This window comes from Camelus ferus, chromosome 6, assembly GCF_009834535.1.
Source record: "Camelus ferus isolate YT-003-E chromosome 6, BCGSAC_Cfer_1.0, whole genome shotgun sequence".
In the NCBI taxonomy this organism is placed as follows: Eukaryota; Metazoa; Chordata; class Mammalia; order Artiodactyla; family Camelidae; genus Camelus; species Camelus ferus.
In genome coordinates this window covers 40,374,373-40,618,754 of record NC_045701.1, presented here as the reverse complement: position 1 = coordinate 40,618,754, position 244,382 = coordinate 40,374,373, and the positions used below count along the sequence as shown (strand labels likewise).

General features: G+C 40.1%; 5 protein-coding genes, 1 long non-coding RNA gene and 8 other non-coding genes across 17 annotated transcripts; 8 read left to right on the top strand and 6 right to left on the bottom strand.

Annotated features, from left to right (window-relative positions):
• Nucleotides 1-16,718: 16,718 nt before the first annotated feature.
• Nucleotides 16,719-21,044, top strand: CFL2 (cofilin 2). Of its 3 annotated transcripts, none has more exons than XM_032481861.1 (4): nucleotides 16,719-16,879; nucleotides 17,946-18,253; nucleotides 18,375-18,451; nucleotides 18,536-21,044. In XM_032481861.1, the coding sequence occupies exons 1-4, from the start codon at nucleotides 16,877-16,879 to the stop codon at nucleotides 18,646-18,648; spliced, it is 501 nt and encodes a 166-aa protein (XP_032337752.1). In that variant the 5' UTR covers nucleotides 16,719-16,876; the 3' UTR covers nucleotides 18,649-21,044. The 3 variants fall into 3 exon arrangements, with proteins under 3 accessions (XP_032337752.1, XP_032337753.1, XP_006186447.1); XM_032481862.1 differs by lacking the exon at nucleotides 16,719-16,879 and adding an exon at nucleotides 16,906-16,999; XM_006186385.2 differs by lacking the exon at nucleotides 16,719-16,879 and adding an exon at nucleotides 17,663-17,832.
• Nucleotides 21,045-59,270: 38,226 nt separating this feature from the next.
• TRNAA-GGC lies at nucleotides 59,271-59,342 on the bottom strand. Its single transcript has one exon. It is a non-coding gene; the product is annotated as a tRNA-Ala (tRNA).
• A 157-nt stretch (nucleotides 59,343-59,499) lies between these two features.
• SNX6 (sorting nexin 6) lies at nucleotides 59,500-102,912 on the top strand. The gene is made up of 14 exons (XM_032481860.1): nucleotides 59,500-61,295; nucleotides 61,450-61,497; nucleotides 72,492-72,596; nucleotides 73,190-73,300; nucleotides 74,258-74,379; nucleotides 76,272-76,395; nucleotides 80,600-80,695; nucleotides 82,670-82,775; nucleotides 89,595-89,670; nucleotides 90,418-90,457; nucleotides 94,027-94,113; nucleotides 98,857-99,016; nucleotides 99,098-99,183; nucleotides 101,158-102,912. Exons 1-14 carry the CDS (start codon nucleotides 60,915-60,917, stop codon nucleotides 101,209-101,211), a joined length of 1,596 nt encoding a protein of 531 aa, XP_032337751.1. The 5' UTR covers nucleotides 59,500-60,914; the 3' UTR covers nucleotides 101,212-102,912.
• Nucleotides 102,913-103,909: 997 nt separating this feature from the next.
• Nucleotides 103,910-104,073, bottom strand: LOC116664558. Its single transcript, XR_004321079.1, has one exon. It is a non-coding gene; the product is annotated as a U1 spliceosomal RNA (small nuclear RNA).
• A 4,408-nt stretch (nucleotides 104,074-108,481) lies between these two features.
• Nucleotides 108,482-108,610, bottom strand: LOC116664584. The gene has a single exon (XR_004321106.1). It is a non-coding gene; the product is annotated as a small nucleolar RNA SNORA3/SNORA45 family (small nucleolar RNA).
• A 956-nt stretch (nucleotides 108,611-109,566) lies between these two features.
• On the bottom strand, nucleotides 109,567-115,450 carry LOC116664440 (wiskott-Aldrich syndrome protein homolog 1-like). The gene is made up of 3 exons (XM_032482892.1): nucleotides 113,688-115,450; nucleotides 109,923-110,039; nucleotides 109,567-109,811 (listed from the first exon to the last, which is right to left on the bottom strand). Exons 1-3 carry the CDS (start codon nucleotides 114,181-114,183, stop codon nucleotides 109,567-109,569), a joined length of 858 nt encoding a protein of 285 aa, XP_032338783.1. The 5' UTR covers nucleotides 114,184-115,450.
• On the top strand, nucleotides 109,804-109,967 carry LOC116664569. Its single transcript, XR_004321090.1, has one exon. It is a non-coding gene; the product is annotated as a U1 spliceosomal RNA (small nuclear RNA).
• TRNAY-GUA lies at nucleotides 113,570-113,659 on the bottom strand. The gene is given in 2 exon segments: nucleotides 113,570-113,605; nucleotides 113,623-113,659. It is a non-coding gene; the product is annotated as a tRNA-Tyr (tRNA).
• A 1,573-nt stretch (nucleotides 115,451-117,023) lies between the features above and the next one.
• On the top strand, nucleotides 117,024-117,187 carry LOC116664546. The gene has a single exon (XR_004321072.1). It is a non-coding gene; the product is annotated as a U1 spliceosomal RNA (small nuclear RNA).
• A 2,388-nt stretch (nucleotides 117,188-119,575) lies between these two features.
• On the top strand, nucleotides 119,576-119,665 carry TRNAY-GUA. Its single transcript is given in 2 exon segments — nucleotides 119,576-119,612; nucleotides 119,630-119,665. It is a non-coding gene; the product is annotated as a tRNA-Tyr (tRNA).
• Nucleotides 119,666-123,272: 3,607 nt separating this feature from the next.
• LOC116664535 lies at nucleotides 123,273-123,436 on the bottom strand. Its single transcript, XR_004321065.1, has one exon. It is a non-coding gene; the product is annotated as a U1 spliceosomal RNA (small nuclear RNA).
• Nucleotides 123,437-127,237: 3,801 nt separating this feature from the next.
• Nucleotides 127,238-140,380, top strand: EAPP (E2F associated phosphoprotein). Of its 2 annotated transcripts, XM_006191271.3 has the most exons (6): nucleotides 127,243-127,432; nucleotides 129,703-129,884; nucleotides 130,954-131,049; nucleotides 132,063-132,180; nucleotides 135,012-135,125; nucleotides 139,808-140,380. In XM_006191271.3, exons 1-6 carry the CDS (start codon nucleotides 127,359-127,361, stop codon nucleotides 140,079-140,081), a joined length of 858 nt encoding a protein of 285 aa, XP_006191333.1. In that variant the 5' UTR covers nucleotides 127,243-127,358; the 3' UTR covers nucleotides 140,082-140,380. The 2 variants fall into 2 exon arrangements, with proteins under 2 accessions (XP_032337750.1, XP_006191333.1); XM_032481859.1 differs by lacking the exons at nucleotides 132,063-132,180; nucleotides 139,808-140,380 and having other exon boundaries at nucleotides 127,238-127,432; nucleotides 135,012-135,082.
• Nucleotides 140,381-159,426: 19,046 nt separating this feature from the next.
• On the top strand, nucleotides 159,427-218,581 carry LOC116664227. The gene is made up of 8 exons (XR_004320627.1): nucleotides 159,427-160,262; nucleotides 160,926-160,984; nucleotides 162,518-162,624; nucleotides 171,826-172,009; nucleotides 172,780-172,956; nucleotides 192,339-192,513; nucleotides 196,820-197,000; nucleotides 215,280-218,581. It is a non-coding gene; the product is annotated as an uncharacterized LOC116664227 (long non-coding RNA).
• Nucleotides 173,718-191,080, top strand: SPTSSA (serine palmitoyltransferase small subunit A). Its single transcript, XM_032481858.1, has 2 exons — nucleotides 173,718-173,881; nucleotides 189,923-191,080. Exons 1-2 carry the CDS (start codon nucleotides 173,779-173,781, stop codon nucleotides 190,024-190,026), a joined length of 207 nt encoding a protein of 68 aa, XP_032337749.1. The 5' UTR covers nucleotides 173,718-173,778; the 3' UTR covers nucleotides 190,027-191,080.
• Nucleotides 218,582-244,382: the final 25,801 nt, after the last annotated feature.

The window sequence follows — 244,382 nt, the reverse complement described above, 5'->3', positions numbered from 1 at the left end:
CTGTACAAAGGACCAGGAAAGAGCAGCCTACCGAGACAAAACGTTCAGACTGTAACCACTGTATTTCAGCCAAACACCACAGACAAAACTAGCCTTACCCGTACCCACACCAGCAAAGACAAAGTGGGGAGTCTGGATTTCTGTCCTCATAAGCATAAGACGAAGTGCCTAACACTACCACTGGAGTGGTGTCACAGAAGACCAAGTAGAGATTCTGGACTTTCATCCCCACCAGCCGGTCCTGATGTATCCCCCTCTCCTTGCACAGCGTCAGTAAACACCAAGTGAGGGGTTAGGACTCACCACTGCCCCGCAGTAATGAGGAGCACCCCCCTTCTGGTGTCAGCACAGCCTGACTGGAAAACTTGGACTTCTGCCTGCATCTGGCAGTCACAAGGTACAGCCCGTTTCTCTGTCAGTGGGGTTAGAGAAGGCCAGCTAAAACAGAAGGTTTAAATAAGATCTAGAGTCTCATAATACAGAAGTGTCCACAATTCAATCAAAAATTATTTATACCAAGAGTCAGGAAGAACTCAAACTGAAATTGGGGGAAAAAAAAAAAGATACCAAACATTTTATAATTATTTGACAAAGATTTTAAAGCAGCCATAACAAACATGCTTTATGAGCAATTTTTTTTCATTTTCATATTCTTTTTCGTTAAAGGTTATTATAAGATATCGAATATAGTTCATTGTGCTATATAGAAGAAATTTGTTTTTTAATCTATTTTTATATGTAGTGGCTAACGTTTGCAAATCTCAAACTCCGAAATTTATGAGCAATTATAAACACACTTGTAACAGATGAAAAAATAGAAAGTTTCAGTGGGCAATGGACTATTATTCAGCACTAAAAATAAATAAGCTATTAAGCCATGAAAGACATGGAGGAACATTAAATGTATATTACTAAGAGAAGGAAGCTAATCTGAAAGTCTGTGTATTATATAAATCCAACAAATGGCATTCTAGAAAAGAAAAACCTATTGAGATAGTAAAAAGAACAGTGGTTTCTAGAGGTTAGGGATGAGGGTATGATGAGTAGGTGGAACATGGGATGTGGAGGACAGTGAAACTACTCTGTATGATACTGTAATGGTGGGTATGTCATTATACATTTGTCTAAAGTCAGAATGTATGAGAGTGAACCCTAGCATAAACTGTGGACTTTGGGTGATAATAATCTGTCAATGTAGGTTCATCAGTGGTAACAAATGCACAACTCTGGTGGGATATGTTGATAATTTGGGAGGCTCTGTATCTCCTGCTCAATTTTGCTGTGAACCTAAAACTGCTCTGAAAAATAAAGTCTATTTTTTTAAAAATGGATACACTCAAAAACAGTACAGATACATCAAAATGGAATTCTAAAAAAATATTTAGCCCATAGGAAGGCAAGAAAAAGAAAGAAAAACAGAACAAAAAGAAAAAATGAAATAAAATGGCATACATAAGCCCTAACATCAGTAGTTACATGCAATGTAAATGGTCTAAATTCATCAACTAAAGAATAGAAATCGGCCAAGGACTCAGAGAGAGGGAGCAAGGGTTGAATAAATGGAGCACAGGGGATTTTTAGGGCCATGAAATTGATCTGTATGATACTGTAATGATGGCTACATTTCATCATAGATTTGTTAAAACCCATACAATGTATAGCACAAAGAGTGAATCCTAATGTAAACTTAAATCTGAGTTTTAGTTAATAATAGTCTGTCAACGTTGACTTATCAGTTGTAATAAATGTACCACACTGGTGGAATAGGGGAAACTGCGGGCAGCTGTGGGGTGGGGAAAGGTTAGGAGCTATATGAGGACTCAGTACTTTCCACTCTATTTTTCTGTAAACCTAAAAGTGCTCAAATAGCCTAATATTTTTTTAAAAAAAGAGATTGGCAAAATGGATTAAGAAACATGACCTAACCATATGCTGTCTACAAGAAACTCACTTAAAATTTAACTATATAGCTTGAAAGTTAAAAGAATGGAAAAATACATAGCATGCAAACATTGATAAAAGACAACCAGGATTGGCTTTAATATTAATATCACTTGAAGTGGACTTAAGAGCAATGAAGATTACCAAAGGCAGAGAGAGACATTATATGATAATAGGATCAGTTCACCAAGAATGGTAATTCTAAACGCGTATGCATTTAGGGCTGCAAAACATGAGGAACAAAAACTAATAGAACTGAAAAGAGAAATAGACAAATCCAGTCATAGGTAGAGACTTCAACACCTCTCTCTCAACAGGAGAAGAACTAAGCAGAAAGTCAGTAAGGATACAGAATGAAACAGCATCATCAACCAGCAGGATCTAATCAACACTCATATAGCACTCCACCCAACAACAGTGGAATACACATTCTTTTCATGTACCCACAGGACATACATCAAGATAGACCATATCTTGGACCATAAAACAAACCTCAACGAATTTAAAAGAACTGAAATCATATAAAGTGTATTCTGTGACCACAATGGAATCAAACTAGAAGTCAACAATGGAAACAACAAGAAAACCTCCAGACACATGGAAAGTAAACAACATACTTCTGAATAATCCATAGGTCAAAAAGGAAGTATCAAGAGAAGTGGGAAAAAAAAAAAACCACCTCACATTGAACAGAATGAAAATGAAAAAAAAAGAACAGCGACACATCAAGGTCTGTGGGACACACAGCTAATGCAGAACTAAGAAATTTGTAACACTAAAATGCATCTCTTGGAAAAGAGGAAAAGTCTTAAATGAATAAGCTCCCACCTCAAGACCCTAGAAAAAGAAGCTCCTGGGGGCTAGTCATACCTGAAGTGCCTAAAAGGAAAAAAATGCAAAACTATTCTGAGTGGACTATGTCTCAGTCCAAGCTGCAGAATACTGCCACAGATGAAGCCCCATTGAAAATGAACCCAGAGTCCAAAACTACGCAATCAGTATACACGAGTGTCCACTGAGAGGCAGTGTGGTGTGCCGGCCACAGTGTAGGCTTTCAGTTCAGATGGATCAGGATTCCATACCTGGCTGTGTCTAGTCAACATAATTGCTCTGATCCTCAGTTTCCTCATAAGACAAAGATGACACAATATGCTTCAGAGTACCTTTGTGAGGATTAAATGAGGAAAAAACATGCAAAAACTCCTTGCATATATTATTCAACTTTTCATTTTTTAATCTAAATGAATTTCTCTTAGAATTTTAGTCCCAGGAAAGAAAACTATTTCTCCTTGTAGACTTTATGCTGCTGCTGCTGCTGCTGTTGCTTCTCTTTTTTCTTTTTTTCACTTTTCTGCTTCTCTTTAGTAGCTACTTAGAGCTATGCAACTCAAGGACTTCCCCTTTTGCTTTGACCACCAGAAAACTTACAGCTAAACTGTATTGTTTTATCATCCTTGTGCCCTTTTTTAAATTGAGGTATAATATACTGATAGCAAAATGCAGTATCTCAACCCTGTGTCTTTTAAGCAACTTTAAACCCTTTTTTTTTTTTAATCGCTGGGGGGTAGTTTCCACTGTAAACAAACAAATGGATGGAACTACCCTTAGAGTCATTTTCTCATTGCTTCAGACTGTACCCTGCCTAAACTTTATCCAGCTATCCCATGTCTGTTATTCTTCTATGTTCATCCCAAGATTGCAAGTTTCCATTTGAGGGGTTAAAAAAAGCAATATGACACAGAATGATTCAGTCTGCAACAGTATCGTAGCAAAAGACTAACACTTTCAAAGTTCTTGGATGCTGACGCTAGGCTATGGATCAAATGATGAGAAATACGCCAGTGGTACTAAAGGCGACTTAAACTCATCAATGATGAGTTTTGCCTTCCTCAGGGCAAAACGGAAATTGCAAAGACAGTTGATTATTTGATGTTCTGTATCCCATTTTCTAATGGTGCTTTTTTTTTTAATCGAAGTATAGTTGATTTACAATGTTGTATTAGTATCTGGTGTACAAGATAGTGATTCAGATATACATATATATATCTTCTTTTTCATTACAGGTTACTACAAGCCATTGAATATAGTTCCCTGTGCTATATACAGTAGGACCTTGTTGTTTACCTATTCTGTGCATAGTAGTTTCTATCTGCCAATCCCAAACTCCCAGTTTATACCTCCCTCCCCATTTTCCCCCCTGGTAACCGTAAGTTTTTTTCTATGGCTACAAGCCTTTTTATGTATTGTAAATAAGTTCATTTATGTCATTTTTTTAGATTCCACATATAAGTGATATATGATATTTGTCTTTCTCTGTCTGATTTAGTTTACTTAGTATGATAATCTTTAGGTCCATTCATGTTGCTGCAAATGACATTATTTGATTCCTTTTTATGGCTGAGTAATAATCCATTGTGTGTGTGTGAATATATATGTGTGTATATATATATATATTCACACACACACACATACCACATCTTCTTTATCCAATCATCTGTTGATGCACCACATACCACATTTTCTTTATCCAATCATCTGTTGATGGACATTTAGGTTGTTTCCATGCCTTGGTTATTGTAAATAGTGTTGCTATGAACATTGAGGTGCATGTCTCTTTTCAAATTAGAGTTTTCTCTAGATATATTTATTCCCAGGAGTGGGATTGCTGGGTCACATGGCAACTCTATTTTTAGTTTTTTAAGGACCCTCCATACTGTTCTCCATAGGAGCTGCACAAATGGTGCTTATTTTTTATTATTAAAAGTTGAGGATGGTAGAGATGAGAATATCCCCCAAGTCTCAAGTATCTATTCTTAATTGAAAGGATAGATAAGCAGAGACAACCACAGTGTACTTCTTTGAACTCTTTTATATCTGCTTCGAGAACTATCACTGAATTCTCTGCTTAGTTTACCATTAGAGTTAGTAGTGGGTTGGTTAAGCCTTTCTGTAGAAAGTGTTGGGCCAATAGAGTTCCAGGACATAGTGGATACTCAGTAAAATAGCAGGGCTGTTAAGCTTGCAGGGGAGAAAGCCAAGAGAGATGTGCTGGGTCGTGTTATAACAGCATATTTAACTTCATCCTGAGATCTCCCAGATCTCAGTGAGGCTGGACAGTCTCGGCTTATTGCAGAGGAAGAAAAAAATTTTTTTCAAGCCATATGCTTCTTTCCTAATACTCTTCCTCAGTTCAACTCAGATTGTAATAATTTGTTTAACTTGTCGCGTGCCCTAACAATGTCATCTCTTAGGACAAACAAAGATGAAAGGTTCACCAGTCCCGACCATTTCTTGACAATTTCTTGGAGGGAAAGGGGCAAACTACAAATCAAAAGAACATCTGGAAATCCATCCTGCATAGTACAAAGTAAGAGATCTGTAACTAAAGCAACTTATGAATGATAGACTCGTCATGAACAATTTGGCTACATCTGGTAGAATTAGAGAAAGTGTGTGGAGAGTTCACATGTGTTAGAAATCCCAGCAGATCAAAGACTGAACTTGAACTCTTTCCTAGTAGATCCAAAAAACGTCTGCCACTCTCCCTACACAAATGCAGAAGGAACTCCTTGTCTCTCTAAATGTGCATGTTACTTTTAAGGTAGGAATGCCAAGGGCAGAATCTTGAGGAACTAACTTTTTGAGATGAAGGCTCTAGCAAAATTATCTTACTGAGATAAATAATGCAATCATTACATTTAAAAAAAAATTCTGACCTATGGCCAAAAAAGGATAAATGGTCAAAAAGAGACAACAGTTTAAAAATCTTTTAATAATTCAAATATATCCTTTGGTTATTCCTATTTCATATGAATTTAAAAATTGGGATCAAAAAGTATGTTTCTACACAGCCGTGGCAAACTGTCCTCATTGGTTTGGAAAGGGCTTTCAAGGATAAAGGTTGTCTGTCATAGGACCCAGCCAACCACACCAGCATTCCTTCTTGACCATGCTTGGACAGCCCAATAAAAACCTTTTCTCTTCTGTGGTGTTCCTTCAGAGTCACCAAGGGATTAGAGGCCTAAATGCAAAAAACAAAACTTTAAAATTATTTGAAGAATATATAGGAAAATTTGGGGGGTGGGGGTGATTCGTTTGTTTATTTATTTATTTTTAATAGAGGTACTGGGAATCGAACCCAGGACCTTGTGTATGCTAAGCACTAGCACTGAGCTATACTCTCCTGCCTAGGAAGACATTTTTATGTCAACATTGGAAAGGATTTCCTCTCCTTCTCTCTAGTCCCATTAGCCTAATGAATTGCTTCTAATCCTGACTTTGTCCCATATACACGCATATTTTTACTTTTGTAATCAATCAAAGATACAGTTTCATAGTGAGCACCTCTTTATATAAAATTACATTATAGATATTTTCCCAGAATTATTCCATAATTATTTTAATTGGTTCATTACGTTCCAAGGAATTGATGTCATAATTTATATAACTATTCCTATTGAGATTATATTCAGTTTTCCCTGTGGTTCACAATGTTACTATGATTATCAAAGAGTAGATTCTAGATAAATACTTGTGGGATTTGGATAAGGACTCACTTCAAGGCAAGATGATGTGAAGAATCCTTGTAGAGATGCTTTTATCTAGGATTGCCTGATTTAGCAGATGAAAATACAGGCCACCCAGTTAAATTTGAATTTCAGATAAACAATATATTTCTAGCAAAGAGGTATTTCCCAAATATTCCATGGGATATACTTATACTAAAAAATTATTAGCTATTTATCTGGAATTCAAATTTAACCAGGCATCTTTTATTTTACCTGGCAGCCTTACTTGAGAAATTCCTTTAGAATGGTGCAACTTCTTAATCATTTTTCCCTATGTATTGCTAGTTTTGGTTAGATGACCATTCCTGAATCAATTAGATATTACTCAAGAAAGGAAGGCGGGGTGGTTTGGTTGTTGGTGGCACCTCAGTGTGTCACAGACCAGGCCATTAGGGCTGTATTCCCATGCCATGTACCACAGAGTTGGCATTAGGGCCTTTCTCAGAGAAAAAGAATCATTGTGAGCTGGGAAATGAACCTAAATTGGTGACTGTGCCAGGCACCTTAGGTGTGGTTGGGAGGGATGTTGGGGAAATTGCTCAGCCCATCAGAGACATTCTACCTATCCACATAATTTATGATAATTACATTTCTGGTTCAGGATTGCTGTACAATTATTGTTGATTATGGCTTGTTTATAAAATCTATAAATTGAGAAATTACTTGCATTGTTGGAATACACGTGCGCGCGTGTGTGTGTGCGTATGTGTGTGTGTGTACATATGGAGAGAGAGAGAACAGTTTACTCTGTAAATTGCCTAAATAATGACAAAGAAGGGCACTGGCTAAAAATGTTGAGAATAAATTTGAGGTTGAAATAGCCAGGAAAAAATCCCCAGTAATACTAAATAAAACCATCTGTGAAAGTGGCAATCCCACCTTGGGAAAAGAGTTCAGTAGCTGGAACCTTACTTCTAGTAATCATGTATCAGGACTATTGGGATAGATTTGGTTGCATAAAACAAAAAATGGTCCAGGCAAGTAACAGCAGCTTGAATAAGACAAATTTCTCTGTCATATATGTAAAAAGTTAATAAACAGAAACCTCAATTAAATAAAGCTGGAAGACCAGAAAGCAGAGCTCTCATGCCCTTGGAGGATAGCAGAGCCAAACAGGAAGAAGAAAGCCTTGTCTTTTCTGGCAAGGTCTCAGCCAATGAAAAGCCATAGACTCTTCCACTGTGATAGCCCAACCAACTTCCCTTTCCTCCACGTGGAAACCATTCTCTTCCCTTTGCCTTGTGAAGAACTGCGCATGGCTTGCCATGGTTGCAGACCCTGAATTGCAATTCTTTGCTGATCATAAATAACCCCATCTTTGCTGGAGAAATATCTATTTGATTTCAGTAAACATACCAAAGGAAGGCTGTCCAGGACTAGTGTGGTGGCTCCACAGTCCACAGAGATCCTGGCTCCCCCAATCTCTGCTCCATCATCCCAGCATCTGGCTTTCATTCTCAAGGTCATCTCCTGGTGCAGGTACCATATGGTGGTACCATAACCATCAAGTCTGTGCCACAAGCCAAAAGAAGGAAGAGCAGAAGGGCAAAGAGAACACACCTTCCAGCCGGCTCAGCACCTTTTAAGCAGCCTCTGGGAAGGCCACATATCAGATGAACTGGTCACATCTCCTGGTCAAAGAGGTTGGAAGAGTCAGGCTGTTAGCTGGGGGCATAACTCCAAATAAAATGGATATTCTTTTACTAAAGTAGAAGGGGAGACTGGACCCTGCCAGCACCAGCAATCTCTGCTATGATGGTCAATCCCACTTGAGAGGATACACATTTCAATCAACTTTAAAAGGTGGCAGCTTTCTGTTTCATCCTTTCCAACATTAAGTGAGCCAAGAGCCATCAGAGTAGTGGGTCCCGGCCCGCCCCATATGTGTATAGACAGTTTGTAGAGGGAGAAACACTTTAAAAGCCAGTGAAAGAAGCCAGCCTCTGCTTGGGTTCTTGATTGGTCTTTAACCCTGGGGCAAAATTGTCTGTTAAGGAGGGAAATACTGGCGTCCTTAATTAGAATTTAAACCTAAGACATTGTAATAATTGAACAAGTAATTAAAAGCAAAACCACTTTGGTAAAACGTCTAGACTTTTAAAATACCATTTTACTATAAAATTTTAAAGCCTTCATGTCGCTCTCCCTGTTTCAAATTTTTTAATAGTTTCCTGTAACACTTGGAATAATACCCCCAAATCCTTAACAGTATAGGCTCCCAATTTTAATCCGTTCTTGGCCCTTAATATCTCTGTAATTTTTTCAAGGCAAAATTTTTTCTTAGGCCAGAAGAAATACCTAACAGGTCTGTTTATTAAGCAATTAGGTCCAAACGACTTAATGTTTATGTCCTAACAGCCTTAGCGCGGCTGGGCACTGCATAAATTCTCAATCCCTGGAATCCGATTGGACACAATCGTCCTCATTTCCAGCTCCACACTGATTTTCCCAGGGGACTTGTTTTTCATCACACGAACAGCAGAGACACCCCCCCACCCCACCCCCCGCTAAGGAACCTAGAGGGATGATCTAAAATGAAAGAGGAAACCAGCTCCACTTAGTAGTTCCCTTTCTTCCCGACAGATGGCGCTATGTTTCCCTTAAATTTTAAAGCATCCGGGCGCCTCTGAGAGTTTGCTGGGGCACCTAGGGAGCCTAAACCCACGATGTGGGACATGGTTTATAGGTCCTGCATTCACTGGCCCCTGACCACTTCTTCAGCCTCATTTTGTACTTCTCTCCTTGTCCCCTACACTGTACCTCCACTGGACTTTCATTTTCCCCAAAAGGTGAAGCTCTTACCCTGCTCAGTCTTTTTTTCATGCTGTTTCTTTTCTTTGGGGAACTCTTCAACCAGAGAACACTTCCTCAATTTCCACAATTAATATCAGGGCCTCCTGTTATTTTCTCACTAGACTACACACTCCATGAAGGCAGGGACCGTGTCTCTTTTGTTCGTCTTACACCCAGCGCCTAGCACAGCTCCCGGCACATAGGAGGAACTCATTACTTAAAAAAACAAAACGACAGTCCTGTTGGCATGCTTATTAAAAAATAATTAATTTTCAGACACAAGTAATCTAGTTGTGAAATAGAAGAGAAATTTCTTTCTTGTTGTCAGTCGATTAGCAAGCAATTATAAATCTAAAAATTTATAGCATTTTAGAATGTGACTGCTAGCATACCTATTACAGCATTTAAAAAACAAGTTTGAGGGAAAGAATCATCTTTTCAACAAATGGTTCTGAGACAAATGGATATCCACGTGCAAAAGACTGAAGTTGGACCCTTACCTCGACATACTAAAAAAAAAAAACATAACTCAAAATAGATTATAGACCTATTCATGAAGCTGGAACTATAAAATGCATAGGAAAAAACCAAACAAACAAGGGCATAAACTTTATAAATGTAGGTTAGGCAATAGTTTCTTACAACACCAAAAGTACAAGCAACAGAAGAAAAACTAGATAAACTAGACTTCATCAAAATTTCAGAATTTTCTGCTTCAAAGAACACCATTAAGAAATGCCATATTGTACATCAATTATACTTCAATTTTTTTAAAAGGACACCATTAAGAAAATGAAAAGACAGCCCACACCTACAGAATGGGAGAATTTTTCTGCAAATCATATGTCTAATAAGGGACCTATATCCAGGATACATGAAGAACTCTTACAACTCAATAAAAAGACCAATAACCAATGAAAAAAGTGGACTAAGGATATTAATAGACATTTCTCCAAAAAAGATATACAAATGGCCAATAAGCACATGGAAAAATGCTCAGCATCGTTAGCCATTAGGGTACTGCAAATCAAAATGACAGTAAGATACCGCTTCATGCTTACAGGGATAGCTAAAATAAAAAAGATTAACAATAACAACTGTTGGTAAGGATGTAGAGAAATTGGGATCCTTGTACATTGTGGGTGAGATTGTAAAGTGGTGTTGCCATTTTGGAAAAGTCTGACAGATGGTTAAACATGAAGATACCATATGACCCAGTAATTCCACTCCTAGGTATATACCCCAAAGAAATGAAAATATATGTTCACACAAAAATTTGTACACAAATATTCATGGTAGCAATATTTACAATAGCCAAAACCAACTGAAATGCCCATCAACTGATGAATGGATAAAGGACATGTGGTATACCTATGCAACAGAATAATATTTGACCATAAAAAAAGAATGAATTACTAACATACTACAGCATGGATGAAGCTTGAAAACGTTACGCTAAGCAAAATAAAAAAAAAAAGCCAGTCACAAAAGGCTGTGTATTATATGAGTCCACTCATGTGAAATGCCGACAGCAGGACAGTCTACAAGAACAGTAAGTTAGTGGTTGCTGGGGGCTGAGGGGAGGAAGGAATGTGGAGTGACAGCAGATGGATATGGGTTTTCTTTTGGAGGGGAGGGGGGGTGTGATTAAAACTTCCTAAAATTAGGTAGTGGTGATGGATGTACAACTGTGAATATACCCCAAAACACTAAATGGTGCACTTTAAAAGGGTGAATTTCATGGTATGTCAATAATATCTCAACATAGCTGTTATTAAAAAAAAAAAACACCTTTGAAAAAATTTTTTGTTTCCCTTATCCCCTGCAGAATAAAATTCTGACTGTAGGATTGTATACAGGCTCATAAGAACTGGTACCTCCTACCACTCCATCTTCATCACCTACCAAGCGCACAGGCTCCAGTCATAGCTAACCACTTGGGGGTTCCTGTGCTTTACTGGTGCTGCTTTGGCTTTGTACATCGCATCCCTTTGCTTTGAATGCCCTTTCCCTAGCTGCCTTGTTAACTCCCATTTGTCCCTTAAGACCCAGCTCACTCCAGCCCGAGCTGGTGGCCCTTCTCTGTGCTCCCAAGGCATCCTATACACACGCATGGGGTTGTCCCATAGACACTGGCTTCCTTGATGTTTTCTCACAGAACTGACTTTCTTCAAGGCAGGGGCTGTGTTATTTTTATTTTTGCATTCCCAGCCCCCAGCAGAGGTGCTCAATAAATGAAAAAAGGAATGAATGAATGAATGGAATCAATAAACTCGTCTCATTCTTGATTTGGTTTTTCATCTCTTGCCTATTCTTATTCATGTCTGTTAAGATACAGTTTCAGTATGTTACATTTTTCATGCCTGTATGATTTTCTAGGATATAAATATCTATAGCTTTTGTAATAAAGTAAGCTAAACAAAGGCTCTCCACCTTAAATAAATTACTAGCAAGTTTCTTTTCTCAGATGCTGTTTTTGTATGGTTTGTATAATTAACTGGTTACTACTTATCATCGATTCAATTAACACCAAGACAACTGATAGGCGGGTTCTGATCAATGTATCTGTGAGTAAGTGAGTTGAAACTAACATTTATAAATAGAGTTTGAGACCAACTTGAACTACATTTCTCTACTTACTGCCTTTCACTACCGCTACCCTTTACCCCATCACCTCTTCCTTGACACAGATTGCTAAGTTCCTTTACTGTGAGGTCATGTTTCTAAATTAGAAAGAACTAAAGACCCAAAGTGAGTTGTGCGGATCAGAGAGTGAGTCACAGAGATCAGACTCCAATACACATCTCCCACTATGTTTATTTTCTAGTTCTAAGTTCAAAGTTGGATTTAGAAAAATGCATGACTTGCCTCCTTACCTGTCTTTCAGCTCAGGCGTGGGTTAGGAAGAGATGTCAGCTGAAGCAGGCACGTGGGTAGAAAGGTGCATTTGGAAGCAGTGAGCAGCTTTACGCTTACGTTTGTCTTTGTCAGGAAGTGGCTGTGGGAGCTGAGTATGATGTGTCTTGACAGGGAGTGGGGCGCAAACAGAATTTTTCTACATAATCTTCCAGATTCATTGTTTTAGCTAGGACTTGAAAAATGATTCTAAACTTTTACACGCCACAGAAACTCCATCTAGTTTGCTTCGTGGGAGAAGGTGCATTAGGGGTGTTCACTTTTCCAGTTTTCTAAGGAATCTTAAGCACACAGACTTTAGCTGAGCCTCACAAATCAATACCAGTGAGGCTTGGGATTGCTTCGTGACTGTTGCCTGTGAATGGGTCAGATCACGCTCTCCCCTTCACTCTGCACTGGTGGTAACAGCCCCAGGGTTCCTTTTCCTGTGCTGGAAGGAGCTTTAAATCCATTCTCTCACTTGATCCTCACCGTAACCGAAGAGGGAGGAGGAAATATAATCCCCATTTTACACATGAGGAAACAGCTGTAGAGCAGTTAAGTAAATGGCCTGAGGTTGCACCGCTGCTGTGTCAGAACTGAGATTACTGTCACTTAGTTCCTAATGGTTGTTTGTTGCTGCTATTCGTGTGTGTGGTGCATCCAATGGAAAATTAGAGTTTAGACATGTGTGTGTGTGTTCTAGTACTGGATTGTTTAGGGTCCTTCTGGTCCACCTGATAATCATTTCCTTGGACTTGAAATTGCTAAAGGGAATAGATGTGGCGCGGTAGGCAGAATAATGGCCCCCAAAGATGTCCCTGTCCAAGCCCCAGAACCTGGGAATATGTGACCTTACATAGCAAAAGGAATTTTGCAGGTGTGATTAAGGAAATGATTTTGAGATGGGAGATTATCCTAAATTATCCAGTGGGTCCAAAGTCGTCACAACAGTCCTTAGAAGTGAAAGAGGGAGGGAAGAGAGGGGCAGAGATGTGACAGCTGACGCAGAGGTGTGAGGGATGCAATTGCTACCCGGGGGTTACAATAAGGAATGTGGGTGGCATCTGGAAGCTGGAAAAGGCAAGGAAACAGACTTTTCTCCTACAGCTTCTGAAAGCAATGAAGGGCTGCCAACAGCTTGACTTTAGCCCCACAAGAGTCATTTCTGACTTTCATGTCCAGAACTGTCAGACAATAAATTTGTGTTGTTTTGAACCACTAAATTCATTGTGGTTTGTTACAGCAGCCACAGGAAACTGATACACATGATGTCTGACACTCAGATTACAAAACCGTGCAGCAATGCTTGGTAATTCTGTCCCTTTCTCTATCGAGTGGTGGTAGGTTCCGGTTATAAATAACAGGTGTGAAGAGTTGTTACTGGCCCTGATGTCGTAAGAGCCAGCCTCACAAGAGCATGTGGAAAGTCTTCACAATCTTCAGGAGCTTCTTTTTTGTTCTCTTTATAGCACTAAAGCAACTTAAAATTATTACTTTTTGCTGTTGAGCACCTACTGTGTACCAGATTCCAGAAATTCAAAGATGAGTAGGACTCAGATCCTAAACGAATTTCCAGTCTGGCAGGGTGGCAGAACACATGAACAAGTGATTACAATGCAATAAAATATGTGCAAAGATGAAAAATCTCTTCAGGAAAAGAATCCTAGTACATGGGAAGTGTGAACTCTGTCTGGGGAAGGGGAGAGGAACACGGAGGCTTGGAGAGGGGTTGATGTCTGCTGGGAGGAGAGACTAACATCTTCGGAATCCCCAGCTTTGGTAGGAGAGGTTCTAACACCTTATCTAGGTCTCCATGTCCCCAGACTTGGTCTCTGCCAGTGCTATGACCCTTCTGGAATCTCTTTGCTGCAAATGTCAAGGCTGAGAAGGGAAGGGGGCCCTGAGAGGAAGAATTCAGTAAGGAAACTTGCAGGTACCCACACAGAGCAAACGTTTGGAGCCCTAGAGATTCATTCTCCATGATTCCCTAGGAACCTCAAGAGAGATCAAGAAAGTAAATGGTTTCATAAACTCTAACATACCACCTAATGTAAAGTATTATTATCTACTTGCTTGGCATTTGCTTAGACACTGGGAAATTTCGTTTCAATTTTCATTTCTATACTAAGTCAATCTTCCCATCAGGATAATAAGCACAAACTATGGACATAGAAACTAGGTCTGTTTCCTGGGCAATACTTAGCATGCTCCTCTTAAAATATATTAACTTTTGGATATAAGAATTTATCATACAAACTAGTGAGACAGGAAGGAGGCAGGGTACAACCATCGAAGGAGACAGCCTTTGAGGAGAGGACAAACTGATTACCAAGATGGCAGAAGATTTGACTTCCAGTAGACCTTGAGCCTCATGGCACATCCACAGGGCCATGACAGTTCCTAGGCTACCCATAAAAGGCACAAAAGTGGGTGGGGGGCCCAATTCCTGGAAATCCCTGCCCCTTCCCCTAAACAGTTGGAATAATCCTCCTACTTATTAGCATATGAAATTACCAAGCCCATAAAAACTAACAACCCAGGACATAGTGATCGCGCGCTCTCTTGCCTTTTGAGACAGACTGCTCTCTCTCTATGAAGTGTATATCTGCTTTTACTTTAAACTAAACATCTCCACACCTCTTGGTCTCTCTTCCTCTCCCCATTTTGAGACAGCCTGCACTCTGTCTATGGAGTGTGTATCTCTCTGAATAAACTTGCTTTCACTTTACTGTGCCTCGCTCTTGAATTCTTTCCTGCACGAGGCAAGAACCTATTCTCAGGCAACACTAAGGCGTAACCTCTTCTCATGATTTTCCATTCCTAAATTTACTGAATCCTGAGAATATATACACAGCATTTCCTGAGAAACACTGGCATACTAGGAAACTGAATTTTAAAGGTGGAAGACTTTAAAGATAATTAGAGCTTGTTACACAGATAAAGCATCTGAGGTCTGCAAGGGTTGAAAGCCCTTTGAAGTTACAGAGACAGGGGCAGTGCCAAGATTAATACTCAAGTCTCCCAACTCCAGCCCAGAGTTCTTGCCCTTACTCTGCACTTTTGGGTTAGTTCACCTTAAGGTTTATCTGGACTGACTTACTATTTTGCTCCCAAAAGTTTTAGGCAATAACAATTCTACCTTTTTAGTGCAAGTCTTTTTCACAAAATAAATTCGACTATTAATCAGATTTTAAATACATTTTTCCAATTTTACAAATGAAAAAAGTAAGGTAGAAATGAAAAATGTTCAAGAAAAAAAGGTAGCATAAATCAGCCCAAAGTAATGCAACACTTATTAAATCTTCCTTTTATTATATATAAGCACATAAAGTATTTTATTTAAAACATTTGCATTATAAACTCATAAAGTGTTGAATCTTTCTGAAAAATTTCCTCAAAGCATATAGTGACAAATTTTTCTACGATAAATTTGATGGATACTTGTAAAAAGTATCAAAAAGGTTTAGTTAGAGAAGAGGCTTGACTTAGTTATACGGGCTTTGCTAGAAGAAGTTGTGGTTGCCAAGAAGAGGAGGAATCTCTACGCTTGGGTCCACTTACTTGATGCCAGCTGTCATAGCTGGGGCTATGAAGAAAAGACTACTCGTAGAGAGTACAATCCATTTCCTACGAAGTCTAATATATAAAAGGATATTACCAAGGGATGTTACTACCCAATTTCCTCCCTCTTTTTATTTTTATCTCAATCACAGACTTTTTTTTTTTTAATTTAAGTGTAGCTGATTCACAATGTTAGTTTCAGGGGTACAGCAAAGCGATTTACTTATATATACATATTTTCAGATTTTTTTCCATTATAGCTTATTACACGAAGTTGACTGTAGTTCCCTGTGCTATACACACAGCATATACACTAAATATTCCCTGTGTGTATATACACAGTAGGTCCTTGTTTATCTGTTTTCTATATAGTAATGTGTATGTGTTAATCCCGCACTCCTAATTTATCCCTCCCTCCCTCTTTCCCCTTTAGTAACCACAGTTTGTTTTCTATGTCCGTGACCAACCACAGACTTTTGGGATGTGATTTTCCACCTTGTTTTTGCTGAGTAATTCAATCAAGGGTGGGGTAACCTCACTGGTGATGGTGTTTTTTCTCACTGAATTGGAAGAAGGAGATCTAAGTAATTCACGCTACGTCTTACGGGGGCTTTCCAAAATGACCAACAACGTAGGAATCCAGCCCCTTTCCGTGGCGGAAACCACATGCGAATAAAAGGACACCTTGGCGCGCCGTTCCGCGCACACGCGCTCAACCCCGGGAGCAGCGCCCTTGCCCATCGGAAAGCAGTGTGGAAACGCGCCCTTGGGAGCCGAGCACCTGCCCGGGCAGGTGGACGAGTCAGGGCCGGAGGCTAGACGCCGCCCCGCCAGGGCCCGGGGCGCGGCCCGCCAGCGCGCGGCCCGCGGGGCCTGCCGGACGTGCGCGGGGTCAGGCGGAGGACGCGGGCGGGGCGGCGGGCGGAAGGGCCGGCCCGGGGCGTGCCCACGTGACCGCCCCGCCCGCGCCGCAGCCCCCCGAGCCGCCGCCGCCGCCTCTCGGGCCGCACTCCCGGCGTGCCCCGCACTCGCCGCCGCCCGCACGCCCCTCCTTCTCCTCGCACAGCCACACAGCCGGAGCCCGAGCCGCCGCCGCAGCCTCAGCCGCGGGCACTATGGTAAGGCGGGCGCGCCGGCCGGGGGCCAGGGGGCCGGGGCGCTGTGAGCACAGCCTCCAGCGCGGCCCCGCGGGGCTCTGCGCCTGAGGCCGCCATTTTAACCTGATTTTGGCCTCCAAGGTGGGCGCTCCTGCGTTGCGGCCCCGCTGCTGTCTTCCAGCTGGCCGGCCTGCCCTCCAGCCGTCAGGCCCGCCCGACCGCGCTTCGGATTCCTGGGGGCGGGGAGGGCCGGGGTGCGGGGAGGCGGGCGCGGGCCGGGGGTCGGGGCTTGAGCGGGGCGGGGGGCGGGAGGCGGCCGGGGGCGCCGGAGGGTCCCCGAGCTCTCCCCTCGTCCGTCGCCTTTGCCCTCCGGTACCTAATTTTCCTCCGCACGCGCGCTCTCAGATTAGTACGTGCTGTACAGCCCTTGCTGAAGGCTTTCGGTGAGGGTCTTGAGGGTCTGTAGTAGAACCCTTAGAGGGAGATGAAGGAGGTGGGAAAACTGTTAAAAAATGCTTTCTCGCCGTAAAAAGGTTTTACACGAGATCCGTTAGTTTTGAAGTGTCTGCATTTGAGCTGTGAGGCAATTATGCTGTAGCCGTGGGCGGGTTGGTGTTCACACTTGATTCTCTTTCCTTATGAGGAAACGACACTGGCTAGGATGGCTTTAAAGAAAAAAAAATAGTAGAAGCATTAACTGAAATCCAAAAGTGTTTTTTTAAGGCCTGCCGGGTTGACACAATACAGAAGGTATTTTTGCTGCTGCTCCTGAATCTCTGACATCACCCAGTGAAATAGGAAACATTTCAGGGATGGGACAGCCTGTGTTTGTCCCTTTCCCTCTACCTTCCATTTACTTCAGCCTCCAAATCCCATTTTTAAAAAGGATGAATGGGGCAGGATGAGTTAGAATCGTTAGATGCATCATATACTGCTACTGAAAATGTGGCAAAGCTGATTGGACTCCTTGCATGGTATGATGCAATTTTTGATGTCCAGACTAAAGTGAATCCTTTCTGGGCAAACAGTAATTTTGGTTAAAACCAAAATACTTGTTCTGAATTACTGTTCCTTCTTTACTTTTCAGGCTTCTGGAGTTACAGTGAATGATGAAGTCATCAAAGTTTTTAATGATATGAAAGTAAGGAAATCTTCTACACAAGAGGAGATCAAAAAAAGAAAGAAAGCAGTTCTCTTCTGTTTAAGCGATGACAAAAGACAAATAATTGTAGAGGAAGCAAAGCAGATCTTGGTGGGTGACATTGGTGATACTGTAGAGGACCCCTACACATCTTTTGTGAAGTTGCTACCTCTGAATGATTGCCGATATGCTTTGTACGATGCCACATACGAAACAAAAGAGTCTAAGAAAGAAGACCTAGTATTTATATTCTGGTGTGTAAAAACAAAAGAAAAAAGTACTTTTAAAATGCAAGGATTGTTATTAACATAGTCAGTTTTACCTTTGTTTTTCTCTTAAGTGGGATTTAACAATTGTTTGTCTTTTTTTCCATAGGGCTCCTGAAAGTGCACCTTTAAAAAGCAAGATGATTTATGCTAGCTCTAAAGATGCCATTAAAAAGAAATTTACAGGTACAAACATTGAATATTTTGTTCAGAGGAATTACTCTTTCTTAACTGTAATAAAATGATGTTTTGTTTTGTTTTGTTTTAAAGGTATTAAACATGAGTGGCAAGTAAATGGCTTGGATGATATAAAGGACCGTTCGACACTTGGAGAGAAATTGGGAGGCAATGTAGTAGTTTCACTTGAAGGAAAACCCTTATAAAATGACAGTCAAGTGCCATCTGGATCTTAAGGAGCTTCCATTTCTCCAGCTCAGTCAATTGTAATAGTTATTAGGATTTTTTTTTTCTTCTCTTCCTCTTCCCACTGGGTCCTTCCAACACAATGAATGAAGGAAATATCATTCATGTAAGCAGCCTATCAGTCATTGCCATTAGACTGTTTTAATACTGTTACTTTTATGTAGAACCCAAGGAATGCCTTCCCATCATATTTTAGCCAAAACAACTGGTTATATGCCTCCCTTGGAGCAAGCACTACAATGAATGTGATTGTCAATGTGAATAGTTTAGAATACTGCAAAGGGTTAAGCTAATTGAATGCCTTGAAAGTATTATCCACTGGTGAGATGGTAAACTTTATTCAGTATTATTTATAGTTGCACTTGATTGCAGTTCTGTGAGGCTCAAGCATTCATACACCTCACCTGCCTTGGCAAGACTATTTTTTGTGACATGGCAGCACGGATATAACACTATGCATTGAAAGCACTTTTTTTGTAATGAGTTTAAAACCCCATCCCAAAAGGAATGCCAATTAAGTTGTGTTAACTGTGTCATCAACTTATCCTAGTACCTCAGTGTTCATTCCTGTTACCTGGGTATCTTCTTAAAAGAAATAGCTGTTATTATTAATGCCTTTTTGTTTTCCATTGAGTGTACACTACTGAATAAGTGTAGGAGTTTTGTTTACCATGTAAGTCTTGCAACACTAAAGGTATTTTGAGTATCAGTCATGATGGCAATTTCTGTATAAAAGAGCCTTAAATGGAACATTGTTTTTGAGATCAAACTCCCCACCCTCACAAAAATGGCCACGTTGCAATAAAAATTGTGGCATATTACAGAACGTTGCCTTGTTTTCCTTGGACATTTTGCAAAATACCACGTGAAGCAACTCCACGGGTAAACAGCTATTATTAATCTCTGCACTGGTCATTTAAGAACTTTTTTGTACAGTATTTCATGCATGATATTTTCCAGTTTGTTGGGTTTATTTGGTTTAAAAAATATTCTATCCTAAAACCAACTAATATAAAATATTATTGTTATAGAGGGGTTCTTTTACAAGCTTTAGTTTATTTCCTTATGTGTTAAAATGATGATCAGGAATTATTTTTTTGCACTTTGACATAAATACTCTCCAATATCTGATTTGTTCTCTGGATAAATTAGGGTAGTTATTTTTTTAATTCACGTTTACATTTCTAAATAGTTCAGTAGTAGAAGAAGCAGGAAGCTCTTATTGTGTATTTGGTCATAATGAAAATAACTTGTAAAATGTTGTCCTTCAAAAGTTTAATTACACTTCCCATGTTTAGGAACTTTGATTTCAGCTACTATTTCTTAATATATATTACAAATTGAAAAAAAAAGAATTGATATAGCAGTCTTAAACATTATTAGTGGGGTTTGGCTGTGATCCAGACAGCTCTCCTTATAGAGAATTTGATCTGTTCAGTGTGAGCAGTTTGCTGTTAGCCAGAGCTATTTATGGCAAACACATGCTTTTGTATCTTGTCATAGTTATCCACAAATGGCAAAACTGGACTTGATTCTACTGGTATGCAAAACAGGCATGCTAGTAAGCAGTGGATTGTAGCTTAGAACTTAACCCCATAGTGCTGACAAATGCTCTTATTAGAAAACAGGAAATGAAAAATCCCCCCTTTTTTTAATGTGTGGAAGTAATTTGAGTTTAATTAAATATTTTTCCAAATATTCAAAAGATTTTTTAGATGAAATCAAAAATAGGAGTTAAATGTCTAGGTTTCCCTTTAAAATTATATGAATGTCTTAGGATCTTTTGTACTGAGCAATTTTATTTCAGGCTTCCAGCTGTCCCTGTGAATTATCCTAGACATTTTGATGGCTTTTTGATCAGGCCAAACTCATAAGGAAAGCATGAGAATACTGACATATACTAAAGCATATGTGTAACTGATACTTGTACCATGAAATTTTATTAGTTTCCTCATTCTTCTGAAAAGTAAGGGACTCTAAATAGGTTATGAGGTATCTTCTGGTTTTATAGCTGATTTTTCAACTTTCTTATATGCCTCTTATATAATTTCAGAGATTAAATACTGCTTTAAACTGTGGTACTTTGATTTGTTAGATTGACAGGAGTAATACTAATATTAGTTCATCTTTGTGCATAAAGCCAAAAATAATGGTAATTAATTGTTCATATGTTACTTGAGACTAATTTGGCATCTGAAATGATCATTTTACTTTACAATCATTTACAATGAAACACTGTTCCAGTTAGCTTTAAAAGGTATACGGTGCTACTTAGTAAAATATTGAGGACAATATTTTACTGCTAGCTTGCAAAATAATAAGTGTTTAAAAAATAAAATATATGAAAATATATAAAGCTGTTGAGATGTGTTTACTTATACTCTGGAACACTAGAATCTTTTAAACTAATATTGCAGGTAAGACACCATTATCTTTAGTCAGTTTTTTTAGGATTTCAGCTGATACACTTTCTTGTTTAGAGATACCAATATTTTTTGAAAACTGAGTGTTGTAGCAGTTAATTTTGACATTTTGTGACAAATGGGAACAGTTGGCATTTGTCCCAAACTGGCTATCAGCTGTTGTTTTCCATCATTATCTACAATAATGGGGCCAACATTATGTATTTATTGTGCCTTTTAGTAGGTTGGAAGAAAAGCCTCCTATTAGGTTTGAATTTCTCTGATGCAGATTCTTTGTAACAGTTACTTTATAGAATCTAGCAAATAAGCTTTGGGAGAAGATTAAGTGTTCTTATTAAGGAATAATCTCAGCAGTGGTAAACTGTAGAGGGGTTGGAACCCCTTTTATTAGGTTGCCACTCTGAAAAAATAGTCTGGTTCTGTTCTTCATAAGTCCTATTTTTGCTTGAAAATGTACTAGTAGTTTGAGATCCCAAACATGAATATTTATTTTTGGGTGAATATTAAAGCCACTGGAGATGTGCAGTCAGGCTCCAGTGAATATTGCTTTTCAGACAGCATGAGTTTATAGATGTTCTGTGTCTCGTCTCAGCCAGTGAAGAAGTCTGAGACTTTTCTTTTGCTCTGAAACATCCAAATAATTGCTTTCTTTCCATGTGGATTAGGAGTCATCCTTCCACTTCAATTTCCTGTCAAAAAGCAGCTGTGCAAATTAGTCTCTCTGAACCTCAGTTTCTTCAATATATACGAATGATGATATATGTCTACCATACCTGATTGCTAAGGATCAAATATGGAAATGCTTTTTGGAAAACAGGAAAACACTATGTAAATGTAATAATTTGTTTAAACATCACTCTAAGTAAGTTGTACTTAAGTAGATAGAGAACTATGTAAAAAGTAAGATTTATTGTAAGTCTTTGAACCTCTTTATTGTTACTATTTTACTTAATCTCACAGGTTGTTTAAGGACTAATTAGCTGATAAGTAGCATGTTTTTCAGAATGAAGTATAAAGTGTAGGCCCTGAGTTGTTCATGATTGCTCTTTTATCTTTTTAGTGTAATTTTCTTTTTCACATGTGACCAATCAGAATAGTTTTTTCCCTTAAATTTTGAAGTAAAAAATAAGAGGAAATAAATATGATTGTTTTGGAACAGTTGGCATAAGTTTATGATTGAGGTTGTTGAAAATCTGTGACAATTAATCAGTTAATACCCTAAATATAGGTAGTCCTTTATAGTTCTCAAGACACTTGAAATCCGTTTGATCTCCTTAGGTCGTCTTAACGAGCTAAACCATATTTCTCTGCTGCACATGAAGAAACAAGTTTGGAGAAGTTAAGGGACATCCCAGCTACTGAGTAGCAAAGCAGATTCCAGTCCAGTATACTTTTCACTCTGCCTTTGTATTGTAACATACAGTGAGTTACTAATTTTCTTTTTTTAATGGGATAATTGGATGTTTTGAACAGGACATAACTAATTTAGTGTGGTTTTTTTTTAATTGTTTCTTTTAAATTTCTTTTTTTTTTTTATAGTATGTTTCTAAAGTTGCGTCTCAAGAATATTTGAAAAATATTATTGGAATTTTTGTTTTCTAAGAAAGCCCATGCTCATAAAAACTGGAGTATTTTTACACTTCAAAGATTTTCTTAGATGTTTCAGTATTGTTAAGTGTATGGGACCATGGAAGCCATAAGGAGTGTATAGACACACTTTCCAGAAAGCTGATACTTCTCAACCCTTTTCTAAAAACTTGGATCTCTCTCTTCTGCTGTTCCTCTACCGATCTTCCTAAGGAGAAGTAGTACAGTGTATTGTGGTTGAATACTATTTTGGTATAAGACTATCTGGTTTGTTCACATACAGGTGATTAATACTTATTAATTGGACAATCTTAGGAAAATCACTTAACCTCTTAGAGCCTTAGTTCATCTGAAAAAGGGGATAATAATTATACCCCATTTCATAAGACTGTGAGGATAAATGAAAACCCTTGGAATAGTTCCTGGCACATAGTAAGCATTCAGTAGGATAACCCTAGAATTTACATTTCCAAGCCATTCTTTCTGAGAGTGAAAGGGAGAGCTAATAATAATTATGCCTGGACAACAGGCCTGGGCTGGTACAATCCCAAGCAAACCAGATGCGGTCACCCTGTCAAGATGTAGGCTAATAGCAACATGTGATACTTAAAATAGAAAGAACTGTATTGAAGACTCAAGGTCATTGTTCACTTCAATTATGTAATGTGCTAACAGGCTGACTTGAGAAGCTCCTGAAGTATATGATTGCTCTTAAATAACCTCAGAAGGGTCAGTTATGGCTTTTTATGCATTTTTTTGTTTTTGTTTTTTATTGATTTCCTCTTGATTTTCGTACTTGTAGACTCTCAGATACTGCATTTTGCTGTTGTCAGTATGCTTTGCCTATAGCAACTTCTCTTATTGTTGCTTTTATCTCATATAGACTTGGAAAGTCAAATTTTTTGTTGGAATTGTGTAGAAGGAAGTGAAATAGACTCAGAGTGAAGGCTTGAGAACAAAATGCCTGAGCATATGAGCCTTCTAACATTCCTTTGTTCAAAGAAGTTTGGTGTATCGTCTGGGTTGGTTTTTCGTGTTTGTTTTTTGTAAGTAAGGTTTGTAAGATAGCTGAGCTGTGGGTAAAGGAAATATTACTGAATCCCAGTGAGGTGTCTAAAATATCATTAATATTTTAAGAAGTCATATTTTCTTTTTTCTTTTTTTTAATTGAAGTATAGTCAGTTTACAATGTTGTGTCAATTTCTAATGTACCGTATTTGCTTTTGATTACGACTGTCATTAAAGGCACATGAAGGAATTTGTTCCCATTATTAAGAGAAAGAAGGTTTATTCTTGATACAGCCTTTTTAGGTTGTTGAAACAATAATAGGATCTGAGAACAAGCATCATAAATCTTTAAAAATATGAAATGCCAGTTGACTTTTTTTGGTTTATTAAATTTTTCTTACATGTACATTAGACATGTTCACTTAGAATTAGTTTTGATTACTCTTCATCTGGAAGTGTAAATACTTTTCATTTTCTCTTGACTTCTGACAGCTAATTGGATTATGCATATACAACATTTTACTAGTTTATTTGGTGGAGATATTTGGAGCAGGTTTTTTTTCAAGTGTATAATTTTCTCACAGAAATGAAAAAGCATTTACGCTAATGGTATACCATTTTCTAGTAACACTTTTTTTCTTGTTTTATGTGTTCTTAATAGTGGAATTTCAAATATTTACTTTGGGAAGATGATAGTTACTGAGTGAATCACAAAATTCCTGGGCACATGGCCCAAAGCCTTCCATGTGTTCCTGTGAGCTGACGAGGCCTTTTTTTTTTTTTTTTTAGCTGCAACTAAATCACCAGCTAAAAAGAAAGGCAGTTCTCAGATTGGCATAATTAGACAGTTTTATAAAATGTAAAAATAACAGCAGACTCTTTTGTTCTAGAAATCATAAAACTGCTATACCACATAAGAAATAAGATATGAAAGGTGTAGACTTTATGAAATAAGTAGAAAAGAATTTTATTTAAAGATTAATGTTTAAACGTTTTAAGTGTAAAATAGCCATGGGTCAAAGATAGGAAAAGAGTGATGATCCCTTTACTCATTACTGCTTATTGATAACTGTGTTATGAAGGAATATACAGAAATTTTATATAGTTTCCACTTCAAAAAATCTTACATGAGGGAAAAGGGGGATGAAAAGCTAGTGAAATTGATGTTAGCTATTTTCCTAATTTGAAATATATTTCAGATTTTAGAATGTATCTGGGTGGTTTTTTTCTTAAGGCTTGACTGATTTTTTGAAAGTAAAGAGAAAATTGTTGATTTATAATTTTTGATACTATTACATATTGAGTAATATGTACACTTTGAATAACTGCTGCACTAGAATTATATTTGTTATGAAGCTGATTTAGCAGGACTTCCCTCCTTACTATAGTTTTGTTTTTAACTACCTGCTAAAGAGAAATGCTTTATAGTTACCGTAGCATAGCAGTTCTTAAGAAATGCTAGGTGACTGAATTAGGTATCTTGTGTCCTGGGTATAGGAGAAAGTTTGGGGATTAGTTGAAGTGTCATTGTCATTGTAACAAAAAGTTCCCTTCTCTGAGCTGGTTATTTTATTTCACTCAGATTTTCTCTTGGCAATATGTAAAACAAATGAAAAGAATTCTTGAAGATGAGCCTTAGATGAAACAGAAAATTTAATGACATTCTCATAAGAAAACCCTAGAAATTGGTCTAAACTAATATGTTTGAGATTCTTATGGGTAACTCTTTAAACTAATTGTATTTTTTAATTGAGTTATAATCAGTTTATAATGTGTGAATTTCTGGTGTACAGCACAGTTTTTTAGTCATACATGACTATACATATATTTGTTTTCCTATTCTTTTTCAACATGAGCTACTACAAGATCTTGAATATGTTTCTCTGTGCTATACAGTATAAACTAGTGTATCTATTCTATATATACCTGTCAGTATCTATAAATCTCGAATTCCCAGTCTGTCCCTACCTACCCCCCTCCCCCGGCAACCACAAGTTTGTATTCTATGTCTTGTGTCTGTTTCTGTTTTATATTTAAGTTCATTTGTATTCTTTTTGTATTTTTGTTTCAAAACTAACGTGTTGAGTGTAGAACCCCTGCAAAATATGGAAAAGAACAAGCAAAGTTAAATTGTGAGCTAATTTTAAATACTTCAGTCAAACTTCTTGTGTTAAATTATGAGTAATGAGATTCCTGTATTAAAACCAAAGTTATTAGTATATTCTAAGAGGGGAGATTTTATCCTTAAGTATTACTTGTGCACATTTGTTAGTGTTTTTTCATCCCAGAAATAAATTTGTTGTAGCTCTAGACACAGAGGAGCAGATTTAGATCTTGAATATTAGGCACTGCACCTATGTGAATGCTTGCTGTATGACTTGGGGTCGTCCACTGTAAATAGTTGAAGCCACAAAATTTCTGTGAATCTCTCATGCCACCTACTTTTGTTCCATATTTGATAATAGTCACCCTTGCTTAATTTTTACTGTTCCCCAAAGGAATTGTTTTACAAGATAGTTTCCAGTCTCCTGGGACTCACTTTTCTCCTGGTACGTGTGTGATAGAGTTTAACAGATGCTCGTTCCTAGTGCGCGCTGTAAGCACCGTCCTCTAATCTACTCTGTCCCCTGCCAAAAGATTGAAAACACAATTGAAAACACAACGTTACATATTAAGCCAGAAATAATCAATTTACATTTAAGAGTTTGTGTTTTGTGTGCTATTCTGAGAGGTTTTGGTAATCCCTGTGATTAAGGAACCATGAGATTTACGTTTGCCATGGAGAAACGTGATCATCCTGGCTGCTATGAGTCACTCTGGAAACATCCCATCTCTGCTTCCTGATTACTGAGATCACTAGATCAAATTCAGTTCGGTTTAATAGACAGGAAACACCTTTCATGGTCTGAAAAAGTTTACAGTGATGTAGAAGAAGCAAGCATATGAACAATTATAGTGCAGTGTGATAAGTACAATGATACGTTACAAGATTTAGAAGAGGAGGTGATTAACTTTAGAGTTGGACAGGCTTCAAGAAGTCCTAATAGAAGAAGTAATGTTTGAACTAGTTTATGAAGAGTATTTGAGTTCAGTACTCAGTATGAAAGGGTGTCCCAGAGAAGGGAAAGCTGTGCCCTGTAGATAGTTCACCACAGCTAATGACTCTAGTGTGACGCACTGTGACGAGAGAAGTGCAGGAGAGGTAGGTATTGGCCAGACTGCTCAGGGCCATGGGTACCATGCTACCGAACATGAAACCTGTGCAGGTTGAGGAGCCAGGACAGGGTTTTAAGCAGGGGTGGTGTGATCTTTCTGAAATCCAAGTCTGATCATTTTGTGACCATGTGGAGGATGTTTGGGAGAGTGGAGAAACTGGAGGCAGTTAGGAGGCCTGAACTGAGGCAGTGGCAAATGCATTTGGAGTGGGTATATTTGAGAGGTATGTAGGAGAATTGACAGGACTTGATTAATTTCATAATTAAATGAAAGGGTACAAGGCCTTAATCATTATTTAGAAAAGCGTTAACTATATTTTTAGTATTGTTGACATTTAAGCTCATTTAAACATCAGATTGGCTCAGAAAAGACATCGGGAAATTTGTGAATGTGGCAAGAAAAAAATATTAATTACATTTTTAATGAAGGTAACATTTTGAAAGCATGAAAGAAATCATTGACTGAAATGTCATAGGTCTGCAATTTGAATTTAGATTTACAGGCCTGATTTGCAGTAATTTTCATATAACAATGTTAAAACGCTAGCTATAGCACCTTTGACATGGAATATCCTATAGTTTTAAAAATCACAGTTGTATTTTCTATTATTCTATGCTTGAGCTTTTGTTGTAAAACTCTTGTCTGTCAACATATAAACCATGGCTGAATTCCTGGATCAAAGATTTTAGAAAGAATTTAGCAGTGTTCATCATGTAATCTGCTCACTAGAGAAAGCCTAACCCACTCTGCTGGTGATAGAAAATGGAATTTTCAGGTCATCTGAGGGATCACTTTCTATTAAAGAAGATTTTTAATCCTTACTAGTAAATAAAAGTTATTTATAAACATAGTGTCTTAATTCCTTTCACAAGTATTTTCCAGAATCAAAGATTCCTCTTTTTTCACCACCTTGTAATAAAATAACTCAACCATATTGGTTTTTAATGTTGCTTTTATGGTAAACAAGTTCACTTTTCTGAAAAGCCTTATACTCATCAGGAAGCATTTATTGAGTGTCTATTTGTAGAACACTATTCTGGCCATCCTGGGAAATAAACTTCTCAAGGGCACGTTTATAATCCAGTTGGAGAGACAAAATAGACCTGTGAACTAATAGGTATTTAGTGGTAAACAATTGAATAAACATTGAGGGAATGCAGGGAAAAGAAAGGATCAAAAGAGAAAAGATTTCCTAGAAGTGAGTTTTAAATAGCACTTACAGAAAATGTCTTTTAAAAATCAAGGTATTTTATTTCAAATATACAGTTATTTGAAGTGAGGTTCCAACAGATTCTTCACTGAGAATGTCTCCTTAACATCAAGAACAAAAAGGGCCTTTTTATCACCACTTCCATTAAATCATTTTGGAGAAGGACTAGGGACAAAGTAGAGACCTTACTTTGGGAGCTCTGTGTTCCATGTGGGTAAATTTTCATGGAGTCCTGAGTTTCCACATGGCTTCTTAACCTTTTATTGTGCTGTTAATAATCCCTTTGGCAGTTTGGTAAAGCCTGTGAATCCCTTTTCAGAATAATGTTTTAAAGTTAATGACATATCTATTATGTATCAATCAAAGGTTGTGATACCTTCACGTGTATGCTTTTTTAACACATTATATAACAATATCTAGGGCAATAATAACTACCATAATATGTAGTGATAAATGTAAATGATACTTTGAGATATTTGCAACAACATAACATGACTTGTGTGTGTCTGATTTCTATTGGTGATGAACCCATCACTGCTGCTGATACTACTGTGTTATGGCCTATATTCATAGTTGAAGGAACTAGTAGATTTCATGTAGTGGTTAGTTAAAATGAAAGCGTAATTTTTTTTATGGGTCCTCTGAATTCTTTCCTTGAATCCCTTGGGGGTCCAAAGACCCCTGATTAAAAAACACTGTAGGTTAGCAATTCCTGAGAAGCCCCAGGAAGTAAGAGTCAATGAATAGGGCTCATCTCCACTTCAGAGAAACTCCTTTTATATTGTTTTATATATTTCATATAAGATTTCGCTTGGAATAAAAATGGCTTCTGGGGCTAAATGTGTAATTTTGAAAACAATTGTAAATGAAAAAAATGGATTCCTTATCTTGCTTTTTTAACTTAAAACTTATTTCTTTTGTAAACATTCTCAGCACATTAGTGTACCATCAAGTTTCTAACCTGGAAAATAGAGATTTAGAAGTCAACAGGATATGATGGAAGGCATGAAACATCAATAAGATTGCTCAGCAATAATCTGTGTGAGGGTAGCCCGAGACGAGGAGCAGGCCAAGGAGTAGGCAGAAGAGAAGAATGGAAAGAAGACAGAAGGAGTTGTCAGAGAGGTAGGAGGTAACATTACACAACTTCTGTAATGTTAAAGAAGCAAAAGGTGTCAGTGCTGCAGAGATGTCACATCCAATGACATAAAAGAATCCACCGAACTCGGCCGTAAGGAGGTGAGTGACCTTTCCTATGGCATTTTCATCAGGGTGAGGAGGGCAGAGGCCAGATTGAAATCTATATCTCAGTGTGATATAGACCCATGCTTTTCAGACACCTCTGGTCAAGCACAGTATCTGTCATTTCCCACCTGTCATTGACTAACAGCCATCCTGCTACAAGTGACCAGCGTGATACTTGCACCAGGTACAAGGTACCCTAAGAGTTGGATAACAGCCAAACTGGTCTAGACTATTCAATAGGGCTAGTGCACAGATGACAGGCTTAGAGGTCATGGCCATGTCACTTGCTATCCCAGTTTCTAAATGCTTTTTCTTAATTCTGTACAGTAGTATAGGTACAAACTATTCTTTCCAGAAGCTTACCTGTCAAGGAAGAGAGAATAGTCAGTACTCTATGGGCCTTAGAGGTTTGAGAGAAGGTTTCTACCAATACTATTTTTTGTAACTCTCCTCTGAATATCTCCTAATGATCTTCCATGCTTCACTTTCTTTTCAGCCCCTAATTTGGATCTCCAACACCTAAAATAGTTCCCTGGTATGTAGCAAGCTCTTAAAAGGTTGTTGAATGAATGAATGAACTTTCATGTGGACTGTGGAAGGTCTAAGTGGCCCTGTGCTTCCAGATTTTACAGTAGACTGTCCTGCTTCATTTAATCTCTGGGTATTTATTTTATCTGTAGTCAGGGAATTACCAGAAAGGCCCATAATCTTCATAGTCTTTGAAGTACATTGAATCATTACCCTCTGTTTTCAAAGATGACATCACTGACTTTTAATTAGTAGGACTTGTGCTTTGAAGATTTTTGTTTGCTTGCTTGTTTGTTTTTTAAAAATTGGGAGTGGCTTCACCTCTCTCTTTGCCTCCTCTCCCCTCTTCAAGGGCATGCGTTAACAAAAGACTAGACAGGTTTGGGACCATACCATGACCACAGAATAAAGAGAACTGAATTGACTGGCACAAGGCTCAAACCCAAGAGAATAATTTAGCATAAAGGACTCTGATTTGCCCTAAATCTCTTCACTTTCCTCTTTCTCTAATGGGACTGATTTTCAAATCTCCCCTTATTTTCTCATCTATAGCATTGCCCCTAGCCCATACAGTGGAACTCAAATTTTACCTGGAAAAATGAGAATTCTAATTAAAAAAAAAATGTGGGCAATATGAATAGGAACCAAAGAAATGCGGACAATTTCTGTCATTCAGGCAGCAGACATTTACTGAATGCTCAGTTATGCCAGACACACATGTGCCAGGTGTGTAATTTCCCTCTGGAGAGTGCAAGGCTCAGGTCTAATTGGTGCAGCAGGCTAGACTTCTGTATTTAAGTATTCACCCAGACTTCTTTCCTGTGGTAGCTGGAAGGCTTTCCACAGTGCAGACCACTTACGCCACTCAAGTACATCCCATACTAGATTGTTAATCAGACATTGTTTAACAGGTTTAAGGAAGGAGCAGGAAAATCCCAGCTGTGTGTGTTTGTGTGGTTTTGGGAGTGGGGTAGAGAGAGATGATTAAATGGGAACTTAGAGTACTTTTTGGAAATAAGTGGTAGTTGAATTTATAACTTAATCAGTAGGAGTTATTTTGGCTTTTTGCCCATTTCTGGGATGAGGAGGACCTTGACCCTTCAGTTATAAATCTTATTCTTTATTTGAAGTACACAATCAGTAGGAAAATCTATTGCCACATTAGAGCCAGTGACTACTGAAGGGTGTGGCTTGCATGTGTTCATTCATTCATTCATTCAAAAACATACTTCTGTTCTCAGCCAAGCGCCTTTGGGGCAGTTAAGGATTTTAAACATAGACTGTCTTCACTAAATTGATCCTCTTTATGTCAGATGATCAAACTGAGAAGCTTGGGGAATGTTAAATAATACCACTTTAGCATAAAAGCCTATGTTAAAATTAGAAGTGGGTTTTTTTTAGCGTATTGATTTCTCACATGATTTTCATAATTCTTAAAGCACCTTCTATAAATGCATATTATGCCACAGAAGATAATCTACTCTTGTAGGCAAAGTTACATGGTGAAAAAAAGCCTGGCTTTTGCAGTATTGTGTCATCAGAATGCCCTCTCTTAACTTTCTTCTAGGTTCATGACCATAGGCAAAGTAGTAACTTTTTTGGGCCTCGGAGTCCTCTTCTGAAAAGTGAGAATAGTCTCAACTTCTAGGGTTGTTCAATAATCAATAATATTGATAATAGCTAGTATTTACTGAGCACTTACTTTGGCTACTTCACATAGGTTATCCCCCCAAACAAGGCTAGTAGTGGTGCTACTACTCCTCTATTTACAGATTAGAAACTATAGCCTAGAGGTTAAATAACTGACCCAAGTTGACATGACAGAGAAAGTGATAGAGACAGGATCCAAACCCAGGCAGTCTTGACTCCAGACTTGTCTTTTTTTTAAACAGCCTTTTTGAGATGTAGTCCACATGTCATACTTTAAAGCATAAAATTCATCCACTTAAAGCGTAGAATTCAGTGGTTTTTAGTATATTCACAACTATGCAACCATCACCACAATCTAATTTTAAAACATCATCCCCTCAAAAGAAACCTCATACCCATTAACAGTCACTCCATCTCTAATTCCCTACCCCCAGCCCTAGACATCTACTAATCTGCTTCATGTTTCTAAAAAATTGCCTGTTTTATGTAAATGGAATCATAAAATATGTGGGTTTTATGACTGATTTCTTCTACTTAGCATAATGTTTTCAAAATTTATCCATGTTTTTGTATAGATTAGAACTTCATTCCTTTTTATGGCCAAATAATATTCCATTGTATGGATATACCACTTTTGTTTATCCATTCATCAACTTTGAGTTGTTTCCGCTTTTTGGCTATTGTAAATAATGGGGCTATGAACATTTGTGTACAAGCTTTTTTGGGGTGCTGATGTAGGCTTTCATTTCTCTTAGTTATAGATCTAGCATTCATATGCTAGGTCACATGATAACTACATTTAACTATTTAAGGACATTCTTTTTTTTTAATAATGAAAAATTTTTGAAGTTGAAAGAATAAAATGAGTACCTGTATACCCTCCATTTGGATTCAGTAATTGTTAATATTTTGCCAGTTTTACATCCTTGCTTCTCCCCTCCCTCCTTCTCTCTCTCTGATTTCATTTTTTTAGAGTTAACTACTCTAAAACTACTGCTTTATATTCATCCCCAATTAAATGGGTGAAAATAGATGAAGTAGTTAGTATAATGCCTGGCCAATAATAGCTACTCAATAAATGTAAATTTCCTCTTTTCTTCTTTTCCCCAATACTTAGAAATGTTAAGTAGTATCTGAGGCTGCAAGCTTCCCATCAAGATAAGACAAGTGGGATCTAAGTAAAGATTCATGGACCTTACTTTCTGCAGTATTCTTGGACCAAAGGCAGTGGAACTAGGTAGGTGGCCATCCAGACTGTCATGATCCAGCTATCCAATTTGTGGTTGATTGTATTAGGGTTATAGATTCTATGAATAGTTAAATTAGCAGAAAACAAAACAGACAATTTAAACCATTACAACTTTTTCCCCTAAGGTAGCAGGAACTTTAGCTCATATGGTACACAAACAAGCCTATTCTGAAGCAAAATAAGAAATCCTATTTACTAATGCAGGCATTTTCCACATCCCCACATTTCACGTGTGGACATGAGGAAGGAGCTGTGAGAGAGAACTGACCAAAGCTGAAGGTTTACCAAAGACTCCAACAGGGTCAGTGACATAGTACAGGTGAAAAGAAGGCAGCATACAACCTGATTTATTACTGATTTATTTTGAAGAATCAGTCCTAACATTAGGATCCTTGGGGGCTCCAGAACAATTTTCACTCCAGTGAAGCCCACATGTTTCCAAGAAGCTATTGGACTTACTGGCACTTTTCCAGACCTGCCATCCATACTTTTCAGACATCAGACCCTCAGTAGCCACTGCTTTTTACCCAGAGATATTCCTGTAGCAGTTATTTTCCCTCACTGCCGAGATTAACCCAGGGAGATTGACTACTCTTGGTCTTGTGGAAAACCCAGGTCTCCTGCCTGAGTCTCACTCAGCCCAGACCTGAGATTCTGAGCCCTGGCTGTGCATCAGAGAGAGACCATTATCATGCCTAACAAAATCAGCAGTTTCTTAATACAATCTAATACCTGACCTATATTAAAACTTCCCCAGTTTTCCCCAGTATGTCATTTACAGCTGGTGTGTTCAAACCACGGTCCAACAAAGTCTACATATTGCATTTGGTTTTATTCATAAGTCTCTTGTAATCTAGAATAATGTCCAGCACTATTTTTATTTTTAATGCCATTGACTTGTTGAAGAAACTCAGTATGTCCTGCCTTCTCACTTTGTCTGATGATTTCCTTGGCATGTCATTTCACTTGTTCCTCTAGTCCCTGTAGGCTGGTAGTTAGCTTCAGGTGAAGCATTTTTGATAAGAACATTTCGTAGGTGATGCTGTGTCCTTCATACTACATCATGTCAGGTGCATATGGTATCTGGCTGCCTCACCAATACTGAGGCCAAGATGGATCAGTGCAGGCAGATAGTCACAGTCTGATCCCTCTCATTGCAAAGCTGTGTTTTTCCCTATGACCAGTAAGAGAATCTGTGGGTTGATAGTTTGGTCCTTCTATTTACTGCCACCATGTGCCATGCCAAGTCCTGGAAGATTAAAGGGAAACAAATAATTTGCTTTTCTAGTTTGAATCACTGGATTGAAACTATGTTCTCTGATCACAGTGGAGTGGAATTGGAAATTAATAATGGAAAGAAATTTAGGAAATGCACAAATATGTGGAAGTTAACTCCTAAATTTTTAATTTTCAGTTAAAGCAAGATTGTAAAAAATTGGTTCTTTACCAAAAAAAAAGAAAAAGATCCTAACCCAGCTTCATGATTGTATCCTCTCCCCCAAACTTGCTAAGCTAACTGCTCCTCAAATGCCCTGTGCTGCTGCCTGTCACAAGAACTTTGTATCCACTGTTCCCACTGCCTGGAATGCTCTTGTCCAGCTTTCTTCCTCAGCTAGCTCCTACCTTTCACTCAGATCTCAAGCCCAGTATTATTTCCTTGGAGAGACCTTTCATGATCCCCTAGACTAGGGCAGGTCTCTCTGGTGATGAGTGCTGTTCAGCAACATGTGCCTTCCCTTTTTATCACAGTCTGTATTTAGTTTTGTATGTGATCAGTGGATTAAATCTCCCCCACTAGATGGCGAACCACCTGAGGGATGCAACTGTGCCTCTTTGCTCACCATTGTCTCGAGCCTAGCATGGTAGCTAGCACATATATTTGATCATTCATAAGAATAGAACAGGGGAGGGTGTAGCTCAGTGATAGACTGCATGCCTAGCATGCATGAGGTTCTGGGTTCAATCCCCAGTACCTCCATTAAGAAAATAAATAAACCCAATAACTTCCCCACTAACAACAACAACAAAAGAATCAGAGCATAATATTCAAACAAAAACTTAATATAGATGTTTACCACAATTTTATGATAGAAAAAAAAACAGAATCAACATAAAGGCTAAATTACAGGAAATTTACACAATGAAATATATAGCCATTAAAAAATCATATTTCTGGGTAATATTTAATGATATTGGGAAGTAGTCACTATATAATGTTAGACTAAAAAAATGAATGTGGAGTTAGAGTCCTATTTATTTATCATTTCCACATATTTTGAAAAGTGGAATTTTTCGTGTAGTTTTCTTTCTTGCGTTACACTTAATATTTATGCAAATAAATATTATATATATGCAGAAGATAAATATGCAGAAAAAAAGGTTGAAGACAGTGTTACTAGTTATTTATATGGGGGCTTCAGGGAAATTTATTTCTTCGTCAGACTTTCTGTATTTTCCAAATATTTTTACAGTAAACACGTATGGTTTTATTATTAGGAGGCTGCTATAATTAATAATTTAACATGGACTTTGCTGTTAGCTACATCTAAGTTCCAATTCCAGCTCTACCTCTGCCACCTAGTAGCTGAAGTACCTGAGCGAGTTACTTAACCTCCCCTGAGAAGAACACCTACCCACAAGGTTGTTGCAAGAAGCAAATAAAATAATACATGTAAATCACTTAGAATACTTTATGCCATATCAATAAATAACAGCTCTTGTTATCAGTTGTTATCTGATAAAAATGTTACTTTAAAATTAAAAAAAAAAACAAACACTTTCCTTGGGAAAGAAAAAAAAAAAACCCGTGTCTAGTTTTAGTTATATTTTCAAAAAGAAAAAAATGAGTTTAAAGTCATACTTGGAACCTTGAAAAAGTAAAGGTCTCTTGGACCTGGAGGACCAGCTATAGGAAGAAAGACCATTGAAATTCAGGAAATTAATTCTTGAGTCACTTTCTAAAAAGCAAAAACAAAACCCTAACGTTGCCCCCCTAAAGAGGCGAGAAAACAAGCCTTGACTGACGTCCTCTACTGAAATGCAGCAGCTGCAGCAGCGCCCCCCAGAGCAGGGATTAATGTAGCCGAACTGTCCGACTTGACTTGTGTCAGCAGTGGCCAGCTTTGTAATCTGGATAACCCTGTATCTGATGGGCAGACGTGCACCACCTGGACTTCTCCCTAGCAAGTTGACAAAATTGGCTCCACAAGCAGGCTGATCATTTGTAAGCTGTATAAAATTTGTGCGACGTATTCTAGTCGGGACAGTGTGTAGTCAGGGAGACCAACTTAGTAGCAGTTGTTAGGTTTTCTCTAGTGGAAAGCCCTGGTTTTAATCTCAGCTCTACCACTTACCCAGTTTTATGACTTTGGGCTAAAACTTAAATCACGTGTGAGCTTCGTTTTCTTATTTGTAGCTGGGAAGGATCATTCCTAACACAGCAGGAGTCTGCGCAGATAGAGATGATGCATATGAAAGTCTAGAACCTAATCTGATAACTGGCAGGATCAATGCCGTACTTCCCACCTCCCATGGCGACCCAGTCTGTGGGACAGAACCAGGCGGCCATGCTTATATCTGGGCACGGCAGTGAGACATGCAGCCCAATTCCTGATTCATGGGACATATGTCCAGTGTACAGGGCTGTCTGCCAAGTGGTAGAGGCCTTCAGAGAGCAGACTGACACAACCCCTGTCTTCAGGAAGCAGCATTCCTAAGCAGCCCTTCCACCCATTAGAACACTTCAAACTGTTGTTAGTTTTAAGTAGACAAAGATCACATCTACTTTCTTGAATGATTATACCTCCAAAATTTCTAAATATAAATTTAAACTGTAATACCTCCTACACACATATACACAGAGTCCTTAAATCAGAAGAGTGATTTTCACCACCAGTCACAATTTTTCCCCAACTTTTTATTTTGAAAAATTTCAAACAAATTGCAAATAGGAAAGTTACAAGTAGCACAGTGAACACCGTAAGCTGCTCATTTACATTCATCAATTGAATTTCATGGTATTTGCTTTCTCTCTTTCTGCTTTTTAATTCTTTATTTTCTGCTGAACCATTTAAGAGTTAATTATAGATGCAGTGACACTTCATCCCAAAATACTTCAGCATGTATTTCCTAAGAACAAGGACATTCCTCCTACATAACCATAGAATAAGAATCTCACTCAGGAAGTTTAACATTAATGTGCTAGCATTATCTAACATACAGTGCATATTCAAATATTCCCAGTTGTCCCAACGATCTCCTTTATAGGTTTTTTTCCCCTTTAATCTACCCTTCAGAAAGAAAAAAGAATAAAAAAAAAATCACACATTACATTTAACTGTCATGTCTCATCCAGTTATTCTGAAATTCAGGCCTTCCCCCTGTGGAGCTGGAGCTACTGTTTTCCTTTTAATTTTTACTTACATCAATGGGCCTCATAACTAAAGGCAACAATTTTTCATCTTCATTGTTGATTCATGTACTTGGAAAAAAAGGTAGCTTCTACTTAGCTTTAAACCATATTTAAATAGAATAATAAATGCTAACAGCAGCCGCACAATGACAGGTCTGGGCGGGGAAGGAACAGTGCGTTCAACTTGGGGCACGTTCAAGTCAAAGTGATGACAGCGCATCCAGGTGACAAGACCAACAGGCCATGGTCGGCAATGAGAACTTGATCCTCTCCCTAGGTAAGGTGCCGAAAGTCACTTCCAGAGGAGTGAGAAGGGAGACCACAGAGTGGGTGACTCTCCCAGGGGAGAGACTGCTCTGTGAGGAGGGCCAGTCTGAACCTTGGAAGGCATCCAGCCCAGAGAAGCAGCAGGCCGCCCTGAAGACAACAGAAGAGTCACGGGAGTGGGGAGCCCAAGTAATGAGGAAGAAACAATGAATCCCACCCTGAACTGTGTATGGTTTTTAATTCAAGGTGTGAATTAATTCTCAGGACCGGAACAGGAGAGGGGCCCTGGGCCTCAGAGGTGTGCCAGCTGGAGTCAGATCAGGTAACCTTCTGGAGACGCAGGGTGGAGGGCAGGCTAGAGGTGCAAAACCCCAGACCTCAGCTCTCCTGAGACAAAAATCCTTTAGGTGAGGAAAGGAGGAAAGAATCCAGAATAATCATCAGGAAGAGAAGTTGCCGAGGAGACCATGGAGGGACAAGCTGGAGGACAAAAGCCAATTCAGTTGGGGTGGCCAGGGAACAAGTGGAAAGAATTTGTGTCCTTGACCACATCGAGCCACTGAGTTAACCAACTCCAAAACTGCCCCACCTCTGGCCTCTTGTCCAAAATAGTAAAATTTTGTCTTACTGAAAAACAAGAGGCCTCCTAAGTGGATGAATTTAGAAACCCTCTGAAAATCATATTTGCCCAGAAGTCTTAAGAACAAAGAGAAAGAAGTGAAAATATCAAGTAAGTGAACATAGTCACAATGACTGCAGCAAATCCACTCAGCTTGTTAACTAGATCTTACACATGTAATTGCCTTGAAAATTTTGTGAGGAACAAGCTTATCAGTCAGTAAATCAGTGATTTTAAAGGTATCAGGGAGAAAACCAGAAAGGCAGGCAAAAGGAAAATCTGCTCTATAGGCCCTCAGTTCCTTAAGACGTGAATATGCACACACGTGTATACGTGTATGTGTAATGTGGATGCACATACACATAGGTGTGTGCACACAATACACATACACATGTATGTATGCATGTGTATATAACACAATATATGCATACATGTACAAAATTTGCCCCACACAGGAGGCACTGCTGAATATGTAAGCATTCCAGATTATTCAGGTGGTGAGAGCAAGGGAGAGTAGGATACTGACTGCTGAGGGTTGCAGAGAGGTTTGAGGTGCTCTTGCTACCTAACAAGGGAATTTTTACCAGAATAACTGGAATAAATATGACTTTGACAATGCATCAGTTTTAACAAGGTTTCAAAGCAGGATAAAGTAACAGGAGGGGGAAGTGTCGTGACCCTGTTCCCACTGCTGAGTTTCTGTGCGGTAAACGCTTCTCAGCAGATACTGAATCATCAGAGGGAGATTATTAAACCCTTTTCATATTTCAGAATTAACCCCATGGTGCTTCAGTTTCCTGGAGTTGTTTTAGAGTTGTTTTCAGGACCTTATTTAGAGTTGTTTACAGGACCATTGAATGAATTTAACGGGCTCTGATGTGTAAACTTAACCCTAAAATATGTAAGCTTATTTCCTTCAATTTATAATGAAAATCGTCTGTGCTGGAGTTAACAAGAAGAAAGGGGGAAACATATTGGTCACCCTTTCAACCTTCAAATTAAGGGTAGAACTGTTTGAATGAAACATGCAGGGTTCCTTTAGAAACTGTAGTATTGACAACTTCTTTCCCATTCCTCACATCCTCTCATCTGAGGGGATGGTGCTGGGGGGACGTGAACAGCTGAACATTTCCCACATAGTATTCCCTAAATGGTGTCAAGTGACTGGGAGTGAAGTTTTGGTGACTGGATGATTTATTCACTTAGTCATCGTTGTTCCTTCAGGGGAAACAATAAGAGGCTTTTGTTTGTGTTTCTGTGTGTAGGGTGTGAGGGACGAAGAGAAGAGAAGAGCCATATAATGAAACTTTGGTCCTCTTTTCCCCCTCTCAAAAGAGGTCTTTATCTTCAAATTACTATAAATATGTCATAAAAATAGAATATATACTGCATTGTGGCTCTTTCTACATTTTTTTTTCATGTTTTCCTGGGAAGTTTCTTTTTTCCCTTCTCTTTAAAAAAAAAGTACTGCATGAATATGTTCAAATCATAAAATATTCAAACATGATGGAAATAACAGAGTGAAAAACAAAAGCCTCCCTTCACTGCCCTTGCCCAACCCCCCTCCCAACATTCAGCCCCTGCAAAAAAAGTTCTTTCTTTTTTTAATCTCTATTACTGTGGTTTGGGGCAGTTTCACACTAACAGATGACGTATTCAAGCAATAGACGAATTCCAAAATATAGACAATCAGGAATCACTGAAAGTACAGTCCAGGGAAAATCGTGGCAGAGTGACTAAACACAGGGCAGGGCAGCTCTCCTGAAACCAGAAACGTCTGGTTTGCTCCTCCCCCTGCCACTTGCTAGCTGGACGCCTGTGAGCACCTTTGTGTCCCCAACTGTGAGGTAGGCACGACTATAGAATCCTAAAGTGGGATGGTGTAGGGAAAACACCAAGCAAGTACCTGCCATGTGCTAGGTCTTTGGCAAATACTAGTCTTCCTCCCACTTCTGGAGGAACTTTGATGCCTCTCAAGCACACATTGATTTATTGCTGGTGAGGTTCTAGTTTTATCTGCGTGCTCACAGGGAAATTACTATCCTGTTTTCTACACTGTTTATAAAAGGTGAAAAGGGAGCGTGCTTTGCTCTCCTGCCAAACTGCTCGCAGCACATCAGTGTTTTATAGGCTAATTAAAGGCTGGCAGATAAATAGATCTGCATTGTACTTAGGTTCAGGCAGTGGATGTGAATTCAAGCAAGAATATTGAGGGTTATGAAATCCTGATAATCGTGGGTAGGTTATTTCCTGGAATCCTGTATCATTAAGTGACTGATTCAAAGACCAAGTTGAGTAATTGGAGAACACTGATTTAAGAACATTGGATTCTTAAAAAAAGTATTTGTGTAATGTTAACATGGCTATTTGGGAGTTCATAACCTGTGATTTTGATTTTCATCACCAAAAAAAACAATCAAACAAAAAACCAACCAAAAAGAAAAAGAAAAAACCCTACTCTGCAATCCAACAGGCAAGCTCAAATGTAATAAGATGAAAGTATCTTGCAGAAGGTAAAAAATTTAAGGCTTCTGAAGGGATCCTCAAGCGTTTTCTGCAGTCTTTGAAGCATAGAGTGCCCTCTACTGGTTGCCTTCCAGAAAGCCAGGCAGCCAGAGAGGACTCAAATTTTTTGAAACAATACAACCCTTTATCTCTGTAACTTTACTGTAGAGTGACCCTTTTTTAAAGGCTAATCGTCTGAAAGAGAGCAATGACTCTTTTTTTTTGGTTTAAACTTGATTCCTTAATCAGAAGTGTGTCTGAGATACCATCTTAAATGTGATCAGTTACATCTCTTGGATCCTAAATTTTAAGGTAATCAGCATTTCAGAAGAATAATAAAATGGAATAAAGTGGCCCTAAAATATTTAACTGGATTTTACATTTAAAAAATACATTTTGTTGTAGGGTACACAGTTTCTAGTATACACTACTCTTTCTGTACTAGTTTCTCAATTTCCTGTAAATCTATCATTATTTCAAAATAAAAAATTGGGAAAAAATCTAGTGACTTTATTTGGCAGCTTTAAATCACTTAAATCTTTCTTTGAGCTTATTGAACTGTAATGGAAAGAAAATACCCAAGACAAAGATAAAAATAAGTGCATCATTTGAAATTGGATTTCTCTATTCTTTTTCTTTTCCTGCTCGCCTCTTGCTGGTGGCCCAGAGCTCTTCCTGATAGCCCTTGAGGAACCTGCAAGGATCTAGCAAGAAGAGGTAAGCCCATGCTTGTTGGCCATCAGAGCTAACCAGACTTTTACTGTGAACTAGCTTGCTGCTTTCATATGTGTGTTTAAAAGCAGAATCCTTATCTTCTAATGCAGAAGAATCCTTGTCTTCTAACCCAGAATTCATCTGCTTTTCATTCACCCATGCGTTCATTTATTCCACGGTTATTGAGCACCTATTCTGTGCTACATGCTGTCTATATGTCATGAATATGTGTCGCTTCTACCACATAAGGGTCTAAAATTTAACCACATTCCTTTTAACATTAAAACTAACACACACACACACACACACACCAATCCCAGGAAAATCTTTTTTTTCTCCTCCCCAGAATTTTTCTCTGTAATAAATCTGTGAATTCGAGAAGGCTGACTCAGGCTAGGACCCAGTCCTCCACTTGGCTTGCCTACTGGTCTTTGCTGGGAGTGTGGGGACTCAGAGATATGGACTAGTTTTCATTGCCCCCAGCATTGCCTGGATGGTGCTCCACCACAGATACTGGCAATGGGTCCTAGAAGAGGGTGGGAGGATGTTCTTACCCACCCAGTGTTACTGCACATAGAGGCCAGAAATCCCAAACTGCTCTTTAAACACACACACACACACACTCACCAAAGCCCACCTTTCCCTAGAGGACTGGCAGCAGGAATACCCAGTCTTGCATCCATGACCTCAGAAATCTCCAGAACAAAGTCCTGTTCTTCATCTGGACTCCTCATCCAGGTCACATCCTTGGTTACCTCGTTCCACGTAGTAGGGATGGGGCTCTGTCTCTTTCCTCCTGTCTTTCCATTGCATCTCTCCCTTCCCAGGTTGGTGGACATTAAGGTGCCTCTGTGGAACTGTGGGATTTGGGGAAATACAAGCTGAAAGTCAATGATCTATTTAAAACCTCTTACTTTATAGGTAAGAAAAATGAGACCCAGAGGTGTTGAAAACTGCTTATCTGGAACTGAAACCAGGATCTCCTAGTTTCAAACCCTTTGCTTCTTCTGTTGCTTTGTGTTGTTTCTCTTGTAACTTGGAAGATTTATTTGCCCTAGGTCCCATTCCCTTTGAGCCCAGCCTTAGGTAGTTATACCTTGAAAAACAGTCTCACAGACAAATTCATAATTGGATGTTTATGGCCAATAATAGCTTGATAAGTTGCTTCTATCAAAGAGTATCTGTTAAAGTCCCAGGAGGAAACAGATGGCACACTCAAATTAGGATAATTCAAGGTGGGTTTAATAATGGTACTATTTATACAAGTGTGTGTTGTGTGTAGGGAGAGACCACAAGACTATTCCTACCCCTAGTCCTGGAAGTGTTACCCAAAATGTTGGGAGTTTGGAGCAGAGAAAGGTTTATTGCAGGGCCAAGCAAAGAGAATGAGTGGCTTGTGCCCCCAAAACCCAAACCCCCTGAAAGTTCTCAGGGAGAACTTTTAAAGGCAAAATTTGGGGTGAGAGCTGCAGGGTGTGTGTGTTTCTTCTAATTGGTTAGTGATGAGTTAACAGGACAGTGTTCCAGGAATCTTACACTCAGCCTGAAATTACCACCTTCACCTGGGTGGAGGCCTTAGTTCCTGCAGAAGAACTTAGAGATATGGTTATATATATATTCCTTGAGGAGGAACCAGGACCCTGTCTCAAGGCTGCACATTGTTTCTTGACTGCTCCTCCTTTCTTTCTGCATTCTCTCCCTTTCCTGATTAGCAACCCTTTGAATCTGCCCTTTGAAACTCAGGGAAGGTCAAGGAGGCTGAACGAAGTCTATTTCCTACAAACAAGAAATGGGGGACACAGAAAAGATTTGTACCAGGGAGGACCCCACAGGGTCCTGCTCTGTTTCAGAAGGATGAAGAGAGGAAGCAGACTCTAGAGAGACATGGAGTTTGTTAGAAGAGGAACTTTGACCTTTGGTCAAGGGACCCAAGCAGCCCAAGGTGACTTTTCAGTTGCGCAGTTGTAACACCACCCTCACTGTCCTCTCTTCCTCTGATCTCTCCTGGGAATCTCCATTGGGTGAACCCAACTGGAAATCAGTGACATTGAACTAGTCTGTACAGGTCAGCAGGGTGAAGAAGGGTAGAGAGTGGACCTAGAGGGCAATGGAAAATACCTTTTCTACAAGGTGATGAAGTAAAATTCATATTTTATGGGAAGATAAGAAAAATTTAAACATAACAATTTTCTTTGCCTGTTTGAGCCTCCTCCCTCCCTTTTAGTGTGTGTTGCGCATCTGCTCTACCCAGACCTCTTTAGGAGATAACATTCTTTCTCAGTCTCTTAAAGGGTCACAACTGCTTAGGAGCTAACCTTCCTTCTTAATCTTGAGCTTCCCAAAAGACTGCCTCCTGATAAATATCATGTTGGCTCAAATAAAATTATGTATTTCCTTCTCAGATCAACTATTGATTAGTTTTTTGTCAACAAAGTTCACATAGAATTTAGTAACGGGCTTTTGGAGTCATCTGATGATGACTCATTGTGATATTGTGATTTATAATAAGAAATACATACTTAGTCTTAGGCCCTGTTTCTAACACAGAGCTCCTAAAAAGGTTCTGTGGAAAAACAAAGGGAAAGCAGTCTCTGGAAGGGAGCTTTCCCAGTGCCCTCAAGTCATACCACACAGCCTGTCCTGGAGTGACTCTTACCGTGACCTGTGCTGTATATTTCTTTGATATGAGTCACACAAAGGGATTTTTAAATGGAAGGGTGTAGTCTCTTAGGTCCACACAGGTGGCTGGGAAGTCCCCCCAAGTACTGTCTGAGCAAAGAGGAGAGCCTTGCTTAGAGTGAAGCCAAAACCGGGTCCAGGCGTGCACTGGTCCCCAGGGGAGAGCCTGAGGTAAAATGGAAGGAATTGCCGAACTTCTGCTAAAGGTTTCTTCATAGAAAAAACTAGTCATTCCCAGGAAATTTCTCCAAATTTAAAAAGAGAAACTTTTTTAAAAAGAACAAAACCTTAGGAGATTAATGTTACTGTTTTTCTTTGGCTAATTTCTTAATGAGCATATGTTTAAGTTTTGATTTAAAGTAAGTCAATTGGGACAGCATATCTGGAGGAATTTTATCTTAAAACTGACCAAACCCTGATTGTGTAAGATAAGATACTTGAATCATTGAGGATCCAAGTTGTGCTTTGAATTCTGTGACATTTTTATAAGGGTAAAATAAAGGGTTATCGTCTACTTTAATTACTGTTATAAATAGCGTTATAATGTGAAAGACTCATTGCTTAACTCTAAGAGTTCTGAATTTTTATTTTTTAAAAGGATATATAAACCTTTACCTATTAAAATAAATTTTAACTCAATACTTAAAAAAATGATAAGGTAAGTCAACTGACTCTTAAAAACCAGATTATATTACTGATGTCTTAAAAATATTGTTTGTGTAGTTTAAAAGAACACTTGAAATGCAAACTACATTTTTAGTGTTTCTTCAAATAAATTAATAGAAAAAGGCTGATGGGAGAAAAATCTTGAAGCACAAAATATTTTAAAGAAGACTTAGTTTAAGGAAAGCACCCACATATCCCTAATTTATGGCAAGATAGTTATAGCTAGTACTCATTATAAATCCCCAAAGTCCAACTAAGTAAATGCATTTATCTTTGATAAGAGTGAGACCTTCAAAGGGAGATATCTGAACAGTGATGGAGAAGGAGGATGGGACTTGGACTGAATCTTTTTTCAACAAGTAGTCAAAGCTAGGGAGTCTATACATACAGTAAGATTCTAGAAGAAAGAAAAGAACACAAGAATCAATTTAGTCTCTACCTTTCCTGCCACAGCCAGTCACCTCATAGAGGCTGTCTCTATCTTTTATAAACACTTCTCAATTATGACGACAAACAGAAATGAAAATGGAGTAATTGCAGTTCAGACATACAAAATGGCAGGTGGCCATTGAGGATCTGGTTTCATACATGTACCTGCATGCCCGAGAACTTGAACTTTCTTTGAACTGTACTAGACCCAAAGACACCATGAGCCATATAGAGAACAACACTTGCCAGCTGCAACCTTATTGTCTGAAGGTCTCCCCTTGTCACTGTGCAGCCATTTCGGACTCAACCAATCCTTACTTACCAAGTGCCCTTACTTCTTGCCAACTCCAATTATTATTCTTGATAAACAACTCATGTAACTAAATGTAACCTTGTAGTTTTTGCCTTTATAAGCTCCCTCCATTTTGTAGTCCAATGATTCAAGTGCTTCTTGAATCTGTGTCTCCTCAGCTACAGTCCTAACAAACCCAAGTAAACACCTTCTTATTTCAATCAGTTCTCCATTTCTGAAGTTTTGGTTAACAGCCCATTTCTCTAACCTCCAGCTTGATTGTCACTCCGCTTTAGTCCCTCTCAATCATACCTGGGTGGTGTGATAGCTTCCTAACTAGTATCCTGCCTTATTTTCCCAACTTCCACGCCATTCATCCATCTTCCACCTGGCAGGGAGAATTATTTTTAAGATGCAAGTCTGACCATTCACTTCTCTGCTTAAAACCTTTCAGTGACTTTACCTCATCACAATACATTCTGTATCAGTGACAAATTATCCTAAAATGGAGGGGAGGGTACAGCTCAGTGGAAGAGCACATGCATAGCATGCATGAGGTCTTGGGTTCAATCCCCAGTACCTCCATTAAAAATAAATAAACCTAATTACCTCCACCCCCACCAAAATTTTAAAAAACCAGGCAAGAAAAATTATCCTAAAATGTAGTGGCTTAAAACAACAGTAATCACGTATGGGTCAGGAATTTGGAAAGGGCTTGGCCAGCCAAGTCCTTGCTTGAGGTCTTTCATGAGGATGCGGTCAGATTTTGGCTGGGGTTGCTGTTACCAGAGGCAACGATCACTGGGGGCCATCTTGGAAACAGCTTAGTACACATACCTAGGATAACGTCTAATCTTAAAGTGTCCTACAAGGTCATTCACCCTTGTCATCAGGAATAAGGATTTGCCATGTCCTAGTACATCTCCAAGTTTGCTATTTCAGAAGTTAAGGGATAGTTTTTCATTCACTTACTCCTAACACCCAGTAATTAGAGGTGAGGGCTCTATTCCAATTGGCTCATTTATTTCAATTTTCTTGGGGAAACAAGGATTAGTACCACTTAAAAATAAAATATTCTTTCGTTAGCATTACTGACAAATACAACATGATATCTAAGCCATGTATGTAAAACAATATACATTAAGTATGTATATTTAGAGCAACATAAAATTAACACCTAAAGTTTAATGTATTTGATAACTTAGGTATCATATACTTAATATTAAGCACAAAGTTCAGTTAATAAAATTATATGTACCCAATATTTCTCATCTGCTCTCTCTTCTGAAGACAAGATAAGCACAGTACTCTTCTTTATTTCTTCCTGTAGTGCCTCCCAGCCCAATTCTTAGCGTAAAGTAGATGGTCATGAAATAATCATTGGATTGGACCGAGTAATACCAGGAGTAAATAATCCCCCAGCCCTCTCTTTGCAGTTCTTTCTCAATTTCTGCAGCACAGTTGACAGTATTGCATTCCAAGCATTTTACATGTATTATTTCATTTAATCTTTATACCAATCTTAATGACAGTGGAACTTTATTTTACCTATTTTATAAATGAGAGAACTGAGGCTTAAGAGAGGTGATTCCCTACTATTCATATCCTCTCCTCTCCAAGTTCTTTATATTCCATAGTTTCAGTCCAGAAAAAGACTCTTCAATTATCCTTATACCTAGTTATGAATATACTGATTCTATGGTTTCTATTTGAAAGATGGTTGTGCACATATTTAGCAACAACATTATAGAAATAACTTTTCCTTCAGACTATAGAGAAATGTGCTAGAGAAGACCAAAACAGAAAGTATGGTACTCCTCACTTCTCAGATACAGCCTTATTGTTCTCATTTTAAAGTTTTGAAATCAGGATACATAGCTTATGGTTGGTGTGAACATTTAATACACTGATTTTTTCTTCCCCCTCAAATTCTGTTGGTGCTTAGAGCACAGAAGTACATTATGTCAAAGACATGGCCCACATCTCTGCTTCCCCATGGTCTGTTAAAGAATGTGATGACTATGACAATACATATGCTTCATAAAGCTGGGCTGACATCCTGTTGTCTTCCAGAAACTTGCTGGCTTTCTGCCATACTTATACATTTACAAAATGCATCTGCAGAGTTCAGCATTTTTAATTTTGAGAGGTTAAAGCACTTTAGAAACTGGTTTCTCTTCTGTTTCTCTTCTGTAGTAAACAGGGGTATAATATTCAGTCTCTTACATGTCAAAGAAAGGACCATTGATTTTCTTGGAAAAGACCATTTTTCCCCTCATATAATAACTTAAGCATATTAATTAAGGGCTGTTGTCATTATCTTCATCATCACCATCACTATCACCATCATCATCATGTGGTGGGGGAAAAATTCAACACTGCAGTGTTCCTTCCAGAGTTAAAATTGCTAAAGTTGAAGAGCACATTTGAAAATTAATTATGAAGATGAGATTTTTGGGAATAACTTGGATGGCCTGAAGCCAGTAAAGAAAGAGCTAAACTGCTTTATAAGAAATGAATGAGAATTTGGGGGATTGAGGACCAGTAAGTTAGGGAAGCATGTGGGCTAAAGCAAGATGGAGGGGGAATGAAGGCTGAAATCTGGCCCACTTTCTGATGTCAAGCTGAGTATTGCAAGGCCTTCTGAAGAAGGGCTGCCTTTTTATAAACGTGCACAAAGGTGTCATATGGGCCAGCAGTGACCCCAAGAGGGACCCAGCACAATGCCAAGAGACTACAGTGGATGGAACTGATACAGGGTGATTTCTCCATAAGAAAGAGTGGATCAGGACCCAGTTCAGAAATGTTAATATCCAGTTTAGGTCATTCTGTCCTGGAATATCATCTCCGCCATGACTCTCTCTTTGAGAATATCTGCTTGCATATAGTATGGATGAGTGATGCTTCAGGGAGAAGAGATTTTCTACCTGCCTTAAAAAGCTAAAAAACTTTTGGACAAAATATTTGAAACAACAGTTTCAAATTCAGACATTAGACAACAGGCAGCACAGGACAGTGATGAAAGGAAACAAAAGAAATGAACTCCATGTTTGCCCCAACGTATTCAAACATAAAATTCTATAATCAGCAAAAATATCTTTCAAAAATAAAGGTTAAATAAAGAATTTTTCATATATACAAAAGCTGAAATAATTTATCTGAAAACCAGGATTACCAGAATTGTTGTAAGAAGTTCTTCAGAGAGAAGAAAAATTATATCAGATGAATATCTGTACCCACACAAGGAAATTAAGAGAACTGAAAATAGTAAATATGTGGAAAAATGTAAAAATCACTCATTTTAAATTAGCAATGTTTATTATTTTTCTTGTAAACAAAACAATTATTTATTTCTACAACAAATGTAGAAATAAAATGTATAACAACAAAGGATAGGAGGGAAATTGAAGATGTATGGCTGTAAGGTCCTTACCCTAAATATGAAATGGTATAATATGGCTTCAAGTCACACTGATAAGTTAAAGGTATATACTATATGAACTCTAAAGCAGTCCTAACAAAAACCAAAAGCTAATAGCCAGTAAGTCAATAAAGGAGATAAGATGGAACCATAAAATAGTGAGTTGATCTAAAAGAAGGCAGAAAAAGAGGGAAAAGGAAAAAGATAACAGATAGGACAAATAGAAAAATAGCAAGATGGTTGATTTCTTTTTTTTTTTCCTTTTTCTTTTTATTGAAGTATAATTTAAGTACGATGTGTTCGTTTCTGGTTTACAGCATAATGGTTCAGTTATATATATATTATATATTCCTTTTCATATTCTTTTTCATTATAGGCTATGTAAGGTATTGAATATAGTTCCCAGTGTTACACAGTTAGGTCTTTGTTGTTTATCTGTTTTATATATAGTAGTTAGTATCTGCAAATCCCGAACTCTCAATTTATCCCTCCACCCTCTCTCTCCCCCTGGTAACCATAAGTTTGTCTTCTATGTCTGTGAGTTTGTTTCTGTTTTGTAAATGAGTTCATCTGTGTCATTGTTTTAGATTCCACATGTAAGTGATATCATATGGTATTTTTCTTTCTCTTTCTGGCTTCTTCACTTAGAATGACAATATCCAGGTCCATCCATGAAGATGGCTGATTTAAATACAACCATATCCCATATCATAAGTCACATTGTATGTAAATGGCCTAAACACCTTCATTAAAAGGAAGAGATTGGGTACAAAAGCAAGACCCTACTATATGCTGCCTACAAAAAATCCACTTCAAATATAAAGACACATATAGGTTAAAATGATGGAAAAAGATATGCCAAGCTAACACTAGTCAAAAGAAAGCTGCAGGGGTTACATCAATATCAGACAAAGTGGATTGCAAAGCAAAAAATATTAACAAGGATAAAGAGTTTCATTTCATAATGGAAAAGAGCTCAACCCCTCAAAGGACAATCTTAACTGTTTATGCATTTAGTAACAGAGTTTCAAAATACAGGAAGCAAAATACAGGATAGAATTGCAATGAGAAATAGTCAAATTCACAATTATAGTCGGAGATTTCAATGCGTGATAAAACAAGTAGATGAAAATTCAGGAAGGCTATGGAAGACTTGAACAACACTATCAACAAATGTAGTCTAATTAACACTTACAGAACACTCTACCCAGCCAAAGCACATTACACATCCTTTCTTAAGGACACACAGAACATTTATCCAAATAGACCATATTCTGGGCCATAAAACAATATATTCTCAATATATTCAAATACATTCAAAAAGATTCAATAATACAAGGTATGTTCTATGACCAAATAAAATGAATTAGAAGTCAGAGTCAGAAAGCTACTTGGAAAATGCCCAAATATTTGGAAACCAAACAACACTTCTAAGTAAATCACGGATCAAAGAAGAAATCAGAAAGAAATTATAACATGTGGCTTCTTAATTTACATTTCCATTGAGTGAAATAAATTTACTCCTTAAATGCTAATTTATTACACTTCCTCAAATCCCTTCTATTTTTCCTATCCAATCATCATGCAGAAGCAATCTTGACATTATTTTTTAATGTTTAATATATGTATTTTATTTCTGGAGATCTATCTTCTGTCCCTAGTGAGAACTGTTTTATAATGAGGTATCTTTGTCTATTTGAAATGGAGCAGGACCCTTTGGAGCCTTCCCAGGACAGACTTCCCCATGCCCATGTCCTCCACCTGCCTTTTGTCTGTAGAAAAATTTTAGTCAAACAATACATTTAATCAGAGAAATGAGAAAATGCAGAAATAAAGGAAAAGCAGTCAAACAGAACAAAATAATAATAGTTTAGTCATTAAGCAAAGTCAAGGACCTTTAGTTCTCACTCAAAGGCTATAGATGATATTCTGAGCCATATCCTTTGAGCTGTTTTTTGTTTGTTTGTTTTCTGTGGTTTTGTTGTTGTTGTTTGGAGGAGGAGGTAGTTAGGTTTACTTATTTATTCGTAGAGGAGGTACTGGGGATTGAACTCAGGACCTTGTGTATGCTAAGCATGCACTCTACCACTTGAGCTACACCCTCCCGCTCTGAGCTATTTTGAAGATACTGAAACCCCCACCATATTGTTAACTACATGATGACCAGACTGTAGCCATGACACCAGTCCTGCTAACACCCTGACTTTAGCAAGTAAAACTGATTTGGGACTAATGGCCTTTGGAAATAAGAGAATAAATTGTGTTAACTTTAAGTGGCCAAGTTTGTAGTAATTTATTACAGAAGTAATAGGAATCCAAGAAAATTACATAAGAGGCTTTTCAGGGGCAAACATGTGCACATCATTTTCACTCACATCCCATTGAACTTAGTCACACAGCCACTCCCATCTCTCTGGGGTCTGGGGAACGTAATCTCTCCAAATGTCAGGAATTAAAAAAAAAGAAAGAGGATTTGGTGAATATCTGGCCAGTCTCCTCCATAGCCCTTTATGGAAATTTCCAAACCATGGATCCCACCAGTCAAACTGAGCATCTGTTAATGCCTCAAGAGCACCAGGCTCCTGCCCCGTTACAATGACTGTGGTCTCAGTCTTGCATTGAATCCTGTGGTGGGTGATGGTGATTTCACCTGAGTTTCTGAGACCCTCCCATACCAAGTTTATACAAGATCCCCATTCAGTTAAGTACAAGAGAGCAAAAGAAATACCTTTAATGATTTAGAATGTAGTGTATGCTGCCAAGATGCCTTTAAAATGAGAATACACATGTTCTGACTTTCCTCTTTAGAAACTGCAAGGCAAAGGAAATTGTGTAAATGGGGAGGTCAGAGATGTGACTAGAAATGTGGTTGTAGAATATAAAAGAATAAATAATTCAGTACCTTTTCTAAATTAACAAACAGAAGGAAACCTCAAGAGGTCATTTGGTCCAACTCTGCTTGTAGAAGACCCAGATGGAAATCATCCCAGATGGGTCATGGGTAGGGGTTGGGAGGAGATGGAGAGTGGTAGAGACAGAACGGTATCCTCTGATCTGTTCCAAAATCTTTAAGCATGGAGGAAGTTGTATAGATCTTTTCAGTTTTGTCTGAGTCCTCATGGCTGATACTCAGTGTAGTGTCTGCTGGGTGCCTTACACATGGAAGACCTGCTGGCACCCAACTCAGCTGTCTTCTGAATCTGAGGCATCGGAAAACTCTGAACCTCAGTCATACCCCAAGGAAAACTAAACCTCAAGACTTCTCTCTGCCTGGTGGGGCTGAACTGCTGGTTAGAAGGGTGTAGCCCTCTGAGTCCTAAAACTGAGCACGAGCAAGTACGTCTCCCTACCATGAACATGGGCCTCAGTGCATCTGATGCCCCATTCTCTCCAGCCCTAAAGTATGAAGAGAGGAAATAAAGACCCATGTGACTGTCCACCCCTTCCTCTTCCGTTGCTTCCCCTTCTCCCCATCAGGGCTAAAAGGGGCTTGCACTTCTGTCTCACTCTCCACTTCCAGCCCCATGGCAAGGTCTTAGAGGCAGGCAAGAGTATCTTGTTTCCACGGTCACAGAACGCTATGTTATAACTAATTCCACCAGCTGAGTATCTTGCAAATGAGAGCAAGGGACAGCTCTTTCTTGCTCTAGGGCAGTAAACCTCTTGACTCAGGACAGCAATTGAAAGCTAGGGAACACAATTTCAGGATATATTTATACTCAGTATTTTAATGTTTACAAAAATAAGTCCTGTTTCACTAAGTGACAAACCCAGTACTCAAATGCAGTTCTGTCTGACTCAAGTCTTTGCACATGAAGTCATCCTTTAACTTTTTTTTTTTGCTCAAAGTCAGCCTTGCTTTGTAATATATCTTCTAGCTTTTAAATTCCATTTTGTTGCAATCTAGTTAAAATTATTCTTTGCGGTTCCATTAAGGAGTTATGATGGACTTATTCCTGCCTTCAAGATTTAAATCTTTTGGGGTTCTGCTGGCCTGGGTTCTGCTGGCTCTAGTCCTTTTAGTCCCACTCTCAACCTTGAACTTTTTTGCTTTGTAGATGAACCCTCCTTGAATCTCTTGAGTGTGACATCTGTTTCCTGTTAGAATCCTGACTGATAGACAGACAGGAAGTATGTGACTCCACTGCTTGAATTTACGGGGCAGATGGCTAGCTGAGTCACGCGCCCATCCCAAGTGTGGCGTTGTTGCCGCCCAGCCCAGGGGTTACTGTCATTTCCCTGACCCCTTGTGTCAGGACAGTTCACATGACTGAACTTGAGCAGAGATGTTCCTGCCACCAGGCCTGACCCACCAGAGCTTCCCACCCGATCCTGGTGCTTTCTCTGCCCTGTTCAACAGCACCTGAGCCTCCTGGGCAGACATTCCTAATCATTTTTTGCAAAGGAGGCCTGAATTCCTTCTCATAATCTTTTTTTTTAAATAAACTTTTTACTTAGGAATAATTTTAGATTTACAGTGAAGTTGTAAAGATAGTGTCTTAGTCCATTTGGGCTGCCATAACAAAATATCATAAACTGGGTGGTTTATGAACAGCAGAAATTTATTCCTCACAGTTCTGGAGGCTGGGAAGTCCAAGATCAAGGCATCAGTAGACTCGGTGTCTGGTGAGGGCCCACTTCCTCACAGAGAGCATCTTCTTACTGTAACTCACATGGCAGGAGGGGTGAGGGAGCTCTCAGGGGCCTCTTTTGTCACTCATGGGATGCACTAATCACCTCCCAAAGAACCCACCTCCTAATACCATCACCTTGGGGTTAGGATTTCAACATATGAATGTGGGGGGGCATACACATTCAGTCCATTGCAATAGTAGGATTTCCATATACTCCCCACACAGTTTTAGTTTCCTCTACCATTATCATCTTACGTTACTGTGGCATATTTGCCAAAACCAACACTGGTACAGTATTACTAAGTAAATCCCAGGCTTTATTCAGATATCCCCAGTTTTTCCATTAATGACCCTTTTCTGTCCCAGGACGGTAATCCAGGATATCACATTGTCCGTAGTTGCTGTGTCCCCTCAGTCTCCTTTGGTCTGTGGCAGTGTCTCAGTCTTTCCTTTTTTTCATGTCTTTGACAGGTCCTTTTGAGGAGTGAGTACTGGTCAGTTATTTTGTGGAATTCCAGAATAATATTTTAAATGCATGTAATAGGAATATAAAGAAAACATTGAAATGTAGGTATTGGAATTTTTTTAAATTGTGATATAATAGTATATGTGCTTTTTTAAATTAACACATTAAATAACTGGATCTAGTAACTACCTTAACTTTAAAACAGTGGTGAGCATAAACATTATTTTGAGATTCTGTAACAACTGTAATATAACATGAAAATATCTGTGAGTTGTCTTGGAGGCAGTCCTGGGTACCACTAATACTACTGTGATTTTTTTGCCGATAGTAAAGGCTGGAGAAAATAGAGATATAAATTTTTTCCATCCAAGTTTACAGATTCTCTGAATTCTGTGGCCTCTGTGACTGCGTCCTGAAAGGGATGGCAGAAAACCATGAGATGGGAGACCTGAGTTCCTGAATATCTGCATACAGCAGGGACTCCTCTTCCAAACTGTCCCCCATTGCCAAACACATTTTGCCTAAGTAAGAAGTCATATGAGGTTATACCATTGAGGTTTTAGGTTTGGGGTTTTTTTTTAATGTTTATTCATTTATTTTTTAATGTAGGTACTGGGGCTTGAACCCAGGACCTCTTGCATGCTAAGCATTCACCCTACCACTGGGCTATACCTAGCCCCCTGTAGGTTTTAACTATGTCTATTAAAGCAGTTATCTCAACTAACATGGCTCTTAACCTCTAAATTTTATATACATGCATGTAATGACTAACAATACAAAAGCACATATATTTGTATTAAATGAAATTTCTTTTTCTTATGAGTAACAAAAAGCTTAAAGAAAGAGATGTTACTAGAAGAAAGCTGAGATATCTCACTGGATACAAAGAGAAGTTAAACCATCAGTCTTCTCAAAGGGCTGGGGTCAGAGCAGCTCCAGGAACCGCAGCAGCAGCATTCTGGGGTGCTTGCCTCTTATGATAACACATTAACACAACTCAGCTTCCAACTCAGTGGCTGCATGTGTCTGCTAAGATTCTTCAGCAGAGGAATCTGATTGGCGCAGGCAGTTTGAGTCCGATGTCCTTTTCTTGTCCAGTCACCCTTAACCAGGGGACCATGATTGAAACATGGCTTTGGGGTTCCACTATCTCTTGAGTCAGACAGTTGTTCTAAACAAATAATAACAATAGCATTGAAACAAATATCTGAGCTTTTGCTTAAGCCAGATACTCTTCTGTGTGCTTTATGTGGATTGTTATAAATTTCCTCAAACCCTCTGAGATAAATATATGCTATTATTCCCATTTTAACAAAGAAGAAACCAAAGAACAAAAAAGCTCAGAAAAATGTTCAAGGCTTTATGATAATTAAATGGCAAAGCTGAGATTTATACTCAGGCCATCTAATTCCAGAGCCTACATCACTGTTGCCGTATTACAGATGAGGAAACAGGCTCAGAAAGACAGCTTGGCTTGCCCACAGTTACAGGATACAGGGCCAAGATCTGAACAACAGGAGACTGTCCCCAGCGCCCACATCCTTTCCTATCTATTACAGGTAAAGGAGAGGTGGTGGTGGAGGCAACTCCTGGACCCATCTTGAAGGATGGATAGGGTTGGGAGAGGCCAATATGAGAAGGGAAGTCAGTTCAGGCACTGAGAACAGAGACAGCCTGACACTACCTGTACATACCGGAATCTGGGTAGCTCCCCTTCCTGGGCCAGACCATACTCTGATTTTTTTCGCTACAGTGAGAGGGAAAGTTTAGCATCACAAATCAAAGGGTTTCCTAGACGTGCCGTATTATTCCCTACTGAATACAGTGTCCAAACACTGCTTCAAACCCACTGCTGAACTGACGAACTCCTTTATCTGGACACTCTTGGGCCTGGCTGGGCCTGACCAACAATACCAAAGAGAGAAACAGAAGAGGGGGCCAGGGCCTGTGGCTGAGCCTCTGTGGGGGATTTCTAGGCCCTTCGCTCTAGGAGCTGGGAGGGTTTCCTGATCCCTGAAAGTTTCCTTTCTTGGGACTCCTATGACAAAGGTTGAGGCCTGTTCATAAGATTCCTGGGGCTTAACCTCATTAGTCTTTGCTGGAACAATTACTTCAGAAAGCATATTTCCAGAAACCTGTTAATAGTCCCACAGAACTTTTTATTAAAGCTGCAGTGCCTCACTCACCGTTGCACATAAGGTTGTACAATCCAACTACCGAACTGAAATTTCATCCAGGAGAACTCATCTGGAATTGAAAAATTATAAAAGTCATATTTGTCAGTATAGTGAACCTAACTGTCAACGTTAACGTTAACTATCTGTTAGTTGATCAACAGAATAAAGTGACAGCTCTAAAAAAAATAATGTGATATGATTTAGAGAAGACAAGGGATTTCTCAACTCCTGATTCAGTCTTCAAAAGATGAACACATACTATTGATGACAGTGCACTGCGAGTAGACAGAATATCAAAAAATGATTTGAAGTTGTTAAGTTTTTGTTTTTTGGATTGAGCACTTTTCCTGGAGATATCTTGAGTCATCAACATTCTTTGCAGACAAGGACTTTAAAAAAATATTCCAGATTCCAAAATACAGAGAAAAGTAGAAGTGAAAAAGCTTCACACATGCATGAATGAAAAGTAGGGAAGACCTTAGAGAAGTAGTAGAAGGTCTTATTTGGGAAACAGAATTTTCTACTGTGAAGGCAGAAATTATTAACCAGAGCAACAATAGGTTACATGCTGCATATAGTCCAATAATTGTGTAAAATCTTTTAGAATCCTTTTCTCTGTGATCTAAAAAACACAGCTCCATCATAGGTTGCACAAAAGTTGTGTTCTTGAAAATCTGAGTAAAAATGTAATTTTTTGAAATTAAATACTTTAAATATCTGAAAGTTTTCTGACTTTAAAATGAAACGATGGGGAGGATATAGCTCGGTGGTAGAGTGCATGCTTAGCATGCATAAGGTCCTGGGTTCAATCTCCAGTACCTCCATTAAAATAAGTAAATAAAAGATAAATAAATAAACCTAACCCCCCCCCGAAATAAAGTAAAATCAGAATGATCTGTGGGTAGAATTCTTCTGACAGGTAGTAGACAGCAGGATTCTTAGCCTGCCCCACTGTACCTAGAATGCAAATTAAATCATTATACCACAATTTTATTTCAAGTAATTGTTTGAAAGATTTGCACTCTTATCGCTGTTTTTCTGTAGGGCCCAAATCCTCAAGTGAAATCATGGAATATGACAAAAGACAAGAGAAAGTATATTTAAACAGGGTTTAGTTTCCCTTCTAAACATTTTATATCTGGGCTTAGGGAGTTGGGGAATCTTAAATTTGAGCTGTTACATTATATTAATTATATTATACTATGTTATATATAGTATATTTTCTGACCACTTATGAGTGTCATATTTCAGGTACTTTTTCATATTTCCTCCAGGTTTTATATCTTGTGACTCCACTGCAGCTCTGTGATGGAGAAATGAAGTCATCAAGTCATCAATATTGAAATGTAACATAGAAATAATTTAATGTAATATATGTGCTGCTATTGTTCTGGGCATGGAGCAAAATCAAACTGATCTCTGCATCCCTCCCTCTAGGAACTCATTTTAAATATGGGTAAAAGGAAGTGTGCTAAGCTTTAGTTCAACAATCTTTGGCTTCCAAACAGAATTCTCTAATTTTTGAGGGTGGTGGTGGTGGTAATTAGGTTTGTTTGTTTGTTTGTTTGTTTACAATGGAGTTACTGGGAATTGAACTCAGGACCTCATGCATGCTAAGCATGCACTCCACCACTAAGCTATACCCCTCTCCACCCAGAATTCTTCTAAATAGAATTAGAGGTACTGATATGAATCAGTTAATCTACATGTGCTATGGGGTCTGGGTTCTGTAGATTATCATGTCACTTCTTCTCTTGGTCCTCAGACACCATGGTCCAAGATCAGCTGGTTCACTATTGGTGCTGATTCCCAGGTCTGAATCCTGGGGAACTGGGAGTTGATTGTTTCTCTAAGAGTAATTTTCATCTCTGAAACGTTAGCCTTTCCACCTTCAACCTGCTGTGACATGACTTTTATTTTCTTGACCTTCTAGATATGGTGTCTGTGTTGCTTGCTTGCTTGCTTATTAATTTATTTAAATAAGATGTGGTTTGCTTTTTTAACTCCTAAATTACAGGAAAGGATCAAGGAGTAATGAGATTGACAAATTTATTTTGTTCATCTGATTTGGTCCATTAACTGAAGTCAATAACTTTTAATCTAGAAACTTAATGGAAAAAAATATTTGCAGATATTTATGTAACCTTGGAAGAGGTAGAGTCTTTCTTGGTATTATTACTAAAATAGAAGCCTAATGATGGATCTAAGTACACTAAATTTAAAAACTTTTGCATGTCAACAACATTATAACCTAAAATTAAAAGGCAAAGTTAACTTAAAATATATCTTTATCATCCCAAAAAGGGCTTTTAGTCTTAATGTATAAAGAGTTTTCAAAAGCAATAGTAAAAATATAGGCTAAGAACAGAAATAGATAATTCAGAAAGGAAGAAATACAATTTTCAAATTAATGAACAAACAAAAGTTCAAAGTCACTGGTCTTTCAAGCAACACATGTTAAAACGGGGGGAGGGTATAGCTCTGTGATTGAGTGCGTGCTTAGCATGCTTGAGGCCCTGAGCTTAGCATGCAACAAGGTCCTGGGTTCAATCCCCAGTACCTCCATTAAACAAACAAACAAACAAATAAATAAATCTAAGTTACCCTCCAAAAAACAGACAAAAATAAAGTGAAATGATTTAAAAAAAGAAATACACTAAAAAAAATGAGATTTCATTTTTATCTTGTAAATAAATTGTTCAATGAATGTTTTCTTTCATGTCCGCTATGTGGCAGGCACTGTGGTAGGTACAGAATGCCCATGTAGGAAAGCAGTATAAGGAAAAATGGACACTTCATACAGTTATGGTGGGAATGTAAATTACTACATCATTTTTAGAGAGTATTTTGGGAATGTGTATTTAAAACTTTTGACATAACAATCACACATCTAAAAAATAATCAGGGATATTTTAAAAAATTTAACTACTAGGATGCGCTTTACTTTTTTTTTTTAATAACAAACCAAAGCATAAACAATGTCAATTTCAAACAATGGTGATTGGTTAAATGTACATCTTGCTGAATGCATACTATGCAGTTATTAAAATTTATGCTGAAGAATAGAAATAAATATATTTAACAATATGACATTACAAAGTATGATCTTTTTAAAATTTTACTTTGCTTTGGGATGAGGTAATTTGGTTCATTTATTTATTTATTATTGTTATTGTTTTTATTTGATGGAGGTACTGGGGATTGAACCCAGGACCTTGTGCATGCCAGGCATGCACTCTACCACTGAGCTATACCCTCCACCCATGATAGTTCCTTGTTATCAATCATAAAATATATCTTGAGAACTTTGCCCAGAAAGGAAGGCTCAGATATTAATGAACAACTTTATTATTTCAAGGTTGGGTTCTCTACTTAAGTGTTTTTTTCAGCTATTGATTTTAACTACATAATTACTGTGTGTCTTTGTTGATAATTTTAGTTGGTTGCTCATATCTTAAATCCTGTTTTTTTTTTCCAGAACTAATGATTTTAAATGTTGGCATTTGAGCATGTTTCTGTGCAATGTTCCTGGACTTGGCTTAAACATTGAAATTTAAAATCCTTGGTTCATGATCAGAAGCATTTGAAGTCAACCTATGTGACACTTCTTGACCTTTGTCGCAAGGACACACCTGACCTTCCTACTGGTTGTGTATAAATCCCAGGCATTAATTGTAGCTCCAGTCTTCTCTCTCCACCTAAGAAGTGGCACATTGTAGGCATTACCTTCAAACCAAAAACAAAGTATTAGGAAATATTGGCACTTTTTATCAGCAGCAAGTTACTGGAACATTCCTCCTGACACTTCATCGCACTACACTGACACCACATGATGCCTCATGACTCCTAGTGAAAAACATCCCCCTAGGAAACAAAAAACAAAAGACAAAAAATAAAGTCATCCCTGTCATGTTGGAGAATAACCCTTCTTGGAGCAATAATTTAACCTCTCTATGCCTCAGTTCTCCTGACATACAAAATGAAAGCTACAAGTTCTCGTGAAAATATCTGGAAGTTTAACATTATTGTTTTGAGAGCTTCGATTCAATAAGATAGGACGGGAGGGAATCAAATGTGGAGAGCCTGGAATCATAGGCTGAGGAGTTGGACCTTCATTTAATGGAGACTTCTGAAGATTATTAACAGGGTAATAGCATAATCATGAATATCTGTGTCTTAGGAGGAAAACTGGCAGCAGTGTATAGAATGGTAAGAGAGAGATAGAAATAGTCTGAGAGTATTGTAAAGAGTCAGACAAGAGATGCTGAGGGTAATTGCTGTGGAAAGGGATTGGGAGGAGGAATGAGACCAGTTTAAGAGGTAAGGCCAGATAATCAATTACAGAGACAATAAGATTTGGTTACTAAATGGTGTGACGAGTGAGGGAGAGGAAGGAAGGATTTGAATGGGACTTTGAGGTTTCAGGCCTGAATATCTGAAGATGCTAATGCCATTAACTGAATGGAAGCCAACATTGCTTGTGGGCACGTGTGTGTAACAGGAGAAGTGGGGCAGGGGTTAAGGAATGATTCTGTCATATCTCAGTTTCCTGTAGACACCCTTGTGGTGCTATACAGCTGGACAGTTAGAGTAGGTCTGGAGACATTCCTTGGTGTAAAGGAAAGGAATACTCTTGTAATGTGAACAGCTCGTTTTTATAGTGCTCAACCATTAGCGCCCCAAACCCTGAAATAGTTATTACCTCACCAGCAGTAAAAGCTTGATTACAGCCCCTGGCTGATGACTGTATGAAGGGCCTTGGTTCCCACAGCTTCTACTGGCAAAATGTTAATTGTGATTAATTATCGTGTGGCACCATACAAAGACTAGATGATTTTCTGTGGCTTCAGGAGGGCTTTTGCTTGGTTTTACACGGCTTGCCTCAGGGAAGGAAGTGGACAGCTCCCCGGTGGCCTTCAGCCCTTCCCGGGTCAGAGCCGACCAGCCGCGAGCTGTCCCCAGTCATGTGAGTCTGGGCCACCCCGTCCCTCTCGGTCGCAGGTGCTTCGACCTTGGGCGGGAGCCCCGCTTTCCTTCTTCCGCCCTCTCGAACCCCAGCCCAGCGCCGGCGCGGGGCGGGGCGGGGCGGGGCGGGGCCGGGCTGCTCTGAGGCCCCGCCGCCGGTCCCGCCCCGCTTGCTGCCGCCGGCTCCCTCCGGCCCGCGGTGCGGTGCGCGCCTGCGCTGGCCCTCGCCTCGGAGCAGCCATGATGGTGGGTGTTCGCGGCGCCGAGCCCCGGGCGCGCGGTGGGGGCGGCGGGCGCGGGGCGGGCGCGGGGGCCGCGCCGGACTGGCACTAATGTCTCCCTTTGTGTCTCCCCCACTCCACCCTCTCCCCCGGCGCGCCGGGCCCCGCCGACCTCGCAGGAAGGCCTGGACGACGGCCCCGACTTCCTCTCGGAGGAGGACCGCGGAGTAAGTTCTGCTTCCTTCTCGTTCGCGGGACCCTCCCTTCCCCGCTTTGGTCCTGGGGTGTGGGACTGGAGGGGGTCCCCGGCCGCGCGGTACCCCCTCCCCGCCAGCCTCCTTTCGATTTCCTCGCCGCACCGCGCCCCGCCCTCTTGCAGCCCTTCCTCTCTCGGGGCCGTTCGGTTCTGATTTCCCGGGAACCCGCGGCCGCTCGGCTCCCGCCCGGGCTCGGCCCCTCGGGTGGACCTACTCTCCCGCCCAGGTCCGGGTGCAGGTGGGGAAGTGAAGGTGGCGGCTGGAACTGAACCACCCCCCTCCCCCGCCACGCTGGGTGCTATGAAAACCCATTGTCAGACCTTCCTGTCTGAACCCTCAGTTTCCCCTTGGGAACCTTTCGAACCCGCTCCCGCCTACTCTTGTCTCCCTCTAAAACATAGTAGTACCGACTTGTTCTAAATTACCCTTTTGCGAAGGATTTTTACAGTCCCCGAATCTTTAACCTTTCTCAAATATCCTACCAGATTTTGCAAAGTGCTGGCAGCTCGCAATACCTTTACTTTTCTGAATATCCAAAAAATAATGTTTTGCAGAGTTCCCTTGGTAATTTGAAGCAAATTGCATTTCACTTCAGAAAGGGCCTTCAGGGCTCCTATTCTTCCCTCCCACTCTCTCCCCGTATTTACCTTGGCCGAAGGCTGGTAATCTGTATAGTAACTTGTACAAGTGAGCGCTTGAAAAATATCGATAAATGATGTTTGCAGCTCAGCAAGGTTCGGTGGTTCCTTCACATTTATCAGCCTGCACTTTAGTTTTCCGTTTTGCGTTTACGTATTTATCTTAGCTAGCGTTAGAGACACATCTGTTAGTCGATTTTTGGCAGGTGATAAAGTACTGTTATAGAATGTTAATACTATTTTTTTAAATAAGAGATAAGGTAGTTAGTATTACCTGATGACCTTTATAAAGCTTTAAAATGGTAAGAAAGATGCAGAGGTTGCTGCATACTTTTATAAATGATGAGTTAATTTCTCAGTTTACACAAAAGCATCATTAAAAATTTCTAGGTAGAGCAAAAGCATATATAGGACTTCTGGTTATTTCTAAGAATTTTAGCTTCTAGTGACTTAACACAAAGTGTGTGTGTATGAAGGTGTATATGTATCTTCTGGGATAAGGTAGTGGAGTTAGATGACCACTTGTAAGTTATATTTTGGATTTTAAGATAGGGGTAACCAGCAGAGTTCTTTAGTGAAATGAGAAGAACTGATTATAGCACAAACTGATTTTTCTAAATATAAAGCTTATGGCTTTCTTTATTTAGATAACAACTTTGTGTCTTATATTTGCGGTCTACCAGGAAAGGCAAATAGGATTTGCTTTCTTGTAAAATCTGACTAATTTTCAGTGGAAGTATTGATTTTTTTGAGTATTAGTGTTGGTGTGAAAAATAGAGTATTTTCTGGTGAATGTTTGTATTCCAGGCTTTAGGCCTTTGGTGAGATTTTCTTAATGGAGCTGTAACCACTGAAGTAATGTGCCCAAAAACTTTTTTTATGTATTACAAAATTAAAGGAAGAGGGAGACAAAGAGCATGCCTGACCAGGTTCTTAATAGAATCTTGTAGGTGAAATTTTTAATATGAAAATGGAAAAAACATTGCCATGAATTTTAAAGTGTTTAGAATGTCATGATGAATATATTTACATGTCCAGTTCTTCCTTATTTTTGTCCTGGAACTGGGTGAATCATAGTAATAATTATAGCTGGGCACTGTGTTAAACACTGTATAAGCATTGTTTCATTATATCCTCTCGTCATCCTTGTGAAGGTTGATGGGGTATATAACTCAGTGGCAGAGTGCATGCTTATCATGCACAAGGTCCTAGATTCAATTCTCAGTACCTGCATTAAAAAAGAATTACAGAAAAAAGTCCTTGTGAAGCTTCTAGTATCCCCCTTTTACAGATGAGAAAGCTGAGCCTCAGAGAAACCAAGTAAGTAGTCTGAAGTCACATAGCCAATGAGTGGGAGAGGTGGACTTTAAGCCGTGTTGCTGACATCCAAGCCAGTGCACATATTTCTCAGAGTCGCCTTAAAACACTTGCATCAGGGTCACCTGGGGTGTTTGAAGAACAAAAGTCAAAAGTTTCTGGGTCCGCGCCCTAGTGAATCAGTCTCTTGAGGTTGGGAGGACAGACAGCTACTTTTTTAACAAGCAAGAAGGTTCTGTTGTACACCGAAGTTTGATTATGGCTGCACGAGGTTATCCTGCTATTCCCTCATTTCAGGGACAGAAATTTCAGGCCTGTTTAAATTTCTTTATATTGTGTTTGTCCTGATAGAAATAGATTGCCATAAATAGATGAGAACTTTTAGGCATTGCACTTTTAGTTAGATTGTCTTGTTCATCCTTTTAAGAAAGTCTTGATAGAGAAAAGGCATGAAGTACATATTTGATATGAATTGCAGAGGGGACATCACAGATTCAAAAATTGTAAACATTTCATTCAAAGCAGCAATTAAGCAAAATTAAAGTCAGTATTTTAAAATACATTTTTAAGCAGCATTAAATTTTCATTATGGTATTCACAACAGAAAAGACTCTTAAGGCCCTAAGAAAATGCTATTTTGTGAGAAACTTAAAAAGCAGACTTTAAGAATACACAGTATTGAAAATTTGGTCACTTTTTGATCTCCGGTCACATAATAGGGTATTTTTTTCTTTCCCAAATGAAGGACAGTAACATATTATTTAGTAAACAAATGAGCCCTTTGAACTGGACACATTTTGCTCTGACATGCTTGTTAAATAAGAGCAGTAGGTCCCAGCGTGATGGCATAAATCTCTTAGCATTTGATTTGAATTCTAAATATGTTTATTGTTTTCAGAATTACTTCAGGTGGAGTAACCAGCTCTGCTGGACTCCTAGCTTAGCTCCTCCCCCTGTATTCCGCATCTTCATTAAAGTCATCATTTTCCAGGCGTGCCAGCAAGAAACCTCTGCATCATACCCTTCATCCCCACACCAGAACAGTCACGGAGGTCAGAAAATTTCACCTCAGAAACGTTGTTTAGCCCATCTTTCGTTCACGTGGCCCCAGTTAAGGTCCCTGTTGTTTCTTGCCTGGGTTGCCGCAGAACCTGTCATTGCTCTCTGTCTCCAGTCTCTTTGCTTTCCAATCCAGACTTCATATCCCTTCTAGCGGCTTGACTAAATGATTAGATCATATGGCTTCACTAGGCACAAGGACTTACTTGGACCTAGCTCTTTTCACAGTCAGGTGCCAACTCTAGGCTAGTGTTGAACACTGTTAATAACTCTTTCTGCCTGGCTTCATTTCTCAAGATGCCCCACCCCCTACACACACACTGTAGGCATATTCTAGTCTACTAGTCATTGCCCAAGCACCTCTGCACTTTAATGGCTGCTTTATGCATACTTTTCAGTGTGGTGGAGTGTTCCCCCCTCACTTTTTTTTTTTTGTGATATTTGACTTATCTTTTAAGTCTTGGCCCAGATGTTTGCATTTTCTTTTGTACCTACACAGCATTTAGCTCAAACACATTCCACATTTATTGGTAGTTATTTCAGATAAAAATGTGACATAGATTTTAGTGGCAGAGGATAAGATGAATGTTTTCAGAGGAGGAGGAGAAAGTTCCTGCCCTGGACCCACCACAGTGTGATGAGGGACTTACGGTAAAGTGCTGTGGGTGTACAAAGGAGAGTGTTCAACTATGGGGGAAGAGTGGTGGAGAAGACAGTGAGAGCTGCACACTGATGAAGCTTTTGCTGCATGCCAGGAACTTCCGTATATTTATTCAATTCTCAACCCCCTGTGAAGTAGCTGCTACCATTACTCCTACTTTGGAAAGGAAAAGTGAGGTTTGGAGAAATTAAATAACTTTGCCCAAATTCATACAGCCAGTATGAGCTGGATTCAGACTCATGGAGACTAGCTTTAGGTCCTGGGCTGTTAACCACTGTGCTATCAGCTAAAGGAGCTAAGCCTTAAATGTTGATCAGGGGTTTTGTAGGCTCCCAAGGAAGGGGACAGCTTGCCAGCAGAGAGGATAGCAAGTGTAGGTCATTTGGTTCCACCTGGAGCATTTGTTCTTCTTGGAAGCAGGAGTGGTTGTGGGTGGCACAGATAGAGTATAAAGTGCGTACTGATGAAGACTCCAGGCAGTGGGAAGTCCTGAGGGGTCTTAAGCTGGGAAGGACTTTTACCCAGATGAAAACAGCATTGTAGATGGTGTGGAAGGTGGATTGATTCTTCCTTTCAGAAAGCAGAGAAATCAGTTAACAGGCTGTTGCAGCAGTCCACATGAGAAATGTTGAAAGCAGAACTAAGGCAGTTGGAAGAGGGGTTGAAGGAGAGTACATAACAAAGAGATGTTTAGGAGATAGAGTGAACGGGGCATAGTGACTGAATAAATACGTGGGCTCGGCAGAGGAGAAGATGAGGAGTACAGGAGAGAAGAGCGGAGTTAGAGGGTAGATAGTAAGTCTGGTTTTCAGGTATGTTGGATTTGAAGTGCTTATGGAGTATCTAATCCCTTCCCTGCCAAGCTAGGATGTAAGGTCTGAAAGGGTGAGGACTGTCTTTTCATTGCTCTCTCCCTGGCACCTCAGACAGTGGTTGGCCGTTAAAGGCACTCCATTGTTTAATAAGTGAATACATACAGGTGGATACGTCTAGTTGGTAACTTGAAATTATGATTGAGAACTTAAGAAAAGGAGGTGTGAGTTGAAGATATAAATGTAGGAGTTATTAGTCAAGAAGGTCTGAGATTACCAAGGCCAGATAGTACCCAGGGGAAACAACATTCAGAGGCCAAATGGGGGAAATGGGCTAACTGATGGGGCTGAGATGCGTAGGCAGAGAATGAGAGGAGTCCCCAGAAGTTGAGAGAATTTTAAGGAAAGGCAAAATACTGAAGAGAGGTCGAGAAGACTGAGAAGTATTAGATTTGGGAAGTAGGGCTTACTCTGTGGAGGCTTTGTGAGTTCATGTGACTAGAAGAACAGTGTATGAGCAGGTCCTAGAGCAGACGGGAAGATTCCACACTCACATAGCCAGGAAGCTCAGCTCTCCACGGGACACCACTTCTGAGAATGCAGAGAAGATGGTGAGTCCAGATCTGTTTGTAGGAAGTCTTATTGAAGAGTCCAAGGGAAAAACAGCTGCTGGTGTTTCTTGAGGGTGTGGGTGGCAAGTCCACTTGTTGAGCATCTGGGGTGGGAATGGTGGTAGAGGGTTGAGTGATGGTGGTAAAGGTTTGGAGTAGTTGCTACGGGAATCAGAAGGGGAGCTGAGCAGATTGGCTCAGGACTGCTGAGTGGTTTTAAGAGCCTAATATAGTTTAGAGACTAGTAATTTGTAGTAGACAAGTACAAGTGGTTGTGACTTTCCTCTACCCACACTCAGCTCAAAGCAAAAGAAGCTGATGGTTGAATTGATCCTGCATGTGGGAATTGCACGCCAGGTATGGCAGAAGAGCAGTGGGATTTGACAAGACCGGTGAGAAAGGCATTGGAGTGACAGCATGTGACCAGTAATGTTTTGTTGTTTCTGGAATGGTAGATGAAAGGCAGCCTGGTTGCAAATGCTAGTTCTCAGAAAGTTTATGTATAATCAACCATTGATTTGACTGCTGGGTATACAGGGTTTACAGTAATAATGGAAATAATGTTTTACAGGACTTCAAAATCATGACTGGGCTAAGAGTTAAATAGATTTAAATTTTGGCCTGAATTAGTGAACTTAACAGAATTTACTTCTCCCTGTCTCATGGGGTTTTTTCACTGATTGTACTGTAATTACCTAAAAATAATTTTTTAGCCCAGATATGGTTCCCACCTTTCTTTCTACTCTTCCCTCCTTTCCATTCAACAGGTATTTGTTGAGGGCCGCCACTGAGAATGTAGCAGTGAGCAAAAACAAGCACAAACCTGTGTCCTCATAGAACTGACATTCTAGTCAGGGAAGACCGTTAGTAAATAAAATGTAGTAGATGGTGTACAAGTCCTATGGAAAAAAAGAGGGAGAGAATAGGGATTGTTTGGAGGTGGGGGTGTTGAGCCACAGTTTTAGATCGGGTGGCCGGGAAAGGCCTTCCTGAGGTGACATCTCAGTGGGGACCTGAGGGAATTGAGGGAGTGAGCCTACAGTTAGGCACCTGGGGTGTTAGAAGTGTTGCGGGCAGAGGGAACAGGGGGTGCAAGACCTCCTGAGGCGGCGGCATTCCTGTGAGTTCCAGGAGTGCCAAGGAGACGTGTGGCAGGGCTGCAGTGGGCCAGAAGAACAGGGCCGGGGGGCCGCTCTAAGGACTTTGGCTTGTCTCCAAGTGGGAACCCCTTAGGTTTTGAGCAGAGGAATGATTTCTAGTTTAATGGGATCGTGCTGATGGTTTTGTAGGGCAGAAGCAAGAAACCAGTTGGGAGGCTGTTGCAGTAATCATTTATTTTCCTTCTTCCATCCATCCATCTCTGTACATGTACTTTTCTGGCAAAAGATAAACAACTAATTATTTTAGGAGTGTCGTAGGTAAATATTTTGATGTGTAAACACATCAGTGTAGTAAACTAGTCGTGAGTGTCTTCTTTACTAAATGATTATATGTGAAAATTACTCTATCAGTAGTAGGGCAGTGTCTTTACATTTTTTTCCTAAGGCTATTATTGTATTTCTGTTGCTTCATCCATTTTTCTCTTCCTGGTCTTTCTCTTGGCCATGACACAAAGGTTTAACCTAGTCAGTCTCTGACAAAAGAAAGTACAGTTCATTGGCCCAGATAAGGATTAAACCAGTGAATGTAGTCTAATTAGAATTTTCTCAGACAAACTGACTTCACTAGTTGCAGAAAGTTAATTAAATGTTGACAAATCACAAGTTATTTGCTTTGACTCTTACCCTTAGTACAAACTGTCTAGAATTATTAACTTTTCTCTAAAGAAAGAAGAAAATCTGTGTGCCTTTTATGTAATTAACATTAAATTTACAATATATTTTATTAAATCTAAGGTGCAATTGATTGGAAGATATATTTTCTTTTTATGTACCAAGAAGAAAGAAAAAATATTGCCAGTTAAACTGCAGTTTGTCATCAATTGCAAGGCATCCCTATTTCAGATACATTAAAATGTGGAAAATATGCATCTGGAATGGTGAAATATGATAGCAGATTAGCTTTCAGTGAAAGTTTTGTGTTGGCATGGGCAGTGATTTTATTGGCTGGCCAGCCCTGATGTGTGTGAAACAAAGGTTATTGTCAAACAAAATAATCTTTCTCCATTTGCTCAGCAAATGGAGAAAAATTATTTGAGGTATGAAGTGTATATAGGAACTGACCACAGGAAGATGCAGTATCAAAATGAATGCTTTACTCACAGTGAAAAAAAGTGACAATGAATATGTATATGTTCATGTATAACTGAAAAATTGTGCTCTACATTGGAATTTGACACAACATTGTAAAATGACTATAATGCAATAAAAAAAAGTTAAAAAAAAAGAACGCTTAGCTGAACTTACTATGAAATATAAATTAAAGGAGTTAGAATCTTACCATTAGCCTTTTGCTATAACTACATCTGTGACTTATGTCATTTTCCTGAGATCAGTGCTAGAACTCAGTTGTTAAAAGAGTGAAAAAGACAAATGGTATTGAATTAATAGCTGTTAAGGCAATATGTGAATTGAGGCTTTAATATGGTGTACAAGAGAGAACTTACAGAAGAGTTAGAAAGTAAGGAAGCAGAGGAATAAAAGCAAAGAAGGGAACTTCTGGGGCTGATGGAAGTGTTCCATATCTTGATTATGGTGGTGATTTTAGGGATATAATCTATACATTTGTTAAAACTCTTCAAACTAGACACTTAAAATCTCATTTCACTGAATGTAAACCATACCTAAAAAAAAAGTAGAATGTAATACCCGAAGTGGGAAATACATAATGTAAAGTATTTTTTATTGATGAGTTACAATTTTAAAAAGCCAAGTGTGGTTTCATCAGACAAAATAAAACAAAAAGAGGGAAACTGTTGTTTGGTGTGTACAAGGATAAGGAAGTAGAGGAGAGAGAAATATTTTAGTAATTTGAAATAATCTTTAATTGGAAGAATAATAGCTAATTCATATGTCAAAATCCTGAAAGGTGTGTTTCCAAATTGACTGCAATGGTTAAAAAATAAATAAATATGAAAACTAAAATATACTTAGAGATATGAAAACTGGCAAAAATATTTTACATAATCATTAAAAAGAAAATACTAGCAGTTGAGATGAAGTTTTGACAGAATGTAAAGGCAGAGACAACCTGGAAAATCTAGGCTAGTGTTCCCAAATAGAGTTTTAAAAAGGCTCATTCTGAAGATTCTGTTATGATATGTTTGTGGTAGGGCCTGAGAGTCTGTGTTTTTTAAAAGCTTTTAGGTTGAACCTCATCAGTTGTATTTGAGAAATGCTAGACTAGGCAGTGAAAATGTAAGAAATTAAAGCTGCCGAAGTTATTATTCCAAAAACCATATGGTAAATATATTACTTTAAAACTTGTGGCTGCCGTAACAAATTACCACGAACTTAATGGTTAATACAACAGAATTTTATTCTCTCACAATTCTGCAGGCCCAAAGTCCGAAATCAGTATCACTGAGCTGAAATCATGGTGTTGGCAGGGCCATGCTCCCTGAGGTTCTAGCGAAGAATTAATTACTTGTCTCTTCCAGCTCTGGTGGCTGCCTGCAGTCCTTGGCTTGTGGCTTTATCACTCTGATCTCTGCCTCAGTAGTTAAGTTGCCTTCTCTTCTGTCTGTATCAGACCTCCTTCTCCCTCCCTTTATAAGGATACTTGTAATTGCATTTAGGGCCCACCTGGATAATCTAGGGTAATCTCCCCAACCTCATGATCCTTACTTAAGCCTGCAAAAACCTTTTTTTTTTTTTTTTTCACCATATAAGGTACAGGTTCCAGAGATTTGGATGTGGATGTCTTTTGGGGAGCTATAATTCAGCCTGCCACAATAAATATCTTAAAAGTGGTCTGACTGTTAGTAAAGAGAAATAAGGAAACAGATTGATTGCTTTTTTCTTTTTTTTTTTTTTTTAAGGAAACATTTCCTAGGCTAGAATTAAAGTAAGAGGTTAGAGAAGAGGTAGGAAGGACAGTTTGAAGACCTGATAAGACTAAATAAAAGCAAGAAAACCAAAGAACAGTCTTCTGTAATGTTTCCAGTATAACAGAAGCAATAAAGATAATTAGAAAATGAAAAAGAAAACTTCTTTGTAATTCAAGACAACCTTTAATCTCATTTCTTTTATTGGACAGTGGGCTACATTGAGTACAATAGCAATTTTTAAAACATTTAAAAATGTTTTTGTGTAAGTTTATAGTATTAATTTTTTGAAATATGATTACTAATTGAAATTTAACTTAATATAAACTTATTAAAGTTATCAATAAAGTTTTTGTTACAGCCAATCATAGATGGTATCATGCAGTTTAACTGTTTTATTTCTTCTGTGACTCTTAAGTTAGATTGTATGTAATGGTATTTATTTTTTAAAAGCATGTCTATTTGATACAGAACCAATAGCGCAAATATGAGATAGTATACTACTGTCATTACTAATAAACAAGCCTATTTAATGAAAAACTTCACAAAATTCATCTTTTAATCACAGGATTTCTGTTTAAAGAAGGCTTACTTTTTTCTTGTTTATAAAGGTAATACATATTGTGGAAAGTTCGGAGAATAAAGAAATATATAAAGAAGAAAATCCACTGCTATTCACATTTTGTTGTATTTCCGTAAGCCTTTTATGTATGCATTTTTTTTTAAAGAATATAATTGAGATCATAGACTATAAACAGTTTTGCTTCCAGCATTTTCCCCGTTTACATTGTAATTGAAATTTGAAATGCTAATGAGTAAGTGAGATTCCAAAATCAGTCCTGGGTTTTACAACTAGACTGTTTGAGGCAGACTAGTTAGATTTTAAATATTTCATATCTTTGCAGCTAGCTAAGACTTTATTTTGTTTTTTAGTGTATTTGCTTCTTTTGTTAGTCTCCAAATTACCCAAAGATGTTAGAATGTTTGTTTAAAGAGGAAGAAAAGTGGATGAAATTTGAGAGTTATAAGTAGAATTATGATCATAAGTGGAAAAGTCTTCTCATAGATGAGTTAAGTTAGAAGCACTAATTAGAGAATATACCCAATTCTTCTAATGTATTAAAGCTTATAGAGTAAAATCTAATTTATATCACAGGAGTTAGTTACCGAGTATTTATTATATGTTAGCATTTTTCTTAGCACTTTACATATATATAATACATATGTGTAATATGTTTAACTATGATTAATAGTTTCATTGTATAGTCCTGAATTAAAGTAAGCAATGGAGTTAAAAAGATTGGCCAATATTCTTTTTATTATTTTTCTTGTTCTTAAAGGTAGATACATTCTTTGTCTGTCTTTCTTTCTTTCTTTCTTTCTTTCTTTCTTTCTTTCTTTCTTTCTTTCTTTCTTTCTTTCTTTTTAATTGAGTTATAGTCAGTTTACAATGTGTGAATTTCTGGTGTACAGCACAATTTTTCAGTCATACATGAATATCCATATGATATACTCTTTAATTTTAGAATATTTGAACTTTTTAAGGACTGTCTTCTTGGAAAATAGTTTTTTTTTGGGGGGGGGGTGAAACCGTAATGAATTGTGACTTAGCACATTGACTCATACAAAGCATAGCTGAATGGTGCAGAATGAAAATTAGTTAAGATAATAACATACCCAAAGCACCCCCCCCAAAAAAAAAATATATATATATATATATGTGTGTGTAGATTAAATGAACTTGAGTACTTTATTAGATTTAAGAATCTTTTGTTATTTTAGTTTTGTTCTGTTTTTGTATTGTCTTATTGTATGGGAGAAGAATGAAATTATATAAACGCCTGTAGAATTTTCATTGAGGTACTATTTTTTTTTTTCTAGCTTAAAGCAATAAATGTAGATCTTCAGAGTGATGCTGCTCTGCAGGTGGACATTTCTGATGCTCTTAGTGAGAGAGATAAAGTAAAATTCACTGTGCACACAAAGGTAAATGGGGTTTTGTACTTGTATTATTTTTGGCTATCTATTGTGCTGATGTTACATACATAATATGTTAACTAGAATTTTGGTTTTGAACATAATTAGAAATTGTATTTTAGTTTTTAATTCATTACTGCTATTTTAACAAAAAAGTTTTAGGGAAGTGTACTTTTAAAGATTAACATTTGAGAATCATAGAACTTAGACATAATGTAAATTTAATTTTCTCCAGACTTTTAGTGGTATCTTGTATTCTTGTTGTTTTCAGTTTTGTTGCATTCCTTCAGATTACTGTCTTACAAATTCCTTTTTAGATTTCAGTTCTCAGGCACATTTTCATATTGTGATCTGTTCTCCTTTGTTTTAATAGTTGAGTTTGATGCATTAATAGGGTAACTCTTAAATAATGGTAGAAGTACAGTGTAAGAGGCTGTCAGCTTATTTTCTCAAAGATTCCAAGGTAATTTTTTGTCTCCGTGTCTCAGGGTTTTCATAATCTTTCATTTAAGACTAATTTAAAAAATAGGATGTAAAATGTTTATTAAAAGCTTTTTAGTGTAACTTTGATTTTTACTTGAGAAAATCTCTTATCCTCGCAGAGTTCATTGCCAAATTTTAAACAAAATGAGTTTTCTGTTGTTCGACAACATGAGGAATTTATCTGGCTTCACGATTCCTTCGTTGAAAATGAAGACTATGCAGGTTACATTGTAAGTGTTGAGGTTCCGTTTTAATTCCATTTTCTAGGAAGTGTTTAGATACTTTATTATGTGTTGAAATGTTATTTAGCAGTTTTAGTGAACTGATGTAATTTTTTAAATTGCCAGTTACAAACCATGATCGGCTACCACCCTTTATCCTGTTTGGGAGTGTAGGGTATGGATATGTTATGCTCCCTTATTTAAACTTAAGTTCTACTGTTTATTAGAATTGAAATGGGCTTGTCCTTAGGGTTAGTTAAGGAGATGTTGCAAGCCATACTGGTCCTGAACCCTCAGGTAAACATATTTAGAGTTGGAGGGCCCCTTGAGAGGTTATCGAATGTAAATGTGCACCAGATGTTGTAACTCAGCTGTTGACCACGCTCAGATTTCTGAAATTTAGTTTCATTTGATTTCCTTGAAATCTTTCTGACCAGATCCCATCTTCATCCTTGTGGCCCCTCCTTCTCAGTCATTTGCTTCTTTTACTTTTTACAACTCAAGAGTTTGGTCGACAACTGGCAGTGCTTTTTTGTTGTTGTTGTTGTTGTTTTTAATTACCAGCTTATTTAAAGGATACAACTTGGGAACAGCCAAATGGAAGAGATGCCTAGGATGAGGTGTTTGCTATGCATATTCATTTAGTGTGTAATCAGAGCTTACATACACATTTGAGGACTCTAGGATGCCACATAGGAATCTGCAGACTAAAGTTTGGGAACTACTGTTCTAATACCAGAAAATAATGCTCTGCTCTATTTCTTCTTTGGTGTAAGGGATCTCAGGGATCTTAATTTCTAGAAATTAAGGTCAAATTTTCTAACTTTAATTGGGGTATTCCTGATAGCCAGTTCATTCAGGATGTCTTTAGCTCGCCCAGACAACAGTCTTTTATGGTAGCAGTAGTACAGCTGCGTCAAGAAATAAAATAGTCTTTAAAACTCTAGTGGTTTCGTTCTGTTACAGATCCCTCCAGCACCACCAAGACCTGATTTTGATGCTTCAAGGGAAAAACTACAGAAGCTTGGAGAAGGAGAAGGGTCCATGACAAAGGAAGAATTCACAAAGATGAAACAGGAGCTGGAAGCGTATGTGGTTTTTCTGTTAATTGTGCTTGTTTTAATTCCTTTTTTTTTTCTCTCTTATATCCCATCCTTTTAATTAAATTTCATCACAGTGACCCTTTCTGGAAGATGCAGGTTTAAGCCATACAACCAATGTTAATGATCATGATCAGAGCCTACAGGAAAATTACAGAATAATTGTCTGCACTGTAAAATTCTTTAAATTAATGTTTAAATTGACTCTGGAAATTGAAAACAGAGAATCCAAAAGTTTATACAAAATAATAGAAGGGGAAACAATGGCTTTTTAAAGTAGAATGTAAATTCTTTTTTTTTTTTAATTTATTTACAAGGTCTCTTTTTTCGACAAGTACATACTACCAAAACTTACATTTCTCATAGAAGTGTGCACTGAGCGACTCTGAATGTATTCTGCTTTCTTTTTTTTTAAAAAGTGTGTTTGTGTGTGTGATTTTCCCCCTCTTCTCTGCCTGTGGCTTCTGGCTGAAGGGGAAAAAATAGGAGCAAAGTGATGAGAGAATAGTTTTTAAATGCTTTTTATTAAATAATTTTTAGTTTCATATATACTAGACATGTATTAAATCCTTGGAAAAAAATTGAGATAATTTCTTTTTCATTTTTAGTATATTTACTGAAAATATAGTCTTTCCCCTTTTGTTAAACATTTGAAATAATTTTGGATTTGCTGCATGTTGTTTTTCTGTATTTTGAGAGTTATATAAGGAAATAACTTTCCTTGTATTATCATCACCTCCATCAGTCTTTTTCTGGTCATTTCTCCCCTTTGTACATTTCCTTTTCTCCTGTTCCACTGAATTTCAGTTTTTAAGCATATATTCACACTGCTACTAGACTCCTCTTCAGAATGCTAAACTCTTGACAAAATAAATTAATGAAGTGGATCTTTTTTGTTTAAGTGTGAGGTGACAGACATTTTAAGAATTCTGTCAATACTGAGTGCAAGCAGTAGTCTGATAGCAGACAGACATATTCGTCTATAGTTCATAAGACCGAAAACTGGAAATTAGCAGAACACATTACTATTGAAGAATCTGTGGTTTTCCAGTGGCCCTGATCATGATTCTTTTGTGGTCTGGTTAGGGGTTGGATAACAGAGAACCTGGGGTTTATTCTACTGCTACCTCCATCCTCTGCATCCTTCTTTTTTGTCTTCATTGAATGACTACCCTCACAGAGATCAAACTTCTCCCAACATTGGTCCTGCTGGTTTACTGGTATGTAAAACTTACTCTCCTTGCACGTAGTTGAAGCAAGAATATCGGGCCTTTTCCCTGAGTGTTTTTTCCCCCTCAAACTGACACATATTAGTATATGATCGCTGTGATTCACTGATGATATTAAAGTATTTTAAACAATTCTTCAATGTAATGGCAAAAATTAGTCTCTCCATGGTATGTTCCTTTCCTGTGTGCTTGGGTTATTAGATGAAAATAATTATTAATGTTGAAAATATGCTTACTGAGGTTTAGTTTTTGATTTTTTTTTTGTATTAAGGTGTTTAAAAGCAGTAATTATCTAGAAATTGAATCATTAAGATTTTACAGTATAATTTGTAGTATACTTTCTCTGGAGCTGAAAACAAACACCCTTATAGTTACCTTTAACACCAACTTGCATAGGAAGAAGGGTTCATAAAACCTAAAAATATTAACATTTAAATATAATAAATACTATTAACTAGCATGAAGTCTTTTCAGAGCTGGGTTTTATATATTTCCTTAACAGTTCAACTAAAAGCTTTGTTTACATGGATTATATCTCTGTATCTCTAATTTTGCATTCAGAATAATTCAAAGAATATTTGCTGAAAATTGTTGCAGATGATTTTCCAGTTGATGCAGTGTTTTACCTTTAATTTTGTGTATTGTTTCTAGTGAGTATTTGGCGATATTCAAGAAGACTGTGGCAATGCATGAAGTGTTCCTATGTCGTGTGGCAGCACATCCCATTTTGAGAAAAGACTTAAATTTCCATGTCTTCTTGGAGTATAATCAAGATGTGAGTATTGATCAAAGTAGTGATGAAGGTTTATTTTTAAAGAGTCAATGAAAACTGCAGGGAGTTGTTAGAAAAGACATCAGACCTTTTTTTTTTAATAATGTCATTTTTCATGGCAGTTTAAAATGACTTTTTCAGCAGTAATGCAGTATTTCAGTAGAACTTGCGTAGATTAATTGAAGAATCAATGGTAGATCATGTTACTACATGGGATATTGATCTTTATTCTGAATTGTGAACCTCTTAAGAAATAGGGTTATTAAATTGACTAATGTTTCTTAAATTTGAGTTGGATTCTTCTGAAGCCTTATGGAGAATTCCAGAGAGCTGAGAAATTCAAGATTACTTTTGGGTTAATCATTTACTCTTGATCTGTTTAACTGACCTTGAGTGCTGATGGCTCCTAATTTTCCTTCCTCCCTGCCTGAAAACTGTTATAGTGCACAAAGAGAGATTGGGGTGGTTGAGCTGTAAAGGTTTCTTCATTCATGATGCTGGAAAAATATTTTTAGTGGATGGGTGATACAAATCTTGGGATCTATATTTGGATGACTCAATTTTAGAAGAAAACAAATGTAAACATAGTGCTTGTTTGCTTACAGGTCAACATTAGGATCAAAGAATTTTGTTTAGGTAAATTTTCCCTTTTGGTTTGGTGTTAGTGAATATGACAATAAAGTATCCTAAGTCTAGCAGTAGAGAAAACCCTTTCTTTAAAAGGGTATGAAGTGTAACTCGAAATCGCAGAAATGTAGCACTTTACCATAGGTACTTTCACAAGAATAAATGTGGTGCTTGCCTGTTGTCACTTATAACTAGTAAAGACTGCTGGCCATATCATGAATTATAGGAAGCTAAAAATGGCTCATGAGTAGGGTTGCTATAGAACACATGATAGAATGCTATCATCACTTTTCTATCTGTATGATTTTGTTTATGCTGGCCCTTACTATGGCCTGGGCTAAAACCTTAATAATAATTTGGAAGAGCAGCGTAGATATGAAGTGAGGCATGGTGGTATCAGAGCTCAGGCACTGATCTGGAGTCCTCACGCTCCAAGTACTCCATCCTCTTGCCACAGCCCTTAGTACTATGTGAAATTGTATCTCTGTATTTTAAAAATTTATTTATGTATCCATTATCTCTCTCCCTCTACTAAAATTTAAGCTCTCTGAGAGTAAAACTTTCAGTTTTCACCACTGTATCTTCACTGTTACAGAACAGTGCCTGGCAATTTAACATGTAAAGTAAACATTTGTTAAAATAATAAATGGAAGATTATTAGGTGTTTAATTCAGTTTTATAAATAGTTTTCAGAAATCTTAGGATTTCATAAGTTTTTTCCCACCAAGGTAGATTTATTTTTCTTCCTTATAAATTAATATGTGCTTAATAGAGATGATGATGATGCATTTTAATAACCCATTTTGTATCAGCAAATGATGTTTTGGAGAAAGCCTAGAAAGAGGGACTGGAAAGTGCTTTGCAAATATTCTTTAACTAATTAAACAGCAAGTATGTTAACAGGTTGTAGAAGATCATAGGCCCAAAGTTAAAAGGTTTTTCTCAACCTTGTCTGTCATGCAATTTCTCAGATCTTTACTCAGTTCAGTGGTGCTGGAAAAGAAATCTGTGCCATTCTGTTACCTGAGCTTCTGAGAGTCACGGGACCGATGAGCTGTTGAAGTAGAGTGAGGGTGCCCTGAAGTCTAAAAAGACTGGGCCATCTGGAAGACCTAGAAAAGCTTGTTCCAGTATCTAGTCTTTGGAGAAATGGTCACTGCTGTAGGGAATGATTGCCTCCAGCATTGCTTTCCTTTTGTAGCTGTGTACCTCTGTTTCCAGCAGGTGTACACACCTTAGTCTGCTTAACAGTAGATTAAATATTTTACTTGTTTAATAACCTAGTCTTCATTGATTTTTTGCTGCCCCATCAGTGGCTACAACCAGGACCTTGCCTCACCTCTGACTTCTTAAACCCTAGTTTTATAGGCTCCAAACAAAGCCTTCTGTCCTCACAGCTCCCTTTTCCCCTGTTCCCATTGTAGCTGTTCTGTGACTCACTGCTACATCTGGACTCGACCTCTCCTGCATTTTGACCCTGTCAACAGCCCTTTTATTTGTCTTTACTTCTTTCTCATCTTGCCTAGAGTACCTGCTCCATCGTTTATAACAAGGTTATAACTTTAGGCAGGCCTCTCCCATTTTCCATAAAAGCTGATTTCAGTCATTCTTCTTGATCAGATAATGACCTTGTTCACCAGGAGTGGGCACCAATCAGAAATCACATTCCTGAACCTCCTGTATCCGCCACAGCCTTCAGCCACCTTGGCAGTCTCACTCATTTAATAGCTTTCCTTTTGTCTTTTTTACTTCCTCCTTTTCAATCTGGATGCCTTTTCCTCTTTTGCTTGCTTAACTACCCTGGCTAGAACCTCCAGTACAATGTCAGATGGAAGTGACAAGATCGTCCCTGATCTTAGGGCATTCCCTGTTTCACTATAAAGTATGATGCTACTTTTGGGTTTTTTCATAGATGCCCTTTGTCAGCTTAAAGAAGTATTCCTAGTTTATTGAGTGTTCTTATGAAAAAGTACACCTTTTGAGATGATCGTGTGGGTTTTGTTCTGGATTCTGTTAGTATGGTGTGATACCTGGTGCCTTTCCGTTTTGACTAAGATACTGTCTAGCTGTGCTGGGTCCCGTGTACTTGTGGTCTGTGGGATCTTTCTTGATGTATTTTCCTCTTAGCTCTGTGGTTACTTCTCAGTCTCCTTCATGGGCTTTTTCCTCCACTTACCCATTCATTTAAATCTGATTTGTCCAGGGTTCCTCACTAAGTTCTCTAGAAGTTCTTCTAGACTTCTAGTTCTGTAAATTCTCCCTAAGCGAGAATCATCTACCCCTGTGGCTTCATCTACTGCAATACCCTGTTAACTTATAAATATATGTTGCTCCCGAGTCCCAGCCTTACTTATTAACTAGCCTCCTGTAAAGCTCCGTTTAGATATCCCCTGGGCCTTTTACCCTCAGCTGAACTCTTCTGTAAATCTGTGCCTCCTTTTATATTCTCAAAGAAGGTATCACCACCTCACGGTTCCTTAAAACGTGAAAATTACTCAGGACTCCTACTCCCTGTTTCTATGAGGAGTCACCAAATTCTGTCTGTTTTACTTTACTAGATTTCAGACATTTGCTGGTAGAATTTGAGCTGTGAGAGAAAAGAAAGAGAGAGGGAGAGAGAAGGAAGGAGGGGGGAAGGAAGGGAAAGAAGTTATAGATCATTTCAAGATTTTTAATGAAAAGTATGGGGTTTTAGGGAACATGTGGGAATCTGAGAGACTGGTTGAATGGAGGAGCCATGATTAGGGAACCAGGGAGAGGGAAAATTTGGAGATTAGATTATAGTAAGTACTCTTTTAGGCTTTTCTAATTGGGGTTAGCAGAATCTCCATGTAAGGATATGATGTAGGCAACTGGAAATAAGATCTAAGGTTCAGAAAAGAGCTTAGGTGTAATGATAGAGATTTATGAGTCACTTACAGAAAGGTGAGCATTGAAGCCATGGCAGTAGGTAAGGAAATTAGATAGGATGTTCCTTCTTGGGGCCCCTTAATGCAGCAAGTGGTCAAGTCAAAAGAGTTAGCTGCTTCGCGGTTTTGCCTTTAGATAAACCATTCATGCCATTCAAAGTCATTTTTTGTGTCCTTTGTACTGTGAGTTACTGATGCCAAAATAGGACAAGAGATAATATTTGGATGAGTTCAGAGTGAAGAATTTGCAGAATGTATTTTCAGAGCTTTTAGAGAATCATATGAAGGTATATTGTACTCCAATAAATTTTACATGTTCAAAGGAACTCCTGAGTTAAATTTTTATTTGACTTTATATGATATAGTAGTGTTTGACAAAGTATGATGAGAGGGCTACTTACACCGGAATTATCAAATATACTTACAAAATTTGAGATAGCTAGGCCTTACTGAGATCAGCTGAACCTGAATCTTTGGGAGTGAGGCCAGACTCCTCTTTAACATCTCAGAATTTGAAAATCACTGATGTACATGATGAAATTGCCACTGTATTAAATTTAAAAGCTGGGATCCTTATAAGATTGCTGTTTTAGTGTCAGAGAATAAAGGAGGCATCACTTCCCATTTGTAATCTTAAAAGAAATGCTAACTTATATTTACCTTTCTTTCAGTTGAGTGTGCGAGGGAAAAATAAAAAAGAGAAACTTGAAGATTTCTTTAAAAACATGGTTAAATCAGCAGATGGAGTAATTGTTTCTGGAGTAAAGGTAAAATTTTATTTGATTAACAGAGGTATTGATTTAAGGATTCACTTCTTTTAAAAGGGGGACAGATTGAGATTTCAGATGTGCAGATTATATTGGAGTAAAAGAGAAGTCTGGACAGTGGAATCCTTAGGCCTGGGAAACTGGGCTCCCTCCCAGGGTTCCACTCGTTAGAGAGGTCCCATCTCTAAGTGGTGAAAGGTCTGCAGGTCCAAGGGGATTTGCCCACGTGGAGTCCACGCCCCTTTCCCCCAGACCAGACCATTCTTCAGGTATCTAGAACCCCACATTTCCTTGCCCAAATCCCATGCCTTCTTTCGCATCCTGCATGGGCTGCTGCTTGAGTTCATCTGCCAGTGTGTAGACTGGGCCACTGGTGTGTACTCCACGGGCAGTCACGGGGTGGAGGGAAGGCACAGGGCAGAAGATCAGTGTGCAGGATGGAATGAATGTCCAGCCACGTGCACATGAGTCTCCTCTAGGTGCCTTAGAGAGTCACAGGGTTGGACACAGGGGCTGCCTCCATGTGTACACTTACCCTTGGCTGTAGAAATGTGTGGGACAGACCTGGGTTCAGATTTGAAGTTAGAAGAGCCCAGTTGAGGTTTTGGTTTAGTCTTGTAGTAGCCACATGACCTTGGGAAAAGTCAGTTTCTTTCTCTGAATCTCAGTTTTCCCATTTTCCCACCTAGCTCACAGGATTTTGAAAGGATTGAATAAGATAGTAGTGTGAAAATACTTACAAAGTTAATTATTTCCCTGAATAACACTGAAATTTTTCTTGATAATGTTCTAAAAATGGTACAATAATTGATTTATCTGAAAACTCTTACCATTAAAATGTAAGAGAAAATGGTTATATTGTATTATCAAGAAATACTATAAGAAAGAAAAATAATGCTACTTTGTCATCATTGCCTGTTTTTACAAATACATCTACAATAAAACTTACATGTAAAGTACTATTTGATTTATACTTTGATTTTGCAGAGGCAGGTCAGTTGATAGGTGGACAGGGCATGTGCTGTGGCTGCTTTCTGATAGACTCAGCTTTTATTTTGATGCTGCTTATGCGTTAATGTAGAACTTTTTTCTTACCATTACCTAGACACCACTGTATTATCATTTCTATAATTTTATTAAAGTAATAAACACTTTTTGAACATTTACAACGTGGTGTTTGGTAGCCCACATTTTCTTAATCTTCACTGCAACTCTGCAAGTTAGTTTTATCTCCATTTCTACTGTTTAGAAAACTGGTACGTGTGAATTACAGATTTTAAATGACATTTTGTCAGTACTAACTTTTGCTTCTGAGTTGTTGAGGTGGGTCTCATATTACATCGTTTCGGCTGGTGCTTTTTCAATAAACAGTTGCTGTTTTAGAAGGGAGGAAAGTACAGTTAATAGTTTTTATTTTTAATGTATTTCTAGCTTTGTTCCAAAGAAGATTGAAAATAGTGTTTAATATGAAAATTGCTCCCAAATAGCTAGTTTGGCCAGGTTCCCCAAAGCAGCCAGAGGGCACTAATGACTGAGGCCTGGCAGCATTCAGGAATGGCCTGTAGAATGCATTAATAGACCAAGAGAAATAGATTTTCACTTGTCTGTCAGACTTTCTTTCCTTTTTTTCTCAAAAGCAGTTGTTCATTCCCACTGTGAGAAATATATTTGTTGGAGAAGCAGGATTGTAGAGGCAGAACACAAGCAGGAACACGTTTCAGAGCACAACATGTGAGCATGAGCCGTGTGGGGAGCTCTGAGCCTTCAGCTGCAAAACCGTACATTTCTTACTTGATAGACAGAACACGTTTTTAAAATCTGAACTTGGTGAAATGAATGTAATGTCTGATTATTAGACGATAGTTTTGCTGTTTTACTGATGATCTTTTATGATTGTAAGGATAACAAAGTGACTTACATGTTAAACTAAAGCAAATGAGTGAAAAAAGCTCGTATTTTCTTTTGATCCCATAGGATGTAGATGATTTCTTTGAGCATGAACGAACATTCCTTTTAGAGTATCATAACCGAGTTAAGGATGCATCTGCTAAATCTGATAGGATGACAAGATCCCACAAAAGTAAGGTTTTTCTCTGTGGCTAAAGCTTACATTGTTATTGGAATAATTATAAAGTTACTATGTTATTTATGGTTTGTAAAAGTCTTGGTAAAGAGCAGTGATTCTCAAACTTTTTAGCAAATCTGTGAGGTGAAAACTATTTTCAGAATAATGCTATGATGTTTTCTGTCTTTTTTCACCATGTTGATATGTACACTGATGATGCAAAAGTTGTGGTGGATAAACTGCTGGTGCCTTAGCACAAATCAAGGCAGTGGCACCAAACTGTGCTAATAGTCACTATATTCCTTCCCACAGTGCATTTGCAGTTAAAATTCAATTAAGAATGTCCTTGATGAAACGGTGAAATGTATTACTTGTAGTAAATCTCTTCCCTAGTACTTTTTTATATTCTAAGTGAAATGCGAGGTATGCATAAAGCACTTTGCATACTGAAGTGTGAACGTTCTCTCTAGTGAAGCATTTTAGCGACTGAGCTGCAACTGAACTAGCTGCTTTTTTCATTAGACACCATATTTACTTGAGAGAACAACTGACAAACTATGATTATTTAGACTTGAATATTTGGTAGACATTTTCTTAAAAATTAACTAAATGGGCCTGACACTTCAAGGAAAACAACTGACAGTGTTCATTGATAATGATAAAACTCAAGCTTTCCAGCAATAATTAGAAGTTTGGAAAAACTTGTATCAATCACCATGAGCTTGCTTCCCAGAAATTAAAGACTTGTCTAAGGAGATTGATGATAATGTTAGTGAATGCGGTATTGTTGATAATTGTATACTAAAGTGTGTCGACATTTGAAAGATCTGCATGATTCATTAAACCAGTATTTTCTAAATGATCAAAATCATGTATGTAAAAGATCCATTTAAAGTGCAAGATAGACTAATGGGGTTTTTAACAGCTTCACTGAGGTATAATTGATACCAATAAGCTGCAGTGTTCAAAGTATACAGTTGGGCAAGTTTTGGCATATGTGCGAAATCATCACTAGAATCAGTGTAAGGAACATATCCATCACCACCAAAAGTTTCCTTGTGGCTCTTTGTAATTCCTCCCTCCTGCCCCTGTCCCCAGGCCTCCACTGATCTGCTTTCTGTCTCTATAGACTAGTTTGCGTTTTCTAGAATTCTATATGAATGGAATCATGAATAAATGCTCTTTATTGTCTGGCTTTGAAATTCAACAGAATTATTTTAAGATTCATCCATGTTATTGTGTGTATCAGTAGTTTGTTCTTTTTTATTGCTGAGTGGTATTCCATTGTACAGATATACCATAGTTGTTTCTCCTTCCAGCTGTTGTTGGACGTTTGGGTTGTGCTAGCTTTTGGCTATTTCAAAATAAAGCAGACAGGAATCATCTATATGTAAGTCTTATATGGACATATGCTTTTGTTTCTCCCGGGTAACACCTAGAAGTAGAATGGCTGAGTTATATGTAAGTGTATAATTAACTTTAACACTGCCAAACTTTTTTCCAAAATTATTGTACAATTTTACATTCCTGCCAGCTGTGCATGAAAGTTCCAATTGCCCCACATCCTTGCCAACAAGGATAATCGGTCTTTTAAATTTTATCCATTCTGGTAGGTCAGTGGTAGTGTCTCAGTGTGGTTTTAATTTCCATTTCCCTAGTAACTGATGATGTTGAACATCTTTTCTTGTGTAAGTCCTCCAACTACATTCTTCTTTATCAAAGTTGTTTTGACCCCACTAGGTTCTTTACGTTTTCATCTGGATTTTATTTAGAATCAGCTTGTCAGTTTCTTCAAAAATTCCTGCTGGGATTTTGATTGGGATTGTGTAGAATCTATAGATCTATTTGGGAAGGATTGACAACTCGACGATACTAGTTCTTCTGATATATGAACATGGTATATCTCTCCATTTAGTTGGGTCTTTAAATTCTCTCAGCAATGTTCTGTAGTTTCCTTTGTACAGATCTTACACATCTTTAGATCCCTAATTATTTTTTGATGGTATTGTAAATGATGTGTTTTTTTACATTTCAATTTCCAGTTGTTTTTTGCCAGTGTATGAGAATACATTGTATTTTCAATATTGATCTTAGACCTTGCAACCTTACTAAAAATCAGCTCACTGGTTTTAGTAACTGTTTTGTAAATTCCTTAGGATTTTCTACATAGATGATCATACTCTAATAAAAAGTTACACTTCTTCCTTTCCAACTTGAATACTGTTTCTTTCTTTTCCCTGCCCCATTGTGCTGTGGCTGTACCCTCCAGTGCAGTGCTGATGGAAGTGGTGAGGGCAAGCAGCTTCACCTTTTTCCTTACCTTATGGGGAAAGCATCAGTCTTAAGCCATTAACTATGATGTTAGGTGTAGGTTTTTCCTAGATGCCTTTTATCAATTTGAGACAGTTGTCTTAAAGTCCTGGTTTTTCTGAGAGGGAATTTTTTTTTTTTAGTCAGAAATGAATGTTGGGTTTTGTCTAATTCTGTTTTTGCAATGATTGAGATAACCATATGGATTTTCTTTTTTAGTCTAGTAATTGGTTAATTGCACCGATTGAGTTTCAGATATTAAACCAACCTTATATTCTTGGGATAAGTATCACTTTCATCATTGGAGTTTATTGTAATAGAGTACACAGAGTTCATTGATAAGATTTTAGATTTCCCACTGCAACTAACCCTTAAAGACGACTACTTTCTGAGTAGAATATCCATAATAATCTGTAAATATTAATAAAATGCCTCTTCCTTTTCTGTTTGAGGCTAGATTTTTCTCCACATATTTGAACGAAAACAATGTATCACAGTAGAGTGAACGCAGAAGCAGATAAGAGAATCGAGCTATCTTCTGTTAGTCCAGACACAAAAGAGATTCACATAAATCTAACAATATCACTGTACTCACTAATTTTAAAATATATATGTATAGTTATTTTTCACTTGAAAAGTTATTATAACATAATGGGTTTTTTTGTTTGTTTTTGTTTTTGGAGGTGGAGGGGTAATTAGGTTTGTTTATTTATTTAGTGGAGGCACTGGGGATGAACTCAGGACCTCTTGCATACTAGGCACATACTCTACCACTGCTATACCCTCCCTCTAATGATTTTAATACTGTTATTTTAAAATAGTTAAAAAATTTTTTTTAATACAGTACATATTGATCGATATAACCCACATAACAAAAGCTCTTTAGGACCCTCAGTAATTTCTAAGAATGTAAAGGAGTCCTAAAATCAAAAAGTTTGAGAACCTCTGATATAAGACAGGTCAGTAGATACCTAGAAGTGCGACCCTCCATTTTGGAGTATTGTTATATGCCCTGATAAAAAGGAGGAAGTAAAGTAAGTCTCTGGCTTGTTAACTTCTATTCTTGTGTCTTTCTTTTGAGGGGATTAAGAGTTATTTTTGTATTTTATTTTCTTATTTTCTTTGTGATGTGCAGATTTTTTCTAATGAAGTAATAATTCATAGTTGCCTGTTCAGCTATATAGTATAAGTGTGGGAAACTGGAATTCCTTCCTAGATTCATTACTGATTTGCTTTAGAGCCTTGGGCGAGTCACATAATTGGTCTGTGTGGGTTTCCTTGGTTATAAAATGATACTAAGGAAAAATGTCTCATCCTTTTACTCCTCTGTTAAGAAAAGCTTTTTCCCACCCCATCCTCTCCCTGCTCCTCCATCAGGACCCAGATTTACTCCTGCTCCCCACGCACACCCAGAGTCACATAGCTCACTCTGAGGGCTCCAGCTGCACCCTGTTTGCCTTACTGGGAAACCCCACATTCCACCCACCCAAACTAGGCCCTGGCACCAGCCTGCGGCACTCCCCTTCCCCCAAAGAAGAAAAACTTTGTAAATACCAAGTGGTACATACTAGTGTTGACTGTAATAATTAGAAGTACCCTTCAGTTTAGATTTGATGATTTAAAATGGGTGCCTACTATATATACTTTTAAAATTTCTTTAAAATTATTTAGTTCGTAAACATTGGCATGTCTGATATGTGCCAGCCATCGTGTTTGGCATTGATTTCAAGATGAAGAAAATAACTGTCTTTACCATTAAGGAGTTAATAATTTTACAGGTGAGATAAACACTAAAAGCAAAAAATTATAACATATTATAATCAGTCCTATCATAAAGATATATATTAGTGCTATGGAAACAAAGAATGACAAGGGTCAAGGGGGTGGAGGGTGGGAAGGGATAGACTGGGATTTCAAAATTGTAGAATAGATAAACAAGATTATACTGTATAGCACAGGGAAATATATACAAGATCTTATGGTAGCTCACAGAGAAAAAAAAGTGACAGTGAATATATATATGTTCATGTATAACTGAAAAATTGTGCTCTACACTGGAATTTGATACAACATTGTAAAATGATTATGAATCAATAAAAAATGTTTAAAAAAAAAGAATGACAAGGGTCATCTGTTGAAAAATGGCAGAAAATATTAGTGATTCTTATTAATTCTATTTATTTGGCCAAATGGAATGGTGCTTTAAGAGGATGATAGTGAACCTATTTTACAAAAATACAATTATTACATATAATTAATTACATTACATATACAGTGGACCCTTGAGCAACACAGGTTTGAACTATGTGGGTCCTCTCTTACGCAGATTATTTTCAGTGAATATGTACCATAGCACTACACTATCCAAGACTGGGTAAATCTGCAGATCCTGAACCGTGGATACAGGGGCAACTGTACAGTTAAATAAGGATTCTCCACTGCGGGGAGGGTCAGCCCCCTAGCCCCTACGTTGTTCAAGGGTCAGCTTTAATAAAATTTTACAAAATTGAAAAAAAAAATTTTTGTAATTAATGAGCTTATCCTGGGTTATGAAAATTTAAACTTTTCAACTCACTGTGATGTATAAAATTAAGACAGTTTGTCTATTTTTCATGATCACATAATGCTGTAATAGCTAAGGAGGGAGGGTAGTGTTCTCAGAGCCAGATATTAGAATACAGGAATTTCTTGCTCTAAAAAATAATTTCAAGGTCAGCTTAAATATGAAATATTAATATATTCAATATTAAGCACAAAAACCTTTTTTTGAGTTTTTAAATATCTTTATTTTTAAATAATAATTTTAGACTTAAAGAACAGATTCAAAGGTAGTACAGAGTGTTCCTGTATAGCCTTCACCAGCTTATTCTGATGTTAACATCGTATACTACTATGGTGCAGTTGTCAAAACTAATACATTAATACTGGTATAATACTCTTAACTACACTGTAGTCTTTATTTGGATTTCCCCAGTCACAAAAACCATTTTTGATTCCTGCCTCTCAATAAACCAACCTTTAAGTGATTTTTAAGTATTACTTATTTATTTTTTAACTTAACCTTTTAGGGTAAGATAATGATGAAAAGCCTCATATTTTAGAAGTTACTGTTGAGAGTCTAAAGTTTGTACTCAAAGTTTCTTTATAAAAGATGCCAGAATAGTTGTTTTGAGTAACAATAAGTAGAGTCACCAAATTTCAGCCTTATCAGTTGAATGTAATTTTGTGCAAATTAAAAAAGTATAAAGATTACTGTTTTATTAGGGAATAAATACATTTTTTTAAAAGCCTTATAAAAATACTGCTAGTATAAGGGAGAATTTCCATATAAGTATTCATGTCATGGATTTCATTAATAATAGCAAATATTTGTGTAGTACTGTACATACTGTGTGCCAGCTACATAGTAACATTTACTAACTCATTTAATCCTCCAAATAATTATGTGATGTGGGCACTATTATTTTCTCTATTTCCAGATGAGGAAACTGAGGCACAGACAGGTTAAGTGATATGCCCAAGGTTGTACAGCTAGGAAATTGGCAAGCTGGGATTGGACAGTTTGGTTCCAGGTCCATGCTCTTAACCATTGCACTATATTGTTCTTTTTCTGAAATTAATAGAAGCTCCATTATAATCTTTTCTCGACAAGTGCATTGTCCTGTGTTGTCCTGTGGGGCAAGCCCTAGGAAGAGTACTGTGCAGAAGTTGAGTACTTTGCTTCCTAGCACCCAGGGGTAATGGTGCCACTATTCATCCAGCTTCCCAAGCTCCTACCTCAGGTGTGCTGTTTGTAAATCCTACCTATGACATTTACTAAGTATCTTTGAGCTTTGTTGGTTCCTCTCTGCTCTTACTGTTCTCACTCCCTTAATCCTGACCCTCAGCATCTGACACAGCAGCTTCCTGGTTGGTCAGTCTGCCTTTTTTGTCTCTCCACTCTTGGTCTTTATTCCAGGCAGCAGAATTTTTTTAATCTAAAATCTTTATCTGGTTGATTTCACTACTACTAGGATTTTAAAATGTTTAATAACATCCATTCCCAAGAGCTCAAATCCAAACTCTGTCATGGCTTACAAAACCTTTTTTCCCCCAAGTTGCTTCCAATTTATTTCCCATCTTCACCTCTTTCCACTCCCCTGTGTACCCTGCAGTGCTCTCTGAATATACTTTGCTCTTTTATATCTCCCTGGCCTTTCTCCATGCTCTCCTGTTTATCCAGAATGCCCTCTCCTCCACTTTGCCTGGAAAAGATTTGCCCATCCTACAAGCTCCAACTCCTTCTGTCTTGTCTGTAAATACTTTCCTGACTCACTCAGGTGGAATCATCTGTTTCCCCTGCTCCCAAAGCAGTTTGTATGTACTTCTAATGTAATATTCATCATATTGTATTAGAGTTTTTGTCATTCTTTCACTAGCCTTTGTGTATCTCATATTATATACACAATTTTGGGCAGATAGATATTCAGTAACTATTTTTAAATCAATAAATAAATATATTTAAGTTCTTAATTTTTTCCATAGGTGCTGCAGATGATTACAATAGAATTGGTTCTTCATTATATGCTTTAGGAACTCAGGATTCTACAGATATATGCAAGTAAGGATTCTGATTTAAAACATTACCTCTAAATAAAACAAAATTTTTGTTGGCAGCCTGAGCACACAGAATACTTCTGACCCAGCAGGCAGGGAGAAAGTCAACCTTCCCATGTTTTATCTGACACAGACCTGTCAAAGCAAGTTCTTTATAGTAAAGCAAAGTTCATAAAATTAGTATTTTAGCTTTCAAAAGTATTTGCCCTAATCCAATTATAATGTCACCTATAATTACATACTTTACAGAATACCCTTTAATAGTTTGGCATTGGGTTATATTTTAGTTGGTGTCAGCATTTGAGAGATAGACTTTTTAGTTAAAAATGAAAGTGAATCTGAGGTAGAAATGGGTTATTCATTTCTGTTATTGTCCAAAACAAAGCAGCTCTATTTGAAAATATTCCAACTCTAGTATTTTCCTTTTAAATTAGCTTTTTGTCTCTTTGGATGTGATTGTTCTGTACTTCTGTAATAATTTGAAGGTATAGACTTTAGTATTTTTAAATTTTTAGTGTATGGCTTAGACTGTTGAAAGATTTTCTGTAACAAGATTAAGAGAGTCTGTTATATGGGTGGAGATACAGAGAGACTTTTTCAACTAAATTAAGTCTACAGTGAGCAGGACTGTTAAATATTGTAATGAAATAAGAATGCTCATTATTAATATGGTTTGTGGCACATTCTCTGAACATTTGAAATAGAAAATTATTTCAAAGGTAGCTTATGATGAAATATTTTTCCCTTCTAGGTTTTTTCTTAAAGTTTCAGAACTATTTGACAAAACAAGAGTAAGTACTATTAATTAACCTTTCTTTGGGAGTATAAATCTCTGAGTACAGTAGTGTTTAACTTGCTGGGCTGTGTTTAATTGAGAAAGATGAATTATACTTCAGAAAGATGAGGCAAATTTAGATTTGAAAATGAGAGTTTTTCAGGAATTTTAATTTTTGGTGTATATGTAAAAGTTCATAGTCTTGATCAGAAAACATGTTAATTATGGTGACTGAGTTTACTTTTATGAAGAATGATCCTTTCCTGGGGCTTTGTAAGCTAGAAGAAAATCTTGGATTCGTTACTTTACCAAGATGATATTGCTTTTGATTCCCCGTGCCACACTGGTTTAAAGGTGAGTTGTATCAATATAAAACAAGTATACAACTGCAGAAAGCTTTCATTCATAGTAGTAATAATTTAATACTGATATAGTCTTGGTTTTTAAGGGTCATACTTGTGAACATTGTGATCATTAAATAATATTTAACGTTTTTATCAGTTGATAGAATAGTGAAAATGTTCATTAGATGTTTAATGGTCCTTAGCTGAGAGTGGTGGTGGCTAGTCCATTGTAGAAATCTGACTTCAGCATGACCTTGTCAGTTCAATTGTGTGTAGTAGAGACAAGAGGAGACATTCTCTCACATGGGAAAAGTTCTTATCTATGTCAGTGTCACAGTTGGGTCCATACAGCCTCTTTCCTGCCTTTGTTATCTGTACCAGTGAACATTTTCTAGGAAGATGTAATTGTGTGTGTGTGTGCATTTACATTCAAAACAATGGGTAGGGTGAGAGGGTGAGTTTGGGGGAAGGGGGAAAGAATGGGAATCTATCACAAAATAGCCTTATGTGTCAGTTCTTTCAGAAGCAGACAGCAAGATGGGATTAGATGTATAAGAGGTTTGTTATGAAGAACAAAGGGAGAGGAGCAGGGGTAGACAGGAGGAGCCTTCAGATCACAGTGCAGGTCTGCACCTGCAGAGGGAGAGGAAGGACTGAGTTGGAACAGTTTCAGGCTGTAGCGCAGTTCTAAGAAAGCTTTGTCCAGGTCAGAGGAGAGTCCCTGAGCCAGAGTTGCCCATCGGAGGAGCTGTGCATCAGACAAGAATGGGCTGACACTGCTACCTGTGCTCTGTCAATTGGTGCATAGCCGAGGCCAGGACAGGAGGATGGAAAATAACCTTGGTGTAAACATGGTTCTAGATCCAGAGAGACCTGCATTTGGGGCTCTTAGTCAGCTATGCTCCTTGCAGCAAGCATTGCTCTCGAAGGAAATCTGGGTGGCACATTTCCATAGCCCCACGATTCTTATTTCCTTTAGCCTTTGAATGTTGTTCTGGTTATCACTGCTGTGTAACAACCATCCTAAAATCAGTAGCTTAAAACAGCAACCATTTTATGATGCAAATGAACTCGGGTTCAGGAATTCAGACAGGGCACAGCAGAGCTGGCTTGCCTCTGTTCCATGACCTCTGGGGCCTCATCAGGGAAGATGTGAAGGCCAGGCACTGGAATCATCTTAAGACTCTTTCACCCCCTCTGTCTGGGACTTGATACTGGCCTTCAGCAAGAACTTCTCTGGCTGTTGGCTGTTAACACCTACATGTGACTTTTCCATGGAGCTGCTGCTTCACAGCTTGGTAAAGAGGTTCCAAAAGTGAGCATCCCAGAAGTGGAAGCTGCTGGTGTTGTAAGGCCTGGACCTGGAAACTGGCACAGCAGGACTCATGGATTGGTCAAGCTGTCTTAGAGCCCAGATTCAGGGGAGAGGACGCATACCCTACTTCTTAATGGACGGAGAGGAGCCATACTTAAAAGCACTCAGCATCATCTGGCATGTTACCTAGATTTATCTAAATCAATTTTGAAGATACTTTGTGTCTGTGCTCTTGTCTTTTAGGTTAAGAAGTTCCATAAGTTTATTTTTCCATAAAGTACTTATTTTTTAAGAAACTTCAAGTTTTTCCTTTTTATTGAAGTATATTATGCATGTAGGAAAGAGCACATAGCACAAGTGTACAGCTCACTGAAATGTTTCAAATTTAACACACCCATATAATGAGCACCCAGATCAAGAAATGGAACTTTACCAGCAACCCAGATGCCCTGCCCCACTTCAGCTGCTTTATGAGTCACCACCTCCTGTGAGGCTAACCACTAGTCTAGCTTCTAACAGCAGAAATCAGTTTTATTTTCATATTTTATATAAATGCATGATGTAGTATATGTTCTTTTATGTCTGGTGTCTTTTACTCAACATTACATATGTGAGATTCATCAGAGTTGTTGCGTAGAGGTATATAGTTCCTTCATTCTTACTGCTGTGTAATTCTCCATTGCAAGAATATACCTAACTATTTATCTGTTCTACCACTGGTAGGCACTTGGATAATTTCTAGTTTGGGGCTCTTTACAAAGAGTACTGCTAAGACCATTCTTATATATCTTCAGCTGAACATGAGTATGCATGTCTGCTGACTGTAGGTCGCAGGAGGTCCCTGTGAAAAGCTTCTGTAGATACTGCCACATTGTTTCCCAGAGTGATTCGACCAACTTACCTTCCCACCAGAGTGAATGTGAGCGTTGAGCTGCTGCAGACGGTTATAGTATTTGGTATTTTTATTATTTTAGCCATTCTGGTAGATGCATAGGGTTTTTTAACTTTAACTTTTTATTTTGACAGTGATTTCAAACTTACAGAAAAGTTGGGAGAATAGTACAAAGAATTTTTATACATGTGTCACCCAGATTTCCTTAATGTTACATTTCCTACATTAGCTAAAGTTCTTTTCTTCCAAAAGTGTCCATATTTATTGTTTTCTGCCCTTTGTGCACATCTCTCTCTCTTTTTTAAGGTAAGAATTAATTTTAATGCAGCAATACAATTACCAGTGACTCCCCTTAGTGTCATCAGATGTCTAGTATGCAGATGTTCCCAGTTGTCTCATCAGTGGCTTTTTACGGTGGAGTTTGTTTGAGTCAGGATCCAAACGAGGTCCCCATATTGCATTTGGTTGATGTAATACATCCTTCTTTATCCTCTGTCTCTCTAGACCGAATGAAGTGTTCTCATCCTTTTAGTCTGACTTGATCCCAACTCAGACTAACCACATCTGTTTATTACTCTCTGGTGCCTTCGAGCACATTTTGTTGATGTTTTGACGTTATTTCCTGGTTGTCCACAGCAGGAGGATTGGCTTGAATTACCTAGTCTACTACTGTTGCCACCCTTTATTACTTTATAATCATGTGTATATATTGGTTGCCATTGAAATGAATAGAGAGAAAATACAAATGGAGTTGAAATATGATACTGAAACTCATTACAGCCAGAACTTGAGTCAAATATAGAGCCCTCCCATAAATTCACTAATCTCATTTGTTCTCATCTTTTTTGTGTTCATTTTGTCAGTTACAAAGGAAAGTAACAGGCTAGAAGAAAGGAGAAGGGAAGGAAACTTAGATTAAATAGGAATTGGTACCATAATTTCTTATAACTTTGATTTTTTTACAGTAGTTAAGAAAGAAAACACAGTGTAGAATGTAAGTAATGATTAAATACCCAATTTTTCCCCTTTTTCAGAAAATAGAAGCACGAGTGTCAGCTGATGAGGACCTCAAACTTTCTGACCTTTTAAAATATTACTTAAGAGAATCTCAAGCTGCTAAGGTAACTTTATTCATTGTTTTTTTAAAATGAGCTATTTTAACAGGGAACTGTATTTGATATCTTGTAGTAACCTATAATGAAAAAGAATATATATATGTATATATATAACTGAATCACTATGCTATACACCATATATAACCCAACATTGTAAATCAACTATACTATAATTTTTAAAAAAATATTTAAAAAATTATTTTAGATTAAAAGTGAGTGAGCCATAAAACAAGGCATCTCAACTTTTCCCTTTGGAAATCTGTCTGTGTGCAACACTAAAACTCTTACTAATCAAAAAAATGTTGAATAAAAAAATCTAAGAAGCACTGAAGACCTAGTGGCTAAAATAGTCCAAATTCAATGTTAATTTATTAATTGAGATATTGTACAGAAAATTCCCATCTGATCAGTAGTGCTTTGAACATTTTTCTTTCATTCCTTATCAAATTATGAATAACCTTTTTAACCTGGAGGATTTCAGTAGTTCTAATACTGTCCATATCAAATTATTATAGATCAAATTAAGTCTTATAAATGATTTACACTGGATGAGTAGGGATAAAATAAATTGTTGATTTTTGAAGACATTAAATTTATTATTTTATTATATAATATGTAATTGTCAATGAGTAACTTTTTAGAAGATGACTCTAAAAGTAAATCCAAATTTTTTAGTAACCACAAGAAAAAATTGAAATTTAATTGTGAGAACTAAAACTACAGTGAGGAATCACTACACACCTTAATTAGAATGGTTAAAATGCACCACTCTGACAAAAATTATAGTAACTAGAACTTTCACGCACCATTAGTGGGAGTATTCTATAATACTTTGGAAAAGTTTTGCAGTTTCTTAAAAAATTGAACATACATCCACTCTGTGATCCAGTCATTCTAGTCCTAGGTATTAGAAAGCTTATGTCCCCACAAATGTTCACAACAGCTTTATTGTAATAGCTGAAACCTGGCAACAACCCAAATGTCCAACAAGCAGCAGAATGGATAAACAAATTGTGGTGTATTTGTGCAGTGGAATGCTACTTAACAATAAAAGGGAATAAACTACATAAGCATGCAACAGAATGGATCACTCTCAAAATAATTTTGCTGAGTGAAAGAAACTAAACAATAAAGACCATAGTTTACAGGAGCGTTCACTCTTGGTGGTGTACATTCTATAGGTGTGGCAGATGTATGATGACATGTGTCTACCATTATAAGTATCATATAGAATAGTTTCACTGCCCTAAGAGTCTCTGTACTCCATCTGTTCATCTGTCTTCCCCCAGCCTCTGTTGATTTTTTTTATCATCTCCATAGTTTTGCCTTTTCCAAAATGTCATATACTTGGGCCTGTTCATATTGGTTTCTTCACTTAGTAGCACACATTTAAGTTTCCTTTCTGTCTTTTCATGGCTTGATAGCTCATTTCTCTTTAGCAATGAATAATATTCTATTGCCTGGATACACCAAGTTTATTTATCCACTGACCTACTGAAAGACATCTTGGTTGCTTCCGTGTTTTGGCAATTAAGAAAAAAGCTGCTATAAACATCCATGTGCGGGTTTTTTTGTGGACATGTGTTTCCAACACCTTTGAGTAATAAGTATCAAGGAGCACAGTTGCTGGATTATATGGTAAGACTATGTTTAGTTCTACCAAACTGTCTTCCAGAGTGGTTATATCATTTTGCATTCCCACCAGCAGTGAATGAGAGTTCCTGTTGCTTCACGTCCTCATCAGTATTTGGTGTTGTCAGAATTGTAGATTTTGGCCATTCTAACAGGTGTATAGTGGTATCTCATTGTTGTTTTGAATTTGCATTTCCCTGATGGCATTTGATGTGGAGCATCTTTTCCCAAACTTATTTGCCATCTTTGTATCTTATTTGGTAAGGTGTCTGTCAAAAAAGGTGGGGGGGAATAATCTTTGGCCCATTTTTTACTTGGATTGTTCCTTTTACTATTATTAAGTTTTAAGAGGTCTTTGTATATTTTGGGTAGTAGTTCTTTTATCAGATACCTTTTGTAAATATTTTTTTCTCAGTCTGGTGGCTTGTCTTCTCATCCTCTTGACAGTGCCTTTTGCAGAGCAGAAATTTTTAATTTTAATGAAGTCCAGCTTACCAGTTATTTCTTTCATAGATCATCCCTTTGTGTCGTATCTAAAAAGTCATCACCAAGCCCAGGGTCATCGGGTTTTCTCCTGTACTTTGTGTTTTACATTTAGGTCTGTGATCCATTTTGTTAATACTTGTAAAGGGTATAAGGTCTGTGTATAAATTCATTTGTTTGCATGTGGATATCCAGATTTCCCAGCACTTGTTGAAAAGATTATCTTTTCTCCATTGTATTGCCTTTGCTCCTTTATTTTTATTTTTTATTTTTATTTTTATTTTTTGGTGGGGGTAGGTATCTAGGTTTATTTATTTATTTACTCTTGGAGGAGGTACTAGAGATTGAACCCAGGACCTCATGCATGCTAGGCAGGCACTCTACCACTTGAGCTATACCCTCCCCCCTACTTTGCTCCTTTATTAAAGGATCAGTTGACTGTATTTGTGTGAGTCTGGTTCTGGGCTCTCTGTTCTGTTCTATTGATGTATTTGTCTGTTCTTTCACCAGTACCACACGGCCTAGATTACTGTACCTTTACAATAAGGCTTAAAGTAGGTAGTGTTCGTCCTCTGACTTTGTTCTTCTCCTTCACTGTTGTGTTAGTTATTCTGTGTGTTTTGCCTCTTCACACAACGTTTAGAATCAGTTTGTCGATATCTATAGAATAACTTGCTGGGGTTTTGGTTGGAATCAATTACTACCTAATTAATCTTACCTACTTAATACCTAGGTATTTTATTTTCTGGGGTGCTAAATAATATAAATGATATTGTATTTTTAATTTCAAATTCCACTTATTCATTGCTGGTATACAAGAAAGCAATTTACTTTTGTGTACTAATGTTGTCTCCTAAAACTTTATTACACTCATTTATTAATTCCAGGAGTTTTTTCTACATAAACAGTCATGTCATCTGTCATCTATAAACAAGAGACAGTTTTATTTCTTCCTCCCAGTTCTGTATATTTCCTGCTTTTTCTTTTTCTTTTTGCATTAGCCGGGACCTTCAGTATGATATTGAGAAAGAGTGGTGAGATGGGATGTCCTTGTGTTATTCCTGGTATTAGTGGGAAAGCTTCTAGTTTCTCACCACTAAGTATGATGTTAGCTGCAGGTTTTTTGTAGATGTTCTTTATCAAGTTCAGAAAATTCCTCCTATTCCTAGTTTGCTGAGGATACAATCAATTGATTGTTGACCGAGTGCTAAGACAATTCAGTGAGGAAAAGAACAGACTTTCAACAAACAGTCCTGGGACAACTGAAGGGTCACATGAAAAAGACCTTCCTCACACTGTGGATAGAAGTTTACTCAGTGGATCAAAGATCTGAATATAAGGGCTAAAACTATAATGTTTTTAGAAGAAAACACATGAATCTTTTTTATAAAATAGTACCTTAATTAGGCATTGATTTCTTAGATATGACACCAGAAGCACACCAACCAAAGAAAAGTAAACTGGACTTTATTAAAATTCAAAAACTTGGTTGTCTAAAATTTTGTATATCAAAAACACTATCAAGAAAAGTGAAAAAAACCCACAGAACCAGAGAAAATATTTGCAAATCATACAATTCCCTAGTAAGTGACTGGTATCCAGATAATGTCAAGAACTCTCATAACTCAATAAGAAGATAAAGAGCCCAATTAAAAAATGGGCAAAAGACTTGAATAAATGTTTCTCCAAAGAAGATATACAAATGGCCAGTGAGTACATAAAGAGATGGTCAACATCACTAGCCATCATGGAAATGCATGTCCGAACCACAGGGAGGTAGCAGTTCCCATGCACTAGGACAGTTGTAATCAAAGAGACAGATAACGGTGTTGACAAGAATGTGAAGAAGTTGGAACCCTCACATAGTTTTGGTGGGAATGTAAAATGGTGCCATCACTTTGGAAATAGTCTGGCAGTTTCTCAGAAAGGTTCAGTGTAGAGTTATGAGGTGATCTAGCAATTCCAGTCCTAAGTAATGAGATATGAAAGAGAAATGAAAAATGAAAACATGTACACACAAAAATGTATGTTCATAACAGCGTTATTGTGAAATAACCAAAAAGTAGAAACAAATGTCTGTCACCTGATGAATGGATAAATCAGTGTGTTACATCCATACAATGAAATATTTTTAGCAATAAATTAAAAATTGATTCATGCTATAACATGGATGAACTTGAAACTTTATACTAAGTTAAAAAAACAGACACAAAAGGCCACATATTATATGAGTCCCTTTTTTAATGAAATGTCCAGAATAGGCAAATCTATAGAGACAGAAAGCAAATTAATGGTTGTCCATGGCAGAATGTGGGGGGTGTGGGCGGAAATGGAGAGTGACTGCTAGTGGATGTTGGGTTTCTTCTTGGATGACAAAAATGTTCTAAAATTGGTTGTAATGATGGTTACACAACTCTGGGAGCATACTAAAAAACCATTGTGCACTTTAAATGAGTTGTCTGGTGATTGAATTATATCTCAATAAAGCTGTAATTTAAAAAACCATTTAGAAGAGTAACTGACAAGTGGTACTCACTGTACAGGTGTCAGCTCATGATGATTGAGGCGGTGGTGGTTGAAGGTAACTGCTAGAAACATGCAGCATATATTATTGTGAGGCATTCTGTTCTGTAGGATCTCCTCTATCGAAGATCTAGGTCACTAGTGGATTATGAAAATGCAAATAAAGCACTGGATAAAGCAAGAGCAAAAAATAAAGATGTTCTTCAGGCTGAAACATCCCAACAATTATGCTGTCAGAAATTTGAAAAAATATCTGAATCTGCAAAGCAAGGTACTTTTATTCTAACCTTTATTTATAAGGTATGTTTAGACTATTATATACATAGTTAATTCTAATTTGTTTTGTTCACAGAACTTATAGATTTTAAGACAAGAAGAGTTGCTGCATTCAGAAAGAATTTAGTGGAACTGGCAGAGTTAGAACTGAAGCATGCAAAGGTAGTGTCATATTAAAGATTTAGTAATTTAAGTGACATAATTTAGAAGTGAATCAGTTTTGAAACCTTATACTGACTTTAAAAAGAGAATCTTAGAATTGAGAGAGATTTTAAAGATCGTCTCATTTAAAGAATAATATCTGTAATGTCTCTAATGGTCAGCTCTGCGAGAGTCTAGTGCCTAATGTGGAAAACAAGTATCAGTTTTTGACCAGGTGTTAAAAAAAATTGATCTTCCTTAATAAAAACATCACTTAAAAATGTATTTAATATTTGCTATCTTCAAAGGGACTGAAAATCAAAATGTATTCAGAATTCTCCAAACTGTAAATAAGTATTATGGAAGTTTGTAAAAACTGTTGAATGTTATTTTTGATACATGTATAGCATTTACAAGTCTAAAATTATTAAGCTAAATTTATTAAAATTATTAAAACTGCCTGAGATTTTTGGGACATGCTATAAATGAACACAAGTCGACTTCTTTGTAACTGTGACATATTGGTGGTCTAAGTTTTGTCACCTAAAATAAGAAAGATAAGTTTAATTCCTCCTCACAGTTTACCCTTTAGGTATTTAAACGTTTTATATTCTTTTTATATCTTCTCTTCTCCATGTCAGACATCCTTGGGCTAAATATTTTTCATCCCACATACCTCAACAAGCTTTTTATTGTATTATTGCCCTACTGCATTACCTTTTTAAAATACTATACCTGAAAATGGAAACACTTCTGCATACATGGACTGATAATTGTACACATTTCTTCCTATAGCATGTTTTATAGGTATAAGAGATTTTTTAACTGCCATACTGCTTGATTTGGCTATAATCACATTTTTTTCCTTCCCTCTTATAAGTCATTTCTTAAACCTCCCACCTTGTAGTTGTGTGTTTAATTTTTTTTTTTTAGTAATTTTTTTCATGGTAAGAAGGACATAAGATAAAATTTAGCATCTTAACCATTTTTAAGTGTATAGTTAAGTAGTGTTAAGTACATTCACATTGTTGTACAATGGATCTCTAGAACTTTTTCATTTATTGAGAATTTATTTTTTTAAATGTAATTGCAGGCCACATTTTTGTCAAATTTTAGCTTGTTTATTTTTAGCCCAGCACATTGAGATCTTTGGAATTAAGTTTTTGTGGGGAGGGTACTAGCTCAGTGGTAGAGTGCATGCTTAGCATGCATAAGGTCCTGGGTTCAATCCCCAGTACCTCCATTAAAAAAAAAGTATTAGTAGTATTCTGTGGGGAGATACTTGAGACTGTTAAATACCCCATCACTCAGCCAACACTGGACAATAGAACTTTGCGGCATAGTAGCAATATGCTGTAATCAGCACTGTCCAGTATGGTAGGCGCTAGCCACATGTGGCTATGAACACTTGAAATGTGGATAGTGCAACTGAGGACTTGAGTTTTTATTTAACTTTAATTAAGAGAAATTTTAATTATGTAGTTGCACATACTAATGGATACAGCACTGGCATTTCAATCTTGTACTGTTTTTAGCATCCATTCATGATTTTTGTCTGAATCAATTATTATGATGATAATTGCCAACAGCCATTTTCTAATTCCATCATTCTTTATACATTATAGTTGACTTTCTACTCTAAGGAGAGGGTTTTCTTTCATCACCATTTATATATCGATGTAACCTAAATGTACTTAAATTTGTCTTTACATAAAACATGCTTTGCAAATGGGCACTTAGGTGTGAATTTTATAGAATACTTTTGTAGGTAATCTTACTATTTTTATAAAAACTGCTATAAATCTATGCTAATGTGTATATTTTAATGGCCAAAAGAATGTGATAGCCTATCAGAAAATGTTCAGTATTAATCATTTGTCTTAACATCATTAATCTTAACTAATTTAAAGTTATGTGATTTCTAATACTGTATATTTTCAGTAAGACTCTTCCAAACTACTAGAACCTCACCGTTTATTTTCTCTTCCTTTCCAGGGTAACCTTCAGTTGTTGCAGAACTGCCTGGCAGTGTTAAATGGAGACACATAAGCCACACTCCACCTTCCAGTTAAAAAGGGCTGCCTTCCTTCAGATTTTATTTTATTTTTTCTTAATGATGTTAGGCATTTACTGCTCACTGGAAACAAAAGAAACAGCTGACAAAGTGCATCTACTCTCTCTCGGAGGATCGGGACTAGAGCGGTGCAGTCCATGGCGCCTCGGTCTGCGCGGTGGGAGGCTGCGCTCCTGCGCCTGCGCACCCGGCAGTTGCCCATCACCGAGCCCTCCTCCTCTTCAGAAGCCCAAAGTTCAGTCTTTTTTTAAGTAGCCTCTATAGCTGTGTTTATTTTATGAATATTACTTACGGCTGCCAATCTTATTTACCTTTCAGTAATTTCTGAAGTTTAACCCTTTAAAATGCATTGTTCAAACAAGATAACGATTGCCGTTACCTTTTTTTGAATTTTGTTTTTAAAAAGCATTGTACACACCACCTTAGTTCAATCTTGTATCCTGGTAAAGCATCTTAATCAGACTTATTTTTAATTAATGAACATTTCTTAGAAGTTTGGGACAGACTTTATGTAATCTTTATAAGTATGATTTCTGAAGAAAAGCAAATGCATTAGTATGTTTGCCTTAAACTTGTAGACTAAACCGACTATTGTCAAATAAACAGTGATAACAGTGATAGTTTTTAACTCTGTGGTCATTGTATCACTCTGAAATCGGGAGTAGCTATAATCTACTCCTACAAACGCTCTATAGTGCAGGTCTTAGTTTTTCTTTTTTCTTATTTCTTTTAAAATAGCATATTGAACCATGTTCACCGATCACTTTACAAAAGAATGAACTGCTTCTCTGTGTGTTTAGCACTTCATATAAGATGGAATTGGGCAGAGGCAAGTTATAGGGACAGCTGTTGCTGAAATACAGGAACGGAGAGTATGGTCTGTTACGATTTCCAGGATTCCATCCCTAGCTCAGCCAATCAGCCATGAGACACATGGCAGTGTACAGACTGGTATGTAGAGAGAAGTATATAGGAAACAGCACTTGTCAGTGGGGAAAGAGTGAGAATATTTGGAATAAAAGGGTACAAAAAGGATACTAACTGTGAGTAGTTACATTGCAAATATTCTTGCCCTTTTTAATGTGAATGAACGTTGTGTTGTTCCTAGTTTAAAATTAGATTGGGCAGTTGGATTTTTCCGCTGTCTTTCTCTAGCTTGTCTCCCGTGTGGAAACCACAGGTATTTGTGTTGGTCACCCCTCCAGGGGGTTCCTGCTTTGTTTTCCTAAACCGTCCTGGGTCTCACAGCTGTTGTGATTCCAGCCTTGCTCCGTGGCTTCTTCTCTTGCCTCACTGGTGCCAAGCAATGTTTCTCACTTTAATTGACGTTGTTCCTTGGTGGTGTTTGAACCGTTGATGTTTGTGTTGGCTGAGAGATCTGTGTGTTTTGTTCTCCATGTCACCTTCACTGGTGAGGATGTGGCCCTGGATGCCCACCAGTGCGTGAATGTGAGACCAGAGCCCTAGCTTGTGGATTTGGGTGCAGTCCCGTCACTGGCTGTCCCTGTGACCTCAGACAGGTTCCATTGACCTCTCTGCCTCAGTTTCTCTACCATAAAGGACATATTGACCTACCTCACAGGGGTGTTGTGAGGATTAATAAATGTTGATACAGTGCTTTGAAAATGTGAAGATGCTGTGTAAATACTAAAAAAATAAATAAATAAATAAAAGTACAGGGCAGAAAGCCGTACCATTTTCCACACATCCATCAGCTAATCTTTCTACTGACGTAGTCTTTTTCCGGGAAGAGGGTAGAGTGGAAGGTACTCCCTTAGCCCTTGGTTGACATGTTCTGAGTGCTTGAACTTGATGGAGTGAGGGTAGACTGGAAGCAGCAGTTACATATTACTGTGTGTGCGCGTGTGTGGTGGGGGTGTTTAATACATACATGCATAAATGAGTTGCCCACACTATGCAAATGTCTTCTCACTAACAAAATGTACAAATAAGGGAAAACATGTATGTTACTCCCTCGAGCACTTTGGTAAGATTCTACTTTGTCTAGAACAGTTGAAACATGTATTCCATAGCTCACTTAGTCTCATAAAAATAGCTAGCTCTGGATTGACTGCTGTTGAGTTGTGGCATTCATAAAACTTACTGATCATCTCCTGCCTAGGGGACACAAAGGTGAAATGAGAAGACGCGCAGCGGCAGAAACAAAGCCCTGCAATGGACAACCTGGGGTTTCCTCGGGTGTTGCTTTATGCTCCGAGAGGAAGAGCAGCAACCAGGTTGTAGGGATGGCCCTAAGGGAATCGACGGTGGGGAGAGATGAATGAAGCGTTCATGGAACGAAAGAAGGTTAGCAAAAAAAAATTAGAGCTGCTGGTATATCAGTGAGGCTCAAAGTGGAAAGATTGGTCTATACGAAAGTGGAGCTCAAAACGATATTTTTTTAAGCGGGGAACTAGTGAGAATGGACAATGGTTAACCTAGCAAAAAAACAAATCGGATAAATAAAAAATCAAAACCCCAACCATACCAGTACTGAAACACGCTGAGTAACTTGTATCAGCTTATCAATCTTTATAGTTTTTTGGCCGAAAATACTGAAAACACGGGTAGAAAAAAAAAAAAAAAACTCTTAAAACAACTTATAAGTTACACACACGGCCTTAAACAAGAATGTTACAAATAAAACGAAACTGATTTTGAAACTTACAAAGCCAGGGGAAAGCGCGAACGCAGTCCCCCACTACCACAAATTATGCAGTCGAGTTTCCCACATTTGGGGAAATCGCAGGGGTCAGCACATCCGGAGTGCAATGGATAAGCCTCGCCCTGGGAAAACCACCTTCGTGATCATGGTATCTCCCCTGCCAGGTAAGTATGAGTTGCTAACCCCGCCTACACCCACACCCTCGCGCTCGCCCGGCTCTGCACCCACGGTCACTTCCCTCCCGCCGCCTCCGCGCTCTCGCCCCCTGCACGCCCCTCACCCCAGCTTCGTCCACCCCGAGAACAACCTCGGGAGCCTTCGAGTTATTCACACGCAGGACGTGGAGGCCCAGGCGGAATGTTCCCAGCAGCCTCTGCGCGCGTGCTCGTCTACATACGCCACGCCCCTGCCGGACATCCCTGGCGTCGTGTTCCTCCCTGTGCAGGAAGCTGGACCTGCTGTTCCCCAGCCAGCGCGCTGTGTCGGGGCCGGAAGGCGTTGCCGCGCGGTGACGAGTCGGGACGTGGAGGGGGACCTGGGAAGACAGACGCTCCCGTTCCCCGGTGCCTGGCATTTGAGGGGGCGGGTTGGGGCTCGGGTTTGATCTCACCTTCCTTTCAGCAAAAATGACACGCAGCAGAGTATTAATTAAACTTTAAATACTAAGATCAGTGTTTCGTCACCAATTTAGCATGAAATTGTCTTAATCTTCATTCATGAGCTTTCTCTCAGATTATGTAGTAACCTAATGTTGCAGGAAACAGCGAAAGGAAAATGGACAGAGATTATCAGGGCACAGCGTTTGTTCACAGGGTAGACGTGTGGGCCAGGAAGGGGTAGTGAAAGATCTCAAAATCAAATGAACGGAAATGTCACGTTTTAGTCCTAAGGGATCAGGATACCTCCTTAAGGCCGTCCGGATTTGCCTTTTCCTCTTACGTACATGAATGTTCTTTCTTGAGATCAAGTGGAGGTTAAAGGTGAATCCTCCCCGATGTAATCGAAATGACTGAACAATCGTGTCTTCCTGGATGGTCGGTGCTAAGAAGTGAAGCGAGGCGATTAACAGGACGAGATTACACGGTCAGGGAAGGTTTCCCTGAGGTCCTAACTGCGCAAAGATGGGAGGAAACGTATTGTAGCACACTTTCTGATTGTTAGTTGTCTCAGAAGTTTCCTTTTTAGTATGTGTTTCCTAAAAATAGAAGATTCTCTTACTTAACTGCAGTACAATTATCAAAATCAAGAAACTAACATCAATAACAATATTATTATTTACTCTACAGATCATTTCCATCCATTGTCCCAGTAATGTCCTTTATAGCAAAGGAAAATTCAAAATCATGTGTTGCATTCGGTGTCCTCTTTAACCTACTTTAAAATGAAACAGTTCCCAAGTCCTTCTTTGTACTTCATTATGCAGGCACTTTTTCTCTTTTTCTTTTTATTGCAGTACAGTTGATTTACAATCTTGTGTTAGTTTCTGGTGCACAGCATAATGATTCAGTTACACATATATATTCTTTTTCTTTATAGGTTGTTACAAACTATGGGATATAGTCCGTTGTGCTATACAGTAGTACCTTGTTATTTATCTGCTCTGTATATAGTAGCTTGTATCTGCTAATCCCATACTCCTAATTTATCCCTCCCCCCTTCTTTGGTAACCATAAATTTGTTCTCTATGTTTGTGAGTCTGTTTCTGTTTTATAAATAAGTTCATTTGTATCATTTTTTTGGATTCCACATATAAGTGATATCATATATTTGTCTTTCTCTGTGTGACTTAGTTTAATTAGTATGATAATCTCTAGGTCCATCCATGTTGCTGCAAATGGCGCTATGTCATTCTTTTTTATGCCTGAGTAGTATTCCAGTGTGTGTGTGTGTGTGTGTGTGTGTGTGTGTTTGTGTGTGTGTGTTGCAAGTTCTTTATCTAGTCATCTGTTGCTGGACATTTAGGTTGCTTCCATGTCTTGACTACTGTATATACTGCCAATATGAACGTTGGGGCGCATGTAACTTTTCGAATTAGAGTTTTCTCTGGATGTATGCCCAGGAGTGGAATTGCTGGATCATATGTTAAGTCTATTTTTAGTTTTTTAAGGAATCTCCATACTATTTTCCATAATGGCTGCACCAAACTGCATTCCCACCAACACTGTGGGAGGGTTCTCTTTTTTTCACAGCCTCTTCAGCATTTATCGTTTGTGGACTTTTTAATGATGTCCATTCTCAGTAGTGTCAGGTGATACTTCATTGTAGTTTTGATTTGCATTTCTCTGATGAATAGTGAATTGGAATATCTTTTCATGTGCTTATTGGCCATCTGTATGTCTTCTTTGGAGAAATGTCCTTTTATGTCTTCTGCTAATTTTTTTATTGGGTTTTTTTTTTGTGGTTTTTTGTTATTGAGTTGTATGAGCTCTTTGTACATTCTGGAAGTTAAGCCCTTGTCAGTCACAACGTTTGTAGATTTTTTTCCCAGTTCATAGGTTGTCTTTTCATTTTGTTTATGGTTTACTTCGCTGTTCATTATACAGGCATTTTTGAAGACTACAAGTCAATTATTTTGTAGGATATCCTTTGGTTTGGGGGTTGTCCTATGTTTCCTCATAGTTACGCTCAAGTATGCATTTTTGGCATGTAGACTTCATAAATGATATTGTGTCTGTTTATGTGTTGATTTACATCCATCCAAAAAAAAAATGTGTTGAAATCCTAACCCCTGGTACCTATGAATGTTACCTTATTTGGAAATTGAATGTTTGCAGATACACTCAAGTTCAGGTGAGGTCACTAGAGTGGGCCCTAATCCAATATGAATATTGTCCTTATAATAGGAAAGTATCATATAAGGACAGAGACACATGGGGAGAATGCTGTGTAATGACAAAGCAGAGACTGGAGTGATGTAGCCACAAGCCAAGGATTGACTGTCACCACTAGGAGCTAGGAGAGGCATGGAAAGATTCTACCCAGAGTCTCAGAGAGTACATGGCCCTGCTGACAACTTGATTTTGGAGTTCTAGCTTCCAGAACTGTGACAGAATAAATTTTCGTTGTTTTAAGCCACCCAAATTGTAGTACTTTATTATGACAGACCTATCAAATGAATCCAGTGGTCTCCTCTGCCATCACATTTGAAGACAAATGGAGTCAATTTGTTCAATTATTGATGGTGTTATCATTGATTAGTTGGTTGGCTAAGGTGGTGTATCAGTTATCCACTTCTGTGTAACAAATCACCCTAAAACTTAGTGATTTAAAATAGGGGCCATTTTATTTGCTTACCATTTTTTGGGTCAACAGTTGCAGCTGGGCTAAGCTGGGCAGTTCTGCAGCTCTAAAGGGGGATCATTCACTCAGCTGCAGTCAGTTTGTGGGACAGTTGGTGTGGGTCAGTCTAAGAGCCCTCAGCTGACATGATTCATCTTCATTCCTGCAATTTCATCCCCAAGTAGGCTAAGTCAGGCTTCTTCACATGGCGGTGTCAGGACAGCAAGTTGAAAGCAAGTCCCAGTGAGCAAGTGTTTTCCATCCTCTGCTTGTAGCGCGTGGTAGCGAGGCCAGGACTGTAACCATCTGCCACTGGAGGTGTTCACCAGGTTTGCTCCTTGTGACTATTAAGTAATTTGTGTGGAGATAATTTGAGGCTATGTAAATATCCTTTATAAAACTTTAAGATGATAGTTTTTAGTATACACTGATGACTCTTGCATTATGCTTGCCAAATACTGATTTTCTAATTCCATCATTCTACATGTATTTGTTGGCATTCTATTGTAAGGAAGAACCTTCCCTCCTTCTCTATGGACTCAATATGAACTCATGGTTGTGCTTCAGTTGTTTATAATCTGTAACTGTTTTTATTTATTTTGATGTTTAATTGTTCTCAGACCCATCCTATGAAAGCCCCTTCAGGTTGGCTACTGTGTCCTTTTGACATGTCCATATAATTTTTGGAGCTTTTCCTTATTTTCTGGCACAAGATGTTCCAGGTTCATCTTGTACCTTTCCTGACTCCTGAAAATCACCTGTTTCTCCAAAGAGCCCTAGTTCTTTTTAGCAGGGAATGGCATTTAGAAAGCAAGATCAGGACACTAGGTTTGCTCATTGTTACTTGATGTCTTTGCTTCTATGCCCTTTCAGTGAATAGAGTGAGGAAATAATATATTTCCCACACACACCCATATCTATTAAAAACAATGAGCCCATACTGCTGTCTTCACTTCCAACTTAACACCACGTGGTTCCTCCTTGCCCTCCTGCCTTCTATATTTGTTTGTTTGTTTGTTTTGAAAAGCATTTGATAACATGTAATGAATCTCCCGCCAAGTGGCTTCAAGCTACCAGGACACAGGTGCCCACACACCCTTAATATTCTCCTCAGCTCTTCTGCTGAAGAATTTGGCCTTCACGATGACAGGCTATTTAGGGTGCTTTCCCTTCCCCAGAACTTTGTAGTAGCCCTAGAAGAACAGAGAAAAGGGTTTATAATGCACCATGGCAGTCACCAACTCTGTGATAAGTATGAAGAAAGATGCCTGCCAACCCACTCCATCTAGGAGCCAGGAAAGGCATATTTCTAATCTGGGCACTCACGGGGGCACTGATTGCCCTCGCCCGTGAATCAAAACCAAGAGATTCTCTCCGAAGACTCTAGCACACCAGGACAAGAGCTGTCAGTATGTGACTCTAGTCTTGGGCATTCTATATTTGTATCTCCGTTCTTCAGCAATGAGAACCTTGACTCCCAACATCCATTTACCAGTCCTACAATACAGAATTGCTACACATAGCTATGAAATACCAACCCACTAAGGGACACTTCATATTTGCAGTTACTGTATTTAGAATTGAAGATGCTGGTAGTAAACTGTACTGTGTTCAAAAATCGTCTCAGTTGGTTATTTTTTCTCCTGTAGTCTGGTTACACTAGTCAACTGAGATACAGGTAGGTTCATTTATGGGTTTGTTTAATTTTAGGGTATTTTCTCCCTGTATTTAAAAAATATGTGTAAGGGGATGTGGGGTATAGCTCAGTGGTACAGTATATGCTTAGCATGCATGAGGTCCTGGTTTCAATACCCAGTACCTCCTAAAAAAATAATTAAAAGAAATACATAAAATGTAACATAAAATTAAAACAGAATTCCAAACTCAAAATTACATAGCAAAGTACACTCAGAAAAGCATCACTCTCCCATTGTACTCACTTGTGTAGATAATTTCATCAGCTTTGGTTTAACATTCTCATGTTTCTTTTTTCCAGACCCTATACAATTTTCTCATTTTCACAATTTTCCTAGACAAAGGGTAGCATACCACATATATTTTTGCACTTTATTTTTTTCATTTAACATGGTAAATGTGTCACATCTAGAGAAATGTGAAAGTAAATCAAACCTGCTCTAGGCCAAAAAGGCAGCCAGGGAGAAACTACAAACCCGCCAGAGGGCTGATTAACCCCAAACAGTGATTTCTCAATGGGGAAGGAATTTAAAAAAAAAAAAAAAAAGACGGTGAGAAAATAAAACCCTTCAATCTAATTTTAACAACAAACCAAAGTTCATTTGAAATATAGTATCGAAGCAGATCCGCTTGGGTCCCCCCTACTGTCCTCGCCTGGAATAGGAAAAATAGATTACCAGGGCTCGCCAGACTAGGGCGTGGCATATGTAGACGAGCACGCGCGCAGAGGCTGCTGGGCCCGTTCCGCCTGGGCCTCCACGTCCTGCGTGTGGATAACCCGAAGGCTCCCGAGGTTGTTCTCGGGGTGGACGAAGCTGGGGTGAGGGGCGTGCAGGGGGCGAGAGCGCGGAGGCGGCGGGAGGGAAGTGACCGTGGGTGCAGAGCCGGGCGAGCGCGAGGGTGTGGGTGTAGGCGGGGTTAGCAACTCATACTTACCTGGCAGGGGAGATACCATGATCACGAAGGTGGTTTTCCCAGGGCGAGGCTCATCCATTGCACTCCGGATGTGCTGACCCCTGCGATTTCCCCAAATGTGGGAAACTCGACTGCATAATTTGTGGTAGTGGGAGACTGCGTTCGCGCTCTCCCCTGGCATTCCGGCTTGTTCAATGAAAGGCGCATTAGGTGTTGAGTTTCGTGAGTCTTTCTCTCGCGTGGAACGCTCTGGGGGTAAAGAAAGGTAGACGCGGCTGCATGGTCTGAAAGATCGGCCGCACTTACCTATCTTCCTTTTGCGAGTTCTACTGAGAGTCAACACTGTAAAAAGGTTTTTGGGCTTATCTCGCGCGCGTGGAAAATCGGAGTTTGAGAAGCGCTGATCTAGTAGACTGGTTTGTTTACTTTTGGCCCCCGGTAGGTTCTAGCTCTTGAGTTCGGGTAAGATTAATAATACTGTGACCTTCTTCCGGAAATCACACAGCGTGCCCCGTGTAGTTTCACCACCAATGTCTCTGAACATCGTTTGCTTGAGTGTCTGCCTGGGTGAGAGCTTCAAAAAACAGTCCCGAGTCCTGGGAGAGGACCCTAATAGTCAGTCAGTACCATAAGCCTCCAACCGAGCTCCTTCAGCCCCTTCTCATTTTAGGAGAATATAATCATTTTGACAGACATCAGGAAAATGCAAGTCAACTGTAAGCACCTTATTTCGCTCACATATCTGCCCCTTCTCGCCGTCTATTGCTTCAGCCTGATTCAAGCTCGAGGGGGGGGGGGGCGGGGGGGCTTTATTTTTTATCCTCTTAGGGTCTCCGAAAGGGCCTGAGAATTAAATGGACATGAAAAAGGAGAAAAACACCCAGATTGTTACATGTACTTGGGAGCCCCCATAGGAAAATGAAGACCCAAAGAAGCGGCTAGGTGGGTCTCCAAGGAACCCTGGTTCCTTTCCCTGTTCGTGGTTCCTTTTCTTGGAGAATGGTATTTCGAGACCAAAATCTGGTGCTTTGTGTTTATTAATACGGGGATGTCATTGCTATTATAATGGCCCTGTTAACTATTTTACTCAGTGGATTAAACTCCATTATTATCATTTCCTCGATTTGGCAGTGGGAACGCTTTCAGATTGACTCCTGTGTGCTTGACATGTCCCCGAATCACTCCCTGTACATTTCTTTACTTTCTGGCACCGCTACATGTTCCAGGCTTGTATCTTCCCCACCTAAGAGGCTCGGCTCATCTCCCCTGGATGCTGATGTGCCCCTCCCCCCTCCTGCCCACAATGACCTTGGCTCACTTTCTGTTGCAGGGAGGCTTATTGGGGAGCAATGGAGAGCGGGTGTCAGGCTTGGAGGGAAGAGCACATCCAGGGCTCAACAAGACCGAGATACCCAACCTTGGCTCCCCTCCTTCGCCCTGATTCCTTTGGCAGATGCAGCTGCTTCCTGAAATAGGTCAAGGTTCTGCGAACTTCCTGGAGAGGCACTGGAGCCCAGAGGGAGGGGCAGAGAGCACAGGTGTCCAGCCTGGACTCCATGCAAACATTTCTGACCCCACCTGGTGTGTGCCCACCACCCAAGATCGCTAACCTAGCCAGCAAAATTCCCACAGAGGGATAGCAAGACGAGCCGAAGTGGCCTTCCTTCAACTGAGTGTGTCACTTACTCCCTGCCCAGGCATTGGGGCACCTCTGCACATTTGAGGGTGAGGGGCAGTGCCTCAGAGGCCCCCCACTACTCTCTGTGGCACCCAGACAAGAAGAGTTGGCCATACTGAGGCTCACAGTCCCGTGTGCTGGTCACCAAAACCCAAACCCCCCACCCCCCAAGCTAGGATCCTAAGGGTTCCACACCTCCACATCCCATCAGGGGTATATATCCAATGAAGGCCTAAGGTTCTATCTTTGGTCCCGGTGTGCTCATCTCTGCAGATGGTGACAATCAAGGCTGGGGGCTCTCTATAGCTACAGAGCAATAGAATCCTCCTGAAGATCACCTGTCAGGCTGCACGGCCTCCCAGACCCGTGGAGATTCCACAGACTCCAGCTCAGTCCATCTTACTTAGCATTGGGACGGTGACGAAGGCTTAGATGGCAGGGCGGCCACCAAGAGGAGCTTGCCAGGAGAGGAAGACGTGTGGGGAAACACAGTCTCCAGCTTGAGAGGCAGGATCGGAACCAAAAAAGAGCCTGTGGGCTCAGGGGTCAGGGAGGGCAGCTGCCGTGCCCCCAAGGCTTCGGAGAGCCACACTCCCTTTGGGGTTCTGCCTTGAGTCCTCCCCGGGATGGGCTCCACTGTCAGTCGAGCCTCCGGAGTCTTCTTCCCAGGAGAAGAAAGGGTGCGAGGACCACTCCCTGGCATTCTCTGCACCCACACTTCCCACCCCCACCAGGCGCTGTCCCCAAGGCTCCTTCTGGGTGAAAGCCCGGCCCATTCCTCCTGGTGCTCTCTGGTTGGGCCTCGGCATCTTCCTTTTCAGACTCTGCCAACTTCACCTTAAGGGCCCAGCAATAAAGGTAGCCAGCTGGTCAGAACCCATAGGCCAGTGGTCTGTGCAAGAAGGTGAATGTGTGCGCCCCTCCCTGAGGACAGTTCCCACCTGCCTTTCCATCCCACCCGCCACCCCTCTGCTCCCTGCCATCAGCCTCCGATGCCCTGACTCTCTCAGGGCTCTCTGAGCTCCAAGTCTGTGCTTTTCATGTCAATCTGCGTCTCTCTCTCTCTCTCTCCCTCCCCTTGTCACAGAGAGAGAGAGAGAGAGAGAGAGAGAGAGAGAGACAGACAGACAGACAGACAGACAGACAGACAGACAGTGAGGGAGATGATAAGTAGGTAGGTAGACCCGTCAGATGTAGCAGAAGAATGGGTGTGGGGCGTTCCCCCACCCTTCTACCGAGCGTGAGCAATCGCGGCTCTTTCAGCAGGAACTCAAACCTCCAGCGGCCACCAGCATAGGTGGGAAGGCATAGGAAAGCTGAGGTTTCCCCGGGGCCACACCAGGGAACTTCAGACTGACTGGAAACCTGGCCTCTGAAGTTCTCATCACGACTGTCACGGCCCACTGGGAGCCCTCCTGTCTGTTGCTCCAGCCAATGTCACCTTCCGTGCAGGCGCACAACTGGCAGGGGCTTGGAAATCTCGGGGAGGCAGCTCCGCCCCACAAATAGATTAAGACGCTTGGGAAGGTTTTCTGTCTCCCCAGGTCTGTGTATTTATAGACCATATGAAAGGCAGGGAAGGAGAGAGACAGATTGGGAGATTGAAAGACTGTAACTGGGAGAGACACAGACAGTGACCGTCCTTTGGGGGTCAGAGCCGGGGACTGAGCCCAAGACTGAGAGAGAGTTTTCAGGAAGGATGCGGTGGTTGTCCCTGACCCGTGTGATGGCCTGTGTGCTTGTCGACCTCCAGGGCTTGAGGTGAGCAGCTCCTGCGTCCCACCTGTTTGGCAGGGATCTGCGTTTGTCCAGCCGAGCGGCGCTGGCCCTCGGAGCCCGGAATAAAAGCCGACAGGGCGGGGGACGTGGTGGGGCGGCACGGAGAGGAGCAGAGCGGGCTGCGGGCGGGCGCGGGACTGCGAGCGGCGGGAGCGCGTGGGTGGGTTCCCAGGCCACCGCCCACACCCGGCTGTGCGGGGGTCCCCCCAAAGGCTGTCCGGAAGGGAGGGTGCTGCGCCGCTGCAGGGCCTTGGGCGAGACAGAGGCGCGGCTGAACCCAAGGGTGGTGCCCTGCCCGAGGGCGCAAAAGTGACGCTGCACCTCCTTCGAGCCGGAATCGAACCAGCGACCTAAGGATGTCCACGTGCGTCCCGCCTACAGTCCTCCGCTCTACCAGCTGAGCTATCGAAGGGTGCACGTCTCCAGGCCTGGGCCCTCACTTTTTATTGAAATGACGGAGCCACGACACTGGGACGTTCGAGGTGGGACCCTCCGTGGGCTGCTTGGGGAGAGCGGTGCACGCGGCCCCGTGCGGGCGGCCGGCGGAGCAAACCCTGCGGCGTGCCTGCGGCCGGGCCTCGGTGGTGGCGGGCGTCGGGCGGCGATGTTCACGATGCCTGGGCCCGGGCGCTCACCTGTGGCCTCATTTCCGCCCCCCGCGCCCCTTTCTCCACGTGCGGACCGCAGCAGTCCGCCGCCGGAAAGCGGGCAAGGGGCGGAGGGGCGGCGCGTCGGCACATCGGATGCGACCCTGTGGAAGGGGAGACTCGGCGGAGGAGAGGGGAACCCACGGGAAGGGGCACCGGGTAGGCGGCTGAGAACCGCCGAGCACCTGGTGGTTTTTAAGTGCCTTTTGTTCAAAATACTCCTTTGGCCAAAATGGTCCTTTTTGATGCGCCTATGGCCTATTCTACCACCCTTCAAACCCCTCGTCATCTTGCCTGGATGACACAAGTCTAAAATCTCCTTGCTTTCTCCCTGCCACCCTTACTGCCAGAGTGATTTTCTTTCCTTTTTGAGGGGACCTTGCGGGGCGGGGATCAGTTCAAGCCACTTCTCTTGTCAAAACCTTCTCATTCACCCAGACTTAAGTCCTACAGAGGGAGAGGGGATAGCCCAGTGGTAGAGTGTGTGCTTAGCATACACGAGGCTCTGGGTTCAATCCCCAGTACCTCCAGCAAAAAGTAAACAGGTAAGTGACCTTAATTACCTTCCCCCTCAAAACAAACTAAATCCTTAACAAGGGTCTACAAATCCCTCAGGATCTTAAGCCCCACCCAGTCACCTCTGCCATGCAATTTTGGTACAACTCTTTAATCATGCCCTGGACACGGGGCCTCCTTCCTATTCTCCAAACACAGTCCTGCCTGAGCCCGGGCTCTAGGGATCTTCGTGCTAGGGATGCTCTCCCCCAGATAGCCCTGAGACCAATGCCCTCACCTCCTCAAGTCTTCTCACATTGACACACTCACAGCAACCTGCCCCTCGCAGCGACTCCTGACCCCCTTTCCTTCCTCAAGTTTTTCCTGTTTCATAGCTCTTAACACTTAACATACTCATTAATTTATCTATTGTGTCTATTGTCGATTTCTCCCACCCCCACACCCCCTTCTCTTACTAAAATATGAGCACCAAGAGGCCTTTTTGTCCCCAGATTCCTGAACAGTGTCTGGCACAGGTCATGCAGTCAACAGTTGCTGATGGACAAGTTGAATGGACAAGCGCCCGGTGTCATCAGAGAGGAGATCAGGATATAAAAGAAGGGGCCAGGAGCCAGGGTTCACTCCGCGGGAGGTGCAGAGTTACCTTGTTTGATCACAAAACAGATAATTTCTTAAGTTGAGAACTGAGGAACTCTCAGCAGACAACAACCCATCCAAACCATTTCCTGCACTAAGAGACTTGTCCAGGCCCTAGCATGGCTTCTAGCAGCATAAAGTCCTGTCGCTGGGACTGACCTCCAGCCCCCATTACAAGGACCTACTTACTGTTCGGCTATAGTCAATGTCTTGCAATAACCTATAATGGAAAAGAATATGTATAGCAACTTACCACTTTGCTGCACACCAGAAACTAACACAACGTTGTAGATCAACTATGCTTCAATATAACTTTTTTTAAAGAAGCTTGTCTGAGAAGGTTCAACATGGGACATAGGCCCCCAGCATTCCTTTCTTGGGGCATTTATTTAAAAGGGCTTACACTCTGCCATAAACAAAGAATGAAATTTTGCCATTTGCAGCAACATGGCTGGACTTGGAGGTCATTATGCTAATTGAAATAAGTCAGACAGAGAAAGAAACACTGTATGATCTCACTTATAGGTGGAATCTTAAAAAATACAACAAACTATTGGATATTAAAAAAAAAAAAAAAAGAAGCCGACTAAGATATAGAAAACAAGCTAGTGGTTACCAGTTAGGGGTGCAATGTGGGGTGAGGTAGTGGACTGTACAAACTATTGGGTATAAGATGGGCTTAAGAATGTATTGTACAACATGAGGAATATAGCCAATATTTTGTAATAACTGTAAATGCGAAGTAAACTTTAAAAGCTGTATAAAAATTTAAAAACAAAAGGGCTTACAGTTGTGAACCTGGTTCTCTTATAATCCCAAAGTGGCTCTCTCAAGGACTGGAGCCGTTCCTTTGAAATGTATTCAGGCAGGATAGACCCTACCTCTCCCAGTCTCTGTGGGAGGATCCATCCTAACTTCCCTAACTGACAGCTGACAGACACAGCCGGCCGGTGTTTACACGGACCATCCCTCTGTAGTTTTTCACTTCTGACTCCACGGAGCCCCCTCCTCTCATTCTCCCTTGAAAACGCCCAAATCCCCTCAGCACAATTCGGAACAGAGTTCAGCTCTTTCCCCTCCTGTCAGTACTTCCTGAATAAAATCAGTTTCCACAACTTTAACCACTACCTCTTTTGTTTATCTTTGACAGAGTCCAAGTCAGAAAGAACCAGAGGACACTTGCCGCTGGGGTAACAGGAGTCAAGGACGAAGGGCGCCTGACCCTAGCACTGCGCTCCCGGGAGACCCCTCCTGGCCGCGGTGGAACTGACCGCTTAGCGCTTTCACCTGGCTTGCTATTTATAAAAAAGAAACGGGTTTTTGCACCAGCGTTACTAGGTTAGTCTACTACATCTTCTGAAGCGCTTCATGTCACTTATACTGAGAAGAACATGAATAAACATGACTACGCTTTCTTATTAAGGCGGCGTTAGCACTTAACGTTAAGCAACCAAAAGGCTTTCGTGACTTTTCGATTGTTAGAAGACAAGTACGAGCAGGCGAGGGCAAAAATCGGCGGTAATTTTCTTTTTGCTGAAAGGACGCAAAGCACCCGAGCCCGGACCCAAATCCTTAACTGTGGGACGCCGCGCTTGTCGAATTCCCATTTTCTCTGGTTTCCTCCAGGTCCGGAGTCGTCGCCGCGCGCCCACGGCCTCCCGACACAACACCTAGTCTCCTGTGGGAATCAGTAGGTCCCGCATCCACTACGGGGAAGAACGGGACCCTGGGACGTCTGGACAGGGGCGTGGCATATGTAAACGAGCACGCGCGCAGAGGCTGCTGGGCCCGTTCCGCCTGGGCCTCCACGTCCTGCGTGTGGATAACCCGAAGGCTCCCGAGGTTGTTCTCGGGGTGGACGAAGCTGGGGTGAGGGGCGTGCAGGGGGCGAGAGCGCGGAGGCGGCGGGAGGGAAGTGACCGTGGGTGCAGAGCCGGGCGAGCGCGAGGGTGTGGGTGTAGGCGGGGTTAGCAACTCATACTTACCTGGCAGGGGAGATACCATGATCACGAAGGTGGTTTTCCCAGGGCGAGGCTTATCCATTGCACTCCGGATGTGCTGACCCCTGCGATTTCCCCAAATGTGGGAAACTCGACTGCATAATTTGTGGTAGTGGGGGACTGCGTTCGCGCTTTCCCCTGAGCTTTCGGTGGTTCCGCTAAAAGTAGTTATTCCTTTGGAGTTAGTCAGTTTAGTGGTCTTAGTTATTATACACTTAATTTAACGTTAATCTGTTAACAAGTGTTTTGTTTAGTGTACGTCGCTTTTAACGTTTTGTGTTGTCAGAACTTATTTTCTTGCGGATTTACAAAGTTGCAAGTAGAGAGTTATAGCTGTAATAATGATCTGGCGTTCCCGGTTCAGCTCTTTCCCCAGTGAGGACTAACGACATTCTACTGAAATACGCCGCAGCTGGGCTGGTTGGAGCGTTCTTCTGTCTGGCAAAAGTTGAAACGGACGTGAGACGGAGTAGGGTTTCTGCCCCATAGGTGAAACCAGGCTCAGGTTTGGCTAAAGCTAGTTCTGACTGTGAAGCTTGGAAAGATCTGTTGGTGAATCACTCTCTGGGAAGGTTGAATCTGTAAAGCTGCTAGTCACTTGTGCAGGAGGTTTCGTAGCGCGAGAGTATTTGATTTCCCAGCCGTGGGCAGGCGCTCGGTTTTGCAGGAAGGACTGGAAGGAACCCCCTCATCCGATTGCGAAACCCCTGGTCTCTGTACCCAGATAGACGAACAGAGAGTTGGAGGCACTATGTAAATGCCCCAAGAAGGGAATGCTGGGGGCCTATGTCCCATGTTGAACCTTCTCAGACAAGCTTCTTTAAAAAAAGTTATATTGAAGCATAGTTGATCTACAACGTTGTGTTAGTTTCTGGTGTGCAGCAAAGTGGTAAGTTGCTATACATATTCTTTTCCATTATAGGTTATTGCAAGACATTGACTATAGCCGAACAGTAAGTAGGTCCTTGTAATGGGGGCTGGAGGTCAGTCCCAGCGACAGGACTTTATGCTGCTAGAAGCCATGCTAGGGCCTGGACAAGTCTCTTAGTGCAGGAAATGGTTTGGATGGGTTGTTGTCTGCTGAGAGTTCCTCAGTTCTCAACTTAAGAAATTATCTGTTTTGTGATCAAACAAGGTAACTCTGCACCTCCCGCGGAGTGAACCCTGGCTCCTGGCCCCTTCTTTTATATCCTGATCTCCTCTCTGATGACACCGGGCGCTTGTCCATTCAACTTGTCCATCAGCAACTGTTGACTGCATGACCTGTGCCAGACACTGTTCAGGAATCTGGGGACAAAAAGGCCTCTTGGTGCTCATATTTTAGTAAGAGAAGGGGGTGTGGGGGTGGGAGAAATCGACAATAGACACAATAGATAAATTAATGAGTATGTTAAGTGTTAAGAGCTATGAAACAGGAAAAACTTGAGGAAGGAAAGGGGGTCAGGAGTCGCTGCGAGGGGCAGGTTGCTGTGAGTGTGTCAATGTGAGAAGACTTGAGGAGGTGAGGGCATTGGTCTCAGGGCTATCTGGGGGAGAGCATCCCTAGCACGAAGATCCCTAGAGCCCGGGCTCAGGCAGGACTGTGTTTGGAGAATAGGAAGGAGGCCCCGTGTCCAGGGCATGATTAAAGAGTTGTACCAAAATTGCATGGCAGAGGTGACTGGGTGGGGCTTAAGATCCTGAGGGATTTGTAGACCCTTGTTAAGGATTTAGTTTGTTTTGAGGGGGAAGGTAATTAAGGTCACTTACCTGTTTACTTTTTGCTGGAGGTACTGGGGATTGAACCCAGAGCCTCGTGTATGCTAAGCACACACTCTACCACTGGGCTATCCCCTCTCCCTCTGTAGGACTTAAGTCTGGGTGAATGAGAAGGTTTTGACAAGAGAAGTGGCTTGAACTGATCCCCGCCCCGCAAGGTCCCCTCAAAAAGGAAAGAAAATCACTCTGGCAGTAAGGGTGGCAGGGAGAAAGCAAGGAGATTTTAGACTTGTGTCATCCAGGCAAGATGACGAGGGGTTTGAAGGGTGGTAGAATAGGCCATAGGCGCATCAAAAAGGACCATTTTGGCCAAAGGAGTATTTTGAACAAAAGGCACTTAAAAACCACCAGGTGCTCGGCGGTTCTCAGCCGCCTACCCGGTGCCCCTTCCCGTGGGTTCCCCTCTCCTCCGCCGAGTCTCCCCTTCCACAGGGTCGCATCCGATGTGCCGACGCGCCGCCCCTCCGCCCCTTGCCCGCTTTCCGGCGGCGGACTGCTGCGGTCCGCACGTGGAGAAAGGGGCGCGGGGGGCGGAAATGAGGCCACAGGTGAGCGCCCGGGCCCAGGCATCGTGAACATCGCCGCCCGACGCCCGCCACCACCGAGGCCCGGCCGCAGGCACGCCGCAGGGTTTGCTCCGCCGGCCGCCCGCACGGGGCCGCGTGCACCGCTCTCCCCAAGCAGCCCACGGAGGGTCCCACCTCGAACGTCCCAGTGTCGTGGCTCCGTCATTTCAATAAAAAGTGAGGGCCCAGGCCTGGAGACGTGCACCCTTCGATAGCTCAGCTGGTAGAGCGGAGGACTGTAGGCGGGACGCACGTGGACATCCTTAGGTCGCTGGTTCGATTCCGGCTCGAAGGAGGTGCAGCGTCACTTTTGCGCCCTCGGGCAGGGCACCACCCTTGGGTTCAGCCGCGCCTCTGTCTCGCCCAAGGCCCTGCAGCGGCGCAGCACCCTCCCTTCCGGACAGCCTTTGGGGGGACCCCCGCACAGCCGGGTGTGGGCGGTGGCCTGGGAACCCACCCACGCGCTCCCGCCGCTCGCAGTCCCGCGCCCGCCCGCAGCCCGCTCTGCTCCTCTCCGTGCCGCCCCACCACGTCCCCCGCCCTGTCGGCTTTTATTCCGGGCTCCGAGGGCCAGCGCCGCTCGGCTGGACAAACGCAGATCCCTGCCAAACAGGTGGGACGCAGGAGCTGCTCACCTCAAGCCCTGGAGGTCGACAAGCACACAGGCCATCACACGGGTCAGGGACAACCACCGCATCCTTCCTGAAAACTCTCTCTCAGTCTTGGGCTCAGTCCCCGGCTCTGACCCCCAAAGGACGGTCACTGTCTGTGTCTCTCCCAGTTACAGTCTTTCAATCTCCCAATCTGTCTCTCTCCTTCCCTGCCTTTCATATGGTCTATAAATACACAGACCTGGGGAGACAGAAAACCTTCCCAAGCGTCTTAATCTATTTGTGGGGCGGAGCTGCCTCCCCGAGATTTCCAAGCCCCTGCCAGTTGTGCGCCTGCACGGAAGGTGACATTGGCTGGAGCAACAGACAGGAGGGCTCCCAGTGGGCCGTGACAGTCGTGATGAGAACTTCAGAGGCCAGGTTTCCAGTCAGTCTGAAGTTCCCTGGTGTGGCCCCGGGGAAACCTCAGCTTTCCTATGCCTTCCCACCTATGCTGGTGGCCGCTGGAGGTTTGAGTTCCTGCTGAAAGAGCCGCGATTGCTCACGCTCGGTAGAAGGGTGGGGGAACGCCCCACACCCATTCTTCTGCTACATCTGACGGGTCTACCTACCTACTTATCATCTCCCTCACTGTCTGTCTGTCTGTCTGTCTGTCTGTCTGTCTGTCTCTCTCTCTCTCTCTCTCTCTCTCTCTCTCTCTCTCTCTGTGACAAGGGGAGGGAGAGAGAGAGAGAGAGACGCAGATTGACATGAAAAGCACAGACTTGGAGCTCAGAGAGCCCTGAGAGAGTCAGGGCATCGGAGGCTGATGGCAGGGAGCAGAGGGGTGGCGGGTGGGATGGAAAGGCAGGTGGGAACTGTCCTCAGGGAGGGGCGCACACATTCACCTTCTTGCACAGACCACTGGCCTATGGGTTCTGACCAGCTGGCTACCTTTATTGCTGGGCCCTTAAGGTGAAGTTGGCAGAGTCTGAAAAGGAAGATGCCGAGGCCCAACCAGAGAGCACCAGGAGGAATGGGCCGGGCTTTCACCCAGAAGGAGCCTTGGGGACAGCGCCTGGTGGGGGTGGGAAGTGTGGGTGCAGAGAATGCCAGGGAGTGGTCCTCGCACCCTTTCTTCTCCTGGGAAGAAGACTCCGGAGGCTCGACTGACAGTGGAGCCCATCCCGGGGAGGACTCAAGGCAGAACCCCAAAGGGAGTGTGGCTCTCCGAAGCCTTGGGGGCACGGCAGCTGCCCTCCCTGACCCCTGAGCCCACAGGCTCTTTTTTGGTTCCGATCCTGCCTCTCAAGCTGGAGACTGTGTTTCCCCACACGTCTTCCTCTCCTGGCAAGCTCCTCTTGGTGGCCGCCCTGCCATCTAAGCCTTCGTCACCGTCCCAATGCTAAGTAAGATGGACTGAGCTGGAGTCTGTGGAATCTCCACGGGTCTGGGAGGCCGTGCAGCCTGACAGGTGATCTTCAGGAGGATTCTATTGCTCTGTAGCTATAGAGAGCCCCCAGCCTTGATTGTCACCATCTGCAGAGATGAGCACACCGGGACCAAAGATAGAACCTTAGGCCTTCATTGGATATATACCCCTGATGGGATGTGGAGGTGTGGAACCCTTAGGATCCTAGCTTGGGGGGTGGGGGGTTTGGGTTTTGGTGACCAGCACACGGGACTGTGAGCCTCAGTATGGCCAACTCTTCTTGTCTGGGTGCCACAGAGAGTAGTGGGGGGCCTCTGAGGCACTGCCCCTCACCCTCAAATGTGCAGAGGTGCCCCAATGCCTGGGCAGGGAGTAAGTGACACACTCAGTTGAAGGAAGGCCACTTCGGCTCGTCTTGCTATCCCTCTGTGGGAATTTTGCTGGCTAGGTTAGCGATCTTGGGTGGTGGGCACACACCAGGTGGGGTCAGAAATGTTTGCATGGAGTCCAGGCTGGACACCTGTGCTCTCTGCCCCTCCCTCTGGGCTCCAGTGCCTCTCCAGGAAGTTCGCAGAACCTTGACCTATTTCAGGAAGCAGCTGCATCTGCCAAAGGAATCAGGGCGAAGGAGGGGAGCCAAGGTTGGGTATCTCGGTCTTGTTGAGCCCTGGATGTGCTCTTCCCTCCAAGCCTGACACCCGCTCTCCATTGCTCCCCAATAAGCCTCCCTGCAACAGAAAGTGAGCCAAGGTCATTGTGGGCAGGAGGGGGGAGGGGCACATCAGCATCCAGGGGAGATGAGCCGAGCCTCTTAGGTGGGGAAGATACAAGCCTGGAACATGTAGCGGTGCCAGAAAGTAAAGAAATGTACAGGGAGTGATTCGGGGACATGTCAAGCACACAGGAGTCAATCTGAAAGCGTTCCCACTGCCAAATCGAGGAAATGATAATAATGGAGTTTAATCCACTGAGTAAAATAGTTAACAGGGCCATTATAATAGCAATGACATCCCCGTATTAATAAACACAAAGCACCAGATTTTGGTCTCGAAATACCATTCTCCAAGAAAAGGAACCACGAACAGGGAAAGGAACCAGGGTTCCTTGGAGACCCACCTAGCCGCTTCTTTGGGTCTTCATTTTCCTATGGGGGCTCCCAAGTACATGTAACAATCTGGGTGTTTTTCTCCTTTTTCATGTCCATTTAATTCTCAGGCCCTTTCGGAGACCCTAAGAGGATAAAAAATAAAGCCCCCCCGCCCCCCCCCCCTCGAGCTTGAATCAGGCTGAAGCAATAGACGGCGAGAAGGGGCAGATATGTGAGCGAAATAAGGTGCTTACAGTTGACTTGCATTTTCCTGATGTCTGTCAAAATGATTATATTCTCCTAAAATGAGAAGGGGCTGAAGGAGCTCGGTTGGAGGCTTATGGTACTGACTGACTATTAGGGTCCTCTCCCAGGACTCGGGACTGTTTTTTGAAGCTCTCACCCAGGCAGACACTCAAGCAAACGATGTTCAGAGACATTGGTGGTGAAACTACACGGGGCACGCTGTGTGATTTCCGGAAGAAGGTCACAGTATTATTAATCTTACCCGAACTCAAGAGCTAGAACCTACCGGGGGCCAAAAGTAAACAAACCAGTCTACTAGATCAGCGCTTCTCAAACTCCGATTTTCCACGCGCGCGAGATAAGCCCAAAAACCTTTTTACAGTGTTGACTCTCAGTAGAACTCGCAAAAAGAAGATAGGTAAGTGCGGCCGATCTTTCAGACCATGCAGCCGCGTCTACCTTTCTTTACCCCCAGAGCGTTCCACGCGAGAGAAAGACTCACGAAACTCAACACCTAATGCGCCTTTCATTGAACAAGCCGGAATGCCAGGGGAGAGCGCGAACGCAGTCCCCCACTACCACAAATTATGCAGTCGAGTTTCCCACATTTGGGGAAATCGCAGGGGTCAGCACATCCGGAGTGCAATGGATGAGCCTCGCCCTGGGAAAACCACCTTCGTGATCATGGTATCTCCCCTGCCAGGTAAGTATGAGTTGCTAACCCCGCCTACACCCACACCCTCGCGCTCGCCCGGCTCTGCACCCACGGTCACTTCCCTCCCGCCGCCTCCGCGCTCTCGCCCCCTGCACGCCCCTCACCCCAGCTTCGTCCACCCCGAGAACAACCTCGGGAGCCTTCGGGTTATCCACACGCAGGACGTGGAGGCCCAGGCGGAACGGGCCCAGCAGCCTCTGCGCGCGTGCTCGTCTACATATGCCACGCCCCCGTCCGGCTGTCCCAGGGTCCTGTTCTTCCCTGTACTGGTTGCGGGAAGCTACTTATTTCCACAGGAGACTCTAGGTGTTGTGTCGGGAGGGCGTGGGCGCGCGGAGACGGCTCCGGACCTGGAGAGAACCAGCGAAGATGGGAGTTCTATGGGCAAGGCGCCTGGTAGTTAAGAGGCTGTGTCTGGAGTCGGGTTAGGTCTCATCTTCCTTTCAACAAAAAGGAAGTTTCAGCCTGTTTTGTTTTCTGAAGTCCGACCGAAGTCATCGTCACTGGGCTTCGTTATTATGAAGACCTCTCGTTCAGCCCTGCCCCCAGTAAACATTTAAGTAATAAGGTCTCCTCAGTAAAAGGGATCGATTTTTTTCGTGGCGTCTTCCTGCGTAGGCGTCTGGTAAACTGCTTCAAGACCTGAACTGCTTCAATATACACAACAAGGAAATCTAGTGAAACCGAACGGGAAAAAAGAAGAAGTCACGATTCTAACCTGGAAAGAAGAAAACCAGGGCAAAGTACGAATTTCTTCAACTTCTCAAATTGTGCAGTGCTTGAGTTCGGTGTATATAAACAAAATATTTTAAAAACACTTGAAACCTTTAAAACACTCGAGCTTTGTAAACAATAGACTTATGATTTATAGTCAATTCACGATTTCTGAAATATTCCTTTTAATCTGTTCATTTCTCATTTTGTTTTTAGATGGTGAGCCAAACGCAACTTTTAAGACAGTAAACTGAGAACTTTCACATCCCAGCTACTCTGCCTATTTAGAGTTACAGGCTACCCTCTCCTGGAATCTGGAGATAGTGACTAGCTTGACCAATAGAACGAAGCCGAGGTGATGTTCAGGGAATTCTGAGACTAGGTCAGCAGAAAGCTTGCACCTTCCATCTGGGTCTCTGGGAAACCTGTGTGGGAGATGACCTACCAGGTAAGAAGGCTGACAACTCCAGGGCTGCCATGTTGTGAGAAAGCTGTTGGTTTCCAAATTGACCTCTCTGCACCTGCCCCTCTCCGGCCCTCCCCAAAAGGAGACAGTGAAGAAAGAGGCAGGCCACTTCAAATTGGTAGCTAGCAGGTTTAACAAGCAAGGGAACTTACTAGACTTGTCTTGGGTGCCCGAAAGAGGAGTAATCTCTGTCCCTGCCTGCCAAGTCTTAAAAGTTTATACAGAAGCATTAACTGGGTTCAGTCAGGTATACTGTCTAGGTGCTTTCAATAACACCTTACTCTCTCAAGGTTGCATCCTTGGAACAGCTCCCACTGTGGGAACAGTAGGCAGAGTGCCCGTTCCAAGGATGGGGAGGGGTGAGGAATTGCCTGGGTCCAGCTCAAAGGTCAACCAGTGGGTCACAGCCTGTTGATCATCTCCTTCAACAGAAGCCCACGGCTTTGTGGAGAAGGATGCACGGAAAAGAGAGATGCTCGGGTAGTCCCCAGGCACTGGGGAGTGGAGTAATCCCTGCCAAAGTTGCAGATTTGGATGAAAATACATAATTGTTTTTGTTTTGAATCCCTTTAGTTTTGGGGTGATGTTCTTGTGCAGCAATAGAGAAATGGAAGAGGGAGACAGAAATAAGCAAACAAATAACATGAAGTGGAAGGGAGAAAAGTGGATTAAGGGACAGAGAAGATGGGATGGAGAGATGGGGGTGGGTTGAGGGCTTATAGTTTTTGACAAGGGGGTTGGGGAAAGCCTCCCTGCTTCTCTCTGTTTGCTACATACTTCTTTTCTTTGCTTGTTCATCATTAGCACATATAACCCCCAAACAGCCACCAAAAATGGCAGGCTCAGGTCCTGAGTTGTTCTATTATAAGTCTTAGCACTACAGCCAACTCCTTAGAATAGGTCTCTTAATTTTAAGTTTATGGGAGTGAATAAAAAAGTGATAGCTGAACTTTTGTGGAGCAGAATGAATGTGGATGTAAGAGCACATCTCCAAGGAGGGCCACGATTCCCAGAAAAGAAAAAATGGGTTCCCCAACAGGTGTTTCCTTCACATCACTGTGACTCATGGGAGAGTATTGTATCTCACAAAAGAGTTGGGTGGGACAATAGTTGAAAGCCAGGGAATTACATAGCATGTGAGTGGTACTTTATACTACAGGATTTCAAAGCACAGAAGGATCCTATATAGAGAGAGAACCTTCAAAAGCACCATAGCAATGGTACAGTGTGAGTTACTGTCACCACAGCATCTCCTGGATGAAAGGTATCCTAAAGGAACGTTCTCTCTAGTTACTGACCCATCAGTTGCTTACAGATGGATCTTGAAGGACAGGTAGGATTTGGATGGTGGAATTAAAAGTAGGAGAGGGTGCTCCTGCGACTAGCATAAGCAAAAGCCTAATAACATAAGCAAAGGTGGAAGGCATAACTCATATTCTCAAATCAGCAAATCGTGCTGGATATCTATAGGAAATTAGCTTGGTATGAGGGGTTGACCCATATTTGGTGGGGCAAGAATACTGCAGGATGAGGTCAACAGATCATCAGGTAAAGGTGAAATGTTAGGACTTTTTAGGAAAGAAATTGTCCAGACAAAAGCTGTGCTAGTAGAGAGTATCATGGGTTGGAGAGGGAACAAAAGCAAACAGGGCTGTCAGTTAGGAGGAGTCTATATCAATAGTCAAGGTGAGGGGTGGGGAGATGGGATGTGGATGAGAGAGATACTGCTAAGAGATCTACAGAACTTGGGAATTGAGGACTTACAGAGGGACAGAGAAAGAAGTCAATCAATTCCAAGACTTTCAGCCTATAGCAGTTGTAAGGATGAAGGAAGCTGCGAGAGCCGAAACTGAGCCAAAAGTAGCTATTGGCTGAGGTATAGTGATGGTGTGGAAGATGTCGAGCTGGATTTGGGCTACATCGACTGAATTGCCAGTGGTGAAGCAGGTGGAGATATCCAAGCAATTGGAAATCTGAGGAGAGGGCAAGGATCAAATAAGATATCTGAATGGAATTATGAAAAGGGGAGGTTGTATTTAAGGAAGGAAGAACTTGAGAATAGGCCGGTACAGAAACGGGAGGAAACGGTCTCACAATCAAGAGGCTGTCATCTGCTTCATCTCACATATTCAAGTGGAAATGGATAAAGTCTGAGCAAAGGTCAGGACTAAGAAGTGGCTAAGAAAAAGTAATTAGGACTTAAGTGGTGACAGCCTAGCAACTTTTTGGTAGACAGACGGGGCCGAAGTCAGATTGAAAAGTGAGTAGTGTGAAGGCGAGTCAGTCGTACGTGAAAAGGCAGAAAGGCTTCAGGCGAGGATGTTCGAGGGATGTTGGGTGCTAGTGTTCAGAGACCTACTGGCCCAGATCTCAGGCTGCAACTCCCTCAGTATCTAGATTGCTGCTTTTTCACGTCACAACGTGAGCCACTGCACGTAGAGTGTTCACCATAGAGACTGCCGCTTATGAGGGTGCCAAATGCTACTTCCAGTAATAAGGCAGCTGTTTCCAAGGAAGCAGGAGCTGCGGAGGAAAGCCTCGGGACGCTGGGACACGCCCCTTTCCCCGCCTCCTTCCTTACCCCCCCCTTTCCCCGCCTCCCCTCGCCCCGGGACGATCCGCGCAGGCGCGCAGGGAGGGCGCGGAAGTGGTTCCCGGAGCGTTTTAGGGAACGGACCTGCGGAGTAAACAGATGCTGTGCGGACGCCCATAGACGGTGTCCGAGGGTTCAGGCTACCATGAACCGCTTTCAAGATGACTATGACCCTTACGCAGTTGAAGAGCCTAGCGACGAGGAGCCGGCTTTGAGCAGGTGGGCCCCTGACCCACTCCGGCCTCCGAGGCTTCGGGCCAAGACCAGGCCTTAACCTCCCCCGCTCGCTGTGCTTGCCGGGCCCGTGCGGACCCTCGGCCCAGCTCTCGCCTGCGGGACGCCGAGCGGGTTCTGGTGAGGTCGCGCAGCCACGGGGGAGGCGAGGCCGACCCTGGCGCGGGGAAGGGGCATATTCTGGAATTACACGTAAGATTCAGAAGCTGTGAGATCGAGTCCTGCTTCTGCAGCTTACTAGCAGTGTGACTGGAGGCAAGTCACTTATCCTCGGTTTCTCATCCATGAAAAGGAAGTATAATAAGTGTATTATAAGTATGTTGTGGGGGACTTTCTGTGAGGTGACCATCATGAAGACTGAACTGATATAAACAGAAATAAGGGAATATTTAACTTTTTTTTGAGCACCTATTATATGTGCTTGCTCTGGGCGACAGAGGTCAGTCATAAGATTTTCGTCTTCGACAGGCTTAACAGTGAATAGGAGAAATAAGATATTTTTTATTTCCGGAAGATATATGTCTTGAAAATAAACGTGTATCTCAGAAGAACTCTGTAGAAAAAGATGACCTGGGATAGTCACAGATGAAGTTCCATGGGAATTTCCAGAAGGGAGGGATTTCCTGTCCGAGGGAAACTTGCGGTTATGTTGACAAGAGATTTGCAGGCAAATTTAGCCATTTTTAAAGCTGTCAATATATCCTATTCATAAGCCTTGAAACAGTCTGTCCGATTAAGCTTTCTGTGAAATTCGTTACTTCAATAACAATGTTTTCTCATATTATCCTGGAGAGGTTATAGGCATGGGAGATCAGACTGCTCTGAAGATTTCTGTCGTGGGGACTAAGGATGGATTCCAAGATTCTCTTATGAAGAGTTTCAGTTAATGGGTTTAGTCTGTGAAAGGAGGTATATGTCAGCCTCAATTAGTAATTCAGTTTGATTGGAATGTAGCAGTGTTTGCTGAACTTGAGTTATCCTGCCGTTACCATCTCCATATTCATCTTGTTATTTATTTAACATTTTTCTTTAAGTCAGTTTACACTTTTGTAGTTAAATTTCTTTAAGGAAGCTTTATATTGCTGTGTCAGTTGTCACTGGTGAGGTAACTGTAAAAATAAATACTGTGAAAACCAAACAGTGTTATTAGACAGTATTGCCTGCTCAAGGTTCTGAAGCCAATGCTTGTTTTAAAAAGGAAGATTGTGTTAGAGAGGTGTTTAATAAGTTGAAACCAGATTGTGGAAGGCTCTTTTGAATGCTGTACTCAGAAGTTGGTTATAGATGATTTCTTTTGGAGTTGGGTAGTGATGTGATGAGAGTTCTTTAGGAGTAACATTCTGGCAGCAGGGTTAAGGGTGGAATGAAACAGAAGAGTTTGGAGGCCTGGAGATCCTTAGGATATGATGGTACAGGCAGAGTTAATAGGACTTGAGTGGATATAGTGGTAATGGAGAAGGGGAGCATGCTGGTCAGGATGAGGAATGTCAGATGGGGAATTTTCTTGGGAGAATAATCTGGATAAGGTTATCTCATTAGCAAAATCGATTGGTGTGAATTGCATTTTTCTTATTTACATTCTGCAGAAGGCTCACAAGCATTGTTCTAGAAGAGAAAAATAGAGAAGAAAATCCCAGGAATAGTCTGTAACTCTTCATCAGTTGAAGACCATGAATAATTGAACATTATTTATGTACTATTGATTATATCAGAAATGTCTAAGGTGTTTCATTTACTATCTGTTAACATTTTGTGTGAATATATTAGCTGTATATTTGTTACCTATATTAAGTTTTACTTTAGGATCCAGAGTTTAAAAAAACTCCCAGTTCTGTGAGGTAAACTTTTCATTGCTGATGGAATTATAAATTGGTGTAATACTCTTGGAAAGTAGTGTGATAATTCCAGAGGTCAGGGGGATGTTTGTATCTAATTCTAGACATTTAACCTAAGGAATTCAACAGAAACAAAGTTATATACACAGAGATGTTCACTGTAATGTTTAATAGCAAAGAGAAATAACTGTATAGTGTAGCATCTACAAGAGGAAATGTTACGCAGACATTAAAAATATATTTGGAAATATGCAGAAATGGTTGATCTATTAAGTGAGAATAGCTGTATGTAATGACAGATGAATCAAATGCAACCTTGTAGGGCTTAAAATTGTTTGGCAGTGAGATGATGTGTGTTTCAATATTCTTTCTTTAATATTTTTTAATATTCACATTCTTTCTGATTGAAATGTGTTCTAGTTCTGAAGATGAAGTGGATGTGCTTTTACATGGAACTCCCGACCAAAAACGAAAACTCATCAGAGAATGCCTTACTGGAGAAAGTGAATCATCTAGTGAAGATGAATTTGAAAAAGAAATGGAAGCTGAATTAAATTCCACCATAAAAACAATGGAGGATAAGTTATCATCTCTGGAAACAGGTAAACTTTTAATTAGATTTCCTATATTTTTCTAAGCTCCATAATGACAGGGGACATTATTTGTGCTCTTTTGTGTCTCCAGCACTTTCAGTCAGTGCTCAGTAAATATTTACTGAGTGAATGAGTAAATGTGCTTGGCAACCTGAGCATAGTTTTCTTTGCTTGCCAGTGAAGAAGTTTCCTGTGTTGCTGGAAAGAGGCTGTTTAGTACTGTTTACTTGTATGATTTCCTTGTGTAATTTTAACACCAGGATAAAAGGAAAAAGGGACACATTAGCTTATAAAATTTTTTTTAAAGTTTTGTAGCACAGATATAGCAGATTGAATGATGTGTTGCTACAAATTCCTGTCTTATTTTAGTAAGTAATAAAACATACTTCATTTTGATACTTTATCTCTTTGTAAAATATACCTGACTTGAAAACTTTGTGAAAGTAGGATTACTCAGCATTGGCTTCCATGTTGTTATGCTGTATATTAACTGTTAAGAATTGAAAGCATAAATGATAATGATAAAAGCAAAAGCAGATGTTAATTAGCAGGAAGAATTAGGGATGCAGGCATATGATGACCTAAGTAGAGGTAATATCATGGCACTAGGCACAACTGAGGAGAGGAAGAGTGTGTCCTGACTCATTCCTCCTGACTTCCTGTAGGGCTCTTATCCTCTTTCTTCTAAATCCCTTAAAACAAGATGTTTATTCCCTGTTCTCCACAGTATACTGCATGGCTGACAGGTAGAGATGTGTATGTTGCCAACTTGAAAATATGGCTATTTTATTTAATTAGATGTGCTTTTATCATTATTAAATATGCTTTCAATCCTTGGTGGGAAGGGAGAGAGAATAATTTTATCATGATTTGGAACACTTATTCAAGGAAATGAAATTTTCTATAATTGCACAAGGCACAGAAATCTAATAAGTCATTGACGTGAAAGTATTTTTCCACCCAGATGAAACTGGGAGCGAGTTGATATCACTTTGAAGTGATGGAAGAATATATGGAGGTTTTTTTCTTGTCAGTTATGTATGGTTCAGTCTTCAAACTTCTTTTATGGTTTGAATAGGGTCTTCCTCAGGAAATGGGAAAATTGGAACGGCTCCAACAAAATTCTATGATGATATATATTTTGATTCTGATTCTGAGGATGAAGACAAAGCAAGTAGGTAACAAATATACGAGGTGTAGTGGTTATATTTTATGAAAGAAGTTTTACCCAGCAATTATTTGATACCAGGATTTCTCTCTGAATTTTATCTTTTAAGAAATTGCAGGCAGTTGATGTGAAAACAAAGGCAGAATTAATTCATAAGAACAGATGGGAACACACACATCTGAGGACGTGGGCCTGAGACTGGTGTTGCATAGGCATCCCTGGGGGGAGGAACCGACTCAGCACCTCTTTCCTCAGAGGGAGGGCTCTTTGCCCCCTCTTCCTTCAGGATCTTTAGCACCGCAACATTTGCTTTTACAGCTGCAAATAGTTTCTATAGTTTTACTCTCTTGCAGAATTTTCCCTAAATTGTTGCTTTTTCATCAACCTTTCTGTTCTTTGGAATTGATTTTGTATAAAATTTGAGCAAAGTTGAGCATAATGAAAGAGCTGAAACTAACTTACTTATATCAGTAACTATGCTGGAGTACACATATAAAAAATTTATATCGTAAAGAAGCAATTTTATGTTTTTATGTACTTGTTACATAAATATAGACCTGATGAAGTCGGCCTGATGTATGTGGATGACCATAGTTTTTATTTATTTTTTGATCAAACCATTTTATTGAGGAGCTTCTGGGGAGGGTCAAAGGACTGGGAGAACAGTTAGACCTGACGTGCTTGTCCAGCCAGGATCTCTCCAGCTTCACAGTTGCTGAAAGTTTCCATTCATTTTTGTTTTGATTTCAGTAGCATTTTATGTATGAGAACTTAGAATTTAAGACATCAGAAATAGTTTCTATTCTTGGCTTGCTTTGAGTGGCCTTTTTGAGACTGAATTCTCATTATTTGAGCTGAGTTCTGAACTTCATTTGGAGGAATAGTTAAAAAAATTTTTTTTAGGAAAATACAAATGGAAAGAGTATGTAGCTGAGGAAATGGGATTCTTTATTCTATATTTAAGATGTGTGAACTTTAGACGTGATACTTAGCCATATCCTTAACATTTTCAAAATTAGCACAAGTGACCAAGAGAAAAAAGAAGAAACAACACAGAATTCCAACAAATGATGAATTACTGTATGATCCTGAAAAAGATAACAGAGATCAGGCCTGGGTTGATGCACAGAGAAGAGGGTAAGAACTTAAATTTAATATTTGGACTCTTTAGAAAAAATGATTAAAAGAGATGATTTTCACTATATTCACATTTTGAGTGTATGTGTATATGTTTCTACAGACCTGCATAAAGAAAGTTTGAGATAAAACTGAATAGTTTTATTTTGAGAAAGACCAGCAAATTTCAATCAGATAACTGGTTTTTTAACAACTGTTGCTGAATTCGAACTGCTGTAGCTAGTCAGTCTCTCCTTTCAAGAAAGAAAGCTGACTTTTTTTCAAGTAAACACAATTTAAAATTACTTGGAGATTAAGAGTTTATGTGGATGGGGGAGAGGGTGTAGCTCGAGTGGTAGAGTGCGTGCTTAGCATACGTGAGGTCCCAGGTTCAATCCCCAGAACCGCCTCTAAAAATAAATAAATAAGCAAACCTAATTACCTCCCCCTGACCCTCCCCCAAATTAAGAACAACCACAACAACAAATTTTAAAAAAAGAGTTTATGTGGATGAAGAGTGGATATTTTCTTCCTGAATTGTTCTTTGTAACTATTTACAAATTTGATTTTTTAAAATGAGGTAAAATTCATGTAATAAAAAATTAACCATTTTAAACAGAACAATTCAGTGGCATTTAGTGTAATCACAGTGTTGTGCAGCCACTACCTCTATTTAATTTCAAACCATTTTCATCATCCCAAGAGGAAACTCCATACTTGTTCTCAAATTTGAGTTGTTAAAGGCTGATTTGCCATAAGAATGAAAGCTAGGCAACCTAGTCCTGTTACCTACTGTTTCCCTCACCTGCCTGTGCTTTAGAATCAGCTGGGGAGAGTGAAATGCAAACCCTTGAGTCTTCTCTAGGAGGTTTTGATTCAGCTAGGGTGGGGTCCAGGAATCTGTACTCGTCAAGCCCAGAGGGATTTTGATGTTGTGTGGGTCTTTGAGCACCACTTTTTAGCTTCCATCCCCCCACTTTGTCCTTTTTTCCTCTCCCATTTTCACCCATGCAGGACTTCGTTGAATTGCCCTTTGCAGTTATTTGATGAATATTTTTCACACCTACAAGTGTGAAATGAAGATTTTAAGTGCTATGAGTGATATTGAAACAATTAAGGAGCTTACAGTCTAGCTCCTGATTCTGGTAACATAATTTGTCAGTGAAGTAAGATGGAATGTAGTTTCATTGTTATATAATCTTGAGAAGAAATAACATGTTACTGATTTATTCACATTACTGCATCAAGCAGTAGTTGCCTTTTAAGAACCCCCAAATCAGTTTCAAATAATGAATTCACCACATTTTAAGCACCGCAAGGGCAGTGATCATGCCCGTTTTGTTCAATGCTATATCCCAAGCGTCTTCTGCATTGTTATATGGGCATTCAGTGTCTGTTGAACGGATGATTATTTTCTTGGGGTTTGGGTTTTGAAATTTGCTAAACATTGGAGGTATTTAACAACAATTATGAAATATATACCACATGTTCTCAGTTGTTTTCCACACAAACATTTGAAGAGTTTAGGAATAATACCATATGATTTGCATTTTGCTGTTCAATTTTCAAGAGTTTACCATAAGCCCCTTTTAAGAATATTTACTTTTATATTTTAGTGCCTTCATATGTAGATTCATGCTTAAGTCTTTCAATTAGCAAATATTTATTGAGCACTTACTGTATGCCAGACACTGTCCTAGACTCTTGAAATACAACAGGGAATGAGAATAAAATCCTTAGGCACTTAGAGCTTACGTTCTTGTTTTTAAATATAGCTTTATTGGTTTTTTTTTAATTAATAGACTTTATTTTTTTAGAATTGTTTTAGATTTACAAAAAAATTGAGCCAAAAATTGAGAATTTTCATATTTCTCCCCACTCCCTTACAACACACACACAGAGTTTCTCCTATCATTAACATCATGCATTAATACATAATACATTTATTGCAATTAATAAACCAGTATTGATACATTATTGTTAGTTAAAGTCCATACTTTATTCAGATTTCCTTAGTTTTTACCTAATATCCATTTTCTGTTCTAAGAACCTATCCAGGGTACCATGTTGCATTTAGTTGTCACGTCTCCTTAGGCTTTTCTTGGCTATGACAGTTTATTGTGGGAGATATATCTATTGGAATTTATCTAGTGTTTTTCTCATGATTAGAGTGGAATTATGAGTTTTTTAGGAGGAAGACTACAGAGTGATGAAAATGAAGTGCTATTTTCATCACTTTATATCAAGGGCACGTACTATCAGCATGATGTATGACTGTTAATGTTTACCGTGATCACTCTGATGAGGTAGTGTTTCACTATTATGCAGTTACTCTTTCCCTCCTTTTTGTATTGTACTCTTTAGAAGGATGTCACTATGTTTAGCCTAGACTTAAAGAGTAGGGAGTTACGCTCCACCTTCTTGAAGGGAGAGTATCTTCATAAATTATTTGTAATTCTTTTGTATTGGAGACTTGTCTATTCTCCCTCATTTATTTATTAAGTCATTTATGTCAGCATGGACTCATGGGTATTTATTTATACTTTGGTTGTGATTTAATACTACTTTATTTTGATGCTCTAATTGTTTCATCTTAGGCCACTGGGAGCTCTTTCAGTTGGCTTCTGGGCCCTTTTAACATACCTATCTCATTGTGGGTTTTTTCTTTTTTCTTTTTGAGCATTTCCTTACTTTTTGGCACTACAAGATGTTCCAGGTTCATGTTGTAATCCCCATTTCTAGACTCAATGATTTCTCTAAGGAGTACTGGTTTCTTCTATTGGACAGTGGCATTAGAAATCAAGATCTGGCTTTAATTGTTTCCCTCCTCCACTTCTTTTTTTCTGTTTTAGTTACCATGGTTTTGGAATACAGAGGCCACGTCAGCAACAACAGCCTGTTCCAAATAGTGATGCTGTCTTGAATTGCCCTGCCTGCATGACCACACTGTGTCTTGACTGCCAAAGGTAATGGATAAAGGGTAACCACACACATGTGCATGCACACACGTGCACAAGAAAAATACCACTTGGTGGTCCTTGTTTAAATCAGAAATAGATGTTTGAGGAACTTAGGAATTCTGACAAAGTTCTCTCCTTTGTGCTACATGACTATGTACGTACGTATGTGTATGTATGACATGTGCTACATGACTAATCTTTATACAAATAATTTTGGTTATACGTAGTCTGTTATCAAAGTAGTTTTTCTAATAAAGCACTTGCCAGTGTTGGTAAGTGTTCAGTAAAACCTCACATATTGTTGTGGAATGACGAAATCTCTTAAATACACCTCTTTTTTTTTTCTATTGTGATAAAATTCATGTAACATAAAATTTATCATTTTAACCATGTAAAAATTTTGTTCTAAAAGAGTACTTTATTTGAATATTCAATTTATTGTCAACTAGACCATTTAAAGTTAAAAAAAATATTTTCCCAGCTTTATTGAGATGTAATTGACATATAACATTGTGTAAGTTTAAGGTATACAACGTGATGATTTGATATTCAAATATATTTTATATTATTTTTAAATTTTTAGTTATTTATTTTTAAGCTTTTTTGGTGAGGGAGGTAATTAGGTTCATCTTTTTTAAAATGAAGGTACTGGGGATTGAACCCAGGACCTCTTGCATGCTAAACACATGCTCTACCACTGAGCTATACCTTCCCCACCAAATATATTTTAGAATGATTACCACAATAAGGTTAGTTAACCATCCATCACCTCACAGTTATGTGTGTGTGTGTGTGTGTGTGTGTGTGTGTGTGTGTGTTGAGAACTTTTAAGACCTACTCTTAGCAATTTTCAAGTATGCAATATAGTATTGTTAACTATAGTCACCATGCTGTACATCTTATAACTGAAAGTTTGTACTTTTTGATCACCTTTACCCATCTACCCTCCTCCACCAACAACCAATCTATGTTTCTGTGAGTTCAGTTTTTTTTTTAAGATTCCATTTATAAGTGAGATCATACACTATTTGTCTTTCTCTGTCTGACTTTTTTCACTTAACATAATGCCCTCAAGTTTCATCCATGTTGTTAAAAATGGCAGGATTTTCTTCTTTTTTTGTGATTCTATTGTATGTACTTACATTTTCTCTATTCATTCATCTTTCAGTGGACACTTAGGTTGTTTCCATGTCTTGGCTATTGTAAATAATGCTGCGATAGGTTTTTGGGAGGAAGACCATAGAAGTAAAGTGCCGTTTTCATCACATTATATCAAGTGAACAAACTATCAACATGATCTATGATTGTTAATGTGGACCTTGATCACCTGTCTGAGGTGAGGGCCCAGATATCTCTTTGAGATAGTGATTTCATTTCCTTTATATATATTCCCAGAAGTGGGATTGCTGGATCATACGGTAGTTTTATTTTTAATGTTTTGAGGCACCTCCATACTGTTTCCCTAGTGGCTGTACCAGTTTATATTCCCACAAACAGTATACAAGGGTTCACTTTTGTTATCTTGTCTTTTTGATCATTGCTATTTCTAATAGGTATGAGGTGATACTTCATACTTTTGGTATGTATTTCACTGATGATTTGTGATCTTGAGTACCTTTTTGTGTACCTGTTGGCTATTTTTATGTCTTTTTTGGAAAAAATGTCTGCTCGGGTCCTTTGCCCATTTTTTAATCAGGATTTTTTTTTTTTTTTTTTGCTATTGTGTTAAATGAATTCCTTATATCTCATAATGACTTGAAATAATTTTTCCCATTCCATAGATTGCCTTTTTATTTCGTTGATTGTTTCATTGCTATGCAGAAGCTTTTTAGTTTGATGTAGTCCCATTTGTTTAGTTTTGCTTTCATTGCCTGTGTTTTAGGTGTCATCTCCAAAAAACCGTTGCCAAGACCAATGTCAGGGAGCTTTTGCCCCATGTTTTCTTCTAGGAGTTTCATGATTTCAGATCTTATGTATTAGTCTTAATCTATTTCAGTTTAATTTTTGTGATTCCAATTTGGAATGTAATTCCAATTTCATTTTTTTTTTATGTGAATATCCAGTTTTCTCAATTCCATTTATTGAAGAAACTTTCTTTTCCCCATTGAATATTCTTGACTTTCTTGTCAAGTTGATGGTATATGCATGGGTTTTTTTCTGGGCTCTTGATTCTGTTTAGTTGATCTATGAGTTTGTTTTTAATACATCCCTTACTGTTTTTATTACTGTAGCTTTGTAGTATACTTAGAAATCAGGAAATGTGATGCCTCCAGCTTTGTTCTTCTTTCTCGAGATTGCTTTGGCTATTTTGTGGTTTTATACAAATTTTAGAATTTTTTTTCTCTTTCTATGAAAAATGCCATTGGAATTTTGATAAGGATTGCATTGAATCTATAAAGGGATTTGGGTAGCATGAACATTGTAATTCTTCCAATCTATGAACATGGGATATCTTTACATTTATTTGTGTTTTCTTCAGTTTCTTTCATTTGTGTCTTACAGTTTTCAGTGTTTATCTTTCACCTCTTTGGTTAAATTTATTCTGAAGTATTTTATTATTTTTGATGCTATTGTGAATGAGATTATTTTCATAATTTGTCAGTTTGTTGTTAGAGAAAATGCAACAGATTTTTGTTTGTTGCCTTTATATCTTGAATCTTTACTGAATTTATTTATTAGTTCTAACATTTTCTGGGTGGAGTCTTTAGAGTTTCGTATATTTAAGATCATGTCATCTGCAAACAGACAATTTTTCCTTCTTCCTTTTCTATTTGTGTACCTTTAATTTCTTTTTCTTACCTGACTGGCTAGGATTTCCAGTACTATTTTGAATAGGAGTGATGAGAATGGGCACTCTTATCTTGTTCCCTATTTTAACCATTTTAAGTGTACAATTTGGTTGTACGAACCACAGTCACAATATTGTACAGCCACCACAACTATCCATTCCCAGAACTTTTTCGATACTCCAGACAGAAACTCTGTACCCATTAGACAGTAATTCATCATTCTCCACTCCTACCCACCCCAGCATCTAGGGTAATCTCTATTCTCCTTTCCTCTTTGGATTGTTCATTGCTAGTATATAGAAACACAGCAGCTTTTATGTGTTGATTTTGTACCCTGCAACTATGTTGCATTCATTTATTAGTCTAATAGTTTTTTAATGTAATCATTAAGAGTTTTCTACATATAATGTCACGTAATCTGTGAACAAAGAAAATTTTCCTTCTTCCTTTCCAATTTGGATACCTTTTATTTCTTTTCTTACCTAATTGTTCTGATTAGAACTTTCAGTACTTTGTTGAATAAAAATAGTGAAAGCAGGCGTTTTTGTCTTGTTCCTTGTCTTAGAGGAAAAGTTTTCAGTCTTTCATCATTGAGTATGATGTTAGCTATGGGGTTTTTATATATGGCCTTTATTGCATTGAGGTGGTTTCCTTCTATTCTTATTTTATTGAGTGTTTTTATCATGAAAGAGTGTTGAATTTTGTCAAGTGCTTTTTCTGCATCAACTGAGATGATTGTGTCATTTTTTCCCATTCATTCTATCGATCCAGATACACGCTTTCCCTTTTCCTTTCCTTTTTTTTTTTTTTTTTTTTACTTTTCTTTTTCCTTTCTCTGGTAGCCTTATAAATGCTTAGTTTAGTCCATGTTCTGAATCAGGTTAACTGAAACTAAATGATGTTGTGGGTGGTAGATTTGTTCTAGTAACTAATGAGTAGGCAGATGTACTTTACTCTTACTAGCTAGCTTGAGGTTTCTGATCATCTACAACAATGAGTTTTTGTACTCTTCATCTGAACTCTTAAGCTTTTTTATATAAATTGACACCTAGAATATGAAATAAAGAAAAAGTAAAATGTTTTTGTACTTAAGTTGCTTTTCTTTTAAATTAAGCCATGTTACCATGTTGCTTCATGATCTAATAGTAGAAGTTGGCCTTGGTAAAATTATGTTCCATATTAATACAGGATCCCAATACAGTGGATTACAAACGAAATTTTCATAGTGTCATCTGGAGAAGTACCAGCATGGTGGTAGTGGTGGAGAAGCATTCAGAACCAATAAAGGAATAACTTGAGTTCACTCTTTTTAGCCAGATATTTCTTTGCATGAGGTTTAAGGGGGGAAAAATGGAAAATAACTTAATAAGTTGAGAAAGAAGTAGGAAAATAATAAGTATATGAGAAGAACAAAGGAAGCATTATCTGTTCCTTAGACTGCTGGAGTAAGTCAAGAGTGGACATCATAAAGTCAGATGCTCTTTAAGCTTTTAAAGCTATAGCTTTTACTAAAATGATGACTAGAATGGCACCACCTGTATTGAGAGGAGAGCAGACTCTCAGGTCACAACAGGAAAAGACAAAGATTACTTAAACGTTGACTCTCAGATTTCCCACTCTTCTTTGTCTTTCTAAGTTTGAAGAGCAAATCAAAAAAATTTTTTTTCTGAGATGAAAATTACTTTGAGAGCAATAGAAAAGAGGATATATATTTTTTTTTATTATCTATTGATAAGTCTCTTCCTATTCCTAAAATAACTCTTAAAAGCTTCTAAACTTCCCATTTCTCATGTCTTGTCTTTGGTTGGTATTTCAGTAAATTATTCTCAAGTTTTATCTAAATGTGTAACTATTACAATAGAACATAAATCCAAATTCTCCATTTCATTTTCCTCGTAGGCATGAATCATACAAAACTCAATATAGAGCAATGTTTGTGATGAATTGTTCTGTCAACAAAGAAGAGATTCTAAGATACAAAACCCCAGAGAACAGGAAGAAAAGGCGAGGCCATAAGAAGATGAAGTCTAACCAAGATGCTGCGGAGCAGGCAGAGACAGATATGGAAGAAATCTATCATCCAGTCATGTGCACTGAATGTTCCACTGAAGTGGCAGTCTATGACAAAGACGAAGTCTTTCATTTTTTCAACGTTTTAGCAAGCCATTCCTAAGTAGCTAAGCTGGCATTTAGTTGCCCAATACTGTATATAGTGCACATATGGACAGTTATATTCCTCCTGCCTATTCATCTCAAGTGACATTCTGAGTGGTTATTTGAGGAAGCAGTGTTTTATCTTTATCTTTTTGAAAGAAAATGGTTATTAACCTTTATTTCCCCTCCTTTAAAAATTTTTTTTCCACAGCTCTGATTGGACTCTTTGATCATTCCCTTTTTGATAGATATTTGGAAACTGGGGCTTTTTATTTATTAAAGCTCTTTAGAATTAAAATGTCCTGGAGTTGTAAGTAACCTTTGTTTCAGTTTTTTTGTTGTTTTTTGTTTGTTTGTTTGTTTGTTTTTTTGATACACTGTTGGTGTGCTTAAGCTAGAAACTGTTTTCTGACTTATTTTTGTATTGTGTTTGCTAAGAAGTATCTTTATTTTCCTTCTACCCCATAGGATGGAGTGACAGTATTCAGTAACTGTTAAAATTACATGGAGTTAGTATTGGATCCCTTGAGTAACATAGGTCTTTCCCTAAAAGGATGGTACTTACCAGTATTCTTAAACTTAATGAATTAACATAGTAAAATAGAAATTTGTGGTGAGGAAGAGCAACCTCACCCTCTAGCCTTAGACTTAAAAATTCTGTTGTTGCCTCTTGTGCTTAACTCTTTATTCCAGAATTTCTCTTGCCAGCAACCAAGGTATGTTTGTTTTTCCTACTAATAATAGAAAAATCATGAGTGGCAGCTTGGAGGAAACTGCATTGTAGGCATCTGTACATTTCAGCTTTTTAAAGAAATGTAATTGGATTTGTTTCCAAAAACAACATTAGGAAACTGAGAATCCTCTTGTTATTCTCACCAAGAAGTGATAGAGTGGGGAGAAGTCAGGAAATACATTTTAATTCAGGCTCTACCATGCTAATCTTTGGCAGGCCTGTTCTTTTGAGCACGTTTTCTCATTTATGAAATGAAAAGAATGGACTAGAGCAGTGATTCCCCACAGAGGTCAGGGCTCAGCAGAGCTTGAGGGGGACCTCTGTATGCTCTCTCAGAGAATGATATACCTCAGGAAGGGGAAACATGACCTTCCCACCTCCTTGTCTTCTGCACTTTCTAAAAGCTACACATAAGTAAGGTGAGCTGGAACCAGTGATGATGTGTTTGTAGGAACTGAGTAAAGAATTTGCTTTTCGGAAACTTCCAACATCTTGAAAGTATATTTGGTAATTTTTATATGCTCATATCTATCGGGTTGGAAGCAACATATATACTTTTAAATGTTTCAACATATTGTCAGGTGATACATTACAGAATAACACTACTAGTCTGTTTATTTTAACCTTGTGTTTGCCATATTGTAGCTTTGCAAGATCTCTTTCTGTCTTATTGTCATTGCAAACTCTATACTTTCTTCCCAGATGCCTCAGCCACCCCCATTGTATCCTCATTTCCACTTCAGTGGGAGGATCTTGGTGGTTTTATACATGAAGATCACCTGGAGCAGATACTAAAAAGGCACATTATTGCGACCCTACTCAGAATGTGACTAAATAATAAAAATGAGACAGGAAATCACAGTGTACAAAGATACAGTTTGTAACAATAACGCATAAAGAGGAAGGGCAGAACTATATAGAAGCAGAGTTTTGTGTACTACCAAAGCTGAGTTCAAACTAATTTGTTAGAAATATAAGATGACCATTGTAATCCCCAGGGTAACCATGGAGATGTTGCAACAAGAAAATTTAAAGTGATCCAAGAATAGACTGTAAGTATTACAAAATATAAAACTATCTATATACAACTATTCTTTATGTACCTTTAACTTGAAAAAAAATCCTTGAAATATTGCTTAAGGAGATTGGTGGTGAACACTGTTTTGGCTTGAATTGGAGAGGGCTGTGACAGTTTTTCCACCTCCGTATTAATGCATAGCTTTGAATATATTTTCTGTTCTTTTGTTTTCTTAGGATGCTAATATCCAGAATTTGATTACATTCAGGTTATTCAACAATCAGTGCTTTTCATCATACCTTCTCATATTTTGTAATTTTAATTGTTTTTCTCTAATCTCTGTTAACAGGTACATACGAACCTTTAAGGGACTATTTTGTAGCTTTAATCTGCCCCAATTCCTTTTTAAAGTGAAATATAAATTATTTAATACTTAAATGTGGCTTAAAGAAATATGTGGGCCCAGCTTGGCTCACTGTTTTAGTTTTTATTGCTGCAGAACAAATGACCACAAACTTAGTGGCATAAAGTAACACACACTTTTCATCCCTTAATTTTTGTGAGTCAAGAGTCTGGGCACAGCTTAACAGTGTCTTTTACTCAGGGTCCAAAAGGGTTGTAATCAAGTTGTTGGCCAGGTTGTATTCTCATCTGGAGATTTGACTAGGGAAGATTCCCCTAGCTACTCCACTTCCAAGCTACTACAAGTTGTTGGGCAGAATTCACCTCTTTATGATTATAGGAGTGAGGTTACTGTTCTCTTGTTGGATGTCAGCCAGTTGCTGCTCTTAGCTCCTAGAGACTACCTACCTCTAAGTGTGGCCTCCTGCCTCTAGATGTGGAAATATAGCATTAAATCTGTTACTTGTTAAATCTGTCAATTATGTTTCAAAGCATCCAGGATGTATCTATGTTTGTATAGTCTGTTTCCATGTGTATCATACATGGACTGTTTGTACTTGCTGCTTTTCTGAGCTCATCCTCCTAATCCCTGGAAGCGTTGCCCTCACAACCTTCCCAGCCCTCCCTTGTGGGAACCGCTGCCTCTCCCTCTCTGAACTATATTATCAGTAATTTGGAACTGAAGGAGACAGGCAGCTAGGGAATGGAGGGAGAAAAGAGACACACTACCCTGTGTCATATCAAATATTAAGATGTACCCATATTCAATGGTGAATATTTTTCTTATAAAACTTTTTGAATGAATTACTCTTATTTTTAAAATTATTTGATTCATTTATGATTTGATAAGCAATCATTTTGCATACATGATAGTTCTTGAGAAATGCAAAAATCTAATGTACTGATTATTTTCAAATGTAAGGAAATTTATATGTGTTTTGGAATTGAAAATTAATGAAACTTATACATGAATTTAATGAAACATCTCTTAATTTTGTAGTTGTATTTTCTTATTTAATACCAGTTCCTGCCCTTTTCCTGCCCAGATCTCAGACATTTTCCTGTGCATTTTCTTTTCTGGAAAAGCTTGTGGGTCCTGGGCACTCTTTCTGCAATGCCAAATGGATACGTTGGTTCTGTTTGAGTCTTCTTGTAGATCAGTATTGGAACAGAAATTTGGCAGTAGTTTATCAACTTCCCATACTCAGATAATTAAGCAATTTCAATCATTTTTTTAATTAATAGATTTTATTTTTTAAAACAGTTTCAGGTTCACAGCAGAATTGAGCAGAAAATACAGAGTTTGCACACAGCCCTCCCCACCCACCTCAGCATCCCTCATCAGTGTGGCATGTTTGGATTGAGGAACCAACATGGACACATTATTATCAACCAAAATTCATAGTTTACATTCATTAGGGTTCCCTCTTGATGACGTACATTCTTTGGGTTTTGACAAATGCATAGTGACATGTGGCCGCCACTATAGTCATACAGAATAATTTCATTGCCCTAAAAATCCCTTGTGTTTCCATCTATTTATTCCTCCCTCCCTCCCTCCCTCTCCCCAAACCCCTGGAAACCACGATCTTTTTATTGTTTCTGTAGCATTGCCTTTTTCAGAATGTCATTTGGTTGGAATCATACAGTTTGTAACCTTTTCAGACTGGCGTCTTTCATTTAGTAATATGTCCTTTAAGTTTCTTCCATGCCTTTCATGGCTTAATAGCTCATTTCTTTCCTTCTTTTCCTTTCTTCCTTTCTTCCTTCCTTTCTTTCTTTCTTTCTTTCTTTCTTTCTTTCTTTCTTTCTTTCTTTCTTTCTTTCTTTCTTTTCATTCTTTTCTCTTTCTTTCTTTCTTTCTCTCTCTCTCTCTTTTTCTTTTCCTTTCTTTTCTTTTTCTTTCCTTCCTTCCTTCCTTTTCTTTCTTTCTTTCTTCCTTTCTTTTTCTTTCTCTTTCTTTCTTTTCTTTTCTTTTCTTTCTTTCTTTCCCTCCTTCCTTCCTTTCTTTTTCTTTTCTTCCTTTCTCTTTCTTTCTTTCTTTCTTTCTTTCTTTCTTTCTTTCTTTCTTTCTTTCTTTCTCTCTTTCTTTCTTTCTTTTCTTTCTTTCCTTCCTTTCTTTCCTTCCTTCCTTTTCTTTCTTTCTTTCTTTCTTTCTTTCCTTCCTTCCTTCCTTCCTTCCTTCCTTCCTTCTTTTTCTTTCTTTCTTTCACATATATTTTTAAAGTTTACATATATGTACTGTTCATTGTTTCTAAGAATGTTTAGAGCTTTAGCTTTTTAAACTTACACAGTTATCAAAGGAATAAAGCCAACCACAAAATAAGAATCAATTCAAAAAGATACATAACCCTGCTATTAACAGCAACATTATTTATAATTGCCAAGATATGGAAGCATCCTAAGTGCACATCAATAGTTAAACAGACAAAGAAGATGCAATATACATATATATATGTAATGGAATACAACCAACCCATAAGAAAGAAGGATATTTTGCCATTTGCAGCCCTTCATTCATTTTTTTTTCAGTTCAAAAACCAGAGTTTTATAACTGGCATAAACATTTCCATTGCATCAAAAACAACAAAATGCCTAGAAATAAACTTAACCAAGGAGGTTACCTATACTCCGAAAACCGAAATGACACAAAGAGATGGAAAGATTTCTTGTGCTCTTGGGTTAGAAGAATCAACACTATCAAAATGGCCACACTACACAAAGCAATCCAGAGATTGCAACCCCTGTCAAAATACTCACAAAATACCTCGCAGAACTAGAACAATCAATTCCAAAATTGATAAGGAACCACAAAAGATCCCGAACAGCCAAAGCAATCTTTTGTAGTTTTTTTTTCTCCTCTTTCTTCTTTTTGTTCTCTTTTCTTACGGTTTGATAACTAGAGAAGGTCCTCTAATATTTGTTGTAAAGCTGGTTTGGTGGTGCTGAAATCTTTTAGCTTTTATCTGTGAAGCTTTTGATTTCTCCATCAAATCTGAATGAGAGCCTTGCTGGATAGAGTATTCTTGGTTGTAAGTTTCCCCTTTCATTACTTTAAATATATCATGCCACTCCCTTCTGGCCTGTAGAGTTTCTGCTGAAAAATCAGTGGACAACCTTATGGGAGTTCCCTTGTATGTTATTTGTTACTTTTCTCTTGCTAATTTTAATATTTTCTCCTTATCCTTAATTGTTGTCAATTTGATGACTATGTGCCTTGGCATGTTCCTCTTTGGGCTGATCCTGTGTGGTACTCTCTGCGCTTCTTAGACTTGGGTGACTGTTTCCTTTCCCAAGTTGGGGAAGTTTTTGGTGATAATCTCTCCAAAAATTTTCTCAGGTCCTTTCTCTCTCTCTCTCTCTCTCTCTCCTCTTTCTGGGACTCCTATAATGCAAATATTAGTGTGCTTCATGTCCCAGAGTTCTATTAAACTATCCTCGTTTCCTTTCATTGTTTTTTCTTTTTTCTGTTATGCAGTAGTGATTTCCACTAATCTGTCTTCTAACTCAGTGATCTGTTCTTCTGCCTCATTTAGTCTATTCTTGGTTCCTTCCAGTGTGTTATTCATTTCAGTGATTTTATTCTTCAACTCTGTTTGGGTATTCTTTACTTGCATTGTTTTCTGAGGGGAAGGTAATTAGGTTTCTTCATTGATTTCCACTTGGAGGTGGTACTGGGAATTGAACCCAGGACCTCTTGGGTGCTAAGCATGTGCTCTACCACTTGAGCTATACCTTTCCCCCATGTTTGGGTATTCTTTATATTTTCCAACTCTTTGCTAAAAACTTTGCTCTGTGCATCTGTACTTCTCTTGAGTTCTCTGAACATCTTGGCCATCATTAAACTCTTTCTCAGATAAATTGCCTATCTCCTTATCACTTATTTCTTTTTCTGGGATTTTTGTCTTGTGCCTTGGCCTGGGAGATACTCCTTTGCTGTCTCATATAGTCTGTCTTTCTATTTTTATTTTTAGGTAGGTTCAATAATTCTTAATAGCACAACAGATTTTTACTATCTCTTAATAGAAGTTGGTTTATGGGACTTAGGGAAGCACAGGAAAATTTCCTTCGGACTAAAGCAACTCTAGGCAAAGTACTTTTAATTTAGATTGGTATATTAGTTTGCTAGGGCTGCCATAACAAAATACTACAGACTGGGTGCCTAAAACAGTGGAAATTTATTTTCTGATGGCTCTGGAGGCTAGAGTCCAAGATCAAGATTAGAAGGCTTGGTGTCTTTTTAGTCCTCTTTCCTTGGCTTGTAGAAGGCTGCCTTCATGCTGTGTCTTCACATGATCTTTCTCTGTGTGTATACATGTTGCCTTAATCTCTTAATAAGGATAGCAGTCGTAGTGGATTAGGGCCTACCTATATGACTTCATTTTACTGTAATTACCTCTCTACAGATCCTATCTCCAAGTACAATCACATTCTGAGGGAATGAGGGTTAGGACTTCTACATGAATTTTGAGAGGGTACAGTTAAGTCCATAATATCATCCTTTATTTTATGTGATAGCAAAGTTGATGATAAAGCACATTTCAGTTAAGGTGAATCTTATTTCCCACTGTCTTCCAATGGGAATATACCACCCCCCATCCCCCAGGGAAGCATATCAACAGTAGGGGTGAGAGCTAAAGCTAGAAAGTGAAAACAATTTTGAATTCCTCAGTATCCCCCAGATCCTCCCCTCAAATCTTTTTTCTTTCTTCCAGTTTTACCAAGTCTTTATATTGTCTTTCTCCAGTCCTTCCTCAGACTGTGAGCATACTTTCCAGATACAGAGTTGCTCCATTCTTCATGAGTAGCCTCTGTGGCTTGGCTGCCTTTTACCCTTTTGTCAGAGATCTCAGTGAACTCTTCTTCATCCACCTCACCCATCTCCCTCTTTTTTGATTTCTCTTTCTCTTTCCTTTTCATTTTCATTGTTACTGTGTACCAAGGCCTAGAGTTACAAAGTAGGAAGAGATACAATGTTCTTTTCATGGAGTTTACTGTCTCATGGGGAGAAGACAGACCTTTAAAAAAAATGCACCAACTTCAGATGGTAACTGATAGCTGTGTCTTGATGTCAAAGTAAAGGGATCGCTGTTAGAAGAGAGTGACTGAATATTGTGTGTGTTTTAAATTTAAATTGAGCTTGGAAAAGGCCTAATGTAGTGACATTTGAGCTGAAACCTACCCATTGAGAAGAAGAGTTATTTTTCTGCAGTTGGATATTTTGTTTTTTTTTTTCTTGCTGTTTATTTATTTTGCTATTATAAACATTGATGAATGTTCTTATACATGTTTCTCAATGTATATTTGCAAGAATTTCTTAGGGTGTAAATCTAGGAGTGGTAATTGTAGATAGTAGCATACATGAATGTTTAGTTTTTCAGGATAGTGCCAAATCACTTTCCACAGTCGGTGTACCAGTTTACACACCCACGAGGAAAATCTAAGATACTCCATTTAAGACTCTCCCAATCTTCCCTTAAGAATCTTCATTTTTGGGAGGTAATTATGTTAATTTATTTGCCTTTTTTTTTTTTCTTTAATGGAGGTACTGGGGATTGAACCCAGGACCTCATGCATGCTAAGCACATACTCTGCCACTGAGCTATACCCCACCACCCCCCTTACATATATTTTTAAGTACAGGGATTTAATTTTTTACCAATATAAAGAGTATAAAACGATTTTTCATTGTGATTACTGTCTTATTTCCATTTTACTTTTTAAAACATAAATTTAAAAAATGCATGCTGGGTAGCAGTCTTTTGTTAGTAATGTGTATTGCAAATACCTTCTCTCATTTTGCAGTTTGTCATTTCACCTTCCTCATGGTTTCTTTTAATAAAAAAAAGTTCTTCTAAGATAGTCAAATTTATCATTTTATTTTATGGTTAACACTTTTTGTGTTTTGTTTAAGAACTCTTTCCCTACCCTGAGGTCAAAGATATTCTTGTATATTTTTCTTTGGAAATTTTCCAGATTGTCTATTCATAGTTAATTCTTTAATCCACCACTAATTTTTTTTTTCATATGGATACTTAACACTCTTAATTGAAAAGTCCATCCTTTCCCCAGTGACCTATAATGCTATCCCTGTCTTATCAAATTTCCAAATATTCATGGATCTGCTTCTGGGCTCTCCATTCTGTTTTATTGGTTTATCTGTTTGTTTTGTACCAATACAATACTATGTTAATTACTATAATTTTATGGTAAGTCATACTATTATATTTTATTTATTATTATTATTTACTGAAGTATAGTTGATTTACAGTGTTTCAAATACACAGCAAGTGACATATATATATGTGTGTGTGTGTGTGTATATATATATATATATATATATATATATATATATATATATATATATATAATTTTCAAATTCTTTTCCATTATCAGTTATTACAAGGTATTGAATATAGTTCCCTGTGCTATAGAGTCAGCCCTTGTTGTTTATGTATTTTTATATAGTGATATGTATCCGTTAATCCTAAACTCCTAATTTATCCCCCCCCTCATTTATTTATTTTATTTTTAAGGGTTTTTTTGGGGGTAATTAGTTTTATTTATTTATTTATTCTTTTAAGTGGAGGTACTGAGGATTGAACCCAGGACCTCATGCATGCTAAGCATGCACTGTAGCAGTTGAGCTATGCCCTTTCCCTATTTTTCAATGAAGTTTTGTAATTTTTTACATCCCACTCTTGCATATCTTTTAAAAAGATTTATTCCTAGGTTTTTATTACTCATTTAAGTGGTATCTTTAAAAAGTTACTTTCTTTGTTGTATAGAAAAGCAACTGCTTTTTTACTTCTTTTTTTCATAGCTTTAATTTTTAAATAATTACAGATTCACAGGAAGTTGTAAAAATAATACAGAGATTCCTGTGTACTCTTTACCCAGTTTCCCAAATAGTTCTATTTTATATATCTATAGTACTATATCAAAACCAGGAAATAGACATTGGTACAATGTGTGTGTGTAGTTCTATGCCATTTTATCAGAAGTGTAGATTCCTGTAACCATCACTGCAATCAAGGTACAGAACTATTCCATCACTGCAAAGATCTCCCTCATGCTATCCTTTTATAGATGTATCTACCTGGCATTACGCTACCATTTCTAAACCCTGGTAATTGACCATCTATTCTCCATATCTATAACTTTATCATTTTGAAGAATCTGTCTAAATGGACTCATACAATATATGGTCTTTTAAGACTAGCTTTTTTCACTCAACATAATGCCCTTGAGATCCATCTAAACTGTTGCATGTGTCAGTAGACCCTTCCTTTTTTATTGCCGAGTAGTATTCCATTTCCTGGATGTGTTGCAGTTTGTTTAGCCATTCAGCTGTTGAAGGAGCAATTTCTTTTTAAGAAAAAGGCAAATGCCCACTTTAATCATAATTCTGAATTGCTTATTTTTATGTTAATATCTATGTTTTTATAAAGCACATAAGCTAGGTATTATTTTTAATGGTTAATAAGATTTGAGACATAAATGCTAACTATATATGATATAAGTTATATATATAACTAGCAGCTGATTAAGATTCACATATTTATATAAAATATTTATAGCACTATTTACTCATGATAAATTTAGATCTAAGCTTCCTTAAAAAGAGATATTATCTGACATTATTAGTAGGTACATGAGAAGCACTTCCTATATCATTGATTTAATATAATGTGGTTATTTAAACAGATACACAGACACACACACACACACACACACACAGGCATTCACATAGCATTCCCCCATGCATTAAGCAGAAATGGTGATCTCTCAATTTCACTGTGTTTCTATCACAGTCAATATTGTGTTCAATAGGAATATGCTTGAAATTGTAAAACATCGTACAGTTATCCAGACTTACTATAAATGTCCACAGGTGGGCTGCTGCTCGTGCCACTGCTTCTTGATGCTGCTGATGGAGTCTGTTTATTCCTCTTGCTTTTAGCTGCAGGATTGAATATTTGTAATGGCTTCCTTATGGGCTCTGAAGTGAGATACTTTTCGGTGTGAGTTGCTTATTTTATTGACTGCTACAGCAGCAGCATCTACTGGTATCCTCAAAGTATTACATTTTAATTTAGGTGGATTCTTTTTTATTTTACTTTATTTTTTTGTGTGTGGTTTTGTTTGTTTTGATTTTTGTTTTCTGGGGGAGGTAATTCAGTTTATTTACTCTAATAGAGATACTGGGGATCAAACCCAGGGCCTCCTGCACACTAAGCATGCGTTCTACCACTGAGCTATACCCTCCCCCTCAGTGGATTCTTTTTTATTGGAGCTTTTCCTTCACTTAACAAACAAACAAACAAACAAACAAACTTTATTTTTACTCATAGTGAATTCTTCATCATTTTCCTTACTCTCACTGAAGTCAGATCACTAATACTGGGTCTAATGCCTCCTCTAAAAAGAATGTTCCTCTGTTTTACTCAAGCTTAATCATCATGAAAATCATCTTCCTCAGTGATTTTATTGAAATTTAAATAATCATTAGTTGTGCTACAGTCAGAGATGTGGGAAAGCTTATTTGTTCTTTTTGTAATGCCGCATTTTCCAATTCCTTTACCCTGAGATCCCTGCACACCAGTGGAGACTGTTGATGGTTCCTTCACTGGTAATGCTGAAGTAGCTTCTAAATTTTCCTGGTAGAGCTTGTTTAAGGATGGAGTTTTCATATGAAGTGGAACATCTTCTTCAGATTTTTCAATTTTGAACTTAGTTTTTAACTCCAGATTATGTTTGGATTTTTAGGGTATAGTTAAACCATATTGTTATCATTGTCCCTGTTAAAGACCCATACTCTGTTAGAGTGCCCAAACTTGAGTAATTGTCTGGCCTAGGTTGCTTTTTCTGGAGCTCCTTGCCAGTGGAGTAAGATAAGAAAAGTAAATTAAAAGTATAAAGATTGGAAAAGAAAAAAGAAATGTCAATATTCATAGATGATAGAATTCTCTACCCAAAAAAGCCGAGACAGATTTTCAGGACTGTGGGAGTTTAGCAAGATGACTGATATTTTAAAAAATTGGTTGGCTTTAAATGGATGAGTTGTATGGTATGTGGATTGTATCTCAATACAGCTGCTATATTTTTAAAAATCTGATATTTTCTTTTGGATGAAATGAAGCCATCCCTGGTGTCAGCACAAACCTGAGAGCTATGGATGCTCAGTCACACAGTCCCCACTCCCCAAAGTTCACCAGCCCTAATTGATTTTTAAAAATATAATAGCTGTATCAAGACATAGTCCACACAGTATACAATATATAATTTGCCTACTGAAAGCCAATAGATTTTTATATATTAGTCTTATATTCAGTCATCTTGCTAAACTTTCATGTCCCTAAACTTTCATCTTGCCTTTTTTGGGGTAGAACAACCCTGTTATCTGTGGATAATAGCGTTTCCTTTCTCCTCTCCAATCCTTATGCCTTTTATTTCTCTTTTATCTTATTAGACTGGCTAAGATCTCCAGTAAAATACTGAGTAGAAGCATTGATTATATTTTACTGTCTGTTCCTGACTTAATGAGTATGCGTCTAATGTTTTAACAAATAATGTTTGCTGTAAGTATTTGGTGTATATATTTTATCAGGTTAATTTTTGCTTTGCTAAAAGGTTTTATGAATGTGTATTGCATTTTATCAAATACTTTCTCTGTTTATTGAAGGGCACAGTTTTCTTTTAATGTAATGAATGCATGTATAGATTTTATAAATGTTAACTTCCCTTGCATTCCTGGAATAAATTCAACTAGTTTATATTATTATGTGGGAAAGAATTAACGGAGCAGGTCAGCCTGCTATCCTGTGAAAGGCCTGCTTACAAGGTTGGCCCCTGGCTGGCATCTGGAAACTAGGAATTTGGGGAGGGTTCTAACCACTCTAACTGATAAGAATAGCTCACTGTGCCCATGCTGTTTGTATAAACAAAGTGGTTTACACTAAATACTTTCTTTCTTTCTGGAGTCTGGAATTTTGGTACTGCTAGACCAAGGGTGCCTACGTGATGGTCCCCAAATAAAACCCTTGAGAACTGAGTTTTCAATGAGCTTCCCTGGTAGAGAACATTTCATACGTGTTGTCATAACTTGTTGCTGGGGAAGTTAAGTGTGTCCTGGAGACTCCACTGGGAGAGGAGTCTTGGAAGCTTGTGTCTGATTTTCTTTGGACTTTGCCCATGTGCCTTTTTCCTTTGTTAATTTTGCTTTGTACCCTTTCACTGTAATAAATCATAGCCATGAGTGTGACTATATGTTAAGCCCTGTGAGTCCTAGTGAATCATCAGACCTGGGAGTTGTCTTAGGAACCTCTCCCCTGGTAAAATTATACATATTTTTTTTTAATAGGCTTAGTTTTTTAGAGCAGTTTTAGATTCAGATGATAGTTTCAATATGGGTGGTTTGCACATTTTTAATGTTTTTATAGCATTATTGAGTATGACTAGATTTATTAAGAAAATAACCTCAGGTATAAATTTGCTAATCTTTTTCCCTACCACAGCTCTTTAGTCATATCTCAAATATTATACTATCTAGATTGTTATGATAGGGTTCTTGAAATAATAAGCCTCTCATAGACTATGATGAGTCAGGTTTACTAACTCATGGCAATGAGGGAGGCTACACACCAGAGGACCAAAGTATAGAGTTAATACTAATAGGATTTGAAGAAAGGGTGGAGGTAAAATTTAAATGAAGCAATATTTTGACAGGCTGAAAGTGAAAGAGGGCTCATGTAATCAGTTTCAGGTCCCTAAACAGTGAAGTGAACTCGGTATTGTTTCCTTGCAAACTAAAAGTTTAGATGTGGAACACTGTGTCCACAGCCCCTTTTCTGTTGGTGAGTTATTTTTTTTATTGAAGTGTAGTTGATTTTTAATTTTTAATTAAAAAATTTTTTATTTTTTATTGAAGTGTAGTTGATTTACATTATTAGTTTAGATGTACAGCAAAACAATTCAGATATACACATACATACGTATATATATTTTCAGATTCTTTTCATATATATATACACACACACATATATATATATATATATGTGTGTGTGTGTGTATATATATATATTTTTAAATTAACTCTTGACAGCCCCTTTCCTGAAGCTTTGCACCTCGATGGTAAATCAAGGCTGTCTCTCTGGGTCAGAGTGACTTGGATTCTCAGTCAGGAATGGAATGTTTCATTTTCACGGATATAATTTCAAATAGCAAAGTTTCTGATAATCTATGATTTTAGAGAACAAAAGCTTTCAGTGAGGGAGAAAGCAGTAATGCAAAGAAGGGTGTTGTTTTGATATTGTACAGCTGTAATGTGTCATGGGGAGAAACACTTTCCTGTTATTTTGCAGCTGCTTTTAACCGTGTCTGTTATCCCAACCTGGGCAATGCAAGGCAGATTTTTAATTTTCTCTGTCCTAACCAAATTTTGACTTTCTCAGTGCTCACATTACAATAAGGCAGGATCTGGAGACATAAGGCAGAGGGGTCTGATGAAGACAGGTTCCCCTCCGTGAAGCCTGTGGTTGGTGGGCTTCCGTGCTCCCGGCATCAGCCACTGACGTCTGTAATGGGATGGTATGTAATCATCCATTATGAATCTGGGATGTGAACTTCTAGCATGCCAGGCCTTTCAGAGATTCCCTTGTCGTCCCAGTTCTGGTATGTGATGTTGAGGGAACTCACAGGTGAGTCATCAGGGCTGCTCACCCCAAAGTTTTTTCAGTCTGCCACTCTTTCAGCACATCCAAGGTAGAGGTATCAAGCACCACCCATCGCCTGAGTCCCTAGGACTGGAAAAGTGCTTCTGACTCCAGGTGTTGCTCCATCAGTGAAGAACGGCCGGGGAAGTCATTTGCATATGTGTCAAAATCGGCTATCTCACGTCTTCACATAGAGCCGTAAGTCATGTTCTGAGCTTCTTGCAGAATCTCTGGCCCAGCCTTCACCAGCAAGGCCTCTCCTTTAGCTGTGGAGGCGTGTGACCGAAGCTTATTCCAGGCATAAGCTGTCATGGGAAAGTGTGTTGGTGCTTTCCTGGAAGATCCTTAAGTAAAAGGCAAACAGGTAAGCAACAGTCATGCATCTTTCAACTCACAGAGTTTAAAAGGAGCCGTCTTATATATAAATGAACTCTTGGCCTCTTAAACTACTTTTGTTGGTGTGTAATCTGTCTGTGTTGCCATTGGAATAGCTCACATGAATCACTTTAAAGACTCAAGTGAAATCACTTTTTCTTGGGTGTTAAGTTGCCAGGTGTAGTGTGCTTGCCACAGGATTCCTATGCTCGTGGAGAAATGCCAGCTTTTATAAGGATTAGGTATGAGGGCCACAGATCTCCTTTCTCCTTGTACTATGGTAAGCTGCTCTCTAAAGCAACTTCAGCTTTTCAGCCTTCAGCTTCTGGTTCAGAATTATTTTATTGAATCAAATATAGCAGTCCCTGCTTAATAACTATTAACTGCAACCACAGTGTAACCATGATACACCAGTTGCCAAGGTAGTTTTCCACTATATAAAAATATGATAAATAATTCATAGGGAGAATCACTGTCAAAATATATCTTGCGCCTTCAAGTAGCTTTTATCTGGGGATCTCGAGAGAACTTTTACACTGATGATCCAGACTAGTACGGATGATGGCTTTTGCCAATGTGTCTTGAATAAAAGAATGATCTTCATCTTTAGGTAATGCATGAAGGTTTGCTTTTTATCACTGCAAATCTTAGAACTTTTTAATTTTTATTTTTATTAAGTTAATATGTAAACTGTTTTAAGAACAAGGTAGTATTAAAATGCAACAAAAACAGTGTTTTCCTCCCCTAGCTGTGATGCTACTACCCAGAAGCATCTTCTTCTACTTTAGCTGTTTTTTCTGGCATTCACTTTCATCTAAATAATAGGATTCTTGACTTGTCACTTTAGATAATAGTGTTTATTTCCTCTCTGGTCAAAAAGGACCGAGAGCTCTCTTATACCCTGTCTCCTCTCAATATGAATATAGCACGGGCTTTCTTCTTAAAAGTCAACATTAAATAATTACATTATTATGGCTGAACTAAGCAGTGCAAGGTGGTTATAGTTCCTTTCTTCCACATTATTTTTTTCCTGGAGTTAAAAATTGCCTTTACTTCCTGTTTCCTGCAGTATTGGGGTAAAGGGAAAGCCACTTGGCTTTCCAGGGTGGTGATAAGTCCTGGTGCCAAACAGCTCCTTATACAGTCTTTTTTTATTTTTTACTTTTTAAATTGAAGTATGGTTAATTTACAATATTGTGTTGGTTTCAGGTGTACAGCAAAGTGATATATATATATAATATTTCTTTTTAAGATTTTTTTCCTTTATAGGTTTTTACAAGATATTGAATAGAGTTCCCCATGCTGTACAGTAGGTCCTTATTGTTTTTTTTATACATAGTGGTATTAATACCAAACTCTTAATTTATCCCTCCGTCCCCCTTATATAGCCTTTGAACCAATCCTCTTGTCCTTAGCCTCTCATCTCACTTCCTTGCCCCTCCAGCAGAACCCAGTACTCCCAATTCCTGATGTGGCCCCAAATTCTCAACTTTGTCTTTTCCTATGTACAGGATATAAAGAGAAATAACTGAACTGAGGAAATCATCATATTACGAATATAGGGCTGATTGCTATATCTGATATTGCTATATCCTGGTTCAGAGTCTCATCATCTATCTGAATTGCGATTCACAGATTAAACCCTGTTTAACCCTAGTGTCTTGCCCAGTATTCATAGGTGTTCTGCAACAACCACTACCATAACAACAAAGAGCTTTAGTCAAAAAGTTTGGGACACTGGATTGAACAAAATTAGGTATTTAATGCAGGACTTCTAAGAGCAGCTAATATGCTAATATGCATTATAACTCTCCAAGAATATTGTCCTCCCCCAACTTTCTTTTTATCTTACTAGTGTTCCTTGAAACATGATGGACAGTCCTGAGCTAGGTCACTTCGATAATGCATAATTGGGTTTTCCCTGTCTCCGGTCTCTCTTATCCTAAACCCATGATTTACGTTGTTGCCACATTTTTCTTCCTAACTCACAAAGCCAATCTAGGCACTTCAGTTCTCAGAAACTTTCCCATTTTCCTGAAAAGATACAGCCCATTTTTAAAATCCTCAAGCTCTCCCACATTTTGATCCTAACAGATTTTCTTACCCACTCTTCCAGCATTTCCTCATGCATCTGCACATTTTAGCCAAGTCAATTATGAGTTTTACCTCAGGCTCTCAGAGTAACTGGAAAGTCCTGTTTCTGCTTTTCCTTCACCTAGAATGTTCTTCCCTTATTTCTGATCATCCTCCATGAAGCCCATTCTGATCCACTTCCTTTCCTGGGTGCCACACATGTTGGAATGACTTACTCCCTCCTCTGGGTGCCACCATTTCATCTGTGATTCTGTTAGACTTACTGCATTCAGCCTTGTAGCTTGTCGTCTCACTGGTGGTGGAATCTAAGACCCCTCAGGGCAAGACATTCTCTTTCTCATTTCATAATTCTAGCATGTGTCTTGTATTGGGTAAATATTCAGTGAAAGCTGACTTTATAAAATGAGAAACGGAAGCACTCTTTGAGGATCTAATCTGAAACAATAAGTGGTAGCTGCAGTTAACATTATCGAGGAGTTGATTTCTCACTTTCTAGGTTATCTGGCACCTTATTAATTTCCCCCCACCTAGACAGCTTTACAACTTCATCCCTTCCAGATGACAGTGAAAGGAAACTGAGAGTGAGATTACTGCAAGATTTCCTACTATTTAGTAATTTTTTAAAAATAAGTGTTTAATTGGAAAAAGGTTGAACTTGGGGTTTTAGATTCCATTAATTTTATTCATGGATTCCTACCCCTCACTAGCCCAAATAATCAAGATCTAACTGCATGTTGTTAGATGCATCTTTTATTCATTAAGCCACTGAAATCCTCACCCCAAACTTTTCCCATTTGACACTCTAAACTGGTAGAGCGCTGGGACACTGAGGCCTAAAAGGAATCTGAGATTAGGTAGAATTTATCTTTTACAATTTGAGGGTCATAGATAAACACATGCACAAAATCTAACTTTGATTGCTATTCAGGATAATATGGTTAATTTGGAAGTACAAAATTCACCAGGAAGAAGGATTCTATGCTAATCCAAAATGAAAAAACAATAGTTTGCTCATCCTCTAGGACACTTGTATGGTCCCAGCACTGAGGAGATGAGGGTGGCAAAAGGATGGGCCTCCTGGTCAGTCTTGCAAGCTGGCTGGATTCTGCTTGAAAAGCTTTCTTCTATGACATACCCTTTCCTGGTTTTCTGCCCGTGTCTCTGGCCTCCCCTTATTCATCTCTCATTGGTTCTTCCTCCTCTTCCTGACTTACATGTTGGAGTTGGAAGTCCCCTGGGTGTGGTCCCAGCCTTTCTCTCTGGGCTCCAGACACATACATCCAATGGATCACATGCTTTCTCTGTCTTGATGTCTCATCGGTGCCTCAAACCCTCAGCCACTCAGCTTCCCTGCTGTCCCCCTCCTACCTCTGTACACTTTACCTGGGTAACTTTTATTTATCCTTCATGCTTCACCTTTATTTATTCAGCAAATACTAACTGAATGCCTAATGTGTGCTTAAATGTCTCATCCTCAGGAAAGCCTTGTCTGATGTCTCAGATCAGCTTAGGAGCTCCTGTTATCAGCTAAACCATGTTCTTCCCATTAGAACGATCATCACAATGGAAGTTATATAATTTAAAAAAGTGTCTAGCCCACTGAACTTAAGATCCACAAGAGCAAAGATAATGTCTAATTCTCACTGTATCCCCAGTGCCTAGAATAGTGCTTGGTACATAGTAGGTGCTCAGTAAACATGTGCAGAGTGCACGAGCATATAAGGACTTAGCGAAACTGCTTACAATCTAGCTGAAGAAAGACAACTTTTTTGCATGCAACAGATGTTTACATAGCAGTGTGGGCAAGGAAATGGTTAGACTATTCGACTTTTTAAAAAATTTTATTTTGGTGGGGAGAGGTAATTAGGTATTCATTTACTTATTTATTTACTTATTATTTTAGTGGAGGTACTGGGGATTGAACCCAGGACCTCGTGCATGCTAAGCAGGCACTCTACAACTGAGCTACACCCTCCCCCTAGACTATATGACTTTTAAAGTCCTATTTGATCCTGAGACTCTAGGATTCTTATCCTCACATCTAAGTTACCATAGAGACCCTGTACCTTCTGGGGTAATGCAGCGCAAGGGCGTGATCAGAGTTGGGTATGGTTAATTTGGGAATATTTCCTAATCCAATTTTGAGGCGTTGGTGGTATAGTGGTGAGCATAGTTGCCTTCCAATTTTAGTATGTGTGTTGCTGAAGTGAGCACTTTCCTAATCCAAATAGATGAATTTGAAGCTTAACTTAAGACTTAAACATAAGACAGAAGAGAACCACAAATCTCCTAGAAGAGAGCATAGGTGAAACATTCTCTGACATAAATCTTAGCAATGTTTCCCTAGGGCAGTCTACCAAGGCAATAGAAATAAACACAAAAATAAACAAATAGGACCTAATTAAACTTATAAGCTTTCACACACCATAAACAAACAAAAACCTATGGACTGGGAGAAAATATTTGCAAATGATGTGACTAACAAAGGCTTAACGTCTAGAATATGCAAACAGCTCATACAACTCAATAACAGAAAAACAAACAACCTAATCAAAAAGATGGGGCAGAAGACCTAAACAGATGTTTCTCCAGTGAAGATATACAGATATCCAATAGGCACATGAAAAGATGCTGAATATTGCTAATTATCAGTGAAATGCAAATCAAAACTACAATAAGATATCACTTCACACCGGTCAGAATGGCCATCATTAAAAAGTCCACATGGCGGGGAGGGTATGGCTCAGGTGGTAGAGTGCATGCTTGGCATGCACGAGGTCCTGGGTTCAATCCCCAGAACCTCCATTAAATAAATGAACCTAATCCCCCCCACCAAAAAAAAAAAGTCCACAAATCGGAGGGAGAAGGGTAAATTAAGAGTTTGGGGTTAGCATATACAAACTACTATATATAAAATAGATAAACAACAAGGTCCTAAGGTATAGCACAGGGAGCTCTAATTAATGGCTTGTAATAACCTATAATGAAAAAGAATATGAAAAGTAATATGTGGATATATAACTGAATCACCATGTTGTACGTGAGAAACTAACACAACATTGTAAATAAACAAAAACTCAACTCAAAGCAGGATTTCTCAGGCTGGGTACTGTTGACATTTGGGGGCCAGATAATTCTTCATGTGTGGGGCTGTTCTAGACATTGTAGGATATTAGGAGCACCCCTGGCCTCTACCCACTCGATGCCAGTAGCAACCCTTAGTTCTGACAACCACAAATGTCTCTAGCTATTGCCAAATACCCCCTGGGGGGTAAAATATCCCCTGGATGAGAACCCCTGACTGATAGGAGAAGAATACATTGGATTTCCTGGGGGAGAAGCTTTCTAGAGGTTGGCATTTATAGAGACACTAAATTGGGAATGAGCAAATCATGCTTAGAAAATGGCAAGATTCTCTTGGTTGGGATGGGAAATACTAGGATAGAAAACTTGTCAAGCTGGGTAAGAGTGGAATTCTGTTCATAAAAGGTGGTTTGAAGGCATCAATATGAGTTTGAAAAATGAAAGTTCTGTGGGAGTAATAAGTCATGAAAGTCAAGGGCGGCCTGCTGATGAAATAAAGTGACAAAATGAGCTCCTTTGGGAATGGGTGGTGCTCCTCAGTGGGCAGGGGTGCCTCCTGTCTGGGCCCTTCATTGGAGCAGTTACATCCAGGAAATATATCTCAGACTAGACTGAGTGCTCTTCAGGGTCCAGGCAGGTCTTGCCTAGGACAACACCTGACCGGCACATAGATGAAGTTCACCCAGTCAGCTCTGAGCTGGGCTGACCTGAGAAGGCTGAAGGAAGAAGCCAACAGAGAAGGCAAAAGTCTCCTAGCTTGTTGGTTTGATGTATATCTTAGTAAGTACTTGAAATGATATCAGTAAATTAGACATTTGTTTTTTTTTTTTTTTTTTTTTTTTTTTTTGGCTAGTCATCAAAGACTTTTTTTGAGTTGCATAAACAATAGAAATTTGTTTTCTCACAATTCTGGGAGTTAGAAGTCTGAGATCAAGGTGTTGATAGGGTTGGTTTCTGCTGAGGTCTGTCTTCTTGGTTTATAGATGGCTATCTTCTCCCTGTGTCTCCGCATGGTCTTCCCTCTGTTTATGTCTGTTCTGTCTTCTCAATGTCACTTTACATGCCTCTTGCTTCCTGGTGCAAGGTTTTCTTTTGTCCCTGAAGAAAGTCACACTGGACTCCTTGGTGGCCGTAATGTGCATATAACCTGCTGGGCTTGGGTGTCTCCTGGGGAGGTATGGGGTGGCTGTGGCTCACCCTGGGGGCATGGACATGGCAGCAGACACTTGGGGGTGTTCATCTGAATGAACTCTCCTTTCAGGAGGCTGACATCTTGCTAGGACATTAGCACTGAGACTTGCTACTCATCACATTTTTATACTTTCTGACTTCTATCTTTACTTCAGGCTGCAGCAAAAAGAGGAAGGTGATAATTTCTGGCTTAAATTAGGCAGGACTATTAGGTGTTTAAGTATGACACATTTTAAATATTTTTAAAATCAGGAGATGATATCACTTTGTATTAAGAAGAAAAAAAAGACTTTCACCCTGCAACATCCAATGTAAGTATAATCTGCTATGATTTTTGGAAATAATTTTTTGGGAAGAAGGCATAGCTCAGTGATAGAGTGTGCTTAGCATGCATGAGGTCCTGGGTTCAATCCCCAGTATCTCCATTAATTTTTTTAAGTTAATTTTATTCTTAATAGCAGTGACTTTGGGAAACTGTGTGCTTATTTTTCTGGTGCTGTTGTTGCTAAAATATTCTCAGAGCTCTTCATTCTCATATTTATTCCTTCAACAAACATTTGTGGAAAATCTGTTTTGTCCCAAGCACTGCTGAGGACATAAAGATGAAGGGGCCTGAGGAGCTCACTGAATGGTGGGGCAGCAAACAGTGCAGTGGCAGTGACAATGCAGGTGGCAGGTGCTCTGGGGAGGGAGAGCGAGGGGCTCTGTCCTTGTGGAGGAGGGAGGGCTGCTTGGGGTCTGAAGGAGAGAGTGAAGGTACGTGCAGGAAGAGACCAGGGAGCTGGTCCTTGAAAGGTGAGCTTGAGGTCACCAGGAGAAGCAGGAGTGGGGACTCAGGTGATTCCTGGCATGGAATAATAGTTCTTTTATGTAGGCCCAGGGGAGTGAGAAAGAGCGTTCCACAGAGAGCAGTGATAGTTCAGTGTGTTCCGGGGAGAGAGGGCAGAGCAGAAGCATGAAAAATGTTGCCCACCATGCTGAGATGATGAAAAGTCATGAAAAGATTCTTGGAAAGTTGACTCTAGTAGTAGTGAGGAAGGATTGATTTTGGGGACAAGACAGGAAGATGAGATATGAGGCTAGTACTTTATGTGCACAAATGGGATGGGGGCCACTGTGGAAGGTGTCCGAGGAAGTGTGCACCTTCCTCCCTAGAGGGACTTGAAGTACTTTTTTTTTTCAGATATATAGCAAAGTGATTCACTTTTATATATGTATAGTTTTTCAGATTCTTTTTCATAGTATGTTCTTACAAGGTATTGAATATAGTTCTCTGTGCTATGCAGTAGGACCTTGTTGTTTATCTCTTTTATATATAGTAGTTTGTATCCTAAAGTACTTTTATAACTCTCAGAAATGTGATAACTATCCAATATGTGAACCGTATAGGTACAGAGTGAAATATAGTCCACATTTCCATGTGTTCTACAAAAATGTAACAATTGAATATTTTTCATCAAGGTAGAAAATGACAACCTGGTTTTCCCCATCCTCCACCCAATCAAAATACATATTAGTCATGATCTATCTTTGGTCCGTTCAGGTAGGAATCAATGGTTAACCTGTGTTAGGGACTGGGAAGGAGTGGAATGAGGTGGCCAGGACAATGGAGTCATTCAGCAGTTAGGGAAATGATTAGAGATCTTGGTCAGTAATTTAAGGTAAAGATAGGAGCTGAGGGAGTAGTCTAAGATAATTCCTATAGTTCCAGCTTGGTCAGTAACTTTTAAAATTGCCTTCTGAATCCCTTTGTGGGCCAAGAAGATCAGTTTTATTACTTTTTTGCTCACTCCACAGAGCATGAAAGATGACTCATTTCCTCATCCTTTTCACTCATTCCATAGAGCATGAACCAGTTTGGTAAACCATGTGAATCACTGGATTATTCTCTAATTGATTTCGTGGTATTTACAAAAAGGATCTACTTTCAAAGGATAATGTTTAACGCCCGGTAAGTATTTGCATGAGAACACGCCCAAATTCTCTCCTATAAAAGGTTTTCTTTTATCTAGAACTGGGAAAATATTTTGTAATTAGAAAAATTTGTGAGGGAAAACTCAGTCTTTAATAGAGCTGGTGTGCTTGCTATTCTGAAGGGACTGCAGACTTTCATGTCGTCAGTGCCTCTGGCTTAGGCAGGTTCCTGTCTGGAATGTCCCTTTGTATCACCTTCCTCCCCATTTCTAACTGGGGAATCAGATACACCCTTTGAGCCCCAGGTCACATGTCATGTCTTCTGCCTTCTGACACCATTACATCCTGGGCAGGAAAACACTGCCTTTTCCAGACTGTTTTCTCCAGTAGACCATGCACTCTTTTAATGGAGGTCCCGCATGCCCATCTTTGAGTCACCATTCACGCACCTTGATATAGCACCAGTTTAATTCATTTGGTTGAGTTGTAGAGGATGCAGAAATGTGGTTAGGAATGTTCCATCTGCCTGGGAAGGTTGGAAGCCAGAGCCTACCATGAGGAGGCTACATGAGAGTGCCCAGCCAGGGAGCAGAGCCTCTTGGCACCTGGCAGCAGCAACAGGTGGGCACCAGGGAGGAGTGAAATGAAAGCAGGATTGGGGTGGGGTTCAGGGCCAGGGTTACTGCCTCTGGAAGGCCTGGAGGACCAAGGTCAACCAGGACCAAAACAAGGACTTGGTATTGGGTTGGGGAGTGGGAGAAGGAAAGGGGCTACTGGGATGGTTTAGGGAGGGGGTTTTGGGACCAGAGTTAAGACATTACCCAAAATGTGAGGGGAAAAACAACAACAACAAGTGATGAACCCAATGGCTGGCACAGACTGGAACTGTTACTACATTTTGAAAGAGCAGGGAATCATTAAATTTAAGAAGGAAAATTTAAGTTGGGTCTGGAAAAACATGATTTGGACATTTTAGAGGCCAGTGGGAAAGAAATTCCAGGCATTAAGATGGAAGCAAGCATGTAGCGTTTGTGAACGGAGAAGCCATTTGTGAGCCTGGGGCCGCCAGCAGGAGTGGAGAGCAGGAGGGTGCAGTCCAACTGTGGAGGTTCTGGAAAGCATGGCAGAGGAGCCCATACCACACACAGAAGGAGATAGAGGCCCCCTGTGCTTTCTGCGCAGAAAGAGTAGGCCGGCCATATGTTTAGGAGCTGGCGGGAGTGCTTGATTAAAGCTTGCAGGTCCTGGAATCCTGGAATTGCCAGGAGACTTTGATAATCAAATCTGAGCTGAAGGTAAGTGGGAGAGGCCTGTGGCCAGGGTTTTAGACTTGAATGTCAGTTGGTGTATGTGCTGGGGGCACTTGAAACCACCACAGGCACAGTTCCTATCTTCCTAGAACATTGGATTCATTGGGGGAGATTTTGGGGGCAAGTACTTATATATTGAAATGAATATTGAAACAAATCAAGTATATATTTTTGGAATATAATGCAAATTTAGAATGAGGTTTCAAATAAATGTTGTGCCTGTTCTTCTGGCTGTCCCCTTCAGGCTCTATGCAAGCCCTGAGCCTCAAGGGAAGACTGACTCCCCTGCTTCTTGGGGTACCTCAGTGGTGTAGAGTGAAAGGTTAGGTTGAGATAGTCTCTGTGGGGATGATGGGAGATGATGGGAGAGTTAAGGAGACTCACAGCCTCGTCACGGCAGCAGCTGAAGGTCAGGGGCTGGCAGTGACCAGCGCAGCAGAACCAGAAATTTCCCTGTTTTGTGCCAATTTTCCTACCACTGTCATTGGGTCAGTCCTCCACTTAAAGAAAGGACATCTCAACTTTAGACATCACGCTGACATCATACCACATTAAAAGCATTAGCTACTTTATGGGTTAAAGGAATGGGAGTTTTTACTTAATCAAAAATGCCTGTTACTGAAGACAACATTTGCAGACCTAGGAAAATAGCTGTGGAAGGAATTGTTAATGTAAACAAATGTAGTCAGGCAGTCGTACGGATGCTAATTTGAAGTTTTTCCTGGATTGCACTGGGACCGAACAAAATGGCTGGAGTGAAGTAGTTAAAATGAGAGTAAGTCGAAAGATAGCAGGTTGTAGGACATATACTTGCTTATCTTACCAGTATCTTTCTAGTGATGTCAAGCTTTCTGCTCCCTACCTCTACAATTATGATCACAAAAGCAGTACGTGCTTGTAAGAAAAACCAAAGAATACAGGATTATGTAAAGTAAAAAGTGGCCTTTTCCTCCTCTTCCTTCAGTCTCCTCACCCTCAAGGTTAGTTGCTGTAACTGTTACGTATTTTTTAAGGACACACTGTAGGATTACCTGGACCACCAGGTAATCCTAGCTTTTCTAGCTTCTGGGAGATTGCAGAGAACATCATAGTGTCAGAGAGGAAGAAAACTTTTCTCTACCCTTCTAGGTACTTCTGGCTGGCCTAAGAATTAACTTGACATCACACTTTAACACGAGAAAATCAAGTTTAATTTAGTGAACCCCACACACTGAGAGGGTCAGAGACAGAAAGGTAAAATGAAGTACATGCACCATCCTGAGCTAAGGAATGGGCCAGGTGCCTGGGACTTCCAAGGGCAGGAGGGTCATTTACAGGATGAGAAGAGTAGACGTTTGGTAGTGAGATCTTTGCCCTGACATACAGATCGTGCCACTTAGATAAAATTTACCTGCAGTAGTAACTCTTTTCTAGGAAAAACATCCAATTTAAATTCTTCTAGTTAGTTAGCAGAGGAACAGTAGTAGCTTCTCTTGAGCCCACAGGAGCTTGATAGCCTTTAGCTCAAAAAAGTCCTCGTGCAAAAGTGATACATTTTGGGTAGGCTTATTCTGAGCACCTATTGCAGACAAGGTTGTGGGTCTCCATCATTCTCTTTACAAACATTCATCTAGTCAACAAATATTCGAGCACCTCCTTTGTTCCAGGCATTGGGGTACCTCCATGCACACATATAGGGGATTAGACAAATCAGGCTACATTCATTCAATAGATTAGGTTTTGAAAGGAATGAATTGGGTCCATTTTGGACTAAAATGGAATGATGTCTAAGAGGTACAGTGAAAGGGAGAAGACTCGTAGAGCAGTATATATGCTGCAAACATTATGAATGAAAAATATTTGCTACCTAAACCAGATTTTATTTTAATGAGTATTTTCCAGTTTATCTTTTTTATTGTTGACTTGTAAGAATTCTTTGTATATTATTCAGCATACTGGCTGTTTATCATATATGCTGCAAATATCACGAAGGAAAAATTATATTGGTGGGTAAGTTAGATTATTTTAATGAGTATCCTTCAGTTTCTTTTCCTTTTCTATAAACTCCTACAGTTGCTTATGTAATGTAATCATGTTTAATGTATTTTCGAATGATGTAAGTTTGAGACAGAACATTATAAAGACATTAAGTCACACTTTCTATGCAAAGTTTGAAACAATGAGAATCTTCCCAAATTTTAAAATAATCAAGAACCACATATTCTAAAAGTGGCTGGGTTACTAAGTTGCAAAGTGCCTTTAAGTATTGCTACATGGCATTTCTTCTTTATCAGATAGGCAAAAATAAAGACCACACTTTGCCAGGCTCTGTCTTGAATTAATGTTTTAAATTATATAAAATCTTTAGGAATACATTCCTTGCGTAAAATGAAACAGCCCTAAATCAGTATCCTAAATCAAATTTTATTTATTTATTTATTATTTATTTTTATTTATTTATTTTTTAAAGACAACTCTGACAGGTCTTCAGAGTGTGTTGACACTGGTTGAATTTCAGCACTAGTAGTCAACTAGCATAAAGGTTTATTTTTAGTGAGCATCGGAGACACTGGCTCCTAGAACTCGTTAGGGCAATGTCAGATAATCAATCCAGCTTTAATCATGCATATAGTTTATAAAATTATAATAACATGTAATGTGACATAATGATACAGAGCAGCTGCTCCTAAATCCCTGGCCTGTGTGATATGTGTTCCAGATAGGACTGAAGTTTAGCAGTAGGAAGTTCGGCATGCTAGCATTAATGACAGAAAACACTAATTAGCTTTAATGAGCAGATGTGCAATTTAAGCAAATAGTTTAACCACCTCCACCTTAAGTTTTGGACAAGTTCTTCCAGGACCTTAGGTTGATCAAATTATGTCTAGAAGAAACAGCACAGTTTAAAACCTATTTGATATAATTTTTAGAGTCATAGAAGGGAGGTTATTTTAATTTTTACCAAATGATTATTTTGTAGAATTCTGTCTCATAGGTGAACTGCTGATCAGTTCAAATAGCTCCCTAAAGTAGCCAAATCTCCTGCATATGCATTTTTTAATTAAAAATAGTTTTATTCTACTCTTTCCTTTAATGGAGTTATTGGGGAATGAACCCAGGACCTCATGCACGCTAAGCACACACCCTACCACTGAGCTACACTCACACAACCCCTGCATGTGGATTTTAGACTTGAAAAGTTCAGCACCCTAAAACTGATGATCACCTGTCAAAATGATTCACTTTTCATAGCAAAGCTTTTTTTTTTTTTTAACATTTTTTATTGATTTATAATCATTTTACAATGTTGTGTCAAATTCCAGTGTAGAGCACAATTTTTCAGTTATACATGAACATATATATATTCATTGTCACATTTTTTTCTGTGAGCTACCATAAGATCTTGTATATATTTCCCTGTGCTATACAGTATAATCTTGTTTATCTATTCTACAATTTTGAAATCCCAGTCTATCTCTTCTCACCCCATAGCAAAGTTTTAAGATAAATTTTATTCTGTATTATATAGAGGGTATTGTAAAGGCTACAAAGAATGATGCACTGGACAAGGCCTGCTTTTATTTGCAACATAAAGGAGACTAAACGTGAAAGGATTATTGTATCTGTACTTGAAAGTTAGATTGAGTTAGAGGAAGCAGGAGGTCTTAATGTGAAGCTTAAGTGGGGCCTCTGGTTTACAGTCATTTGCTAGGGAGACGAGTGGGCTTGTAATTGCGGGCTCTGAAAGGATACCTTTGGCCTTTGTTCTTGGCTTTGCCTGCAGGACCCCGCCCTTCCAGCCAGACACTGCTCCCTGCCTTCCTCTTCTCCCAGCCCCCTAGGTGCCTCTGCCTCCTTGCCTCCTCAGCCACTGACTTCTCGACTTCTCAAGCCGAAGGCTCCTCTGTGGTTATGTCCTTTCCCGGTCTGACTCTCCCTCCCTCACCCCTCAGCCCTGGCCCCCATTTGGTTGGTCGGTCTGGGTATCTGGATGAACTCTTCATTTTCTTCTGGTGAGAAAAGGGAAAGCCCATGCCATCCTTCCAGTCCCACAAGCATGTGAACAGCAGCCATGGGGTGTGCCTTTTGCAAGAGGGAGCAAGTATTCATTTCCTTAAAGACCTGAGGTCAGAGTGGGGACAGGCTGTGCTGTCAGTACAGCCTTTGTGTGGTGGGGAAAAGCCCCTTGCTGCCTGCTGCTCATCTCCTAGGAAACCACAGAGAGCACTGGCATCCTGCCTTTATTTCAGCTGACACTAGGCTTCCTTATCCACCAGTGTCACCTCATCCCCTGCTTGGCATTCTCAGAAGTTGCTAGTGGTAACCTGGCACCAAACAAAACAGGAGTGTTAGAAATCAGGCGTCTGTTCCTAGTGCCTAGTAAACATTCCATAAGAATTTGCTGAATGCACCTATGCACGAATGAACGCTGTGGTTAAATCAGCTTCCTTGTAGCTCCTTTCAAATCACTTGCCATATTTAGCCATATTTTAACCAATTGGTAAGGCACGTATTTACCGTTACACATCACATTGCTGAGGGAAACCCCCAAGTGGATCCTACCCCTTTTGGAAGCACGTGCATTTGCTGAACTCTGTTCTTATTCCACAGAGTATGGAGGAAATATTGATAATCATCCTATTATGAAGGTTTGTTTTCTTTTTTGTGCCTATATTTGCTATAGTAAAAAATGCACAGGAATTATACCAAGCACTTTCTGTGTTTCGAGACGTTGTGCAACACTTTTGGAGGGTTTTCCTTAGTTTGTACTCATTGAGTGGCCTTGCTTGATCCCTTTACTTCCCACACCAACCCATCAGACCAGCCCTTTCTCTGCCCCGCGAACGAGCTCTCTCCTCCGCTGTCCCCAGAGCCCCTGCCTCCCACTTTCCCCTTTTCTTTCTCCTTTACCCAAAAACAATCCCCTCATTGCTCCTGGAACAGCTCAGCCATCAGAGGCCCTGCTTGGTCGCTGCAGGAGGGGCTTGGGCCCAGAACCTGGAGCTTACTATTGCCACTAGTCTAGGAATATGGTTGAAACCCAGTGGGCAGGATGAATCCTGTGTTGCCATTATTTATGGCTCCTTAAGGGTTGGCTCTCTGTGATCCGCCCTGCCACTCCTACAGCCCCTGGCAAAGGAGGTGTGCACTACAGTTTAAAACCTAAGAACATTCTTTCCATGACACATGGACATGTCTCTCATTAGACCATAAACTCTGAGGGCAAAGGTCATGTTGCATAGGTCCTCCTGTCACCCATCCTTGCCATAGCTGGCATATGGGGGGTAATAAGTGACTGGATTGGTGAACTACTGGGTCCTTTTAACTGAAAAGATGAGTGAAGTGAAAACTTTCAGGATGCAAACAACATGGGGTAGTTTCTTGAAAACCTGCCATTCTCTTCTCATGGGCTACAAGGATTTTCAGCATGGAAGTTTTTAATCTGGGATAGGCAGTGGTGGTTGATAAACCAAGTTTGGGTGACAATAGCCAGCTCATTGTTTTGATAACAGTGAGGTGCTGTGCAGAGCCTACCAAAGAACACAAACCTAACATACTTGGGAGAATGACTCCACATCACTTAGGGAGAGAAATCAAGGTGGGGAGAAGACAAGGTCAAGTGGTACATGGTTTTTGGCCTGGAGAGCAAGATATTTTTCACCATTAATAGTCATAAGAAAAGTGAGTTTTGGGTACAAGATCAGTTCAGACTTGAATATGTCTCTGAACTCCGGTGTCTATAATTATTAAATAGGGGTTGTACTTGCTCTTTCTGAAGAAACGAGATAATAGATGGGAGAGCACTTTGAAACTTGAAAACTGGGAAGGACTAGACAATTATGTTAATGATAACTTTTGTGATTATTTAATTGTATTTAGATATGTTCTGCCAGCAGTTAGAATAAAGACTTGAAGTGACATCTGGGATCCAAAGGGATGGTTGAGACAACTGAGGAAGAAGGCAGGAGCAGAGAGAGCTAGTGGGGTCAGCAAGTCTACAGATGGGGAAGAAAACAGGGTTTATCAAGGGAGCAGTGAGAACTCCAAGACAAAGCTGGATAGTGGGGAGTCCTAGAAACCAAGATTATGGAGAATTCTCAGAAGCTGGAAATGTTCAACAGTGTCAAATGCTGCAGAGGTTGAGTAAGAGAAATGATTAAACTCCACTGTATCTGGTAAACCTGAGTAAATGGTTTCAATAGAGGGTAGCGTTTCCTTCTTGCAGACATATCCCTGCACTGAGCCCTCCCTGCCAACACTCTCTTGCGCCAGACTCTCCTTTCCCTTATAGACAAAGTCTCCTCTACTGTCAATCTCATTGTGAATACTCCACCTCCTCCCTGCCCCCTCAGGAATGGCCTATCTCCTCCCACCATGATGCTGGGGGTGAGGCGGGCTTGACCTTCTTCTTGCCTTCCTTACTGCCTCCTAACTGAGACTGCGTGCCACCGGCCCCCCCCCCCCCCCCAGTCTCCTGAGCTTTCTCTGTGTTCCCCAAAGACTCTGACATTTGGTCTTTGGGCTTTTCCTCTCAGCCCTGAGTCCTGCCACGATTCTGGACAACTTCAACTGTCATGTGGCCAGCCCACCAACATTATCATGACTGACGGGTCCTACTTCCCCTCCACCCGACTCTGGCTGCCTGTTCCCTGCACAACCTGTGCCTGTCGTTGTCTCAGACTGGCCCGTCTCTGTGATCCCAATCTTCGGCAGCATATCCGTGGTCATCGTCCTTCAGGATGGAAATTCTCCCACTCATGAACTCCTACAGTTCCCCACCTCACCAGCTCTTGATGATTCAGTTTTCTCTTTTCTGCATTGACTTCTGTCTCTGACAGAATTCTCACAGTCATTATTTCAGGGATTCTTTTCCCACCTTCTTTCTTCCTTGTCTTTCCCTCGTACTCAGCCACCAAGACTCCACCTTGGAGCAAGCCTCCTAATTCATCCTCTGCAGTTCTATATATGGGTCCTTGTGGATTGCTAGTGAACATTATATGCTTTTTCTGCCTGACAATCCCTAGACAGCTTTAGGGAGTGTCTCCCCCTCTTTTCCTTTTCCAAATGTCCACCTCAACATCTTGCTCACTCTCAACATACGGCCTTACTTTAAAAAGGCCTTTCTTTCTCACTAAGAAAACTGAGGCTGTAAAGTACAGAGTTCTTTATCTTACTCTTCAGTGTTTATGTCCATCTGGCTCCCATCTTTCTATCCTTCTCCTTTTAGGAAAAGAACTACTGATCTCTGTTTATTAAGGCTTTAGATCTGCCTCCCCTACCCCACCATCTGCACCTGTATCTTTACTCTGAGTCCCTAAACTTTCTCACATTTGCCCCATATGAAAGTCAAACCAAACCAAAGACCCTTGCTACCATTCTCCCTTTCCCTTCACATGGAAGCTTCCTGCAAAGATAGGTCTGATCAGCTTTCTTCTTTTTTTTTTTTTTTTTTACCTCCCACTCCCTAATAGGGTTTCTGCCCAGTTGAGCCCCATATAGACCAAACAAATTGGCACTTCCCTTCCTCCTTTTGATGGTCCTCCCTGAGCCATTTGATCTGCTTGCTGTCCCTCCTTTTCTTCCCCTTGGCTTTGCCCATATGTCTCCTCTTTGCTGTCAAATCTGTTAGCTCCTTCCCTTTATTGGCTCCCTTTGGACTTTCATCCCCTAAATGCCAGAGTCACTGGGTTTATTCTGTAGTCTGCTCTCCTCACTCTGAGTGTTTTCCCTGGCTGACCTCATCTGCAATCATGGCTTCAACTGCCAGTGCTTATTGAAAATTCACATGCCTCTAGCTCTTGCTCAGGCTTCCCTTCGTGTTCCAGACCCATATGCCCAACTGCCCCTTGGACACTGCCACTTCAATGTCCCTCAGTTACTGCAAACTCAGCCTCATCCTAACAGAATTCATATCTTTTCAGCCAAATTTCTTCTCCTGGATTTTTTAGGTGATATTGTCATTATCCAGGATCCCAGCCTCTTTTCACCATTTCTAGTCAGTCATCAACTCTGGAGAGATGGAAGGATTCAAGTTCACTGGAATCCCAGGAATAGAGAGAAGCCCAACACAGTAAGATGCAGAAGTGGGAGGGCCAAGAGAAATTGGATCTCTCAAGGATAAAGCGGCCCCAAGTGAGTATAGGTTGTACATGTCCCATTTACAGTTTCTACCTTTGTAAGGTCTCCAACTGGCTCCTCTTTTCCTCCAGGCTACTGCTTATCCCTGTGTCTTACCCAAAAGTAAATCTTATTAAGTCATTGGCTCTTTTAACTTTTGGACAGCAAGTTAAAAATTCCTTAGCTCCTCACACAGGGTCCTTCAGGATATGGTCCCTGTTTACTCTCTGGCCTCATTTCTTGCTACCACCTACACATTCTTTTTGCTTCAGCCACATGGAAGTTCTTTCAGCCCTTTAAAAGCATCAGGCCTTCATTTAGGGGTTCCATGCTCCTGTGCTTGGAAGATCTGTCCCACCATGTCCTTCAACCCCATTCGTTCTGCCATTTCTACTTTTCTTTCAACACTCAGCTCAGGCACAATTTCCCAGAAGCCTTTTACAATTCCAACCTGGTTTTCTCAGTGCTATCATAGCATCCTACATAACATAAAAATACCCTTATCACATCTCACTGTAATCAGTTAACTTGCTTCTCCTCCCTAGTAGCCTGGGTTACTTTATGAAGGCAGGCAGCTCTCAGTCTATCTGGCTTTCTATCCCTAATGTTTAGCTCATGAACAGTACTTGGAATAAACAAACAAACAAACAAACAATCAACCATTAAAGTTTTAAAGCTTAAGTAGAGGCTATTTAGCCTAGTAACCTTTTCTCTTAGCATTTAAATAGCAAGTCATTTAGTTGTGTCATTTCATATGCTAACCGCATGCATCTTCATTCCTGAAGGCCTGTGTGGTGTTGCTGGCCCATTTACCAGCGGGAAAATCTGAACATTTAAGAATGCATCTCCAGGAGGTATCTGCCCCCAGCCTGATGTCTAGCAGCCCGTCGTCTGCAGAACCCACCAGATCAGCGTCCTTCTCCTGGCTTTGACCTACACCACACCTATGGTCACTGAAAAAGGTGGGCAGACAGACATATTTATGGTAATCTCTCTTTTGTCCTTAGGGTAAGGAGTGCATGGGGTATGTTTGTCTATGTGGATGTGTGTGTGTGTGGAGCGCGCCTGAGTGGGCAAAGAGGAAGAGGGCAATGTGTACATCATTTCTTCGCTGATGCCTTCCCTGCCCTTCTTGACTGGGCGATGTTCGCCTCCCCACCCTCTCTGAGCACCTTATTCTCCCCCTCTGCACTGATCACAGCTTAACTTGCATTTAGGTGATGAATGCTCGTCTCTCTCGCTATCGTAAACGGCACGAGGAAAGAAACCTAGTATATTCCCGTTCACCCTAGTAAGCCCCCTGTCCTGTAGCCCGCCTAAGGCATTACTGGTATTCCAGAAATATTTCTTCCAACGGCGTTTCTGGGCGGGACTGGAGAGACCCACCGCCTATCCGGGCCAGCGCCCGCCCGTGCGGCCCGACCCTAGCGGGCAGTAACGCCCCACCCTCCAACGGCCGGACGAGGCGGAGCCGGGCGGGGCGCTCTCGCGGGGACAGTTCTTCGGCTCGCGTGGGCGCGGCCCGGGGAGGGGGAAACGCTCCGGGGGCGGTGCGGCGCCCGGCCCAGGCCTGGCCAATGAGCACCGGCCGGCCGGGGCTCGCGGCCGGCGGCCCGGGCGCGCGCGGGGCTGGGCGTGCCCGCGGGTGACGCGCCGGACTGGGCCGGCCAATGGGCGATGGGTGGCGGGCGGGCGGACCTGGCGGCCGGGAGCTTTAGGACGCGAACCGGAGGCCGGCCGGACAGACTGACGTTTGGCTGCGGCGCGGGAGGCGCGTGGCGGGGATGGCGCTGGCGCGGGCCTGGAAGCAGATATCCTGGTTCTACTACCAGTACCTGCTGGTCACGGCGCTCTACATGCTGGAGCCCTGGGAGCGGACTGTGTTCAGTATCCTGCGCGGGGCCGGGCGTGGGTGCGGCGCGGTGGGGGGGGGGGGGCCGGGGCGGCATCCTCCCGAGCCCTGGGCCTGGCGCGCGGGGGGCGGCGGGAGGGCGGAGAGGCGGCCCCACGGGAACGGCGCGCGCGGACTGGCCTCTTCGCGGCTGGCGTGTGGGGCCGAGGTCTCGGGGCCCAGAGTGGCGCTCCCGCGTTTGCAGGTCGGAGGCAGATCTCTTGAGATCGGAGGTCGCTGGGGAGTCACTTGACCTGAGAGAAAAGCGTCTTTATTGCTGGAGGAGATCTCCTAGGGCGATGTCTGCCTGGTGTGCCCTCGCCTGCACTTCGGCCATGCCAGTCTTTGATTCAGTCTCCTGTTCCTGTGGGAGGCAGGGACCGTGTAAGAGGAACACACCACTCTTGGCTTGGACGCCTTTGACCTTTAACTGTCCCTGCTTTAGCTCTTTTTGGTCCTAATGAGAATGCTAACCAGTTTATCAGCTTTTAAATTAGGTTGTGAGTTTGTCTTCATGGCATTTCAGTATAGTTTTTGAAAGCTGTTAATTGTATCTTTTTGGTCTTCAAGATCGATAGTTTAAAAAGTGTGGTCTGCTCGTTAATTTGCTGTTTACATAGTCCGTAGAAGTCAAGCGGGAGAAGGAATTTGTGGTTATTTGTAGATAGTGTTTGAAACTGTGTTTTCGGTAGATAGCTAATTAATACTTGTTAATAACTACTGAGTGTTTGTTACGAGCCAAGGAAGTGTGCTAAGCACTTCACCTGTATCTTAACTCATCTAACTCTCACAACCTCAGTTAATAACTCAAGGTTGTGAAGAGAGGCTCCCTCTGGTCTGTCTCCATTTGTCTATGTTGACTTCCCTTAATATTATTCTTGCAAAATAAATACGAATAATGAGATGTAACTTTTTTTTTTTAACTTGAGGACCAACATGAAACATATTTTACATAACATGGTTGCTTCTACAGAGCCTCTCCTCTTCAATGTGGTTTAGTTTGGAGTAGCTTCAGAACAACTATGCAAACACATTGTTGCGTTGTGGTAGAGTGCCTGAGGTAATTTCATTCCAAGCCTTAATAAATGTGTTTATTTGTATTGAACTAGCATAAGATTGTACTCAAAGCTGAGTCTTTTGTTTCAACACTTTTAAGGCATCTTAGCTACTTAAAAGGAAATTTAGTTTTATTATTGTTGGCATTTCTTTCCAAACCTGGAACTTAAGAACCAGAATGCATATTTTGGATTTACTTTACTGAATGTAAAGTATTCTCTAATTTCCTCCACCATTTATTTGTAGCTGCACTGGTCTCTAAATTCTGTAGGTTAGAGTGCAGGAAGTCATCCTTGTAAAATGTATACTAAAATATAGGACATCTCTTGACTCAGTCGTTAAGAAGTGAATTTAAACAATGCTGTGCTAAATTGAAACTCTTTAAATCAGAAGTTGAATGTAGAGCCCCACTATCAGAGTATTCTGTAGATTTTACACTTAAAAGCTTTTGTTGGCATGTGGATGAATGCTACAGTGTCAGTGGTGTTAAGGTTTTTTTGTATTATGTTGCAGTAGTAATAGTGTCCTAGAAGTACCTACATGATGGCTTTTTTCAGGGGTGGGGGATGAAGACATAAATTATGAAATAATATGTAGTACCTCTGGATTTTTGCCTTTGAAGCTTTTGTTTGTGGGACCAAAGGATTTCAAAACAAAAACAAAAACAAAAACAAAAAACTAGTGAGAAATGCAGCCAACTAGAAAGAGACATGCTGGGAACCACTGACTTTAACTTCCAGAGGGAAAGTTTTTAATATATTTCAAAAGTCCCCTTTCCTTACTGGCAGCCATCAGTGGGAAAGGAAAGAGCAAGTTTTGTAACCAAGACAGGTTTTGTAACCAGTGAAATACTCCCTTTAGTGCCTCACTGAATAGCATTGTAACTGTGCTGTTGAGGGGAAGTGGAAAATTAAAAATACTTTGTTCAAATAAATTGAAGCATAAGTAAACATTATTTTAGCCTTGCCTTTTTAATTAAAAAAAAATAAAGCTTTATTCTGTAATTACTGGGTTATATTTGCCATCTCTCTGTGGCTTCTTATGTTTCCATGGCATTTTATACTTCCATTTATTTTAACCAAAATGTGAAGTTTTTTAGTTTATATTGGGGATTTGATTCCCCCTGAAAGACATTCCATGTTTCTTCAAGAAAAGAGGTGTGTTTCCCCCCCTCCAGCCACACTGCTGGAAATGCAACTAATACGTGACAAACATTTGTTTATATGTTGATTTTTCATTTCAAAGAAATCACAGAAGTATTTGGGAAATGGTAAAAGAGATCTGATTTTAAACCACTTTTAGAGTAGCTTTTAGACTTGGCTGTTTCTGATGAACAAAATTAAGTTCTTGGAGAGAATTCAAACTTTTAAAGAAATGGAAAAGACTGTAGGTTGAAAGAACTTCTTTGATTTACTTTGAAGATGTTAACAAAGTTAACATTGCTCTGTCTACTCATTTGTTAACTATGTACATTTGCTGAATTCTGCATTTTACAAGTATTATGTACTTTCTAGTTGCCAGATACTATTCTAGATAGTAGGGCTGTAACTATAAATAAAACAGATAAAATATTTATTCTAATGTCACTTGTAAATAAGTGAAAAATATAGACTATTAGATTGTTATAGCTGTTATGAAGAAAAATAAAACAGATAGGAACCAAGAAAGAGGGCATGTTCTTTGATTTTAGCTAGAGTGGTCAGGAAGGGGACATTCAGAAAGATTTAAGCAGGAAAAAACTTCAGGGGATTGAGCATCCCAGGCAGAAGGAACAGTAACTACAAATGCCCTAAAGCACCAGCATGTCTGGCATTTTTCTGGGACAGCCGAGTGTCTGGTGCGGCTGGGGCCAAGGGAAGGAGAGGGTGAGTCGTAGGCAAGGAAGTCAGATCTGGTAGGGCCTGCTAGGTATGGGGTGAGAATTCTTGAGGTGAGAGAGGTGCTCACACTTTTTGGGTAGAGTCACTCAAATCCAGTAACAGTTTTCTCACTGACATTAGTTTTTTTTTAAAAAAATTGAAGTATAGTTGATTTATAATGTGCTAGTTTCAAGTGTACAGCAAAGTGATTCAGTTATACATATATGTGTATGTATATATATTTTATATATATTCTTTTTCAGATTCTTTTCCATTATAGGTTATTATAAGATATTTCACTGACATTTTAATATTTAATAAAGTAGGAAAATAAGCTATAGGTATATACATTTTTTTTCTCCATGAGACTCAAAGCTGTTTTCATTTTGAATGGAAAAGAAATACAGCCTAGGAACAAATTTGTTCTCATTTTTAATGTACTGAATTCTGTTCTAAGTTTCCAAGAGGATGATTTCATTTCTTCCTTCAAGGAAATTAGATCCAAGTTTAGGAGAAATTAGAATTTACACATGTTCTCAGATGTATCCCCTTCATGTCATTCTGTGAGGGAGCTGGGCAGTGAGTGTCCTGGGGTGCAGGGCGGGAAGCCCGTGATGGACTGGAGTGCTCAGAGACCCTTCAGGGACGAATCTGAGTGTTTTGCTGTATTTTTTCCCACATGGGAAGAAGGTATGGACTGGGGTGCAGAGGTGTCCTGGGATGGCGAGTCCGCCAGGCTGACTGGCTGGAGCAGGGATTCTTTAAGGCCAAATAGGTGGGAAGTCAAGTTCAGAAAGCAGGTTGGGGCTGTTTATTAATTGAACGGACACTTCTGTGTGTGTACCTTGTGCCAGATGCTGCCCTAGGTGTCTATGATATATTAGTAAGCAAATGAGGCAGAGATCCCTGTCCTCGGGGAACTTTTATAACAAGTGGAATGAATATATGGTATGTTAGGTGGTAAGCATTATGGAAAACAGGAAAGTAGGTCGCTGGATAAGAAATGTGCAGATGGGATGGAGTTGCTGTTTTTATAGAGGCTATCAGGAGAGGCTTTGTTGAGAAGGCATATTTGAGTAAAAATGTAAGGGAGATGAGGGAGTAGCAGGGTAGAAATCTGAGGGAAGAGCATAGCTGGCAGAGGGTATAGCCATTGGAAAGTCCCTGAGTCCAGAGCTGACCTGGCATGGATGAAGGCCATCACTGAGGCAGGTAAGGGGGGAGCAGAATGAGCATGGGGGAGAGTAGCAGGTGGTGAGGTCAGAGTCATTGGAGGTCCTGGAGGTCATTGTAAGGACTTTGGTTTTTAATCTTGGAGAAAAAAAGGTGCTCTTGGAAAGTTTCATAGGGGAATGATCCAATCTGACTTTTTAAGTTTGAAAAGGTTTACTTTGGTTGCAGCATTTGGAATAGATTAAGGATGGTCAGAGGAGGCAAGGATAGAAGCAAAGGTAGGTGTTTTCGATTGAGAAAGGCTTTGAATGATAATGAAACAGTGAGCATTAAAAATTTTAAGCTGTATACTATTTTCAGTAGCAACTATTTATTTTCTTAGATTTTTGCTGTGTCCTCAAATGCTTACAGCTAGAATTAAGAAGGATTTTTCTTCGCATCTCAGTATACCAGAGTAATTAAAGTATTTGAGAGTTTAGAAAATATGAATTTTTGAATTGTAAATGAAAAATAGATTGTACATCCTCATGGTTCAAAACTCAAAAGATACAACAAGGTAGTTGGTGAAAAGTTCCTTCTACCCCTGACCTGGCCACCCCGGGGCAACCAGTGTCAGAAGTTTCCTGTGCATCTTCCTGAGATATTCTGTGAACACCTGGAAAATACTCTTCATAGATGTTGTTTTGGTGTGCGTGGTTTAGTGAAATCAAGGTTTTTATAAGCCATTCAAGAGGTGTTTGTGGCATATATTTTGCCATGCCCTTTTGGAGTTACTAACAATGATTGATATGGTTTCCTACAATTAAGTGTCTGTGTGTGTGTGTGTGTGTGTGTGTGTATGTGTATGTGTATTTCCTATCTAAAGTATATTTTGTAAGTGAACACAACAAACAGAACAAAATTGACCAAGCAAAGCCCTGTATATTGGCCACTGGGGACCTTTAGATCACTGTCTGTCTCTGTCTTTGGCAGAGCTTCCTCTCAACTAGTCAGTGAAGGGAATTACCTTTAAAACCCCAATTCACCAGAGTCCTCTACTAGAACTTTTTTCTCAATGAGCTTTTTTGAAGAAAATGTATGTAGAGAATCATCTGACAATTTAAATAGATTTCCAGTGAAAGTCAGCATGTGATTTGATGATTAGGCAAAATTCTTAATATCAGAAAGTTACTTCTAGAAAAATATTCTCAGTAAATAAGCTTAATGCCTTTTAGAAAGATTTTTATCAAAGTACTTTGAAGTCAAATGTTGTTTTGAATAACCCTGAAATAACCTGAACATTTTGCACTACCTTCAAACTTATGTAGAAGAATAATTTCTTCCCAATAATGTTCAGTCTTTCTTTTGTATTTTAATAACTTCTTCCCAATAGTGTTCAGTCTTTTGTATTTTACGCAGTTTCCTCTGGATCTTCCTTTTGTAGAAATGAATACAATTTTTTGTTACCAGGGAGGGTTAAAGGCAGAAAGCAGAGGTAGGAATAATTGTTACCGATAAATTAATGCTTATAATCCTCCAGCTCGGTGGTATTCAGGCTTTTCATTTGTGTATCCCCAAAGGAACAAAAAGGACCTACTTTGTATCTTCTCATTCATTTAAGTTGATATCTGAAATCTTTCATAGTAAATCTAGACAGTTACAAAGGATTTAATATTTTGCTTTTTATTTTATTATTGTATATTTTTGCTAAAATCTTAAAACCATACTTTTTTCTTATACAATTCATAGAAATTGTTCATCACATGACCTGATTGGCAAAGTTGGTCCTCATTGTGAAGCCAAATAGGCAAAATCAGCCTTCATTTCTGTCAGAAAAAGCCCAGTGCCATTTTTCTGTTCAAAGAATTGTAATGTAAACAACTTCAGTCCTGCCTTACTTTTTTGTTGTTGCTATTGTATAATTTTATTTAACAGTCAGTGGTTAGTTCTCATCCATATTGACTGTAGATTTCTGAAAGTGGTGACGGGTACATAGGTAACCAATGTACAGAGCTTGTTTGGTGAACCTTCATCCTCATTATGTTTTCTGGACAACCACACACCCACACAGTGTGGGACATTCCTTATCCCTTTGGCCTCGGCAGCTTTGTTGAAACTGGTGTCACTGCGCACATCGGGTATTCCTATCTCCCTCATGGCAAATTTCCAGATCTCTTTCAGTGCCTGAGGGGCACCCTTCTTGAAGCCCACTCCCTGGGTGCGCTTGTGATTGTTGGCAGTGTATTCTTTGGTCTCTACTTCAGCGATGGCAGAAAGGCCCTTCTCACCATCCTTTTGCTGGAGCCATTTTGCCAGGCTCAGGTTGGGAAAGTGTCCCATTTCTGAATTCAAATTTTTAGGTGCACAGATAGATGAGGCTTGGTGCTGTGCCAGGAGTTTCATTACCTGAATGAAGTAAAGTACAAAGGAAGTTAGTTGTTGTTCCTTTGTTTGCTCTCCCAGAGGTTATTTTATACTCTGGGGAAAGGTGTAATTGTAAGATTCAGGAAGTAAAGTGGGAGGAGAAAGGTGTAGGAGGGAGTGGGAGGGAGAACTAGCCGATCACAGTTCTCAGATCAGCTTTCTGAGAGATCACAGTGGAAGCTGAAGATTTGTAAACTGATTCCCCTTAACCTAAGCCTCCTAACCCTCATTCTAACCCTGATCCTAAGCCTGAGAAAAGTCTTGTTAGCCCAGGGCTCCTGTGCTTTAGTTTGATGACAGCTTCTCTAGCTTGTTTTACACTTGATGTTGGCTGGCGATGTGATATGTTAGACTCCTTATTTGTACTGCCTTGGATATTATAAATTTTCTCTAGTAGCTTTCAGGGAAGGTGGAAGATAAAGCAAACTATGCTGCATAAGAACTGGATGATCCGTACCAGGATGTCAGGGGAAGTCATGGGAGGTTGATGGAAGTGGGTATAAAGCACATATAATCTACAGTGTTTCAGCATGTGATACCTGTGATTTGTCAGTAGAGATGATTGTGGATCCTGTCTTCATTGCTTCATATTCTTAAAGAGCTTGTGACCACCCCCCTCTTCCCCTCCCAGCCCAGGCTTTGAGTATTGTAACATTTGTGGTAGTTAAAAGCCAGGGGTATGGTAAGTTATTTAGATTAAAAAAAGATGCTCAAATTTAATAATTAAAACTATATGTTCCAGAAGGTCTACTTAATAGAATATATATATATTTTTGCTTAGAAATGCTTCAAAAATAATGGTGGGAAGGAAATAGCTCAGTGGTAGAGCATGTGCTTGGCATACATGAGGTCCTGGGTTCACTCCCCAATACCTCCGTTAAAAAAATAGTTATGGAATGATGGAAAGATAGTATTTATGACAAATAGTTATAAAAAGTAGAATTACTACTAATAAAAGAATTTTGGCCATCTTGTGTTATATGTATTCCTGAAAAATTCTCAAATAAGAGGATTTGTGGGAAAATAGCATTGGAGCAGACCACTCAAAATCGATGCAACTTCGTAAGCAGGCACTAACAGATGCAGCAGTTGGCATCTTTGGGGACAACTTGGATAGCCTGGGCGGCAGGCTGGAGGCTGCCCCATGGAACATTACCAATGCAAGGACAGAGTTGACTGGAAATGCTGAAGTCACAGAGATGGTGTGGGCTGCCCTGAGGGTGTGCAGGAGGCAGTGCAGTCCTGCCTTTAGCTGAGAGCTGTGCTAGCCTGGAGGGGTACCTATCTGGAGAGAGAGCCTGGGTGCCAATGCTAACTTTTAATTTTCTTAAAATAGAACTAAATGGACTCCTGCCTGTGCAGCAGCTGAGCTGAGGGATATTTCTTGCTGAAGGTTTTAATTCTTTTCCCACTAATCTGGTTCCTCTAATTTAGGAAGGATCCTATGTGAAATAAGGCAGCTCCTGTGTCCTCCTAGTCATATATGGGCTAATTAATGTTCCGGAAATGGGTTGTAGCAGAACAGATTATATTTTAGAGAAGACTGGTAATTTCTTTCCCCTTGACCCCAGCACTTCAAATCCTCATGAGGTTAATAGAAGCTCTAATTATAAAGGCACACAGTGGTACAGAGCCTTGGTGTCTCCGGGCTAGAGCTAAAACCACTTCTGGGATTTCAGTTCAGAGTTGAACATGTTCATTGCTGGTTTCAGCAGCATACTTTTTGTTTCGTTTTTAGAGTTTGTCATCAAGTTGTATTTTCTAAAATCAGTTTCCATACTTAGGTATAATTAACACTACAGAAAGCTCAGAGAATGGGCTTTGCTTGCTAAACACTAAGTTCTGATGCGGATGTGATATCCTTTAATATGGCCCAAGGGTATCAAACTGGCTCACACAGGCCTGTAACATTATCAGTATCTTCTACTTGCTTTCATTTAAGGCAGCTAGAAAAGTATCAAGAGATAGTTGATATATTTGGTAGAAATAAACCTTCTTAACATTTCTTTTGATGATGATCTCCGGTTTTTCAAGGTCAAGGGAAGAAACCTGCAATAATAAGGAAGCTTCCTTTTTGGAGTGTCATTCAGTAGCTGACACCTGCTTTCACTTGGGACTTTGATTGTTTTTCACCAAACAGCCTGCAGAAATACTTCATCAAATGCTTTCTTTTTTCATTAAGATGGTTCCTTAAAATAGATTAGATTTATCAAAACTTTTGAATATTTCTAAGGTAAACATAGCATTGTAGAGTTGATTTTACAAAAGATATTTGACTAATGGATTGTTTTAGATGACATTTTAGCTTTGTTTTTTGATGTGACCAGTGCCATCAGACTTAAATTATTTAGATTAGTGAAGAGGTATTAAGTCATACCCATTGGAACAAAGGTCCTGGCCTTTTCCCAGTGAGGAACTACTTTCGGTTTCCCCAAAGTCTTGTGAATAGATTGCTAAAGTAGGCAGTGATATTGTGGGGTTCCTGGCTGGGGCCGGAAATGTTAGTTACTGTGTTCTTACTTCTGATGTACTGTACTTATCTTTAAAATGTTTCCTCTTTTTGTTATTTTATTTATTTTTTTAAAGTTGCTGGGAAAAGGATTCGGGATGGCCCTTGTATAGGCAAAAGATCTTTATTTTTTCCTGTCTAGCTGGGAACTTAGCAGCTCATGATTAGTTGGGGGATCCCTGTTAAAGGAACAGCAAACAACATACAGATACATAGTTTCACATCTATTTGCCTTTTAATCCATTGAGCCCATAAAATATTTATGTTGTATCCAGGTTATAAATAATCTCTGATTGTTCACTCAGCCCTTCAACAAACATTTACCCTCAGCGCTTGCACATATCCTGGCACATTATCTGCTCAGTTCTTAAGTGATTGATGAAGTGCCTGCTTTGTCTCACAATGCACTGCAGCTGGAAGCAAGGAGCAGCTGAGGCATTCACTCTCAAGCACTTAAAGTTGAGTGGTAGAGATGGTTATAAACACAGAGGATGGAGAAGATGGGTTTTGAGGTTTTTTGTTTGTTACAGTGTAGATTTCACTACCTTTATTCTATATTTCTTGAATCATGGAGCCCCTTCTAAAACATAGACCTGATTAATCTATGTACATCTGCTGATACTTATACAGACAACAATAAGGGTTTGGTAAATGGAAAGATTACTCTCTATTACTTTGGGTATTATTTTCCAACGTAGGTGTACTATATATATAACATTGATTATTTACATCTTTTTCTGGGTGTGTATGTGTGTATATTCTCAGTGTCTCAAACAGAAGATGAAGGAAGATTGAAAAGTGGTACCTAAATGCCCTCTCCAAGCAAGTGGGATCCTAAAATTTTAGTGCAGGAAGGGACCTCATTTTGTGGAGAAGAAACTCTGGTCCAGAGAGATTGTGATGTTCTAGGATTATAATCTAAATTAATAAATCAGCAGGGTGACCTTGGGCAATTTCCAGACATAGGTCTGAGTCATAGCGTTAAATGCCCAAGCACTCAAACAATAATTTCAGTACAGCTTGTATTACCTTTTGTTGCAGAATGGATTTGATTTCCAGATTTTTGTATCATCTGAAAGGTAGGTGATGTGTGTCTCCATTTCATAGATGAGGAGACTAGCGATCAGAGAGTTTTTGACACAACCAGGGATTGGCAGAATTGCAGCTCAAACCTGGATCTGCTCCAGTGCCATGGTGACTCCAGTACTCATTTCTCATACTTCACAGAGTCTCAAGGATACTTTAAACTCTGAGAGGTGTGTTAAAGAATGCGGTGGTTTGAGAAATCCACTCAAGTACCAGATAGCAAATTATAGCTGGTATACTCTAAATGGTGTATGTTTAGCTCTGTTGGTGAGAACATTTCTAAGGAGAGGAAGGTTACACATTCCTTAACCTTGCAGATGTCACAATAAAACCAATGCCTGAGAGTGTCAATAAAACTGCCATTTTAAACGATGGCAAGCATAATCTCAGGGAATGTTCAACTCAGTATATCGGGGCTATTTCAGTTACATGGCTAAAACTGCTTAAATTGCATTGGTAGAAAGCTACTTTTAAAAGATACCTTCTTTTTGCATGTTCTGCAAAATGATTATAAGGGCTAGTAGAAGTTCCTTATGGGCAGTTGTTTACTTGTTCACTTAATATGAGTGTCACTGTATAGTTAAATCAGTTTTAAATATTTTCTCATGATTGAGAGCTTTAGAATAATTCTGAAACTTAATTGTATAGAAAACTTACTTTTAGAGGCTTATTTAATTACTATGATTCTAGAAATAATTAGGAGAAGTGGGATCAGGATATAGAAAAATTTTGGGGGGGAAACAGGATAAAAGTTAAATTTAATAACTGGCTCTGGATAAAAGGTTAGGTTTATTATTGTTGTTGTTGTTGTTGTTGTTATTTGGGCAGCTAATAAATTGGCATTTGCATCTAGGTTCAAGTGATTTTTGATAATTTTCTGTTTATCTTGGCCAGAATTGAGAGTTGTTTATTCTGTTTCTGAGAGCTAAGACTTTCTATTTCCTAGTAACAAATTAGATCCAATGATGCCCAACCCAAACTTTGTCAAGAAGATGCTTCACACAAAACAACTTTTATTCTAGGACTATATGCAGTTCTATTTTACTTCACAGTTCTTACTTACTAAAAAATGTTACTGACTATTCAGGCATGCAGAAAACCCCATAAAGAGTAATATGAAAGTGTACCTGTGCCACCAACTAGCTGAGGAAAACATTACTAATACATTTGAAGATCCTTTATGCCCCTTCTCACTTGCTTCTCCCTCTCCCCATTTCAGCCCACTGAGTAACCACTATCCTGAATTTAGCATGTATAATCACCACTTGTTATTCCTTTTCCTCCATACATATGCATCACAACATAATGCAATAGAAAGTCATGAACTCTAGTATCTTATATTTTAACCAGGCAAAAACCTTTTCAAGTTTTGGTAAGTTCTTGTTTCACTTGGAAAAGTGTCCTGATTTTTTTTTTTCCTTTTTCAGTTTTATTAGGTAGAATTATTATGGTTCGACTGCACATACACATTATATTGTATGTAATTACATATATACAGTATACTGCACCTTTTTTTAGTTTACATATATGCACTGTTTCTAAGAACAGATTAGAGCTTTAGCTTTTTAAACTTACATAGAAAATGTCCTAATTTTATATGCATGTGAAAATGTAAAGGTTTGACAATTCAGTGTTCACAAAATTGAGCTTAAGTTTCTGATTCCTGTCTTATAGTGGAGCAATTGCTGTGCAGCTAATTTATGCTTGTTCCTTAACTGATACATTCTCCGCACTAAATTGAAGAATTAGAGTGTCATAAAGAGTGTGTAATATAATCTTTCAAATGGTGGCTTTTTAGTAGTTACTTCTTACAGGAATTGAATTTAAGCCAATGACCTGAAGATTATTACTATACCATTTCATTTGCTTGAAAGTCTTACATAAAAGTTGATTAAAAAAAAAAGAACAAAAACAACAAGTATTTTGAAAATATGATGTTGCTTAGAAACACTTTGTGTTCCTTTTCGGTAGTCACCACGGAGTTTGTCAGTCACAGTAATATGTGGAATATGTAGGAAGCACCACAGTAAATCTAGAGTCAAATGGTGTTTCTTGAGCGATTCCTTTATTCATCAAATATTTATTAAGCATATCTTATGTTAGATCTTGAAGATACAGAAATAATAAGCTATTGTTTCTGTGTTCAAGGAGTTGGTAATCTGGATGAGATAGATTTATCTACAAATAGATAATGTCAGGTGATGAGTGCTGTATGATATGAATAAAGAGCTTTATGAGCATCAGGGAGTAATTCTGCCAGGAGGTTGGTGTAAGAATGGAAAAAATATGAGTGCTAGGGAAAGCCTCGTACAAGAGGGGATAACTCACTGAGCTCTAAGAATGATTAGGTTTTACTTGGAGGAATAGGACTTTTCATATATAGGAAGGTGTCACAGTACCCTGGTTAAGAACACAGATTTTAGGAGTTTGACTGATTTGGTTTGGAACTGGCTCCATGGCTTACTCTGATTTTGGAATGTTACTTGAACTTGCTGAAGGGCCTAACACAATGCCAAGCACACACTAGACATTCACAAAATGAAAGCTGTACCACCATTATCCTTACTTATATAATTAAGCCATAAACAAAGGCAGAGCAGTATGAAAATATGGAACGTTGTTTCCTGAGACTCACATAATGCGGCGTGAGGAGGATGTGTGTTTGTTGGGGGATGACTTGGAGCGTGGGGAGGCATGATGGAAAAGTAGCACAGTACAGTGACCTTTGAACAAGCAGGGTTATGGGTGCTGACCCCTGCATAGTCGGAAATCCAATTATAACTTTACAGTTGGCCCTGTGTATCTGTGGCTCCGCAGAGTCAACCGACTGTGGGTCATGTACATTGTACTGTAGGACGTACTTAATGAAAAAAATCCACGCATAAGTGGACCACTGCTATTCAAACCCTTGTTGTTCAAGGGTCAACTGTAGATGCCCTTGGTCCCCACCCTGACCCATTTGCCAGCAGTGTATGTATCCCCTGCTGCTGTGAGTGCTGTCTGCCAGTGCCTTTAGCTGCCCTCTGCTCCCGAGTACTGCCCAGCCAAGGCAGCTGTCTTGTGCAGGTGGTTTTTCCTCATCCCATTGTGGAGCCAATGAATGACAGTTTAAGAGATGCAAAAGGTCAGGCCTCCTGCCTCAAAGCAATGCCAGCATGTGGTTCAATGCATGCTCCAGGGCGCCCTGTGGGAGCTGAGCCCCTGCACCTACTTAGCTTCCCCCCACCCACTCTGCTCTGTTCTACTCAGTCCCCTTCTGCTAAAAGTCCCTTAAGAATAACTTGTACAAGACTCCTTGTTCCAATTTCTTGATCCTTGTCTACTTCTTGCACTCTAACCTAAGACAGGTACTTTGGGCTAGATTGGAAATGTCCTGGATGCTTGGCTTAGAATTCCTATAGGTGCTATCCCATAGGCAGTGGGGAGCCTAATGCATTTAAAAGGCTCACTCTAGTAAAGAGTGGCTAGGAGCCTAAAATGGGAGTTTTTACATGATTAAGTACGGAATTATAAATATCTCAATCATTGATCATTGGTTAGGGTAGGGAAACATGAGATAAGAGTCATTTGTAGGGGTTCGAAAGAACTGAGACGTCTTTAATCATTTAAATTTGGGGAGAAGGAATCAAAGCAGTTTCTAGATTGGGTGACTAGGCAAGTAATTAATCTGTAGTTATATCAAATAGTGTATCAGCTACTTTCAGATCATTGGAAAAGTAAGACTCATAGGAAGAAGTGGTTTTGGAGAAAGTTAATGAATTCCAGTTTTGGCTCTTGAATTTAAGAAGATCATGGATGGAAATGTCCAGTGTCATGGGAACTACTTGTCTGTAGTACACAAGCTGTGGTCGGAGCAACATGAAAATGGTTGTGTGTAGGACCCAAGGCAAATCCCTGGGAATTCCACTTTACCGTGTAGAATCCTTTTAGATGCAAGTATAACAAAAATTGTCTAAAGGTGGTTTAAGGGAAAAGGGAATGTATTGGCTTATGTATCTGAAAAATCCAGTGGTAGGATGGGCTTCAGGTCATTTGATCCGGGTTCTGGCTCCATTTTTCTGCGAATCTTTTTGTTCCATCACCTTCATCTGTCAACTTCTGTTCTGAGTTTTGCTTTTCTCATGGAGGCAAAGTGACTCCAGTGATTCCAGGATTCCATCAGCAAATGGCATTTTCTAGAAGGAGAGAGAATCTATTCCTGAATTCCAGACAGAAGTCCTAAACTTTGAGCTGGTTGATCAGATTTGGGGGTGGGCATTGTTACAAAGAGAAGCTCTTAACTGGTTCAGATCCGTCAGGGCTTATGCCTGGAGATGGGGAAGGGTCAGGCCCACTCAGAGAGCACGGCTGCTTTCCTCTAAGGAGGGATGGAGTCGATGTTTGGGAGAAAAGCACAAATTTAGCTCTAATTATCTCTCACATTAGTGTAGACAGAGAAAAAGAGCCAATGAAATAGAAAAATAATGTGAGAGAGGGGAGGAGAGCCCTAGAGAAGTACCTCAGCTCTGAGTGGGAAGGAATTGTGAAGAGGAAGGGTGAAAATAGCATCAATTCAGATGGCTACCAGAGTTGACAGGCAGTATCGGTGACCTGGGAGCAGTGTCTGTAGCCTGGCGGGGCAGAAGGCAGATGGGTGGGTGCGGGCTGAACAGTGATACAGCAGCTAGTATGTACCTTTTTTTTTTTTCTAAAGAGCTTAAGTGGTAAATACAAAGTGGTTGTTTAGAAGAGAACTGGATTAAGGGAGGTTGTAAAGTAAATTAAAAAAAAATTGATCATGGGAGACTTTTCACCCATATTTGCTGGATGACGAGAATGAATTTAGGGTTTGAGTCGGATAGCTCCCACTTAAGCTCTGGCTCTGAAGACAAGTATGGCCCTGGACAAGCCCCTCAGTGTTCTGTCAGTCTCTGATGAATCATTGTCACAATAAACCTTTCACAGGAAAACTGTAAGGGTCAAGCAAGATAATACATAAAAGAGGTTTGTCGACTAGACTGTTAGACAAATATTAGCTGGTAGTAAGCACATTGTTTGCTTAAACCCTATCTTCTAGTAAAGGAATGTCAGATATTATCAAACCACTAGTATGTAGAGCCGAAAGGATGAAAGACAGGAGGTGAGGGAGGAGGGGAGAGAGATAGAATGAATGAATGAATGAATGAATGAATGAATGAAACACAATTCCAGTTTGGAAGCAGTTTTTCCTCTGAGCATGGCTGCATGATTCTGCAAAGCAACAAGCCCTTAGATTTAATGTGATTTTTGGTAGCAGTATTTTGTGTGGCCCAAGAGGAAGGCTCCTTGTTGATATGCATATATGCAGTTTAAATGCCTTTTGGAATGCAGAGAAAGGAACACAGTGCAGACTGGTTTTTGTTTAGGTTATTAAGATGACTTTCATTTGATGTTGTTGCAAATGAAATTATTATTATTAAATTATTAACAATAAATGTTTAATAGTAGCAAGTGCTACCAGTTTATGTCATTAGTATATGGTTGATCTTTGTCTGGCTCTAAAGCTAATATTTTAGCCACATTCTAGTCTAAATAATTCTAAAATTCTTGGGTCAGACATTCCTATTACTGCAAAAGTAATACTGCAGTCATTGATACTGTACAATCGCATTCCTATACATTTCTGTTTCTTAGTTTGAACAGTGTCTCTTTCTATGTATCATTTTAAGCAACCTGATGTTTTGAAATATAATAAGGAGAATAATAGTACCTACCACATAATGTGATGGTGAGGATAAAATGAGCTCAGGTGTAGTTAAGGTTAGTGGTTATAATTAGAGTTATTAGTTTCTTATAAATACTTGATATGCATGAGAAAGCATCAAGTGAATGGATACTTCTACATAAAATAGTTGTTGAAAAAATTTGGGGTTTCAGTTTTGAAGAAATTAAGAAAAAGCAAATGAAATGAAGTTTCCTTAACTGCAGCTCAGACTCCATGCTGGTTTCCATCATGGGGATGGCGCTGTACACGGGCTATGTCTTCATGCCTCAACACATCATGGCGATACTGCACTACTTTGAAATTGTACAGTGACCACAATGTGAGCAGAATCAAGACACTCCTTAGGGAAGAACCACCCTCCGAAGTTGGAATGAGACTTCATCAGATGTCATAAGAAACTCTACTAGATATCAACATAATCAACCCTATGAATATAAAGACTAAAATTCATGAGTAGAACAGGAAAACAATCCTGACTCATGTGTTGTGTTCTTTATTTTTGATTTTGAAAGAGGCTCTTGTATAGTAATTTTTGTCTATTTTAACATTGTAGTCATTTGTACTTTGATATCAGTATTTTCTTAACCTTTGTGACTGTTTCAATATTACCCTGTGAAAGCTTTTCTTAATGTAAATTTGAGTACATTTTAATTGCCTTCTATTTCTAAAACCCAAAGTCATTAGTTGGGCTTTACCATTCTTGCTATTGTATGGCATACACATCTGCCTGGATATATTTCTACTCTTGACCAAAGTTTTGTAAGAAAAAATTCAAGATTTGGGGCAGGGGACTGGGGAGGGAGGATATTTTATTGAGAACTATTTACAAAAGATTTATCTGTAGGTTTGAACTCAGGAGTACAGTTTTAGCTATCTAGACTCTACTCTTAACAGCTTTTGCTTTAAAACTACTAAAGCGTTTCTTAACAATGAAAAAGAAAGATCTTGCTAAAGTTAAAATAAGGAACAGCTCACCTTTTAAATATTCAATCCTTGTGTGGACTCATTTCCAGAAAACTTTGGTGATGATTTCTTGTGACAAATGGTGGTTAAGTAGCATTATTATGCAATGCTTAAATACCGTAGAGTTTTTAATAGAAGGTTAAACCAGTTTCCTCTGAAGGCTGTTAGTAACAATGTTCTTCCTTAAATTAATTTTGTGGTTGTAATGGGTGCTGCAAATGCGTTTGCACATTGCAATATGATGAGATGAATTGTTGTTAAAAACTATAGCAAAAAGAAATGAAAAATTGGTTAAAATCCTTTCACTCTTTGTATTTTTTTTTTAAGATTTTTATTCCTTAAATGTAAAATGACTACCTAATTTTTTGACGTAAACTCATTAAATTCAAAGATGGAAAAATCAGTTGATGTAGCAGTGTTTTTTTCCCTTGATGGTTAACTATGGATCTGATATTTATGTTTCTGAATTGATTGCAGTGGACAGATAAGCAGTAAGTATATGTTAACATGTCTCTCAACATAAAAGTATTACTAATTATAAAAATTAGACATATTATATTTTAACATGCCTCCCAGAATAAGTTTTGCTATTTTAAAAAAAAATGTGTTTTTTGTCCCAAATTGCAAGGAATAGACTTTCAAAGAGTTTTCTAGTCCAGAGATACTAAGTAATATATAAAAGTTTGATATTTTTAAAGAATAGTTTATATTATCACTATTAAATAGGGATGGCGAGGATAATATATAATTATTTGAAGTTGTTTTGAAGTAGTTACAAGTAGTTGTATATGGTTATGTCTGGTTATGGTGTAATTATAGTATTCATCTATCTCAAGCGAAATAGTGCATATGAGAATTTAAGCTTGCATTTGTTCTATTAATTCTCAAATTTGGCTTTCTGCTGGTGACATCCCCCACCCCCACCCAAACCACTGACAAGTAGATTCTAATATCTGGATCTCTGGTGAGTTGAAGAAAGGACAAGCCGAGAATCACTAGTTTAGATGGGTATCCAGATCACCTATCCTAGCCCTCTTCTCAGAAATATTGCTATTGTGTAGCTGATAATTGTTACAAAACACTGGCCTGTGAGTTAGGTTGGAAGATAAGTTTAGCCTTACAGAGAATCTTGAGGAGAGTCAGAGAGAGAAATAGGAGCAGGTCCACTGAGAAGTAATCAGGGAAGGGTATTCTCACCCACTGATGCAAGTGTCTGGTCTCTTTGGTAGTAAATAACAAATGGGGAGGCCATTTCACTTTATCTGTTTACAGGAAGGTATTTATTAGCCAATTCTCTATGTGTCTCTTATGTTTCTGTATGTCTTCTGAGCAGAGATACTGACTGCCTTTTTTTCTGGAATATTTTTCAAGGTTATTTGTATAATAGAGAAAATAGAGAAGATATAATGTCTCTCCAGAACAAAGGGCAGGTTTGCTTAGAGCTTTGAAAGATCAAGGCTGTCTCCTTCTGAAGGGGCACTATAAAAGATTTGGGTTTCTTATGCTCAGGCTTCCTCTCCTGTAATACACCCCTCTGCATGTACAGGTATCACCTGGCCCTCTTCACATTGTCCTATGGGATGGGAGCTTGGGAACCAGAACAAAAAAATGATACTTTGACCATTTCTGTGAGTAATTAAGTCCTTTGTGTCTTCTGCTAGCACCCACAGAACTGGGTCAGACTAACTTATTGGCCTGCAAGGAAGGTAGAGTCTCAGACCCTTCACAGTTCTTGACCATTTTGGTGGTGAGGATGTGGTGAAGAAGAGACAAGTCTTCATGAAGAAGAAGCTCCTTGAAGAGGAAGGATAATGACCCCACAGGCCAGATTCAGAGGTGAGACAACTCCCTGGTATCCAGGAGTAAATGCTCTTGCTCAAGTATTGGGTGGGTTAGGGGAACAAGGGTTTATTAATCATTAGAGGCTTGTTTATTGATCATCAGAGGCTGAGCAGTGAGAAACAGGACTGAAGCAAGCTGCCTACATGGTGCCTTAGTGTTGGTCATGTTCGCCTGGGCAGGTGGAAGGAGGAATCTTACGACAATGGGACAGCTCTAAAGACAACGTGGCTGTGGCTGCTAAGCCAAAGAACCTCCCACCCCAGCCTGAAGTAAATGGTGACAGCAGTGAGGGACATGTTATTCAGCACAGATCTTTGGGTGGTCTGAAACATTCGATGTTTATTCAGGTGAGCCATGAGCGAGTGGCCACTGAAACTGAATGCAAAGCCTTGCTTATTGGCTCAGAGCTGCTCTCCCTCTGTGCCCTCTTCTTTTCCACCCTGACTGCAGTTTCATTAAGGAGAAAGATGATCAAGGGTGAGAGCTCACACACCTGCCTGAGTATGCTGGGGAGCTTCGCAGAGGGGAGAGAGTCAAACTTTCATGGCTCTGTTGGATAGAGTCACCCAAGGCATTATCCTGCTCAGCCCTGTGGGGGGAGGGACACCAGGATTCAACTGGTGGAATATGGGCAGTTTTCGCAGTGGAGGAGGGAAATTGGTGCAACTCTGTTGAGTGGAGCCCTTTGGGCCTACTGGGTGTACTGTTGCAGTTTCCATCAGTTGGTGTCATTGGTATTGGTGTTTACATGTCTGTGCTTTGAATGCTTGTGAGTGCCAGAGGTGCTTCTTGTGTTTGGGAAGACACAGACGGAGAGAAATACTGGTACCTTTGGATCCCCACAACCCTAATGACCCCTTTGAGCTACAAGTTCCTGGGACTCATGATTTAACCAATTAGAGTCTGGCAAAAAGAGGCATCTTCCACCTGAGGTGCTCCTTGGATATTTGGGCTCCTGGGCCCCCTCTCACCCTGATATGGCTCTCCTTTTGAAAAGCAGCTAGGAACTTGCTACAGGGCTGTTCTCAGAACTGACCCACGGAGGCCTTGTGACTCTCTGGCGTGATAGTCTCATTTCAGGGTGAATCAACTGGACTCAGACTCAATGGGGAGGGCCAAAGCCGCCTCGTCATCAGGTGGAAATGCCATATTCCTGCGTGCAGCTGACCTGACTCCAGCAGCATCTCAACTTTACATGAGACAGTGGCAGCTGGCCCTCTGGGGATACTTAATCTCTTGTTCTGCTGCCTGAAGCAAAACTGCTGGGTCAATGAGAACCTCAGCTCACAGAGATTACCCTGAGTGCCAGGTCTGCTTCACTGGTGGTTTGGCTCAGCTTAAACCTGATGTCTTCCGCTGAGCTTCTGCTACTGTTCAGTCTCAGTGCCAGCTCTGCGGAACCAGACACGGGCCTGCTGGTTCCATTCACAGTTAAAACTCAGGGCTGTGCAGCCCAGGCCGATACTCCCCTTAATACAAGTTGTTACCTTTTTACTGACCCCTGGGCTGTAGCCAGTAGTCTAACAGTTTGGTCTGTCACTTGGAAAACTACAAGTGATTGGTAGGTTAAAGACACTTCTCTTTGGGGCTGCAAAAGGTGATAAATCACAGCTACTGATCAAAGTGTCTGGGTCCCTCACGTAGATGCTCATAATATGGGCCAGTTCTCTGGTACGAAGCTACTGTTCACATCAAGACCTCGCCACCAGATTGCCACCATCACTGCCTGGTCCATCTTTGTACTGGGCATGGTGACACAACTATCCTCCTAGGCTCTGTGCAAAGGGCAGAGGACTGTTCCTGATGCAGAGGCTGCCACGGCAAGCTGGATTCGTGACTCCTGCCAAAAGCATTTTGGTACGAGGGGTGGCATAGTGTGGGCCATCACCCCCACCTCCTTGCTCTTGGCAGATTGAATACATCAGACCTTTGACCTCCTCTTGGGGCTGTCTGTCTTGCTCTTTTCAGCTTGTAATACTGCTGTTCCAGCCTAGTCAGCTGATTCTAGCTGCACTGTTGTGGCCCTTGAGACTGATCTGTGTCATGTTTTCAGCTTCCTGGACCGTTTGCAGCCTGCCAGTGGTGTGCTTTTGATCACAAATCTGCTCAACACTGTGCTGACTGTCAGGGTATTCAATGGATGTTTCATGCTCCCTGGCATTCATAGGCATCTGGTATTGTTGAGCATTTGAATTTATGTATTTATGTATTTATTTATTTAGTTTTATTTCTTACTGAAGTGTTGTAGATTTACAATGTTAGTTTCAGGTGGACAGCAAAGCGATTCAATTTTTTTTCTCTCTCTATATATGTATATATACACACGTACATACATATATATTTTTTCTTTTCAGATTATTTTCCGTTATATGTTATTACAAGACATTGAATATAGTTCCCTGTGCTATACAGTAGGTCCTTGTTGTTTATTTATATATAGTAGTGTGTATGATTTAATCTCAAACTCCTAATTTATCCCTTCCTCACTCTTTCCCCTTTGGTAACGACAGTTTGTTTTTTATGTCTGTGAATCTGCTGAAAAATCAATTTAAGTATTATTTTTGACTCTTAGCTTCCTCATCTCTCCCTGGTCCATACACCTAAATAAGGGAGTTTGGTCACTGAGTGTGGCTGTGCTCAGAAAGGGATCATCTCCTCTCAGCCACTTCCTAGTTAATGATCAGATTGATCTATTATTATTTTATAAATTGGGATTCCTCCCTGGTCATTCCTGGGTATGATGTTTTTCTGTTGACTAATGATAGCCCCAGGCTGGTAGGTTGGCCACCCAGTCAAAAAGGGGTCTAGGGCTTTCAAACTGGCTCAGCCACCTGGATTCTGTCATTGGATTGATATAGCCCTGTATCATGAGGGTAATCTCTACTTGGTTGAGTACACTGCCTCGAGACTTACCCAGTGGTTCATGCAGGGCAAAGTCGGTGGCATAATGAGTGTCTGTAAGTTTTATAAAATGCCTTATCCCTTTTGCACCTAATTCTTCCAAATGACAGGTCTGGGTGTAAGTGGAAATGATTGGGAAGCAGGTGAACTTATAGGTACTGGAATGGACAAACTAATTTTGTGGTTATGGAGAGAAAAAACAACTCCAGCACCTGAGGTGAGAGCACTTTAGACCCTAGAAGAGGGAGGAAGGAACTCTAATGATCTTTTGTCTTTCAGAGCCACCCTGGAGCCTTCCTCAGGAAGGAAAATGCCCTGGTGTGGTTCTCCCAATGTTAGAGCAGGCAGAGAGCTGCAGTCCAAATGGCAGAAACTGGGCAAAAAGGAGGCACACAGGCCAAATTCAGGAAACTATACATTGTGTAAACAACAGGGGTCCCTGGGCAGAGAAGGAAAAGCAGGAAACTCCTGGCTGACAAGTGGTCACACATTTTGGGATAACAAGTGGACTAGAGGCCAACAAAGAGAGGTGAGAAAAGGCAGGAATCTCCAGTGTCTGAATGTAACCTTTTGCTCATTATGCCCTCATGTCAAAAAAATTAGCCTCGCTGATTGGAAGTACCCATCATGCGCTGATACCATGACACTTCCGATCCAGACTAAATAAGGACAAAAATCCCTTCTCCCTTTGGAAAGGTGGAGTTGGGATGAAAATCAGGAAATAAGACCCCAAACCCATCCCTCCCCAATGAATATTCCGCCCACTTATTTTTACACCCTATGTAACCAGCTTGCCAAAGAAACTCAGGGCAGCTGCTCACCTGAGGCTGCCCCCTCTCCCCTTGAGAGTGTATTATCTATCACTTAATAAATCCCCACTTTACTTTTTTCACCTCCACATCTTGTCTCTGAATTCTTTCTGCGATGGGACAAGAACCTAGTCACTGGTAACACCAATGTTGCTAGCACCTTAAATGGAACTGATTGCTAAATGTGCTGCCTCCTTTTCTTTCCCCTACCTCCAGACAGCTCTGACCATGATTTTGATTGCCATTCCCTTTGACCTTACCAAGAAGTCTATTAGATAAAGTAGAGGAGAGTCCTAGCTTCTGCATCTCCCATGCAAAACACTGGTTAACATGTCTGCTTGTCTTCATTCCTATAGCTGTTGGGGGTTGGAGAAATGCCACCTTTCTAGTGGCGTGGACAGACAGGACTGTCAGCCCTCAGGTAGTCCCTCCAAAAACAAGGACTAGATTCAGTTATTTAAACTAAACTGGGAACCCTAAGGCATACTAGCCTGCCAGGAAGCCTCATTGGAGGAACTGTCAACCAATGCCCTTTGAATGATCAAGGTCCCACTTGAGGCCAACAATTATAAAAACATTTTCTTTTCCAGGGACACCATGTGTGACCTCTGGACTATTTCTTGTGTGGAAGCCAGGAGTTAACTTGTCTCTCCTGAAAACACCCTTCCGGCAGTCCTAAGAGAACTGCAGGTGCTTAGAAGCACTACTGACAAAGCACATGACCCTCAGCTGACTGCAGAAATCTCTCCAAAATGAAGCTCTCCAGAAAAGGTAACTGATTCATTATTCAGACATACCTTATGGGCAGTTATTGCTGTAACAGGAGTCATCCAGTTAGCAAAGGTGGTTCAAAAATGTCATGATTTTAGCTGAGGTGATCATGACACTGCCTTGGCCCTGGAAGGATTTCAGGTTGGATTCAGCTCAGTAGCCAAGGTTCTTATGGGTGAGAGCATTGTCCCAGACTTCCTCCTCATGCAACAAGATGGACTTTATGCAATCTCTAGTACATCTTGCCGTGCCTGGATTAATGCCTTGGGCCAAGTGGAAAGGTCAATACAGAAATTTAAAGAAAAAGCCTCATGGCTTTCTAAAGTAGACCCTGATACTTTGTGGGATTTGTTAAGCTGGTTGGTTCTAGGACACTGGGAACCGTGGTTGAGATCAATATAGGGTGGCTTCATTCTGCTTTCAGAATCCTAGTTGACTTAATTAAATGCTGTGCTAGATAGGTTGATTTGGTTCTAGCCTCTGTTGGTTAATGAGTGGCTGATGGAGTAGCATAGTTATGTGTAGAAACTAACGTGTGTGGGAAGTGGATATTGTTGCGAGAGAGTTCTCTGTGGACCTTCCACGTTTCTGCATGTCTTGTGAATAGTGGTTCTGGTTGTCTTTGTTCCAGACTGTCTTTTCAAGGATGTTTGTAAGGGAACAGCCTTGAAAAATGTAATGTCTCCTTTTAGGGTGAAAGATAGGTTTTCTTTGAACTTCAGTGTTCACCTCTGGAACAAAGGACAGAGGTAGCTTACTGTCCAGTATAAAATGACGTCGGTTCTCCAAGCTCAGCGGTTCTTGCCTGTAATGAAACCCACTCTATGTGTAGATGCCACCTATGCCTTCTTGGTGTCTCTCTGTGAGAAAAGAGCTTGAGGAACCAGAACAAGAAAATGCTGTCTCCAGCTACTGCTGTTGCTATGGGCAATAAAATCTTTCGTCTCTGACTCTGGAGTCTCCTTGTCTTCATCAGCATTCATCAAACAGTTTATAGGCTTATTTGTTAGCTTTCAAGCAGGATAAAGTCTCAGTTCCCTTAAACTTCTTTATTGCATTTACCTTGAGTAATAAAATAGAACCATTGTTTAATTAAAGCCTAATTAATTAAATTATGATATTTGTTTTCTCGATTTGTTGGCTTTCAGTCTTTGGAATATACACAAAGTCTTGATCTTGTTTTTATTTTATTTTATTTTGTTTTGTAGTTTACATGGAAACTCTAGTTTCCATGATTCTTAAATAGTCTCTAGGCTTTTTAAAAGCATATATCATATATATTTTTAAAGCTATTTCTTTTCTTTTTTGGGGGGGCAAGTAATTAGGTTAGTTAGTTTGTTTGTTTTAAATGGAGGTACTGGAGATTGAACCCAGCACCTTGTGCATTCTAAGCATGTGCTTTACCACTGAGCTATACCCTCCCCCCAATATGTTCTACATAAACATTTTTACAGTGCAAAATTGAACTCTTTACTAAGCCTGGCTGGTCAAGCTATTCATGAGAAGCATCTGTTTTACTTCCTCCTCAATGATGGAGGGCTACTTTAGTAGTCTAGGTGAGAGAAAGAGGGTAATTTGGACCAAGGTGGTGGCCCTGAGGTAGAAACAGGATATAGTAACTAATCAGATAGAGAGGGTGAGGGAGAGGAGAGAGTCAGGTTTCTGTCTTGAGCAAGATGATAAGTAGTAACGTTTGCTAATACAGGGACTTGGGAAAGGGGCAGATTTAGTGGTCATCATGCAGAAATTAGTGGGTAGATGATGATAAAGGGCTTTGTAAGCCATATTAAGGAGTATGGACTTTATTCTGAGAGCAGTGGGAGCCACTGAAGAGTTTTAAATGAGGGAGTGATAGCAGATTTGCATTTTAGAAAGATCACTCTGGTCACAGTGTTATACATGAATTGGAGGGGATAACAACTCTGATAGGAAAACTATTTAGGAGGTTGTTAGAGCAATTCAAGCAACACATGGTGGCCAAAACTAAGTTTGTTGCAACGGAGATGGAAAGATATCAAGGGCAGAGGAGAGGTGGAAGTCATGGTTGCTGACCAAATTTTTGGCTGACTCAGTTGAATGGTTAGTGAACTTTTAATGAAAATTAATATGAAGAGATGAATGGGTTTGGCATAGGAGAAAGTGATTTCAGTTTTTGATATGTTGAGTTTGATGTCAGTGAAATATTTGAATGGAGATGTTTATATATGTATATCAACATGTTAATATATGTATTTGGGAGTCATAGATAATAGTTGAAGTCAAAGAAGGATGAAAGTTCCTAGGAAGAGCATAGAAAGCAGAGGTTCTTAATCTGGTGTCTATGCTTACAAAGCTCCTGAAATTATATGCAAAATTATGTAAATTTTCTGGGGAGCTTTCCCATCACTTTAATCAGTTATATGTCTTTAGACCCAGCAGCTCTGCTCTTAGTCTGCAGACAGTTGTATTAAATGATATGTTCAAGGATATTAATTGAGGTGAAACTTAAAATAGCAGAAAAGTGGTAATAAGATGAATGGCTGTTCATTGAAGACTGGTTAAATTATGGTGTATCTATACTTAAAATGATGTACACATCTAGTTTTTGTTGTGGAGAGATAACAAACAATAAATGGTGTGTACTAGATACCATATGGGCCAAAATCCCCCCGTGTCCCCTTTTACTGTCAAAAGACATGATGTACTTTAGGTCTGTTACTCAAAATGGGCTTGCTCATCCTAAAGACAGAAGTTCCCTCTCAGTCACAGCCATGCTGGACCGGGGCGTTGGGGTAAGAGTCATTCTCTGGTGGAGCAGCCAAATTGGTGCTCCCAGTGGGTAGCTCATTCCTGAGAAGATAGGTGAATATCTTACATCCCCAGCTCTTTCCAAATTTCCAAGTGAGTAAGTCACTTTACCTTCCCAGTTGAAGAAGCCAGGAATGCATCGAAGGAAAACCTTTCCTTAAGGAAATCAGGAGTGAGAGCAATTTTTCCATCAATGGCTACACGGGCCTCTGATTCTGCCATCTAGGGGGAAGGTGCTGAAGTGGCCTGGAGGGGGGGGGGGGTCTGGCCACAGAGAGGTCAGTGGTGGTGGAGACCTGCCTTGAGGGGCATGTCTGAGTCCTCTGCCCTCGCTGTGGTGGCAGCAAGAGACACATAGGGGATTGGGGTCGCTGGGCCAGTGTCAGCAGTCCTAAGAATTTTTGGGTATTTCTTGGGGAGAGCCCTGGGAAAAGATGAAGTGATTTAGATATTCTTGGAAATGTGGACTCACTTTGCAGTTAGAGGAGGTGGGGTCTGGGGACATACTGAATACACATCTCTGGGCTGACCACCCCCAAGCTTATAATGTAGTCCAGACCGTGCTTCTGAGTGCGTATCTTGTATTTCCTGCTATGTCCTGGACACTTGAATTTCCTCTTCTTGGCCCCTATGACCAGATGCTGGTTCAGTGTTCACCGTCTCAGTAAATGGTGCCCCCAAGCACAGTTATCCAAGTCAGAACTTATGATTTACCCTCGTTGCTTCCCTTTTACTCATTTGCCATTTCCAGTCAACCATTAAGTTTTGTTGATTTCATCTCCTATCTAATTGTTTGGAATTGTCCTTTTTTTATTTTTATTTTTACAGCCACTGTCATTCCTCCATTAATTCCTACCTGCCCTGAATCCATTCTTACAGTAAAACTCTTTTTCTGTACTCAAAATATTTCTGAAACCAAATGTATATATATATGTCTCTCCACACCAAAACTGATTCTTGGACATCAGCCAGGTATGCTACAATTCAATTAAATTCTGACACTGGAGTGAGTGTCAGATCCCACAGGTTTAGAGCCCAGTCCCACAACACTGCCCCCCCTTCAGACACCAATGGGAAGTCTGGACCTCCTGAACTTCTGACAAATTGGCTATAAATTGGGGGTGCCCGTGACCCCCGCCTGGGGTTTGATAATTTGTTAGAACTCAGGCAAACACTTTACTTACTATTACTGGTTTATTATAAAGAATACCCAGAGGGACCTCATGATGCAATAGTAGTAGTGCATCTGATTCCAAGAACACTCAGGAATAGCCAAGTGGAAGGGGTGTATAGGGTAGGTTCTGTAGGAAGGGGCATGGGGCTTCCCCGCCCTCTTCAGGTGCACCACCCTCCCAGCACCCTGATGTATTCACTGACCCAGACACTTTCCCAACCTCATTGTTTAGGCTTTTTATGGAGGTTCTATTATGTAGGCATGACTGGCTAAATCCTTGGCCATTGGAGATTAAACTCTCTCTCTAGTCCCTCTCCTCTCCCTAGAGGGATGGGGCTGAAAGTTCCAATACTCTAATTACATGATGGGTTCCTCCAACCCCCATCCTGAAGCTATCTAGGGCCCTATGAAGAGTCCTTCATTAGCTTAAACCCAGGTATGGTTGAAAAGGACTTCTTATGAATAAAAAAAAACACTCCTCTCACTTTTAGCCACTCAGGATTTCCTAACAGTTTTAGGAGCTCTGTGCCAAGACCCTGGGCTGTAGACCAAATTATGTATTTCTTTGTATGTATGTATGAATGTTTGTTTTTTGGGGAGGGGAGCTAATTAGGTTCATTCATTTATTTATTTATTATTACCTTTTTAATGGAAGTACTGGGGATTGAACCCAGGAGCTCGTGCATTCTAAGTATGCACTCTACCACTGAGCTACACCCTCCCCACCAAATATGTATTTCTTATTACATTCACATCTCAGTACTTCACAAAGTGCACAGACTGATCTGTGAAAGAAACACAGATCATATTATACCACTTCCACCTAAAACCCACCCATGGCCTTCTGCTGCATTTGGGATCAAGTCCCAAATCCTTAACATTTCCACAAGGCCTGGATGATCTGCCCTTCTGTGCTTCACAGGATTGTTCTTACGATTCTCAGCCAACCACCTCTCCCTCCCTCCCTCCCTCTTCTTCCCACCTCTGGCTCTTTCCTCTGCCTGGAGAGTGCTTCCCTGCTCTTCTTCTAGAGTTTCTCTTTTCTACTCAGCACAGGTATCTCTTCCTCAGGAAACCTCTGATTCTCCAGACCTGGTGAGGGGCCTTGTGACACAGCATCACGCAGCACAATTTCAGTGATTTCTGTTTTAAGTTGTCTCTTCCCTACTACTCTATAAAAACTTTGAGAGTAGATCTCATGACTATCTTGTTTATTTCTATTTCAATATCTATAAATATAACTAGGATGAAAAAAGTTGTTTTTTTTTTAATTGTTGTTGTCCATTTTATTTTTCCATCTCTATTTCTTACCAACCAAGGGGTCTTTTTTTTTTTTTTAACATTTTTTATTGATTTATAATCATTTTACAATGTTGTGTCAAATTCCAGTGTTCAGCACAATTTTTCAGTCATACATGGACATATACACACTCATTGTCACATTTTTTTCTCTGTGAGCTACCATAACATTTTGTGTATATTTCCCTGTGCTATACAGTATAATCTTGTTTATCTATTCTACAATTTTGAAATCCCAGTCTATCCCTTCCCACCCTCCGCCCTCCTGGCAACCACAAGTCTGTATTCTCTGTCTATGAGTCTATTTCTGTCCTGTATTTACACTTTGTTTTTGTTTGTTTGTTTTTTAGATTCCACATATGAGCGATCTCATATGGTATTTTTCTTTCTCTTTCTGGCTTACTTCGCTTAGAATGGCATTCTCCAGGAGCATCCATGTTGCTGCAAATGGCGTTATGTTGTCGGTTTTTATGGCTGAGTAGTATTCCATTGTATAAATATACCACATCTTCTTTATCCAGTCACCTGTTGATGGACATTTAGGCTGTTTCCATGTTTTGGCTATTGTAAATAGTGCTGCTATGAACATTGGCTGACACACATTTCAAAAATTTTCTCCTAGTAGATATAAAAGCAAGAATAAACAAATGGGACCTAATGAAACTTACAAGCTTCTGCACAGCAAAGGAAACCATAAGTAAAACAAGAAGACAACCTACGGAATGGGAGAAAATTTTTGCAAATGAAACCGACAAAGGCTTGATCTCCAGAATATATAAGCAGCTCATACGACTCAATAAGAAAAAAATAAACAACCCAATCCAAAAATGGGCAGAAGACCTAAACAAGCAGTTCTCCAAGGAAGACATACAAATGATCAAAAGGCATATGAAAAAATGCTCAATATCACTAATTATCAGAGAAATGCAAATCAAAACTACAGTGAGGTATCACCTCACACCAGTCAGAATGGCCGTCATTCAAAAATCCACAAATGACAAATGCTGGAGGGGCTGTGGAGAAAGGGGAACCCTCCTACACTGCTGGTGGGAATGCAGTTTGGTGCAGCCACTATGGAAAACAGTGTGGAGATTCCTCAAAAGACTAGGAACAGACTTACCGTATGACCCAGGAATCCCACTCCTGGGCTTGTATCCAGAAGGAACCCTACTTTAAAAAGTCACCTGCACCCCAAAAAAGTTATGTTTTGGAAATTATTTTCCACCCAGTTCCTATTCCATGAAACTGACCCATATTCCCCCTCCTTTTTAAAATTTTAATAGCAGTTTCTATAATGGGTATTTAAAGGCTATGCTCTTGAAAAAGCAAGACTCATTAAAAATAGAAGTAGCATTACTTTTTTCCAATAAGTATAAAAATAATATGAGCTTATTGTAAAAGAAATTTCAGAAAAATTGAACACTTATCACTTTGTTAAAATTATCTTATTATCATGAGTACTTTACTGTTGAGAATCTATTATGTGCAAGTGCATTACACAGAATCTTTAAATTAGCCCTGCGCGATAGGCATCACCTCTGTCTTACATATAAGAAATGCAAGGTTCATAGAGACTTTCAAAGTTGCATACTAATAAGTGATGGGCTGTGTGTATGTGTATGTGTGTGTGTGTACCTGCAGATTTATGCCCAGGCTCTTAGGCTGGAAACTCTATGTGCCTCCCTCTGTTAAGTGGTTCCTAACCAGGAGGATCATTCTTGATGTATTGGATTCCGGAGGTCTGCAGTGGGGCCCAGAAATCCCTACTAGTCACTTATACTGTGCTGTAATTAGAGTTCTACAAGACCAGACAGTCTCTTTTTCTTAATTTAGAGAAAATTCCTAGCAGGTCTGAATTAATTACTGATCATTTCACTGGGGTGCCAAGTTATTTTTGCCCATGTTATTGACTCCTGCCAGCAAATAAGCACTAAACATAGAAGCCCTCCTCCACTGATCTGCTTGCTAATGCTCTGAGTGAGTCCTTCTGTGGTTAATGTCTCAGTTTGTCTCTAGGGTCCCTTACTTCTCTACTGCCCTTCTTTTGGTCCTGGGGCTTCTTGACTGTGGGCTGTGAGCCCCTGGGATTCTCAGGCCGTGGGCTCAAATTGTAGAGTGAGGAAGGAGAGATCATAACTAAGCTAAGCAATGCTGGGAAATAAGAGAGAGAGAAGGAAGTGGACAGGGGAGGAGGGAAGAGCAGGGGAGGGAGAGAGAGAGAGAGAGAGAGGAATCTGACAAATTAAGGAATATTTTGTGATTATAGAGTAATAAGATTCATTTTTCTTATGTGGATGATAATCCATCTTCAAAGGCAGTTTTATTAAAGGAGTCCCAAACATACATTCTAAACATTTAAAAATGTCACATAAAGGAAATAGGACTGTAATGCCACTTTAGAGGAGAAAGTTTGGAATAGTGCCAAGATGGAAGATTTCTTTATTCTGTGGCATCAAGGTCTTTTTTGGCTTTGAGGTCTTTGCATTTGGCCTCCACTCAAGCCCAAAGCTTGATAGCATGAACAGCCCTGAGGTGAAGTGTCACAGGCAACTACGTTCAGTCAGAATGAAGGCTGGCGTATGCACTTTCAAGGGAAGGCCATTTCAAATACTGTGTAGCTGCTGGGTGAAGTTGCTGGTGCAGGGCAATGGCAGCCCGAGAATGCACATGTCCTGTCTGTTTCAGAGGCACCAGAAGGACCAAGAACATGATTGTTAGTGCCTGTGTGCAAAAGGAGAACCTATACTGAATGGAATATTTGGTAATTTGTTGAAATAGTCATTGAGTGACCCTAACTCTTTAAATATCTTCTTATACATATCTATCAAATATGTCTTAAAACTGATAAAACCCAATGTCAGTAAGTATGTAAAGAAATGGGAATTTTCACTCATTGTGAGAATTGGTACAAGCATTTGGAAGGTAATTTAATACTATTAAGTGGTTTACCTGTTTTTTCTTTTTTTTTAATGGAGGTACTAGGGATTGAACCCAGGACCTTGTGCATACTAAGCACACACTCTACCACTGAGCTATTACCCTCCTCCCCTATTAAATGTTTTAATGTTTGTATCATTCGATCCAGTAGTTACACTTCTATAAACTTATTCTTCAGAAATACTTGCTGAAGTTTATAGTAATAAATGTACAAGAATATACATTCAATATTTTTTTTTTTGGAAGTATAGTTGATTTACAATGTGTTAGTTTCTGGTGTATAGCATAGTGATTCAGTTATACATATATATTATTTTGCATATTCTTTTTCATTATAGGTTATTGCAAACTATTGAATATAGTTCCCTGTGCTATATAGTAAGCCCTTTTTTTTTTTTTTATCTATTCTGTATATAGTAGTTTGTATCTGCTAATCCTGAACTCCTAATTTATCCCTCCTCCCTGCCCCACCTCCTGGTAACCATAAGTTATTTTATAAGTGGATCTGTTTCTGTTTTGTAAATAAGTTCTTTTTTTTTTTTTCTTTTAGATTTCACATACAAGTGATAACTTAGTGTATTTTTCTTTCTCTTTCTGACTTCGTTTAGTATGACAATCTCCAGGCCCATCCATGTTGCCGCAAATGGCATTATTTCGTTCTTCTTTATGGCTGAGTAGTATCTCATTTGTGTATATATACCACATCTTTATCCAGTCATCTGTCGATGGGCATTTAGGTTGCTTCCATGTCTTGGCTATTGTAAATACATTCAGTATTTTTAAAACCTTTTTTGATGAAACAAAACACATGAAACAGAGCTCATAAAGTTCACATGTAAGGTTTAATGGATAATTGTGAATCAAATATTCACATAACCAGCACTCATATCAAGGAAGACAATGCCAGTTCCCCAGAATTCCCCAGGTGTCCTTCCCAGTTACAATCCTATTTCTTTCCTACAGAGATAACTTCTTTCCTGACTCTTATATCTGCCAGAACTGGGTTGTCCAATATGGTAGCCACCAGCCACACATGGCTAATAAGCACTTGAAACATGCCTAGGTGAACTTCAGATATGCTGTGAATATAAAGTTCACACTGGATTAAGTATAAAGGCCTAATATGAAAAGAAAGAATGTAAAGCACTTCATTAATTTTGATTTTGATTCTGTATTGAAGTTACAATATTTTGAATATATTGGATTAAATAAGATATATATTAATTTCACCTATTTTTTCCTTTTGTTTAATGTGACTGCTGCAAAATTTAAAATTACATGTATGACTTACTTTTGTGGCTCACATTATATTTATGTTGGACAGCACAGCTCTACAAGTAACCACTATCTTGACTGATAATGATTTTTTTCCTTTTTTTTTTTAGATTTTTTCCATCTGTGTATACATCTGTAAAATATTATAATTTAGTTTTACCTATTTTTGAAATTTATATAAATGGAAAATGCTTTATGTGTTCTTTTGTATCTTACTTCTTTGCTTATGTTTGTGTAATTAATCCTGCTCTTACATATAACTGGGATTCATTCATTTTCATTGCTGTATATAGTATTCCATTTTGTGAATATACACTATAATTCTTTTATCCACTCTACTATGCTAATTTATACCCCTACTAGCAGTGTATGAGAATTACAGCATCATTTTTAAAATAAAAAAATTGGAAACATCACAAATATTCATCTTTTAGGGACTGATAGGTAAAATACAGTACATCTATGCAATGAAATGCCATATAATTATTGAAAAGAATGAGCTGACTCTCTGAAATGACTTGGAAAGATGTCCAGAATACATCGCAAACTTAAAATAACAAAGAATGCATAAAAAAGTTGCAAAATAGATTTATAGAATTATCCTATCTGAGCAAAAGTCCAAAAGTCTAGAAGAACAAAAGAAGTTTTTGCAGCAGAACAATAGGCTTGAGCGCCTTGGACTGTATGAGAGAAAAGGGTGGAGAGGGACGTGGTTAGAGGTGTGTCCTCAGAGGCTTTTACTGGGAGATGGGGAGCCATGTGAGATCATTTGAGGGACACACTGAGGACTGGAGGGCTCTGGGAGAAGACTTCTTCTCAGGTTGTGCATTGCCAATTTGGGGCAAGGCCACAATGAAGTATACTAAACAGTGAGCGCTGGCCTTGATTTGAGTCTCCTGGGCCACTCTAGTTCCCTTGGGATTTAGATGGGATCCAGAAGCTGCTGAGAGACAGACTGGGGAATTTGCCAGAGGGGACTTCTAGGGCAGGGGGAGATAACTTTGTATGTTGAGGGGAGTCTACAGAGTGGCCTCTCCAGGCTAGGACCTAATGGAGGCCACAGTCAGAAATTGGACGGGCCTATTGAGACAATGTAAGATGAGAGGAGGTCAAATCAACAAAGAGAAGTTGGTTGATAATTCTTGGGAACCGAGTGAACCAAAAGAACAGACAGTGGAGTCCAGGGTGGCCAGCAGACCAGGAGAGTCACCCTGAAGCCCAGGGGACACAAGGCAGCATAAATCCAAGGATTAGTACAAGGCCAGGGACTCCCTTTCCTCCACTACTCCCCAAGGATGTGTAAACCTATTTCAGAGGGAGGAGCAAGCTTTCTGAGATACTGTCTTTCTCCAGACAGAAGACTTAAGAGACTTTTCGAAATACTGGACCCTACTAAGTTTAAGCTGCAGTAGATGTTTAGCAACATACTTGTCTTACCTATTTGCGGGTAGGAGGTTAATGAATAGAACTATATAACACAATCAAGTTCATTTTTCTTCGCAAGTATGCACTGTAGCAAATTAAACTTTGCAACCTCACTTCATGGGTGTATATCTGTAGAAGAAAGCATCAGGAGGAAGATGGGCCAAATGGTGGCTGGCAGTCTCCAAAGGGATGGGTTTCTTGCTGACTTTCCCTTTCTATACTGCAGAGTTCTATGTTTGCTTCTCCACCACACCCAGTTTTATTGTGATATAGTTGACATGTAACATTGTGTTAGTTTAAGATGTACAATGTAATGATTTGATATATGTATATATTGCACAATGATTACCACAGTAAGTTTAGTTAACATATATCACCTCACCTAGTTGTAAATTTTTTTTAAAGAAGTATGCATTAATTTTGTAATCAGGAGAACTTTGTAGAAAAATTAAATTTCCTTAAACCTTTATAATTTTAATAATGTATATTTCTTCATCTTCCTGTATGCAACAGAAAAAATAAAGCAGATGTTGTCAAGATAAGAACTTCAATTCTAGGAGGCTATAGCTTTTTTTTTTCTTTTAACATTTTTTTATTGAGTTATAGTCGTTTTACAATGTTGTATCAAATTCCAGTGTAGAGCGCAATTTTTCAGTTTTACATGAACATACATATATTCATTATCACATTTTTTTTTTTTTGCTGTGAGCTACCACAGGATCTTGTATGTATTTCCCTGTGCCATACAGTATAATCTTGTTTATCTATTCTACATTTTGAAATCTCAAGTCTGTCCCTTCCCATCCCTTGCCCCCATGGCAACCACAAGTTTGTATTCTATTTCTATGAGTCTGTTTCTGTTTTGTATTTATGTTTTTTTTTTTAAGATTCCACATATGAGCAATCTCATATGGTATTTTTCTTTCTCTTTCTGGCTTACTTCACTTAGAATGACATTCTCCAGGAACATCCACGTTGCTGAAAATGGCGTTATGTTTTTGTTTTTTATGGCTGAATAGTATTCCATTGTATAAATATACCACCTCTTCTTTATTCAGTCATCTGTTGATGGACATTTAAGCTGTTTCCATGTCTTGGCTATTGTAAATAGTGCTGCTATGAACATTGGGGTGCAGGTGTCATTTTGAAGTAGGGTTCCTTCTGGATATATGCCCACGAGTGGGATTCCTGGGTCATATGGTAAGTCTATTCCTAGTCTTTTGAGGAATCTCCATACTGTTTTCCACAGTGGCTGCAACAAACTGCATTCCCACCAGCAGTGTAGGAGGGTTCCCTTTTCTCCACAGTCTCTCCAGCATTTGTCATTTGTGGACTTTTGAATGATGGCCATTCTGACTGGTGTGAGGTGATACCTCATTGTAGTTTTGATTTGCATTTCTCTGATGATTAGTGATATTGAGCATTTTTTCATGTGCCTAGTGATCATTTGTATGTCTTCCTTAGAGAATTGCTTGTTTAGGTCTTTTGCCCATTTTTGGATGGGATTGTTTGTTTCTTTCTTGTTAAGTCATACGAGCTGCTTATATATTCTGGAGATCAAGCCTTTGTCATTTTCATTTGCAAAAATTTTCTCCCATTCTGTAGACTGTCATTTTGTTTTACTTATGGTTTCCTTTGCTGTGCAGAAGCTTGTAAGTTTCATTAGGTCCCATTTATTTACTCTTGCTTTTATTGCTATTGCTTAGGTAGACTGCCCTAGGAGAACATTTTTGAGATGTATGTAAGATAATGTTTTGCCTATATTTTCTTCTAGGAGGTTTATTGTATCTTGTCTTATGTTTAAGTCTTTGATCCATTAGCTATAGCTTATTAAGTGGAAAATGCATATGTTTAGCTATTTTACTTTATTTGATCTGTATTTTTTAGAAAATTTATATTGAATGGATATATAATTTATGAGTAAACTAATGTGGGGTTTATGGCACCAGGCCCTTGGATAAGAAAACATCTTCTTCTAGTGCCATTGTTTCTATTAGAAAATCAGATTTAACTTTAGGCAAAACTTTTAGGTAAGTGACCTGCTGTAGGAATAAGTATTAAGTTCATGTTTAATTTATCATAATCTACCTTCCAAGTAATATCAGCCTATTTATGAACAGGGTAAGGACATTACAACTACACAATTCCATTCTCTTCCTCCTCCTTTTACGCTCTCATTGCTCATATTTTACTACTAGCTATGCTACAAGCTTCTCAATTTCTCAATTTTTGCTTTAAAAATTGGTGGTCTTTCAAAGAAATTTGAAAAGAAGATATATAAAATAAAGGCACTAAATTTTTTAAAACACTGACTTAATTTATCCTTTCTTTTGCTCCTCATTTTTTTCTGCAGCACTAGAGTTATATCAGATTTATTTCCTTTTAGCCACATTTGTCATCGTAAAGATTTGTGGAGACATATTCTCTCAGCTTTTATCTTTCTAAGAATATCTTTATTTCATCTTCATTTTTGAAAGATATTTTCACTGAATATGAAATTATAAGTTGACATTTATTTTTCTTTTATGACTTCACAGAAATTTCTCCATTGTCTTCTGACTTGAATAATTTCGGGGCAGGGGGAGGTCAGACTATTTGTGTCCTTTCCTGCTTGTATTTAATGGATTTCCTGCCCACCTCCTCTGGCTGCTCTTTTTAAAATCTGCTTTTTACTTTTGATTTTCAGAAATTCAGTGTTGATATGACTAGGTCGATTCTTTGTGTTTATTCTGCTTGGAATTCACTGAGAGTCTTAAATCTTTGGATTGTTGTCCTTTATCAGTTTTGGGACGTTCTTGGTCAGTATATCTTCAAATATTTCTTGTGTTTCACTTTCTCCCTCCTCTGCTTCTGGGTCTCCAATTGTGTTAATGTTAGACTATTTGATTTTTTTTTCTCTCTCTGTTAATTTTTCTCTCTCTCATTCTTTTTTCTTTTTTCCTTTTTGTGTTTCAGTTTGGATACTTATGTTGATCTAAATTTGGCTCTGTGATACTATCTTCTACTTTGTCTGATCTGTGGTTACACCCATCTAATGAATCCCTTACTTCTGATGCCATATTTTTCATTTCTAGCTTTCTATTAGATTCCTTTTTTTTTTTAAATTGAAGTACAGTCAGTTACAATGTGTCAATTTCTGGTATACAGCATAATGTCCCAGTCATACATATATATGCATAAATTCATTTTCATTAAAGGTTATTACAAGATATTGAATATAGTTCCCTCTATTAGATTCTTAGAAAAAAACTTTCCATGTCTCTGTTGAATGTCTTCATCTCCTCGATCATGTTTCCGTCCTTCCCACTAGATACTTCAGCATTCTTATCATAATTATCTTGAAGTCCTAGTCTGATCATTTCAATATTTGGGTCAGGCCCAGGTTTGTTTCCATTGACTATTTTCTTTTATGACCATCGGTCACGTTTTCTTGTTTTCCATATGTCTTGTGATTTTTTTTTGTTGCATTCTGGGCATTTAGTACGTAAGAATAGTAGAGACTGAAGTAAGCACTATTTCCCTTCAGAAGGGTGACTATCAGGCCGCCAGAGTGGGGCAGTCAGTCTGATCCGTCATTGGGTGTGCACTTTTCTGCAATTTGGTTTAGTTCACCAGTGACCTCAAATGTTTTGAGAGTGGAATCTGGACTTTTTCTTTAGCAAGGCCTCTATGCTTCCGAGTGTTGGTGAAATTCCAGGGATTTTCTAGTGCTTCACAGCTCACACCTCAACTTGTGGAGCTATTGAATATCTCTCCTTGCTTTTCAGACCAACTGCCCACCTTTGGGTTGCTGGGGATTTGCCTTCCATTCCTGCCACCTCTCATACTAATTTATTTTTTATTTTTACTTTTTAATGGAAGTACTGGGGATTGAACCCAGGACTTTGTGCATGCTAAGCATGAGCTCTACCACTGAGCTATACCCTCTACCTCCTGCTCATACTAATTTTTGAAAAAACATTAGTATTTACCATTAAAGTTTAGTTAGCAGAAGAAACTACATTTCTAGAACAATTTTTTCTCTGTAGTTACTTATCTGTTTTCACCAAATCCTCAGCATAAATACTGTAAAAATGTAATTAAATCTGTAAAGCTTTTTTACCTTCCCCAAATCTTCTAAAATATATATAATTAGCAGTGCAACCAGGGGTTTGTTTTATTTTTAAATTGACATGGTAGTGAAGAATCACAATATTTTTTAATATAAGATTCTGGTCAAAAATACTTTTATACTTAAAATAGATTACTAGAGCAGAGATAAATTGTCACCAGATAATTAGAACTATATGTACATTATTGAGACTTTGAGATGTAGTAGCAGATGATAAATCTAGCATTTCCAGTGGATTGTTTTAGGAGTTAATATTCAACAATAGTGGATAAAGCAGTGGGAGATTGCACATTAGTGAAGTTTTAACCTCTGAAAGTTTTCATGCCCATGTGTTTCTGAAGCTCCCCATTTTTACCACTAGAAAAATCTATAGAAAAATTCAATTTTGACTGAAGAAAAATTTGATTTAGTATTGAGGTTTGTTCAGCTAGCTAAGAATCCAGAGACAGCTTTGGACTTAACATTTTGTTGTTTCCCTTTCTGGGCCTGGAGAATTGATCAGACTTCATTTCCCATTGTTTTTAAGAACAATCTCTAACTTCAGACATTTCTGAGCAATGCTCATTTGAAAAATATCTGTCATTTCTTGTGGATTTAATAAAACCTTATGCATTTTCAGCTGTATGAAAGTTAAGAAAATTGATTCTTTTTCTTTGTTTGATTCAGCTATATTAAAGGCAGTCCTCAGAGGTGATGTTAAATTTTGCTTTTGTGTCTTACCTTTTTCAAAGTTTTTTGAGATTACCAAATAAGGACACAGGTTTGTTGATTGAATATTTGTTATGGTCAGTATGAAAACGCTGATTTTTAGATACTTCTGGTTGGTATAGTGCTAGTATAAAAACCTAAATATATATAAAAATGAAAATTATTTATTATGCCAGTAACAAGGCAAGTAACTATTGTATAAGAAAAACAGAAATACAAGGAGCACATCAAGTTATTTTTATGAATTAAACTACAGCTACTTTTACTTTAGTACCAACTATGACAAGATTTGTTTCCAACTTTTAACTGGAATATTTTCAGTCATTCAGAAATGTTGGAAGAATGACAAGCAACATGATACACTTCTTATCTCAGTTTACTGATTGTTAATATTTTCTGACAATTCTAAAAAGTTACAACACATCTTTTACTTGGGCAGTTGAGAATTATATTTTGTTTCTGTTTATTTTTTGGTGGTTTTCTTCTTGGTGATTAGTTACATAGACAAAAAGACCCTGAGAAAGAATTACACTCTCACTTCAGTCAGTGCTAAGCTCGTGGTATCTGCTACTTGTGAGCCATTCATCTAGAGCCTGGGTTCTCTTGGATCACAGCAAGAGGAGAAGAGGAGAAATAAGAGAATGTTTCCTTTATAAAGTATCTTCTTCCCCTTACCCCCGCTTTTGATGAGTTCTTGCTAGTCTGAAGAATTAACCATGTGCATCAAGGCAGAATGAAATTCAATTTTCTTTTCTTCTTATCAAGTGAAGAAAGGTCAATCTTTCTAGGTTTTTCTTATGTACTGTATTATCCATCAGAAAGTTCACGATGATTTTGGATTCTGTTCTATTTCCCACAAGCCTGTCTTCAGGGCTAATAGTTTATAGCACTCTTGTTCAGATAAGAAGGATTGGTGCTGGAGGATTTATGATATCTCACCTAATTTTCCATCACCATACCTTGACCTTGGCCTTATAAGTTGTAGCCCATACAAAGCAATCGATTGCTACCTGATAGAGGCAAATGACCCTCTTCAGCTCCAGGGCAATAGCTAATAAGGTCTTGATAATTGTGATTTATCTACTGTCAGCTGTGATTGCATGTGCCTCTCAGAAGCTGCCCTGAATTGATGGATGCAACTTGTATGACAGGAAGCCAGTTCCAGAGGCTTTCTCCTTTTATCCTTAGCATCACCAGGGCTCCGAGAATGGGATTGATGAAGTCACTTTTCTTTCACTGTGGTTTTCTATAATGAAATATGATAAAAATTCATCTTCTCTTGAGCATGCCATTTTTCCCTTGTCAGATCTGCAGTCTTTCTCTGAACCGATTTGCTATCTATAAAAGCAGTGGCCTTGTACTTCCCTTTTGATTCAAGGAGCTCTGGGTTGGCCAAGAGGAGCTTTTTGTATAAATTTAGTAGAGGGTCATCTCTTTCCTTAGCTGAGACATTTGGTTTCCCTTTTAATGAATTTGACAGGAAAAGAAATATCTGTTATTGGTGAATCTCTGAAATACTTCAAACTGTCTCATCCCTCAAACGTCGTTGACCACAACCCTATGTACGATGTGTTAGGAGAAATGAAAACGAGTTTTCCTGTGTGTCCCAGGATTGAAGGATACCTTAGTCATTAGTAGAAACAACGATGTGGTAATCTAGGTCCTCCTGATTTAAAGACATCATTACTTACTAATTTGAGGAACCCTCAGAATCAAGCTCTTTGTGCTTCTGACTTGTCGGAAGTGGAAGCCTATTGGCATGTCCTTTAAAATCCTGAATCATGGATAATACTGGATTCACTACTAACGGAAGTAGCTGGGGGCCAAAGACAAGCTCTTATATCCTGGTGTCCAGCCCTGCCACTATGATACATTTTGTATATTTTTTCCCCACTGGCATTTGCTCAGTAGTGCTTGATTTCAATTCAACTTGCATCTGAAGTTCAATCTGCATTTGAACTTCAGTTTGTTTTTGCGTTTGTCCAGATTTATCAAATAAACATATGTTAAGCATTTCTTGGGTCCGGGAAAAGGAAGAATCCTTCAAGCTTTCTCAGACCCTCTCCTCACTGTACCCCGTCTTATACATGAACCACCTACCACACTATTATAATTGTCTGTTATGATGCAGACTGCTAGTGTCCCTCAATATCCATTTTCTCTTTGTCTGTAAAGATAGAATTTCTAGTTTTTAGCTGGGTGCATGGTTTCCCAGTTCCCCTGAGCTGGGTGCATGGCTCCCTGAGAATAAAGGCTATATTTCCCTGTGTTCTTTGCAGCTTGTTGTGACCATATGACTCCATTCTGGCCAGCTGGGATGTGAGGGAAAGGAATGTGTGTGGCTTCCAGGAGGAAGGGCATGCACTTTCTTTTTCTCTTCTTTTACTCTGCTGAGTAAAAGTGAAGCCCAAAGACTTGAATAGCTCAGGCTTTGCCCTGAGAATCTTTATGTAACTCAGCTTACTTGTAAGGGTTTTGACCCACCTTTTGGTCTTTTGCATCTATTCTTTTTTTCACTGGACCTTCCACTGGTTTCCTAAAGATTTCCTTTACGTCCTTCAAGATTTATTTCCTGTCACCAGCCCTGTGATGTTTTATCTGCCTCATCTTCCTGGAAGAACTCTTGAAGTCACCAGATTGTCCCTTAAGTAGCTGAAGTCTGCAGGCCTTATGCATAATGTTGGCTGTGAGACACCACTGAGGTATGTGCCGATTACTAAGTTCTAATCTCTCAGCTCCAAACCCATCTTTCTCTGAGGTCGGAGAAAGCTTTCAAAAACACAAAAATAATGTCATTCCCCTTTTTAAAAAGTTTCAGTGGCTCCCGTGGCATCCTGGAGAAAATCCAAGCTGCTATACATTTCACAGTGAAGCCATGGTAATATGGCCCCTACCAGCTCATCCAGCTTTGCTGGCCATTGTCTCCCTATCTTGGGGTGGGGCAGGAGGACATCCCTGGCCAGGAAGCAAGGTCAGGGTTCACCCTGCTCCCTCATGGACTAAGCTATGGGTAAGAAATCACAGTGATGCCATTTTGAGTTCTGTGTCTCCCAGAGGGTCGCCTGCCTTTGATTTAATGTCTGTGCTGCTCCCACTGCTGCTCATTTCAGTGGAGCCGTGATGCAGACCCTGTGGGCTTCCATTCTCTGTGCCTGAATGAGTATGTGAGGGCACCTCTGGCTGTTGCTTTTGTGCTCTCTTTTCTAGTCCTCTTCCTCTTTTTCTTTCTTCCTTTTGCCTCATTGCATCCAAGAAAGCAAGAAGCGTTACTGGCAACTCTCCCAGAGCCATTCGAGAAAATTCAGCCAGGGTTCTTTTGCAGCAGTAGCTGCTGGAGCTGGCCAGTCTGATCTGGAAATACCATTTCAGTATGTGCTGCCAGTGTTTCCGTCTGTGCCCCAAGGATATTGGCTTCATTAACTTGGACTAAATGAACTTCTCAGAATGGATCGCCCAAGATAGCTACCTTATCACAGAAACAATGTTAACTCTTTGTACATTAAAAAAAAACAAACCCCAAAACTAAAAAAAAAACCCACAAAAACCAAAACCCAACACACACACACACACGCGCAAAAGAAAACCAAAAACAAAATATTAACAAAACAAACAAATACAAACAACTTCAAAAATTTAGTATATTTATACTGGGTAGGAATCTTTTAATGCAAAGGTCAGAAACTCAATTCAAATTAGCTTAAGCCTAAAAAAGGAATTTATTAACTTATTTAGCTGGTAAATGCAGGAGTAGAGCTGGATCCTGGAATACAAATATTCTTGTTTTTTCTCTCTCTCCCTTCCTGATTTGCTGCTCTCTGTGTGGCCATTTTCTCTCCTTCAAGATGTGTTCCCTGCCTGCAGGAGGTGAGGGGCCACAGGGCTGCAGACAGCTCTCAGCTTACGTCAGCCCAGCCTGGCCACCTTCTCTCTCAACATCTCTCCATAAAATCCTGAGGAAGGGCTCTGGTTGGTTCTGCTTTACTCATTTGTCCCAGCTGTTCCCCTCCCCTCACCAAGCCCCTCCTTACGGTCGAGAGGACAGGGAACTGTGATTGGTACTTCATCCAGAACCACGTAGAATCGGGGGGGGGGGCAGTTACCCAAAGAAGTGGGGGTGTTGTTATTAGAATATGGAGGAAAGGCACGTTGGGCCAACAACAACAATAAAAAGGCAACCAGGAGCATTATCATCTCCATTTCACAAACAACAAGATTGAGGCCCAGAGAATGTCAATGACTCTTCCTTTTTCACACAGTGAGTGAGTGGGCAGAGCTGGGAGCCCGGGACCCATGGGTGTTGCTCCTTGAACCTCACCATTTTGCTGTCAGTCATGTCAGCTAGGAAGAGCTGCTCCAGGCACAAGAGCAGGGGTGCCGCATGGTTCCCATTGCGGGGAGCAGCCCAGCTTTATTAGAGCTGTAGCACTGAGACAAGTAGCAGCTAGGTTTCACCTCCACCAATTCAACAGTTATGTTGCTCTGAACAAGAACACTTAAAGATAAGAAAAGCTAATGTTCCCACCTTGATCGTTTTTCCCCCTAGAGCCCTGGACAGTTACATTAGTCTGTTAGTGTCATTTTGAATAGTAGAGGGAGTGGAATGTTTGTCAAACTTCAGTGTTCTAGAGAATAACCTTGGATACCTGGTAAAATGTGATTTCTGGACACTACTCTTAGAAACTCTGATCCTTAGGCCTGGAATGGGCCTGAAGGATCTGCATCTTACACAAGAACTCCAGATACTGCTGACGCAGGCAGTATAAGTTCTGCCTCTTGGAGCTCTTGTGTAGTGGTTGAGATTCTGAGTCTGAATCCCTGGCTCTATCACTAGTAGCTTTGTGGCGGTGAGTGAGTTACTCAACCTCACTTAGCCTCAGTTTACCTATCTATAAAATGGGAATGATGATGATGCCTACTTACCTCTCAGTCACATGAGGATTAAATAAAGCAATGCATTTAAAACATGAAAAAAAGAGACAACTAAAGAGCTGTCTATACCACTATAGATACATAGATCCCACCACTGCTAAGCATTACTACTCCCATTAGCACTGTTTACTGAACAACTACTGTCTTCTAGGCACAGGGCAGGCCCTTTATGTACATAGCCTCTTTCTGAACATTACATGACACTCACTATTTCATAGAAGGGGAAGCTGACACTTGGAAAATTTAACACGCCTGAAGTCACAGAGCTAGTCTGAGTCCAGGTCCATGTTCTTTAGACTGCCTTAAACTTCTGGCTGGAGAGTCCGCTGTCTTAACATTGCATGTTAATTACAGCTCATAAAGGACCCTATGAGGGAGCGACCAGAAGAGGGCATGACTTTATATTGACCTTCAGCCACATTGGCTGACTTAGGTTTTTATAATGTTGCAGGTGCATTTTTATGATCCAGCCTGTGCAATGAGGTTAATGAACCAGTACTTTGCTCACATGGGCTGAATGTGACTGTGAAGGTGAAGATGAGGAGGACTGAGCTATTTAACTGAAACAGGGTTGCGTAAGCACATGCCGGGGAGACCAAGGCCACCTACGGACACTTTAAATTGAGTGTTGCCAATAAGCCTTTGTCAAAACAGAAGCCTACACAATATTTGTGCATCTATTCTTTTACTTTGGGTTAAGATTAAAAAATTATTTACTATTGGTTTGCCACTAGCTGTTAAAGACTTTAAACATACGGGTAAATAGTAATCAAAAACATGGAAATATAATTTAGCCTTGATATATGAGCTACATAGTGGGTTAAGGGAAGAAGTCAATTGTATATACTTAAACATATATACTATATATACTTAAAATGTCCCATATATCTTATATAGTGTACACACACACACACACACACACACACACACACACACACACACCCCAGTTCTTTATCCAGTCATCTGTCGGTGGACATTTAGGTTGCTTCCATGTCTTGGCTATTGTAAATAGTGCTGCTGTAAACATAGGGGTGCATGTATCTTTTTGAATTAGTGCTTTCTCTGGATATATGCCCAGGAGTGGGATTGGTGGGTCTATTTTTACTTTTTTTAAAAAATTCCCATACTGTTTTCCATAGTGGCTGCTCGAAATTACATTTCTGAGCCTGGTTTCATCTTGATTTCAGTATACTTCACTAGGCTGGGGGAACTCTCAAAGCACATGAAAAACATTTATTTGACTTAAGTCTCACAATTATACCCCTTCAGTTAGTGGCTGGCTGTCACAAAGAGCTTACAGAGACCACAGTGTTTATAGGTCAACGTTTGTGCTGCCCCCTTCACAGTCTCCTGCTAAGAGTGGAAGGTCATATTTCATTCCACCCCCCTGGTCAGGGGTGGGCACCCAGGCCAAGGTGAGTCACACTGCAGATTGGTCAATGGTCTATAAGATGGCTCAATACCAAGGATCTGCCCAAACTGTTCTGATGGTGTAAGCAATTTCTTTGTCTTTAAGAGAATTGAGGTACAGAGAGTTGTTTGGCTATGGGACCAGGAGCTGAAAGCCGAGGTACAGAGAGAGGACAGTCTGCAGATACCACACGGCCTCAAAGCCTTGAGTAAGCTGAAGTCAAGAGGTAGAGGAAAGGTGAGTATAGCTCCCAGACACACATAGCTCTTGAACATGGTAACAGGTGTTCCTAAGTGGGGTTTCCTAGGCCATTGCATTTGGGTAACACCACATCTATATCCCCTCTTGGAGAGTCACATGGTGCTTTAGCATTTTAAAGATTCTCTGAAAATCCCACAGAAAGAATCTTGTCTAATGCTGTTAACTCAGTGTTTCCCAGATGTATTTGACAACAGAACTCTCACCTGTTCACAACTTACCATGTTCCAGGGACCAGTGTTCTGAGTGGAAACTGGTGTGTGGGCGGGAGCAAAAGGAGAGATGGTAGCGGAAACAGAAAGGCAGCTCTGTCGAGTTTCTGGTCATTAGATCTATTCCACACTTGGAACTGCCTTCTAGTCACTGTGAGGTCTGGGTCCAGCTGTCCTTGGGCTGCCGTGGTATTTTAGGGTTTCTTATTTCCACCAGTATTCTTATCTCAAACCTTTACTAATTAAGATGAGTTGAGTGAGTCTTTTTACTCGTAACTAAGAGTCTGACTAATGTAACTGGACGTTAGATGTGTTTCCTCAGATACTACGACAGGTGACAAATGTCCCAACTTCCTCAGGAGTGTTGGACCACCTCTATGGGTTGTGCAAGGAAACCGTGGAACTGGTGTGGCCAGCATTCGCCCCTCATGTGCTCCAGGTGAGGGTGAAGGGGGGAAGAATCATCTTGGGGGTGGACAGTGTGAATCCTTTGGCGAGAGTGTTGTCAGTGTGTCTTCCTTTGGCAGCAGAGAGAGAGCTCCCCTGGGGTAGTAAACAAATAAGAGGGCCTTCAGAGTTTCAGATGAAGGGACTGGTACCTATTTCTTTCTGGCCAGAGCTGGCAGAATGAAGCAAGAAGGCAATGATGGAGGAGCTGGACTCCCACTGGTGGAGGAACTAAGGTGTAAACAGGTGAGGACCCATGACAGAGGCATGGGACTTTTATCTTTTTATTTTTTAATTCAAGTATAGTTGATTTACAATGTTGTGTTATTTCTGGTGCACAGCATGGTGGTTGAGTTATATATATATATATTCATTTTCATTATAGGTTATTACAAGCTATTGAATGTAATTCTGTGTGCTGTACAGGAGGACTTATTGTTTATCAATTCTGTATATAGTAGTTTGTATCTGCTAATCCCAGACTCCTATTTTGTCCCCTCCCCCTTTCCCCCCTGGTAACCATAAGTTTGTTTTCTATGTCTGTGAGTCTGTTTGTATTGTAAATAAGTTCTATTGTCTCTCTCTTTTTTTTTAAAGATTCCACATATAAGTGTTATCATATGGTATTTGTCTTTCTCACTTCACTTAGTATGACAATTTCCAGGTCCATCCATATTGCTGCAAATGGCATTATTTCATTCTTTTCTAAGGCTGAGTAGTATTCCGGGGTGTGTGTGTGTGTGTGTGTGTGTACACACCACATCTTTATCTAGTCATCTGTCGATGGACATGTAGGTTGTTTCCATGCAGCTAGACTTTATCTTAATGAAGAGAATCTCGCAGAGGGACAAGGGGAACCCAGCATCAAGAGGCTGGTGGTGGATAGTAGGGGAAACTAGAGCTGTGGGGATGGAATTCGTGGCCAGTTGGAGGAAGCACCATCCATCCTGATGACTACATCAAGGTCCTCAGTGGGCAGAGGGTGAGGAAGAAGTGTTAGTAACTGTGTATCTGCTGTGCTGAGACCCGCTTTCAGATGACAATTCCACTGGTGTAGGAAGACTTTTAGTGTCCCTTCCTCTTTTCCCTCCCAGCACTCCCTCCACCCAAGGGGGGTTCAGAGGCAGCAGAGGGCGTGGGGTGGGGGAGGCATAGAAGGAGCATAGAGAAGGTGCCCCGCGCACCCCTTTCTCAGGAGGTTTCCCAGGAGAGGTAGGTGCCAATTGAATGAGAGTTTGGAGATTGGTTTTTTGAGAAGACTTGAATTTTTTTGCCTAAAAAGACCAAAGGACTTTTATTTTTGGAGTGACCACAGGATCTCTGAGCCTTGGGCTGGGATGGAGAAGGTCTATGCAGTGAGTTTTGCAGAGGTTGTGCCTTTGGCTTATTCAACTCTGCACTCTACATTCCAGGAGTAGGACAGAGCTAAAAAATCAATTTCCAGGGCTTAATAAATATTTACACTGCTTCTAAGTAACTATGTGTGAACTAGCTCTAACACGAAAGATTGTAGACACTAAGACTGCACATCCGATTAACGCAGTCAATTCATATGCATTCAATCACTGAGCATTATTAAACACCTCAGCTGGATACTGGGGCTACGAGGATGAATAAGAGCTGCTTCTTGTCCTAAAGAAGCATGCAGCCTAGTGTGAGAAGCCCCAGTCCAGCCTGGGGCTTGCTTCCTTCACGTTGCAGAAGAATCACAGTGGTGTTGGTTCAAAGATACTGTCACTCCTAAGTCTGATTTGATAGATCTGGGTTGGGACCTAGGACTCTGTATGTTAACAAGCACCTTGTTCTAAGGCCATCAGTGGAGAAATAATAATCTAGCCTCTGACCTGCACCGCATACCAAGGCAGTGTTTACTGCATCAGGACATGCATTACTGATTGTCTCACAGTTTACCCCGGAGTGCAGGATGGTGTTACCCATTTGGATACAACATTTCTTTCTTTTGTCCATAAATAAGGTTTTATTGGGATATGCTCATTGGATACAACATTCTGCTTTTTTTTTTTTTTTTTTTGGTGGAGGGGGAGCAATTAGGTTTGTTTGTTTGTTTATTTATTTATTATTAATTTTAATGGAGGTACTGGGGATTGAACCCAGGACCTCATGCATGCTTTGCATGCAGTCTACCACTGAGCTACATCCTCCCCACCCTGTTCTTTATTACATCAAATGAAAATAGCTGGATAGATTTGCACCAAATTAGAAGAGCATGTTTGGGCTTGTCAGACTTAAAAGACAGGGTGAAGGAAATTTACTGGGTGAGTTCCTGAGGAGGGAGTCCTTTGCAGAGAGAGGCAGCTGTCTTCAGATTGGTGTCAGGTGCTGAATTCTGACAACGCTGCTTCTCCCCAGAGCAGGCTGGGCTTAGGGTGGAAGTAGCAGGAGTTTATTGATTTAATGGTGGTTAATGATTGATGTAAGTAGCCCTGGGAGGCGAGGTACCTGATAACAGAATTTTCATAAAAATATGCAGGATAAAATGGACTATAAGCATGTGAACACAGAGCTTTAATCCTCATTCAGCTCTCTGTTTATGGAAATTTGGCTAAAGTTCTTGTGTTCTCTAGTTCCCTGATTATATAATTAGGACAGGGCTGACTTTTTTTTCATAAAGTAGTTGTAAGGGATAATGAATGCAACCCCATGTTAGCACTTGGAAACTTTATAAAGATGAGTTTTTTTTTAAAAGATGAGTTTTATTATATGTTAGAAATGCAGAATAAGCAGGATGAGCTAGATTTTATTGTAAGAGCTTGGACTGAGTTTAATCTGGCTTCCCTTATACTGTACTGTTTTGTTTATTTCCTCTATTGTCTGCTTTGATGACTCAGTTTACAAGTGTGATGTAATTTTGAAATCACATGTGATTAGATTTAAGAAATCTAACATGAGAACCAGGGCATTTAGAAATTTTTAGAAAGCTGAACAGGACTCTTAGAGATGAAGCAAGATGGAGGAGTGTGCTAAGTGACTGACTGTGGACTTACAAATAGAGGAGTCCATTCTCTTTTGGTTATTAATTTGCTAAGGGGCCTTGAGCCATAAATATAAATGAAATCTGTGAAAAATTGACACATGTACTCAGATCAGGGCAATATATCACCACACCTAAGATATGGTGCAATTTGAAAGTCTTAAATATTTAACATAATTCTGTGTCATATAATTACTTGTATGGCATTATCTTTAATAGGAGCTGATTAATGAGGGTGACATAAAGCAAGGATGAATATTAGTTCTTCAGACACTGATGTTCAGATAGCCACCTGAATATTCATTTTTCCTCTAAGTCCTGTTCCTTCAGGATTATAGAAATGTCAATTGTTTTTGCAGAGTTTCCATTTCCAGAAGCAGTTATTCATAATCCCCAGAGACCTCTTCCCTAACAGACTACAGTAAAACTTAGAATTAATGGTGGTGACATTTTAGACCTAAATTACTGCCTTTGCGGTTTAAATAATTATCCTGCTATGTCTGTGGAAGGGACTTTCAAATTTTTCACTTCATTCCTGGCTTCTCCCTCATCTCCACCTCGTGACTCCTTTCTTGTCCCTTACAACTGAATGCAGGAGGCTGAATTTCTAATTTTCCCCTTTAAATTTTTCTGCTTGTTAATAGTACTTTCATGGTAACTCATCTAAAATAGTTTTTTTAAAAAAACAAATTCTTCTCAATGGTCATCTCTGGACACCCATTTTGTTCTTCCTTTTGGCAATGAGTAGCTGCTATGTGCTGGTCCATCCTGGGATTTACAGGTTTCTTCACCTGTCTTTCTCTGTTTTTGTACTTTATTCCTCAAAGATGATTCCCTCTCTCTCTCTCTCCCTCTCCCTCTCTCTCTATATATTTATATAATTTTTTGAGCAGTTTTAAAGGGTCACGGCAAAATTGAGCAGAAGGTATAGAGCTTCCCCATGTACTCTCTGCCCCTATAACATGCACGCCGCCTCCATTATCAACATCTCCACCCACCAGTGGTACATCTGGTACCGTTCATGAACCTACATTGACACACTGTAATCACTCAGAGACCATAGCTTTCTACTGGGTTCACTCTTGTGTTGTACACTGTATGGATTTGGATAAATGTATATGGACATATATCCACCTTATAATATCATACAAAGGAGTTTCACTGCTCTAAAAATCTGCTGTGTTCCACCTATTCATCCCTCCCTCCCCCTAATTGTTGGTTTTGTAATAAATAATTGTTGAGTGCCTACTGTCAACTGGGAATGGACTAGCTACTTAAAAAACAAACTAAAAAATAAGGTCCCATGTTACTTAGAATCTTACGGTCTGTGGGAGACCAATTACCTAAACAAATAACCTGATGCAATAAGCAAAATTGCTTTAAAGAGATTGTGGGTCAGCAGGATGGGAGAAATGGAGCTCATGAGTCGACCTGGAGAATGTGGAGAATGCTTCCCAGCAGACCTATCTTCTCTAGTGGGAGTGTATGGCATGCAGTGGAGAGGGCTTGGTGCAGAGGGGGCAGGGGATGGCATCTCAGCTGGGAGGATGGCACATGCAGAGGCCCAGCAGCTGTGTGGGACGAGGCCTGCTCAGGGTGATCACAGAAGACCTGTTTGAAGACCTGGCTGTGTGGTGAGGTGTAGACGGAGATGAGACTTGGAAGGGAGGCAGGGCAGAGATTGTGAAATGCCTTGAAGAGCAGGCAAAAGGAATTTATTAGGTTTCATCTTGGAGGCACTGGGAAGCCACCGAAGAATTTGAGCAGCATTCTGATATGATCAGATTATTACGTTGGAAAAACTCTAGTGGAAGGGTGGTAGACAGATGAAAGGGCAGCAGGACTGGAGGCAAGAAAGGCCAGTGAGGATGCTTCCATAATATTTAGTCTGGGATTCAAACAGGGCAAGAATAGGGCAGCTGGGGGGAGACGGGAGAGGAGAGATTTATGAGGTACACAGGATTTGGTAATGATTAAATAATGGGGCAAAGAAGAAGGACGTTTCTGGCTTGTGGTCAACTTAACATTTATCGAGATAGAGAAGACAAAAAGGAGCAGGGTCTTTTTTTGGTGGGGGGTGGGGATTGAAAAGAGGAAAAATGTGTTTGGCTTTGAATACAGAGAGTGCGAGGGGCTGCAGGAACATTTGGGTGGGCGTGCTGAGTAGAAAGGGAGCTGCACAGTCGTGGAGCTAAGAAGAGCCTTCGAAGCAGGAGACGTTGAACTGGGAGCTGTGCTGTCGATGGTGTGGCAAGGAAGCAGGAGCAGAGCAGGTGAGCGTGCGTGGAGGTGAGTAAGAAGACTGAGAAGACGAGAGGGGAAGGAAAGTGCCCCGGGCTACAGACATCATGACTTTTCCCCTCCAAGTATGTCGACCTGCGTCCCTCCAGAACAGGACAATCCTAGACAACCATGATGCCGTTTTTACACTTCAACTTACTATTTCAGTAACATTCAAAAGCTTGTCCATCCTCACAGTCCCAGAACCGTCCTTTGAAGATGTTTCTTAGAGTCCAGGCTCCACTCAAGTTTCATGCCTTGCACTTGGCTGTTATCTTTCTTTGGTCTCAACCAGGGAGGCTCCCCACCTCCCTCTGGTCTCCATGGCAATGAGTGCTTTGAGAACCCAGGCCACCTGTTCTACAGGACACTCCACGTTCTGGACCATGGTTAGATTTAGGTCGGTCATCTCCAGTAGTTCATCAGTCAGTGACGTTTGTATCTCCTACTGCATCACATCAGAGAGGTTCTCATGTCAGGAACAGACCCTTTTTGTAGTTAGATTTTTGACTGTTTTATCAGAAACCACCCACATTATTGGATCTGACAAATAAATATATTTGGATCCAAATTAGATATGTATATTTTTTGGTGGCCTGTTCTTTTCTACAAAGTCACACATATTCTTAGTCTCTCATCTTTAAAATGAAGCCTAACCTAAGTCAATTTTGCCGCTGTTAATTCTGTGTTGCAAATAGCTTGTTCCGAATGAAGCCTGACGGGTTCCACAAAATCCAAGGCCTTGGACCAATCTGATTCATGATGTAGTTATGTTTCTGTGTCACCAACCACTGTCCCTTATAATTGTATGTCTGAGGGATGGACAGAGAAAGGTTTGCTTGCTGAGAACATTAGGAAGGAGCAACCAGAGAGAGGGGAGGTGAACCAGAGATTAGAGAATGTTTATATCAGTTAGGACTTTTGGTGGCAGGTAACAGAGGCCAAGTGCAAAGTTGCTGGAGGAAAAATGGGAATGTATTCTAGGGATGTCGGGGCAGTCAGGTGTGTAGGTATGGGCATGTAACTGAAATTTGTTATGGAACATTATGGGAAATCCAAAACATTTTATTTGTTTGTTTTTCCTCTCTATTCAAAAATTCTCAGGGAAGTCACTGATTGATATTGCTTGGTGAGACCCATCCCTGGGCTGGTCAACCACCATGGGGAGGTGGAGGCATGTAAGTATCCAAAACATGGTAGCTGGGGCCCAGCTGGGCAGTTTGAACATTTCCTAGAGAAGGAGAAATCCTTAATCAGGCTCTAAGAGGGCTTTATTGCTGTGGTGTCAACATAGTTGAGAAAGAGTTTTAGGATATGGGGGTGGGTCACCATGAGATACAGCAGGAGATCAAATGGGAGAGAAAAGTGTACCAGCTGGGTTTGGCATTTAGAATGTCATGGGGAGAAGGAGGGTGTAGCTCAGGGGTAGAGTGTGTGCTTAGCATGCACGAGGTCCTGGGTTCAATCCCCAGTACCTCCATCAAAAAAATAAATAGGCCTCTCGCCTTTTGAGATGGCCCTCTTTCTGCCTATGGAATGTGTATCTCCTAAGCCTGTCTCATTTTCCTAGACAACTCCATCTCCTGGAGCTACCTCTCTGGGCTTCCGAGATGGCCCACACTCTATCTATGGAGTGTGTATCTCACTAAATAAAGTTGCTTTCACTGTACCCTGAAACAAACAAACAAAAAACCCCCCGAAAAACTCTGATTCTGCCTCTCCCCCCAAAGAACATCAGGGGTAACTTCAGCAGGGTTAGTTTCAGTGGAGTGAGGGCACTGAGTTGAGGAGGAAATAGGATATCAGGAGCACCGAGGTCTGTATTCTAGAAGCTTGCTTTGAAAGGCAGGAGAGGTGTCCACTAGCAGCTGAGGTCTACGGCGGAAGAGACTTGCTAAATCAGGGATTCCTCACCTGGGCTCCATGACCTTAGGAATGGCATGCAGAACTTACCTGCTTCTCAAAGAAAGAGATTTGTGACCCACAAACACTTAGAACCACTGTGGTGAAAGAAATGTGTCAATAGAAAAGGAGAGGTGAAAGAAATAGGAGAAATGGTGGATGGCTCCAGCATGCCTCCAAGGACAGGTCAGGATGGAAACCAGAGCTCGGAGAAAATGATTACCCTTCTTGGGAAGAGGATGCTTTATATTTTTTTCTGCTTAGATTGTGGGAAGATGTGAAATCCAGGGCAGATGCAGACACCTTTGTGGGGAACCGTGAGCATTCCATTGCTCTCTCTTTTCTTCGTCCGCCTTGGACTGGCATCAGGATGAAAATTCTTTCTATGGAGAGCTGCCCAAGAGATGGTCATAGCCTCTTCTTTCTTAGGCTCGTCACTGAGTTTTCTCCCTCCATGACTGCTTCTGCTGATATGACTTGTCACTTGTACCTGACACACATGGTGGGTTAGAACCCGAGCTGTGATGGAGCTGTCTCCCTGCCCTGCCCCCAGAACCTTCCACGGGAGTACTCATTACTCCTTGTAGGTGAAACTGACAGATGTGAACAATTAATCACACCGTCTCCCTTTCCTCAAGGTAAGCTGCATTCAGGGCTTTCCCCGAGTTTGGAGCTTCTTGTGTTGGAGCTTCTTGTGTTGGAATTTCCTGGGAAAGAGTGAGTTAATAAACATGATTCAAGAGAGTAGGTAATTATGCGGGTGGATATTTATTGAAGTTAATTAATTTACAGTGAGCGACCTTTGTTTCTTAAATGATCTTGAGCCAAAAAAGGCAGGGAAAGGGTGGCCTCTGGGCCAGGGGCTCAGGTTCTGGACTCTGAACCAATCTTCTCATGCAATGAGCTCAGTTCAGGTTTTCAGATTGCCTGTGCCTCAACTTCACCATCTGCCAGTGCAAATAATATTTGCCATATATGTTAATGGGGGACTGTGTCTGTACCCCATTCAGAGAGGTACCATTAGAACAGTCTGCTGAACATGTTAGTGTTAAAGGGAGAGCTGGAAACCCTTCTGAGCCGCTCCTGTGATCTGAATGTTTTCCAGGCTGCAATTGTGGAAGAACCGGTTTCTCAAAGAAAAGCTTAGTGACACAGAGAGTACTCAGATACCAGACAGAGTGGATTGATTTTTAATTTAAGGGCATTTTTGATTATAAGGGCCTGTATTTTCCTACTTTTGATTTTTATAAACCCTCGAAGCTAGTAACCTTTCTGTACTACTGAGATTCTCTTTAAAAGTAATTTAATAATACTTTAAGTCAGACAGAGAAAGACAAATACTATATATCACTTATATGTGGAATTAAAAAAATACAACAAACTAGAGAATATAACAAAAAAGAAGCAGACTCACAGATACAGAGAACAGTCTAGTGATCACCAGAGGGGAGGGGAGGGGAAGGGGCAAGAAAGGGGCAGGGGATCAAAGCACAAACTATTAGGTATAAAATAAGCTACGAGGATGTGTTGTACAACATGGGGAATACAGCCATATTTTGCGACAACTATAAATGGAGTATAACCTTTAAAAATTGTGGATTGCTATATTGTACACCTGTAATGTATAATATTGTACATCAATTATACATCAATAAAAAATACTAAATCAGCGATCATTAAGCTACCTGGGACTTAGCTGTACTTCCCTTTTTTAAAAAGTTGCATTCAATTTATTCTTTTTAAATTTTTTAACTTTTAAAAATTATGGTAAATATACATAACATAAAACTTACTATTTTAACCATTTTTAAGTAGACAGTTCAGTGGCGTTAGTGGTGTTGACTGAAAAAAATGCACAACTTAAAAGTGGAGAATTATGTTTTATTTGGTGGATTTTCTGAAAACTTCAAGCCCAGGAGACAGCCTCTCAGATGTCTCTAAGGGACTGCTCCGAAGAGGGAATGGGTGAGGGGCAAGATAGGAGGAGTAAAGTAAAGTAGGAGTAAAGTAAGAGAGGAGCCAGGATATACAGGAGTTTTTGCAACGAAGACCGGGTAGTTAGAACATCAGAAGTTTACTGCTAATTAAAGGTGGCGGCAACATCCTTTGTTTGCTGACCTGGTCTGCAGCATTTTTCACTCACAGGACATTCACTTTCTTGTGCAGCTGTTACCACCATCTGTCTCTAAAATTACTTCTTTAGAGATGAAAGTACATGATCTGTTTGTTGGCTTCGGGGATTCCTTCTGCTGGGGATCTGTAGTAAGGTGGCAGGCTGAATGACTGGAATGGTTCTGGAATGAAATGAAAAGGTATAGACTTCCGGTCAAGGTGGCGGAGTAGCAGGACCACGAGCTCCCCTCCTCTCACGTTGACAACAAAACCACAACTGACTGCTGAACAACCATCGATGGGAAGGGGCTGGAACCTGGCAAAAAAGATCTTCTTTAACTGGAAACGTAAAGAGGGAACCACAGGGGGACGGTAGGAGGGGCGTGCTCGTGATATAATTGGGCTCCGTACCCCCTGGTTGGGTGACCCACAAGCTGGAGAAAAATTATATTGAAATGAAAAGATAGGAAGACAAGAGGCCCTCACTGAAGACCGACCTTGTCAGGGTCCGCAGTAGTTTAGGATTCGCATTCCAGCTCAGTCCCCAGCTCCTCACAGCTACTGTTTGCTGACAAGATGAAGTGGGTTTTATACAGAGGGCGGGGAGAGTTCCCGGGTTTCTGTAACATCTGGAGATGCAGAGCTCAGGAGAGTTTAGTGCTGAGTGACGTGGTGGCAGCAACACCTATGGCCCAAGTCCTCTGCCTCAGCTGCCTGCGTGGTGCCACATAGAAGCCCCAGGAGGGAGGGAGCAGGGGGCCGTGAGGGGGGAAGTGGTGCAGTATCTACCCCCAGGGAGTGAGAAGGGCACTGTCCCCGGGTGCTGGCTGGAGGTAAGAGGGCACACCCAGGTAGCTGGAGTCAGTTTCACATACCCTGTTGGAGACTTCTCTCTCCCCATGCAGTCTGAGAAATGCTGGGAGCAGGGAGCAGGGTGGATGGTAGTTTAGAAGTTTCCAGCCTAGAACTCTGATGGTCTTCAACTCTTTCCCCATGACTCAGTCTTTCTCTGGCATTTTCTGAACCAAATACATTGTCTCTGTAGTGACTTGCCCAACACCTGTTCCCTAAAGACTGCCTTGTTCCAAATGTGACCTCATCCATTCTCACCGTTTTATTAAATTGTATTGGTGACAGGTGTTAAAAAGCTCACAATTTACAGCCATTAATGTACTGAAGTTCCACCCAGCAAAGAGAGGACCCTGGTGTCCTCCTGACTGGGTAAAATGTCTCCTTTAGAGAGCTGGTGGTTTTTTCCCTTTGCTGTGGGGATAAAAGTTTACCCTTTATATGTGTGGAGGAAAGTTCCCGTGGTATTGCCCAGTAGCTCTGCTAGGGAGGGAGATGTGTGTCCTTCTCATTCAACTAAAGAGTCCTCTGCAAATGAGTTCAAGGTCACGGGGTCCGCACACCTTGGACTTGACTGAACACAGCACTGCCATGTTCTCCTTGAGGGATGCCTCAGAGAGGACCAGGACAGCCTGCTCCTGCTCCAGTCAACAGCCAGCCAGTCACTGCTTCCATGATCTCACGTTGGGTGTAGGTACCAACTCCCCCTATTTCTCAGCTCTCCTCTGTAGCACAGGAAGCCTGCTGGTGGGATGGAGTGCGTGACCTCCTTGTTCATCATCTATGTTGATTTATGAGAAACATGTAAGAAGACATTATACAGGACCTATACTACTGAAGGCAAGTTTAGAAAGACAAGAGACCTGGTCAGTGGGTTGACTGGCACATCTGTCAACTTGTGTATCTGTCCGCCTCTTTCTTCCTTCTTCTCTTGTGTCTGTCTTGTTCTCTGTCTCTCCCTTGCTATAACTCTCTCTGTCTTATGTCTTTCTGTGCATGGCTCAGTTTGCTTATCTCTTTTCATCTTGTTTCTCTGAGCACATGTTGAAGTCCAACTGTGTGCCAAGTACTATGCTAGATTCTGAGAGTCTAAAGGCAAATAAGACCCTGTGAACAACAGTAGCAACAATAGCAACTGGCATTGTTACTGGCTGCTTGGCATATATCAGACTATTAATAATGAGCTTTATACACATTATTGCATTTAATCCTGTCAGCTCCTGTATGTGATGGTTACGTTACCTATTCATAGACAAGAAAGCTGACGTTTAGATGGGTGTATAACTTGCCCTTGGTCATGTAACTTGTAAAGGCTGAGGCTTGTTTGACTCATGAGTCCACATTATTTCCTGCTATCTTCATTTGCCCTTTAGTAGTTAACTTGAGTCCCTCAGGATGTCAGGCTTCCTGTGGGAATGTTTTATGATAGTGAATTGAGTACAGGTTATTGGTCTGTTTCAGATCTAGGAAGCGATGAGCAACTCTAAACTGCATTGAGAGAGAGACAGACCAATCCACTGATCAAGTCTCTTGTCCCCTCCCTCTTTTTCAATTTTTCTTTTAATCCTGTGGTTCCAGGATAATGCTTCTTATGAATGACCATGAGTGATAAGCAATAGTGTCCAGTACTATGTTGTGTGCTGTGGGGAATACAGAAGATTGGCAAGAATGTAGCAACTCTGAACTACAGAGAAACCCAAAGAAAAGCTTTTTGTTGTTGTTGTTCCTAGTGATCAGAATGCATTAGAACCATTATTTAACTTCATCTCATGTATTTAACGTAAGTGATTAAACAGACTTTGGAATTGACCTGAAGAAATTCACACCCCCTCCCCTCCACTTCTTGGTTGTGTGACTTTAAGTTACTGAACTTCTCTGAGCCTCAGTTTTCTGATCTGTAAAATGGCCATAATAGTGGTAACTCTCTTTTGGAGTTTTTGGGAGTTTTTAAAGAGATGATGCCCAAAAGTGTTGGGCACAATTAACTTTAGCTGTTTTATCCTACACACAGTGTTGGTAAAGTTAATTTAAAACACTGTATAAATCCAGCTGCTGTTAGGTTGTAGTAGCTGCCATGTCTTAGTTTTAGGAGTCAGAGACCTAGTTCTGGGAGTGCTCTCCTCAGCCCAAGGACTGCAGTGACCCGGAATCTCCAGCTCTCCTACCTACAGTTTGCTTATCAAGCAGCTGTTACCCACCATGCCAGGCACTTACACCTGCCGGTGCATTTGGTGGCATGGTTCTTTCTACCCAGAACACCCTTCTCTTCACTTTCTCAACATTTCTGATAGTCAATAGCCCAGGAACTGCTTTGAGTAGCTTTCCCCAATACACACAGATCGAATGAATACTTCCCTCTTCTGCGGACTCATGCCACTGTGGAAACATCCCTGCTGTGGCCATTATTACAGACTGCCTAATTAGAAACAGGGGGTTCTTGCCCACCCCTGGGGATTGTGAGTTCTTTGTGGACCGGCAGTGTCTTATCTGCCTTTGTGTTCTTATCAGGTGGGCAGAGCCCCTGAAGACTCTGGGGGAAAAGATTGAGAGAGCTTTGGCCATTTGCCATGTTCCAAAATTCCTTTCCTTTGCTAAATAGTTAACCAGGAGAACCCAACCAGCATTTTAGGCATTTCCATCCCACAAAAGACTAGTCAGGGCATGATTGTAGATTAGTTTTATATTTTATATATGGCTGGCATTTCGACATGATAATATTTTCAGGTTTGTTACTTTGAAGTGCCTCTGGCAGAGACTAGAAGCAGCCCACTTCCTGAGCCCAAAGGAAATAGGAAAGGCTGTGATTGGAGATAGTCACTGTCAGTCATGTTCAATATGACAGGGAGGCAGGCCACCTGAAGAGAAGTGATTTCTAGGTGGTGGTCACCACGCTTGACTATGGACAGATCTTGTTTAGTTCACCTCTTCTAACTTAGGAGCTCTTGATTGTCCACTTGGACTTTTAAAATGTTGAATATTTAAGGAGAGAACACTTGCATTAGAAATCTGATAAACCAATGTAAGTAATACCTAGTTCCTTAATATTGAGTAGAAAAAAAGAGACTTTGTTGTAGAGCCTTTCAGATCGATGTCTCAGAGTTCAGAACTTCTTGCAACTTAATTTATAAGAAGAACCTGCCTGTCACTTCTGGGGCTTGTGGGAGAAGGAAGACTGCCATGATATTTGGACAAAACTTTCCCTAAAACACCAGGATGTGGTATAGTCACATAGGACAGAGCAGGTTCAGAGCAGGTGGTTGGGAAATACTTACTGAAGAACGAGAGTTTATGTTGCTTAAAAATGTTCCTTACGGCAGTTGTCAATGTTCATCATTTTGATAGGAAAGGAGCAAAGCCAAGATATAAAGTGGACCTAGTTTTGCATGGCCTGAAGTTAATGTCTCCAAAGTTCACCATTTCCCTGCTCCACGATTTATTGTATCTGAATCACTGGCTGATTCAGATCGTGGGCAGGAATTTAAATTCCTGAACTGACTGTGAACTCTGGCAATTGTGGGCCTCCACTAACTGGGCTTTGACTAACTTCAGCCCAAGCGCCTGGAGCTCTGGTGCAGTCTTAAGAATTGCTCAGAATTGTATGAGATCTCTCTTTGCCCTGATCAATTGAGGAAGTATTATGAGCCCCTTCTCCCCTCGACCACTGAAAATTCCACACTGGCCAGAGATCTGCTGAGAGTGAGTTCTCATCTCTTTAGTTTAAGCTCAGTTTTTAGTCTTACTTTGGCCATAGTAGAGTGAATCCCATATGCCTTTATCGACAGGGCTTCTGTGTTTTACAGGGAGGGGAGCGGATGGGGAGTCTCCAGGATGTTCTGCCAAGTACAGTGAGTGTTGCAGACGCTGGTTCTGGGCGGTGGCTCCCTGAGCTCCTCTGTCTTCACACTTGTGGTTAGCCCTTCATTAATAAGCTATCTTTCAAGGTTGGATGCACCACGGGGCTGGCCAACCAGACTTAGTTAATGGGTGACTCTCTTGCTGGTTTATCTTCTGAATCGGTACTTGCCACTTGCCAGCTTTCTTGTATCACGTGTAAAGTGCAGGTTGCCACTTAAGTCTGCTTATCTTGGAAGAACTGAAGTCCTGACACTGTCTGGCAAAGCAGCAGCTGCAGGAGAGGATTAAGAAGGGAGTGGGTGGTGACCACTGTGAGTGCAAGTGCTAGGGGCTGGGATCCCAGCCACGCTGCTTGTCCACCATGTGGCACCAGGCAAGCCTCATAGGCTCTCTGACCCTGAGGAAGCATCTGTGGCTGTAACACACACCTTATGGGTTGGGGGTGGGGAGGACCAGGGAGATGACTCTAAGCAACAGTGCCTGAAGGGCTGTGCTGTGTGGGGGCATCCTGGGACAAGAGTCCTTATCCACCTCTTTCTTGCTATTTGAGGACCAGCATATATTCTTTCTGTGGTGTGTGGTGCCATCCTGGGTGCTGAATGGAATTAGACACGTGGGGTGGTCTTTTAGGAACTCACAGTTGAAAGCAGGCATCTTTAGTACACTGGAAGCAAAGCTTGCATAGATATCACATAAAACAGTGTGTACCTATTTTAAAGAATAGGTTACTGAATACAAAAATTATATTTTGTATTTTAGTGAGCAGGAAATTGCACTGGCTGGGAGATGGATTTTTACCTTCCTGCAAATGTGCCATTAGGGCCTTCAAGGCCCAGATGGAAATCCAGGGGCTCTTTGGTTAATTAAAAATGGAGGAGTCAATACCTTGTAATGGCCTATAATGAAAAAGAATATGCAAAGGAATATATATATATGTAGAACTGAATCATTATGCTGTACACCAGAAACTAACACAACATTGTACATCGAATATACTTTAATTAAAAAATAAGCAAATAAACAAACAAACAAACCGGAGGAGTTTTAAAATGAGGGAGGAGATGTTTCATACTAGCACTTTCCCAAAGGCCTGCAGAACACGTCCTCTACAAGATTTTCTGGGATAAAAGGTCTGGTGTCCAAAAAGGGCTGGAAACAAACGGGTTGAGAAATGTTGCTTTACTAATCCCAGTGGACAATGCACGTTAAACGTAGCAAAAAATCTTGCATATCCCAACACTTTTCAAGCTCATTTGAATAAGAAATCTTTCCCAACAACTCCTATTTAAAATAGTGGGCAGACGTTTAGAAATACAGTTTTAGTTGTTGGGTGTGTTGTGAGGTCCGTTGTTAAAGGTTGATTTGTGAGTGGGTTTCCCTGGAAAATTCTCAAGAGAGAAGTAATACAGATAGAAATTATTAGGAGTTTGGGATTAACGGACACACATTACTATATATAAAATAGATAAACAACAAGGATCAACTGTATAGCACAGGGCACTAAATTCAATTTCTTGTAATGAGCTGCAATGGAAAAGAATCTGAAAAAAAGTATGTATGCATATGTATAACCGAATTGTTTTGCTGTTCACCTGAAACTGACATTTTAAATTGACTACACTAAAAAATAAGAATTAAAAAAAATACATGGACTGCTGAATAGGTTTTTATCTCTATTTAATTTTTTTTCTATTTCCTCAACTTTTTCTTATGAACTATTTCAAACCTACAGGAAAACTGAATGACTAGTTGTGTGGTCAGGCCACTCATGGTGGCTGTTCTCTTGTTCTCTGTACGTCCCCTCCTTGACCAGCCCCTGCTTCACCTACACCCCACTCACATGACTATCCAATCCTCTTAATTGTGGGGCTCAGTCAGGGACTACCTATGTGCTTGCCCCCTGCCCCAGCTCCTGGTTTCCCTAGGAACTGATGAGCCAACCTGATGTCAAGTCCCCTTGTAAATGGTGGCCTCCTCAGCCCCTGAGTGGAGAAGACTGCTGCCTGTCCTCCTGCCATGTGCCGCACGCAGTGGGAGTGTCCCGGGACCTTCTGCTTCTGATTTGTAAGATCCTTGTCCAATAAACCACTGATGTCTCTGCCTCTGTCGGCAGGCTCAGTCTTCAGTCTCATGGCTGGGCAATTACAAGGCTTGCAGGCCTGCGAGGTGCAGCCAAACATTAGTACAATGACCTCCCAAGTTATATACACGTTATGACACATCACTTCTCAATATTCAGCATATATCACTTAAGAATACAGATATTTGGGAGTGGGTAATAGCTCAGTGGTAGAGTGCATACTTAACATGCATAAAATCCTGGGTTCTATCCCCATTACCTTCATCAAACAAAACAAAACAGATATTTGTCTACAGAACCACAGTGGCATTACTCCTACTAAGAAAACCATCTAAAATCAACTTAATGTTTAACTTTCCCCAATTGTTCCCCCCCAAAATCTTTATCGCTTTTTTCCAAACTAATGTACAACTGCCTTCTTTTTTTTTTTTTTTTTGGTTGTTTTTACTTATTTTAACTTAGAATAGTTCCTCCCTGTTTTTTTTTTTTTTCCTCTGATGACATTGACCTGAAGAATCCAGGCTAGTGGTGGTAGGGAATGTCCTACATTCTAGATTTGTCTGCTCCCTCATGTTCCCTGGCTCCTCTGTCCTAGTAATCCTTGAACCAGGATGCACATCAGGACCACCTGTCTTGAATAATTGGCATTACAAGGAAGGGGGTTAATTGGCCCCCTCTTCTCCTTGCAGGTTATTTAAATCAAATTTATTTATTTTTGGGGGGAGGGGTAAATTACGTTTGTTTATTTATTTATTTATTTATTTAATGGGAGGTACTGGGGATTGAACCCAAGACCTCATGCATGCTAAGCATATGTTCTACCACTGAGCTATACTCTCCGCTTAAATTTAAAACCTAGAAAAGAGAAGACCGATGCCTGAGTTACACCCTAAATCAGTTAAACCAGAATCATTGGAGCTGAAGCCCAGGGGACCCTCGTTTCAGAATTCTCTCGGTGATTCCGATACAGTCAGTGCTAAGCACCGCTCTATCCTGCAGATCCTATAAATTAGAAATCAGACTTAGGCTATACATTTTTGTCTAGGATCCTCTGACTGCATGTTGCAGTCACTTGGGAGCTTTAAAAATGACTGATGCTTGGGGCCCACCCTGGAGGTTCTGACACATTTGGTCTGGGCAGCATGACCTAGGCACGGGGAGTTCTAAAATCTCAGGTGATTTTAATGCAGCCAGAAAGACCCAGTGCCATGGGTTATTTTGTTTGATTTGCATTCTACGAGGAGGTACACTGCTCCATTATTTGTGATGCTAAATTCAAACACTGGATTAAGGTGGTCACACCAGACCTCTCCGTCGCAGAAGTACATTTGCTCCTGTTTATTTAATTGATGCATCTAATGTAAGTGGACATTTAGGTTGATTCCAGGTTCTGACTATTATAATAGTGCTGCTATGAACATTCACATACTTGTCTTTGGGTGAACACATTGTGGTTTATTTTGGTGGTGGTTTTTGGAGAGGGAACATATACCTAACAGTGCAATTGCTTGTTCATAGGGTATGCTCTGTTTTATTCAATCCTGCCAAACAGTTTCTTCTTTGGATATAACTCCATTGGTTTTTGTGTACTTTTACTTTCTGGCTGCTGTCCTGGGCTCATCTTGTGTGTTCTCTGCCCGAGCCCTGGAATTTCTGCCATTTCTCTGAGGAGCCCTGGTTCTTTTGAATAAGGAACAGTATTAAAAACCCCAGGTCTGTGTGCTAGTGGTGCCAGTAGCGATTACTGGGATGTAACTGCTTTTAGTTCCTTTTCCTGGACAAAGCTAGGACATTCAGTAAAGAAAACAGTCATGTGTTTGAATGGACAATTCCAATTTCAGTTTAACATTGCAGGTTTTTTTCCCCTAAACTCTTATTTATTTATTTACTTATTCATTCTCATTTTTTATTGAAGTGTAGTCAATTTACAATGTTAGTTTCAGGTGTACAGCAAAACGATTCAGTCATAACTCTGTTTTATTTTATATGTGCATCTCTTTTTCTTATGTTGAAAATCTTGGCTCCTAATAACATCAATATGGTTTGTTTATTTTCTTTGTTCTACGTTTACATAAAGCAGTGGCAGAATTGCAATACTAATATTACTATTGACAATAATATTATATGAATCAAAAGGATGTATGAAGTGATAAAGCTTCAGATTTCCTTGGAGTTTTTATTTTGTCTTTTGTGAGCAGCTTATAGGATCCTAAATCGAATAGCTTAAATCTAACGCAGATGAGAAATTCAACCAGTGGCTTAAGAAGGTGGGTGTTGTGCCCAGAATATTGACTGTGGGGCTTGGCCCTTCTGGAAGATTACTGTTCTTGACCTCCCACTGTTTGCCCCTCCCTCTCCTTCCTCTAAAACCATTTTTGGGGGTTTTCAGGGTTTCCTCTGGGGAGGGGTACACATGTGGGGGTGCACTTCCTTCTCTCACCTAGAGGGTCTGTGGTCAGCATCCTCCCCTCCCACCCCAGGTTGTGATGGTGAATTCTGTGTGTCAACTGGGTTAGACTCTGGTGCCTAACCAGCCTCGATGCTGCTGTGAAGGCATTTTTTTGAAAGGTATGATTAACATTTAAATCAGTAGATTAAAAAATTATTTATTTATTTATTTTAATGGCAGTATTGAGGGCTGAATCCACACCTTGTGCATGCTAAACACGCATGTGCTTTACCAGTGAGCTATACTCACCCCCCTAAATCAGTAGATTTTGAGTGAAGCAGATTACCATTCAGCATGTGGTGGGCTTCACCCAGTTAATGGAAAGTCTTAAAAGACTCAGTTCCCTTGATGAAGAGGGATTCTGCCTCTAGACTCAAGACTTCAACTTCTTGCTGGAATTGCCATTCTAGTCCCTAGATTTTGGATTTGCCAGCCCCCACATTTGTATGAACCAGTTCCTTCAATCCCCGCCCCCTACCCACCTCCGGCTCTTTCCTCCCCCTCCGCCATTCCCTACACACACGCACAGCCCCCCTTCCCCCTGGGTTCTGTTTCTATGGAGAACGCTGACAGAATACTGGTTATCTCATCTCTCAGACAAAATGGGGATCTCTGTTGTGGCCCAGGAGCAGCACACAGGTGAGAAGCAGATCATTATCCAGGCAGAAGAGGAATGTAGCAGGATGATAAAGGGTCCTGTTGAGGCAGCAGGTGCAGGAAACAGAGTGTAAGAAGCTGTCTCCCCTCCCACTCAGAACTTGGCTAATGTGGTTGCCTGCACATGCAACTGTAACCTTTGTTTGATTTGGAACCAGAGGGTCCTTCTGGGCCAGGAGCACCCTAACACTCCCTGTTTTGGTGAGAGAGGAGGAGGCTCTCTGTGACCCTCACGTGCTTCTGGTTGACTTACAGGCTCTTAGGTGGGACAGGCTGTGTACTCCCAGGTGGATTTGCCTCAGGGTAGACTACAAGTAGGACTTACCTCTTGGAAGGCAAATTCTTCTGTGCCAGTGGTGCCCTCCATGTTCACAATGGTCCTTACGAGAGCCCCTGAGTTGTCTCACCAAACCTTCAACCCTTTTCCAGCCCGATGATTCAGGCAGCCACCACACAGCAATTAGAGTTGGCATGCAAGATGAAATGATTTTGCTATTTTTGGTCTTCCTAGCTGTTAATCAGAGAAAAAATTTAATTGCCCTCAATGCTCAGCGATCAATAAAGTGGCTAATGTTTCTTCTCTTGTGTATGATCTCACTCCTTTGACAGGGTTTTCTTTTTCTTGGCAGCAGTTATCGAAGCAGGAGGCGGGACGGGCATCCATGTGAGGTTGCGTGGATGTAAGAAAGTCAGTGCTGGTTTCAGTGTGTCTAGTCAGATAGGCAAGAGGGAGAATGCTCCAGAAAAAAATTTATGTTGTTTTAATTCTCAAAAAGTTGTTTGTAGAAATGATAAGACCCTTGTCTGTCTTACAAGTAAGTTTAGGGGATAAAGAATCACCCTTAATTCCATCTAAAATATCAATTTCAGTAATGTAGATACACAAAGGAAAGCTGATTTTAAATAGAAAAAAAAATCCCAACCCCTCTGTTAAAGATATATATGAAATTCACTCACACTGCTCCTTCCACAACTTCTGTTATTTAAGATGATTAGGTTTTGATGAAACATGAGTTTGGATCATGATTTCTGCACTTTCCTCCCCTTTTTTCTTTCTTTTTTTGGGGGTAATTAGGTTTACTTATTTACTTATTTGTTGTTATTATTTATAATGGAGGTACTGGGGATTGAACCCAGGACCTCGTGCATGCTAAGCCTGTACTCTACCACTGAGCTACACCCTCCCCAGCCTGATCTGACTTCCCCACTTTTCTTGCAGTTTCTACCTGGAGAAATTATCCATTGGGAATTGATCTTTTTAATACAGATTTTTCTCTCTGAACTAAGCAGAAGACTGCTGACTGGTTTTCCTCCAGTGGGTTTTCTATATCAGCCAGGTTTCTAAAGTGGAGACACCATGGACGGTGTCAGTGCCCCGAAGCAGCCACCACCCCCTCTCCCTGCACCCATTTCTCTCTACTCTGCTTTCTTGAGAGTGCTCACCACACTCTGAAATTATTTGTTTTTTGTCTGTCGGGGCCCCTAGAGTGAATGTGAGTGTTTAAAGCTGTTTGACAGCTTCAGTTGCCTTGAGGATTAAGTCCAATCTCTTCCTCACAGCACAACCTGCAGCCCTGTCTATTTCTCTAGTTTCTCCTCCAGCCCCTTGGGACCACATTCCAGTCTCCCTTGAACTATATCTTTTTCTCTGGTTCTCTGTCACATGCTTTCCCCCTTTTCCAGAAAACTTCTTTCCCTAGTTGATTCCTCTTCACCCTTGACCCACTGGCCTGTGTAAGAACATTTACTGTGTACTCTTTAGACTTCCTTCATCACCGGGTTATCTTGCTATATTATTATTGCCCATTTATTTATCCATATTCCTCCACTAGATGTGAAGTTGGGGGCAGGGGCCTGCTCCCTCACTGGCGTCTCTTTAGAGCCTGGCATATAGATATTTGTTGAGCCAATGAATGAATGAAAGAAAGAAGGAAGGAAAGAAAGAAAAAGTCCTGCAAGTTACTTAGAAATGATTCCACTTTTGATAACTGGAGGTACCATGATAAATTATGTCTTCTTTATCACAATTCTCTGCCAGAAAGCAGGATAAGGAAAAGGCCACAAATCCTGGACCTGGAGAAATCATTTCACCCCAAACTAGATCTGTAGTAACCTACAGGTGATGTGGGAGCTGGGTTGGTGATCAGGACACTTGCACTGATGTCCTCATTCTGCCACATGTCAGGATTTCTAAAGCACTGAAGGGAAGATTCCAAAATACTCTCAGGGTCAGGAAAAAAAATGCAACCAATTCCTTTTGGGTCTAAAGGTTTTGTGATTTATTAGTACCACCAGTTAGGCAGACCCAATTATTCTGAGCTGAGATGAGGGGTAGGACAGTTTATGGGCCTCCTACTCTAGTCCACCTGAGGAAAGGGAGAGAATGTTCATCAAAGGGTCAGCTGAGTGCTGAGGTTGTCTTGGTTTCTGTTACTGGAAGATGGTACAGCCAAGGCTCGGATGGCATGACTGGAATGATAACTGAGAAAATATTTGAGACTCAGCTCAGTCAATGAGCGTGTGTGTCATCAGGTTGTGTTCCTCAGATGGGCCCATATAAATGATTCATTTGGTAACTAATTTGACAAAGACAGAATGAGTGGGAAATTTAGTTGGCAAGAATTATACCAGAAAAGATTCTCAGTGAGAGGATTTCAGAGGTCTTAAATGGTTTGTGTTGAAGGGTCTCGAGCCTCCCCACCACAGCTCTTACAGGCCTGTAGGCCACAAAGGGCTTTCAGAGACACCCCCCCCACCCCATGCTTTCCATGCACTAGACACTGTGGAGCTGGAGCTGGGAGGAGTCATGAGTTCCTGTATGTGGTGGTCCTCGAGGCCCTCACACTTTAAATGTTGGGGCTACTCTGGGCTGTGTCTGTTGCTGAGAGACCACAGGACTATGGTCAGCTTTGTTTTAAAGACTTGATTTGCAATAATATGGGAAAACTTCCCCTTGGTGTCCACGACGAGGGAAAGTTGTTGGGAAAAACTGTCAGAAGAATTCTTCTGGACTGTTGGTCACAGTGGCATAGGAGGACTTCTTATAGCCTAGTCTGTCTGAGAAATGGGGCTGGACAAATCCAAGAACTTTGGACATTGTCTGAAATGAAAGCTGTGGAAAGATTAAGGCAGAAAGGCTTCTTTAGTTTGGCCTTCATTCTTCCTTTTAGTCAAGATATGGACTGATAGAGAGCCTTGATTTATATCAGGAAATAGGGAATGTTGGAGATGATGGATTTTAGTTCATGGATTTTTTTGTTTTTTTCCTATACAGGGAGGGACCTAATTACCTCAAGTAAATGAAAAAAAAAAAAAAAAAGCCAAATTCCCAGGGGTCACCTAAACTGGGTTAATTGGTCTTATGAGGTTAATTTTAACTTCTAGAGCCTTTGAATTGCTGGAGGCAGTAGTTTTAGATGTGGAGCCATCAGCTTTCCTTGGAGAACTGCCTTTTCGCTGGAAGGGCCTCTGCAGTTATGACAGTAGGTCCCACTCAAGCTTTGTGTGAATGACAAAAAAGAGAAAAACTGCAGTGAGGTTACTCCCTAGGCATTTTAAAACCCAGTTAAATATTAGTAAAGACCCCCAAGTACCTGTTACAATGACAAACTGTGTTCTTGGCAAACTGAAGTCTGAACCCGTATGGGAGACTGTGCAGGGAGACCTTATTCCCTGGTCATAGGTAGTTTTCCTATAAAAGTGGGATCACCCGCTGGATTCAGACCTGGGCTCCCAGGAGGTCAGGGCCTTCATTCTGGGCCTTATCTTGTTCACGGATGTGATAGTGACCTGGAGTTCTTGGGTCCTGCAGCTCACTCAGGGGTTGTCCACTGCTCAGGGGTCCACGGTGTGGCCGGTGTTGTGGCCAGAGTCTGCCCTGGCTATTGAACGCGGGGGCCTCCTTTTTGTTCTGTCGAGGTTCCTGTCCTCTCCCTGAGGCCCGAAATCCGTTTGATGGTTCCAGAGGCCCTTCGGTCCTGCCCGTGGTCTGTGCTGCTCCCGGCGCCAGTAGGTGGGCGGGTCGCGCCCCCTCCCAATGCTGAGTGGCGCGCCGAGCTCGTGCTGGGCAGGCTGGCAGGTCGCACCCTGCTCCCCCTACATCCCAACCCGCCACCCCAACCCCCACCTCCTCACCCCACCCCCCACCTCCACCTTACCCCACCTCACCCCCACCTCCACCTCACCACCCCTCCCCTCCCCACGCTGCGCCCGGCGCCGCGCTCGTGCACCGCAGGCAGGAGGGTCGCGCCCCGCCCCCCGCCCTCCCACCTCCCCCACCCCCACGCTGCGTCCTGGCGCCGCGCTCGCGCACAGTAGGCCGGTGGGTCACGTCGCCTCCCAATGTGTTCTGACGCGAGTTGAGCAACTCGTATGATACATTCAAAACCTCTTTGGTCATGGACATGAGGAAAAGCTGAAAAGGGTACAGCTTTTCAGGAACTGAAAAACAAGTTGTGGTAAAGCAGGTGAGGCCCCGGCGTCCCCAGATCTGTGAGTATTAAGTTTCTTTTTCCGGCCTTCTCCACCCTCCTGCCGTTTGCCCAGGCAGAATGGTTTGCAGCTGTGGTGTCAGTTGGGGCAGGTGAGGCTAACAAGGAGCCGCTTTTGAAGCTCTGTGTTTGCACACTCTGAGATTGGGGGCGCAGCCTGGGTCCTCTTGACTGAGAGCTGACTTGGTCCCGGGGGCAGCCTCCAGGTCTGGGGAGGCCTGCTGCCGTCTGCTGCTCCCTGGTGGACTGTTCTCGCACAGGCACTCCAGGCCAACTAAGAGGACAGGATGAGTTGGGGTGTAAGGGGCCTCGGTGTGAAGGCAAGTTTCGTTACTTATGTTCACGTGGAGGGAAAAACTCACAAGATACATAGAAACCCTCTGGAAAAATCTACGCATTGCAGCCCTTCACCTGCAGCTTCTGTTCCTGCTGTAGTATCCCGACATGATTGTCCCCATCCCTTGTGGCCTTGCTTCAAGATCCCATCTCAGACTCTTCTCCTCAGTAATAAACATCGTGTCAATTCTTTGTTGAAGTCAGGTCTATCCTGTTTCTCAGGCCTGTTAATTTAGAAGCTTGCTTTAAAGAGTAATGGGAGGAGGGTATAGCACAGTGGTAGAGTGCGTGCTTAGCATGCATGAGGTCCTGGGTTCAACTCCCCAGGGCCTCCATTAACAACAAATTAAAGAGGTAACAAAATGAAGCATGGCTTGTTCTTAGTAAATCCAGGCTGGGTCCCAGCA

What these genes read in the sequence shown, in the direction of transcription:
- EAPP (XM_006191271.3), top strand. Translation starts at nt 127,359, where the DNA reads ATGAACCGCTTTCAAGATGACTATGACCCTTACGCAGTTGAAGAGCCT. An exon ending in TGAGGATGAAGACAAAGCAA is followed by an intron (nt 131,050 to 132,062) that starts GTAGGTAACAAA and finishes TTTCAAAATTAG; the next exon opens with CACAAGTGACCAAGAGAAAA. An exon ending in GTTGATGCACAGAGAAGAGG is followed by an intron (nt 132,181 to 135,011) that starts GTAAGAACTTAA and finishes TTTCTGTTTTAG; the next exon opens with TTACCATGGTTTTGGAATAC.
- CFL2 (XM_032481861.1), top strand. An exon ending in GACCTAGTATTTATATTCTG is followed by an intron (nt 18,254 to 18,374) that starts GTGTGTAAAAAC and finishes TTTTTTCCATAG; the next exon opens with GGCTCCTGAAAGTGCACCTT. An exon ending in CATTAAAAAGAAATTTACAG is followed by an intron (nt 18,452 to 18,535) that starts GTACAAACATTG and finishes TTTGTTTTAAAG; the next exon opens with GTATTAAACATGAGTGGCAA.
- SNX6 (XM_032481860.1), top strand. Translation starts at nt 60,915, where the DNA reads ATGATTTTCTGTGGCTTCAGGAGGGCTTTTGCTTGGTTTTACACGGCT. An exon ending in TCTCGGAGGAGGACCGCGGA is followed by an intron (nt 61,498 to 72,491) that starts GTAAGTTCTGCT and finishes TTTTTTTTCTAG; the next exon opens with CTTAAAGCAATAAATGTAGA. An exon ending in TAATTGTTTCTGGAGTAAAG is followed by an intron (nt 80,696 to 82,669) that starts GTAAAATTTTAT and finishes TTGATCCCATAG; the next exon opens with GATGTAGATGATTTCTTTGA.
- SPTSSA (XM_032481858.1), top strand. Translation starts at nt 173,779, where the DNA reads ATGGCGCTGGCGCGGGCCTGGAAGCAGATATCCTGGTTCTACTACCAG. An exon ending in CTGGGAGCGGACTGTGTTCA is followed by an intron (nt 173,882 to 189,922) that starts GTATCCTGCGCG and finishes ACTGCAGCTCAG; the next exon opens with ACTCCATGCTGGTTTCCATC.
- LOC116664440 (XM_032482892.1), bottom strand. Translation starts at nt 114,183, where the DNA reads ATGACGAGGGGTTTGAAGGGTGGTAGAATAGGCCATAGGCGCATCAAA. An exon ending in CTCCGTCATTTCAATAAAAA is followed by an intron (nt 110,040 to 113,687) that starts GTGAGGGCCCAG and finishes CTTTACCCCCAG; the next exon opens with AGCGTTCCACGCGAGAGAAA. An exon ending in CCACTACCACAAATTATGCA is followed by an intron (nt 109,812 to 109,922) that starts GTCGAGTTTCCC and finishes CTCCCCTGCCAG; the next exon opens with GTAAGTATGAGTTGCTAACC.